The sequence below is a fragment of the Furipterus horrens genome, unplaced genomic scaffold (genome assembly GCF_987537825.1).
Source record: "Furipterus horrens unplaced genomic scaffold, mFurHor1.1.pri manual_scaffold_3, whole genome shotgun sequence".
Lineage (NCBI taxonomy): Eukaryota > Metazoa > Chordata > Mammalia > Chiroptera > Furipteridae > Furipterus > Furipterus horrens.
Window position 1 is genome coordinate 166,491,181 of NW_028327173.1, and position 206,295 is coordinate 166,697,475.

The 206,295-nt window shown below is 38.5% G+C and overlaps 2 protein-coding genes across 4 annotated transcripts; one reads left to right on the forward strand and one right to left on the reverse strand.

Annotated features, from left to right (window-relative positions):
• The first annotated feature begins 5,045 nt into the window (after nt 1-5,045).
• FBXL22 (F-box and leucine rich repeat protein 22) lies at nt 5,046-8,675 on the forward strand. Its single transcript, XM_090270737.1, has 2 exons — nt 5,046-5,454; nt 8,264-8,675. Exons 1-2 carry the CDS (start codon nt 5,120-5,122, stop codon nt 8,607-8,609), a joined length of 681 nt encoding a protein of 226 aa, XP_090126863.1. The 5' UTR covers nt 5,046-5,119; the 3' UTR covers nt 8,610-8,675.
• Nucleotides 8,676-14,607: 5,932 nt separating this feature from the next.
• Nucleotides 14,608-197,495, reverse strand: HERC1 (HECT and RLD domain containing E3 ubiquitin protein ligase family member 1). Of its 3 annotated transcripts, none has more exons than XM_090270740.1 (79): nt 197,356-197,495; nt 181,918-182,012; nt 158,121-159,076; nt 151,557-151,652; nt 148,671-148,865; nt 147,560-147,871; nt 143,636-143,732; nt 142,929-143,072; nt 141,626-141,753; nt 139,078-139,222; nt 138,801-138,972; nt 137,192-137,326; nt 136,682-136,847; nt 132,567-132,692; nt 131,192-131,413; nt 128,714-128,866; nt 128,446-128,578; nt 126,938-127,129; nt 123,898-124,119; nt 121,679-121,852; nt 114,094-114,208; nt 113,885-114,005; nt 111,928-112,099; nt 109,000-109,312; nt 108,442-108,562; nt 104,121-104,172; nt 97,098-97,366; nt 94,893-95,108; nt 94,152-94,272; nt 93,668-93,905; nt 93,324-93,517; nt 90,142-90,297; nt 88,216-88,322; nt 87,619-87,729; nt 84,628-84,801; nt 79,213-79,452; nt 78,747-78,830; nt 76,928-77,448; nt 74,170-74,945; nt 72,717-72,915; nt 68,370-68,530; nt 61,618-61,734; nt 61,170-61,401; nt 60,049-60,173; nt 58,607-58,827; nt 57,378-57,650; nt 56,557-56,605; nt 55,660-55,860; nt 54,809-54,983; nt 53,362-53,632; nt 53,025-53,238; nt 51,416-51,621; nt 49,992-50,119; nt 49,170-49,297; nt 48,216-48,416; nt 46,746-46,876; nt 45,779-45,978; nt 45,054-45,159; nt 43,483-43,629; nt 43,061-43,162; nt 40,909-41,082; nt 39,242-39,535; nt 38,071-38,136; nt 37,771-37,896; nt 36,781-36,919; nt 35,582-35,763; nt 34,723-34,878; nt 33,815-33,937; nt 32,195-32,297; nt 30,769-30,938; nt 29,274-29,412; nt 27,148-27,317; nt 25,921-26,090; nt 25,493-25,658; nt 24,654-24,730; nt 21,356-21,608; nt 20,734-20,886; nt 17,949-18,254; nt 14,608-15,249 (listed from the first exon to the last, which is right to left on the reverse strand). In XM_090270740.1, exons 3-79 carry the CDS (start codon nt 159,048-159,050, stop codon nt 15,064-15,066), a joined length of 14,583 nt encoding a protein of 4,860 aa, XP_090126866.1. In that variant the 5' UTR covers nt 159,051-159,076; nt 181,918-182,012; nt 197,356-197,495; the 3' UTR covers nt 14,608-15,063. The 3 variants fall into 3 exon arrangements, with proteins under 3 accessions (XP_090126866.1, XP_090126864.1, XP_090126865.1); XM_090270738.1 differs by having other exon boundaries at nt 51,416-51,672; nt 58,628-58,827; nt 109,000-109,339; XM_090270739.1 differs by having other exon boundaries at nt 109,000-109,339.
• Between the last annotated feature and the right edge of the window lie 8,800 nt (nt 197,496-206,295).

Here is a 206,295-nt window from a genome sequence, read left to right on the forward strand (position 1 = left end):
TCTATTTCTTAGTAGTGTGTTTTAAAATTGTTTTCAAGAAAAATAGGTAAAAGCACTATTTAGATTTAACTCAAATTGAAATTTGAAACTAGAATCCTATAATGTTAAATCCCACATTTTCTCAGAGCAGAACACAAATGCTAAACACGATTATTCTTTAAAGATCTAATTGGCTTTATTCAACAATTCATGAATTGGGCAGCATCCTATCTCACAAATAGAAGGGAGCTCCCATCCACTAAACACTTTAACATGACTGGGAGTAAACAAATCATGTCTAACCTTGTCCTATCCAGTATGGTGGTCACTAGCCACGAATTTAACTAAAATTAAATAAATTTAAAAACACAGTTCTTTAGTCACACTAGCCACCTTTCAAGCACTCAACAGCCACATGGCAGGGTACTGCATAGATCTAAGACATTTTCATCAATACATAGTTTCTTGGACAGTGCTGGTCTAAATTTTCACTCCAGAGGAAAAAAAAACAAAACCTTTGTTGTCATGTTTAGGTCTTACAACTTAGTCTAGAAGATAATTAAGAGGGGAACATGTATTTAAAATAGTTCACAAAAAATAATAGAATATATGAAGTGGTTCACAATGCTAAGTGGTATGAACCATGTGAAATTGTCATATTTGACTTTTTGATCCACAATAATGACAGCTTCACTTAATTTGATCTAATATATTTGATACATTAACACCACTCCTGTGACCTTGCTAAATATCTCCTGTGAATCTAGGCTCTTTTGCTTCAGAAGGTACACAGCTGTAACATAACATTTGCACTGAGATCAAGAGTCTCTGAACGGCAGCTGTTATGACTTCCGCAATAAAGCCTTGGCGGTGTTGATGTAGGTGGAGAAAAGCTGTCTTTTTATACCAGATGGAATTTAGCAACAGACTGAACTGCTTTGTTGGGGAAAGTGGTCCTCAGACAGGCAACATTGTTGGCTTAAGAGATGAACACATCTCTTCTTCGAATTCTCGTAGTATTTTTATTGCTTGATTTTACTTAAGCAGAAATGTTGGAATATCATGAAGGCTCTTTGGAAAAGTGATTGGATCCATTTGAATTGTGCACTTGAACACATGATGTAAATGTGCCTAATTGTATTTTAAAAATTTAACTGTGTAGCCTTATCACACCTATTTGGAAGCTGATCTTTTTGTGCTCTTCAGGGCTTTTCCCTTGTGCCATGCTTTCTCCGGCACGGATGTGGCTTCTCGCTCAGAGAGCCTGTGCTGAGGCAGGGCCTCACGCCGGGTCACGTGGCTCCTTGGACAAGGAGACTTTCTCAGAAGTCCTCCCACATGGGTGGGTGATAGAAACAGTTTGTGGCAACACAAATCTCTCTCCATGGTGGAGAAACCTTTGCTTATCCACTGTGTTCTATTCAGTGTCTAGTGATGACAAATGTAATAGAATTAAACCAGTCAAGTGTACTGGCCCTGGTTGAATGTTAAATGTGTATCTCACCTGTGGAACCTACTCAGCAGCTTGGTTTCTGGGATTGGGGACATATTTATTTCTTAAAGCCAAACCTCTCCTTCATCGGTTTAGTGTACATAGGTCTATTTAGATATACCCACCCCACTTCAGCCTCCACCATCGCCTGAACCCTCACGTCCCTTCTGCTGCTGAAGTGGCCTCTCCCTCAGGCCCTGGGAGAGCTCATCAGCAGTCTGCTCCCAGCGCCAGGGCCCATCCGGGGGGCCCGGGTGCAGCCACAGGAAACCGCCTGCAGCCCAGGAGGAGGTGGGCAGGTGGGGTGTTGCGCTGTGGTCCAGGGTCTCTGCATCGCCTCACAGGGTGCAGGACCTTCCCCCTCAGGCCTGAGTGCAGCGGCCTCCAGATCGCCTGCCCCCCCGCAATGTTGGTTGTGCTGTGATGTAATCATTTGCCATTAAAACCTAGTCTGTATGATGCCGAGAGGATTAATTCTGCAAGTGACTGATTTCATTTAAGCTGTAATCACATCCCTTTGTTTCACCAACCTGAACTGTTTTATGGAAAGTATCATTAAAAGTCTGGCCTCTTTCCTTTTGACTATTCTTTCTGAACACCTTTCAGTGGAGCCAAGTAAACAATAATATCCTCAAGCTAGGCCCTTATCAGTCAACAGGTGGTAAATTCTTGCAGAAAGCCCTCATCACCTGGGGCCCAGACGAATGACCTGACAGGAAGAGGTGCTGCAGTGCCTGCAGGCAGGGGCCCCCGAGGGAGCTCACCATGCAGAATGAAACCACCCAGTCTCGCCTTGTGCCCACTGATCTTAAAAACGAGGTTGGCTTTCTTCCCTTACAGCTAGGCTCGAAGTTCGGGAAGCGGGTTTGGGGCTCTGAGCAAAGGATATTGGTCTTCTTTTAAAGTAAAACAGGCAGGTGAGAGCTGTTAAAAAAGATTCTGCTTTACAGTAAGCTCCCATGTGCTACCTCTCTGCCCCCGTGTCCCCTACAGACAGAAAAACAAGAGTCGCCCTGTGTTTACACCCACGGTTTTCCTGTGTTAGTTATTTGCCTGTTCCTGTCGGTCCCTAAAGCTGAAGACACAGGTGGTGAACACAATACAGATCCAGGTCGCTGCACACCTGAAACCTACACAACTTCATTAACTAATGTCACCCCAGGAAGTTAAATAAAAAGGAAAAAATAAATAAAACTGAAGACAGTGGTGTCTGCAGCCCAAACTTTTTTTTTTTTTAAACCTCACCCCAGGATGTTTGATTGATTTTTAGAGAGGAAGGGAGACAGAGAGAAACATCGATTGGTTGCCTCCTGTCTGCTCCCAGACCGGAGATAAGCCCTCCACCCAGCCACCAGCCCAGCACTCCAGCCCCGCCACCAGTCAGGGCAGCCCGAGTGCTTCTGCCTCCAGGTCCCGTGTCGCAGTTCCCTCCGGCAGCTGTGCGGCTGGTCAGAGGCTGTGCAGCTGCTGCCATCGCAGCCAATGAGCCAAGCTCCACACAGACGCAAAGGGGAGGTGCTGTGGCCAACAGCACCCCAAGCCCAAGCCGGACCCCTTCCTCCCGGCATCCTGGGCGCTTCGTTGAACCCACCCAGAGAAGTGGGGGGCTAGGGGAGGGAGGCTCTCGGTGGCCACTCTGCCAGGACTCTGCTGCCCTGCAGGGCTGTGGGAGTGCAGCCTGGAATCCCGAGGAACCAGGATGACTCTTCACAGGGGCCAGCAGGTTTACACTGCTCTGCCTTTTGAGAAGCTGACTGAACCACCTATTTCCAGGGGTCGGTCTCTGAAAGCCTGGTTTAGAAAGGATCTGGGAGGGAAAATGGAGATTATAAGGCTTTCTGTTAACCCATCTGTGCTGCTGCAGCGAACCTGAGTAAAGTACAACTGGAGCCCAGAGAGGGGCTTGGGTTGTCATTTTGAACAGTTGAAACAATCAGCCTGAAACTTATCATGGCCTCACTATCGTGGGATTTTTTAAAATATTAAATTATCACAGATTCTTCGGTATATCGCAGGATTTTGCGGTACTGTATATGTATGTTAAAGTTACGTAGGTTTAAGAGTGTAGAATAAATGTAAGGTTCCTACTTCGCGGGGGGGAGGGGGGGTCTGGAACGTAATACCTGCGATAAGTGAGGGAATACTGTACTAGCTAGTAACCCTTTCCTTGAGACAAGCGTCTTCCTTTTAGCATTTTTGCTGACTTGTTCCCACCTCACCTCGGCCGTGGAGGCACAGAGGACAGCTGGCCAGAATGACTCTGTGCCGCCTGAGCTGCACTCTGCTTTTAGAGGCAAAGCTGCACCGGGCCTGACTGAGCCTCGGCTCCTGAAGAGGGTCCAGCCTCGTTGCTTCACCCGTTACCTGTGTTACCATTGCAAACACAGTATTCCCATTCCTTTCAATTCCAATTAAATGGAAGAAGGGAGAAAGGTAACCCCTGAGGCCTTCGCTGGTCTAGCAGAGGAAACACCTCACTCCTGCCTAGGAGAAGGCAGCTTTACTATCAGCACCCCCCAAACCAACCAACAGACAGCACACAAAACCAGGCCTTCATAGCAGGGGAATTACCATAAGGTCCAGGGTAAGCTTGGGATTCACGCAAGCAGTTTTAGAAAATAGATCCATGTGCTGAGAAATCTCAGTTACTTTAGGAGGGGAGAACTTAATGGATAAGACTTGCAGGCGACTTGCCAAGAGGAACTGGCAGCATTCACAAGGACGGTGTGTGCCTGGCTTAAAGAGCAGTCTTCGACTAAAGTACGTTAACTTAAAATTGTTTCAAGTTTTGTATTAAGAGCTACTTCATCCTGACATTTTGGGAAATATAGGCTAGCTATAGTAAGACACATTAGAATAAGGTAAAGCAAGTAAACTTAAAACATGACACATTCATGGAAGAAATTGGAAATATAAGCTACTTCAGATAAATGTTGGGTGGAGGTGGGAGAAGGTACGGGGCGAGGGCAAATGGTGATGGAAGAAAATAAAATATTTTATAGAATTCAGAGTAAACACAGAGGCAGTTGGGGGCCGAGGAAATCCCTCTGCCTGCTGGAGGGCAGCAGGATTTGAAGGTCGTTCAGCCTGGCCCAGAAAAACCATCCCCACTGAGTAAAAACCAGAGAGGTGCCACGCATGGGTCCTGCTTACAGATCTGAACAGAAAACTGTCACCCTTCGCTCTCCACAAACAACAGGTTTCATCCTGCTAAGAGCGGGGCAAAAGCCCCCGACTGATATTCAGTCCTAGAAAAGAAAGTCACTATGTACAGAGTCCCTGCCATGAGCAGAGCCTACAAGCCCAGACAGACAGGCCTGGCTGGCCACCTAGAATGAAAACGCCTCGGGAACGGCTCGTTGTTGAACACCATTGTCTGCTAAAAGGGAAAGAAATCCCTTTTAAGGAAAATATTTAACTTCAATAGGCTGCTTTCTGCCAGGATTTTCAATTCCTCTGAACATAAGCCGAGACGCAGACTGCTGCACGTGTCTGGATCCTGCCCCCCGCCCAGCCCAGCACCAGTTGTTCGCCCAGAATAAACCCCATTCCACAACCATATATGTCCACCGGCCTGGGCTGGGGAGGAGCAGCAGCAGGCAGGTCAGGCCCTGGGCTCCAGCCACACACTCCCAGCCTCTGTGCACCATGCATATCACCCAGCTCAACCGCGAGTGCCTGCTGCACCTCTTCTCCTTCCTGGACAAGGACAGCAGGAGGAACCTCGCCAGGACCTGCCCCCAGCTCCAGGATGTGTTTGAGGACCCTGCGCTCTGGCCCCTGTTGCACTTTCGCTCCCTCACGGAACTCAAGAAGGACAACTTCCTCCTGAGCCCGGCACTCAGGAGCCTCTCCATCTGTTGGCACTCCAGCCGCGTGCAGGTGTGCAGCATTGAAGACTGGCTCAAGAGCGCCTTCCAGAGGAGCATCTGCAGCCGGCATGAGAGCCTGGTTAATGATTTCCTCCTCCAGGTGTGTGACAGGTAGGTCGCCACCTGAGCAGCGCTGGCACTGGGAGGTTTCCGGGGGTCAGGGAAGGGCAGCTTACAAGACCAAGATGGCTCTGCCTCAGGGATCCTCAGACTAGGCCCGAGGCAGACCCGCCAGGCCCATCCACAGCACAGTCCCCAGAAGATGCGTAAAATCCTGGGGGAAACAAGCTCCAGCCTCACAGGTCTTAGAGCAAAGAGGAAGAGCTGGGCTTCGGCTGTCGCTGCCCTTTGGCCAGCCGTCCTCCCTGGCAGCCACTACATGCTGGGTGGGTCCAGCTGGGCCTGCATTTTCAAGGTCAGACCCCACAAAAAGATTTCTAGATTCAGCAATCAGCTCTCCCTTCCACTCTCCCTCTAGCAGGCAAACCCCGAGGCTTGAGAACTGCAGCTGAGGAAGGAGAACTGGGGTGCGCTGGGTTAACTGAACTCAGGGTAGGGGTGGTGATACATAGTCACTGTTTCCTCATTAGAAACTCACTCATCTTTACGGTCATCCTAGGGGAGGGTGTTTCAGCCTAATTTTTCAAATGAGCAAACCAAACATCTAAGAGAGCGTGTGATTTGCCTACAATCTAGGATCGTCAGATTTTAGCAAATGAAAATTCAAGACAGCCCGTTTAATTTGAATTTCAGCTAGAATTATTTTTGTTATAAGTATGTCCAAATACACCCTGTATTTGATATGTCAACCCTCCTGCAGACACAGAGGCTGAGCCACATGCCAGGCTCCCTCCATGGTGAGAGCCTCCTACCTAGAGCAACAACAGACTTCCTCAGCCAGGCTTTTACTGAGCCTTTTAGTCCGTCCTTTCAGGAAAGGTGCCCCCTTGGCTACTAATACTAACAAACTAGGCTCAGCCAACTTGCTGTCACCCAGGTATAGTCGCTGCTGTTTGCTGGCAGCACAACAGGAATAGAATATTGTAGTAGCACAATCTTTTTTTAAGGCAGTAGAAAGAAAACAAGAAGGGTCTGCGACAAGGCCCTGATGGTACCAGGCCATTTTTATGGGTTCAGCAAGGCCCAGAAATCAGACTGAAGGGAGGTGTTTGGGGCTTAAAGTTTGCCCTGAAATTGTTCCGGTCTTGCCGTGAGAGAACCAGATTTAACCCCCCAAACCAGCCAGGTATGGGACAGGCCTCCCAGGCCACTGTCTGGGTGCAGCAAGGGTCGCCCTGCCAGTGTCAGAAAAAGTGCAAAGGGCTTGGAGGTCAGGGTTCTGCGCTGAGTCCCCCAGTCCTGCTGTCTGACCATGTGACCCTAATCCAAGTATTTAAACTGTCAACCTTTTTCCTTCATCTGTAAAATGGGGTGAATCGCCTGTCTCACAGGCAGCGAGGGCTGAATGACACAGTATTGGCACATAGTAGGTGTAGATAAGGATCACATCTGGGTCTTTGGGCAATGGACTGGGGCTGGCTGGCCAGGGGAGGAGTTGGCTTTCTCTGGTTTATCTGATCAGGATTATTCCAAAGGTTCTTAGGGGAAGGGATCACTCAGCACCCTCGGGGCTTAAACACCTAATCCTCATAACCACCCTGAAGATAACAATTTCTCCCACTTGACAGCTGAGGAGTTGGCCCCACAAGGTCAGACCTTTGTCCTGGCTCAGACCAACAAATAAATAACAGGCAAGTCACTTGAGCTCTCCCGGCCAGTTTCTTCATTCACAAAACGGAGGGTACAGCACTAAGGAAGGCATGCGAACTGGGAAGATGTAATGGGTCACACACAGTCCATTTCAGTTCCTCACCCCTTGCCGCAGGTGCAAGGGAGCCGAGCTGGCCCAGGCAGGTGCAGACAAGGACGGAGGAGAAGCTGATGGGGAAAGGGACAGGGGATCCCGCTCCCCATCCCAAACTCCTGGTTCAGACTCCAGCTCCCTCTGGTTATAGGGAGCCAGGGCCTGTGCCTACCATAGGTCCTTGCCTGGAAGCTGTCTGGTTCTGTTTACTCCCAGAAGAGGGTTACAATGGCCTGTAAAAGGCTCTTTACACCCCTAACCGAAATCACCCCAACCCCACAGGCAGGCATTATTTCCTCCCCGCTACCTCACTGGGCAGGCGGCTCAGTGGGTGATTTGGCCAAGGTCGCACTGCCAATAGGCCAAGTCTAACTTCGCTCAAGACCCTTTCCTCCATTAGGTGCCACTAAGGCTAGGAGAGTGGGGCCTCCAAGCTTTGCGGACAAGCTACCCCCTGTTCCTGGGTCTATCTACCTCCGGTCCCCGAACTTCAGTAGTAAGGGGTGACACGGGGGATGCCATAACTGCCTCAGCCAACTGAGCTGAAACCCGGGTTTTAGAACCAGAGCTCCCCACCCCTTCTCCTTCTCAAGGGTTGGAGTGGGTCGGTCTCTAAGCCACCCCACAGGAAACCCACCCTCCCTCCCCGCCTCTCCCCCCAGGATAGCCAGAGCCTCTGCTGAAGGTAGACCACGCCCCACTGCCCTGGCACTAGCCAAGGCAACAAGTGGGGAGAGATCCAAAGAAAGTACAGTTGTCCCTGCTGGAACCAGTATCCCCTCTGTCCCAGCAGGACGGGGCTTGGCTTTCCCACTGGGGGCTCAGACCCACGCAGACTAAGTTGCGAAGAGGGGAAATGCGACACAGTTCTGGTTCAGAACCTGGCTGCCTCCTCGCGGCCAATGAGTTCCTTAAACTCGCTGGGCCCGGTTGGTTCCGCCTCTGTAAATCGCGGAGACCCCGCACGGCCTCGCGGGGCTGTTTGGAGGATGGCCCAGCTGGTGAGCTCCTGCACGGGCGTGGGCGGGGCCCACCGTGACCACGTTCTCTCCGCAGGTGCCCCAACCTGGCGTCCGTCACGCTGTCTGGCTGTGGTCACGTCACCGACGACTGCCTGGCGCGATTGCTGCGGTGCTGCCCGCGCCTGCGCACGCTGCGCCTGGAGAACTGCGCGCGCGTCACCAACGGCACGCTGGTGGCCGTGGCGGTGCACGGGCGCGCGCTGCAGACGCTGCACGTGGACTTCTGCCGCAACGTGAGCGCGGCCGGCCTGCGCCGCTTGCGTGCCGCGTGCCCGCGCCTGGCTCTACGCGCAGAACACAGTGCAACCATGATTCCCGACCAGCAGCCACGCTTCCTGCCTGCGCCGGGCCCGGCCCTCCGCAAGCTCCTTCCGCGCTAGGTCACTGGGTCGCGGAAGGGCACTGCTCATGGCCCCGGGCCGAAGGAGCAACCACAGCTCCTCCACCTCCTAGGCTGGCGCTACATCTTCTGAGCCTCAGTTTTCCCGTTTGCACAATGGGGATACGAATGTCTACCTCACACTACGACTTTATATACAGGATGAGTGCGAGATTAAATAACCTGATACTTGGGAAAACACTCGGGTGGTTCTCACTAAACACCAGCCCCTTTCCCGGTCTCCTTTCCGCAACAGTGGGAGACGCCTGCACCCTCTGATTCTGCGACCGTCGGGAGGTCTAACCCGGTGGGCGACAACGGCCACTCCAGCTGGCCGCTGCACTGGGAGTGAGGATGGCGCGAGCCCGAGGGGCCGGGTCTCCCGGCCAGCCACTGGCAGGGCACCCTGGGGACAGGGCTGAGTTGCCCCAGGGGCCCACCGCTCGCTCCTGTAACCCCCCCTCAGCGGCCCTCGGAGGCCCCGCCGGGGCGGCGCAGACTTCCGGGGAAAGTGGCCTCGGTGCTGCGCCAGTGGCCAGGAGGAGCGGGGGAACCGGGGCGCAAGCCTAAGAGAGCCACCCAAAGCGCGACGGAGGTTTCCGACCGAGCTGGGCTCCAGACGCCAGGGCCCCGCCGCCTCGGTTTCCATCCGCGGCTTTGCTGAGCGCCCACGCTGGTCCGCTCGCTTCTCCCCGGGAAGATACATTCCTGGGAGTTAACTGCACACACGATTCTAGAAATTAGCTTGTTCATTCGATTCTTAAATTGCATCCGTATTTTCTACCGTTCTCATATCATAAAGGAAAAAGAAGGCATTTCAAAAACCCAAAGTAAATAATTAAATACGAAAGCAGCAGCCCGGCCTAGGTCTTCTGATAATGAAACAATTATAAACTGATGCAAAGTTAAAGAGTTTTACCTGTTGGGTTTGTTGAACGTGGGCAAATGCCTGTCTTCCATTCAGGGCCTTAGTCACCGATGTCCCACCTTTTGGCCCCCAAAGGAATGGTCCTTGGCCATCCAGCAGCCCCCTTAGTCCCAGGTACATGGGGAAAAACTTGGGTTAAGTGGGGAAGGCAGGGAGCACGAATGAGTGGTGGGCGACGCTCACACAGACTCCGCCCACCACCCGCCAAGACCACGACCCTTTCTTTACACACCTGAGGCCAGGTGTTTCTTCTTTGTGAAAGTGGAGCTTGATTTCTACTCGCGGGTTCCTTGTTACCCAAATATTGGGGGAATAGCAAGGAAAAAGAGAAGTCTATTCTGATGGTGCTTACTTTCCAATGGATGAAGAGACATTAAGTACAGTAAGTTCTCACTTAGAACTGGGGCGAGTGTACCTACAATGAAACCGATTTTACCATAGGCTAATTGATATAAACTTAATTTCCTAGCATCTCATTAACGTTGAATAAAAATTATTTGAGGACCTGCTGTAACTGGAATATGAGAAGATAGTAAGTACCAGGGGAAAAGCAGAGTAAGGGGGAAGCAACTTCAGAGAGGTTGACCGATGTAAGCCTCATTGAGAAGGTGGCATTTGAGACCTGAAGTTGGAGAGGGAGCCAAGCAGCACTTGGGAGGAAAATAGTCCAGGAAGGAGCAGTGGCCCCGGGCTAGGAGCTCCACTCGCATATTAGGGGAGTTTGGTGTGGCTAGAACACAGGGTGAGAAAGAAAATCAAGCAGCAGAGAACAGAAAAATAAGGGCTGGGGGGAGGCCACTGGGGCCTCACAGGCTATTGTGAGGATGAAGTGAGACCTGGCCATCTCCCACCCAGCCTACCCTGAGCAGGAACCAAAGCTAGGACAATACCCAGGTGAAGGCCCGGAGGTGCTGACGTTTCTCCAGGCAGACCAGAAGCTGTGGGCAAACAAGCAGAACCCCACCCTGCCTCAATCCCTCCAGGGACTGCTGAAACCCTGTTGCTGCCCTCGGGCGCCTGGTTGGGCCAGTGCTTAGGTGGGAAACAGGTCCATAGAGCCCTCATCTGGGATAATCCCTCCTCATCCCTGTGTGGGAAGAGCCAGCCCCTGTAGTACAAGCACCACCTGTATAGTAGGAAGGGAGGGCCCACCACCAGCCTGTGAGACTAGTTCCCTCTGGGTGATTTTACAGTCCACCCACCATGCTATGGGCTCTGAGAGAGGCCTTGCAGGAACTTCCTTTTCCCCCACTGCTGCAAACAATGTTGAAAGTTCAGGCTTCCAGGGGGTTAAATATTTGTTTCGAAGAGATCCAGGTAAGCCCCAGGGCTTTGCTCTTGCCTTCTCCCAATATGCCCCAATCCCCCAATCCCTGGGGCAAGCCCAGCAGGTTGGCAGGACTGATCTGCCCTGGCAAACCGGTTTGCCTGAGTTGGTGGTTTAGTCCGGAACAACAGGAATGTGGTTTGTGGCTCTCCTCTAACCAGGCAGATCTGCCCTCTCCAGACCTCAGCTTTCTTACCTGTGATTGTGACAGCTAAAGAATCTTGCTGCCAGGGTTCCTTGAAGGAGTATGAGATTGTTTGTAGAGAAGAGGTCATCATTGTAAGCTCAGCAGGAAGAGGGTAGCCTGCATTGCCAAGGCCTTATCCTGTGGGTGCTCTTTTATAAATGAGGTTAAGTTCCCTGCCTAATAAACCCCACATACCTAGACTGCAGTGACCACAGAACTAAAGCCATGTCCCACATGGTTTCCTGGGCTCCAGTCCTGCCCTGCTCCTCCAGGAAACTTTGGGTCCCTGAGCCAAAGGCCATCTGAGGTGCTCCCATAAGGTGGACACTGATGGAGACCCATGGCTACCACTCTGCCTCCTAGTGGTCACTGCTCACCATCAGTAGGCACGAAGCAAAGCACTTGACAGAACAGTGCCCTGCTAAATCTAAGAACAACTTTCCGGGTCTTCTCTCAGATTTGCATAGAACGAGGGGCTTAATTCATCCACTGGGTATTCATCTAGCAAACATTTACTGGGTATTGGCCATGGCATGGCAGGCTCTACCCCAAAGGATTCACTCTAGTCAGGAGAAGACATGCAGCTTTGGTTTAAGAGTGCTTTCGAGTGCTTTCCCAGCACCACTGACCAGTTATGACCTTTCTGAGCTTCAGAAAGTACCCTCTCTGTTGACACTGTGATGGGATTATGTCTAAGTGTGCAGTCCCTGGAAGGATGGGGTAGGAAAAGGAGTCCTCTCATCCACCAGGGACTAGAAAAGGCAAGTGCCTGGCAGAACCACAAGGCCCAGGCACTGGAAAGCAGCAAGCCGGGTCTATACAGGGGTGATCCGGAAACATCTGACGAGAACAGAGCCTTTGAGCCAAGCCTGGAAGGCTGGTTCCAGCTCCCACAGGTTCCAGCAGTGCGGAGGGTGTTCCTATCAGCAGGCACAGCTCAGCACAGGCAGAGTCAGGAAGCCCAAAGCATGTCCAGAGAAAGGCGAGCAGGGAGATGGGGCCTGACCATTTTCCAGAGGCACCTGGAAACAGCTTACTTGTGCCTTCACAGCCTCTATCAGAACAAAGCACAGACTTTCCCCAGCTCCTGAATGTTAACTCTTTTCACTCTGTTGTGGCCAAGGCAGCCAATGGCCACGTGGAGGGAAAGCTAGGGGAAGGGTGCAGAACCTCAGCGCTGGGTCAGGACTGTGGTCCCTGCCTGGAGGCTGATGTGTTAACCACACAGTGCTGGCTGGTTTGCACAGGAACTTCAGTGCCAGAAGGGACTGGGGCTACATGCTCTTAGGTCAGGGGCCCCAGATTTGCCCCCTGGGGGGGCGGAGTCTGCAGGGGGCAGGTGTTGCTGAGGCCTATCTTTCAGGGACACACTGGCCAGTTTCTGCACAGACGGAATGTTTGGAGGGGACTGACAGAGCCCCCACAGCCCCAACACTGGAGTGCTGACAGGAAGCCAGGACTACCAGCTCTGACCTGTATCTATTTGTGACACAGTGCTTTCCCTCTCCTCACCCTGGATTCCTGGTCCGTAAAGGCAGAGATAAACTGACTGCTTAGCTCTAGGAATCCTCCAGCTCCCAGATTCCATGCCTAAGACTTGCTTTTTGCTAAAAACCGAGTTAGCCAGATGTAGGTTTTATCTGGCTGGCAGTGCTGGGTAAAGGGTACAACGCTGGGAGGCCCAGAACAAAACCATACCTTAAAGGGCCCCTGGGGAAATCTTAAATTTTAAAGGTAAGAAGTCAAAGTTTTCTTGAGACTAGTTAAGGGTTATAAATACCACAAGTATTTAACTGAATGAGTCCAGCAAACAGAAAAACTGCCCACGCCTCCTCCGGGGCTGACAATGACCGAAGGAAAATAAATACGTGCACTAGGCTCATTTCAGCTCCTCAGGTCAGGGACTCACACCTCCCCCATCTCCCAGGGCTTCCAAAATCAAGAGAATGAAGAAAAGTCACAGGTTTCCAGCAAAGGAATGAACGGCATCTGTGCAGAGTTCCCTTGCAGGGTCAGACCTCCTGAGAAGCTGCCCGTTAGGCCACACAGCTAGGGCCTGGAACGATGAGCATCAGCCTGCTGGGGTTGCTTCTGCCCCTCAGCCCAGAGCAAACTGTGGCAGCGGAGGTCAGAGCCTCTCAAGGTCGAAGCATTCCTTTGATTTATAATAGTCCTTGAGACCACAGATGTCTTCTTCAGCTCGGCACACCCACAGCCCAGCCTAGCCCAGCAAGACCCAACTGTCACCAGGAACCAGCCCAAAAGACCCTACAAGACCCATCTCTCGGCGCTGCCCAGGACCCCAGCAGCACACAGAGGGCCTCCCTTCTCTGAGAGGCCCCCTGGTCCCAAGGCCTGGCAGTGCCTTCTGACCCGAGAGTGAGGGTCCTGGAGTCCTTCCCCACTGCCACTGACTGATCGCTCAGATCAAGTATTAAATGCCTGTCTAGGCCCAGAACCTCCTGGGGTTCCCCAGAAGCTGTGGTCTCCCTCTGAGACAGTTTCAATTGAAACCTCTTTTTGATAAAATTAAGATGTCATCATTCTAAATAATATTAGATATTCTCACTGGGAAAGATCCATGCACCACATTATCGTGGCCAACAAAACCATATTTTTCTCCCAATTTCTCTTTGACAGACACACCTGCTCCCTTCCTTGTGGAGAGCTACTGCCTGCCTGACTCTCTGTCCTGCATCTCATGGAGCAGGCTGTCAGCCTGAAGTACACTGGAAGCCGCTTTTGGCTTGAACTTGTTGTAGATGAAGGAAACAAGCCGCTCCGAGGCATTGCCCTCTTCCTGTTCCCACTCCCGGCAGCCGAAGTCATCACAGCTGCTCTCAAGATGGCCATTCCCCTAGAACCACATGCTTATCCTGACATTGCTGAGCAAACGAGCACAATGCCCAGGGCCAAGGGCTGGGTTCAAGCACCAACAGTGTAACCTCTCCTCAGCCCCCCACCCGCCATTCAAGAACACGAAAGCCCGTCATTAGTTCTAATGTTAATTCACATTCACCGGGTCACTCACCCATGCATGCGGAGCGCTTCGGAGCAGTAGCTATCCCTTTGTACACCTCCCACGTGGCCACCTCCCTGCAGACAAGGCACCTTATTGTAAATGGCCCATCTCTTGTCCTCCACAGGCAGGGGCAGAACTGTATTACTTTGGTTGACTTCCTCCTTGTCTAGTAGAGCCGCACTCCACACTAGGGACTCCAGGGCTTGAGGAAAGGCTCTTGTTGGCATGTTACACCTTAAGCCAGTGACATGGAAGGAGGGAGCTGGTGCTGAGAGAATGGGCTGCATGGCTAAAGCAAGGCCTTGGGAGTGAGGGAACAGAGTGAGATCCAGGTGACAGAACCAGTGAACACAGGGGCCCCCACCCCCGCGGCTGCTAGGCCACATGCTCTCTGCTTGTCATTTCTGAGCAGAGCCCATTCTCAGTGTAAAGGGAAGTTTCTGATGGGCCCAAAGGCCGTTAGAATGAGAGGCTAGCCTGCAGGCTTGCTCTCTCTCCCAGTCAGAGGCTCCGGCATTAACAAAAGCAGCCCCCCTTCTGTTTCCTGACTGGCTTTATTTCTCTGCATGAGGAACCCTGCACAGGCAATTCAAATTAAAACAAAATAAATATATGAATATTCATGTAAAACTGTCCTTTCTAATGAACAATTATACACAATGTACAATTTCATGTTCACTGGGTGGGTTTACAAAAATGTACCATTCCCAACTAAAAATGCACCAAAATGGTTACATGCAAACTTATCAAAAATAACCAAAAATATAGGGGGGAAACCTGACTGAGAGCACTTTGTCTTTTTCTTTTTGTACAATCACAGAAAAATAAAAACATCTAATTTGTTTGTTACATTTAGAGAAACTAAATGTGGCCACTGTTTATAATGTCGGTTTATGTTCCTAAAACATCTATGTAGTTACCATAAAAGTATATCAACATTAAATAGGAGGTGAGCATCACTGAGAAAAAGGGGGTGACGGCACCCTCGGCGTCAGTAGTCGGTGTCGGAGCCCTCAGCGTTGTCCACATTTCGCGAGAGCATGTAGTTGTCCATGTCAATCGAGCGGCAGTTGTTGATGGCGTAGCGCAGGCGCTCAGCCATGACCAGCTGGCTGGAGTAGGGGGGCAGCCTCAGCTGGAAGAAGCAGGTCTGTGAGGTAGGCAGACTGTCGTAAGGCTGTGGAGAGAGACCCAGAGCTATGAGTGCAGCATCAAGGTGTCACGGGGGGAGAGGAGCTGCCCATTACCACTGCCCCAAAGTCAGGAAAGCACTTCTTCCTGCCTTCAAGCTGGGTTCCACAGACGTGGCTATGGGGCCAATCGAGGGGCAGCAGAGACTGGGCCATGGGAGAAAGACATGGGCTCTGGTGCCCAGAGCCATCAAGACTGTTGGCAAAGATGCTTCCCCTCCTTTCCTCACTCTTCCAATGCCCTCGTGTATAAGGTGAGAACAAGCCCTGACTGGCAGGAGTACTCGAGAGAACACACTTCGCACACCACCTGCCACAGAGGAAGAGTGTGATCGCACTGTTCCCTCTCGCCAACAGGGAGCTGATGCAAAGCTGCCTCAGAGATGACCCAATGGAGCTGGTGAAATGGAGGTGTAGCAGCCGGGAGACTACCATACTTCCATTCCCCTCACTGTCCCCCTAGAGTGCACTCTGCAGGCTGCACCTGCCGTGGCCACCAGCACACAGCTCAAATGAAGAAGAAGTTAATTAAATCCCCGTCCATCCATTTAAAATTATAATTATGATGACCAGCAGTGAAATAGAAAAGTGCCAAGGACAGATTGTTAGGTGAAAAAAGCAGAACACAGAATTTTAAACACATCATGCAGAGCTGTGTATGCTTGAGGCAAAGGCTGGGAGGAATAATGCAGAGGTGAAAAGTGAGAAGGCAACTCCTAGACAGGATTGTATGTTCCCTGTCTCTCCCTGCAAACACAACCACTTTCCAAACTACAGTATTTGTAATAATTATAACAATATTACATTGATTTTTATAATATGTACACACACATATTTTTAGTTTTTAAAAAAGAACCTGCCCACTCTTTCTTGCCCAACTCCCATGTAAAAGCAGCCTCCTCCTCCTTCTCTGAGGCCCTCCCCCTCCCCCAGGTGAGTGCATTTCAAAGAGGCGAGAGACAGAGGGCCCAGAAGCCTAACTGTGCCAGAGCCATCAATGACGAGCAATAAGCCTGAGTGCAGAAAACCCAGCCAGCACAGACACTGGACGGGAACGTTGGCAGGTGGCTCTGATGTGGACACGAGAAACGGGCAAGAGTCAGTCACAAAGGAGAGGCTTGCAAGAGTCAGTCACAAAGGAGAGGCTCGCAGTGGTCAGTTTTCTGAGGCTGAAACCCCCCAGGCAGGGGATTAGTGGTGGATTAACTCCAGCGATGGCAGGGGTAGCCCTGGACAGATATTAGGCAAGTTTTTTTCCAGAGCTGAATAGAAACAAACCAGTTCCTCCTCCCCACCTCTCTCTGAAGCAACAAAACAGATTTACAACTTATAGTTTCTGGCAAGTCATGCAGAAAATTTATGGAAAGGCTCTTTTCATAGTCCTTCCTGTGCGTGGCTCTCCAACAAGCCAAGCCTAGCAGTGGAGCCCAGGCGGGCAGTCTCAGGAGGCAGCGGGGGAGGGATGGCTTTGGCTACAGCAACCTCCAGGAGTACTTACTGGAAGAACACCAGAAAGGCAGATACTGAAGCCTGCTGGAACTGGCAGGAAGGGCCCTTGTGTGAAGAGGCTGTACTTTCATTACTATTTCCAGAATAAATATCATAGCCCTGTTTGGAGGACTGCCCAGCTTGGGGGCTGGGGGTGGGGATACAAGGGATAGAGGGAGCAGAGACACTTCTTACTTAATGTTAGGTTTGAAGGGTGTACCAGGTGTCCAGGATGTGGATAGAGATCTAAGTCTGCCCTCAGGAATGTTCAGGGGACACAAGGAATCATCTAGGAGGGCCTCCTGGAGGAGATGACATTGTTAGGCTTATAGGATAAGTGCTTGCTAGGCACAGACAGAAAGGTGTGTGAAGAAGAACTTACTAAAGCTAGGGAATAGCCTACACAAAGGTATAGAGGTTTAAAAACAGCATAGTCTGTCAGGGAGAAAGGCAAGTGGTCCATTACTGCCAGAACATAGTAAGTGTCAAAAGGTTCTATCACAAAAAGGGGCAAAGGCCAGCCTGGAGGTGTTTAAGAGTGCAAAGATGGTCGGCATTTGTCCTGGAGTCAATGCAGGGGCCCCTGAATGGTGTGAAAGAAGGACAGTGACATGGTCAGATGGGTGCTTTAGAAAGACTGCTCTGGCAGCAGTGTGCGTTTAAGACTAAGCCCTTTTATTCCTAAGCCATCTGTCAAAACGGCAGCTGGGGCCTCTCATCAGGCTGCAGGAGCCTGCGCCGCCTACCCCTGGGCGCACTCACATGCAGCCACAGAGCGCGCTGTTGTTGCTCCGTGCCTTCAGGTTCCCTCGGTGGCATGTGCACCAGTGAAGAGTATCTCGTGAAAACAAGCAAGACCACATTCCCGTGATAAGTCACAAAATGGAAAGGTGTAAAAAACGAGAGACAGAAGCAACATGACAGCGCCCCTGCCAAGCTTAGCTTTCATTCAGGAAGATCCCCGAAGATTTACCAAGGGTTGTTGGTTGTCGTGTAACTTCTGCACACATTTAGGTGTTTCTTCACTCAAGTTATATGATGTTTCTGAATAAGTTTATTGGCTTGATTTTTTTTTTTTTAATCTGAAAATTCCAAGCATTAAGCCTGAATTGGCAGACCTACTTGAGGGTCACAGTTTGGTTTTCCCAACAAGCAATTAGGACAAACGTTACCAAGCAAGAGAAAATGGCTTACTTACCCTATCAACCTTCATGATTTGAAATCTCTGAGAAATGTCAGCAGTGTTGGCGGGCAGTCGAGACCTTCCAGACACGAACCTCATGAAAAGCACCCGCTCCTCATTGGAGAACTCCTCCAGTGTGTGCCAGAACCACTGCACCAGCTGATGCTGCTCGTCCACCTCCCGGTACCGCACCACTTTCTTCAGGACTTCCACAGAGATCTCGGGCATCCCGCACACCATCTGCTCCAGCTGCTTTGCTGTGAGGAGGGACAGCAGTGGCACGGGCACGATCCAGGACATCCCTTCTCGGACTGCAGCCACCTGCGCCCGGGAGAGGTTGCTCACTCAACGTGTGCATGCAGACTGGGCACCCACCGTGGACCCAACTGGGCTGGGCACCCCCCGCCTGCTCAGCTGCTCCCCAGGCCGTCCGTCTGCTTATTCCTCAGAGCTCCAGCCCTGAGTGCTGTGCACTCAGCCCACCCTCCTTCCCTCGACCCTTTCTTAGGGCTTCTCCCTGCTTGTGGGGCTCAGACGCTCCTTTTGGTCCTAGTTCAAGCCCAAGTTAGGGGCCTACCTCCCCTTCCCAACACCAACCCCACTCATTCACATAGCCGTGCTCGTGGCTGCGGGCTGTGAAGGTGCTCTGGGTGACAGTTTCTATCCTCGGTAGAGTAAGAAGCTCCTGGAGGAAGTGTCTAGCTTATACTCTTTTTGTAACTTATATTTTTCTTTTAAAAACAGTCATTTTTGGTAAAAATTATTTGTGTTCATTGTTGTAAAAAATTTGAAAAGTACAAAGAAGAAAGTAAAACTGGAAAGTCCTTTGTAGGAGGGCAGTAAAAAGGACAAAGAATTTAGGAGACTTGGGTTCCAAGTCCCAGTGCTACCACTTCTACTGTAATTTTCTCATATGAAAAGTGAGGCAAATAACTGCTGCTCACATACCTATAATGAGACTTTAATTGAGTAACTACATGGAAGTCTGTGTGACCAGGGAGTTTATACTGCCCATTTTCTTAGCACAGCGCTGAGACCAGGCTGGCAGGGAAGTGCCAGGAGCGCTGCCAGGGGCTGCCCACGGTCTGTGTAGAAGAACTCCTCCAAGGCTACAAGGAGCGCGTCCCCTACACACAGACTTGTCACTCTTTGAGGTTTGCTTCATAAATACACCTTCACTCCTGGCCAATTCAAAACTATCTACCCTCAAAATCAAAACCAAACCAAACCCAGGATCAACAGGAGTATCCCTTGAGGAAGGCCTTGGGGTTATGATTTGTACAGGGTTTGCATGCCTGGGACTAAGAAAGGGGATTGGCAGTGAGGGGGGTCTCGACTGATATTAAAAGGAATACCTCAGCCAAAGTCTGAGAAACAAGATGTCTTGCCTGGTAGAATACAAACCAAAGCTGCCTGAAAAAACTGAGGCTACAGTGTGGGGCTGGCTGCTTGGGCAGGGGACAGCTGGGGCAGCTATGAGGAGAATGCTGGGATCCAGGGGCCGAGGAGGGCGTGACCGAGGAGGAGGCCTGTCACAGAGAAATGAACAGAGCCGGGCTGAGCAGGGCACGACGTGGGGGGAGTGGCGGTCAATCCGAACCTCCGAGGAAGGGCCAGCAGGAGAGCAGGCACTCAAGTTAGGGGCATGTCCCTGCATTTCTCTGGACTCAGTGTTTTCATCTGTGAAAAGGTAGTAATAACCCTTATCTCACAGGGTAACGATGGGAAAAACTGCACACGGAGGTGCCTGGACCATGTCTGGCACACACACGAGGTGCTCAATACACTTTTAGTCAGTTATTCACTCTCCAAGGATTATAAAGTCAAGAACTAGAGACAAATCCTAAGCCCTGGCTGTGTAAACAGCAGTGCTCACAGAACCCACTCTCGTTTAACTAAGGGATTTAGTTTTTGATTGGGCTTGGCCCAAAGGCAGAGTCAAAGAAGGAACCAGGAGTGAAGGGTACACATATATTACTAACACAGCCTCAGAGACTGACCAGTATATTCTGCAAATAAAGTATTCTGAGCTGGGCAGCACCCGCCCAATATTGCTAAAGTGGCTATGAAGGATTGTATAAAAAAAAAAAAAATCATTTTTGGACACAATATTCATTTTTGGACACAATATTCATTTCTACGATCACTCATCATACTCCCATCATTTACTACATGCTTGCTACATGCCAGCACAGAACAAGAATATATAGGATGTAGATAGATGGATAGAGGAAAGAAAGAGAATTCTTCACTTAATGTCTTACAAGCTAATTGAAGGAACAAGACCCAAACTCTGCAGCCTAACAGACCATAATACACAAGTATTATCTTGAGGAATTTCTAAGTAACAAAAAAAATCTCAACAAGTTATGGTGTGTGGAGGAGGTGCATTCTCAGCTGAGACTGCAGCAGGAGAGGGGAAGAGGCACTCATGTGCGATTGCCAGACCTATGTTCAGGGGTACCTTCACATGGACCCCGAATGACCAAGTTGGAGTGGGGACCCTGGGTGGACAGCTGTAGGAAATGAGGAGTGAGAATGCAGAGTGTGAAGGTCTGGGTCAGAGCCTGGCCTCAATCCGACCAGTGGCCAATTCATAGCTGACATAAGTAAGGCCCTGAGTAAGGAGATAGGAGACTCAGAGATATGGCCTGAGAAGTCTCTGAATAGGGGCTGAAATACAGAAACAAATGAATCAGCATAGTAAATTCCTATGCCGAAATTCAGCAGTAAGTATTCAGCTCTTGTCTGGAGACAAAGGCAAATATTTGCAGGTACCTCCCAAAATGTCTCGTCTCACCTGTCGGTCCATTTCATGAAGTCGATACTCAATGGCCCTCTCCACATACTCCTTCCTATTGGAAAATGTGAGTGGGATACTGTTTCCACCAGGGATAATGGGAACCATTTTGCCATCAGCACTCTGGCCAACAAAAGAATCAAGAGGAATCATCTAGGAATAGAAGAAAAAGAATTTTTACTATTTGGTAGGAATGACAACAAAAAAGCAAAAACAGTAACATTATCAAGACTTTTAAGGATAAAAACAAGGCAGTCAAGACAGCTGATCAGGCTATTTCATCAGCAGGGAATGCTGGCTCATCTGGCTGTAGTTAAACACGAGGCTGAATCTTTCTCACCCAAGACGGGTGGATGAACTCTGGCCACACAGCCCTTCATCCCTACCTGCTGCTCCGGGTCCTCCACTCTAACACACAGAGGACTGATCAAAAGGGAGGGAGCAAAGCTGGGTGCTAGAGTCAACTATCTGTGAGCAGCTATTTAAACTGCTGGGGTGCAGCTCTTAAGGGCAATGATGGGACGTGGTGTGGGTCAACCAGAGATCAAGTAGAAGACAGTTATGTGAGTTTTAAAAATAATTGTAGTCAACACCACAGAAGCATGGACTGGCCATCACTTACCTCATGGAAACTTTCCTCAGTAATCCCACTGTCTTCAATGTGAAGAATGCTGTTGAGGGTCTGCACATAGAGCAGATCCACCTCCTCCAGGTCTTCCAGGGTAAGTGGGACACAGCACAGCTGCTTCCACACGAGAGGGGCCAAGTGGAGGTCCAGAGGCTTCTTTGTGCGAATGGCAACCCCCATTAAAATTCCCAAGAACTTAAACTGCATTAAGTGCTCATCAAGGCAGGCAGAAGGGTTAAAGAGGAACCTGCATAATTAAAGAAAATATTTCAAACAAAATTATCCTCAATTCTTTTAGAAATAAGTTACCCAAGAGCTATAGTACTAGTCTAGACCTGGGTTGCCAAACGTGTGGCCATTTAAATTACATAAAATTTAAAATTTAGTTCTTCAGCCACTCTAACCACATTCTGAGGACTCAATAGCCACATGTGTCCTGTAGCTACTGTTTTGGATAGCACAGCAACCAAATTTCGAATTATTTCTAGAAGAACCATAAGAGGGCAAGTGGTAACTTCTGGCCAAGATGGAGGCATAGACAGACACGCTGCATTTCCCTCCACAACTAAGAAGGAATACAACTACCTCAAAACTAGAAACAAACAGAAGTTCCAGAAAATCTAACTGCATGGAAGTCCAGCAAACAAAGATATAAATAAGAAATACTCATCCAGACAGGTAGGTAGGAGGGGCGGAACCGGGGCAGAGAGGACGCGGTGTGGTGGCAGCGGCAGGCCGGCAGAAAGCACAGTCACATGTTTTAAAAAGTCAGGAGAGACACCTGGGGAGCATTCCCAGATCCTCCCTCACTGGACCTCGCAGCTCATAGTCCCAGCACCAGGGAAATTCAAGCCTCATTGCTTCTGACTGTGCAGACCAGTGGGGATTGGGGCGGAGGCAGAAATTTCTGGTCTCAGCAGAGTCTCCTTGTTTAAAGGGACCCCATGGTCTTAGAACATCCTAGGACCCACCCACTCTGGAAACGACGGCCAGGGCAGCAGCTAGAGGGGTGCCAGTCCTGTGCGGAAGTGGGAGAGATGCGTGGAAATGGGACGAGTGCTGGGCAGGCGGCATTGTTCCCTCGGACCCCTCCCCCACATACAGTGCCACAACATGGTAATACAGGTCGCCCTGTACTGAGGAATACCTAAGGCTCTGCCCCTTATAACGAAACAGGTGCGACAGCTCTACGTGGGATGGGGAGGAAAACAAACACAGGAGCCTGTCAGAATGCGGAGACAGAGAAGTAAGGCCCAAAAGGGGGAACGGATCAAGGTTCCAGTGGGAGGAACCTTGGTTCCAAGGTTCAAGTGACGAGGAGATAGTGAATCTAACAGATGAGATTAAAAACCTAACAGACGCAGAATTCAAAACACCGGTGATAAAGATGCTCACAGGCTTGACAGGTATGCTTGAGTACGGCAAACGCATAAGAGAAGAAGTGAAGGCTATTCTAAGTGAAATGAAGGAAAATTCACACAAAACCAACGGTAAAGGGAAGAAAACCGGGGTTCAAATCAATGATTTGTAACATAAGGAAGCAAAAAACAGTCAACCAGTGCAGGATAAGGAAGCAAGAATTGAAAAAAATGAGGAAAATTTCCCAAATCTTGTGAAGGAGATGGACATACAGGTCCGGGAAGCATGGAGGGTCCTGGATGACCTGGACCCAGAGGGGACCACACCAGGATGCATCATGATTGAGATGCCAAAGGTGAAAGATAAAGAGAGAGTCCTGGGAGCAGTAAGAGAGAGGTGGAGAGTTGCCAATAAGGGGGTGCCTATAGGACTATCAGCTGATTTCTCAGAGGACACTTTGCAGGCAGGAAGGGACTGGCAAGCAGTATTCAATGTGATGAAAGGCAATCTGCAGCCAGGATTACTCTATCCAGCAAAGCTATCATTTGGAATGGAAGGGCAGATGAAGTACTTCCCAGACAAGGTAAAGATAAAGGAGCTCATCATCACCAAGCTGTTATTACAGTAGTCCCTCACTATATCGCAGTTCACTTATTGCAGCCTCACTGTACGGCGGGAATTTTTAAAATATTATATTTAATTATTTATCGTGGATTTTTCACTGTATCACAGGATTTTGCAGTACTGTATATGTATGTTGTTAAAGTTACGTAGGTTTAAAAGTGAAGAAATGTACGGTTCCTACTCTGCCAGAGGGTCTGGAACGTAATACCCGCGATAAGTGAGGGAATACTGTATACGAAATGTCAAAGGGACTTACTTAAGAAAAAGATCAAAACTATGAATACTTAAATGACAACAAACTCACAACTATCTACAACTGAATCTAAAAAAAATAAAAACAAAATCCAACTAAGCAAACCAGAACAGGAACAGAATCATAGGTATGGGGATCATTTGGAGGGTTATTAGCTGGGAGGGGGAGGGGGAGAAATGGGGATATGGTGCAGGGACTAAGAAGCATAATTGGTTGGTACAAAATAGACAGGGGGATGTTAAGAATAATATAGGAAAGGATGAAGCCAAAGAACTTATATGCAGGACTCATGGACATGAACTATGGGGGTGTGGGATTGCTGGAGGGAAGGGGGTACTGGGCAGAGGGGAACAAAGGGGAAAAAAATTGGAACTACTGTAACAACATAATCAGTAAAATATACTTAAAAAAAAAAAAAGAGGGCAAGTGAATAGTTTATTAAGCCTTAAGCTATCCATTCCAGGATGTTCTATTTCCTAAAATCAGTTCATTTATCATGATACAAGATCCAAAATTCAAAATTTGGCAAATACAGTGATAACATATAATTGCAAATACTAAGTGGGGTGACTTGATAGCTTATAAAAGCTTTTAAACAAATTTTGATGCAGAAAATTCCTTGAGGAGAGTTCATGCTGGCCTTCAGAAATACAAAATAAGCCAGGTTTCATAATCAAGTTAGAGTTTCCTCTACCTTTCCATAGTATCAGAGTTGGTCCCATACTAACTACCAAGTCATGATGGAAGTGCCTCAGTTTTCTTTTTTTTTTTTTTTTTTAAAGCAAGCCTACCAACTTTAATAATAAAAATAATAACTAACACCATTTAGTGATAAGAAGCATTCATTCAGTGTTCTTTCTGCGCCAGGCACTGTGCTTCATCAGTTTTCTTACAATGAAGAGAAATTAACAGTAGTTCCTACTCCTGAAGGTTATAATGAGGATTCAATGGAATAATACATGTCAAGCACTTAGAACAATGCCTGGCACACAGTAAGCACGTCACAAATGTGTGTTACTGTTATTACTGGCATTCCATAAACCTTTGCTGTCTTACCTGTCCCTATTGTAACCCACTTCTGCAGTAGCATTGGGAGAGGGTATAAGAAGGTCAACAACACCAGTTTCAAGTTCCTGTAGAAGAAAGAAAATTATTTTTGAGAAACGACAATCAAATGCTTCAGGAAATGAATTGCACTAATCATACTGAAAAGAGAATATCTGAGAACTTTATAATGCTATGTGACAACCAACCATCTCTCTGATTATTTCTGCAGTTTTAATTTAAAATGAAATTAGGAACTCCTCAATGTAGAAAATACCCTGCAGTATGTAGAATGAAGATGAAAAAGTCACTCCGGGGCAGGAGTTGCGGTGTCTGTGAGTAGGGTACAGTGACACTCAAACAGACTCAATAACTGACAGCCAAGTGCTATTTTAGTCACAGGATTTATCAGAAAAATTCTAATACCAGGCAAAGCTGCCACTGTAGATCTTAAATAAGAACTGGTCCAAATGCTTCAGACTTGTTTTCCTAATTCACCCGGAGCCTGGCAGTTCTAAAAGCACCAAAATCAGAGCACATGGGTGGTCCTGGATTTTTGTCCGTTACATAAATATAAATATGTGTCATTTTTGTTTTCTCTGCCAGTATTACAGCACAACAGATGGTGAGTCATTGGTAGATGGCTAAGCACTGACATTTATTCAATAAGGCATCTTCACAAAGCATCTCACAAACCCTTCCTGTAGTTCACCTACACATCAAAACCATGATTTTCCATAATGCACCTCGCTACATTTATAAAAAACATGTCAGACAGAGTCAACACTGGAAACAGTAAAATGGCCAGCAGCTGAGTGAACAACTCCACAGGGGACACTGAATGAATATACCTGGCACATCTCTGTGATGGTGTCATCAAACACTCCTCCTGCATCATCAGCCCCTTCTCCAACCAGCTTAACCTTCCATGCTCTGGAGGGCAGACGAAGGTCTGATGCATTCAGTTTAACTACTTGCCTCGCTATTTGGACAAAGATGGGCTTACACTTCCGTCCTCTTTAAAAGAAAGGGAAAACAGAATAAAATACAACTCTCATCAACTTCCCCAAATAACCACGAAGGTCACTTGAAGGTATCTTCCAATCAGTGAATTAACAACAGCCAAATACTGCGGCAGGCCCACTATAACCACACTGGGCACTAGGTCCAAGTACTGTCACTATCCTATTTTACAAACAAAGAAGCTAAGGATTACAGAAATTATTGTTCACCTAAAAAAATGCCAACCAGTTAGAGCAACACACACACATATACTAACCTGGTTGATATCCTCTTTACTGTAATTTGAGGTCCATAGTTTTTGCCTTGAACCATGGTTTTTCCTATGGAGCGCACCATTGGGAGGGTGTATACTCTTGGGGCTAGCAAAGGCCGAAGCTGACCCTGCACAATGCCCCATGTTCCAGCATTATAGTGAGATGTACTGTTCTGTAACAGAAAGGAAGCTTATCAGAAATGGTACACTCTAAGGCTTAAAAGAAGTAACATGCTTGCTTCACTTTAAGAATATATATCTTTTGACATTCACTTTAAAAACATAAATATGGGAATGAGTAATTATTAGTCACTTTAAAAATGTTTCTAATAAAACATATGATTATTATTTTTAAAAACTTGGAAAATACAGAAAAGGACACAAAATCATCTGTAACCCTACCGTATGGCGACGGCTCCATTAACACTTAGATCTATTTCCCTCCAATTTCCGTCCATGTTGTGTAGACACATTTTCCACATTGTTGAGATCATACTGTTTACATGATTTTCCACTGCTTTTCTCACCTAACTTTGTAATATTAAACATTTCTCCCACCAATTGCAAACAGTTTGCTAACACTTTGTTTAGTGTACACAGTATTCTGTAGCCTGGCTCATTATTTATGTCTAACAATGATTTGTCAAATCTCTCATCTGCCCCAAAAGATTTCTGATGAACAGTTTTATAAACTGACATAGAATTTTGGCAGGCATGCCTATACATTAAACAAACAAACATAGCCAGTTTGCTTTCCTCATATATTCCTAGAGTATTCCACAAAGACAGACAAATCAGCCTAATTTACATTATCTCCTCCACCTACCCTCCCACAGGACCCAGAACGCGTGTTTATATGAGCAAGAAGTCTCCAAGATGTTGTAGAATCATTTATGTAACAACTTAACTCGTACTAATAGTTTTGTCTGCTCCAATTTTAAAGTCCTATAATGGACTTTATAGAAAATGCACACTTAGCCCTTCATTCTTCCTTGAGGTATGGACAAGCCAAAATACACAGACCACTTTGTGTCTAGCAGTATGACTACCAATATCCAGACGATCACTGACTCAAGAATAATACGAAAACAATTGTTTCATTTTCTGCATCTCTCAAGTGCTAAGAGTAAAGAAAGAGTGTTAGCCATGCAATAATTTTCTCAAGGCTGAGAGAAAGGCCCAGACCTGAAGAACACATCATAGTCATTGTTTCTCAAGTCAGCATGTTACCTGGTTGTTGGGGCTGAGGTTCAATAGCCTCCAGGACGAGTACATGAGGTCCGAGAAGTGGTAAAGCAGCCGGAGCCGGGCCCTTGCAGTGTGAATGCTCACCTCCCTCAGTGCCCCATACTGGGGGGGCACTGCATCCGGCAGGCCCAGCTGCAGAGGTACTGACACACCTGCCAGAAAGCAAATGGACACTTAGAAAGGAAAATGCTTTGCTTGCATTTTCAGTATTAAAAAAAATTTCAAACACACAGAAAAATTAAGTGTACAACGAACACCCATTCCTACCAATTAAATCCTATAATTAATATTTTTATATATTTGCTATATTACATATTTATCAACTTATCTATCCATTAATTCATCTTAATTTATGATGAACTTGTGTTGGCTTTTAAAACATCTTTTTTATTTATCATTACGGACACTTGTTTCTTCCTTTAGTTTCCCATTTCACTATGGGATTTACACAGTTTCTTCACAAAAAAAGAAAAACCCAAATTTTTCCTTTCATATTCAATAACTGTCATCTTCATAATAACTCAAGGTACTGGCCAAGACCAGAGAGGCAGTCCAGGAAAATGGAAATGGGTAACTTAGCAGAACCACTTCCTATTCTAACTAGAGATGGGACAGAAAGTAACCACGAAAGAATGGAAGCTATAGGTGCATAATCCATGAAAGCTTTTTACTGTACGAGTAAGAGCTCTGTAGAAGTGAAGACTACAAGGACTGTATATATGGTTACCCTCTAATAAAAATGCACAAAGGAGTAGACACAAGATACTCAAGTTATCTGAGTTTCCTGTAAATAAAGATCTGTACGGCTCAATTCTCAGAGGTACTTTACTACCATTAATAAAAGCTAACATTTATTGAGTACTTTCATGTGCCTGGCACTATGCTAAGAGCCTCACAGGAATTGGTTAATTTACTCCTATAGCTCTTTATAATAGGTGCTATTATTACTCTCATTTTATAGTCAAGGAAACTGAGTCTCAAGGACACTCAGCTCCTAAGTGGAAGAGCCAGGATTCAGTCCAGGCAAGGTGGTTCAAGAGTCTGAACCTCAACCACCACTCTGTAGCCTCTGTCCTGAAGCAGGAGGGAAATCCTTCTGGAAGTTTCAGAAGCCCTGGAGTCTCTAAAATTGTCAGTGCAAGGGCAGTCCTGCTCCTACTGGATCCTGTTAACCAGAAGCTTCCTCCTGCTCATTTGGAATCTACTTGGTAGTTTTGCCTTGTTCTCTTAGGCTATATCTAAGAGAAAAAATCTCCATGGGCAGTCTTTCCTAAGAACCTGTAGCTGAGTACAGAGGTTAGCAAAAAAGGAAGAGAATGCTGAGCTCTCAGGCACATGGTCACTTCAGGGAATTCTAGTGCCTTAGACAACAGAAGACAGAAGAAAGAAAAGGCTTGAGGATCTGGAAAAGAAACAGCTTAGATATGAAGAAATGCATGAGAATGAAAGGTAAATGCTACACTTAAGGGAACAGTTACATTTATGGGGAATGGAAGGCAGATCTAATTGGGGGAGTACAGAGTTGAATGTTAAGTATACACATATGAATTTTATTTTTCTTTATTTTTATAGATTTCATAATAAAATAAAAGCAAAACAAACAACAAAAATGTAGGAACAGCCCATCAGTCCTGCTACATGCTGGAATAAAATGGCAACAATTTTTTTGCTGTGCCAGTACACAGACAATCTCATGTTTCAAATGGTTAATAAGGGTGAAGAATTTGACAAACGGTCTCAGGGATTTTAATTATTCCTAACAGCGGGCTTCAGAAAGCTACAATTCATCTTACAATTCATATATACAATTCATCTATATATAAAAACACACTTAGTGGCTGTTCTAAAATTATAAATTTTTGCTTGCCTAAGTGATATATTTTTTCTTCTGGGGGTACAGAGAGGGCCTGCTTCATAATGGAGTTGCAAGAGAACTTGCTGTAAAAGTACTTCCAGTGCTGGTAGCACAAAGAGTGCTTTGGTTGTGTGGGGGAAGGTCTGACAGTTTCAGAACGCTGTCTGGGTGCAGTTAGAAACTGGCAAGCAGACAGAGCAGCTGCGCACTGCCGACAGAGAAACTGCAGGGGCACGGCTGTTTCATCCCTCACCTGGTGCTCTCGGCGGGACAGGCGGCGCTGTCCATGCAGCACTGTGGCAGCGACCAGCCGAGATCTGCCGAATGTTTTTCCCTTGCAAAACTGTTACCAGGGTTGGTTCTCGAACGTGGTTGGTATGGCCTAGGCCAAGCTGGGGATGAATTACAAACATACAGAGATTCAATTAGAAATAGGACGAGAGAAAGCCAAGAGATGAAATCTGCCTTAGATGGCAGCAGGTATAAATAGGTTAATATCTGTGTCAAACCACAGCATCAAAATAATGAAATTAACTCTGATATTCTCTATGAGAATGGTTTCTCAGAGCTCAGACTGCTCTCTAAAAACTAAGCTACAACAAAGTCATTCCAAACCCAGCATATGGGTCTTAATGACTGAACACATCCTTGAATTCCACTTCTGGAGAGGAAATGAATTCTTAGAAAGTTAAAAAAATAACAATGACCTACAGAGCTTTTACTTAAAACACATTGACTTCTTGATTTTTTAACATGGTTTGCCTGCATAACAAAAATAAGCAATTATAAAAACATACACAGAAGCAGCACTCTTCCCCAGATCTCTGTTCTTAGGGTCTGATTGGAATGCCCAGTGTTACAGCAGCCCAGCAACACATCATTAGGGAGGATAATACCAAGGCCCTGTTGGGGACATGCCAAGGTGACCTCAATGTCAGCTCTCCTCTCATTAAGACAATATGCAACCACAATGATGAGCAGCTTCCTCATCTGTTAAAATACAGGTGAGGAGACAACAGGGCCAAAATGGCTACTACTGGACCCTGAGCTTGAGGGGCCCTGAGTATGTACTCTAACAGCAGCAAGACCAGGGAGGATTTATGGTGGATGGGGATGTGGCTCTGCACGTGGGGCTGAAAGCCATTGTAGTAGCAGGCATCTCAGACATCACCCACCAAAGTCCCACCCTCCTCCGCATAGAAGATGGGCTACACCCATCAACCTCGAGTCTTTCTTCAACCCCTTAGAGGTTCAGTTCACTTCTCTCTATAATGGGGGTGATAAGACTTCCTGCACAAACACTAATGTACTTTGTACACCATCATATTATAAAATATAAAAGTATTATTGTTTCATTCTTTTCATTTTCCAGATCAACTAATGCTCCTAATACCTAATCTCACATATTACCATAGTAGAAATGATGATGACGATAGTAGTAAATACTTATAAAGTGCTGCTTACTATGGGCCAGGCACCTATCAATGTGTGTAAACATATACATATACTCAGTTAATCCACCTAATCTTTTTGCTGTTATTTTTTTTTAGGTCATGGTGTAATACTTACTTGGCTACAATCAAGAAAGAGAGAGACGTACAACTGAACTCAAAAAGCAATCAGTACTGTGGTAGACTGATGCGCTTGAGGCACTGTGGCAGACATTATGAGGTTCTGAGCTTATCCCTTTCCCAAATGAAGATTTCGTCAGATTTCTAGAAGAGGAGAGCAGCAAGACAAATACTTACCTGTCCTTCTGAATTGCTCCCCCAGGCATATACATCTCCAGTTGACGCCAAAGCAAGTGTGTGCTCAGCTCCAACTGCCACATCTTCGATGACCACCCCAGCCAGGACAGGGATTTGCTGTGGCCGATTGTGATTACGAGCACGCCCCTCTGGTAAGCCTATCAAGCGATCTGAAAACAAACGAAACAACAAGAGGAAATTTATGGATGGCACACCATAGTCCTTTTATGTTTTTTAATGAATTATTTCATTTTTATGGTGGAATGGCAATGACATATATAACTCATTGAGGCCAAAGCAGCTATTCTAGTAAGGTATACTGAATACTAAGTAAATACAAGTTTAGAACTATTTCTTTGTAAAATATCACAGTCTTCTTATTCATAAAAATAAAATTAAATTTAAAACTAGTAGCTTATTTCAAACCAACAGACACTCCAGTGTCCCCATATTTGAGAGGACTGGTACATAATTAACAAAAGCCCCAAAGTTCTTGCATTCTAAGAAAACACGTTGCCCCAACTAGTGTGGCTTGCCTGCAAATCAAAAGGTCACCAGTTTTGATTCCTGGTCAAGGTACCTACCAGGGTTGTGGGCCAGGTCCCTGATTAGGGGCATGCAAGAGGCAACCTATTGATGTTTCTCTTGCACATCAATGTTTTGATCCCCCTCTCTCCCCCTCCCTTCCCCTCTCTCAAAAAAATAAAATAAAATAAAATCTTAAAAAAAAAAGAAAACATGTCATTCAACCTGTCTTGTCCTCAAACTTCCAGTCAACCTCTCCCCTTAGCCTTACTGCCACACTTCTAGAACACGCAGGTCAGACCCTGTTTCTCCATGACCTCTAGGCCTGTCTGGCTTGGGTACCATCTACAACCTAACTACCACTCTCACCACTGTACGGAAAGTGTACCCTCAAAAGCATTAAGTAACTTCTAACTGCCTACTACAGCAGCCTCTTCTCAGGCTCCAGCCCAAAGAGCCCCACAAAACCTTCTGATAACATGGCCTCAGCTCCTTCTGCCCCTCAAGATTTGAACCCTGAGCCTATGAACTCCCAAGGCTGAACCCCCAGTCCCTGAAGGATAGGGAGTGAGGCAGGATCCAGAGGCACTCTGGCGGTCAAGGTGGTGCTCGTGGCAGCACAGTGAAGGCAGCGGACTGAAGGGGAAAGGACTTGCCCTTCTTTTAGCAAGAGTGAAGGCACTGGCATGAGGGGCCATCCGTGAGGAGTGTCTTTATGACCAAGTGCACAGAGAGGAGCAGAAAAGTAGCTAGTGAATGAAGGTCACAGTACCCACTCATCACCCAGAACAAAAAAGTGACTCCATTTAGAGCATTTCCTATAAAACTGGGAGGTAAATGTTTCTATAATACACACAGTATGCACAGAAAACAAGCAATGTAATGCCTGGAAATGCCTTACCTTGACCAAATGTATACACATGACCATCTTTGGTCAATGCAACAGAAAACTGAGTTCCACAAGCAACCTTTTTAATCCCAATTCCACAAAGAACATCAACTTTCTGCAAAATAAAAGTGAAAGATACACTTTAAAAAGGAAAAAAAAAGAACTCTTGAATTTGCCTACTGGCACGTATAAACTCAAGAATTATCTTCCAATAAAAATATTAACAGTTAATTACCTGTTTCCACCAAAACCCACAGTCCTAAATGTTATTTTCCCATATTGTTCTGCAAACTGGAAGAATTACGGGAAGGAAGTGTGCGGGGGCATTTGGCAAAATCCCCAGGATCCCAAGTGAAGTGGAAGCATTCCTCTGGATAACAGAAACCAGAGAAAAATCTGTGGCCTTTAAAAGACTACTGAAGGACCATGCAAGCCATGGGATGTTCCTAATCAGACTTTTTCTGCCTTCAGAAGTGACAATAACTGCTTTATATGTTCCCCGGAGAGGAACCTCCTGGTTTTGTGAATCCTTAGGTAAGTCCTAACTTTCAAGATGTCACAGACTATATATGATGGTGCATCTGGAGTTGAACATAAATTGAGTATTTGTAAATCATGCTATTTGTTAAATGTTAGGGAAATCCACATAAAAGAATTATATAAGAGGTCTTCTACAGAGCAAATAAACCATGTATAATGTGAATAAGACCTTCTAATTTGTTTATACACTCAAATTTTCTTTCTATTACTTTATGTTTTTTATTGATTATATTGTTACAACAGTTCCAATTTTCTCCCCTTTGCTCCCCTCCACCCAGCATCTCCCTCCCCCAGCAATCTCCCCCCAAGTCCATACCCCCGGTTCGTAAAAAATAACTACCCCCCCTCCCCCAAATATTAGGACCCTTTGTAATCTTGTAAAGGACAATGGGCGAAGGTCTCAAGCTCCTCTAGCTGCTTCAAGCTGGACATGGTCGTCGTCCTACCTACCCTTGGGTCCAGAAAACCCTAATAAGAGTGGGGGTGTGGAGGGGAGGGTCTTTCTATTATTTTTTAAACAGAGGTGCATAACTGTATAATTCAGTGGTAATGCTAAACTGAAATGGCAGCTGTTAAGATTGTTCATGGTTCCCTCCATAGACTACCTGGAGATACGTTTATACTGTTTCTTCTTTACATGGAATGTGGTCCCTACAGTGTTCAGCCTGTGTACACACATAGACACATCCTTGCAGAATTTTTACATCCAGTTTAGCTATTAATGGCTTATTTAAAATAAAGACCTAGAATGCAGAACGTTTAAAAGTAAGCAACAGAAGCTTCTACACATTATTATGAACTACCAAAAATGTTAAATTTAAATTACTTCCAACTATGAAAGGGTGAAACGGGAAAGCTTGTATGTACAAACCATGGGTATGGACTTGGGGGGGGATTGCTGGGGGAGGGAGATGCTGGGTGGAGGGGAGTAAAGGGGAGAAAATTGGAACTATTGTAACAATATAATCAATAAAATACATTAAAAAGAAAAAAGAAAAAAGAAAAAAAAATTACTTCCAACTAAAAAGAGGTATTGATTGACATAGACAAAAACTATGTAGTCTGAAACTCTAGGTTAAAGATAACACTGACCTGAGGTGAGGATTTTGCAGTGGAATTTCCTAAACCTAGTTTTCCATAGTCACCATCTCCAAAAGCCCACACCATGGAGCCATCTGCTGATACCGCCAAAGTGTGGTTTAAGCCACAAGCCACCTGGAGAAATAAAAGGCTGTTCAGTAAAGCAAATCATAATACCTAAAACACATACCTGTTTCTGGGCACCTTTCTTCACTTTAGTGGAAAACTTGGCTATGTTTTCAAAGATTTTTATTGATTCCAGGGCCTTCTACATATGCTTTAAAAAATGTGTTAACAAGAAATAATTCCTAATGTTCACAAACAAAAGAATAACTTTTCTCTTTAAAGTGAAACCTTTCAAATATGAATAACTCATAATCAAAGAGCACAAAAGACAGAAGAAAACCACATATGACTCAAAATACTCATTCATATCAGAGAAGTCTAAGGAATAATACAGAAAAAGATAAAAATATCTTATCTCCTTATTAAGAGAAAGCCTCAATGTATATAGGGCAGGGACAATTATTGTTTAAGAGCAGTAGCTATCAGTGATACTGCAATTCAGCCATCTACTTCCAGCCTACTGGATAGGAGTCACAAAAATCTGTACTGCTAAAGGTTTTTAATCAAGTTGTATTAGAACCTTTATGGAGGGGGCTTTAAAATATGCATATCCTGAATTAATGTGGAATCAAATATGACAAAGAAACATATGACAAACAAACTTAAATTGACTTGAAATGTGAATTTTCACACAGGGAAAAATCATGAAAAACTATCAATTAAGCCAAGCAAAATGTACATGAAGTTAAATATAATTGGTGACTCCTTTCTTCCTGAAAGGACAGTGTCTAAGAGCTCACAGAGGACATGAGAAACTATACTCAGACAGAACATATCCTTGACTTATTCCGTGCCTGTCCAATCTGATACCCCTCCAGTGCAGTCACTCTCTCTGGAAGTTTTTTATTAGAGGTGTTTCCAAGACCCAGACGACCGTAGTCACCATTCCCAAAGGTAAACAGTTTGCCATCTGAAGTCACCACTGCTGAATGCTTGAAGCCACAAGACATCTACAGACAGAACCAAGGAGAAAAAAATTTCTTAAGAGAGGATACTGAGAAAAAAAAGAAATCAGTCATTCTTGATTATTAGTAAAGTAATAAACATCACTGACAAATTGGGATCTTCAAGACCAGTATGTTCTATCTGCTCAAATGGCCCTCCTGCTCGCCTCAGCCTGGTCCACCTCCTCACTCTCAGGAAGACCAAGATAAACAGCATACCTTGGAAGAACTGTTGCTATTCTTCATGTGTGTACAGATGAGCTAGACTACATGAAATAATAAATAGGGAAATTCCCTGTAAACTGAAAGGTGCTATGCAATTTTACAGTATTATATTAGATCACTAATTGATTTTCCAGAAAATGTATATGAACTCAGCCTTTGTAACAATAATAGGTTGAAAGCAAAGCTTTCCATTTATCAATGTATTAAGAACTCTGTGGCAAGAGCTAAACCTCATAGTGTTTCTTCCAAAGACCTGCAGCAGCACCCTAACCTGGGCCAAGCAGCTGGCTCAGGAAAAAGGAGTCCATTCTAATATCAGAGCCCATTCAAACTTCTGACAAGCTCAAGAATGAATCTAAACAACCAAAAGCAGTTGATCTCTTATAATGATTGTGTAGTATATTTTTACTATTACTTCCCATTACCTAATCTGACAACTAGTATGTTTACATTTAAAGCCAAACTTATCCATCTCCTGCCTGACCTGCACCACTTCTTCTCCTTGTAAGGCCTCAATCTGCCTGGGTCGCCGCTGCCTGTCGCTGTTCCCATGGCCGAGTTTGCCGTAATCACCATCTCCCCAGCTAAAGACCTCACCACTCTCAGTCAGGGCCATTGAATGCCCATCAGAACCACATGAAGTCACCAGCTGAGTCACCACAAAGCCTGGAACAGAGCAAAAACCCAGTAAGAGTCCCTGTATGTTAAAACTCCCCTCTTTACTTGCAGCTGCTAAAGAATATTCTTAGAATCAAAATATACCAAAATAGTACTACAGAAATAAAAGCAATTTCTTAATTTTAAATCAAATTTGCAGACACAGCCTAGTAAATCTGGAGCAGTCACATAAAATAATGTGTCAAGAAAGAGGAATTACAGGAGCAGTTATAGTCATTTAAGGACTATGTTCCAGCTACTCCTATAAATGCTTTACATCAATTATCTCATTTTCTATTTGCATTTAGAACCTGAGCCAGATATTATTGCCACCACTTTTATAACTGGGGAAACAGAGTCACAAAGAATTCTAGTAACTTGTGCAAGGCCCCAGAGGCAGGATGCAGTAGAACCAGAAAGGTACCCAACCAGCCTCCCATCCTCACTACTGTTCTCATCACACTTTGATCTCAAGGAAGAGAACTCAGAACTACGCAGCAATTGGTTCTGAACTCCTTGTTACTTGTATGTTTTTGCTTTAAAAGCCCTCTTTACTCTTTTTGTAGGCTTCAGAGTCAGTAAAAGTTAATGAAAAAAACAAGCCTCTCCTGCAGTGACTTCTCCAGAGGTATTCTTTCTCCAAGTCACAGAGAACTCTGACAGAGATGCCCTTTAAAGTCTTCAGTACATAGCCATATAAACTGATTTTTAATTTAAATGAAGCACATGCATAATTGCTACTGCTATTAATTACTGCCTAGTTACAGTTTTGCAATTTTAAAGGATTTTATATTCTTCAGTGGCCTTAAAACAGTTATACCATTGAATTTTAGCATTGCTAAGTAACTTGCAAAATAATGTTTAAAATATGAAAATTAAGGTTGTACATGCCTAAACAAGAATTGCATATAAGTGAAAGCTCCATATGATTATCTAGCAAAGGTTTGGGATGAGTTCTAACATAAGCAAACATTCCTATAGTTAAGCCATAATTTCTGACCAGCTTGTAATTGAGGATAATTTTACCTTGTAAGGCTGAAATAACTGTCAGCACATGAAGGTCATCTGAATTTCCTTGTCCTAATCTGCCATAACTTCCTTCCCCACAAGCCAACACTGTGCCATTGGCCTGGATGACAAAGGTACAATTCTGACCACATATTACCTAGTATAAAAACACACAACTAAATATGTAATCCTTTATTATATTGCTTTACCATGTAAACATTAAAACTGATTCCATGTATACCTAAGAGACCTGCATCAATTTTTATCTTTTCACTATAGGGGAATGATTAACATGACTACAGGGTTTCTCCAAGCGCTTGCCTACTATAAACCTGCTTCTTTTACTAAGGGATATATGAGGCTCATTTGACTAGTGAAGGCAGTTTGAACCATGTTATCTACAAGGATTTCAGCTAACTGTGCAGAGTTCAAATAATAACATTAACAACAAAATTGATAAAAGAAGAGAGAGGAAGGGTGATGGGTAGCTTTAAAGACTGGGCTAGAGGTTAGCAAGAGGCAGAAACTGGATGGGATGTATATGAGAAAGAACACTGGGTTTTGGGACTGTATGAGGTGGAAAAGAAAAAGCAGTTATCTCAAGGAGAGTTTGGGAAATAACAGCACACAATTATTAGAAGAGGGGAGAGGTGTCAATAAAGTCTGGCTAAAGACCCAGTAAGTCTATGGCCAAAAAGAGAGAATCATTAATTAGGATTGCCTTCTATAAATATATACTGGTCAGGCCTAACGCAACAAGTTGTTAATTCACTACATACAAAAACAAGAAAAATCTAGAAAATAGCAAAACTTAAGTCTGACAAAAGTCCTAGAAAGCTCTTATTTGGAAGCTATAATATTATGACCTTTTTTAGTGATTCCTTACAACAGACTATGAAATGAACAAACTTTATCCCAATCCCACAGTAAGCTACTGACAGCTGATAGCTAGGAATCAGAATTATCAGTTCCCAAGGCTCTTTTCCATTTCTTTACCCTGTAAGTTACCTGCTGGGCCTGTGAGAATGAGGGAGCTGCTGCAGGTACCATTACATTTCTTCCAGCTTCTGCCAGCTGTCCATGCCTGCCAGCACCCCACAGGTAGACATCACATTTACCTCCCAGGTGCCAGTCCTAGAAGAACACAATTATCTCACAATCAGATTCATCCATTCATTCAAACAAGCATGTACTGGGTACCACATGTGTGCCAGCCTCTGTGGGAGACACCAGGGCACAAACACACAGGCATTTAGAAAGAGAAGATTTACTGAGAAAAACCATATAGTTATCTTCATCTTTACTGACCTCAGGTCTGGAAGTTGCCCAAGACATAATTTGTTCATCCATGCCATTAATCCATTTACTGTTATCCTGCAAGACAGGGCAAACATCAGGATCACCTTGCTTAATCAAGATTTATCTCTTCTTAACCAATAATGAAGTCTTCTTTCCAAAAATGAACTTGGTAATATTATGAGAAATGAAGAGCAGTTCTATAATCATGTCAAACTTGATTTTATGCATTGTTAGTATTTCCCTTAATTACAAACGTTTTTAGTATCAGCTACATCACTACCACAATCACCTTGGAAATTCAAAGCTAACTTCTGAGTACCCAATGGTACAAAGTCATGTGCAGGAGCCACTGACCCTGTGAACTTGCTCTATAGCTTTGGGAAGGTCACTTCATCTTTCTGGGCTTCAGTTTTCTCATCTACAAAATGACAGATTTGGGACGAATGGGCAGCTCAGAAGGATATTTCCTAATTAGAATATTCTATATTTAGATAATTTTCCTCAATTTGTGTTTAAAATTATAGCTATATTTATATGTATATTCAAATGTTTGTATATATAAACCTTAACTAAGGGGTTGTTAAATCAAGAGATGGCCTATGTTGTCTACACACCAAAGTTTCTATAGCTAGATGCTTTCAGATATAATCAGAATGATCTTTCATAATTTTTATTTTACAGTGATTAAAAACATGATTAAAATAATTTAGAATCCACATGTGGAATAAATCTCACAAGATGACCAGAAAAAGATGTTAAAATATATGCAGGATGCAGCAAAATAAGTTTACAGTTGTGAGTTCACAAAACACAAAATTTGTTCTTGTGTTATTTATTAATAATTGTACTATTTTCCATACAAACTATAAACCTACTATTTGCCCATACTATAAAAATAAATATATACTAACAAGGCACTTATGAACTGGAAAAAAAAAAAAGGAAAAACATGGGACTATGTCATTGAGAGTCATAGTTCTCATACAATCAAATCCCTGTTACCACATAGGCCTGTCAACATATCAAAAGTGACTATCTGAAAGCAAGATATTTTAAATTTATCTAAGAGTATGCCTCTAGTGATTCAAGCTAGCAAATACTGAGGGTCTGCTGCTTGCTTAACACCTGTGATACTGATATAATCTCAGATGCAAATAATAGCAGTTCATATTACACTTACCATTAGGAATACAAGTTCATCCTCTGGAACAGGCTCTAGATCAGGAACAGTAAAAGATTCTGGAAACTGTGCTCCATTGGTCAGGGCTTCAGCAGCTTTTATGGTGGTTGAGAAACATTCTAACCAGGCCCACTCATTCGGATTCCAGGAAGCAGGGTCAGGGATGCAGGTCTGGTGGTGTGGTGGCACTGGAGGGTTACACAACAGCTGGTCCAGATGAAGTCCCACAGCAAGGGAAGCCAGACACTGCATATAGGGGCTGTGAACAAGCTGGTCTCCACAAACCACATGAGGCTAAGAGAAAATGCAAGGACATTATGTTGAAGAGCCTATGCCAAATATTCTAAATTAACCTACTGTAATCTGAAAGCCTATAACTTATTTTTTAAGTTTATTGTTTCATAAGCTTTTCACTTGGGAATAATTTTAGATATTCAGAGAGTTTCAGAGACAGTACAGAGAATTCCTATGAACACTTCACCCAACTTCCTCTAATGTTAACATCTTACATAGCCATGGTGCATTTATCAAAACTAAGAAATAAACATTGGCATAATATTAACTAAACAACACAACTTTATTTGGTTTTCCCACTAATCATCAATGCTCCTTTTCTGCTCCAGAGTACAATTCAGGATATATCATTGTATTTAATATACTGTCATTAGTTTTTCAGGTAACGACTGAACCATGAAGACCTGCTCCCTCTCACAATACCTCCTTTACCAAGAAAACTCTGGTAGCCATCAAAGGGAAATTCTTTCATGGCTATTCCTAGTCATAGTACAGTTAACTCTGTGAGAGACTAAGTGATTTAGAACAGAAAACCTGGGCAAATGCATCAGTGAAATAATATTAATGTAGCTTGGCAAAAAACAAAAAACAAACAAAAAGCACAAAACACAAAGAGCTCTACCCAGGGGGCAGCACGCTATGACTAGTAAGGCCTGGAAAACAGGCTACACGGGATCAAATTCCACATTTCCTCACTCTAGTATTTAATGACCTGCTTAGTTCAACCTTAGTTCCATACAACTTTCCAAAAGGATTCGCCTGACAAGGAGAGGATGTTCACTCAGACACGCAAATGCATGCCCATCTCCCAACTTATTCTCCCAACTTTGGGATGGCAAAGCCACATAATGCCCTGGCTGGTGTGGCTCAGTGGACTGAATGCTGATCTGCCAGTTCAATTCCCAGTCAGGGCACATGCCTGGGGCCAGGTCCTCAGTTGGGGGGCTTGGAGAGGCAACCGATAGATGTTTCTCTCGCACATCAATGTTTCTCTCCCTCCCTTCCTTCCCCTCTCTCTAAAATAAACAAATAAAATCTAAAAAATTTATTTAAAAATAGATATATGGGTCAAAAAAGGGAAGATGATATTCTGAGGCACAGGTATTTTAAGAAGTTTTCGAGTGAATAAATAATCTGAAGAATGATATAAACACTACACAAATTTGAGGGTTACTTTTAAACTTTACTCCCGCTTAAATAAAGTAGAAATAGACTTAGAATTACTGAACAACTGTTTTAGACATTACTTAGCTAGCTTCATTCGATTCTGCTCAAACAGCCCCACATACTTTCCTCAAACCTCATGCTCTTAAGGGATAAATTCACAGCTGTACTTCAAATTTCAAAGCATCAGGAATCTGTAGATCGATCACCTTTTCATAGGCATACTGCTCCTGAAGCATCATGGGTAGCCGCTCCAGAAATGCTCTCATGCAGGGAGCCATGTTTAATCCCAGGACACCCTGTTGTTTCAGTGCAGTCCTACACGTTGCTAAAACATGATTGGCAGCAACCCATTCTGCCGTACAATTCACGACCAAAACATCCTGATGGAAAATAAATCATGCCACATGATTTGTTTAAATAAAAGAGAAAAGAGAAAATTCTATCACCATTCATAACTGAGAAAATTCATTCCAGTAATTGTATTAAACATGTTTGCTTTTTTTATTTTATTTTTTATTTTGGTTTTTCAATTACAGTTGTCCCCTTTTCCCCTAATTTCTCTCCCCCACCCAACCCACCCCCTCTCCCGCAATCATATCCCTCCCCGTTGTCCATGTCCATGAGTCTTTTATACGGGTTCTTTGACTAATCCCTTCCCTTACTTAGACCCCTTCTCTCCCTCTCCCCTCCCCCCTATTGACTGCTATTCTGCTCTTTGTTCTATTTAGTTCCTTTGTGTTGTTCTTTAGTTTCCTGTATTAGGTGATATCATATGGTATTTTTCTTTCTTTGCCTGGCTTATTTCACTAAGCATAATTCTCTCTAGTTCCATCCATGTTGTTCACAGACGGGGGACTGATTTCCAAAATATATAAAGAGCTGATACGACTAAACATCAAGAAAACAAACAACCCAATTAAAAAATGGGCAAGGGACCTGAACAAACACTTCTCCGAAGAGGACATACAGAAGGTCCATAGACACATGAAAAAATGCTCAACATCATTAGCCATCAGGGAGATGCAAATAAAAACCACAATGAGATACCATTTTACACCAGTCAGAATGGCCATCATCAACAAATCAACAAACAACAAGTGCTGGCGAGGATGTGGAGAAACGGGAACCCTAGTGCACTGTTGGTGGGAATGCAGACTGGTGCAGCCACTATGGAGAACAGTATGGAATTACCTCAAAAGATTAAAAATGGAACTGCCTTTTGAACCAGCGACTCCACTACTAGGATTATACCCGAAGAATCTTGAAACACCAATTCAAAAGAACTTATGCACCCCTACATTCACAGCAGCACTGTTTACAATAGCTAAGTGCTGGAAACAACCTAAGTGCCCATCTGTAGATGAGTGGATCAAAAAACTGTGGTACATTTACACAATGGAATACTATGCAGCAGAAAGAAAGAAGGAACTCCTGCCATTTGCAACATGTTTGCTTTTTGAACATTTTATGCTGTATTTTTAATCCCTATGAACTTCAAAATGCTCATTTTTTTCTAAGTAAAAACAAGTGAATAAGAAATAACCATAAAATTTGTGCATTAGCTAATTCTTCTTAAAGAGATAACAGAAATTATTTGTTATCACACAGGACTTGTAGGACAAGTATCTAGTGTACTTTAAAAGCCTGATATACTACAAGGTATGAACTAAAGAAAGTAGCACTCTACCTGCTGACGGACATATCAGAAAAAGAAGAAACACTTCTAACGGTGGCTCTATGGTTTTTTCTACACTGGCCACTTACTACCTAGGGTCTGATTCTATATTTAACTTCAGTAGGACTATTCATGCAGGTTCACGGCTGTATTTTAATATCATTTAACCACATAAAATGTAAACCACAGCAGCACAATGGCTCTATTCATTAAAGGTATAAAAACTAATACTGTCATGTCATAGAATTATTTCACTGCAGAGGGCCAGAAGTTTTCTTACTAAAATAAATTTGGAAACCAAAATATATTGTGTATACTTGAATTAAAAATCATTGGGATGGTCCTTCTTTTCAGGGAAAGCTCTTCTGAGACAGTTTGGTGCTATCTCAAAAATGGTAGAAAGTCAAAATCCACTCTATACCTTCCAATGGAAATGAAGCAGTTCAATGATTAAACATTTCACTGACATCTAGGGTGTAGCAGAAGGAATATTAGATTACATGAGTAAATCAGGAGACCTGGATTCTAGTTTTCTTTCTGCCATTAAGTGGCTGCATTTTCTTGGGCAAGTAACAATCCCTCTGAATATCAGTTTTCTCCTCTGTAAAGTGAGATGCTTGGACTGTGTTTTCTAAGGTACCTTATAGGCTTATGCCCTATGATTCAATATAACTGCAAGTTACCTTTGATCTATTTGAACAAGCAGCAACCCCGACATCTGGAATCCATACTGTGGTCTGAATGGCTCCAGAGCCTATCACAACAGTTTGCAAGACAGAGCCATCCTAAAATGAAATGTGTTTATCAATACACATTACTTAACCTTCGTTATTATTACAATTTAAATTTATACTTCACATTCACAAAAACATTCTAAAATCTACACTTCAGCTAAATTTGGCGATGTCCATCCAACTGCACACCTACTACCCAATTTTCTAGAGCCTAAATCACTTTTAATAAGAAAAATTACAGAGTGGAGGATTCTGAAAGAATTTTCTCCAGTATTCAAGATATTACACAAAATATGTCTAGGATTGGTTGGGTTAATTTTTATTATGTAAATTGATATAAAAACATTTAAAATAAAAAGAACATCTCTTACCCTTAAAGACCAAATGTTCATGAGCCCACCTAGTCCACCAGACACCAGGGCCAACCCGTCTGAACTAAAGGCAACGGTCCGGACAGGGGTGATGTGTCCCCGTAGCTGATAAACGCACTTTGCTCCGGCTGGTTTCCTATATCCATCCTGCAATTCATTTTTATTTTTAACATATATTGAAATTAAGACAATTTTATAGAGTCAAGATTTATAATTCATTCTTGGAAATGTTATATTTCAGTGTAACACTGGGAAGGAGGCAAGGATAACTTCCAGAAGGATTAGCCTGACTGAGAAAATAAATATTAACCTGTTTTCCTTTGCTAAAGGCGAGTTTCATCTTTTCTGATATACTTCTAAGCTAGTTTCCTAACTCTTCGAACTGGCAGAAAGGACTACAGTACATTTCTAAATTCTAATTACCCCTCAGAGATAGGAAAAGTCTCACTTTCTACTTCTTAATGAGTGTTTTAATATTTAAAGTTAGCTTTATATAACTTTCATTTTTAGCACCTAACATTTGTGAATTGTACATGCTGGCTCTATACAAACAGGCTCCTCCTTTTGTGCAGATGGTTCTGTCACATGGTGTCTAATTTTGTACTTGCTCTGTAGTTTTAAAGGTGTGACAGGTAAAGCCTGTCTGAATACTCTCTAGCACAAAGAGCAAACTAGATTTACCTTTTGTGATTCCACCTTCACCTCTGTGATATCTTCCTCTCATTAGTGAGATACCTACCCATCCCTCCTCACCCCTTCCTCCCTGCCCTAAAGCTTCCTCCTCCTCCTCCTTCTAGTTATGACAGATATACCTGATATACCCAAAGATGACAAAAAGCCTATTTCTTCCAGGGCTATTTGTGTCATGAACAAAAGAAAGAGAACAGAGGTGCAAACTGGTAGTTCAGAGATGCAATTTGTTTGGCTACAGAGTGTTGTAAAGAATTTTAAGTCAGGTAGCAATGTGTGATATTGGAAGATTTTACTTAAAACATTGGAATTTTGGTTTCTATAAAAAAAATTAAGACAATTTGGTAACGAGAAATAGGCTCTCATTTCTTTAGGGTACAAATCAGCTCTGTGTGAACTGTGCTCAGTATATGAAACATGTGCCCTTCTGATTTTTTTTATCCCTCTCACACCTTCCAACTCCCAGCTTCAGCAATTTATTATTTGCCTAGATGGCCCGGTAAGCATCTATCTGAATTTGTAACCTCCGTTTAAGGTAAAGGAATTATTCTTCATAGACGGAATTCTGGTATCAGGAAGAGATACTTTGGAAGGGTGTGCTCCCATAGTGTTCCTATTTCATTGTACCAAAGATTTAATTAGGACTCGCCTATCTGTGGTATTGATTATACCTGTTACCATAAATGATCACCACTCAGTATTTATTGAATATTTTACATTAACTAGTAATATGATGTCTCTGACTTACAAAAAAGTAAGCTAACTCAGAGAGTACACAAAGCAGGACAATTATTCACATTTCCCTAATGGATCTTGTCCTTTGATAACATATATTATCTATGGTTTCAATTAAGGTCTTAAAAAAACACCAGAACATTTACCTGGCAATTTGATTCCTGGTCCCACCATCCTTCTGAAGTACCCACACTGGTCTGTGTGCTATCTTGTGGAATACACCAAACACATACTAAGCCATTCTGACAGCCACTTAAAAAAAAAAAAAAAAAAGACCACATAAAACCAAAATATGTCAACATGAAGAAGTGAAAATATTTTCAAATAATAATCAGCTAAGACCTGATAGTACTACAACATTATTTTAAAATTTATTTGTAGTAGGTATGATATGATCTTTTATAAGAAATATAACTAGGGCCCTGACTGGTATGGCTCAGTTGGTTGGGTGTCGACCTACATAGTGAAAGGTTGCCGGGGTTCAATTCCTGGTCAGTGCCCATGCCTAGGTTGCAGGTTCAGTTCCCCATTGGGGTGCGTATGAGAGACAACTAATCGATGTTTCTCTCTGGCATCGATGTTTCTCTTCCTTTCTCCCTTCCCTTCCCTCTATCTAAAAAAATAAATATTTTTTTTAAAAAGAAAGAATACAACTAGGTCTGATATTCTAACATCCCATCCAAATAAGGGGATCACATACCAAGTTTCAAATTCTTTATTTCTCTAAAGTGATTTTATGATATTACACATTTTAAGACTAATAGCTGGCAATAAACTATTTAAGACTACTAAGAAGTCACATTTAATGTATGTTATCAGTTTATACTAACATAAAATTTAAGACACACACACACTCAAATTTACAACATACGTAGCCATCAGTAAATGCAGTTTGGATCCTTTTCCTGGGAGGCTGCACCAAGCAATTCCATTTACAATAGACGGATGGCAGAGTGAATGTAGACAGTGCCAGCATCCTGAAATAGGTCCCCAGAGCTTCACATTCTCTTCTTTGGCACATGTCATAAGAATATGACCTGTTGGGTCCCACTTCATACTAACAAGAGTATCCTTAAGATGATGAAGGGAAAAAAATCATATTAATGCTTCCTTCACAAATATTTTAAATTCAATATTTATGATCTATTACTCAATTATTTGAAATCAACATTATATACAAATCAGACACTGTTACATCATTCCCAATCACTAGATCAACTTACCCTTTCATATAGTCTGCATATTATTTGCTGCAGTTTCAAAGCTCAATAAATGTTAATTAAATAGAATTCTGATTTAGAAGGAATATGTTACCCCTCATTAGCATTTTAAGAGTCATCTTTATTGACATTTAAAATCTGAAATAGAATAAACTTAAAGAAATGCACCCCTCATACCAAAATAGCAATACTTATGAGAATCTGGGGCATGTTTGTATTCATATGGTTGTCACCATTGTGTTCTGACTTCTTTTTACCTTCCTTCACAACTTCCAACTCTGGCTTCATGCATTTATGTTTCTTGCCTCAGTGGCCCTGTAAATGTCTGAACTGGCAACTTTTGTTTAAGGTGGAATTTCTCTCATTAGAGGAAGGTACTTTGAGAAGGGATGTTCCAAGGATGTTCCACTCAGTGCTTTGCTTTTACCTCTTTCTTGGCTTGATGGCTTTTTTACATAGACTTTTTCATGTATATACATGGTCTGTAGATTTTGTGTAACAATACATTATTAAATCACAAGTGACTGATGTAAAAAATGTTTAAAGAATCTAGTATCAAGGAACATTGCAGTATGAAATAAAATAAAAACAAGTAACCATCTGGTAAAGATGCTTTACCTTATGTGCATCAATCAGAACAATGCCTCCTTTTTCAAGTGGTTCCTTTGTTCCCAATAATAATTTTCCATCAAAATATCCCACTGCAAATGGTCTGTCTTCACTGAACCAAGCAATGCAAGTTACAGACACTAACATGGTAAGAACAAAATAAAAAGAGACTTATTTGTCATTGTCTGACTTAAAAGACAAAAACTTTGCAACAAATATATGCTACTGCAATTATTGCAATTGTCTAGACATCTCTGAAATGAATTTAGACAAAATGTAGGCCTAGAGCGGGGATTCCATGTAACTCAACTTAAAAAAGTGATATAAGTGAGAAGCACTACCTCACTTTAAATATATATATATATTTTAGTTTTTCAATTAGTTTACATTCAATATTATTTTATATTAGTTTCAGTTGTATGGACTATCTCATTTTTAATCTTTCATTATTTTCAGGTGGATATTGAAAAAGACAAAAATGTAATTCCCTTGCTGATTTTAAGTGATGGTATCAGGTTCTTTCCCTTTAGACCAGAGTCTGCCATGAAAGCGAGAAGTGAAATAATTCAAGTCACAGAACGAAAATTACTAGTCCATTCTTTTCCTTAATATTCCCTTCTTAGTGTGTTTCCACTGAGAAGACTCTATTCTAACAACATGTTTGTTTCTTTAAGTATGTATAACATTGAATGGCTTCAAAAAAAGTAAAAAAAAAAAAAAAAAAGATTTATTTGTGGGAGTAGAATGGGGACATGGGAAGTGAGTAAGTGGGAGAAAAACTTTTTATGGCATATATTTTTTAATTAAAATTTTTTGAACCTTATGAATGTATTACTTATTTAAAAACTTGAGAAAAAAAATCCCCAAACTCTTCTCTTATGTTAACAGAGTCCCATCTAAGCTAGGGCTTTGAAATACCCCACTCCCCCAAACAACTAACAAAAACTATCCAGTAAGATGCCTATGTATCCAAATGGAACAAAGTGACAAAATAAATGAAAGTAGACTCGCTACTATCTCTTGTCAGATTAGGAACTTCACTCCTGTTTCCCATTCCCTCTACGTCACTCATTTGTTAACAATTTCTTCTATACTAATGATCATATTTTTTTCTCTTGGGCATTCCTAACTTTCAAGGAGACTTAGAGACTGCCCTAAGTGTTCAGATATTTACTCAAAAGATGAATGGCTGATATAATACTATTAGATCTCTTTTGGCAGAGACAGGAGCCTGCTGTAAGTGTTCGGATACTTAACACAAAGGATGAATGACTAATGTAACACTATTAGACCTCTTGTGGCAGAAACCCCTGGTGTGGGTTGGGAGAAATACCTTTCATCTTAGTAACTAATTAAAATGAAACATCAATTGGGCAATTTAGAAAAGAAAACCAAAAGTATTTTTAAAAGCAAGTGCCAAAAAAAGTCTATTTGAGCTGGGGTTCACTTTCTCAACTAGACCCAAATCTAGTCATTTACCATCCTTTCGATAGCAATGCTCCAATTCTCGACGGTGCATGGTAGACACATCAACAACTTCAATCAGTCCTAGAGATCCATCCATCCGTCCCACCAACAATAATTCTGGAGACTCTCCTGACCAGGCTGTAGCTGGACCCTCCTCTGGCCAAGCCAGGGAAGATACCCAATGAGGCTGAATATCCACTAATCCTTTTCCTCCTAAAGAGAGAAAAAATATTAACTGATTGTTACCTAATTCTTAAAAATAGTAACAAGAAAAAAATACTACTTAATTCTAATATAACTCAAAGCAGTCCCCACTTCAAAATTGTCTGCTAATAAATGGTCCTTCATTTATATAATACACAGATAGAAATTAATAGGCTTTTCTAGAATTATGAATGGAACAAAAATGGTAGCTTTTTAAAAAAAAGAGTAATCACTTAATCCTTAATCCTTTCCTAATAATCACTGAAAACCAAATTAACACAAGAAACTTACCTACAGTTAAGGCTATTACTTCAAATATGTGAAATAGAATAGCCATTCCTCAAATGTATAAAAACAAACAAAATACTGATAAGCCCAATATTATATTAATGATTTTTACTTTTCAGGGATGTATTATTAAAAATGGACAAGTCTTTACCTGTGAAACAGACATAATTAACAGAAATAGTTCAAGTGACTTAAAAAGAATATATAGCTGAAAATTCAGTGACCACTACTTTCCCACAAATCCTACTCTGAATGCTTAGCAGTACATAAAAAGTTTTTAGTTTACAACTGCTGGGTTAGTTAAAACTCTGTGAAAGTCAAGTCAGGAAATGAGCACTTCCTCTTTAATTTAAACTATAGAATGCATAGATTTTCACAGATGATTAATAAATTGTGACTTTCAAGGTAAAGGGAAGCTATTGCATGGACTCAAAAGGTACTCAAAAGTACTTTCAGTATTTACATGACTCTTACCATTAACTTGCCAGATATTCACCGTCTTTTCCAAAGCTCCAGCTAGGTATTTGCCACTGATACTCCAGGAAACAGGTAAGAAACTTGGATCACTGGGTGACCCCAGGCTTTCCTCAACATCCCCTTCCCTAAAATATAATATATATGTATGAAATTATAATCCCCATCATCCAAAAGTAAACTAAACCCCAAACCTTAAAAGTAAAGGTTTCATGTAGATCTCAGTACATAATAGCAGATTCTTCCATTTCAAAAGCTTAGCTAACAGTATTTGACAATCACATATTTGCTAGTGTTTGTCATAATGTGAAAAACAAAATTTTGAAGGAGTGATGTTTAGATCATGCATCATTTAATATAGTACTTAATTTGTCAATAAAGACTCTGATTCTATATGGGTTGTACAATGGTTATTATTTAGAACACAGTGATTCTTGTTTGCCTGCTCTCTAGATAAGTTTTCAGAAAAGAAATACCTACAGCTAGCTATTCTACTACAGAATAAATATCATTACTCCAATTCCTACATAAAATTTAAAGAATGGTGGGAAATTAGCCTACTGTTTTGAAGAATTGAACATTTATTTACTATAGTAGAATTTGACTTAATTCTGAGAAAGTCCAGATATTGATAGTTAATAATTTTATTTGCTGAACAACTATTCTGAATATTTAAAAACATATTGGGGATATAGTAAAACTATTCTAAAAAATCTGCAGATAATTTAGTGACAATTTGATTACATTAACACAACCATTATAAAGCATGTTGAGTATGCTCTTATTTTAAAGTGTTACACAAAAGATAACATTAACACTCACAATCTGTTGAACACGCAGGTCTGTTGCAGTGAATACTGCTTCTTGGTAACATTCCACACCCGGATGGTGCCATCATTGCCACTTGTGGCCAAGAGTCCTTTTTTATTACACCAAACACAAGTCATTACCTAGAAAAGTTGAAAATGTCCAACAATATTTAAGCATGTTTTGGTTTGAGTAATTCTGTCATTTAAAAAAGTTCTAACTGAAAAAACTCTACCATAAAATTGCCAAAAAAAAGTATCCACGTTTTAATGCAATATGCATAGTCTCATTCTTTTATAGTTAGCTTGTAAATATAAACCTATTTGAAGTATAGCTTTAAAGTACTATGCCCAAACTCACGTGAGTTATCTGAGATCTGCTCAAATTTTTACTAAAATTGTTTATTTAATTTATTGGGTTGGCCAAAATGTCTGTTTAGTTTTTTCCATAAAATAAAAGACGTTTTTCATTTTCACCAATAACTAAAGATTTGGATGTTTTGAGTATGTCGACTATCTCCTGCATAGTATAACATTGACTGTTCTTCAATTAATGTCTGGATTTGATGGCTGTCAACTTCAACTGGTCTACTGGACCGTGGTGCATTGTCCAGCAAGAAATCTCCAGCATGAAATTTCGTAAACCACTTTTGACACATCTGATCATTCACAGCACCTTCTCCATACACTGCATAAATCTTTTTTTGCGTTTCAGTTGCGTTTTTAATTTTCTTGAAATAATAATGTGCCAAAAATGTTGCATATTTTCTTCCATCTTCAATATTACAATGGCTACACAAAAATTCACCATTTTTGATAAGTTTTTTTAAAAATGCATGCTGATTATGACAGGTGTCACAATACAATCTAACAAAATTGTTTCAAATGAAGTTAAACAAAACTAAGCTCAACTAGAGCCATCTTACCAAAAAAAAAAAAACCAAATGAACTTTTTGGCCAACCCAATGAAAACATGTGTATTTAATTCAATAAAGTATAAATACTTCAACGTATTTACATGTTTTATAAAATAAAACAGACTAAGAAGTACCTTTAAAATTAGTTAATAGAGGCCAGTCTTCGCTTTCTAAACTGCCCTTGTCACACTCATGGGCCCAGTGGGTTATATTAAAAGTGAGGCCATTTCTTTTCCTCTTGCATATATAAGCCTTCATCTTTTGTGAGGCTATTCTTTTGGTTTTCTCTTCTTACCCACTATCTGATTTTCCCATTTGTATACTATTATGTCAACCCAACATACAGAAAGAGTTGGTAAGTACCAGATAAATATTGATAACTTAGTGTGGGGGTGTGGGCAGGAGAGGAAGAGTGGAGGGGGAGAGAGAGAGAGATATCTAAACTTTTGAGTTTCCTGAGGAAGGCAGAAACTATTTTATCTTTCATAAGGTGATCAGAACACTTGGGACTCAAAATACATACTCTGTTCTGATGAGCCTCCAACTTGATAAAGGAACATTTCCTGAGATCTCCTCCTATATCAGCGAGTGTTTGTGGAGTAGTTTGGTTGTCACGATCATGCGCAGCCAGAGTGCGCACAAGCTGTTGAGCAGCCCATTGCCTATGCTGTGAGGACAGCCTGGAGGACAGGCAGCAAGCTGCCAGGGCATTAGCTAGCTCCAGAGGGCCTACAGCAGAAGGATCATAGGAAGGATGGACATACAATTGAGCGATTAAACCTGCTTAAACAAAACAATGAAATGATGCCCAGGTGAGAGCTCGTGGTGGCAAACAAATAAAAATGAGTTAACCCATATCTTATAAGAATTAGCACTTTTGCAAACAATCATTTCACTAACATATGCATACAAGATATAAACCATTTATTTCATCAAATTCTATAATAAATCTGATTAATTACACATGTACATTTATATTCATCAATCAACAGTCTTTGCTCTAAGGACACATAAAATGAAAATGCAGCAGAAATAACTTTAAGGCTAGGGCAGAGGCAGCATGTTCTAAAAAATAAGAATTTGGCTTTTGATGCACAAAAGTGATCTTAACAGTAAGTCAAGGGACTGGGATGATATATGCAAAGGCCCATCTCACTTGGCCACATGGTCCTGATAAAGAGAAGGGTAGAGTGTAGTGATGAAGTAGTGCTCTCAAAGTGCTATCATCTTTAAGACAGAGAAAAACAGCACTATCTTTACCTCCATTGTATTAAGAAAACCTAACAGGATTATTACTTATGGCAGCAATTTTTAACCAGTGTGCTGCAGCAGGCACACTGAGGTGGCTTTGAGAATTTTTAAAACCTGCAATACCTGACTGTTTAGTCAGGGGCACTGACCTCTTTTTCCTTAGATTGTCAAATGAAAAATAACAACAGCCAACACTACAGCTGTCCAGTGCAAATGAATCAAAATGATAACTATTTTTTTGTCAGATCGGCAAAAAAATATATTTTTTTGGTGTGCCACAGAATTTTAGTAATTAGTTTATGTGTGCCATGAGGTGAAAAAGGCTGAAAATCACTGCTCTATGGTGACTCAAACCATAATCTAATAAAAGAATCTAATCAAACCAACTTATTTGGTATATTTCCTAATATTTTCATTTTATTTTTTGATTTAATCTATATTGTATTTTTTCCATTACCATTTAGTCCCCTTATGCTCCTCTCCCCCCAGTAGTCACTGCACTGTTTGTCTATGAGTCCTTCTTCCTTTTTGCTCAGTCCCTCCAACCCCCTAACCTCCCGAAATTTTAGTAATTAGCTTATGTGTGCCATGAGATGAAAAAACGCTGAAAATTGCTGATCTATGGTGACTCAAATCATAATCTAATAAAAGAATCTAATCAAACCAAGACTAATTTGGTACATTTTCTAATATTTATTTTCATGCATAATGAGAAAGTATCTATAGACTTATTTTATGATCTACATTAAGAAGTATACATAATGTTATGTAATTCATCACATAGAATACTGTAAAGACATTTTTAAAAACATGAATCAAAGTGATTAGAAAAATGTATAAATTGATTAGAAGACTGTGTAAATTAATTGCATGGAACTTACCTTTCTTCTCAACTTCTGACTTATCATAGTTAGGTCTCAGTTTGGCCCCTTTGTCTGCTAGTAATGCCACAAGGGCCTGAGTTACAACAAAGTTTGGGGAGGTCACAAGCTTATTCTCTTCAGCAATTCCTCGGAGAAAGCTGGGCAGAAACTTTCGCTGAATTGGATCATCTACTGTAGTTAGATTTACACCTGTTGCAGCAGAAATCAAGTTCTGAAAAGGCAATTAGAACAAACAGGTCTAATATTTACATATAATTTTGGGACAAAGAAGATTTCACCTCAAAAGAATCGGTTGAAAGTAGGAGTACAAGAAAAGCACTGAAAACTAGCTTACCTGTGTACACAACTGCACCAAGAGTTTTGCAGCACTAGGAGTATTTGATGCCAGACATCCCACTGCTGTGCTCAAATAGGCCAGGCAAGAGATGGGTTTATTGGCTTTGCTGTGCCCACCTCGTGAGCGATCTGTGGTGCTTGCCACAGCAGAAGGGCTGGTGGAAAGACCAGCTCTGCCTGCTGCAGCCAAGCACATTAACCGAACCAGCGTGCGGATATCTGTAAGTCCCAGAGATTCAAGACCAGCAGCCAGGCTACAACTGGAACCACTGCCAGGAAAGGAAAACACTTCAGATGTATAAAGAAAACAGTTTCTTCGGGAACAATTTGGAGCCCCCACTATCATCCATAGTACCAAAAACTGAAATTGAAGGCAAGCTGCACTATCATTAGTCATACATGTCCTAAGAGATGTCCAAAAATATTATGTAAACTAGAAACTGTTATTGAAACCAAAAAACATAATGACATATAGTTGAAGTATACCTGAATTACTTAAGTATAACATACAGGAATGTTCACAAATCATGAATTTTCAAACTGAACAAACCCATGCAACTGCCTCCCAGATCAAGAAACAGAACACTGCCAGACCCTCAGAAGCCTGCTTGGGCCCTTTTTAATCACTCAGCCCCCCAAAGTAGCCACTGTCCTGACTTCTAAACCACCTGTTTCTGAACTCCGTATAACTAAAATAATAAAGTATATATTCTTTTGTGTCTGGCTTCTTTTGCTTAATGCTGGTAAGACTCATTCATGTTGTTGCATTATAGCAGTGGTTATTCATTGTCATTGGTATGTAAATGAAATCTACCACAATTAAACTATCCATAGTGATGATAATCAGGTGGTTTCCAGCATCATGCTATTACGAATAGTGCTGCCGTGAATGTTCTTGCTCATGTCTTGGGGTGCACATATGTAAGCATTTCGGAGGATGTATACTTAGAAGTGAATTTATGGGTCACGGAATATGTTAATATTCCACTTTTAGTTGGTATTATCAAACAGTTTTCCAAAGTAGTTATACTAATTTAGTTTCTCACCAGCAGTATATAAGCATGGCAAGAGTCTCCCTGATGGAATCTGCAGGTTCACTTAGTTACATAGTTGGTTAATTCTGCAGAAAACCTCATTTGACCTTTTACTTTTACCCTGCACCAAACAGATCAACAGCCTTAGTTTCCCATTTCAGATAATAAAATAAAATGTTTGCAGTTTACTCCATTACTATAATGGCATTGTTTTCTACCTTAGAAGAGCTAAGTATTAACTGAATGACTGAATAAATGAATAGCAATGATGACTATGCCCAACTTCTGTCAATCCACAACACATATTCAAGTTTCTAAAAATTCTATCTCATCCTCCCAAACAATGCCTGACTCCAGTCTAATATATACTAGAAGTTGACTTAGCATTATTTGACATAAAATAACACCTACCTGACCGAGAGAAGAGACAGAGCTCTCATGACCATGGTTCTGGCCAGAAGTACTTGAGCAGCAGCAGTTACTCTCCTTAGGGCTACCACTCGGTCATGAGGGTTTGCTAAGGCAGCTGCTTGCTCACCTAACGTTATTCTCCCAGAGGAACTCTTTTCTACAGAGCCATGGCAACCTGAAAAACAAGATTTGTTAGTGTTCAAGGTGGTAAGAAAAAAATATCCAGACTAGTGAAATATTTTCTCAGTCTCTCTAGGTTCTAGGTTACAAGGAAATATAGCAAACCAATGTGTTTTGCTCATCTGAAACTTCGTTATACAGAAAATTTCTTGAGAGAAATAGATATTTCTAAGTTAACAATCTATTATAGAAGAAATATGTTGCTTAAATTTTTTTGGTTTTATTTATTTTGCTCATACTTAACACCTACTGGTATTAACAAACATAGAAAACATATAGTTTTAAAAATGAGCTTTTTACACATAAAAGGTCATCAATACTACCCCAATTCTTTATTTTATATTCCCTATTGCAAAAAGTTACCACACCCCCCTCAGCCAAGTAAAAAAATGACTGCAAAATAGTTTTTAGTCAGTTATAGGATTCCCTTATCACAAAGTTTTTGAAAATTTTATTCATATTTTATAAATTTTTAACACTCCACTATTTCAAAAAAATGAAAACTTAACATTATACCTTCAAAATGTTAAAACAACTGGCTCAAGATACTTGATGGCGCAGAACAATGTTAAATCCTTATTATTCACCTTTACCTTATTATTTTTTATCTATCTAAGAAATAAATTAATATAGACTCTATGAAATCCATGCCAATCAGCATTTCAATTTACCTATTTGCATCAGAGTCTCTTCCATACTGTTGGTGGCTGTTACCATTGCCACTGATGCTCCCAATGGATCACTGTCAGGGAACTGAACTGGTTCTGGTACAATACGTCGGTCATTTAAACCAAGTGGTCCAGCAAGTAATTCAAATTCTTCTTCACCTGTTAGCTTTTCATCTTCATCAACATCCAACATGTCCCAGTCTTCTGGAATTTAAATACATAGGTGGTGTATGGTGTGTGAATATAAGCATGACATAACTCTACTGGAAATGGTTATTGTGAGATATCTCTAAGATGCAGATGGACTAAAAGCCCAGTGCCTGTAAAATGAACTATAGCATCATCTCCTGGTGACCCAACCAAACTGCACTCTGAGGCATAGGGAGACTAGAAGGGAAAGGGAGCCCGGCAAACTCCATTTCAAACAAGAGCAAATGTTACAGCTGGTAATGGAGGTTTCAACTAATAAAAAATATCGTTTCAGGGCCAACAAAGAGTTCTTAACCCTGTCCATAATCATTATGGAATGAGTTCTTTCAAGTAAATGAATGCTCCAGATAAACTGATGCTCACTTCAATTTTTTTTTTTTAACTTTCCTCAATTAGGATAGAAACTGAAAATGTATATATACTTTCCCTACTTTGAAAACAAAATGCCACAAAGAAACTCACATTCTTTGGTAAAACTAGTGCATATTTGAACTCAGGTCCTTTTCCTTTCTTTCACTTTTAAAATGAGGGCTGTTACTATCAAACTACTTTGAGCTTTTTAGGGAAGGTTTAAGTTAACATGTACACAAAAACAAACACATGAAGGTAAATTTTAGTAATCAGATGTTATTAAGCAGAAGGTATACATAAAAATACATGTAAAATAAAAAAAGCTCTCAAAACAACTACCTTCATATACACTGTCTTGCTTGCCAATTAGATCTGGAGCTTGTCCCTTGTACCTGCACCAAACATGAAGAACATTGTGTTTTTATATAAAATAGTTAGTACCCAAAAAATGCAAATTAAGTCATTAGAACATTTTAAAAGGTCATTAATAAAGCAACACAAAATTAAAAAGGTGTTTTATGTTATAGGGTAATGTAATAAAAACCATTGATATGTAGGTGGTACATACATACTTACAAGACTATTTTACCAAATTACTGGGAAAGTTTCTGGGTCACCTATCACTTTTTAAATCGAAACCTATTCCAAAATACCTTAGAGATTTTAATAGTTGATAATAAGGTCAAAACCCTACTCATTAGAGATTAATTGCTATTCAAGAACATAAACGGATAGTATTTTTGTGGAAGCTCATTTAATCTAAAGAGTCTATTTATTCATGAAGGAAAAGATCTTAAATAAGATGTCAAAAATATGGTGAAAACCACCAATGGAAAAAAAAAAAAAACTGACCATAAACTTCCTAAAGGTTAAGGCGAGGATCCCGTCCACAACTTGCCAACAAATCAAAGGTTAAGAGGAATTCCAGTGAAGGATCTGGTAACAAACCACTGCTCCTGGACTACAGGTTCCCAGCTCTGCCAGGAACATGAATTCCTCAACCTCTCCCCTCTTTCCTGCCCCCAATTCAGCAACCACAGGACTTTAGGAAAGCTTAAAAAATAAATCCTAATATGAAAAAAGCCACAATTCTCATGTCTTTAATGAGAGAGACTATATACTCCTCATTCAGAGGATCTAGATATCCATACAATTTCAAGGTACCTTTCAGAACTGGTTGTCTTGGATTTGGTCTTCAGGGCTAAGTACTTTTCCCTGCAGCTGCCACAAAGCAGATAGTATGGATTTCCACTCCCGCATTCACCACCGAACCAGCCATCAACATAGGAGCCATTGCTGCGATAGCCCTGGCGGTTTGCACTGCGCCCGCAACCTGGGTGATTTCTCTTCATGTGCTGATTGAAGCTGACAACACTGCATTCACACAGTTCACACACCACCACTTCCTCCCTGTCTTCAGACTCACAAACATGCTGCACAAATGATTACATATCAAATTATTAGTCAATTTAACATAGAATTAAGAAGAGGTCAATAGATTATTGATATTAAATTAACCATTTTGTTTACATACATTAGAATTATTTGCAATATGTTCATTAATGCTACATAACAAATTTCTTTCAATTCAGAGTTCACATCACACTATCTGGAAGTGTGTTTTGCCATTCCTCTCTCTAATAAGTTTTAGAAGTAAATGACTACCCTACTGAAAAGAGTTAATAAAAATGACGATCTGCCCCATCTCAAATGATTTTTTTAAGAATCCCTCTAATGAAAACTACTTTTCATCTGGTCATAAAATGCATACCTACTTTCTGAATTTCTAAGAATTTATTAGAATTTATTTCTCTTATAACCTAATATGGTAGACGCTCTTTCCTGTGGGACTTAACACCTGTGAACTCTTCAGTTTCACTGCTACAACAGTGTAATGCTCAATAACGTAAACATACAAACCCACCATGTACCCTGACACTGGATGGAGGCAATTACAAGATCTAGGTGGCACTGCTTCCTAGAATGAGGCATTAACAGTGATTAAATGGAACCTGAAGGAGAAGAGCATGTGTTCAGATAGCAAAGTGAAAACAGCAGCCATGTTATATACCCAGCAAAGTCAACTGGGACCTGATACCTGTTTTGTAATCTATCTTTGATATTAGAATCAAATATTACCACAATATGGCTCTAATCATCTAGCCTGGGGAGAGAAGCAATAAAATCGCACAGAAATAGCAAAAAGACAGACTTTTTCTTATTAGTTTGTAGGTATGAAAGTAACCTTAACTGTTAGAGCCCCAAACTTTAGGATGAGATGTAAGACTTTTTAGAGTGTTACAACTCTAGGCAAGGCTATTATTAGTAAGCTGTAAAACAAGAGGGCAGGAAAGTAAGTCAGAGCAGCCCCCGCTGCAGTCACACACACCCAGGTAGGCCAATCCAGTACCTCTGGGATCCACATTCCCAGAATATCATTTTCACTGGTCAGGTCTTGTCCAAACATAGCTTCCATCGCTTCATCATCAAGATCAATTTCCAATTCCTCATCTAAATTAAAGTCATACAATGCCCCTGGGTCTTGCTGCAAAGATATTCCTTCTCTCCGACTTTGATTCCTGTGAGCCTGCACAGAGCGGTATAACCCCGCTCAGAACAAAACAAAAAAGGTATTTTATTTGCATGTATAAAATAATTCTGAATATTTTGCCAATTCTTAACTGCCATCCATGCAGGTGAGCACCTATCTTAACTTACTTATTGGATACCAGACCATAAATGTAAAATTTTACCTATCACATGTGTTCTTCTTCTATAAAATGGGGACAATAACACTCATAACTGGCAAGGCTTAAATAAGATAATCCATGGAAAATATTTCGTGACATTAAAAAACCCTTGGTGCCCTGGCTAGTGTGGCTCAGTTGATTGAGCTCCAGCCTGCAAACCAAATGGTCAATGGTTTGATCCCCAGTCAGGGCACAGGCCTGGGTTGTGGGCCAGGTCCTTAGTTGGGGGTGCATGAAAGGCAACCACACATTGATGCTTCTCTCCCAACCTTTCTCCCTCCCTCTCTCTAAAAATAAATAAATAAAATCTTTAAAAATAAATCAATTAATCAATAAAATAAAAATAAAAATTGGTTAATCTGGGCTGTTATTGTTCTTTTAGGTTTTTTTTTTTTAAATCAGTTTCTTCATTATATATTAAGTATATATCCTATATTTTCTAGAATAGTCTCAATCTGTTCCCATAAATTACTGAAGCACTATTTATGTTTCAATATTTCAAGGCTCTAACTCTGTTTTGAAAAATCACATATCTTAATTTTTAGTTTGGAAAATACATTCTCTATAATTTATACTCCACATATCCAGAACATAATCCTAGAAGTGTTTATTAATGTCATGAGGGAATTTATTCTTGCTTATATAGGGCATTACCTAGTAATGTAGCCCTAAGGTCCACTGAGTATATCAGAAAAGCTAGTGCCTACCTCTTTGGCACAATGTACTTCTCAGCTCTTTCTTATTATTAATGTTAAATTTTAAATATGCATTCTCACTTCTTAAATTTAAGTTGCTTGAGGACAGAGAGCACTTACAAAATTCCTCAGGGTATAAAAATGACCAGTATAGTCTTCAGCATCGAGAGGGAACTTGAAAATAAAGCTATGAATGTATGCTGTGGTTTCAATTATTGAAAACTATGTGAATGCACAGAAAGTAATATGCAAATAGTTACTTTGTTAATGTGGAGTACTTAGTTTCATTAGTTTACATATTCTTTAATGTTCCTTTTACACTGACTTTAAATTAAGCAAGCTATATGATACTTTCACCAAGAGAAGGATGTGAAATATATAATTACCTGCTCTTGCTAGCAATGTGCGAGCAGCTAAATCAAACTTGTGCCTTCTTGTTACTGCTGAGCGACCTCTAGATGGTGGCCCACTTCCAGAAGCTGCATTCTCTGTGTGATCCAGATTATCAGGGCTATAAGTGAAAGTTTGAAAGCAGCACAAATTTTTTTAAACCATCATGAATAGAAAGCATAGCAGCATGTTTGCTTGTGGTAATATTTTTTCCTCCAAATATTACTGAGAATAAAATATGATTACAATAAAACTTTGAAACATATCGTTGGTCCTTGGTAAAGCTTCTGAGTTTTAAATGTGTCATATTGCCATGAGCAATAATTATGATTCTGAATTATGCCAGCAATGAAATGATGCTTAATGCATGTTCAAGTGAGATCAATGGTCTTAATTAAATCCTAAATACTTAGTATTTGAAGTGATTGTGAATCCTTGCATAAGGGAAAATATTTCAAAATAAGTTATAAAAATATTCACTAAACTTGTCAGGAAGTCTGTATATTACATAAGATACAAGTTAGGGTAACCACATGACTTCATGGGCTAAAATGAAAAGTAAAAACTTCAAGTCTTAAAAAGCGCCAAAGGGGGAAGATTTTAGGAAAAAGTGTATTTTATTATAGCTCAATTTAGGCTAGGCATTATCACAGAGTGAAAAAAGGGTATATTGTATAGATATTAAGAACTAAAGAAGAAATAAAAATATAAATTTGTATTGAGACAGAAAAGACCTAAAAGTCCAATTCTACCAAATGCATTAATTAAATCAATTTCTAATATTAAAATGAATGTTCTATTTCACATCATTTATATAAAATAATTATTTTATTAACATGTTTATTTTATTTCAGAAAAAAACTCGTTTTAATTTTCAGTTTCATCTTTTAAGATTAATTTCACAAATTTTTTTCCTTCTTTCCCTGAAAATATCCATTCAAGTCACAACTTATTTCTCACCCTTCACAGAAACATAAACTTAAAACTAAAATGTCCATATTTTCGGATATCTCTACTTATCAATTTTATACATCATTAGAAGCATCTATAAAGGGAAATAAATAGGGCTCTTGGGGGCACCATCTATAACATATTGAACAGAAGATGGGAATTTCACCTTTCACTAAAGCCTTCCTCCATTTCAGCAGCATCAGCTGATGGTATGTCTCCTGGTGACTGCAAATAACAGGGATCATTTGATTTCCCACCACTGCCCAGAACTGCTGCTCCATGCCTTGAGTCTGCTGTGCTGCCTGTCTGAGGCTCCTCCTCATCCTCATGCCCAGGGTGCTCTATCATCCACATGGCAAGGACAGTGATGTTCTGGGCATCAGCTTCTCCTCGAGCACCTGAACAGAGGGAAAAACAAGTCTGATACTGACTTTGGGCAAAATAATGAGTTATTCATGCTATCGATTTAAGAATGTCTGCTATGATGCCACTGTAACTAAATCTAGTGTTCAAAATCTTACGAAGCTTTATAGCCTCTTAAAAAAATATATTGCCCTTAATAAGATCAGGCTTCTCATATCTCCATAAAACTGATATATAAAAATTTATCCTACCTGTGGCTTCCATGGCTTTGGCAATCTGACGGAGAGAGAACCCCATTTCCAGCAAAGGTACTGCAATTGCTGGAGGAGGAGGAGAAGTTGAAAGTCTACTGCTTGGGTCTGACAAGGCTGAGACAGAAGAGAAAGGAAGGCCTAAATATCACTACATACCATGAGTAAAAAGTATTCTCATTATAAGTTTCTTAATACTGTCCAAATTTAATGAAATTTTACTATAGCAAGAAATGACTAAATGTATAATCATGATTACTAAACTTGTTACAGATTAAGGTTTTTCATAAAAATAAGGCTGCTAATATAAAAAAGAACTGCTGAAAAACTTAAAACATTTTATTTTGAAAGTTTCCTACTTTAAAAAAATCTCAAACTTAACAGACATGTGTAAGAGTACAGAAAGAATTCTTTCACCCCTGAACCACTTGAGAGTAAGTAACAATCTCCCCTGAACACACCAATATATATATAACTCCTAAAAATAAGGACATTCTCCTGCGTAACCACAACACAACCATCAAAGTCAGGAAATTAAGAATTTATCATCTACTCTAGATTTCATTCTAGTTTCACCAAAAATCCAGGTAATATTCTTTTTAAAAAAATTTAATCTTTATTGTATTTTTTTTTATGTTACCTTTCAGTCCCCTTATACTCCCACCCCCCAGCAATCTGCTGTCCATGCCCATAAGCCCTTTTTCTTTTTTGCTCAATCCCTCCACCCCCTGACCTCCATCAGCACTAGCTGTCATCCTGCTCTCCATCTATGAGTCTGTCCCTATTTTCCTTCTTAGTTCAGTTTGTTCATTAGATTTTACATATTAGTGAAATCATATGGTATTTGTCTTTCTCTGACTGGCTTATTTCACTTAGCATAATGTTCTCCAGGTCCATCCATATAGTCACAAAGGGTAAAATTTCCTTCTTTTTTTCTTACAACCTAGTAGTATTCTTGTTTTATCCACTCATTTATTGATGGACAGTTGGGCTGCTTCCATATCTTGGCAACTATAAATAATGCTGCAGTGAACACAGGGGTGCTTACGTTCTTTTGAATTAAGTGTTTTGGGTTCCTATGGATATATTTCCAGAAATGGGATCACTGGGTCAAAAGGCAGATCCATTTTTAATTTTTTGAGGTATCTCCATACTGCTTTCCCACCAACAGTGCAAAAGGGTTCCCCTTTCCCCACAGCCTCGCCAGCACTTGTTGTTTGCAGGTAATGTTATTTACAGCAAAGGATCTAATCTAGGATCACCTTTGCATTTATTTAGCTTTCATGTTTCTCTTCAGTGTCCTTCAATCATTTTGATATTTTGAAGATTACAAGACAGGTATTGGTAGAATGTTTGTCAATTTGGGTTTGTCTGATGTTTCCTCATAATTAGACTCAAGTTGCGCTTTTTGACTGGAGTGCTACAGAACTGATACTGCCTTCTTCTCATTGTGATTCTATTAGATGGTACATGACTTCAATGTGTCCCATTACTGGCGATGTTAACTTTGATCACTTGAGTCAAGCTGGTGGTATCCCCAGGTTTCTCTACTATAAAAGTTTTTTTTTTTTCTTTGTAATTATTAAGTATTTGTGGTGAGGAACTATGATAATACATAAATATCCCATTCTTTAACAAAGTTTCAATCACTAGCATCCACTTATGTTCACTGGCTGAATTAATCATTATTATGATGGTTAACATAATGGGTTTTTAAGTTCATCACTCCTTTCAGATTCATCAGCTGGCATTCCACTCTAAAGCAACGGTTTTTCTTTTTCCATAAGTATAAGGTTATAGATTCTTATTGTATTCATGGGTTATTATCTTATGATTATCATTATGATTTTTTATTTTCATGCCCCAAACCTCCCAGATTTGGTGAGTGGAAGCACCTTTAATCTGGTTTCTATACCTTTGGAGTATGTGTCTATTAGTCTCTTGAGTACTTTATCACTTTCTGGCATAAACTATTCCAGGCTCATCTCATACTAAATCATGCAATTAGTCATTTCTCCCAGTAGATTGGGGCCCCTTTTTGTAGAGAACAGTATTCAGAAGATAAGGTCTTGGCACTAGGTGTGTTTATTGCTCCCGAAGCATCAATGCCCCAGAGCCTCTCAGTGAACAGTGGTAGCAGAAGCCCTCTTCATCCTGCATGGCTGACACCTGGTGGGGCTTGGTCATGTCGACATTTCCCTCTGATATCTGGTGCCAGGCCATGTGAACAGTTCCTTACCCTACCTGGACTCCAATATTCCATGCCAGTCCACTCCCACATACAAAAGGAGCCTTCCTTGCCCCAATCTTGTTCTGACACCCCACTCTGGGCTACTGTGCCACCCTGCTGGCATGAATGACTACCTAGACTGGCCTCTCTTAATGGCTTTTGAATAAAATTAGGAAGAACGGAAAGTGGACCATAACTCTAACTTTTGCTAAAAAACAAACAAACAAAAAAAACCTCACTTCTGCTACAGTGGTGATAGTACTGATATGTCTGTTGGACTTCCGCTTCTAACCTTGATGGAGTAACGGACTGGATTTACCCTCACCTTAAACAACTGCAGGCAGTGCAGGAAAGTAATCCCTGAGAGAAGGGGATCAAATGAGGCAAGGTATACAACCGTCCCAGCTTCCTGCCTGGAGTTGCCAAGTGCAGTTCAGGGAGGGTAAATCTGACCTAAGCTCAGTGCTCTCTCTAAACTGAAAGACAAGAGTGGAGAATTCAAGGCAGCTAGAATTCATAGGGTAGGATACCAGAAAGGAGAGAGCTATATGGAAAGAAGAGAGCTGCACAGAAAGAGAACTCCAGAAATGTGCAGAGGGTCCTTCTTTTCTTTCACGTCCTTAGCTGGTGCTAATGCAGCAACTATCCAAAGCTAAGGAAAGAACCACCAAGAAGTAGCAGGCAGAACAATCCTTGAAGCTAACACAGGGTTGGGAAGAGTTTGTGTTACCACATGCCAGAATGAAAAAACTTTGTAATGCATAAGGCACTAGATAGAATACTAAGAAAGGCCCTGATTAAGTGGTGGGGGGAAAAGCCCCAAACAAAAGGCTGTCCTGGTCTCACATAAAGCTTAAAAGGAAGCCTTGAAAGAGTCATATTTTTCCAAGTAACTTAACTGTGTCCCTAGAACAAAGTTAAAGGATATTTAAAGAAATAGAAAATATTCAGCAATCAATAAGGTAAAATTCACAATGTCTGGTATCCAGTAAAAAATTATCAAACATGAAAAGAAACAAGAAAATATAATTCAAAATGAGGAAAAAAATTAGTCAATAGAAACAGACCCAGAAATAAGATAGATGATGAATTAAGTAGGGATGGACATTAAAACAGGTATTACGATATATTACAGTTGATCCTCATTATTTGTGGATTCCATATCTGCAAATTCATCTACTCATTAAAAGTCATTTGCAACTCTAAAATCAACATTCACAGTGCTTTCACAGTCATTCATACGCTCAGAGTGACAAAATTTCAGTGTCCGGATGCAACTGTTCCCTGCTGAGGTCGAACAAGGTGATGCTCTGTATTCTTATTTAAGCTGTCAAACTATAAACAAATGTCCTTTACACAGTCTATTTAGTGTCACCCTTTTTGCATTTTTGTGCTTTCTGTTGGTGATTTTAGTTTAAATGGCCCCCACCATAGTGTTGCAATGCTGTCTGGCATTCCTAAATATAAGGCTGTCATGTGCCTAATAGAGGAAATATATGTATTAGATAAGCTTCATTCAGGCATGAATTATGGCACTGCTGGTCATGATTTTGATGCTAACATATAATCAACAATATATATTAAATATAACCATACATAAGACAAGATTGTATATTGATCAGTTGACAAAATGTGACCAAAAGTTCACAGAAACCTAATTCTGTATTTCAATTTGGAGCAACGATTCATTTTTCATTAATTCAGTGTTCACAGTGACTTTATAAAACATAATTATTCTAATAATGAGAACTGATTGTTATTCAATGAATTCGATAAGGTAGAGCATGTTAAAAACACATAAAAGTTTTAAAGAAAGGACCCACATTAAACTTTTAGAAACAAAAGCTCTATGTCTGAATGGAAATATATACACTGGATGGGATAAGAGCATATTAGACACCGAGGAAAAGATTAATGACTAGAAGACACAATAATAAAAACCATCCAAATGAAGCACAGACATAAAAAAAGATTAAAACAAAAAATAGAGAGCAAAGCATCAGTGATCTAGGAAACAACTTAAAGTGACTTAATACACATGTTACTAGAAACATTAAAATGGAGAAGTGGAACAGAGAAAAATCTGCAAAAAAATAATGGATAAAATATTTCTTAATAACTATAAACCCACAAATCCAAGAAACTCAACAAACTCCAAGCACAAGAAGCATGAAAAATACTATACCAGGGGAGATAATAATCAAATTGCTTACGCCCAGTGATAAACAGAAAAAATTTTAAAGCAGCCAGAGAAAGGGATATTACATCAAGATAGGATGAGAGACAACTTATCACTGAAAACAATACAAACCAGAATAGAAAAAGATCTTAAAGTGCTGAACGGAAAAAATGTCAAACTAGAATTCAACACCAGTAAAAATATTTTCCAAAATCAAGGTGAAATAAACTCTTTCAGACATACAAGAGCCAAAAGGATTCTTCACCAGCAGACCACTATAACAAATGTTAAATGAAGTATTTCAAGTAAAAAGAAATGATACTAGATGGAAATCTAGATCTACAAAAAGGAATAAAGAATTTCAGAACTGGTAAATATGTGAGTAAATAGAAAATATACATATTGGTTTTTAAGTCTCCTTAAAAGATAACTGGCTATTTATAGCAAAAATAATAACTGTATTATGTGGCTTTTAGCCCTGGCTGGTTTGGCTCAGTGGATTGAGCGTCGGCCTGCGAGCTAAGTGTCGCTGGTTCGATCTTCCAGTCAGGGCACATCAGAGAAGGAAAACTCTGACTCCAAAAAACCTCCGCTGCCTTGCGGCATACCTCTTCAGGGGAAAGGCTAAGGGAGTAAACCCCGACAGAAAAATCCGGAGCCGGAGTCCCTAAGGCGGTTTGACGTTGTAGTCAACACCGGCAACTCCTGCGGCGCACCTGAAACCAAGCTGTATTGACTCCGTCTTTCCCTTGGACCCTTCAGCTGCGAAGAGAGGGGGCGTCTGCTGCATGGGCAACAGCAGACCCTCCATATCACCCTGCCCAGGCTCTGTAGCTTCAGCTTCACTGGAGAGGACACTCCAGCGTCATCGCAAGATGTTGATTCAACACGGGAGGAGACAGATACCGTGTCACTCCCGAGTCAGACTGCACAACCATTCTCAGCGGTGCAGATAGACTCTTAAGAAGCTACACCATCGTCTCTCGAGACGGACGGCTGCCGACGACGATTATGTGGCTTTATAATAATGTGTAGAAGTTAAATGTACAACAAAAGTACAAAGGCTGAGAAACAGAAACAAAAGCACACTGCTTTTAGCTTCTTTTACTATACATGAAGTGGTATAACATTACTTGAAAGTAGACTGTGAGAATTAAAGTTATATACTATAAACCTAAAAATAATTTCTAAAAATACAATACAAAGTATAGCTAATAAGCCAACCAAGGAGATAAAATAAAATATACTCATTTGAATCAAAGAAGGTAGGAAAAGAGAAAAAAAGGAAACAAAGTACAGATGAGGTAATCAGAAAAAAGGCAGATTTAAGCCCAACCATACCAATAGAATAATCACATTAAATGTCAATAATCTAAACACCACAATTATAAGGCAGAAAATATCAGGCTGGATTAAAATAAGCAAGCCCTAACTATAGGTTCCATTTGAGAAACAAGAACAGAGATAGAATTATGGGTATGGAAAGGGTTTTGTTGGTTGCCAGATGAGAGGCGTATGTGGGAAAAAGGATGAAGAGGTAAGGGGATTGAGAAGTACAAATAGGTAGTTACAGAATAGCCACAGGGATGTAACGTACAGTATAGGAAATGGAGTAGCCAAAGAATTTATACCTATGATCCATGGACATGAACAATGGTGTGGGACTGCCCGAAGAAGTTGGAGGGCATTGCGTGGAAGAGAGTAAAGGAGGAAAAACTGGGATAACTGTAATAGCATAATCAATAAAATATAATTTAAAAATGAGTTGCAGCAAAAGCAGTGCTTAGAAGGAAATTCATAGCACTAAAAATGCCCATATTATTAGGAAAGAAGAAAGGTTGGTTGCCAGATGGGATGAAGGCTGGAGGGATGACAGAAAAAGGTGAAAGGATTTAGAAGTACAGACTGGTAGTTACAAAATATTCCTCGGGATGTAAAGCACAGGATAGGGAATATAGTCAATAATATTGTAATAATTATGTATAAGGTCAGGTGGGTAATATATATATTGGGGTATCACCTCATAAGTTAAGTAAATGTCTAACCATTATGCTGTACACCTGAAATAATATTGAATGTCAACTGTAATTAAAAAAAAATTGTTTTAATTGTAAAGAAGAAAGGTCTAATATGACTGATGTACAGCACATTATTCTCTCCCAAACAGCCATAATTCAACCTACAGATTCAAAATAGAGAAGATAGCTCAATTTGATGGGGCAGACCCCTTAATTAAAATCACTGTTTTACTTTCAATGAAGTCAAAAACACAATGCCTGCATCATAAAGTCTCGCACATTTGGAATGTCAAGAGGTTTGGGTATCAGTGCATAACACACGCACCTGTGCGGTTAGCTGGCCTTGCTGACTGGGAATCAGGAGAAGTTAAGCTTTGTCTCCTTCCTACTTCATCAGAAGGAGAGGTCGGTAATGATGATATTGGAGGAGTCTGTGCACGACGTGTGGGAAGTACAGTGGTCGTTGGGTAACTAGAGAACATTTGCCTTTAAGAAAACAAAATGGTTAGCATAAAATCCAGTTATTAAATACTAGGTTTCCAGTTGTTCTTATGGAAATAAAATAATTAACAAATAATAATACAAGAATAAACTTTGTTTCAAGTACTCACAACTATAAACCTACTTTTGACCCACCCTGTATATACATCAGTCTTATAAAAGAATATGAGACCTGGAAAACTACACAAATTGACTATAATTAATTGGGGGGAAGAAGAAAGATTCCACAATTTAAAAAAATCATTATCTCATAATATGCTTTTACTATATGAGTTATAATACCTATCATTTGTTCAGCAAAATGCCAACAATATAACAGGTGGGGGAATACAGTATAGCAAATAACAAAATAAATTTTTAAAAATCCCTGCTTTCGGGGAGCTTTCCTCTACTATAACACCAATATGATAGGAATATTTTGGTAGGTATAAAGCAGTTACAGAATAAAAAACACTTTAAAAGCTAGATAACTTAGTTACTTCAAATATAAATTATACTAGCTGGCTGTGAAATTATTCACATGGATTCAAAGCAATAGGTAAGTTAAAATAATAACAATGGAAGTAAAACTGCCCAGTCACCCAGCACAACTAAAATATAACATAAGAATAACATGCCAGCTGTGCAGAAGGGGAAGGTATAGAGAAGCAGCCCCTCTCAAGCTGAGAAGGCAGACACTGGCTAAAGAGCAAAGTCTAGGAATATCCTCACTGACTGCTCTTTTGACTTGTTCAACAGAACTAGTAACTTTCTAAGCATCAAGAAAGCATTGTTGAATTCTGGCCAAGATGGAGGCATAGACAGACACGCTGTGTCTCCCTCCACAACTAAGAAGGAACACAACTAACTCAGAACTAGAGTCAACCAGAAGTTCCAGAAAATCAAACTGCATGGAAGTCCAGCAAACAAAGATATAAAGAAGAAATACTCATCCAGACAGGAAGGAGGGGGCGGAGCCGGGGCGGAGAGGACATGGTGTGGTGTCGGCAGCAGCGATGGCAGCGGCAGGCCGGCAGAAAGCCACACATTTTAAAAAGTCGGAAGGGACACCTGGGGAGCATTCCCAGCTCCTCATCGGACCTCGCAGCTCATGGTCCCAGCACCAGGGAAAATCAAGCCTCATTGCTTCTGACTGTGCAGACCAGTGAGGGTTGAGGTGAAGGCAGAAACTGCCAGTCCCTCAGCAGGTTCCACTTGTTTAAAGGGCCCCCACAAACCTAGAACGTGCGAAGACCCATCTGCTCTGGGAAAAATGGCCAGGGCAGCAGCTAGAGGGGCGCCAGTCTGGTGCGGAAGTGGGAGAGGTGCCTAGAAAAGGGACGAGTGCTGGGCAGGCAGCATTGTTCCCTCTCGGACCCCTCCCCCACATACAGCACCACAACGTGGTGAAACAGGTCGCCCTGTACTGATGAATCCCTAAGGCTCCGCCCCTTACAACGTCACAGGAGCTCTACCGGGGACGGGGAGGCAAACAAACACAGGAGCCTGTCAGAATAAGGAGACAGAGAAGTATGGCCCAAAAGTGGGAACAGATCAAGGTTCCAGGGGGAGAAGAACTAAGTGACGAGAAGATAGTCAACCTAACAGATGAGGAGATAGACAACCTAACAGATGCAGAATTCAAAACACTGGTGATAAAGATGCTCACAGGCTTGACAGATATGCTTGAGTATGGCAAATGCATAAGGGAAGAAGTGAAGGCTATGCTAAGTGAAACGAAGGAAAATCCACACAAAACCAGTGCTGAAGGGAAGGAAACCAGGGTTCAAATCAATGATTTGGAACATAAGGAAGAAAAAAACAGTCAACCAGTGCAGAACAAGGAAGCAAGAACTGAAAAAAATGAGGAAAACTTCCCAAATCTTGTGAAGGAGATGGACATATAGGTCCGGGAAGCATGGAGGGTCCTGGGTGAGCTGGACCCAGAGGGGACCACACCAGGATGCATCATGATTGAGATGCCAAAGGTGAAAGATAAAGAGAGAGTCCTGGGGGCATCAAGAGAGAGGTGGAGAGTTGCCTACAGGGGGGTGTCTATGGAACTATCAGCTGATTTCACAGAGGACACTTTGCGGGCAGGAAGGTACTGGCAAGCAGTATTCAATGTGATGAAAGGCAACCTGCAACCAGGATTACTTTATCCAGCAAAGCTATCATTTGGAATGGAAGGGCAGATGAAGTGCTTCCCAGACAAGGTAAAGCTAAAGGAGTTCATCATCACCAAGCCATTATTATATGAAATGTCAAAGGGACTCACTTAAGAAAAACAAGATCAAAACTATGAACACTAAAATGACAACAAACTCACAACTATCAACAACTGAATCTAAAAAATAAAAACAAAATCCAATTAAGCAAACCAGAATAGGTACAGAATCATAGGTATGGGGATCATTTGGAGGGTTATTAGCTGGGAGGGGGGAGGGAGAGAAATGGGGATATGGTGCAGGGATTAAGAAGCATAATCAGTTGCTACACAATAGACAGGGGAAAGTTAAGAATAATATAGGAAAGGGTGAAGCCAAAGAACTTATATGCACGACCCATGGACATGAACTAAGGGGGGTGGGATTGCTGAAGGGAAGGGGAGTACTGGGCAGAGGGGAGTAAAGGGGAAAAAAACTGGAACTACTCTAACAACATAATCAATAAAATATACTTAAAAAAATAAAAAGAGGGAGAGAAATTAGGGGAAAAGGGGACAACTGTAATTGAAAAACCAAAATAAAAAAAATAAATAAATAAAAAATAAAAAGAAAGCACGGTTGACGTAGTCAAATAATTGTGATAAGATTATATTTGTGTAGGGGATAGTTGTTCCCGATTTTTCTCATGTAAAATGGTATTCAGATAGGCAGAGATGATTGTAGCTCTAATATAGTCCCAGCCAATAACAGGGAATTGAAGACTGAGAAGAAACAAGGAGTCACAAGGCCTGGCGAAAGCATCTGGGAGCAAGGGAGCGGTATTATACCACTGAATCCCATGCCTACACTACAGAGCTTGAAAGGCAAAAAGGACTCACCATGCTACTGATACTCTGTGGATGCCTTAAAAACAGTATCAGAATATCCTACCATTCCTCTCTTCTTCCTTTCTTGAAGAAAAGCACCTCCTGGAACTGTGTTACTTAAGTGAGAGAGCTAAGAGACAGGAGATGTGTGAAGACAGGGCAATGGTAGCTACTAGGATTAGTGTTCCTTCTGCTCAAAACCAGAGCAATAATTCTTAGTGTGTGGTCACTGCATCAGAATCACTGGAGAAACCTAATTCAAATGCAAACTATGCACCCCACAAGACCTACTGAGAGAAGTATTGGGGGATATATCCCCAGAACTTTCAAAAGCCTCCCAGGTGGCTCATGTGAATACCAAAAATTGAGACTCATTACAATAATGGCCACTATCTCTTCTACTCTCTAAGATGTCAGTCTACACACTGGGGAATAATAATGACATGTCAACTAAAGGAAGAGGGAAAAGGTAAGAAAAAAAGAGACTATCTATCCATTTTTCTTGCCTTTATTTCATGTAAGCCCTAGGTGAGAGAGCTCACAGAATAGCCCCTTCCTAGAGATCTTCTCTCAAGGGTTTCACTTTATGTATACATTTTGCAAAGTGAAGCAAAAAGAAACTTAAACATTATTTGAAATTTACAAATCTACTAAAATAGGGCTGGCTGAAGAAACATCATAGAGATGTTCTTATTATTTGAAAAGTAGACTTATTTGACCTTACAGTAAGAATAAAGGAATTATGCTTTAAAGGGGAAATAACCTGAGAAAAGGAAATTAATTTCATGGAGGTGAGCTCTTTCTTAAAGCTGTAATAGTCAAAAAATTCAAGTATTTAGTTTTTGAGGAAAAATATATTCAAAAGCCTAGCGCCCCCCCCCCCCCCCCCAAATCATTATAAGGAGATAGAGTGCTAGGCAGCCACACAGTTGATTAGACCTGGGACCATCACTAACTGGCTGAGGCTTGGGGAAAGTTGTTTAACTACTGAGAGACATTTCCAACTTCAGTAAATTGGGTTTGACCATATGACCTCTTAGGTTCCTTGTAGCTACAGAATGCCTTGATTTAGTTGGGCGCATTCTTCATACAAGAACAATTGTGTGTTCATAACCATAGGCATCTAATACGGCACACTTTAAAAGTCAACTTCCCTACCTGAGGAGACTTAATGGCATCACTCCTGGGGACTCAGATGCAGGCACTGTTTCCGTGTCAGTGACTGGAGTGGTGGCAGTTGTGGTGTCCTCTAGCGAGCTGCTCATAAAGGAAGTTGTGCTCGAGGCTGATGGGCTAGTGGTAACCGGGGTCTGTGCCTGCTGGGCTTGGTCACTTTCTTCTGCTAGTTGATCAATCTCTATAAACCAAGGTAAAGGTTAAGAAAGCAGTAAGGATTAGTTTTTTCAAATGTGACAAAGGAAAACTTTTAACCTTTAATTTGGAACGAATCTAACTATATTTCATAATTATCAATTTCTATAAAAGATTCATAGAAACAATGTTCTTACATATATACATTGTATTCACTATTGTACTCATAACTGTAGATTCTACAGACAAAAAATAGGTAACAAGCCCTTGTAATTATTCATTTCTTTTTTAAGGAAAGGTTCTCTTAAAAAGAAAAAAAAAGCCTCATTTATGCATGTGAGATTTGACCAGAGATTCTCTAAAGATATCTGATCATTAAAACTATATTTCCTTAGCACTTTTATTTTGATGCCTATCTTTAGTCTTTAAACAGGAAGCGATGAAGACATGTAAATACAAGAATATGAAAACCTAGACAGAAACTCCATGCTCTGAAAAGGGCAATGCCTCACAAAATAAACTATTCCTACAAGTTAAAGGAGAAAAATTAGTGGCTACAAAGCTAGCTAATTCTATTAAAGTTTGTTAAGTTATGCTGCACTTTCATAAATATCATGATCTTAACGCTCCTGTTATATGCACCATGCACCTCTCTCTGCCTATTTACTGTCTAAGAAAGAAAGGAGGGGACTAAAAGAAAAGGAAAGGAAGGAGGAAGAGGAAAGGAAGAAAGAATTGAAACAATGGGAGTTCCACGAAGGCAAGTGACTTTGTTTTGTTCGTTGCTTATTTCCCAGATCCCCGGGCACATAATAGGCATTCAATAAATATTTACTGAATGAATATGATTTTAATCTTAGAATTTATATTATTTCCAAAGGTGAGGGTAAAACATAAAACAATATTGTTTTCATATACAATATAGAATCTATGAAAGTAATACTTTAAAATAACCTTTAAAATGTCTCCTAGAAGTCATCAGAATGATATATATTTTGAATCAGATCAATAAATACTTGAGTACCTTGTGGCATGAGTTAAATTTCAGTTTTACAAAATGTAGTAATAATTATTAAGTTGTAATGTTTTATAGGTCTAGAATAGAATATTACAGGTAGATTATTAATATGAAAGAAACAACAACAAAAAGAACTGTTCACCCTGCAAAGAAAAAATGATGTGAAAATTGCTTTGGCCAAAACAATTTTTTATAAATCACTTACAGAATATATTACTTCTGACAATTATAACTTCAACAGCACAAAAGCAAAAAAAAAAAAAAAAAATCAGATTAACATACCTTGCTTAATTTTGCCCCCATACTGGTCTTCCAAAAGCCCACTGACCACTAATTTATAGATCATGGCTTGAGCTCGTTCCAGATCAGCTAATCCCAACGCTCTCTTTATGGGTGACCGCATGACTGCTCGCTTCACCATGTGTCGCATTAAGAACTGCAGGGCAGCACGCATCTCCACATCTTCGTGAACAACTGGAGAACTTGCACAGTCTGAGTTGTGGCCATTTTCAGCCAGAACTTTTGGTATCAGCAATAGCTCAGCATATTTACTACAGCCAAGAAGAGCACTAAGTGATTTCATAGCACCGAGGTAGAGATAGGACAGTTGGACTGCTCTGATTTCTGACTGGGGTATGTCGTGGTTTTTGGACACATGTTCATGACTTTTTCTCTTTCCTTCTATTATTTGGTGTTGGGATTCCACACCTGGCAGGGTTGGATCTAAAGAAAATGAAGCTATTTCATTTTCTGATTTGGAGCTCGTGGTGCCCTGGCTTTTGACATCGTCAGATGTTAGGCCTGTTCGCATATCTAAAGCAGACTCACTCTCCGTTTTCTGCTCAATGTCCCCCTTCTCCTCAGATTCATGTCGGTGTTTCTTTTCATGTCGCTTGGTGCTCTGTTTGCCCGCGTCTTCGTGAATGCCAGTCAAATACGTGAGGTCCAGCAACACAGAAGCTGTCAGGCCTCGGAATCGCGCCACATCAAAAGGCAGTGGTTCACAGGGTTCCAGATTATACAATGGAGTATCACTAGGCGACCAAAAAGTTGGGAAGCTTTAATAAAGATCAGAATGACACAGGAAGAAGCAAGTGAGGGATAGACAGAAGGAAGGTACAGAAAATAATGTAGACAAAATAAGATGCATCATGTACGCAGTACAGAGAATAATTTACACAAGCTAGAGAAGTCATTACAGACAGAAAAATGAGTCTATTATGAGAAAATGGGGAAGTGTGATGTTAAATTCAAAAGCAATGGGATATGCCTGTGCTTTCAAATAAAAATATTTACCATAATATGATGTAAGCCAGGAATTAGCAAAATTTCTGTAAGCCAAATAGTAAATATGGTGTGGGCAAAAGTAGTTTTACACATGAAATAGAGCTTATTCTTATATTATTATTTGTTCCTGTATTATATATTTGTCCACACTGAACCACCGTAACCTACTTTTGCCAATCCCATATTTTAGACTTTGGAGGTGACACGTCTCTACTGCAACCTTTCAACCCTGCCACCACAGTGTGAAAGCAGCCAATGAGACACCTAAACAAAAGGGTATGGCTGTGTAACTTTATTTACAAAAACAGGAGGCGTTCTGTTTTTGTTCTCTGACAATTCCTGATGTAAGCTCTTTGGAAAGTTTGTATAATAAATCTAGCTTATTATGTGGGTAATGGCCACTTAAAACCTATTCCAGAGAAGACTTTGTTTTATTTTAAAAATTGCTTTGTAATCTTCAATTAATGCATCTAATTTACAGTTTAAGCAAAAATATCATCACGTATTTCCTAATATTTGGCAAGAATTTCCTAAAGTTTAAAAATGTTATAATTATACAAAATGTAATAGAAACCTTAGGCAAGTACAAAGAGTTTGGTAGTATAATTTGTTGTATTAACCTAAATCTTGGTTCTAACTTAATATTCCTAATCTTATTGTTCCTTTGCCTCGTTTTTCTTGTTTTAATTTATTTTGCTCAAGTATATTGTGTCCATACTAATAAGGCTTCATAAATCCTTCCTGAAACAAGGCAAAGAATAAGAGAAAAGGTAGATATTTTCATATAACAGTAAAATTTTCATTGGTTTCTTAGCTTTGTGGAGTGGAGGGAGGGAAAATCCATTAACTCCTGAAATTGCGTGTAAATGTATTTATGTGTATTTTTCAGCTGAGAGGGTCTACAGCCACTGTTAAGATTCTAAAACAGTACTACTTCCAAAAAATACTTAGGAACCACTGTTTTAATATTGTCCCATGTCATATTAACACTACAAAGGAATCATTAGGCAGTATAATGAATGTATATAATATCACAAATCAATCCCTATTTTCAAATGATACAATTATATGTAAGTCCCCTTATTGATGGAGACACCTGACATATTTCTTTTTAAACATATGAAGTTTCTGTTTCACACAAATCCTATCTGATTGCAAAACACGTCTAAATGATTTTAAGTACATACATAGTTTGTGTCAAATAATGTATTTTTCATATTTATCCAAAATGTTGCACACACACTGAGGAAACAGAAATATCTGCTTTAAAAAAAAAAATTCAAGAATGCTTAAAATCGAAGATAATTTGAAATCTAATTTTACTCACTCAAATGTTCCTGTCATACACCCAAAGCTCTCCTACACAAAATGTTATTGACAGATCTGCTGGCTGGCTTTTTCTATCCCAGCGAGTAATGGAAATGATCAATAAGCAAGAAGCCAAATGAAAAAATAGAAAGAAGGATCCCAGTTAAACCTAAACTAGTGAACTTACCATTTCTTCATAAAAAAAAACAACAACAAAAAAGAACTATGAACTTTACAAACCACTAGTGCTCCAAGAACACAGATTCGGAAAATATTTCTTTATGAAATCACAGTAGTCATACACAACTGTATGAAAAAAAAAACGCATTTAAAAAAGTTAACTTGCAGCTCACCTAAAATACATAATTCCTCACTGTCCACAGGCAATGGCCCATGTCACCATTAAATACTCGTTTGCTACAAGTGTTAACTCAACAGATCATACCTGATAGTAATTTCTGCTTCATCCCATTGGACCTTGGCAGACGTGCTGCCCTCTTTGACCACTCCCAGCAGCGTGGCATGGCGCCCAGTTTGCTTGTGAACACACCGACCTCCAACTCTAAGACCAGCATCAACTCCTCCTATCACTGCCAGCACAGGCCACACCTCTATGCAAAGGGTCCTCAGCTGCGGCTCTGAGAGGTCAGCAAGGCCATGTCTATTATGTTTACCTTTCTCTTCCTCTTTGCTCTCCTTCTCCTCTCTCATTTCATTTTCCTCTCGGCTTTGAACCGAGCGGCTTTTCTTTAGCTTCTGACCTGACTCTTTAATACATATCTTAATTTTGTGCAGCCTTTCCATCATTTTTCTGTTAATGCAGTAAGTCCAACGGTCTGTTCGGTGAAGGATTCGAATAAGCTGAATAGTGGCCTCTGCCAACACTGCTGCTACTGGACTACAAATGGGGTCTCCTGGAAGTAAGTCTCGTGGAGTGCCACGCATCTGCATATCACATATTTTCACCTGTAAAAGACAGTGACAAATGTGTAACATTAATAGTTCTCCTAAATTAAAGTCACTATAAATTCTGGCACATGTAATACCACTAGCTCCAATAAGGAGTGAGCAAATAAGGTATATGTGACTGACTCAATTTAGTAAAAAAAAAAAGGCTTGAGAATCTTTTCTGTCTCATCCTCGAGGCTCCAGGATAATACTGAGTCCTAAAACCATCTTATAGTGTTTAAGGGACAAAAAGATAAAATTATAAATCTAGATAACTGGGACAGTCCTGATCTGGATACACATTTCAAATAAGATATATAAAGGTTATAAGAAGAGCAAGACTTGGGTTCAAATCATAACACTGCACAACCTTGGAAAATTATTTAATCTTGCTAAACCTCAGCCTTTTCATCTGAAAGAATAGCACTAGTTATAGTATCTAGTAGGTTATTTTTAAAATTAAATGAGACTATGCACATAAATGCTTATTAGTACAGTGGCAGACACATAGTAAATGTTCAAAAAATGTCAATAGTTAGCTTGAAATGATAACTTTTGAAAATTTTAAAAATATATTTAAAAGCATAGAATAAAAAGTAACTTTCATGATTAGGATTTACCAAGTCCAGTACTTCCATTATTGAACTATTATATGTGAGATAGAGTGAAAACTTTCTAAAAAAGAGTAACCAGAAGTTCTGAAGATCAGACCTAGATTACACAAACATCATCAAGTGAAAGAATAGGGTAGCAAAATAAATATGCCCACCAGCACAGGGAGACTACAAAGAAGTTTGTCTCTGCCTGTGTTCGAGATGAGGAGAAAAAAATAGTTTAGACTGAGACGGTATCTGTTTAATACAACCCTCCTAAAGGTTTCGGGATTGAATTACACCAACTACAAGATCAGCGAACCCCCTGAGCTGAATAAATGAAGGCAGCTTAACCATCCAATCGGAATTTCCATTATTTAACTAATGATATCTTATTATATTTAAAATTATTTCTATATTTCTCTCTCACATTCATAATTGCCAATGAACCAGATGATCCCTAAACTATTTACTATAATTCTTACCATTGCACATATGCTTGAAAGTTGATTCAATCTATTCATATTGCCAGAATATAAAATAGTGCCTTAAAAAGTAAAGGCAATTTCTAAAAGTGATCTAACCTTCTTCTAAAGAGTAAAGTACCTGAGCAGGTACTTTTAATGGTATAAATAACTTACACTTACTAGCTCTATCTGATGCTAACAAATATTAATAAAAAATGACAATATTCTTTATGCTTTAGACTTGAGGTTTCATTACCTTTTCCCCAGGGTTGCTACTATAAAACATCACACATGGGTACAACTCTGCTGCATCCACATCTTCAAAAGCCAATCTGGGTTCCTATAAGTGTGACAGAGATGATGAAAAGGAAACAAAAAAATATTTTTAAAATTGGCAATATCCAATCACATTAAGATTCAAAGCTCTTAGGAGCAAGAACAAAGCTACTATAGTGAAACCTTAATTAACTCTGCTAACCAAGGAAATTCCACATATAATAAATGATCCTAATTTCTTCATCCATTTCAATAATCTTACTGGAAATTTACAATCTTCCTGTTATTGATCTGGTGTTGATAAATACTATAAGAACAAAAAGGTATTAAGAGAAAAAGCAGATAAGAATGGATCTACAAACTGAATAACTAGCACTTGAATAACTGAGTTGAGTGGAAACAAAAAACAAAGAAAACATGCAATGCTTGTGAATGAGTTTCAGTACCTCTCCATTTTTACCAAAGGAAATGGTCCTGGCTTCCATGTCTAACACACAGGTAATGAAATCTCCTTGAGTAAAGCTTGACAATGTCAGAGTCTGTTCTCCATTGTGATAGAGGTTACCACTGTAGGCCCGATAGAGCCACATATCCGAGGTAGTGCGGTGGTTAAAGTCGTGTACTGGCCATCGAGAAACTCCAACACACGTGCCTTCATTACCTCTGTTTTCCTTCACAATGTAAAACTAAAATGAAAATGGTAATGTTCAAAACACCTATTTATATATATTAACTGCATAAGCCAATGCAGAGGAATACATTTATAAATAATATTTATTCATTTATGGGAACCTAACTTTATCTTTAGCCTAAGTGAAAATAACACACGAATGAAATAAATCACATCATTTTGTAAAGATTTTTCCACAAATTTAATTTTTACCTTGTAGAACACTTAGTACTCACTTTATTAAAAATTTTTTCTATAACAATTCATTCTATTGAATATTAATATTTCACATTAGTTTTAAGTGTACAGCATAGTGGTTAGACATTTATATAACTTATAAGGTGATCCTCCTGTAAGTCTAGTACCCACCTAATAATTACATAGTTATTAAAATATTCCCTATGCCTTAGTACTTACTTTAAATAAACAATTTTAGTTTACATCTTAATTATGAAGCTGAAGAAGTATGTCTAGCCCAGAAAATTATTATATTTTTAAGATTTTATTTATTTATTTTTTGAGAGAGGGGAAGGGAGGGAGAAAGGCAGGGTTAGAGAAACATCAATGTGCGAGAGAAACATTTAACAGTTGCCTCACATGTCCCCAAATAGGGACCTGACCCACAACCCAGGCATGTGCCCTGACTGGGAATTGAACTGATGACCTTTAGGTTTGCAGGATGATGCCCATCCCACTGAGCGACACCAGTCAGGGCAGTCCAGAAAATTACAGTAGTCCCTCTCTATATCGCAGTTCACTTATCGCAGCCTCACTGTATTGCGGGACTTTAAAAAATATATTTAATTATTTATGGCGGATTTTTTGCTATATTGTGGGATTTGTGGTACTGTATATGTATGTTGTTAAAGTTACGTAGGTTTAAGAGTGTAGAATAAATGTAAGGTTCCTACTTCGCGGGGAGGGGAGGGGGTGTCTAGAACGTAATACCCGCAATAAGTGAGGGAATACTGTATTAACGGGAAGCTTCAATTCTTTACATACAAATTTTCTAACTACTCTCTTGTGTATACTTTTGTGCAGAAAGGAGTTAACATAGCAGGCCTGAGACTGCTATCTTTAAAAGTCATGCTTATAACCCTGGGCCTTGGCAAGTATCGGGGTATTCAACTGGTAAACAGTTCCTTACATTAATACAAAACTTTCCCTAAGTGACGAGGGTGGCTGACCAGCCTAGAATGTCTGAACAAACAATGTAGTTTATGCTGAACACCTGCTTTCTTTCTGGGAGTTTGGAATTTTGGTACATGCCAGGCAGAGTGTACCTTCATAACCAGCCAACAGTAGAAATCTTGGGTGCTAAGTTTCTAATGGGCTTTCCTAACATATCACACACATGTTGCTGCCTTTTTTTTTTTTTTTTTTGCTGGGGAGAGTGTGTTCCATGTGACCACTTATGGTAGGGAGAGAACACAAGGAAGCTTGCACATGAATTCTTGCAGACTTCACCTGTATCTTTTTCCCTTATTATCCAGCTAGGTGTCCTTATTGTGTCGTTATAATAAATCTTAGTCGTAAGTACAACTACATGTCTAATCCTATAAGTTTTAACAAATCTTTGAATATAGGGGTGATCGTGGGGACACCTTACACCATGGTGGCAAGTATGGGATTCACTAGAAACTAACTCATTAAAATATAGTTGCAGTGTTACTTGGGGAAAGAGAAGTAGGGAAAGACAAAGCTCAAAGCTCTGTGCCTGATGGCTATGGAGTTATACACATGTTATAAAACAGCAGTCAGTTGTTATCTGCTGTGAGAGGTAAAAGTTACCTTATGAAATTAAAAAATAACAGACCCCAAAAACATGCACTTCAGGCTGGAAAATCATCAGCCTCTAAATGCTGGATTGCTGAATCCTCTGATGCTTTTGGTCTTGCTAGCCAAAGTGAGAAAAAAATGAGAAGCCAAGGGAAATTTTGTTGTTCTCAGAACCCAAATATTCCCAATAAATGGACTTTAGATGTATCAAAGAATAAATACTAGCTTGCATTTGCTCTTTCTTCCAGTTGTCAAGGAAAGAGTTCAAAAATCCCTGAAGGTGAGTTTTGGGTAAACCAAAAATATAGAAGTGCATGATGCTCTTTCCTCCAAAAGAGAGAAAAAGGAGTATTAAATCAATTTACAGGGCTAGAACAAAGATTTAAAAAGACTAAAGACTAACTATTTTCTTTAGCTTAGATACTACCACTGCTGTAGCAGTACCTCGTGTTTAACCAATTAACCCTGTAAAGGCTAAATTTAGGCTAGGGGTTTGAGTAAACTTGGGATCTGTGGGGGGAAAGTAAATTATAAAAAACAGCTTTGTTCTATGGCTACTGCATCTGGATGTATGATAAAAATAGATGTCAACTTTTATATGCTTCTAACTTCATAAATACTAAGAAATCATTCTGATCAGTGAAAGCTGCAAAGGAAAACGTATTAGTGGGACACAACTTCCTTGTTTTTTGCCACCAGTGGGGAGACTGAAATTTAAACTCTTCGAGTACTGGAAACAAAATAAGTCTCCATAACTGATGATTTTTTGCTATGGTTTTTACCTATTGGAGACTCTAGAAAAAGGGAGACAAAATAAAAAGAGTGGCAATCTCCAGATGGAGACATGCGGATATACTTTCAGAGTTGTAAAAAGAAGTTTTTAGTTGCCAGTGACTTCCTGTAAAATCAGATGTCGGACCCTTAGAGGCTGACTGATCATTTCCCAGCCTGAAGTGCCTATTTTTGAGTAGATAAACTTGGACTCTCAGGCTGACAATGCTTAAAAAGAGTTTGGGAAAGCCTAGAATCCTGAATTCACAGATTCTAATTGTCTTGACCTGACTCTTAAGTTTAAACCTGATACTGCCTGCTATGGGCTATTTCAGCCCATCATGAATTGTACTCAACTAAAGGCACAGCCCAATGAATAAAACTCAGACTCTGGGATTATGACAGATTTAGGACTCCTCTGTGGTGTCATAAACTGTGAAAACATCATGGCTTATGGCTGGACTGCCTGGGTGTCTTGCAAATGCCCCTGGGAAAGGCCTGTTCTTAGATTTCTGGCATAGAAACTAATAGATTTCTGCCATAGAAACTGACTGCCTTCCAAACTTGTAATTCCTACCAAGAGCTGAAATTTGAAGGAGGGCATACCACAGGGAGCATGACTCCTCCAAACACTCTTAACAAATTAGACTTTCAACCTCTTCTTGGGGATGTCCCACTGCTATCAACTTATTATGTTCAGCATTTTGATTTAGTGCATTTTGCCACAAGAGACTGATAGATTGTCTCTACGTGACTCAGTGACTCATCTTTCTTCTGATATACATGCATTAGTAGATGAAGTTCTTCCTGGAAAGACAGTGAGTGATCTTTTCTAGGCTGCACACTTGGCAAATAATTATGATAAAAGGAGGCAGAAAAATTGGTAAACCTATTTTGAAAAAAAAATTTTTTAATTGGAATTTTGACCAATTCCTAACTTTTTTGGTTAAGTTGCACAAAAATGTTTTTGTGTGAAAATTCTTTTGTCTCTCTTCTACCCAACCCACCTGAACAAAAGGTCTAGAGAAAAATAAAAAATGACTGAGAAAGTCTGAAGTTATAATTACTAAGTGGGACAGACTGATTTTAGAATAAGGGTGAACAAAACAAAAACCAGGACCTGGGGAAATGTGGAGGAATGGGGAGGGCATTCATGATCTCTGTTTTTCAGAACTGTACCCCCTCCTAAGGGGAAAAATATCCATGTTGTCTCAAAGCCTGTTTTAAGCAGTTTAAATTCAAACTGACTGTTGAGCCTTCCACTAATCTGACAGAGTACAGAAAGACAGAGGGTGGCCCCAGGTCCTATACTTTGCAAAGAACACCTCCAGGTATCATCCATACTCTTTTTTTTTTAATTATGTATTTGTCTGTTTATTTATTTTTATTTATTTTTCAAGAGAGAGGAAAAGAGAAAGAGAGGGAGAGAAACATCACTGTGTGGTTGCCTCTCACTCGCGCCCCCAACTAGGGCTGACATGCAACCTAGTTATGTGCCCTGACTGGGAATCGAACCAGCGACACTTGGTTCGCAAGCCAACGCTCAATCCACTAAACCACACCAGCCAAGGCTCATCCATACTCTTAAGGCAGATAAACTAATGTCATAGATAAGCTAAATGTTATAACTCACTGCCTTTAGGCAGTCCCTCTGAAACCAAGGACTCAACTAAATTATTCATACCGCATTGGGAAAAGGGTAAGGAAGTCACATTGGAACCCTGTTAACTGGTTCTGGCTGATTACTATACATCCTGATTAAGGGTCCCTAACAATTATAAACTTTGTTTCCATGGATTATACTTCTTCTATATGCACTCAGGACACAACCTGAGTCCTGGACTGGCCAGAGTTGTGCTGTGCTAAGTTGATGCCTAACCCAGTTTTTAAAAGTTAATACAAAAACTTAAGAACAAAGTAACATGACTTTTTAATAAAGACATTTATAGTTAATAATGTTTGTTTTAACTGGATAAGTCTAGGACCCCTAAAAGGCATAAGTGAACTTGATACTATAGGTTGGTCTCACCCTGTTACACAAAGACCTATTCTTAATAATTTTACTGTAAAGACATGGTAGCCAAGAGCCAAGGGTGTAGACTGTACAAAAAAGGAGTTAACACAGTAGAGAGGGTTATTCTTAGAAAGGTCTGTTTGTGATGTTGACCCTTGGTTGGCATCTGGGAATTAGACTGGTATACAGTTCCCTACACTGATAAAAACTTCCCCTAATTGATAAGCATGGCTTATTGTACCTGGACTGTTTGTACAACAATATAATTTATATTAAATGCCTGCTTTCCTTCTGGGAATCTAAATTTTCAGTATATACCAGGCAGAGCGTGTATGAACAACACCCCATAAGAATCTTGGGCACTGAATCTCTAATGGGCTTTCCCAGACAGAAACATCACACACATTATTTTAAAATTTATGAGGTAATTTTAGAATTACAGAAGATGTAAGAAAAAAAAAGAGTTCCCACATAGCCTTAATTCAGTTTCCGTTTATGTTAACATCTTAACCTAATGATAGAATATTTACATATGATTTCTTAAAAGTAATTCCATACTTTTTTCAAAAGAACCTGAAAACGGAAAAAAAAGACTAAATGCTAAAAACTACTTGGAATCCTACGCACCTTCCACTGATAGCAACCAGAAGTTACTCCAGTTGATGCCAATCCATATCCTTTTCCTCCACTGCCATGAGTTAAAATCTGTCCATTCTCTACAAGGCAGCACTGAGCTTTCTCTGGGTCAAAGGATACTTCTTGTATAGGGAGATTCTCATCTTCTTCCTCCAACTCTCCCTGCTTCCACCAGAAAGGAAGTCGGTCAGTATTCTGGAGTAACCCAGATCTCAGTTAATATATACTCTAAAACTCTTGATTTGAACCCACAAACATACCAGTTACTGCACAGACAATGAAAACATAATGATAAATACAGCATGGTACTGTCCATAAAGAGCTTACAATACAATTAGGGGAGAAAGAAACAAATAAATATTGTAATGAGAGGATAACAGAAGTTACACAACAGGGATAGCAGCAACATAAAACATGCATGTAAAGGGTAAGGTAAACATTCAAAAGAGAATGACTTCTGAGCTGAGTCCTGAATGATGAGAGGGCAGTTAGCAGCTGGTCAAGGAGAGAAAGGCAGCATGTACAGCATACGTCAAGGTGTGAAGGTACAATAGAATTCAGTGATTTAAAGTAATTATAAGGAATGTGGAAGGTCTGGAGAATGAGATTGGCAGAAAAGGAATCTAGAAAGAAGATCAAAACTATGAGCAATAAAATAGCAATAAATACATATCTATCAACAACTGAATCTAAAAAAGAAAATCTAAGCAAATAAGAAGAATAGAGACAGAATCATGGGTCAGAGAGCATTTCAATGGTTGCCAGATGGGAGAGTGGTGTGGGGGAATGGGTGAAGGGGTGAACAGGTGAACAGGTGAGGGGATTAAGAAGTACAAATAGGTAGCTATAGAATAGCCATGGGGATGTAAAGTACAGTATAGGAAACGGAGTAACTAAAGAACTTAAATGCATGACACATGGACATGAACAATGGGGTGGGGATTGCCTGAGGGAGTGGGGGGTGCTGGGTGGAAGAAGGGGGAAGGAGGAAAAATCAGGACAACTGTAATAGCATAATCAATAAAATATAATTTTAAAAGGTGGGGGACAAAAAGAAAAGGGGAAAGGTTTCAGGGAGTCACCTGGGCTAGCACTAAAATTTGGAAAGCAATGTATGTAGGTAGGTGTGACTGACTGCTGGAAAAGCTAAGGATAGAACTCTGAGGAACACCAGAGTTTGGGATGAAGGTAAGGAAAAAGTGGCAGCAAAGAAGAGATGCCTCCAGAAGGAATCAAGAACTGGCAGAGGATATATGAAGACCTAGGAAAAGGTGGTGTTCTGAAAACATCAGAAGGCTAGAGTTTCAAGAGGTCAAGTAAGATGTGGACAAAAAAGTGTGTACTGGATTTAGCACGTAACATTTACCTGTGTCATTTAATTTTCATGCTTTGATGGAAGATAAACAATTGGGTTGAAGAGATAATGAAAAGAAAGTGATAAATATGTATAAGATTACTATTCTGAGAGAGCCCTGGCTGGTTTGGCTCAGTGGATTGAGCGTCGGCCTGCGAGCTAAGTGTCGCTGGTTCGATCTTCCAGTCAGGGCACATCAGAGAAGGAAAACTCTGACTCCAAAAAACCTCCGCTGCCTTGCGGCATACCTCTTCAGGGGAAAGGCTAAGGGAGTAAACCCCAACAGAAAATCCGGAGCCGGAGTCCCTAAGGCGGTTTGACGTTGTAGTCAACACCGGCAACTCCTGCGGCGCACCTGAAACCAAGCTGTATTGACTCCGTCTTTCCCTTGGACCCTTCAGCTGCGAAGAGAGGGGGCGTCTGCTGCATGGGCAACAGCAGACCCTCCATATCACCCTGCCCAGGCTCTGTAGCTTCAGCTTCACTGGAGAGGACACTCCAGTGTCATCGCAAGATGTCGATTTAACACGGGAGGAGACAGATACCGTGTCACTCCCGAGTCGGACTGCACAGCCATTCTCGGTGGTGCAGATAGACTCTTAAGAAGCTACACCATCGTCTCTCGAGACGGACGGCTGCCGACGACGACTATTCTGAGAAGAGCCCAGAGGTCTGAGAGGGGGGAAACCTAAAATATTTCTCTCAGCCCAAAGTAAGTATAATGGGCAAAAGGGTTTTAGACAGGTGAGATGTACCTGGCACACCTTCCTCCAAAGAAGCCTTTCTTTTCCCTAATGTGGGACATTGAAAAATTAATACCTGTCTTTTGTCATCTAGTGGTTATGGATTGAATGATGTCTTTTAACCCTGTTGCCAAATCTGTTGCCTCCAGAATACAACAAGGATGCCAGCCTGTTAAATCAAGCATGCCGTTGTCCAGGGATAGCCGACTGACCTGGAGTCTGCACGATCCTTCCCCGTGTGGGAAGGCCACCCTCCCCGCTACACCCCCACTCTTATTAGGGATTTCTGGACCCAAGGGTAGGTATGACGACAACCATGTCCAGCTTGAAGCAGCTAGAGAAGCTCAAGACCTTCGCCCATTGTCCTTTATAAGATTATAAAGGGTCTTAAGTCTGAGAGGGAGGGATCGTTATTTTTTATTGTTAAAATAATTAATTAATTAATTAATTTTTAAAAAGAAGAAGAATATTATGAAAGAGTGAGGCAGGAGAGCTTGTATGTACGACCCATGAGCATGGACTTGGGGGGGGTTGTTGGGGGAGGAGGGGTGCTGTGCGGAAGGGAGCAAAGGGGAAAAAATTGGGACTATTGTAACAATATAATCAATAAAATATACTTAAAAAAAAAAGATTACTCTTCTGAGAAGCTTAGCCATGAAGGACAACAGAGAAGACAGGAAGGCTTCATGAATTAAAAAAGGACTTGGGAGGGTGGGAATGAGAGATGGTTATAACATGAGGGTAAGGAACCAGTGGAGAGGAAGAGATAGAATGCAGAGAGGAAACAGAGTAACTGATAGAACAAGGTCCCTCAGAGGAGAAGGAATCCAGAGACAGGATATTCACTTGTGGTGTCTAAAAATAGCTTTTGGAGGAATTGGTTACCTGTAATTTTATGTCTTGTTCTTTTTCCTTGATCTGAATAGCATGTTTGGCCTGAGCAATGGGTGTCTCCCACATACAGTCCGACAGAAGGGAAAATAAGCGTTCAACAACCTATTTATTGAAGGAAAAAGAATGATAAAACTTGTAAAGGGTAATTCTAAGTTTAAAAAAAGATAAAATCATTCAACTATAATCCTAAATCACTTGTGACATCTGATGATATCAATGTCCAACAGATACTTTGGATGGTTGTAAGTTAAAATATCTTTTTTTGTTTTTTTAAAGAAAGATAGATCATTAACGCACATTTTGCCTCACTACATAGACCTCTGAATCAGCCAAGCAACCTCACACATTTCTCTGTGGATGCCCAAAACTAGTAAGAAATTTCACTATTTCCCTCCTTCTTAAACCCCATTATTTCATTTCTCTTTCTCCTTGCTTGGAGATGAAATTATAAAGAAAGGAATCTCAGAAGTGAAAGTTTTGCTACTGAATAAATGATACATTTACAACTAAAGAGACTATAAGTTAGATTTCGGCTGAATTATGTTGTGGATGTCAAAAACATTTTCTAACAACTTTAAAAATAGAAACCTGGGCCATTTGATCATCTTCTACACCAGATTCACAAGCTGGTAGTACAGCCTCAAGGACATGAAGTGCAAGGAGCCTTGTTCTTAAGTTACCAACTAGAGGAATACCTGGAGGAGAAAAGAAATTATCTTATTATCAATGTGATATCACTCTGACTTAAAGTTCAAATGAGCTTCTTGAAAAAATATTCTGAGTCTGCTAAGCATTTATGGGTAGAATGGACTTCAATCTCTTAACACAATAATTCTGGACTCATCCCGTACCCATTAAGGTATATCAATATTAATGTTTGTTTCCGTTTTTATGTACAATATTCCCTCACTTATTGCAGATATTAAGTTCTAGAGCCCCCTGTGATAGGTGAAAATCCGCGAAGTAGGAGCCTTACATTTATTTTGGTATTTATATATATTTTAAGGCTTTATAAACCCTTCCCACACACTTAAAAACCGTTCCCAGTCCCTTATTAACCTTTCCCACTCCCTTATTAACCTTTTTCACACTTTTATAAACACTAGTTATGTTCTTAAACATATTCTACACTCTTAAACCTACGTAACTTTAACAACATACGTATATAGTACCACAAAATCCTGTGATATAGCAAAAAATCCATGATAAATAATTAAATATAATAGTTTTAAAAATCCTGCGATACAGTGAGGTCGCAATAAGTGAACTGCGATATAGAGAGGGACTTCTGTATATATAAAAGGAATAGCACTATAATAACTATGTGTGCCAGGTACTGTGCTATGAATTTCAAACACATTAACTCTGTTGGCCCTCATAAATCCTACATCATATCCTGATTTTACTGAAGAAACTGAGGCTCATAAAAGTAACTGGACCAAAGCCACACAGCTCAGCAGAGGCAGAGGTAGAATCTTGAACAGGTCTGATAATGTCTAAAGCTAAGGCTTATTCATACCCTTTCATTGCTTCTTCTCTATCCACACCCTGACTGCCGCCAAGAGCCTGTTAGGGTTGATGGGAGTAAGCAGTGTATGCTCTTTTCAAGTAAGCAAAGGTAGAGGCAGGATACTGATACTACTTTTTATATCCATTACTACAATAAAACCAATTGAAAATAAGTGGATATCTGATTTTTCTTTAAGCTCTAAGACCTTAATCTATATCATAAATTCCTTTGATTAAGTAGAAAAAAAGCTGTTGTAAGTTATACTAGTTAAGAAAAACTAGTAAGTATACTGAGAACATGTACATATAAAATAACATGATGGAAGATTACATTATTTTTTGCATATTTTAAAAACTAAGATGATAAAAAAGTTCTGGAAATGGAGATTCATAATGGTTGAACGACACTGTGAATGTCACTAAAATGTACAATTAAGTGGTTAAAACGGTAAATTTTATTTTATGTATATTTTACCACGATAAAAAAATACAGACTAGAAAAAGACTGACTAGACTTTTTGGCTAAGAACCAGGAATTAAGTTCATTATACAGAACTTTCATAAACAGCACACAATGAGAAGTTAAAATCAAAGCACGGAAATCATATCATGATAAGAGAGAATGGACAAAATTCAGAATTGCATTTTGTTTTGTCTTCCGATTTGTATTCTGATAATCCAAGAAGAGAGGTAAAAATTTGTGCCAAATTATCATATTAAACAGGATGTTCTCTGCTTATTTTTATTACTGTAATCTGAACAAAGAGAGTCAAGTTCTCAATTAAATTCTTGACATTATCCAGGGCTACCTTCTCTATTATTAATTCCTATCAATTTTTACACCTGAAATGAGTTTTCTTTTTATTAATAAGTACTTAGAAAACAAGAAAAAAAAAAAGTGTCAAAATCAAGGTCATGTATTCAATGTTGTTAAAATCTGGCATTATCTGACTCAAACACGCATGGTGTATAAAAATACTCCAAAACAAGTCAAAGGTCACATACCTGAAGAACACTTCTGAGATGCTATATTCAGAAGCACCTCTGTCCACTTTGGGGAAGCCATTTTTGATTGAATTGCTTTTGAAGATACAACTCTGCGAAGAAAAACTAGAAAATCCCCCAGATGCAGTTCGGCTGCGTGCTGTTTTCTAAGAGCAGCTAAAAAGTGAAGAGACAAGTTTACATCACAATCAAAAGCCAACGAAGAGGAAAGTCTTATATCAAATGACTTACATTTAGATTGCAGTAAGCACAAATCTAAATTTAAAATCTAGGTTGTCTGCTGCTGAATTTTTTAAATTTAAAGAACAGAACGGGAAAAGGACAGAAAATAAAGCCAAACTTAAAAATTTTACATCGCTGTACATTAGTGTATCACCAGAATAAAGCATGTACACTTGGTTTTATTTATTTTTTTATTGCTATTCTAAAAAACAATAGTTCTCCTACCCAAATCTGAATAGAATTTGAAGGAGATGCATAAAAAAATTGTGTACGTACGTGCATTTGCCTAGTAAAAGAGTTCACAAATTTAATCGCATTTTCAAAAAGTTCAGAAACCGTCCCCCATCAAAATAAGAATCACATCTCTAAAAAAGACTGTGTTTTCAGATTCTACAAAGAAGCAAATCTCTAGGCCTGAGTCTGGTTTGCCTGAGCTCAAAATCCATAAGATTTTTCACACAAATTTGCCCTACCAAATTTCCAGCTTTTCTACCAGCATCAGCACCAGCCTCTTTTATTACCTGATAGTTTCCCTCCTCCCTCTGCATTTTGAAGGCAGAGAACTATCTTCTTTCTGTAACACACCATGTTCCCTCATCATCCAACACCTGTTGTACCTCCTTATCCTGGCAAAGTCCCACCCAGAGCGTGGGGAAAGTGTGCCAATGGGGCAGCTGCCCAGAGAGTCAATCCCTTTGGGGCACTAAAACATGGAAAATCGTAACAACTGGAAGAACATTATATACAGCACTTCTTTCAGGAAGATCCTGGCATATCAAATTAAGAAAAACACGTCACTTGTGACAGAAAGGCACCCCCCACACCCCGCCCAACCACCACCACCAAGGGCATGCTTAGATGGCCAGTAATCTATCTTCAGAGATTTCTAATAAACTAGAAAGCTTATGTTTTGCTGAGATGAGTGTGCAAGTGTATGACAGAGCTAAACTGCTAGGGATAATAAGAGAGAAAAAGCTAAGAACTCCTCTACATTTCTTCTACACAGTATTTACCTCTTCTTTACTTAAATGCTATTAAGCAAATTTTTATAATATTAGTTTGAAGAATATAAAACTATTAGCCTGCCCTGGGTACCCAGATATCTTACTCCAACCTTGTTCCTACATATGCCTCCAACATCCAGTTCAAAAGCTACCTCTTCTACGAAGTTTTCCCCTTTGGTAGAGAGCCCTGGGAAAATCTCTTCTATGAGGCATCCATCCTACACACCCTCCATTACTCTCAGCAAGTATGTCTGTAACAAGATACTAAGGTAATTAAATTAATTAAAGCCTGGAGACCTTTTATATAAAGCTTGTTGATAGAACCTGATACAGTTTGTATTTTATTTTCAATAATACTTTTGAAATAAAGGTGTATCTTTCAGTTAAGAATTTTAGAGGGCAGCCTGCCTTTGAACACCTGGCCAGGGATGCTTAGAATCAGACTCACTCCCAGCCATCCCCATAAATCAAGGGGTATAATGGCCTTCTCTCCAGATCACCTGAGGGAAGTGGACATGAATTCAGTCTGCTTTTCCACCTTCTGAAATTCACTCACAGAAGAACTGTTTCATTCTTCTCTGCACATGGAAGGATCCAGTTTTCTTGGGCACCTATTGGCTGAGAAGTTAATATGTCTTCCCTGCTGTTCACATGTGCAACACTGAGCACAGAGTGGTGAGAAACTATCACCTTAGCAGCCCTGTATCCACCACTAGATTGCAGGAGGACAGGAGGTAGCATTAAATGCTTGTTTTTATTTATCATACCTTGTTGCGTGTGCCCATGCTCTTTCTATAAGCACTGTATTCTATAAATAGGAAGAAAAAACTTGCCACATTTCAGCCTCTGGAACTAAAAAGTAGTCCTCATACATCCTCCTAGATTCTGACTTAAGGGATTTAGCTATTTTTTATGAGTTTCCTGTATTACACTGTAATTATTGTTTACATGTCTGCCTCCTTCATTACCCTAGAAGGTCCTTGAAGACAGAGACAATAGTTAATCACTTTTGTAACCCCAAGGTATTCTGTCTATTCACCCACCTATCTATACACTACGTAACAGACACTGCTCTAAGTGCTTTACATATATTAACTTATTTAATCCTCATAACAAGCTGGAGATTTGTTCTATAGATGCAGGAATTAGGGCACAGAATGGTTAAGGAGCTTGCTCTCCATCTATCCATCCATCCATCCATCATCCTTCCTTTTGGCTGTCTATCTATCCATCCTGTCTGTCTGCCAACCTGTCTATCTGTCTAATCCAGAAAGGATTTAAGGGCTCAAGAGATTATCATGATAATAAGACATGGTAATTTCATAAAATATTTTAAAATAAATGACTAATTTTTAAACCTTTATCCCCTTAGTTATGTAACAGACATACATGGTGGTTCTGTTCAGGCTGCAATTGGTTAAAGTAAATTAAACTTACTGAAATACAATGTTCACTATAGTTTTTTAAAGCTGTAAGTAGATGATCATATTACAACAATGCCTAAAAGTAGAATTTTTTTAGTGACTAGGATACAGAGCAGCCTGGCAGGAAGTTCAGCTCCTCTAATTCTAACCCAGTTCTCAAGTAATAAAACCCTTGGTCTTGGGGGAACACTTAAGCCAAAAGTGTGGTTAGAGACAGGTTGTCAGGATCAGATGCTAAGAAAACATATCCTGGGGAATCAGTCATATAGAAACTCTAGGTTCTAGAGCCAGAATAGCCAAGAAGAGGCTAAACCCAGAGAACAGTATGGTCACTACATCAAGTTTAACAGACTGAGAAAAGAAGGTTCAGTCAGAAACTCATCTATATCATACATATTTGAAGAGAAAGAGGCTTTCTAAATGAATAAAAATCCTTCCGTGCCTCAACAAAATGAAGTATACATTCTAATGATATATACACAATGAAGACTCAATGCGTGTAAATAATGACAGAGAAAAAGGATTACGATACCTCTAAAATCTCTCTTCTCAGTTTCTCCACTGGAGTCAACTTTTTTTTCTTCTTCGGCACCTTCTTCTCCTTCCCCTTCTCCAAAAGATGCCATAAGTAGTACACCAGCTTGGGACAACAAATTCTTCAACTGACTACAGAGTAGATCCAACAAGGATTGAACTACCTTGGGGCTCAGTTTATCAGCATAGGTCCTAAATGAAATAACAGGGAAAAAATTTAGTAACACAGAAGAGCAAATGTTATACGTACATACATAAAGGAAATTAGGGGGAAATGGGAATTACTAAAATGTAGAATGATGAGACCCAACACAGTTCTACCAAGACATCTACAATGCTCACCCTGTAGTGATGGCTAGAATCTGGAGCAATCTTGTACTAGCCACTTTTAAAGCTGTGCTAAGCTGAGAAACACCCGTCTTTGGCAACAACTGCAGGGGCTGTCCTAACATAGTGTCTGTGCCACATAACTGCGACAATACATTTAGCAGGCCAGTGGAAATTGCCAAAGAGACATCTACTGGTTGATAGTGAACACTCAGGGCGAACACTGTAACCAAAAGGAGACGCTGCTGGGCTTCTAAAATAAAAAGAAGAAAGAAAGACAGTTGAGAATCTTTCACAAGTAAATAAAGCATTTACGAAAATGAACCATATTCTAAAATATAAATATTAATATGGAACACTGTTACATTTTCAAATATTTATTCTTTACCTGTCAGTTGATCTCTTAATGTCAAACACAAGGTATAGAAAGTTAACTATATAGCATAACCTCAGACCAAATAAACTTGCATCTTGTATATTTGCAGGAGCAGTTACTCACCAATGTGATGCTTATTTGCCTGCAGGGCTCTCTCCAGGGTAGCAGACAATTGTTGATAAATCTTATGCACAGCCACCTGGATTTCAATCTGTATATTTCTCTTAGCTGCTCTGATCCCATCCTGAATTACAACATAAAAATTTATTTTTTCTATTAGCAACAATAACACCTTTTGCCCAAATAAAAGTAATAGCATTTTTGCCTTAGTCTACCTATCTGCTAGAGCCCTGTGGTGGTTTTTAATTATTTAGTACATTTCAGTATACAAAAGTTTTAAAATAAATTTATTTTTAAATTGATAATTCCTGATTCTATATCCTTCTCCTTTACAGCAAAGCAGATTTTCCTCTATAATTATGAAAGACATAAAGACAACATAAATTTTTTTTTAAGCAATCAGAGAATCTAGACAGGATGAGTAAGTCTAAAATGTAAATCCTAGAAACTCATCCTCCCAAGCACCCAATCCCAACTCAGACCTATCTCTATCAAATTTGGTTAAGGTTTAATAAAACTAAGCCAGTAGAGAATCTGAAAGTACAATACAATGGCTCAACTAACCCCAACTATAATGCTATTACTCAGGAAACTAAACCAATGAGATATCTTTAAGAGTTATCTAAAAGTCTTTATATTTTTTAAATTTCAGTCTTAAACACCAAAAAGGTTAGCATTTTTAAACTGGTTTTGTAAAATGGTGGTTAAAATCTGAATATATTACAAGGTGTCATTGTCACCTACCTGATAGTGATGCAGTCGGCCACTCTCCCCTTTGGCTCCTGCGTGTCCAACGGTGCCTAAACCAAAACACCCTGCTAGAAACTGCAGCCTCACAGACGTGAGCAGTGTGGACGACTGGAAGCCTGGGCTCGACCTGCTTCCTGCCAGAGAGATGCTGCCTTTTTCCTCCATTCCAGATAATAAGACAAGGATCTGGTGAAGTGCCTCTAAGCGAAGCTTGAAAAAAGTAAAATAAACATAGTTCAGAGTTCTTCACTGAACTGAGACACAAAGGAACTCTGTAGATCAGATATATTATAGACCACAGAAAATTCTAACATTTCTTAGGAATCTATTTCATTAAGATGAATATTTATTTTTAAAATCAAAATATCTTCAGCAATTCTGTAAGCATACTATAGTACAAAAGAGGCTACACGGTACAATGTGAAAAGTAGTAGATTTGGATGTAGGAGACCTGGTTTCAAGGTTAGACTGTCACATCCTGTGTGGCCTTAAGAACCTCACTTAACTTTCTGAGTCTCCGTTTCTTTATATGCAAAATGAGGCTAATAGTGCTTTCAGTAATCTACTCACAAAGTTATTCTGATGCTCATGAAGAGGTATATGTGAAGGTTTCAAATCTGCAAGGTTGTAGTTATTGCTTCCTTTATTTATAAAAAATTATACAGAATGAATACCTTTTAGTTCAAGAAATAGCAGTTTATTTTTTATAATTAAATTTATTGGCGTGATATTGGTTAATAAGATTACAGTTTCCAAGTGTACAATTCTATGATACATCATCTGTATACTGCATTGTGTGTCCACCACCCAAAGTCAGATCTTCTTCCGTCATCATATATTTGACCCTCCTCACCCTTTATGACGCTCCCACCCCCCTTCTCTCTGGTAACCATCACACTGTTGACTGTGTCTATGAATTTTGTTTGTTTTTCTTGTTTGAGCACTTGTTGCTTTCAGTTTTACATCCCACATACAAGTGAGACGTATATCTGACAAGTTTCTCTGTGGTTCTCTTGAACTTCTGGCTCTATTTTCCCTAGGAGGACAATATGTACCACTACAGTCAATGAACCTACCCTCCTGTTTTAAAATTTTATTTTAAAATAATTTTACATTTACAGAACAGTTTTAAAGATGGTATGGAGAGTTCTGGTATATCTTTCCTCTAGTTTCCCCTAATGTTAATATAACTATGGTCCATTTTACCGGAACTAAGAAATTAGCATTGGTACAACACTACTGACTATAAACCAAAGACTTCATTTGGACTTCACCAATTTCCTCATAATACTCCTTTTCTGTTTCAGGATCTAATCCAGGATATCACATTGCATTTAATTGTCACATCTCCTTAACCTCCTTTAGTCTGTGACAGTTTCTGTCTTTCCTTGTTTTTCCTGATCTTGACACTTTGGAAGAGCCGTTCACGTATTTCACAGAATGTCCCTCAATTTGGGGATGTCTGATGTTTTCTTATCATTGAACCAGAGTTACAGATTGGGGGAACACTTTAAAGTCCTCTCATAACATTATCGGGGTATAGGATACCACCATCTTATTACTGGTAATATTACTCTTGATCACTTGTTCAGAGTGATGTCTGCCAGGTTTCTGCAAGGTAAAATAACTATTTTTTTCCCTTTTCATACTGTTTGTTAGCCCTGAGCACTAAGACCAGCTTTCTCTCAAGAGAAGGAGGAGTTAAGTTCCAGCTTCTGGAAAAACAAGTATCAAAGAACTTGTGGACACGTTAAAACCACAATAATTAATAAATATTTCAAGGGAAATACTTTGAGGTTATGCAGACATCCTGTGTCTCCTTAAATTTCTGCTCCCTAATTTTACCATTCATCATTATTACTATGGTGTTCTAATTTAACCCTTTTTAAATGAAGATAAATGAGTCAAAAATGGAGAAGAGATTCATATGGTCACCAGCCAGTCTCATTCTAGTTTCTAGGAGACAAGTCAAGACTTATGACTAGAGTATCTTGTTCTAACAGATAGCAATTAAAAATGCACTGTGTCCACTTCAAATAAAATATCACGCTGTTACAGTTAAGATAATGACATCAAACATTCAGGTGGCAGAAAGGGGGCAAGGAGCAGAAGAAAAGGAAAAGTTTTCCCTACAATTGTATATTCAGTGGTTTAGTTTGTTTCCATAGGCCCTCACAGGAGTAAATATCAAATACTTACTTCTGCCCTTAACTGTTGCTGTTCCATTGCAATGATGGAGGCCTGGGGACTTGTAGACATACTTTCCTCTGGCTCCTTAAAGCCTGGGGCATTCCCCACATCTCCACTCACAAAGCTTACAACGTTTTCAATCAAAGTGTGAACTCCCAAAGACTTGGTAAGATCAAAATCAGACTCAAAGGAATGAGAGGAGTTGCACAACCAGTCTCTGCTATGTTTCAGGCGAGCCCAAGAGTCGCTCAGGGATTCCAACTGACTGTGCATAGGACCTACATACAAACAGAACAAACATGCATCAATGGCAAACAAGTAGAGCATACAATCTGAAACTAGATGAGTGCTGGGTGCTGCTACCATACCAACTGGTGAGAAATGGATACTTAAACTTGAACACATGCATGCATTAAGTGGATCTGAACAAAATGCTTTGGTAAAACAACAAAACAAAAAACATAGCAATGTAACAAAATAAAAGAAAAGCCCTGTTCGATGTACCAGTGTCTCTGAAAGCGCTTTAGCAACACGCTGCCACAAGGAAAAGAAAGGCAGAAGCTGCTCTCAAAATGCTTAGCTTAAAATGCTCTGCAGTATTAAACCAGACCCTCATTTATGAACAAAAAGGAACAAGGCACTTAGGACACTGCTGGTAAGACCTACGAGTAATAGGACTATCTGATTGAACATATCATTGCAAATAAGTTAAGACTATGCAAAGTGTCTACATATCTGCAATAAAATAGCACCAAAAATGAATATAGAAGGGCAAGTAAACTTACATAAAAAGGAGACACAAACATCACCCTTTGGGTTTCATTAATATAAGAAACACTTTCACTGTGTCATATGCATATTTATTGGACATTGTGAAACTCCTATATAGAGAAAGCAGTTTCACAGACAATATGCAAGATTTACCATAAAATTATAGTTATATAAAATTACCAAGTGGTTCACAATAGTTGCTAAATACACCATTAATTTTGCCAGTGGGCATTTTCTAGGCTAAAGTATTTAGACAGCAAAAATGTTAATATGTTTGAACACAACTACTGTCTAAGTTATATGGCAATATCAGCTTTAAATAAATATATAAATGTCCAATTCTTACAAGCTTTGTCTTATTTAATTTAACTGATCTCAGGTATATGAATTAGATTTAATCCTTAGCTCATGATATACTCTCATCATTGGTCCATACATACCCTACTTTTGTATTTATATTTATTTATAATAAATGTGAACACAAGAACTAGAAAACTAACAGTAACTTGTATCTACCTCTTCCTCCTCCAACCTATCTCCCCCTATTTCCTCCTACCTAACATTTTTACTATCCCTAAGCCTGGATTTATCATTCCTTTGGTTTTATTGTTGTCAAATATTATTTTATCATTTACATATTCCTGAAACAATGAAGTTTAGTTTTAGTTGTTTTGACTTTATAAAAAAGTATCATTTTTTATATATAGGACATACTCTTTTCATTCAATATTATATTGCTAATATTCAGTCGCATTATTGCATGTAGCCATGGTTCATTTGTTTGAGTGATATGTAATATCCTAATGTGTGAATATACCAAATTTCTCTTATTAGAAATAAATCTTAACATAGCCAAAAAATTATGCATTACAAAAATTATATTTGTTACATAACTAGATGGATAAGATTTGGGAAGAGAACTACCTAAACACTAATGCCCACAAAGAAAATGAACTAACACAATATTAACTACATAACTTATTTTTGAACTATTACATGGGTTCCAGTACTGCAAAATCAAACACAGAAACTCGTAACAGGCAGCTAATATATTAGAAAGTAAATACAAAATAATTACATGCATTCTACTAAATAATTTAGAATGGCAAAGAATATATGGCTTATCTGTCCTCCATTTTTTACCAAGAATTATTAAGATTAAAAAATGCTGGGTGAGCCCTGGCTGCTGTGGCTCAATGGATTGAGCATCAGCCTGTGAACCAAGTGTCACTGGTTCAATTCCCAGTCAGGGTACATGACTAAGTTGCACATCAGGTCCCCAGCTGGGGGCGCGTGAGAGGCAACCACACAGTGATGTTTCTCTCCCTCTCTTTCTCCTTTCCCCTCTCTCTAAAAAATGAATAAATAAATAAAATTATAATAATTTAAAAAATGCTGGGTGATAAATGGTAATGCAAAAAATACAATTAAAAACTATTTTTAAAATGCTAAATATTCAGTTTCACTGAACATGGAAAATAATCAACCAGAAAAATTCCCCAAATTAAATACCTTAATATTTTTTCATGTAAAACAGAAAAGAATAAAAATCCAAAGAATAATGTATTAAATTAAAAATATTTAAAGAATAAAGAAAGGGTTAATGTAAAAAATCATTTTCCATTGACTTAAGCACTCCATATTCAGATCTAGACTTATCCTTAACTTACAAATGATAGTTTTTTTGCTCTTTGCATTGAGCTTGTTTGTTCAATATAAAATTTCAAAATAAAAAATTCTCTTTCCATCACTTACAAACTACTTTTCAAAATGAAATATATATATATATATATATATGAATGAGTTAGTGTTAGAATCACAAAGTAAAGAGATCTAAAAGATTATCTTGTCCAATTTTCTTGAAATTGAGAAAAGAGATGTCCAGAGAAACTGATCTACTAATTTATTAACACTAATTCCTTAATTTTATGGGAAGTTATCTTACATTTCCTGTTAGCAATCAACTCACAAGTCATTGACCCATAGATATTTCAATTGCCTGCCCACACTAAAGGTTCAATAATGAAGAATACACAGTGAATTGCTTTAATATACTCCAAAATATTCTTTGGAATGGATGGCCAATGCCCAAATTATTATAAATCCTCTCTACAATTTAAAGCAAAGGTCAGCAAACTTTTTCTGTAAAGAGCCAGAAATATTTTAGGTTCTGTGGGTGATGAAAGTCTATGCTGCAAGACTTAACTCTGCTGTTGTAGTGTGGAAGCAGCCACAGACAATACATAAACAAATGAGTATAGCTGTGTTCCAACAATGTTATTTACACACCACCACCTCACCACCACCAAAAAAAAGGTGGCAGGCCAAATTTGGCCCATGTCCAGTTTGCTGACCCCTAATTTAAAGGACAGAACTTATTAGGTATATGATCCAAACAAAACTTTTCATGACTAAAATATAAGAAGGAATAGAAAAGACACTTATCTGAAAGTATTACAGTAAAGCATTAGGCTGATATAAAAAATACTTCAAAACACAAAAACTTACAGAATGAAAATGAGAGATGAAAGAACTCTAAATTCTTAAAAAATTATAACATGGTTAATTTTGGTTTGTTCTATATTGTTTTATTTGAATATAGAAAATACTGTGTCTGAAAAGCATATCAAAAGCTTGTATAGAGTAATTGTGACTAAGCCCAATTCTTACTTAATATTAATTCAGAGTCACCTATTATAAAAAGAAAATATAAAGTCCAACAAGAAATTTTTGAGATTGTTTACTTGTCCTTACAACTCTGGTTCTTAAATGGAATTTTCAAAATGAACATGGCAGAGCTGCAATACATACTTTATAAACCATAAAATATGTAGGCAAGCTAAAAGGAAAAAAAATTAAACATGCCATCATGTACTTGCTTGAAGATCTTCTTTTTTCTGGGGCTCAACTGGCCAAAAAGGAGTAAATACACTACCACACAAGAATCAGAAGACAAAAGAAGAAATATGATACAGAAAACAACATTTACATTTGCTCTTCTTTATATAATCTAATTTGAAATGCAGATATAAATGGCACTTCACCCATACATGCTGCACCATGAAACACACATGTTGATAAATATAGTTTTAGGGTTTTATTGCTAAAATAAAACTGGAAATATTTAAAGAACTAGGGTGGGAAAAAAAAAAATCAAACCATATAGTATTTTAACTAATAAGATTCCTGATGTTGCTAATTAAATTATTGCGTTGGTATCCCCACCATTTTCCCCCCAACCAGTTTTTCCAGTATCAGCTTCAGCTTAAATATAAAAACTGAAGTTAAGTATCTGCAAAAAGAGTATAGCCTTTCAGAAAAGGAGAAACTCAGTTCTGCACAATCACAGCAAATCTTTTAAATATATGTCAAAGTACCAAAACACCAACAGGTTTTATCAAAAGTTTTGACAAGCTGTTATGAGAACTAAATAAGTTAATATGTTTGAAGTGATGAGAATAATGCCTGGCATTTGGTATGTAGTTCATAAGTGTTTAATGAGCACAAATTTCATATTACCACTGACGTACTAAGAAGAAATATGTTTTGCTTGTCTCTTTTTTAAAGTAATTTTTGACATTTTCAGTTTTAGAATTTAGCTTTGATGCTTCTAAAGAACTCACTTTACTTTACCCGTTTCTACCATAATTGCTTCCTTGGACCAAGAGGTTGGACAAACTGTGAAACATTAACTAGAGTGAATGGAAGCAGCAATTTCATTTCAAATTCAAAGAACATTTTCATTGTTTAATTCACAAACTCTAGAATTCATGAGATTAAAAACTTTCTTGTCACTTATTCCTAGGAATAAAACAATCAGCAAAATTTCCCCCTGGGAATATCAAAATGTAATAATTACTAGAATAAATTGGTACCACATTAAGTGATGTTATGAACAGTTACAAAATTAGTTTGCCTCCCTATTATAACTTCCTTAAAGGGTAATTAAAAAACAAACAAACAACTTTTTCCATGAGGTCTTATATTTGCTTTTCTGTTTTCAGCAAAATTAAATTAAATTCCAACAAGTTAATAGGTTTTGGTACTACCTGGAGCTTTTTGGAAAAGATGGTTTATCTATAAATAAAATTTGGATTAATGGCTTAATTTGTATCAACTAAACTACTCATTTGATCTAAAACTACTGGAAATCCACATCTACTTATAGGATAATTGTTTAAAATTTCAAACAGGTAGCAACTGAGGATAGTAATTTTAAAATGTTATCTTAATTCCTCCTATATGATTTATACTCAAATTCTGGGTTATTCTTAGTAACACTAGGTAACAAGACTGGGTTAATAATTCTAGGTTATTCTTTTTTCCCCCCTTGATTTCAAGGCAAAATTTACTGCTTTACAAACACAAATGTGATACTTGGCCGTAATAGATCAATGACATCAGAAACATCCAGAATATGTTTAGCACTGGCATAGTTGTCAGTTCGCACAAACATACGTTTTTAGGAGCAGGGTGGGATGAAAATAAACTGTCTTACATATGGTACACATCAGAAACACTAGTTTGAATAATATTTTATTATAATACTGAATTAAGCCCTTCAGTATTGTGGATGTATAAAACTTGATAACTCTTCTTGGACTCTAGGTTATTCTTCATACTTTCTACTTTATTCCGAGGGATGACTTTGCTAAACGCTGATATGGGCAATATAGACTGTATCCCTTATGCTACTAAATTTGGAGCCATCTTCTCTCTAGCACCAAATGGTATGTGGTCATTAATACAACTTAGAAATTTTAGCAACAATATTCACCTGAGTTAATCAAAATCAGGAAGGTAAGCCATTCCAAACACTTAATTCTTAAGTGAGTGGTTAAGGAAAAGGATACCGTAGCTAATTATGGTACATGAACGGCCAATTTTCAAAGAATTAGAAAGTAAAATATATACTGTACATTAGTATATTATTTTAATTTCTTTATCACAAATACATTAAATTTTTTAGAAATCCAACAACATTAATATGTTATAGTCTCAAAAGACTTTGTAATACAGTAAGCACCAGCTCTCGCCCTGGCTGGCGTGGCTCAGTGGATTAAGTACTGGACTGAGAACCAAAAGGTCGCCAGTTTTGGGCCAGGTCCCCACTTGTGGGTGTGTGAAAGGCAACCAATCAATGTTTCTCTCACACATTGATGTTTCTCTCCCTCTTTCTCCCTCCTTTCTCCTCTCTAAAAAATAAAAAAGAAATTTTAAAAAAAGAAAGAAAGAAAGCACCAGTTCTAGTCCTTATTTCCAATGTTTTAGAAAAATCATTCATGTATTCTAATTATAATTTAAAGGATAAAATATTGCCATATTTTATTCTATAGAAGTAACAACATTTCTTCTCCTAAATTATAAACACAAAAATGAAAAACTGTGTGTGTTTCTTCCCCTCATTTTGTTTTTTCTCTATGAAGGGTGCCTTACATCCTGCCAAGGAAGCTATCAAGAGATGGATTTCATTTTGAAATAAAAAAGACTTAATACCATGAGAAAAAAATGGGTTTTTTGCATAGGTTTTTAGAAAACATGTTACTAGTGGCAATTTTTAACATTTAATGTTTTTGAAACCCCAGTACAGATGGGTTTAATAAAAGTGCCAGTAAATATAGAATAATACTTGGAGAATTTTTACTTATCCTTGGATTTATATTATTTAAAACCACTCTTCTTTCCATCCATTTGCATATAACAAAGAGTTAACTATTAGTCACTAAGATAGAGCTACTCACAAATAAGGCTAACTTTTGATGACACTCAAACTATTTCTCATGAGAAATTTTTTTTACAAACCATTAATTGATCTCACATGTTTTATCTCATAAGGCAAAGAGGAAAACCAGAAACTTTCAATTGGGAAGGTGTGTGTGTGTACATGGAAGGCAAATGGGGTAGCGGTCTGTCTGTAATACCATTTGAACTACAGCATCTGTATCAGTGAGCTAAAAATACGGCAGATTTTGCACATAATCCCCCCATAATTATAAAGTACTACTTCTGGAGTTTCACAGGCTTTTAAATAAGTTAAAACACATGACAAATGAGAAACAAGAGCCAATTATTAACTCCTAGACATTCATAGATTTTACAAGGGTGTATATTTTAAAGAAAATAATCTCCCCTTCAACTCTACTGATAAAATGTTTCTAATTATTTTTGCAATTACTTTTCAATGACACTCAATTCTAAATACATTAGAAATAAAAACAGCTATTTAATTTAACCAGATATTTAATATTTATTAACACTTACCTCTCTTTCTATGAGAAGATGCCAAATCCAAATCAACATTTCGTCTTCCACTCTATTAGTATTAAAAATAAATAATAAAGTTTAGTTGTGAAAAGTATTTTTAAATTATATCTACCAGAGTATTAATAAAAAGTAATCTCTATAATTATAGCAATGCACTACTTATTCACCAGTCAAATCAGACTAATAACAAAGTCTCTAAAAACCCACTGAAAACAGCTATAAGAAAAAGCACAGGCACATAACTCTGATATTGAAACACAAAGTCAAGATGCACATTAATTAACACTGTAAATTAGCAGAAGTTTTTCTTTATTGTCACCTTTTCTTCTTTGGAATCTTTGTCTTTTATCTTTTAAACACATCTTATTTATACCCTCTAGATGCCTAATGTCCCTATAGCAAAGCCCCATATTCCAAAATTCCTCTGCCTAACGTCCCTATAGCAAAGCCCCATATTCCAAAATTCCTCTTGCTCTACCTTTTCCCTTCTTTTCAAAATTCCCGCTAGCCTTGGCTAGGTGTTTAGAGGTTGAAAATCTGAAGAATCCACACTAAACGAAAAACAACAAAGTCCTAAGCCTTGTGGTAGTATTTTTAAAGTTTTTTAAATGTTTTTAAGAGCCTATTAAATAAAGAAATCTCAAATTGTAATGGCAGACAGGCTGAAAAAACAGTGACGGCTTTAAGGAAGAACAAAAGTATATTTCTTTGTGTGTGTGGTGTTGGGGGGCAGTGTAGACAACCATCTGCTCATATGTACAATCGACCATATACAAACCATACATGACTTTAATTTATGCAGACTTGACATTATGGTTTCAATAATTTCAATTGCACTCTCACAATTAAAAAAAATTGGTGGCAAAGAAGAAAGGCTGCAAAAGTGAAAAAATAGATCCATTTAGAAAATGTCATTGTACAAAATGTTTACCTGGTCATAGAGACACAGGTACCCACATTGTAGAACTGCAGATAAATACATTTTGACACACACACACATACACACACACACACCCCAGAAATAATATATTCTCAGGCCATTTGGTGCTGGACAAAACATGAAATGATTATCACAACAGCTCCTGAAGACATACATCACCGTGTCATGCAATAAAACATTTTAATCCCACAGTACCTTGGCCATGAGAGCTCAAGGGAGAAATTTATCTCAGACCTCAGAACTAGAAATATCTGTGTTTCCCTTGAAAACTGGTTTGTTTTTATATTTTCAATACTGTGAATCATGTAACTCACTATGCTTTTTCTGTTTGGTTGCCCACCTTTAGCATAAAACATCATAGAATATGTTCTGAGGTGTGCAAATCTTACCTAGGGCTTTATTTTCCTCTTTGGCTTCTTCCTGTCCTAATTGACTCACTTAATTTATCCTTTTATAAAGTATTTATTTTTGTATACCAAATCAAATCCTTTGTGAAGTGAAGGGGGTAGAAGTTAAACTTACAGTTAATTGTTTGCTTAGGTTTCTTCTCTGTTTACTAAGACAGAGAAGTAGATAATGTACCACGTAATACTCTTTATGAAAGAACAAAGATTTAGTAGTAAACTGGTTAATATTAATTATTTTTAAAAAACCATTTCATGTACTAACAATTCAGGATAAATTAAGTACTGCTAGATGTCAAAGACAGTAACAGTACTAAACAACCTCAGACAGAAGGATGACATATCTCAGCTGAAAAACCCAAACTGCCCGCATGGCTGGCTCCTCTTCATCTGTACCAGGCAGGTTCTCTGAAGCTAAGTACTCACCCCAGGTCTTTTTTCATGTGTAACAAAATTTGCTCTCTCTAGTTCTTGACTTTTCTACCTTTTATGATGCTATCTTTCTAAATATTCCAAAAGAAAAGGTAATCAAGAGACAATCTTTTTCAAAACTGTGTTTATTAATCTTCTAAAAATTCTGTAGGAACTAAATGAACAATCTTGGCAACTGAATCTGGACTCAACCCACCTCTATCCATCTATCTTCCCATTATGTTTTGAAAACACGATTTTCAAAGTGTTTTAAATTATATTACCAAACTTGTTCTTTACAGTCCAATTAAGGCAAGTATAACGAGTAGTATTAGTCCCCACTTTAAAGATAAAGAAGCTAGGGCCTTGGCTGGGTAGGTCAGTTGGTTAGAGCATCATTCCAATATGCCAAAGTTGCAGATTCAATCCCTGGTCAGGGCATATACAAAAATCAACCAATGAATGCATAAATAAGTGGAACAATAAACTGATGTTTTTCTCTCCCCCCATTCCTCTCTCTAAAAGTCAATCAATCAATCAAGAAAAGATAAAGAAGATGGGACTCAGAAAGGTTTAAGTATCTTATCCCGTATGAAAAATCAATAGTGAGTCGTAAGCCTGTGGTGACTAAGTCATTTTCACTGTTTCTAAAAAGTATGCCATTTTAACTACATCTATCCTCATCTTTTTACTTCAGTTGAAATGAATTATCAATTAATCAATTATGCTTTACATATTGTAGAAGATATCAAGGGCATTAAAAATAACCAAGACCTTCTAAGAGATCTATTGGATAGAAATACCAATAATACATAAATAAGTCTAATATGAAGCAAATGGCTAGTGGTTTATTAGAGCTACTTACAAACTGCTATGGAAATAACAGTGAAAGTCAATGTGAGTATAGTAATCTTGGGAAAGCTTTAGGTAATAGCAGACATTTTAGTCAGTCCTTAAGAGAGAGACAGAACTTGATCAACAAAACCTAGGAGAAAGACATTTAAAGCACACAATATTTGAGCAGAGGCTCAAGAGGTATGTTGGGGTCTGGCAGAGGGACTACGATGGCAAAAATGCAGATTACTGAAGGAGAAAATTGGCTCCAAATGCAGGCAGGCACCACTTTCCAGAACCTTTGACTTCTGGGTAGGCAGCACAATCACTGAAGTTTTGAATAGGAAAGTAGCATGATAAGCAGGCGTTTTGTTGTTCATGTTGTTGTCTGTGTCTTCAAGAGCTCTAACTTTGGGATCAGTCTCTAAGGAGAGGGACTGGAAAAAGCAGGGTGATCATTTTGAAAACTACCAGTTCAGGCAAAGGTAATGAGGGCCTGAATTCAAAAGTGAAAAAGAAGGAATGGGAACAGAAATTTTGCCAAAATAGATTAGACATTAATTAATTAATTAATCTCCAAAATATTTAGTGACTGCTACTATGTACCAGGTACTTAATAGGTGCTTGGGCTACAGCAGTGAATGAAATAGCAAAAATTCCTGTTGTCAAAGAGCTTATATTCTACTGTAGGTTAACAGAAACTGATAAAAACATAATAAATAAGTAAATTACATTAGGTGCTGTGGGGAGAAAAAGCAGAGCAAGACAAGGCATCCAAGGAATGAATGAGTATGTGGAAGGGAGGGAAGGCTGCGATTTTAAACAGAGTGGTAAAGGCCCGAAAGCGAAGCTGTGTGGTATGTTTACAGAAAAGCCAAGAGGTCAGTGTGGCAGGAGAGTCACCAAGGAGAGCAGTGGAAGAGGAGATGGGAGTGGTATTGCGGCCACGCTGTGTAGTCTTGTAGGCCACTGTGAGGACTTAGGGTTCTGCTCTGAGAAAAAGTAAAGTCACTGAAGGTTTTGAGTAAAGAAGGACATGATCTATGTTATAAAATTATCATAGTGTTGGAAGAGTAGATAATGAGACTGATCAGACCGGGGGGTGGGGGGTAGGGGGCAGGGTGAATGGACAGAGAGAAATCTCAGTAGACTGCAAGACCAAGAACATGAACTGAGAGCACAAAGATACTAATAAAGAAAGAATAAAAGGAGGAAGAACAAACAAAGACATCATGAAGACAATGAAACTTGCCTGAAGACACTGTCCGACTTTCCTTAGAGGAGGAATCTTTTATGCTTAAAAGCTTCCTTTAAACATCTTTTGTTTATGTAGTACTTGTATGAACCCCGGTGTCCAGCCTGGGTAGTTAGTAGTACCACTTAATAAGACAGGCAATATGAGAGAAGGAGGTTTGGGAGAAAGGTAAGTTTATTTCTGGACAGGTGAAGATTGGGGAAACCTGACATGTTCAGGTGGAATATCCATCAAGGATTCAGATACATGAATTTGCAATTTAGGAAGAAATCAGAGCTAAAGACAGAAATCTGAGTCACTAACAGATAAGTGGAAAATATCTATGTGACATAGTTGTCTCATTTCTCTTAAAAGTTCTTTTTAAAAAGTTTTTATATGTCTAAATCCAACATATATTACTTACCCTAATTAAAGCCTTATGTATCTATACCTTGAAAACAAAAATTCTTCTTTACTGAATCCAGGTGTACCTACCAGTGCGTAACCCTCTTCATCTGATTCAGGCTGAGACAAATCAGATTCACTCCTCGATTTGATCAGTCTATAATTTGGGCTTGCGTGGACTAGCCGGCTCTCTGCAGTAAGACTTTCACTCCTGTCTCATATGCACAAAGAAAAGTTTTACGATTTGGGACTGTTAGTGAACATAAAATGTCATGGAACTAGCAGCACAAAGATAATACAAACACAATGAATAAGTATGCCTGTCAATGGGAAATCCTCTTTTCAATTACATCAAAATAATTGGCATGCCACTAAATTACAGAGACATGCAAACAACTTCATGTGTCTCAACTACAGTTGTATATATGTATGAAAAATTGTGTCTCCTCATTTAATCAGAAATTTATATTTCAGGCTGAAGCAGTATTACTCTTTACGTTACTTTTAATTCATCCTAGTCAATTTTCATTTCCTACTTCATCTCTGTGTTAATTTCAGAAGAATACTCTAACTATGAGAATAAACCATTTCAATGCATAATGCAACAAAGGGAGGAGAGTAATGTTTTCAGTTTCTAGTAAGTCCCACCTGGTCATAAGTCCACCCCCTTCAGAGGTACTTGTTGAAGGTTGCTGCAACTGTCCTTCTTCCCTCCGCTTCTGAAGCTCATCAATCACAGGACTTACTCCTAATATTAAGAGGGCGCACCGATGGATCACAGAGTTGCAGGCAGCTGTGTATACATCCTGACCCTCGGGAAGGTCTGTGCTGACCCTTCGCTCTTGCTGAGACTGAGGAGGTGGGTCATCAGCTCGAGCCCCAGACCCTGCCCCACTGTTCATTCTATCTCGATCTCGGCTACGAGCTACTTCACGAGCTGAGAGGAAACACTGAAAGATTTCTGTAACATGCAACACAAAAACAAGGTCTTAACACATGGGGAGAGAAGAGCAAAAAAAATAACAATAAAAATAGTCAAAACATTTGGACCAAAAGCTTACTGAAAGATGGAAAAATTATTTTTTAGACATTAAATGCAGTATAGTAACTAAGTTAAAAAATTATCAAAAATACACATAAAATATTATACTTTTCATGAAAATTGTAATAGGAAATACTCATGCCTTTATAGTTTAGATTGGATGATTCTATTTCTACTCTTATTTATGAGTTAGATCAGTGGTTTTCAAAGTGTGGTTTCAGACCAGCAGCATCAACATCATTTGGGCACTTGTTAGAAATGCAAATTATCAGGCCCAACCCAGACCTTCTAAATGAGAAGCCCTGGGCATGAGGCCAGCAATCTGTGTTTCAACGGCCTTCCAGATGATTCTGAGTCCACAAGAGTTTGAGAAGCACTACATTAGATAAAAATAACTATTTATGTTCATGACCTTGGTATGAAAAATGTCAGGTTACAAAACAGATAAAATTTAAGTTGTAATACTTATAATGAAAAGAACTCTTTCCCCTTCCAAATTCTATATAATACCTAACACCTCCACTTTTCTCTAACTTTAATACATTAAATAAGTACAACCACTAAAAGTCTTTGCTGAAACAGAATCTGGTTAAAATATATGGCTAAGCCCTGGCCAGGGTGATTCAGTCGGTTGAAGCATCATCCCATGCACCAAAAGTCTGTGGTTTCAATATGTAGTCAGGGCACATACGTAGGTTGCGAGTCCAATCCCTGGTAGGGGCATGTACAGGAGGCAACTGATAGATGTCTCTGTCTCTCTGTCTCTCTGCGCGCGTGTGTGTGTGTCTCTCTCTCCCCCCTCTCCACCCACCTCCCTACCTCCATCCTCCTCTGCCCCAAAAAATCAATAAACATGTCATCCTCATGTGACGATTAAATATACACATTCTCTTAAATATATATGTATATATGTATATGTGCGCGTATATATAATTTCCTCTAGTGTCAAACGGCATCACCAGGAATGTCGTACCTAATGCCAACTCTTCCCAAATCATTAATGTAAAAAGTCAGTGGGTGTACCAAGGTTCTGATGCAGTGGTAAATGCTTCACAATAGGAAGAAAATATTTTGCGCTCAAATTTGAACTGAAGAGGATATTCTTAATGGGGAACCAAGGCAAAAAATTGGTAAAATACTAGATCCATCTGTCAATATGGAAATTTAAACTAAAAATAGATCTGTGTATTTTACAGAATTATTATGGCAATATTTTCATTATGCTGTTGAAAATCCCTATTTCAATAAAAATCAAAATGACAAATGCAGAATCCAGAGCTAGAAATAAGTTAAAGTAATTAAGAGAATGATCCCTGGGATTTTGGGCAGACCTGGTTCTAGCTGTTACTAACTGTGGCACTAAGCACATAATTTTGCTCCTTAAACCCCAGTTTAACCATCTTAAGACTAGGGTAATACTCATCTCATAAAACTTTTGCAAGGATTATGAGTTAATCTATGTGAAGCACTTGACCCAGTGCCCACCATATAACAGGTGTTCAGAAACGGTAGCTATGGGTGACTATTATGCTTTCTGTTACTATAACTGAAGGTTATACTTTGCTACTGTGTTTTTACCCTTTGGTCTTTGCTTTCAGGAATTCCTAAGCTAAATTTTAAGCTCAACTGCAAAAAGATTCCTCAGCCTAGATTTTTAATAATTATTGTCCCTTCACATCACCAACCCCCTTTTCCTCCATTTAGCCCTTATCTTTTCCTCTTGTTTTAATAGTTTTTGGTCTTGTTTTGAGCCATCTCATGTTCATTTTTAGAAGATCCAGAACACAAACTGATAATAAAGTCTTCAACTGATTGATATATACAGACAATACCAATACTAAATGCATAGCTGGCCATAATGTTTTAGACTACAAAGTAAATATACACTTTAACTTGAATTAGCCACATCATAAGATAGTAACAAATGGTTAAAAAGCTTTAATATTTCTCTTTAAATATAACAATGATTACCTTTAAAAACTATCTGTAGCCTTAGAATAGAAAAGTATGAAAAGTGTTATTTACCCAGCCAATAATATTCTCATATATATTCTTGCTACCTTCTGAGAAAGGCCGAAGAATAGTCAGCGGGTAAAATTTGTAATTTTAGAAGTTCTAGATATGAAAATAATCGGGCTCTCCCAGTAGTCATGGGAAGGGGGCTCTCTTCCTCACCACACAGAGGTTGGCCAGGACAATGGATAACTTGGAACCCCTGAGAGGACATACTTTGAATAACCTTATCCAATGACTCATGGGCATCATTTCATGCATGAGATTCAGCAGAATTGGTACAGTTTCCAAAAGCCTGCTTCTAGAGCTTTTCAGCCCCAAATATTAAATTCAATAATTTTAGGAAAGAAACTTGTACAGAGCTGAAATGTTAACTAATGTAAATTCAGATCACCAGAAGAATATCAGATTCTTTTAGAAAAAATGTAGAGAAACTTCTGTCTTCCTCTTTCTTCTCCACTCAGTTCTCCTACCAAAACAAACGGCATAGTGTGTATCTGTAAAGTAAGGTGTATACTCACTGCCAGCTGTCATCACTTCATGTTCACGTTCTTCCTCCTCATCCTCTGGCTCTGGATGGCCCTCTTCCCGGTCTCGCTCAGCCTGTTCTTCCATTTCAGCTTCTTCGTCAATGGTCCGGGTAAAGGAATGCTCCTGAGGATCAACATCTGCAGAGTCTTGGTTTTCTGAGATCTTAAAGCAAAGATCAGAGCCACGGTGAACATATTTTTCAAAAATTTTGAAAATTTTCATTAAGACCTTAACATTTTTATCATGAAAAATACTGCTAATATCAATAATAACACATGAATACTACTACCAAAAAAAGACATGCTGGGTAAATTTGAAAAAATTGAAAGAATGTATGTATACAAAATATAGAGATACAGATATACTCTTTCTTCCTCAGAATTTTTCTTAAAATGTCTTGCTATAAATTGACATTTATATTGCTGTTCAGCTATAAACTACAAAGTTGCAACTTAAAATGAGTTATGATAACAAGAATAGAAGGTACTTAAAGAATATGAATTTTGATTCTATTCATTCTCCCTTCAGTTATGTATATTATTACTCTGTATAAATATTTAATAGTTCTACTTTAAAATAGTATTTTTAAAAACTTTTTGGTGAGAACATTTAAATTCTGCTCTCTTAGCAAATTTCAGTTATACAAACAGTATTGTTTTTAGTTTTTTTCCTTACTTTGTTTACCCCTGAAAAAAAACCAAAAATTAGAAATTTGGTAAGAACAATGTTAGTTTTATTTTCCATGGTGGTTATGCTATCTGGCAGTCATTCAGAGGAAAGAGTCCCTAAAGCAGGGGCTAAGAGAGTCACAAATACCCTAAAAGTACTATTCATTTCCCCTACAAATCTCAGTATAAAGCACAAGTAAAAAGTTTTAATGATATCTTCAAATACACAATAAGTTATTTTGTAATTCATGGCCAGTACATAACTTAAGAATTTCACCTAGATGAGGATACTGAGCAGTCTCACACAATACATAAATAATTATCCCCATATATTTGAATTTCAAATATGAGCCTCGACAAAATGCCCAATTATCATAGTTTCAAGGTCACTAACAAATAGATCCACAGATTTTAAATAAGGTCATGCTATAAAGTAATATAATAGAAATGTAGAAATAGAGTTTGATTTTTTAAAAATCTAAAATCTGAATAATGGAGTATAAAACATCTACTATATAAAGTTTCAAAGTAAGCATTTCTGAAGATATGCATTATACAGACTTATAACTATAGGATCATGTTATCAGAATTACCAAGCACTTTAGAAATTATATCATTTTTGGTGCATGAATTACTTCTGGAACATCCTTAGTAAGAGTTCTCAGTTTTCACCCCCAGTGGTGAACAACTCTAATACTAGAAGGATTTTTTCCTTATATTCAGCTAACAATAATTCTCAATTCAATTGTAACCCTTTGGTCCTTTGTGTGCCCTCTGGAACAAACCAGCAAGGAACACATTTATTTCCTCTCTAACACGGAAGCTCTTTTAATGTTTTTAAGGCAGCTATCCTGTTACTCCCCTTTGTTTTCACTTCTCTAGTTCTTACATTAGATGATTTTTTGGAACTTTCACCAATCCAAGGTAGTTTGTTGAATCTCATAAATTACTAAGTAGGCTAATTCAAATGTGGTCTGATCAGCATAAAATAAAGGAATATTTCATATGATCTGGACACTTCACTTTGTTATTAGCATTTACTTACACAGTCTAAGAATATATAAATTTTCTTAGCAGTCACATCATACTTGATAAATGTAGGGTTAAACACATCCCAAAACTTTTACTTGTCCAATTTTTTTCACTAGAAGAACTTCTCAACATTTAACTGTACATCTGCAATAAGCAAGGCACATTTTTTTTCTTGACATAAACCACTATGGAGCTATCCCTCATAGCTTGCAGAAAAACACAGAAATTAACTGATTTCCAACTTTACCCATCTGTCTCGTGATGATGACCTGGTCTGAATAAGTTCAAGGCTCTTGCAAGCAAGTAAACGACTTCGAACTTTGTACACACAACGGTACACTTCTGATAAGCTTTTACCAGGTTGATATCTAAATAAAGAACCAAAATAGAAAAGTTACCTAATTTCTAACATCATGAGAGCAAATATTTGTCTGAGGATAGTTTTAAGTTACTTGCCGGCTTTCTCCACATGCTTGACTAAGTAAATTTGTGTGTTTCAGAAGAGCTGCAAGAACAAATCTAGACACAGTATCCAAGAGTGACTCATTGCTTAAAGTTGCACTGTCCCAATCTGAAAATAAAAATGATGAATTGACATTTAAAACGGGTCAGAAAACAGTTCAGAGATCATTTTAATAGCTTTAAGTCATCTAACACCTGAATGTTATTTTTCTTCACAGGTATTTAACAAATACACCTACTAGATCCCACCCAGGGTAGAGGTCCTGAGGTGGGTTCACAGAGGCTAGTGTGGCTGGAGCAAAGTCTTAGACATGAGTGGCAGGAGACATTAGAAAGCTGGCTGGGACTAGATCACGCAGGGGCTTGCAGGCCATTGCAAGTCCTCTAGGTTTTACTTTGAGGGAAGTGGGAACTACCATTAGAAGTCTTTGAACAGAAATATGACATGATCTGACCTGTGCTTTAAAAGACTAATCCTGACTGCTGAGTGTAGAACTTCCTTTAGGAATGGCAACAGCAGAATTAATTATTGCAGTAATTCAAGTGAGAAATGATGGTGGCTCAGACAAAAGTAGGACCTGTGAAGGTAGTGAGAAATAACCAGATTCTTTATGTATTTTGAAGGTAGAGTTGACAGGATTTGTCAGATGTGAGAATATGAGAGAAGTCAAGGTTGACTATACACGTATTCAGAATGTGGCTGGCATTTACTGAAACAGGACAACCACAGAAAGAATACTTTTGGGGAATCGTCGGCAGCCGTCCGTCTCGAGAGACGATGGTGTAGCTTCTTCAGAGTCTATCTGCACCGCCAAGAATGGCTGTGCAGTCCGACTCGGGAGTGACATGGTATCTGTCTCCTCCCGTGTTGAATCGACATCTTGCGATGACGCTGAAGCTACAGAGCCTGGGCAGGGTAATATGGAGGGTCTGCTGTTGCCCATGCAGCAGACCCCCCCTCTCTTCGCAGCTGAAGGGTCCAAGGGAAAGACGGAGTCGATACAGCTTGGGTTCAGGTGCGCCGCAGGAGTTGCCGGTGTTGACTACAACGTCAAACCGCCTTAGGGACTCCGGCTCCGGATTTTCTGTCGGGGTTTACTCCCTTAGCCTTTCCCCTGAAGAGGTATGCCGCAAGGCAGCGGAGGTTTTTTGGAGTCAGAGTTTTCCTTCTCTGATGTACCCTGACTGGAAGATCGAACCAGCGACACTTAGCTCGCAGGCCGACGCTCAATCCACTGAGCTAAACCAGCCAGGGCAATAGGAAGCTAGAATCAGGAGTCTGGTTTTGAATATTTTTTATTAGATATCCTAGTGGAGATACTGAGTAAACTAGTCAGGTGTTTTTTTATCTGGTATTTGAAGCCATGAAAGTAGATGCAGTGGGTAAGAAATAAAACATTCAAACAGAAATGAGTACATTCAATTGAAAATCTAAATAACACCATCAGATGATGAGAACCAGTCAGGTGATTTCTTGAATTCCATATTAGCGTAGCGGTACTATACTTTAAAAAATGCAATACATTCAGTAAATTCCAAATGGTGGTGGAGCATTTTGTGTCTATTCCACTCCCAGAATGTCTGCTAGACTGTTAATTTGACAGATTTACTATACTATTTAAAAGCAAAACAAAACAAACAAAAAATGCCCTTGGCAAATATTAAGCCCCAAGTTACCTTTATTTGTTCTTAATCCCTGCTTAAAACTGCTATCCCAAGAGATAAAATGTAACATCTTGGTTTTCCAGTCATTTCTGTATGCTTAGGTAAAAAATTAAATTCAAGAAATTGGGGGAAAGGGGGACAACTGTAATTGAAAAACCAAAATAAAAAAATTAAAAAAAAAAAATTAAATTCAGATTTACCTATTTTACAGGTGAAAAACTGACAATATAAACATGCCAGATTTTAAGAAATTCTTAAAGTCCATAGAGAATCTTAAAATGACAGTCTATATCACATACAAAATTTTTCCACATTAGGTTCTTGAGAGATCATCTGTTCCCAGGGACTGGTTGCTATCCTGAGAACTGTGGTGACTTAAAATGAAACATGACGCGATTTTAACCACACTAATAATTCAATTTAAAAGCAAACTAAAGTAACACCCTTTGCTGTGTTTCAAATTTAGCAGGAATTATCCTCCTGTGCAATTTTTATTTATTTTCTTTTTTGTTGAATTTATTGGGGTGACAGTGGTTAACAAAATTATACAGGTTTCAGGTGCACAATTCTGTAACACATCATCTGTACACTGTATTGTGTGTTCACCACCTCAAGTCAAGTCTCCGTTCATCACCATTTATCCCCCCTCTTACCCTCTTCCACCTCTCCCACACCCTTCCTTCCCACCACCAGCCACCACACTGTTGTCTGTGTTCATGAGTTTTTTCTCTTTTTTTCCTTTTTGCTCTACCCACCTACCCATTCCACCCACTGCCCCTGCCAACAGCTATCAGCCTGCTCTCTAACTATGAGTCTGTTTCTATTTTCCTTGTTAGTTCATTTTGATCATTAGATTCCACATGAGTGAAATAGTATGGTATTTGTCTTTCTCTGACTAGCTTATTTCACTTAGCATAATGCTCTCCAGGTCCGTTCATGCTATCACAAAGGGTAAGATTTCCTTCTTATTTATTTGCAGCCAAGTTGTATTCCATTGTATTAATGTGCTACAGCATCTTTTATCCACTCATCTACTGATGGGCACTTGGGCTGCTTCCAAATCTTGGCTATTGTAAATAATGCTGCTTTGAACACAGGGGTGCATATATACTTTCAAATTAGTGTTTCAGGTTTCTCTGAATATACTGCCACTTTAAATGTGAGTGGCTTAAATGATCCAATCAAAAGATATAACGTAGAGTCCTGGCCAGGTAGTTCATTTGGTTAGAGTGTCACCCCAGTATGCAAAGGTTGGTGGTTCAATCCCAGGTCAGGACACGTACAAGAAGCAACCAATGAGTGCATAAATAAGTGGAACAATTCAATGTTTTCTCTCTCTTTCACAAAATCAATAAAATAAAAACATAAGACATTGAGAAGCTGAATGGATAAGAAAACAAGACCCATATAGATACAATACTATTCACAAGAAACCCACCTCAGAAAGAAAGATACACACAAACTAAAAGTAAAGGAATGAAAAACGATGTTTCATGCAAATGGAAAGGGAAAGAAAGTTGGGGTAGCAATACTTACCTGACAAAATAGACTTTAAAACAAAGGCTATAGTAAGAGACAAAGAAGGACACTATATAATGATAAAGGGAGCAATCCAACAAGGGGATATAATCCTGGTAAATATTTATGCACCCAACATTGGAGCATCTAATATGGAAAGCAAATCTTGATGGACATAAAAGGAGAGATGGACAGTAACAGAGTCACAGTAGGGGACTTTAATACCCCATTGACATCAATGCATATATCTTCCAGACAGAAAATCAACAAGGAAATGGCACTAAAATAATACACTAGGCCAAATGAATTTAAGTGATATCTTCAGAGCATTTCACCCCAAAGCACCAGAATATACATTCTTTTCAACTGCACCTGGAACATGTTAAGACACAACACAAGTCTCAATAAATTTAAGAAGATTAACATCATATCAATATCTTCTCTGACCATAATGGTATGAAACTAGAAATCAACCACAAGAAAAAAACTAAAAAACACACAAAGATATGGAGGCTAAATAGCATGCTACTAAACAATGACTGGGTTAACAACAAAATCGAGGAAGAAATCAAAAGATACCTTGAAACAAATGAAAATGAGAACAAAACAAACCAAAATCTATGGAACACAGCAAAAGCATTCCAAAGAGAGAAATTCATAGCATTACAGGCCTACCTCAAGAAACAAGAAAAATCTCAAATAAACAAGTTAACACTACACTTAAAGGAATTAGGAAAATACAATGAACCAAGCCCAAAGTGAGTAGAAGACAAGAAACGATAAAGATTATAGCATAAGTAAATTAAACTGAGTCTAAGAAAACAATACAAACCCTGGCTGGGTTGCTCAGTGAGTTAGAGTATTGTGTCATATGCCAGAAGGTCATGGGTTTGACCACTGATCATGGCACATACATAGGTTGCAGGTTTAACCCCCCAGCCAGGGCATGTGAGAGAGGCAACTGATCAATGTTCCTCTCTCACATCAATGTTTCTCTCTCTCATTTCCCCTTCCTCTCTTTCTACAGTAAAATTTTAAAAATATGTATATCCTTGGGTGAGGATTTTTTTTAAGTAAAGACTTATTTTTAAAAATGTAAGAGATTAATGAAACCAAAAGCTGGTTCTTTGAAAAGATAAACAAGATTGGCATAATTTTAAATAGACTCATCAAGAAAAAAAAGAGAACCCAAATAAAATTGGAAATAAAGAGAGAAATAACAACTGACGCCACATAAATACAAAGGATTATAAGAAAATATTACGAACAACTACAGACCAACAAATCAGACAATCTGAACGAAATGAATAAATTTCATAGAAACATATAATGTTCCAAAACTGAATCAGAACAACTCAGAAAATCTGAATAGACTGAATACAACTATGGAAACTGAGGCAGTAACCAAAATAACTCCCAACAAACAAAACTTCTGGACCATGTGGCTTCATAGGTAAATTTTACCAAACATTTAAAGAATGAAAACCTATCCTTCTCAAACTATTCCAAAAAATTCAAGAGAAGGGAAACCTTACAAGGCCAGCATTATCCTAATTCCAAAACCATATAAAGACACTATAAAGAAAGAAAATTATAGGCAATATCTCTGGTAAACATAAATGCTAAAAATCTCAACAAAATCTTAGCAAACTGGATCAAGTGATACATTAAAAAGATCATACACCATGATCAAGTGAGATTTATTCCAGGGATACAAAGGTGATATAGTATCTGCAAATCAATAAACATGACAGACCACATAAACAAAATAAAGGATAAAAACCACATGATCACATCAACAGATGTAGAAAAAGCATTTGATAAAAATTTAGCACCCATTTATGATAAAAGAACTCCATAAAATTGGAATAAAGGGAACAAACCTCAATGTAATAAAGGCCATATATGACAAACCCACAGCTAACATCATACTCAACAGGCAAAAACTGAAAGCGTTTCCCTTAAGATCAGGAACAAGACAGGCATGTCCACTTTGACCACTCTTATTCAATATGGTACTGGAAGTTCTAGCCACAGAAATCAGACAAAAAGAAGAAATTAAAGGCATCCAAAATTGGAAAGGAAGAGTAGAACTGTCACTATTTGCTGATAACATGATACTGCATATAGAGAACCCTAAAGATTTCATCAATGAATTCAGTAAAGTAGCAGGATACAAAATAAATATCCAAAAATCAGCTGCATTTTTATATACCAATAATGAATTATCAGTAAGGGAAATTAAGAAAACAATCTCATTTACAATTGCATCAAAAAATACACAGGAATAAATTTAACCAAGAATGTAAAAGACCTGTACATGGAAAATTATAAGACACTAGAAAAAGAAACTGAAGAAGACACAAATAAGTGGAAACATATACCTCCTATGCAATTTTTAAAACAATGAGTTGTTTTTAAAGACCTTCATTGAAGTTCTGGTCATTTCATACTAAGCACTACAGAATGTTTCCACTATTCAAGTATAAAGTCTAGGCTACAGTGTATAACCAATTCAGCAAATGGAGCCATTCAATGAGTTTTTATTCATCTTAAGTTTACATCTAGTTTTTAAATGTTCTCACTGCAATGAAACATGTAATAATATTGAAGAAAACCTAACTGCACATTCCAAGCAAACGTACAAACACGAGAATGTCAGAAAACACAATTTAGAAAGTAAACTTTTTTTCTTTGCATTAAAATACTTTTATATCTTTGGTGGGAGTCAACACAATAGAACAAATAAGTAAACGAATGATAAACTGGATGTGATTAAACTTTCAAAGGTATCAACTCACTGGTGTTTTAAATGTCTGAATAATATGTATCTCATTTCATTTTTATTATATAAAATAAAGTACAATAAAAGATGAAAATGTATTTACTTTTAACATTTTTATCACAGAAGAAAGGAAATCCAAAGAAACAGGGGGAAATTAAAAATAGGATAAAATATATGTAACATCGAAAAAGACAACTAGGAATATGTGATTCTGAATAGTCCAGATCACTGTTAAAAGGGAAGCTAAAAAGAAATCAGGTATGTCCTTTGAAAACTTGTACATAAAATTAATTAAATATTATAAACTAAAATACCACTACATACTTGCAATAGCACTTTATTACTGTACTTAACAGTGCACCTTATTTCAAATTGATAGCTTTTTCAGCATTCCAAAGTAAGCAACTGTTCTAGGGAGGAGAAAAATAACCAGGCCCAGAGCTTAGACATCTACTTTCACATATTTTCAATGCTGATACCAGGGTTACAAAGGAAAATGGTCCATTAAACAGACTTTTATACTAAATCCATTTACACTGCATGGAATCCTTCAGTAAAAAGATTGCCTCTGAATTTATCTTCTATATAAATCTCAACTGTCCCATAGTGGGTTTGCTTCAAGTGGGATACATGTATATATATATATATATATTTTTTTTTTTAATTTTAAATATTTCCCACAAAGATGAAAAAGAAATTTAAAAAAAATGTTATCCATAAAATATCCTCTTCTATAAAAAATAGGGTGAGCCCAATGATTTTGTTTACATGTATTACACATATATATTAGTATTATGAGCTGTCTACATATTGGGTTGGCCAAAAAGTTCATTTTGTATTTTCTGTAGATGGCTCTAGTAGCACTTAGTTGTCTTTAATTGCATTCGAAACAATTCTGATTGTATTGTGACAGTTGTCATATCAGCGTGCTTTTTTTTTTTTAATATTTTATTTATTTTTTAGAGAAAGGGGAAACCAGAGAGAAAGAGAGGGAGAGAAACATCAAGGTGTGGTTGTCTCTCGCCTGCCCCCTACTGGGGACCTGGCCTGCAACCCAGGGATGTGCCCTGACTGGGAATCGAACTTGGTGACCCTTGGGTTCACAGGCCAGTGCTCAATCCACTGAGCCACACCAGCCAGGGCTCAGCATACATTTTTAAAAATACTTACAAAACTAGTGAATTTTTTTGTAGCCATTGTAATATTGAAGACTGAAGAAAATACACAACATTTTCAGCACATTATGCTTTATTATTTCAAAAAAGGTAAAAAACACAACTGAAATGCAAAAAAAATATTTGTACAGTATATGGAGAAGGTGCTGTTACTAACTGAACGTGTCAAAAGTGTTTTGCAAAGTTTTGTGCTGGATATTTCTCAATGTATGATGCTCCATGTTTGGATAGACCAGTTGAAGTTGATAGCGACAAATCAAGACATTAATTGAGAACAATCAACGTCATACCATGCAGGAACTAGCCAACATATTCAAAATATCCAAATCAACCATTATTGGTGAAAATGAAAAATATATCTTTTATTTTTGTGGAAAAAACGATACACACTTTTTGGCCAACTCAATATTTATCCCCTTTATCCTCTTCATCTTACCTTTACTAACAGCATAATCCTGCATGTTGATCCAAAGGCTTCGTGCAGGCTCTTTTGAACAACCCAATGCCAAGTCTACATAGACAGCAATTTCAGGTCGCAATTTGTAGTCAAAAGGCTTCTGTTCTTCATTTCCTGAAAGGGCTACTTCTAAGAGGCAACTCATGCATTTATCTAAAACGAAAATTATTTGTTATTAATTTTAAACCTCATAAATTTTGGTGCCACAAATAAAATCTTACATTTATTTAATGCATATAAAATGATACATTTCAAACCAGTTTAAGTAATTGCTATAAAGTTTGTTAATGTTTCTCAACTGGAGGCAGTATCACCCCTTCCATCTTCTCCAGAAGGATGTGTGACAAAACATAACACTCCTGGGAGGTGTTCTGGCATGTTAGTAGGCAGGGGCCTACACATGCACCACCGTCTTATACACAAAGACCTCTCTTGTTCAAAATGGAATGAAATCCTCTTTGAGAAACATGTGACCAATGGAAAAGAGACTGGATAAGAATTTTTTCTTTTTTCTAGACTTAAGGAAAAATAATCAATTAAGTATGATTCAAGAGAGACCACTGATACCATGAATATTTGTTCAGGTGGTTTCCATCTTTTCAGTGGGACATTCGGTATTCAGAATTTTCCATTTAAAAAACGAAACATTATCTAAATGATAGGTTCTTGGGCCAATACCAAAAGTCAATTTAACCCATAATATAATTAAATAATCATATATTTATAATTTTACAAAGGACAAATGTTCTTTCCTAATATATTTTATAATTTAAAAACTGCAAAACAATATTAAAACTAAAATTGATTTTATTCATACTAAAGGCCAGGTAACTGAGTAAATGTAACAGAAATAAGAGGAAAGTAGAGCTATAATCGATACTTTTGTCCTAGGAGGACATCTGGGACTAACACAGAACTAAACACTGATATAGCACTGTAACCATCTTTATGATGTTAAATATCTCTTGAAAAACCATAATTATATCATAAAGTACCAGTCTAGCATTCATCAGCCATGGCCAGAATCACCTTCTGGTTCATAAATAAAATGATGAATATACACTCCTATTTGGAAAAGAATATCTTCAAAAGCTCTCCTCACTCGACTCTCCATCCCTCCACCCAAAAGCATACATACTCTTTCTCTGATTTTTGTCTTTTCTATTTTGTTTTTCCTCTTGAGACTCTCTTAGATTGGGATTTCTCTAAGACTTCCCTTCTTAAGACACTGAGTCTTTCTCTTAGCAGATAACAATGAATTTTTATCTAATATGACCATATAGGCTACCTAATCTAACTCACTATTTTATGGATTAAAATTAGAGGCCCAGAAAGATTAAAGGAACTCTCCTAGATAAAATGACTAGATCATCTGTTCAGGAACTAGAGAAATCCTCATGTTCAGTCAGAGAGCTAGCTTACCAGCAAAGTAGACAAATGGGAGATGAGGCAGAACAAAGAAATCTCCAAATAACCATAAATACGGAGGAAAAAAATGAGGAATCACACCAGCATGAATGCAGAACCAGCCAGGAGGAGGACTGCTACTCACATCTGAGAGATGTTTGAAAACTGAGCACTGGTAAGTCATGGTAGGTAAACTTATAAAGCTTTACATCCTATGAAGCAGTTTCATAACCTTACAACCCCAGAACACAAGTACTCGAGCATTTTCCCATTTTTATGAGTTGGATGACTTGCCCAAAAAGACTGCCAAATAATGAGAGTGAGCCCTGGCTAGTGTGACTCAGTTGGTTGGAGCATCATCCCATAACCAAAAGGTTAAGGGTTTGAGTCTCGGTCAGGGCACATACCTAGGCTGCAAGTTTGATTCCCAGTCAGGGCATATACAGGAGGCAACCAATCAATGTTTGTCTCTCACATCAACGTTTCTCCCCTTCCTCTCTCTAAAAGCAATAAAAAAAAGTGTCCTCGGACGAGGATAAAAAAATTTTTAAATAATGACAAGAGTGGGACCAGGACTGCATTTTCCTAGTTCAGAGGCTCTTTTCACTACATAATGCTGCAGTATTTAACTTTTTCTGAGGCCTCCAAGTTACAGTCTCAGATCCTGTACCCTGATAATACTGCTTTTGTTTCCTATCAGTTTTGTATTTAGCAAACCCAGAATAAGATAAATCTTCAATGGAGGTACAAACACAAACATGTATTTTAAATGTTGCAAAGAAGTACATTACCTAACTGAGGGGTGTCCATTTCTACACCATCACTAAAAAGTGGTGTTTTCATCCAATATGCAGTGTCCTGTTCCTCTGGAGACACAGGGGAGCCCTGAAGCATGCCACCAAGACACCGCCCAATAAGGAGAGCAATTGTTCTTTCCAGGTCCACAAGCCACACCCAGGACTGGGCTGGCTGAGGTAATGGCAGGCCAGCAGGATCAATCAGTTCTGGCCCTCCTGAAGGCAAAATCATTAGTAACTGTATCTTCGTCATGTATTCAAGATTCTCAAGCTTTCTCCTATACTACAGTAAGATATTGAAGCAAAATAATTTTACAATGAAAGAAATTATAACACTTTCTGTATATATTCCCTTTACTAGGCCAATTTAAAACATATTCAGATAAGTTATGCTATCAAAAATGTCCTTTGTTAAGTTATTAATTTTAAGATAAACATTAAGATAGTATATAACAGAATTATCCCAAGGGATTCTATTCCTACTTTTCATTATCCAGATCAAAGTTTACTTGAGGCATCCCATCCCTCCAAAGTCAACACAAGAGTTAATCTAGTAAAATAACATTTAGAATTGTTTAATGTTTTAAAGCTGAATTCAGAATTGTACTGAGACCCAGGCCCATGCATTCTTATTGTAATTTGTTTTTAAAAGTTATTCACACTAAAAAAAAATAAAACTATACAGCCCTGGCCGGGTAGAGCTCAGTTCATTAGAGCGTTGTCCTGATATGCCAAGGTTTCAGGTTCAATTCCAGGTCAGGGCACATACAACCATCAACCAGTGGATGCATAAATAAGTGGGACAATAAACCCCTCCCTCTCTTTCTGTCTCTTCCTCTCTGCCCCCATTCCTCTCTATTTCTCAAAAATCAATTAAAAAAAAAAACCAAACTATACCATAAAGATAAAAACAAGTATCAGTGAAATTGTGAGGAAATAAAAAACGAACAAATCCAAAACTGGTTATTTGAAAAGACTAATAAAAATGAATAAACCTCTAATAAAGTGATCCTGAAAGAAAATAAAAAATTAGGACTAAAAACAGAGGGTGTAACCACAGATATGAGGGTTTTTAAGATTTTATTTATTTATTTTTAGAGAGAGGGGAAGGGAGGGAGAAAGAGTGGAAGAGAAACATCAATGTGTGGTTGCCTCCTGCACACCTCCAACTGGGGACCTGGCCTGCAACCCAGGCATGTGCCAACTGGGAATCAAACTGGTGACGCTTTGGTTCGCAGGCCAGTGCTCAATCCACTGAGCCACACCAGCCAGGGCTAACAGAGATTTTTTAAAACCATAAGTGAGCCCTGGCTGGTGTGGCTCAGTGTGTTGAGCACCAGCTTGTCAACCAAAAGGTCGCCAGTTTACTTCCCAGTCAGGGCACATGACTGGGTTGCAGGCCAGGTCCCCAGTTGGGGGCATGCCAGAAGCAACTGATCTAAGTTTCTCTAGCACATTGATGTGTCTCTCCCTCCCCACCTCCCTTTCTCTCTCTCTAAAAAACAAAATAAAGTATTTTAACAAAAAATAAAATAAAATAAAAAAGTCATGAATGCATATTATGAACGATTTTACAGCAATAAATGAAAACCAACAAATAACATTTTCTGGAAAGATATCAATTTCCAAAATGGATTTGATAAAAAACAAAAAGCTGGAAAATAACAAAAATCTCTAAAGAAACACAATTAACAGCCAAAGTCTATTAAAAAAACAAAACAAAACAAAAAATAAAGCCCACCAGGGGAAGATAGTTTTATAAATAGTCTTCTAAACCTCAAGAGAAGATAATCCCTATCTCACACACATTATTTCTGAGAAAAGGGGAAAAAAGGAAAGATTCTAAACTGATGCTGTGAGGTTGGTAAAATGGTGGTTGTAAAAATAATGCAACAACAGCACGGCACAGAAAAAAACAGATTATGAAACAGATGCAAAATCCAAAATAAAATGACACCTGACTCACCTGATGCAAATAGAGTGAATCTTAGCAAGTTCTGAGATGCTTTTGCAAAGCAAGAGTAAACCTAGAATATCTCCATATTACACCTAATCAACAACCAGGTGCAGCTGTAATCTTGACACTTCACTTCATCTAAGCCCAGTTGTCACATAACTATACAATGTTAAAGTATGACAGGCCCTCAAGGTCATCTGGTCCAACCCCAATCTTCCAGAAGAAAAAATCTAAGGCTTTAAGAAGTTATAAGTGACTTGCCCAAGATCATACAGCCAAATACTAACAGAGCCAAGACTAAAATCTAGATCTTTTTAGATTATTTCAGGATCATTTGCAATATAACATGTAACCTCACTTAAACTTGAAATGTTTTTGGAAGTCCAATAATAAAATAGCCTTAGGATACACAGACTTTACTGAAAAAAACACACTGATGTTTTCTAGACATGATATTTTAAGCTATATTCACCTTCATAGAATCAACATTTTATACATTAAGAATAAATTTGTGTCATGCCTAAAATCAGAATGCTATTTCCTATAAAGTACCTAAAAAGGAAAACAGAAAAATAGGTTTCCAATTTCCATCTTTTGCATTCAGTTATCTATATATCCAACCAAAATACAAAATATTTTACTGTCAAATAGATTTAAGACTAAAAATCCTTGCATTTAAGAAATAAGTCTTTAATCAAATCAATCTATTGACTATAAAAGGTATCACTTTGCTGCTTACTGAATTATGAAAGAATGCTTTTCTATCATCCACTGTAAAATATATCCCAATTTAAACCATGTCAAAATTAGGAAAAAGATATTTTCTTAGAATCAATGAAGCATACTATTCAAACCTGCTACTCATATAAAGACCGTACTCATGACACTGTTATATATGAGCAACTTCTTAAGTCTTCTCATATAAGTGCCCACTTTAGGCTGTAATCTCTGAGAAGATACAGCTTCATCTTTTCATTATGTAACACGCCCAAGTATGAGGTATGATTTACCTGATGCATGCGAGGGGAAACCACTTTTCTCAAAAGCATTCTTTGCTCTTTTACCATCTTTACTTACCATGAAGAGGCCACTGTAACTCTTGGTCTTCCAACAGAGCTGCAGCTGGCAGGAGTCTATTAAGGCAATCAAGAGGTGGCAACAAGTCGAGGAGGTAACTCAATAAAGGCCGAGCCACCGACACGGGGAGTAACAATAAGGAATTAACAATCTGGCAGAGCATACTGCCTGCAGCTGAGACATATATCACATCTATGAAGGGTAAGAAAGTCAACATGGATCAATTGTTACAAAACTTAAAAACAAACAAATCTTAACCTAGAACTACAGTACACTAACTCAGTAACTCTCTGTGGAATATCTGCCTGGTAGCTGGTGTGGTATTAGATTTACTCACTTTCAGTGAGTGCCACCAACAGACACTTTGTGGAAAAGCATACATATCCTCAGGACAACAAATTCAAAAGATTAAAGCTCGCTCCCTTAAAATGCATTATGAATTGCTGATTCACACATCTATCTTTTTTAGATTTACTCAAGAAATATTTCCTGAGTTCATAAACAACATACCAAGCACTGTTCTAGGTGAAAGGGATACAGCCATGAACAAAGAGCTAAAAATTCCTGCCCTTGTGGTGCTTACATTTTAATGAGAGAAGAAGCCTTTTATGTTTTTTAAACCAAATTAACTTTTAAAAAATTAAGATCACCTCAAAGCATCTATCTTTTTATTATCTGTATCAGTTTTTAATCAATTTTGTTTCAATACGTATTTTGCTGTATTTTGGTCAGAGTGGACCATTCAGACATTAGCTCGGTTTGAATGGATTAAATTTTAAATGCCTATGCAACAACAAAATGGAGGAGTCTAGTAAACAATGGTTTTAATTTCCCAGTTTTTTTCTTTTTTCAGTGGTAGCACTTTGAAGATGAGTTAGTTTTAAACAGACTACTGAATTTTTTGCCTTTGGCACAACCAAAAAAGATACCAGTAGGTAACCAGAGAAAGGCCCATGTGAAAAGGGAGTCCCCAGCTAGGGGCAAGCATGAGAGTCAACATATACCTGGTGGTTAAAGACAATGGAACCAGGTAAGATCATTCAGGGAGAAATAAGGGTTGAGGGCATGTCCAAGGAACAGGAGTTTATAGAAACCAACAAAAAACAGTGATCAGAGAGATATGAGTAAAAACAGAATTACAATTACACAGAAGCCCAAGGAAAAGAAAGTATTTCAAGAAGCAAAGAGAAATACTGGAAAATGCTGAAGGTAAAGAAATAGCAGATAAAAATCTCACTTTATCTCATTTAAAATTAATCTTTTTGTGCATATATCACCTAATGCCTTAAAATTAGGCTTTGGTCATGTCAATTAGTTTTTAAGATTAATCACATCAGTCACTATTACCATCACCCCCAAACCAAGATCAATGGGGTTTTCAGTAAGAAGAAGATTCAAGATCATTCTTATTCCACTCAGACGTTTTAGGCTCTCATCAGGTTTTGGAAAGTTTAAGAACTCTTACTTTACAACTATTGATTAAATTTGAAATATAGTTCCAAACACACCTCTTAATTTTTCTCCAACGCTGCCATTCCAAGGACTTTCTTTGAGCAAATTTGCAGAACGTGAATAAATATCTGTGGCATGAGGCAACAATAGCTGAAGATGTTTATGAAGCAATGCCACACTGCTTGAGTTCTAAGGGGAAAAAATTGCTAAATTACTACTTTAAAGATTACTACTTGAAAGGTACAAAAATATCATGCCTTAACCAAATGCCTGAGTTTCAAGGTCCCTGAAAAAGACCATCATAAAAGGCAAAGAATTACATACCTCACTAATGTTATTGATATGGCAAAATGCCAGCAGCTGTTTCTGCAGTGAACACAGCAATTCATGAAGATGAGCAGGCTGACTGTTCTCTGAAGATGATGTTCCAAGTAGAAATTTATCACTATTCTTTTCTAGCTCTCCAAATGCTTGATCCTAAAATGATACATAAATGAAGATTATACTTGAAGTGTTTGAAAATGAAAGTAACACTCTATCTTAAATGATTCTGATTTCAGAAGCCATTGTCTTCTTTCTTCAATATTATCAATCCTTAAATCTTTGCTATGTTATCAGCTATTAGATAGTAAGATTTAACAACAATCTCAATTTGTTTTTTCCATTAAAAATACATATTTCACCAAAGAAATTTTGAAAATATAGCCAAAAATTGGAAAACAGTACAATATCCAGAGATAACATATTTCAACATTTTTAATTTTATTTTTTATTTATTGATTTAAGAGAGGAAGGGAGTGGGAACAAAGGAGAGAGAAAGAGAAAAACATGAATTCGTTGTTCCACTTATTTAGGCATCCATTGGTTGCTTCTTGTATGTGCCCTAACTAGAGATCAAACCCACAACCTTGGTGTATCAGGACGATGCTCTAAGCAACTGAACTACTATCCAAGGCCTCAATATTTTAATGTTATTGTTTTCCATATCTCTTATGAATAGCTTTTGTTTTCACATGTTGTGTACTTCTAAGATCACAATTCTTAAAAATTAAATTTGTTTCTGATGATAATAGCAATAAGTGGACTAAATAATTTACAATATGCAAGAGAGACTCTCGCAGAACATTTTAAGACCCTTGCTATAAGCACAATTGTAAGCTCCCAAATAAGCACTATCAGAGAGAAACTGAATGTTTGTGTCCCCTCAAAATTCATCTTGAAACCTAACCCCCCAATGTAACAGTAATTGGAAGCAGCACTTTTGGAAAGTGAATGGTCCTGAGGGCAGAGTCCTCATGAATGGGATTAGCGCCCTTATAAAAGAGACCCCAGAACGCTCCCCTGTGTGAGGACATAGGCAAGAAGAAGCTATCTATAAACCAAGGAGCAGGCACCACCATATCTGCCAGCACTTGATCTTGGACTTGCTACCTCCAAAGCTGAGAAATAAACCTGTGCTGTTTATAATCCACTCATTCCAGAGTATTCTACCACAGCAGACCAAACAGACTGAGAAAAGAACCATTATTTTTAAATCTTGGAACTTGACAAATACAGTTTAAATTACAGTATTTTTAAATGATCTTAGCCCAAAAGGAGTTAGTATTTTATTGCCATTTTCATATAATATGCACATCTACCTTAACCCTAATGAGACAGTAAAGGCACTACTTTAATTTGGCATAAATGTTCCTTACAACTTTGGAGAATATTTTCAATCAATAACAAGTGGATACCGATATACTATAACACTGTTCCCATTTCACTTTTAGCCAAATATCAGATCAAACTTACATTCTTAAATGTTAGAGAAAATAATTCTATAGGAACAACTGTCACTCCAATTTAGTCAACAACCTTTTATTTTGGCCAGAACAAAACACTAAGACTTATATGGAAAAAAGAATATACAGACCTGACCTTGAAGAGGCATAGGAGACAATATGAAATGATACACAAACAATTCAAAGTTACACAGTACACTTTTGACTAGAAATTGCTAATGGGTATACAGTTATAATTACATGATAAGATGGGGTTATTTGGGCAAGGCTTCCTAGCATGAAGAAGTCACAGACTAGTCGACAGGAAGAGCAAGCAGAAGACAGGTGTGCCATGTGCATGAGCTCAGATGCGAGTGGTGTGTAAGACAAATGATGAAGGGTCAGAAATGGTTTTAATTTAATACAATGAGGTTTTTTAATACAACAAGGTTATTCCAGCAGTCATGAGAAGAGACCACAACAGTGAAAACAGTTACAACACTGCTATTAGTATTAGGTCATGATGGCCTGAGTTAGAACCCAAAGAAATGAAAAGAAAAAAAGACATGGATCTAAGAAACACCACAGAGTAAGAATTAACGGCATCCTAATACAGGGAAAGTTATAGTGTCCACTGACTTTCTCCTGTTGACTAGCCTATTCTTAGTACCACATTTAATTGTAAGATTATACCTGGTAAGATCAATCATTATTGTATCTATCATCATTATTCTTCTCTTGCAAAATGTTGTTGACTATTTTTATGTTTATTCTTGTACATTAACATCAAAAAATTTGGTAAAATTCTAAAATAATTATCTTTGGAATTCTTAATTATAAATCATTAGGCACTCATTTCAGAATATCTGACATGTTTTCCTCCTATGGGGGAATGGAGTCTTGAGTTTTATTTATTTCATTAGTGTTTAAATGTCAAAATATCCTGACATGAGGTAGTGATACCTTCCTCCTCAAAAAAAAAAAACAAAAATAGGGCACTATTTTTTTTTTTTTACCACAAAGAAAAAGAACAACTTACTGTATAAAATCCTAAATTTCTTAAGAGAGTCTTCATCAAAATTTCAGCCAGATGGGTGTCTGGATGGCAGCCCTGAGTGCCATAAGGTTGATCGGACAGGCTTCCGTAGCCAGTACACACAGAAGAGAGGTCAGCAGCGTCAGAGGGGGAGCTATAGCCAAGTAAGGAGGCTACATGGGTATGATCTTGCAAACTTGTCAGAATGATATCCAATTGCATTCTCTAAAAAAAAAAAAAAATTTCATTGATAAATTAGGAACAAATAATTAGCTTAAAATGCACTAGAAAAGAAAAAAAAAGATCCCAGAAAAAAAAACTATACTAATAATGCTAATTCACTTCATATCCTGATTAACAATAATCTTTTAGCAAGTGTGTAATCAAAAGAGAAGTTATCCCATTAATATCATTTTGAAAAATGCAACTTACAGTTGTATTGCAGTCTTTATTACAATACCTAAAACTCTAAACTAAAATGGCATAGCCAAAGAACTTATATGCATGACCCATGGACATGAACAACGGTAGGGGGATTGCCTGAGGGAGTTGGGGGGTGCTGGGTGGAGGGGGGCAAAGGGGGAAAAATCAGGACAACTGTAATAGTATAATCAATAAAATATTAAAAAATAAAATAAAATGGCATACTCCGCATAATGATTTTAGCAGTATAAGAGCAGGAAATGCCAACAAATAAATTATATTACACATTCTTCTACAGAATTATCAATGAAAATACTTATTTAATGTTTAAAATAAATCACTGAAATGTAAACCAAAGCAAAATACTCACTGCAAGGCATCTGTGATTATTATATTCTGAGTATGTACCACTTCTTCCCTCAAATCTATAACTCTATGATTGATTGTTCTACTTGATTAAGAAAATGTACTTACTACTTACTTTAATGTGCAGGAGATATTAAAATGAAGAAAATAAGCATACTCATATCATCAAATACTTTTTCATAATAGTCATCTTCTTTTACTTTTTATGTAAGTAATTTCAAACTGAGTTCTAGGCATGGAACCAACAGTAGTGCATGCCATTGATTTTAACTCAATATACTACAAATAAATTAAAAGGTCTCTGGGTTTGACATGTAAACAACACTGAAAAAATTAGTCATGATTCTAATAATTATCTCCAAATAATTTAATAAATTATCATTTACTTCACCTTCATTAGAAATTTGGGAACTCTTCCAGCAGAGAACATTAAATACTAAGATTTACCAGAACCATCAAGTATTATTTTATAAACACTAGGCAACTGATTAGCTTTATCATCTTCTCTCTCTCTCTCTCTCTCCCCCTCTCCCCTCGACCCTTTATTTTTTATATTACTGGATTACTTAGATACCATGCGATGGCTCACCTGTCCTTTAGATAAGCTTTCCCATCTATCAGGTCCTTGGGGTAAAAGAGAATGAAGTAATTCCATACGTTCTCTCAATGGAGGTAACAGCATGGTTGCTCCCACTGACAGAGTTTCAATTACCACCTAATATCAAAAAAGAAAAGTGGATTTATTGACCTGGTTCTTATGTTTTTAATAAATAAAAAGATTAATTAAATCCATTGGCTATTAGAATCACAGAAGTCTAAAGAAGGTGGATCATGGAAGTCTAAATAAAGGGAATATGGGGGGGGGGGGGCAAAGGGAGGGGAGAATGCAAGTCCTTCTTTACATGTCTTTAAGAAGACCAGAATACATATTTTGGATTTGACACTAAATAGATAATCAGCACCCAACAATATTTAGTGTCGAATCTACAGCACTGATCCTAGAAAGTGCAAGACAGACAAAAGCCCTGCTTTCAGGAGTATATAGACTAGTGGGAAAGAGAGATTCCGAGCAAGTAATTGTGAGTGTGAAAGGATTCACATGGGAAAAGTAAATGGCAGTGTACATTTAAATGGGCACACACACAAAAAGGCAATTAACATGGCCTATGAGATCATAGACAGTCTCCCTAAGGTTTAGGCATTTAAATTAAGAATTAAAAATAAGAAGGACTTAGCCAAACAGAAGTCCAGGTAGCAGGAGCAGCATAAAGAATAGATGTATTATCTATGACCCATAACTTCTCTGGGTCATAGCTTCTTTATCAGTAAAATGAGGGTACTGGACGAGATAAAAGACACACTCAAAGATTAAGAGGTCTTTTTTATATAAATTAAAAAATATAATAGAAGAAATAAAAAATATCAGTAGGAGGGTTAAATATAAAATAAAATTCCTCACAGAAGAGAAAGTGAAAAACAGGAAAGAAAACAAGAAAATTAAAAGTCCTGGTCCAGGAACCTTAGTATCCCAATAATAAGGAATTAAAGAGAAAGAGAAAACAATGAAGAGGAAATAACAATACACTTCAAGATAATTTCTTAAAACTGAAGGTTATGGGTTTCCAAATTAAAAGCTGTTCACCCAAGTATACATCACAATGGATAAAATCAGACCCACATCAGTTCATATTATTTTCAAATGTGAGAATACAAAGAACAAGTAGAACTTGCTATAGAATCCAGGAAAGGGAAACATATTCCCATACAAAGTATCAAAAATCTGCATAGCAGTGATTTTCTGAGTACACTGAAAGCTAGAAGGCAATGACTTTACAATTCTTATGGGAAAGTGATTTTCAATTTAGAATTCTATGCCTCAGCTATTCATGAAGCTATTCAATTTCCAAACGACTTAAGTGTGAATATATTCTCAAAGAATATATTTTCTATGACCCTTCTCTCAGAAACTACTGATGGATGTTGAAACTTGGCAGACACACCCTAACCAAGCAATCAAGGTTAAAATAAAATCTCCAGTAATAAAACACATCAATATCATGAACCCCAAGGTAGAATATACAGAGGACACATCATTTCTGTGGTATTCTTGCCAAAAATGCATAACCTTTGTCCAATCATGAGAAAATAACAGATATTCAATTTAAAAAAAAAGCTGACTAGAACTCATGAAGGAAGGAAAGAACAAAGAATTGTTACACAGTGCAGGAGACTAAGGATTAAATGCAATACGGGATCCTGAACAGGATCCTGCAAAAGGACAAGGACATTAGCGGAAAACTGATATAATTTCTAATAAGGTCTTTAGTTTAATTAACAGTATTAAGTCAATGTTAACTGCTTGGTTTCGATACTTGTACTGTGGTTATGTAAGACATTACTACTAATCCCTTAGTAGTATCTATCACCTGGGTGATAGATAACATGCAAACTCATTTATGTAACTTTCCTTTAAGTTTACAATTGGTTCAAAATAAAGCACTAAAAAAGAAAGAAACAAAACACAGCAACAGTAATCACTGTAAACAGACAAATCACTAGAAGTTTCAGGAATAAGAAAAAGGGAAAAAAATAGCCCTCAACAGAAATAGCTTTATACACATCCTGAGAGGACCCATCTCCTCGGGACTCTCCTAAGACCCACCTAAGAGTAGCTACCAAGGAGACTCAAGGAATAAACAATTCTAAAGATCATTTCTGTTTACTTTTCTTACTTTATTCCAGTACTTTTCAACCTTTAAAAAAATATTTTGCTACCTCATTGCGGATAAACATTAAATCCTCCAAGTTCCCATTTATCACCAGTTTAACATTAATACTCCCCCTACCTGCATCCTAGGGACATGTCCCCTGTAGCAGAAAAATCACCATATCTTTTTTTTTTTTTTAATTGACATGTAAGTCACATGTCATAAAATTCACCTTTTGAAAGTATAAAATTCAGTAGTTTCTAGTATATTCAGTCTTTATGCAACCATCACCACTGTCTAATTTTAGGACATTTTTTTATTACTCCCCAAAAGAAACTGTACCCATTAGTAGTCACTTTCCATCTCTCCTTCCCCCAACCCCCTGGCAACCAACTAATTTATTTTTTGTCTCTGTAGATTTGCCTACTATGAACATTTCATATATATGGAATAATATAATATGTGGCCTTCTTAGCATAATGTTTACTAGGTTCAGTCATGTAGCATGTGTCAGTGCTTCATTGCTTTTTATGGCTGAATATTACACTGTGTGGACATACTACATTCTGTTCATCCACCACTGGCAGACATTCATTTATTTCCACTCTTTGGCTATTATCAATAATAGTGCTATAAACATTCATGTATACATTTTTGTGTAGATGTATGTTTTCAGTTCCTTGGGTATATATAGATCTAGATGTGGAATTGCTGCATTATACGATAAGTCTACGTTTAGCTATTTAAGGAATTACCTGTTTTCCAAAGCAGCTTCACCATTTTACATTCCCACCAGCAACATATGAGGATTCTAATTTCTCTACACTTGTCAACGTCAGTCTTTGTCACTACAGCCATCTAGTAGGTATGAAACTGTATCTCATGTGGTTTGATTTCCATTTCCCTAATGACTTATGATGTAGAGCATTTTTTCATGTGTTTATTGGCCATGTGTATATATCTTCTTTGGAGACATGTCTACTCAGATTCTATTTTCATTTTTTAATTGGGCTGTCTTGTTTATTGTTGAGTTGTAAGAATCTTTTATATATTCTAGAAGCAACAAGCTTATTAGACATAAGTTTTACAAATATTTCTCCCATTCTGTGAATTGTATTTTGATTTTCTTGATAATGTCTTTAATTTTGGTGAAGTCCAATTTACCTTTTTTTTCTTTGGTTGCTTGTGCTTTGGTAGTCATATCTAAGAAATTAGTGCTTAATCCAAGATCATAAAGATGATGGATGAGTGGGTGAACAAAATGTGGTATATACATACAACAGATTATCCAGCCTTATAAAGGAAGGAAATACTGCCATATGCTACAACACAGATGAACCTTGAAGACACTGTGACAAGTGCAACAAGCTAGTCACGAAAAGAAGCAATGTATAATTCCATTTATAAGACACAATGTCAAAATCACTGACACAAAAAGTACAGTGGTAGTTGCCAGCAGCCAGAGGGAGGGACGAATGAGGAGTTATTAAACATGGTTACAGAATTTCAATTTTATAAGACAAAAAGAGTTAGGAGATGGGTGGTGGTAACTGCTGTACAATATTATGAATGCATTTAATGGCACTGAACTGTACAACAGTTAAAAATAGCTTATATGGTAAATTTTATGCTATATGTATTTTCTCATAATAAAAAAATAAAACTAGGTCCTTGTCCTCATAAATTCATCTTCTGGTGGAAAAAGACAGGCATGTTTATAAACAGACAACTCCAATACAATGTGACACATGAGAACATATATAAGAGAAATCTAACCTGGCAGGAGAGCAGGGAATGAAAGGTTTCTCAAGAGATGGCACTTGACCTTTATTTTAAATGATGGATTAACCAAAAACATTTGTTCTCACCAAGAAAACAGGAGTAGGAGAAAAATCATAACCAAATGAAGTTTTCTAAGATACAGTTGAATTTATGAGTTACAACCTCAGAGAAAGATGTGCCCTGAGGTTCAGATCCATGAGTCCTATATTCTTACCTCTTGGATTTCATCTGGGACAGTTGAGTCCATCAGTCTGAAGAGCAAATTTCGAAGTGGACCTGCCTGTCTCCCAAGAATGCTGGTAGCTACCCCTCCCGCAAGTGCAAGAGCAAGGTGATTTGAAAGCAGCTTCAGGCACAGCTTAAGGAAATTGTGGTGTTCCCTGAAACCAAATAAACGGCTGTGAACTTTTGGAATATAAATGAGCATGTGTTTTCCAGTTTGGGTAACATTTTTTTCTCTTTAAAAACTTTGTCAAATTATGACCAACAGTAATTTTTAAAACGTGATTCATGAAATTATAAATAACTCTCCAGAAAGGTTATTATAAACAAGTACCTAAGTTTAGTTCTTTTTTCAGATTATAAAGAAGTTCCATATAATTGAGGGGAAAATTGAACAAAAAAGAATAGTAAGTCAAAACTCAAAATGAGTAATTAACAGATGTGCACACACACAAATATATATATATATATATACATACATATATATACACACACAACATACCTTGATGAAGGGAAAGGGAGTGGGGGTATCTCACTGTTTATTTTATCACAGTATCTCTCGAGAAAAGAACGCAGGTGTGAGAAGGTACTCTCTTCAAGATCTACACAGTAAGGTCGGTGCCATGCAACAACTTGTCTAGAAAAAAGCATAAGAAAAATCACGGAACAGCCTCAACATAAAATGCTTACACATGATCAAAAATGAAGACCAAACCATTATTACAGCTGAAAGATTTCAACAAGACACACAGAAGACCTCTTGAGTATGAAAGTGATAAAACCCTTCATGTTAGCAACTGAGAAAAACCAAGAATTCGCCACCCTAGAGTTCAAGAGGAAAACATATAACCACCACCTGTTTTGGAAGGTTTGGACATTCATTCACCTGAAGACAGAGGGCTGAGTCACATGATCTATTCTAGCCCCTTCTGACTCTAAGGGTCTATAAAATGTGTATTTTAAGAAAAGTAGCCTCACTCTATACAGTGATATACTGACATCTATTAAAAGAAATACTCCCGAAAACTCTTGTTTGACTTTTATTTTGAAGAGAATCTATAAATATTTTTAATTTGTTAAAATGTCATAATAAACCCCATCTAAATAAAAGGTCTAGAATGTAAACATAGTTGACCACTGAACAACGTGGGTGTTATGGGTGCTGACTGCCAGTCTCCACCACCATCAAAAATCCATGTATAACTTTTGAATCCCCAAAAACTTAACTGCAGTTGTACCTCAGTACCTGCAAGAGATTGGTTCAAGGACAGCAAGCCCTCCCCTTGTAGACAGCAAAAACTTTGGGTGCTCATGTTCCTTATATAAAATAGCAGAGAAAAAAGCATACAGTTGGGCCTCCAGTTCCATAGATTCCCAGCCACAGATTGAAAAGTCATACTGTTTCCGATCCACAGTTGGTTGAATCTGTGGATGCGGAGAGCCGACCATATATTTATTGGAAAAAATCTGTACATGTATAAGCGAACCAGTGCAGTTTAAACTGATGTAGTTCACAGGTCAACTGTATAATACATTCTGAGTTGTAAATTAGCCCATATGCATCTGAAAATATCTGAAATAACCACCAAATTCCTTAAAATTCAATCTCCTAGTATAGGCTAAAAATCACCTACCTGATCATCTAAACAGATATGATTATCACTTTAGGAAAACGCTAAATTTCTGCAAAAAGTAACTTTAGAAGTCTGGCAACTGCTTTTTTCCAAAAATGCAACCAGATGAAGGGCACAGAGGCTAATCAACTATTTAAATCAATAAAACCTAGTTCTGATTTTGATTATTTTAACTTCCTCTTGATATGTAGACATAATTTTTTAAATCTGTAGCTGGACACAGAGAAGGAATTCAAAATGTTTAGGAGACAAATTTTAAAAATATCTTACATACAGAGGATAACTTCGTGCTTTTAAAACATATCTAACCTCAACATTCAAACTGAAAGAAACCTAGATGTCAATTCTATGATAGTAAAAAAAAATACTAAAAATGTCCAGTAGGGCATTTTATAAACAAAGTACTGTTATTTCTGTTTTTACCAGTGTTTCTACTGTTATTAAAGCACGAGAATTTTTAAATGTAGGCACCCTTACCTGTCCCTAGGAAGAGCAGTCCATGCAAGACTATGTGATGTTCCAGCAGAGATCTGCTGAATAGCTATGCCATCTAAGCCACTCACTTTCTTTGGTTTAGTAATAGGACCTGTGGAATTTCCTTGGCCACACTGTCCCATTGAGTTATTGCCCCAGGCATAAACTTCATTATCTAAAAACAAAACACAAAGAACAACAACAAAAAAGCCCAATTTAAATGTAATATATGTGTGGAAGGTAATAGTTAGTACTACTTCTTAAAAAGAAATTACTTTACCATGAGAAAGAGCCAAACAATGACTGTCTCCAATAGAAATATCAACTATTCTGGTGGCAGCCAGTTCTTCAATAAGCTTGGGTCTCAAAGCAGTAGCTTCTGAAGAACCACAACCTAGACAAGCTCCACAGCCCCAAGCATAGACCTGAAAGAAACAGAAATACACTACACATAATATCCTGAGATATTAGGAATAAATATCATAAACAACAGTGTGGTTTAATACCAAGTAATAACTTTTTGTTGTTAATAATATTTACTGTTTTGATTATATTTTAAAGATTTTCATAGTGATTTATTTTGCGGTGTTTAAAAGTTCTCTGTACAGGCAAATACCTGAGCTTAAACAAACAAAAAAATTGGTCATAGCAAAAAATGGAAGAATCTTCTGAGAGATTCTACCAAAGTTACTAATTTCATTATGATATATTTGCCCAATCTTAGAAGCTTAGGAATATTGTTGCTATCTTAAAACTTCTCCTTTACATGCTTCTCACTCTGAGGGTCTCTACAAATATTTCTTGGTTGACCAAAGTGTGATCATATAAAATAAATTATATAAATCACAAAACTGAAGTTTATGATTTAGTTGAAAACTATCTTACCTCATAGCTATAACAATCTTAATTACCACTTGCAAAGGCTATGTGAAGTAGTAGTCAAGATAGTTCTCTTCAAACATCTTCATTTTTCACTAATTAATACTAAAATAACCATCCACTGATTTAAGATTCTTGAGGGAAAGATGAGGTGAAGAAAAGAGGAATATAAAAGAATAAATGACTGCCAATTTTGCAACCTAAAATCAAAATAATCAGCAAACTGAATGACTTTTTTCTCCTTCAGTAGGTTTTGGTAATACCATATAGATTCTTACCCCTATGCTAACAAGGTTGGGATTTTTTTTTTGTCTTGCAAGTACTTCAGGAAAGACTACTGAGAGTTTAAACCTCTTCAACAAATACTTGTACCAGCTGTCAAAGAATTTACTTAAGACAAATATCGAATGCCACATAATTCCAGTACAAGAAAGGCACATGTTAGGAGGGGTTAGCAACTAAAGACAAATAAGGTGAAAAAACATATAGTCAAGGTCATTGAAAGTTCTAAATCACTCATCAAGCACAACATAGTATTATCACTTGTTAAGACCCACATGGCTAAGTTTTGCTATTGCAGTATTGCTTTGGTTAAACACAAGATGAAGAAATACTTGGCTTGCATTTAGGGGGCTTGTTGTATAAAAAAATACACACTGTATTTTTTAACATAAGAATCACACTTAATATGGTGGTGAGTTAGCACTGAAAAGGCCTGAGGGACTAAAATGAACCAAGGGAAAAAGACCTTACCATTTAAAAATGTTTCTCTCTCACTTTATTTTTTCTCAGTATATAGAGCTGATTTCACATAACCTAGTGTATTCATGATACAACATTCCACAAAGCAAATAATTCACGTTTCTTTAAAATTTAATGTAATGAATTTATTACTATTATTATATTATTAGCAACTAATAGTTGAACAGTACTTCAAAATGTACAGAAACTTTCAATTCAAATAATTATCTTCTATGATCATTTGTAAGCAAAGCAGAATTATTCCCCCTCTTGAGCACACGATGCTCATGATGCTCAAGAGAGGTCTGTGGTTTGCCTGTGGCTATACAACAAATAAATGACCATCTTCTGGCTTCAATTCTTGGATCCTTAGCACAAAACCCACAGTGAAAAAGATGTAAATGAGAAGTTTTAAGGCAACAACCAACACTGTAACAAATGACTAATGTAGTGAAATACGAGATGATGAATAGTTTGAGGTAGATTTCTTCTAGTACACAAGGCATTCCCATCTCTCAAAAATAATTAAAGTATATGCTAATTTCAGTTTTGCTGCTCATCTGCCTTGTGAATTAATTAGAAAATATTTCTTATACCCCTGACTTGAACATAAGGAATTCCTATATGTGAGAGAATAAGTGGTCAACTCCCTTCTTCACGATCGTTGCTGATGGATGTAAGGGGGAAATTACTGTCAGTCTATCACCATACCACAAACAAGTCAAGATATGCATGTGTAAGTTCAAAAGATTATAAAGAGACTGCAAAGTTCTGACTATCCTAAGCCTGGCTAACCTCTTCTCAGAAACACCTAACCCTCTCATTACTATCCACATGGAAACATTCCCCTTTCCCGCTCTTCTGATCACTTTCTTGCCTTGTTAGTTCATATCACTGGTTCCAGCAAGATCTTGTCTCACTTTCCACCACTAGCCATGATTTATAGGAAAAAATTTAAGGGATGCTGAGTGCTAAAAGGTTTCATAAAACCATCTTAATACAAAGAACAGGGGGCTGATGGCAGGTTTATCTGGGTCACAGGCCAGGTCAGGAAACCTGGTTCTTTCTCAGATACTGTACTTCTTCAGTCAGGAGAAAATCTATTTTTAAATGTGTTAACTTTAAAATTTAAATACAATTAATTACTCTTTTAGTCACCTAGTCCTAGGAAATGCTCTTGCCTTTATGCTCATCTCATCCCTTCCTACCTGCCCTGTCGATGTCAAAGAAAGTGAAGACTGGCTCCCAGCACAAACTTTGCGTATAAACATTCCTTGTAAAGCTTCAATAACTTTAGGTTTATACACTCTGTTGGTATCACCATGGCCAAGTTTGCCTATAAAAACAAACACATTCAAGTTAAACAATTTACTTGTTTTAAAGAACCTCTATTCTTGCAAGTTAAACCACTTTAAGAGAGCTACAGAAAATTATTTTTCTGTCCTTCTCTTCTTTAATGGCGATATCTCTAATTTTAAATTTGCTGATATAATAAATAAGTTATATATTAGAGTACATATGAATATAATTGTTTTTAATGTTGGAAAAGATTTAATAGTTCATGAGATAGAAAACTTGGTAAATCACTAAATAAGAAAAATAAATGGCCAACACATAAATTCAACCTTACTAAGAATCAAAGAAATACAAATAAATAATACCATTTTCACTACTGAAATTATTTTTAAATTATGTTCATTTTAATACCTAGTGTTGTTAAAGAACATGGGAAAGTGAACATATTGCTGGTAGCTGCTAGGGGTGACTAAGTAAAGAGGACAAAGATTCAGTCATTCATTGTATTGTTTTTAATACTGAAAAAAATTGAAAATCCTCTAGATACTCAACAATAAACTGATTTTATAAGTTGTGCTACAATCACATGAACAAATACTTTGGGCCATTTAAAAGAAAAATGTAGAACCCTGGCTGCTGTGGCTCAGTGGATTGAGCGTTGGCCTGCGAACCAAGGTCGCTGGTTCGATTCCCAGTCAGGGCACATGCCTAGGTTGCACACCAGATCCCCAGGTGGGGGCGTGTGAAAGGCAACTGCACACTGATGTTTCTCTCTCTCTCCTTCTCCTTTTCCCTCTCTCTAAAAACAGATAAATAAAATAAAATAAAACAAAATAAAATAACCTTGTTAAAAAATAAATTAATAAAAAAAAAAAAGAAAGAAAGAAAAATGTAGAGCCATGTTGTTGACAGAGAAAGATATTCATAAAATTCTGTCAGGTAAAAACCAGATTATAAAATAATATCTGTGGTAAATATAGGCATGCTTTGGTTTTTAAAAGATATCTATGTGGAAATATACAGTATTTACAAATTTGTATAAATGCATATATATTTAGATGTTTTAACTGATTTGTAGAAACAGTTCATTTTAGTTTTTTTAATTTCTGCTATCAGTATTTGGATTTTTCTACAATAAGCATGTAAAATTACAAAATAATTTAAGAAACTCAAGAAGAAAAGGCCAAAGCTATCAATAAATAACTTTTTACATACCATTGTCTCCTCCTCCAAAAGACCATACAGTTCTCCCATCTTTAGATAAGGCAATAGTGTGTGAACTGCCACAAGAAACCTCTCCTACATTGCTAATGTCTTTTACTAATGTTGGAATGTTACGGCTGTTACTGTCACCGTGACCTTGGTAAAGCAAAAAAGAAATGTTAACTCTTTTTCTTTAGGCCATTACTTCACAGGTGAAATAAACACTACAAGCTAGTAACAGAATTGAGGTATTTTAAAGTGCGTTAAATATGAAAAACAGAATCATTTCTAGCATCTTCTCATCCAACCTCTAGGCTACTCCCAAATTGAGTCTCCTATTCCCTCCAACAAATCATTAAGACATTCTAGTTATGCTCCTCTCAGAGCACTTATCTAATGCTGTCTAATAGCATGCTCACACTGACTTCTTATCCCTACCCCCTAGATTATATACATCAGGATCACAATGGTATCTTTCCTAACCCTGAAATCCTCAGTGTCTGCTCATAGTACACACTCAGTAAATACTTGCTAGATTTAATTATGTTTTGAATTTCAGAGCCAGAATCTAGGTATTCTATATATAAACTTACTTTCCTCTGAACTTAAAACTAACAAATGACAGCCTTTAGCCTATTAATTCTAGTCTCACTGTTTCTCAGTAACCATCATCATATCTACTTTTCTGTGAGATAATTTCAATTTTTTAAAAATCTTACCTAATCTTCCAAAGTCTCCTTCACCCCATGTGTATAATTCACCATCCTCTGTGACAGCAGCACTATGTCTGTATCCAGCCGACACACAAACAACTACCTGCATTGCACACAAAGTGAATTTGATGAACACGAAGATGCTAAAACATATAATTCATATTGGACCCCAAACAGAGACGTCAGAGACACTGACATTCACAATTCATCCAGGAACTGCCATGTACAGCTGTGGAGGTTGTGCCTAGGGTAAGGGTGCCCAGCTAAAGGGTCAAGAAAATGCTGAAATATAACCTATACTCTATGTCTCAGAGCAGTGGCTATATGCTCTGTATTTGCCAAGCCATGAACCCTGGCTTCCACCCAGAGGAGAGGACAACTTTCCTTAATTCAATTCACACAAAGACAGTGTAAAAGCTAGCAACTCCCCTCAATACCACACACATCAATCTAATCACTTGCAAGAACATTATATCACTTCTCAAGTCTTTACTCAAAAAGTAAAAGTGGACTAAAAACTCATGGAACAATGAAAGAATTTAAATACTATGTTAACATAAAACCTCCAATCCTGGCTAATCAAGAAAAGCTCATCAAATAATAGGAAAAACTCTCAAAAACACATGACTATTGGGGAATTCTAGCCAAGATGGAGGCATAGACAGACACGCTGCATCTCCCTCTACAACTAAGAAGGAATACAACTACCTCAAAACTAGAGACAACCAGAAGTTCCTGAAAATCAAGCTGCATGGAAGTCCAACAAACAAAGATATAAAGAAGAAATACTCTAGTCAAGGAACTAGTATAAGTGACCCATGGACATGGACAACAGGGTGGGGATGGACTATGGGAATATGGGTGGGCAGGGTGGGGGGTGAGCAACGGGGAGAAAAGTGGGACAGCTGTAATAGAGAAGAACAACAAATAAATTTAAAAAAAAAGAAGAAGAAGAAGAAGAAATACTCATCCAGATAAGATAGGAGGGGCAGAGTCACGGCGGAGAGGACACGGTGTGGTGGCTGCGGCAGGCCGGCGGAAAGCGCAGTCACACGTTTTAAAAAGTAGGGAGGGATGCCTGGGGAGTGCTCCCAGCACCAGACCAGACCACACAGCTCATGGTTCCAGCGCCGGGGAAAATAAAGCCTCATTGCTTCTGACTGTGCAAGCAAGTGGGGGTTGGGGTGGAGGAAGAAACTGCCAGTCTCTCAGCAGAGTCAGTTTGTTTAAAGGGCCCCCATGGTCCTATAACAGCCACAGACCCACCCACTCTGGGAATGACGGCCAGGGCAACAGTTAGAGAGGCACCAGTCCCATACGAAAGTGAGAGAAGTGACTGGACAAGGGGCAAGTGCCAAGCAAGTGGCATTGTTCCCTCTCAGACCTCTCCCCCACATATAGTGCCACAATGTGGTAAAATGGATCATCCGTACTGATGAATACCTAAGGCTCCACCCCTTACAACAGTGCGAAAGCTCTACCTAAGACACAGAGGCAAACAAACACCGGAGCCTGTCAAGATGAGGAGACAGAGAAGTATGGCCCAAGAGAGAGAAGAGATCAAGGGTCCAGTGGGAGAACTAAGTGATGAGGAGATAGCCAACCTAACAGACAAAGAGTTCAAAATAATCATGATAAAAATGCGCACAGGCTTGACACATATGCTTAAGTATGGAAAACGCATAAGGGAAGACGTGAAGGCTATGCTAAATGACGAAGGAAACGAAGGACCACACCAAGATAAATCATAATTAAAATGCCAAAGGTGAAAGATAAAGAGAGAATCTTAAAGCAGCAAGAGAAAAGAAGAAAGTTACCTACAAAGGGGTTCCCATAAGACTATTTATCAGCTGATTTCTCAAAAAAAAACTTTGCAGGCAAGAAGGGACTGGCAAGAAGTATTCAATGTGATGAAAAGCAAGGACCTGCAACCAAGATTACTCTATACAGCAAAGCTATCATTTAGAATGGAAGGTAAAGTGCTTCCTAAACAAGGTAAAGTTCATCATCACCAAGCCATTATTATATGAAATATTAACTTAATTAAGAAAAAGATCAAAACTATGAACATTAAAATGACAACAAACTCACAACTACCAACAACTGAATCTAAAAAATAAAAACAAAATCCAACTAAGCAAACTAGAATAGGAACAGAATCATAGGTATGGAGATCATTTGGAGGGTTATCAGCTGGGAGCGGGAAGGGGGAGAAATGGTGAAATGGTGCAGGGATTAAGAAGCACAATTGGTTGGTACAAAATAGACAGGGGTAGGTTAAGAATAATATAGGAAAGAGTGAATGCAAAGAATTTATATGCACGACACATGGACATGAACTAAGGGGGATGGCATCGCTGGAGGGAAGGGGGAGTAGTGGGCGGAGGGGAGAGAAGGAAAAAAAATTGGGACTACTGTACCAACATAATCAATAAAATATACTTCACACACACGCGCGCGCGCGCACCTATTACCAATGCAGAAAGATCTACGCAGTATATAAACCTATCTCTTTATCCTCAAGTAGCTATACAGTTGGTGAGTAAAATAGGGGAATAAGTGTATGTACCAATATAATCTAAGAATCATTCATACCTTTTAACACTAATCAAAATCACTTACTGTTGAAAAAAGATAGACAGAAAAACTATCTACAATAATAACTCAATATCTTTTTAATCTCTGGTCTCTCAATCTCAAAAATAGAACTCACTTTAAAAATTGTAATTAAGGAAAAAGGAGGTGCTACAAAGACTAGGGAAATATAACTTCAAGTAGTGTTTATCTGAAGTTCCTCAGAGCCCCAAATTTATCATCTTAATCAGGTATCCCCTGATGTTGTCAAGTGGAATGTTTCAAAGTTCACTGCTTGGGCATCAATGTCTAAGTTAAAAGACAGTTACAATAAAGTAAAATTCGTCTGATTAGCCAACCTTGTCAAACAACCTCCAGTGAAGGAAAAGTGTCCCACTTGTAATTCAGATATAAAATGAAAATTTAAGCATTAAAAGATTTCTATGTGAGAAAACTTCCAGGAAAAATGGAGGAACCCATATAATCGCATACAATTATATGTTTAGGAAAATACCTTCACTTCTTTAAAAAGAGGTAAAACAGAAATAAGGGGATATCTAGGTTTAATTTTTAATGGTGACCATTATCTGCATGTAACCTTGGCCAAGTTACTTAATCACTTTAAATGCCTCATGTAAGTTTCTGTTAAAATGCCACTCCAAGAGAACTCTGACCTCATTATCTAATATCACACCTCACCCAAGTTAGTATCTATTACATTACCCATTTTTTCCTTACTATTATTTGAAGTTATTTCATGTTTGTTTCCTTATCCCACAGATTAAAGCTCCATGAGAGCAAGAATTGTGTCTGTTTTATTCACTGTTTTGCCTAAAACACTGCCTGGATCTTGAAAGGTGCTAAGTAAGTATTTGTTGAATGGATGACCCTCAGTTTCCTTACCTGTGAAATGAGAAAATAACTACCTTAATAAGGTTATTATAAGAATTAAAATTAAACAATGTATGTAAAAATGTTTTATAAACCATAAAAAGAACTATATAAAAAAATGAGTCAAAGGGTTAGGGTGAGGGCAACTTCAGAGAGAACGCATCAAAATCTGAAGGATATTGTCAATTACAGCACCAGTGCATTTAATTATTATTTTTAAATTCAAAAATATAGTTGCCCTGGCTGGTGTGACTCAGTGGATGGAGTGCTGGCATGCGAACCAAAAGGTTGCCGATTTGATTCCCAGCAGGGCACATGCCTAAGCCAGGTCTCCAGTTGGGGACATGAGAGGTGACCGATAATGAATCTCTTGCACACTGATGTTTCTCCCCCTCTTTCTCCCTTCCTCTCTAAAAGAAAATAAATAAAATCTTTTAAAAATAAATAAATAAATAAAGTACATACCTTTCCTTGAAGAGGGCCCTGAATAAGCTTGGGATATTTCTGTGTTGAACTATTTCCATGTCCCAGTTTCCCATAATCACCATCTCCCCAACTGAAGACTTCTCCTTCTGTCGTAAAAGCTAAAGTGTGACCATCAGATCCTTTGGAAGATGAAACCTTTTTAATGGACCTGTGAGGCTCAAATGTTAACTTTTTTAAAGTAGACTGATTATTAGAATCTCCAAGGCCCAGTCTCCCGTAGCTGCCTTTACCGCAAGCTCTGACAGAACCATCCGTAGAAATGACAAAAGTGCAGTACTGTCCAGCTTCAATCTATAAGCAAACAGAGAATTGTAAATATAAAACGCTTCTGCTGGAATCAGAGTATCATATTTAAGGCTGGTTTTACCAAAGAGGCTCAAAAGGAGTCTTTTAAAGCCAACTAGGGCATGAATCTTCATGAGATTAAAAAGTAAATAGGAAATTAAGAATACTACTAGAAATGGTCTTTTCATGTTGACTTTATTGTGGAGCTCTAATTAATATATATTTTATCTTTCCAGGTTATTTACCTGGTACTGATTCAATGACACAACAAAAAAAAATGTTTTAACCTCTTCTTATAATTGAAGGGCAAGAAATAAAATTTTCCTATACATTTCTTGGTCCATTATGGGAAGGACAATATTATATTCTAAATTCATTTAAAAAATATGTTTTAATGAAGATAATAATAAAATAGAAAGTTCTAGCTTAGATAAGAGGTAGTTACAAATGTTAAAAAAAAAGTGATCTTAATAGGAAAATGAAATGCCAATCTGGCAAAGGGAAAATTCTAGTTTTTATTTAGACTTACATATCATTTGTGTTAAATATAATGGTAAGTATGTTTCCATTCATAATTCTTCTAAAAATTCTGATCCCAATTTAATTTTTTGAAACTTGGAAATAGTGTTGGGGAAACAGGGTTAAAAACATTATTTTCTATTAAAATGAAAAATCTGACACAATATTGTAGAGAAACAATACAGAGAAGAAACCATCAAAAATCTTCACTCATTTAAAAAACACTCAACATTATTTAATGCAAACTCTGTTATCTACCAATTTCTACGGTATGAAGAGAACTCACTGTCTGAGCATCAGAGAAACTGGGAGCCAGTTTGGGCTGTAATATTTTCTCCTGTGTGCCTTCTACCAACTGATGGCTACTATTGCTCCCCCAAACATAAACCTCACAGGTTTCCGAGACAATTGGAGCATCACCAGTCTGAATGCTATCTGGGCTAGCACATGTTCTTGAATAATCAGAAGCCATTCTGCAAACCTATTAAAATAAAAAACATACAATGAATTATCAAGATACTTTTTAAGTATTTTAACATATATTCTGAAATCACTGTTGACTTTCCTACTTCTAAAACTCTCAACTGCTCAAATAACTTAAAAACACATTCAGTCTTAAATACTGATGGCTAGACTATATATTACTGTAGAATAACCACTAAAAGATACAAATAAAGATGGCCTAAATGGGGAGATGGAGATACACAAGCAAGTCTTTTTAACTAAAAATTTTATTACTGTATACAACAGCATTATAGAAAAACAAAGCTTAACAAGTCGAAAAAACACCATTTATAATCCCCTCACCGTATTACAATAAATGTTATTTTTTTACATGTCCTTCTAGAATTTTACATGTTCTTTAACACAGTTATTACAGTGGCTATATAAAAGTGATGATACAAAAGACTCATGCAAAAATTTCCACATGACTATCTAATCTATTGAACTGATCCTATTACATCTCATGTAAAAGTCACTATTTAACCACTTTCCTTTAACATGACATTTAGTCTTTCTACTTACTTGCAATATAAGCCATTTTTAAGAATATATTTGTTACTATATTGTTTATTACTTCCTTAGTAGACCTAAAGAAAACTCAGAAAAGGAACTACTATATTTATTTACCATTTGTGTTGAATATGATGGTAAATTCTGTTGCCATTCATAACGCTTTTTAAAAATCCAAGCTTCTTCCCTGAGCACTACCAACCCCACCAAAAGCATAGGACCCAAGGTGGCCATCCCAGTTACCCTAACCAAGGAGCAGACTGATAAGTGAGTACAAGTTCTCATTGCATCCATATCAAGTATTGTGCTTTTAATTTTCTTGCAAACTTAAGTATAGAAAAGAGGATGCATTATTTCAACTTCATTTCCTTATTATCAACAGAACTAAAATTTTTCCATCTATTTGTTCACCACTAACTTCTACTTATTTATTAGACTTAATGAACATTTTTATTGACTTATATGAGCTCCATTAACTCTTAAGATAGCTGTTGCCAATAGGTTGAATGCCTTTTAGTTTTTTTCCTGAATCAGATAAAACAATAAAAGAAGAATTTTCGGAAGTCAATATATTTGATTACCCGCCCATTAAATGAAAGAGATCATTTTAGTCAGTATCTTTAAACAGCATCCACAATAAAATAGTATGTGTTAGACAAAGATTTTCCAGTGAACATGAGGACAGTTTTGAGAACATATAGTACATGCAATAATAAGGGAAGGATGACAGTCTCTAACAAAAGGTCTGAAATTGTGCTGGAGACCAAAGGAATATGGTGGGTTCAAGCAGGTTAGTTTTTTATCTAAAGATCTATTACTATAATACAGCTTATAAGAAAAATCACAGTCTCCCCCCAACCAAAAAAATAAGAGGAGGAAGGCAGAAAAAAATCTACTAACAGAGCTTATAAATGTGATTCTTTTTTAAACAACTGGGAGGTGGGTAGGATAGCAGGAGCAACATAATTTTCTAAACACTCTGAATTACTACACAGAGCAACTAGAAGGCAAAACTTCAAACCCATGCTTAGCATTCAAAACAAAACTAGGCAACAAGGATAGCTCCAAAAACTCCAAAATGTAAGCAGGTGCGGACAAACCACCATCAAACACAAATCTGTATGGCTATGACATCTGTACTGGGAGAAGCAATAAAGTATCTGACAGACCTCAGAAACGGAAAAAAAACAAAAAACAAACAAACAGGTGCTCACTGGAAAGAAAAGTGAGCCAAACTAAGAAGAGTAGTTACAACTGGGAAGAGCTGTGCCCTCTATGGTAGCAGGTAAGTGCAAGGGGTACATGAAGAGAACTTTAAAAGAAACTAGAGCAATCTAGCTCTTGTGAACTCTTGAGACTGATAAGCTAAGACTTCCTTACAGGACAGAGCATCCACACCGAGGAGAATATACTGGGAGTGAAATAAAAATTGAGCAGAATATAGACAACAGAGAGGAAAGACAAAGAAGGTCAAAATGACAGTTGGGGAAGGGAACACACTAAGAAACCACCTTTTTTTTTTTAACCTTACACAAAAACAATATAGGGAGGAAGGTCAAAGATGAAACAATATGAGCTTCACTACAGATAATAATTCAATGGATTGAAACTCCAATAGGTTTAAATCTACCAGTTTATAATAATGTTTTGCAAATGAAATCAATAAGGTCAAGTATGGAGGATGAAAGGAGACCAATTCATTAAACTGAAACCTAGTAAAATAAAAATCAGTGTTTAGAAAAGTCAAATGGGGCCCCGGCTGGGTAACTCAGTTTGTTATGAGCATCATTCCAATACACCAAGATAGTAGAATAAAGTTTTACTTCCTTACCTGGGAATAGATTAGAAGACTTTTTAAAAAATGATAATTAAATCATACATTTATTTGTATGTCTTCCTATAATTTTTAAATGTTTTAAATTACAGTTACCTTCACATAATACAAAGCTCAAAATGAATAAAAAGGTATACACTGAAAACTATGTCTCCCATCCTTGATGCCAGACACTCTGGCTCCACTTTCCAGAGACAACCACTGATGTCACTTTCTTTTGTATCCTTTTCAGAGGTTGAAGAGGGTATTTTTAAGAGATAAATACATGATACAGCATTTTAACACAAAGTTATTTTCAATGTAAAAGCCACGATTATTACATACCTCTTCAAAGAGACATAAAGCTGCCTCATAGAGTGAGCATAAGCCATCAGATGTTCTGGTTGGTTCCCTCCACTGACTCCGATCAGCAGATGAACCCTATAATTAAAACATTGTGGGGAAGAAGAGAGATATATGTATTAAAATCACTTAAATACTCCACAAAACATCTGAGGAACTGTTTAGATGATTATGTACATTAAGATCAAATCTGAACATTAGGTCATGAAACCAACTTTTACATATTAATATTATAAAAGATGTGGCTGTAGAGTAAAACATTAAATTAAGTGCCAGTCCATCACTGATAACCTTATTAAATAGTAATCTGTGCCCTGGTTGGTGTGGCTAAGTGGATTGAGTGCTGGCCTATGAACCAAGGGGTCATGGGTTCAATTCCCGGTTGGGGCATGTGCCTGGATTGTAAGCCAGGTCCCCAATTGGAAGCATGCAAGAGGCAACCACACATTGATGTTTCTCTCCCTTTCTTTCTTCCTCCCTTCCCATCTCTCTGAAAATAAATATATAAAATCTTAAAAACAAAAAAACAAACAAAAACAAAAACCTATATGGGTAAATTTTTTTAAAAAACAGTAATTTGTTCTAAAGGTCACAGATCTACCCAGAAACTGTCAAGGAGGCAGAATTTTGCCAATTACACATTCTTTGTGGGGGGACAACATGTAGTAAATGAGGGTCCCAGGAAGTATTCTACTCCCCTGGGGCTGCCTTGCCCATCAAGTATAAGAACATATCCAACCTGAGTGATGACACTGACCAGAACAGAAAGTCTGGCCCTCTCTTTTTAGTTTCAGCACAAACATGTAAGTCAATTCATGCAGCTGACTACACTAGTAACAAAGCATCTTTTCCCTAGCACAGCTGAGCAATTATAAATCCTACTCTCCACAGTATGGCCCAAAGGCTATGACCAGAAATCCTTCTTTCATTGAAAAATGATAAACCAGAAAATGAACTTGATCTTCACTGCTCCTTCAAATTCCCATAATCTTAAATCCTCAGATCACTAATGTCAAGTCTTTCTCTAATTTGTCAATTTTATAATTGTGAAATGTTCATCAGTAGATTTATTTCAAAGGATACTATGTCATAAAAATATTTATATTTTTATAACACGAACAGATGTGTAACATGGCAGATATACCATAGAAAAGCATACCCTCTACTGTGGAGGAATGATTGGCCTAGATGCCCTGTAAGGTCCCATCCAACTCTGAGATGATTTTATCAATTCAAACTATTTTAATCAACAGAATTCCTAAACAATGCAAGAAATGAACATGTTGGCTGCTTACCACTGAATAACCAGGTACTAACCCGCTACTGCCAAACCAGTTTTTCTTTGTAATTGTTCAGGTGGTGCTTCTCAAATTTTAAAAAAGACATGAATTATCTAGAGATCTTAAAATACAAATTCCAATTCAATAAATATAGATGGGGACCTGAGACTGCATTTCTTAACAAGCTCCCAGGTGATGCCAATGCTGCTGTCTGGGGCTCACACTTTAAACAGTAAGGCTTTAGAGAGCCACTTACAGGTCTGGAGTGTTTCAAATTAACTAGTCCTTAAGACATGCAAGGTGTTGCTATATCAGCAAATACTTTGGGGCACAGCCTCTCCAAATTCCATACTTGGTAAAAACAAAGTTGTAATCTTTGGCTCCATTATTTAAAGGTCACTTCTAGTGATCACAAAACCAACAGCAGATGAAGAACAGCAGCCTGTTTTATCTTTCTAAGAGCTTTCACCAGGACCGTCATAATCCCTTTTTTTAGCCTTTCTACAATATAGAGGAAAATGTTAAAAACTACATAAAGTTTTCATAACAGACCTGGGTTTAAATCTAAGCTCCATCACTTCTTGTCTGTGTGACTCAAGGATAAGATCCCTTATCCTTAACCAGAAATAATGCCTGTATTATTTAGGACTATTTGGAGGATTAACTGAAATTACATATAAAACATGCTTAACACAGTTCCTAATATACAGTAAGAACTCAAACTGGTTGCAGTTATTGTATTTTGCATCATGTACACTGAGAAAAAAAGAGAAAATACAAGGAGTCTTTAATAAATTCTCACTAAATTTAAAAATAAGAAACGAATAAAATATCCTCCAAACACTGTCTGCAGTGGCTGCCACTATATTCTGTGCTTCCCAAAATGTCAATATTTAAGAGAGAGACTAGTCCCAGTCAATTAGGATTAAAGAAATCTCTAGATTTGGAGTGGTGAACACACAATATGGTATACAGATGATGTGTTGTGGAATTGTGCATCTGAAACCTTTATAATTGTGTTAACCAGTGTCACCCCAATAGATTCCATTAAAAAAAGGAAAGAAAAGAAAATTACAAAAAGATATATTTAAAACCCATTTCATACTGAATTCTTAATGCATTTTGTAAATATACTATACCTAGGCATTCTTAAAGAAATTAAATTTTGAAAAATACAGCACATTAAATGTATAACTTTATACATTAACATATCATAGAAAGTTCAATGGTCCAGAGATAAAGTAGAAATACAAATAACAAGTTAATAGTTTCATGAGTCTTCATTTAATTATCTTTCTTTTAAATACCTACTATTGAAAAAAATGTAATACCTTTTATTTTTTTCATATTTGTTCTTTTAAGATATTCAGACAAGAACATAAGGCTGGATGGAGTACATTTATGCTCTTGTCATCTGGCTTTACTCTACTTAAAATTGCTTCAATGACTCCCCAATGCCCACACCATCAAGTCTCAAAACCCCACATAGCATGGGATACAAAGTCCTGCCTAACTTGGCAGCCTTAACCCATCCCATTCCACCCCACACATCCAGGGCCAGCTCTTCCACACCTCGGTCACTTTGTGAATTCTGGTCCTCTCAGCTAAAAAATTTTCCAGTCTTCTCACTGACACACATCATGTTTGTAGGCAAACTCTTCCTACTTTTCACCTATGCTCAAGGGTCCTTCTTCCATGAGGCAATTTTGCCCCTTCCCTTCCAGCCCTCCTCCTGTGACCCACTGCCTCCTCCCTGTACAGTCCTCTACTATGACCTATTACCATGAATTTGAAACGTCCATGCATTTCTTTCCTTAAACTGTGAGCTGGCTGAGGGCATGGATGCTACAAAGCTTATTCACCTTTTTAACGCAGTGCCTCACAGTATCTGGCACACAGTGCTCAGTAAACACCTAATGGCATCAAATGTCAATGTTTTATTGTTGTTTATTTGTTTGGAATTCAAAGATGTACACTAACATTATTTCCCACTCTTTATTTAATGTAAGTTAATGAGTATCTTGTGCACTCCCACTCAAACGTGATTATTATGTGTGTGGGTACCAGAATTTAAAAATCACACAAGTAAATATAATTTACAGATTAAATTTATTTTTGCTAGTCCTATGCCAAATACTCAATTGATGGTTATGTGTCTCTCTCTCTAACTTCTAGGTTGGGGATAAGTTTTATCCCAGTTGTACAGGGGTACAGAAACTTAAGACAGAGATAATCAGGGTAGGTAGTGGTTCAGTGCACTAGGAGAGGTTCTAGATATTTTCTGAGTTCTCAAGACACTACTGTAAAGTGTAAGAAACATAGGTTCTGGAGACCAAGAGCATTAGACTCTTCTGCTTACTGTGCAAGAAAGGAATATTAAATATAAAATTCAATTAAATAACCATTTCTTTCCCCTAAAATCAATATGATTTAATAAATTCAATCTAATGTAGGCCTGTGGTGACTTTGATAGCCAAACTAAACCAAGCACACACCCAAAATTCTTCTCCAGAAGAGAACCAGAATGCTGAGGAAAGCAATCTAGTTTTCCAGGGTATGCTGTCCTAACAAGGAGCTATATTATAGGGTACAGTTAGGGAAGGTAAAGAGGAGGGCCCTTTCTGACTAGCTGTATTTGACATTTCTGTCCAGGAATGAAAGAGGCCAAGTGAAGAGAAACTAGGAATCCAGCAATAAAATAAGTTTATTATATTTTCAATCTACTTTAAGGTAGGCCTTCAAAGAAAAAAATAATAAATCGATTTAACATGCTCAGGGGCCAGAAAAAGAAACATGGGCCTTACAGACAGACTCAGCATTGGAGAAATTAGTTAACATTGTACCTGGCCCATAAGTGCTTAATCAAAGGTACACATTATACATCTAGTTCTTTTGCCAAACGGATGTGTAACTGTGGATAGCTGTCACAGTTCCTTCATCCTTAAGATAAGCATACATAATATCCACCTTACAGATTAACAAGATAATTTAATGATACAGTGCATATATAGACCACCAGGTAGGTAGTAGGCACACAACAAAAGTTGGTCTTCCTCCTCCCTAACTGCAAATATTGGGGAGCAGTTAATAAAAGAAGCCAAAAAAGGAATGAAATGGCTTAGATATAGGTCAATTGAATGAAGATTAAAACATATTACATAAGTAAAGATATGTTCTATAAATATTTCTTAAGTTTACAGAGCCAGTTTAAACTAATAGCCAAATATTAATACAAACCTATTTCCAGAATGCTAAAAGACAATGAGGCTGAACAGAGACTGAGGAAAGCAATCTAGTTTCCTGGAGCACCTTCTTTCCAGTAAGGTATAATATTGTACAATAAAGCCTTAGAGGGTAAAGTGAGGAAGAAGCCTCTGACTTAGGAATTTAGCATTTTAAGAAGGAAAATACACCATGAGCAAGCACAGATAATCATATAGATTGTGCAATCACTAATATATTTCCTTTGTAACAAGACAATGCAAAATAGACTGCAAAATGAATTAAGCCACTCCCCCAGAAATACTAAAACATGACCATGAGTAGATATATTATTTCGGGTCATTAAATGGCATTACATGTTTGAAAGCAGTGTAAATTTAGAGAATGTTACCAGAAAGTACTAAGATCAGAAAATAAAATTCGAAAAATAGATGTGCAAGTAGGTTTAAATGCTGAACAAGAAAACAGAAAGGGACCTAATTGCTTTTCATAGCTGTTCCCTCAAACCTTTCTTAATTATTGCATCTGCAGCTCTTACATTGCACTTCAGGTGAAGATCATAGGGCCCTGGCAACATTCCATATACTGAACTGTATGCTTCTCTTGTCTTAATTCTGTTTAACATTAAGAAATTCAAATTTTCACAGATCTTATGATCTAAAATCTCCAAGTACTTATTTATAGTAAAGTGTTTTGTAAAAAATGACTTCATCATTTACCATTCAATTCAAAACAGGTGAAAATGAAATGCCCTGGTTTTAAAATATATTCAATATACTTGTTTTTATGAAACATTTCTGTTGATCCAAGAGCTTTCCACTTTTTTGTGTGTGTGCGCGGGGGGGGGGGGTCTTGAAATATACATACATAATTTATAAGTGGCATTTTTAGTTATTTTAACTCAATCTGTTAATTGATATTTGATAATAAAGGATACTAAAGAGACTGATCAATGCAACCCAATTGAAATTAAATGTTTATAAATGTTTCAGTCTTCATATTCTAAATTTGTATTCTGTAGTTTTATTTTTTAATCCTCACCCAAGGATAACTTTAATAATTTTAGAGAGAGAGGAAGGAAGAGAGAGAGGGAGAAACATCAATGTGAAAGAGTAACATTGATCAGTTGCCTCCTGCACGCACCCTGACAGGGAACTGAACCTGCAACTACTTACGTACCTTGCCAGAGAATCAAACCTGCTCCAACCTTGCCACTGAGCCACAGCTAAATATATATTCTTAATTTGAATTTTTATTATTGGTTTTCATTAAGGCATTACATTTCAGTCTTAAAAATTCTTGAAATTGGTCATATTACACTATAATTTATTGTTTATTCTTTAATGAGAATACTCAAGGCTACTTTCTTAATGATAATTAAGCAATTAATTTCTTCCAGGAACAATATACTCTTTTCCACAGATCATTGCTTATTAGCTCATTACTCCCCTTCATTCAGGTCTCTGCTCAAACGTCACAACTCGGAGTCCTTCCCTGACCACATTAACAGCACACCTTTCCCCTCTCCACTCTCTGTCTGCCCTGAGCTTATAGTTTTGTATGATAGACTCCCTTTCCCTAATTTTATTTCTTAGGACTTCTCACTACCTGAAATTACATAGTTAATGTCTGATTCCCTTATTAGACTGTATCCCTAGGACCTACAGTAACACTTGGCTCAATGACTAATAAAAGTGAGAAGGATAAAAGCAGAGATTTTGTTCAAAAGACCTCCACATTCATTTTACATAAGTTTATTACAACACAAAAAAGTGAAATGAATTTCCCAAATTCACATAAAACTAAACTACAATCCTGACTCCTAATCCAATGGTCTTAACTGTACTAACTAGCCTGTCGTTGAATTACATATTCATATCAACTTGTATAAAAGTTTCTTCACTCAAAGTATATAAAATATTTAAGTAACCTCACAATCATCAGAACTCTCAAATCATTCATTATTACCACAAATTCATTAAAGGCTTGGTTGACTTTTCCCAAAATTGTTAAACATTTTTAAGTTAAGATTTATAATACATACCAAAGAACGCCTCATCTGCATTAATATCGTCATAAAGCTGTCAAAGCTGATCATTCCTTCCTGGCTTGATAGTAATTTGCTTTTCTCCAAGGAATTTACAACTGCTGAAGCCCCTAAAGCCATTTCTATCCATTCAAGAAGATACCTCAAAGAGCCTCGCTGAGCTGCTAAACCAAGCAGCAACTCAGAAGCTAATCTACGACCTAGAGTGTCTGCCCCAGAATTGGGAATAGTTACTCCTTTAAGAAATGTTGTTACTTGTGATAAGCAGTCCAAGCCCATAGGAGGAATCTTGCTTTCATTGGCTAAAGATAATGGCGGTAACGAGCTCACAACTTCAATTGCAGTATGAATAACATCGTTGCAAAGACTGAGACCAGGTCCCGACACAGGCATCATCCAACTTTGTCTTAGAAGTGCAAATAATAAACTTAGACCAGTTCGAACACCCATTTCTATAAGTGCATCAGTGCTTGACCGGGGACGTTCACTAACAGAATGGACATCTGCTGAACCAGAGTTGCTCTCCGGAGAATGCTGCTGCTGTTTCACTTTGCCTTTGTCGTGGTATTTATTAGAAAGTGCATAAAAGACACGCTGAAGTACAAGCAGTCGTTTTCGAAGTGCCCCAGCAAATGGGGAATCTGAACATACCATCTTCGCTAGTGCTAGCTGGCTACTAAGAAGAGCATCCAAATAGTGGTCCTGCTCATCACTTGAAAGAGACTCACGTTCAAAGTCTGGCAGCTGTGGTCCTTTGAGGCACAAAACTTGTTGGGGCAAAGGTACTACTTCCTTATTACTGACCAGTTTAGAATATAAAACAGCAACCCCCTCTCTTGTAGCAATAGATTCACTGTCCTCTGTAATCCAAGAACTATTGAGGTGTTCAAGCCATTTCAGTTTCACTGGTGGAACCATAGTTGCCATGTTGATTTACTCTTTGGCCATTAGTTCTGTAAAGGAAGAAAAAAAAGCAGTCAAACTTATATGAATAATTCATAAAATGTTTTTAAACTTCCATCTTATATTACAAATAAAGTCTGGACTCGTTAACAGTATTGTACCATGGTTACATAAGATAATAGTAGGGGAAAATGGGTGAAGGTCATATGGGAACTCTGCATTATCTTTGCAACTTTTGTGTAAATCTAAAATTATCTCACAATAAAATTTTTATTTTAAAAATTAGTTTCGGTCCCACTGTTGGTATAACAGTGAGTTCTACATGCTGATTACTCCCAAATTTGTATCTTCAAACCAGACCTCCTCGATGAAGTCCAAATTCATAAATACTATTGCCCACCTCACTTCTCCATGTAGCTATCTAATAGGCATCTCAAACTCAACATATTCAAAACTCAAGTCCTAATCTAACAGTACCACCCCTCCTCCCAAACCTATTCTTCTGCAGACTTCCTCATTTCAATAAATGGCAACCTGGCCCTGGCCGGGAGGCTCACTTGATTGGAGCACTATCCTTATGTGCCTAGGTTGCTGGTTTGATCCCCAGTTGGGGCACATGCAGGGGTCAACCAATGAATGCACAAATAGGTGGAACAAAAGATCTACGTTTCTCTCTCTCAAATCAATACATAATTTTTTAAATTAATTAATTAATTAGTGGCAACTCTACTCTTCTAGTTCCTTTGGCAAAAAACTTGGGAGTCATCATTGATTCCTCCTTCTCTTATACTCTAAATTCAATTGGTCAGCCTACTTTCAAAAAATATCGAGAATCTGAGGAGAGAAAAGATGGCGGCAGAGTAGGTAGTAGTGTTGTCTGCTTGCTCCCATTGCGGAAGGACTTGGAGTACAAACACGGAGAGGAGTGAGTGTGGATTTCAGATAGCGCAAACAAGAAGCGAGTGTGGGAGCGGTGTGAAAGAGGGCAGAAAGCTCAGTCCGCGCGTTCTCCAAGCGGAGTCGCTGAGCTTCCCAGCCCCGCACCTCTGCCACACCTCACCCAAAAGGGGCAGGTGCTGACCCGCTCATTAGCCGGGATTTGCTGGGAAGCTTCCCCCTGCCATAGGCACACCGACCAGCAAAGTCCCGGAGGGATTAAACGAGAAGGTTTGGCTGAAACAGCCAGAGGCGTGGGAAGACAGTGAACAGCCCAGACTGTGAGAAACTGTATGAACTGAGTCTAGGTGGGGACTCCCTCGGCTGGCAACCCTGGGCTGACAATTCTGCGCCCTGGGCACTCACACCAAGGCTCCACCAAACAAAAAAGCAGAACTGAGCAGGGGAGAGGGGCCCATATGGGAAAGCTGCGGGGGAACTGCAGACTCGGTAGGGACCCCAGGCAGGCAAGTGGCACACGCGGGCGTACAGGCAGGGACACAGGCCGGTGCTGCAGCTTGGAGGCAACACAGAGATGTTTTTGGAGGAGCAGAGACAGGACCCAAGGCTGGGCAGGGACTACTGGCATGCGCGCGCTGGCCCTCCAGCAGAACAGCATTGCTAGACAAGCCTGAGGAGGGCTGAGGGCGCCGCAGGACCGGAGGGAGGGGACTCAACTAAGTGCGGCTCACAGCAGAGCGGCGGCGGCAGGCCCACAAGTGAGAGAATAGCAACCCCAGAATCAAGCTGTATCTCCTCACAGGCGCCAGCAAGGAAAGACTGGAAACCCATGGAATTTTGACCAGGGGCGGATCCAGAAAAAGAAGACAGCGCCCAAAGGTTGCACTGGGTAAAAACTCTTTAATCTGTTTCCTACCTTCTCTCCCTCCTATTCTTCTTCTTTAATTTTTTTTTGTCTGTTTGTCTGCTTTGTTTATCCTCCCTCTCACACTAAACATATAGCATATAACTGCCATATAAGCCTAGAACTATACACTTCCACTTTCTCACTTCGTGCTGCATTCTTCCTTCCCTTTTTCAACATACAATGTAAATGCTACTTACTGTCTCACATGGCCTTGACCCTACTTGCTACTATTATTATTCTATCATTTTCCTTCTCAGAAATCATCTTTCTTTCATTTAAAACGACTCCTATCCGTTTCTCCTATACTATAATAGTCTTAACCTCTTTACATTTATATTAATACTGGCTCATTTGCTGCTGATAGTGTGATTGTGGGTGGGGGATATTTTGGACGGTGTGGGCTTCTTGCCTGGGTTGTGTGTTTATGTTTTAACAGCATCTCCACAAAAGAACTCAAGATAAGGTGGGAAGAGTGACTCTCAATCAACTAGCCAGAGGGAAGGATCTGCCAAAGAGTAACTGAAATACAACCAGACAGCTTAAACAAACGCATAAAGGGCATCCCAAGAGCATCAGGCTCAAGAGATCAAAGTGACTGCACCACTGAATCCCCCAGGTCTCCTATACAGAATCTCATACCACTAAGGCGGGAAATCAAAGCAGACAAGTCCAAGAAACAAAAACAAACAAGAAGCATCCAACATAGGGAGACACAGAAACAACCTCCCAATGAAAGGAAAAGAGGAATCCTCAGAAAGAGAGATAGATGGAACAGACATAAGCCAACTATCAGACATGGAATTCAAAAGAATGGTTATAAGGAAGCTCAATGAACTTGACAAACTCACAGAAAACTACAACGAACTCCAGGGGAATTACAAAGAACTCCATGGAAACTATAAGGAACTGTCCGGCCAAGATGGAGGCTTAGACGGACATGCTAGGTCTCCCTCTACAACTAGAGAGGAATACAACTACTTCAAAACAAAGGATAACTAGAAATTCCAGAAAATAAAACTACACGGAAGCCCAACATATGAAGTTATAAACCAGCGGTGCCATTTGGGCAGGTAAGAGTTAAAGAGGGCAGCGCTGTTTGCGGTCAGCGGCGGGGCGGCGAAAAAGCCCGGCGGCAGTCAAGCCCCTGGCAGTGCGCGACCCCAGCGCTGCGGAAAGCAGCCACCGCATCGCCTTGAACAGTGAGGCCCAGGGGGGCGGGAGGACGGATCCCGGTCTCCTAGCTGAATAACTGTGTGAATCCATCTTGGACCCCCGCCCCCAAAGAAAGCACCACAGGGCTGCGAAATAGGACAGGCGCCGGTCGCTGAATTGTGACGCGTACACAGGCACTGCCCCCTACAGCCGGCCCAAGAAAACAAAAAGCATCTGTCAAAATGAGGCAGACAACTATAGAAATCCCGGTGACACAGCTCACCAGGCAACAGATAGAGAACCTGACAGATGAACAGATAAGAAACCTGTCAGAGGCTCAGTTCTGGGCCATTGTTATCAGGTGGCTTACAGAATTCACAAAAGAGCAGGAAAAAGATAAGAAAGAAGCGAAAAACATTCATAACGAAAGGAACAAAACCACATACGAGACAGATGGTGAGGAAAAAAAATCCAGAGTTCATTTCAACAAACTGGAATATGGAGAAGGAACAAGCAGTCAACCAATGCAGAGAGAGGAAATGGGAAGCAACAATGAGAGGATCAGAAACCTCTGGGACAGCTATAAAAGGCCCAACATAAGAATCATTGGTTTGCCAGAGAGTGAGGAAGATGAACTAGAACTTGAAAAATTGAGTGAAAATATAATAAAGGAGAACTTTCCAGACCTGGGGAAGGAAATAGACTTGCAGGTCCAGGAAGCAAGGAGAATTCCCAAGAGACTGGACCCAGGGAGAACCACTCCAAGACACATTATAATCAAAATGTCAAAAATTAAAGATAAAGAGAGAATCTTAAAAGCAGCAAGAGAGAAGAAAAGAATTATGTACAAAGGGGTCCCAATTAGACTATCAGCTGACTTCTCAAGGGAGACCCTACAGGCAAGAAGGGACTGGCAAGAAATATTCAAAGTAATGAAAATCCAAAACCTACAACCACGAATACTCTATCCAGCGAAACTGTCATTCAGAATAGAAGGACAGAGAAAGTGTTTCCAGGACAAAATAAAACTGAAAGAGTTCATTAGATCCAAACCACTGTTATATGAGATGTTAAAGGGACTGGTTTAAAAAACAGAAGCTAGGGAGATGAAACAAAGGCAAACTAAACAGGCAACGAGAGTGGAAAAGGAACTGTGGGTACGGGAAGCATATTGGGGGGAGGTCAACAGGGAGGGGGAGTGGGGAGAGGGAGGGAGATGATATAGGAATTGGGGATCATGGTAGGAGGGGATGAAATAGACGGAGAGAGGTTGGGAGGAACTGTATGCACAACTAATGGACATAATCTAAAAGGGGGGGACAACTGGAGGGAGGGGGGCCACCGGGTGGAGGGGAGCAGAGGGAAGGGAAATTGGCAGAAATGTAATATTTTAATCAATAAAACACATTAAATCTGAAAAAAAAAAAAAAAAAAAAAGAAACTATAAGGAACTTACGGAGAACTACACCAGCATAAAAAAGGACATAGAAACTATCAATAAGAACCAGGAAGAGATGAAGAATACAATTTCTGAACTGAAGAACACAGTACAATCAATCAAAAACAGGCTAAAATAAATAAAAATCTTAAAAAAAAAAAAAAAGCTAAATGAGGCAGAGGATCAGATCAGTGAGTTAGAGGACAACGTAGAAAAAAATTCCCAGATAATACAACAAAATGGAAAAAAGACTGAAAAGAATGAAGAGGGTGTAAGACAACTGCTGGACAACATGAAACGAAAAAATATTCAAATCATAGAGATACAAGAAGGTGAAGAAGAGGAGCATGGGATAGAAAACCTGATTAAAAAAGTAATGAGAGAAAATTTTCCTAACTTAATGAGAGAAAAAGTCATACAAGTCCACAAAGCACAGAGAGTTCCAATGAAGAAGAAGCCAAAAAGGCCCACTCCGAGGCACATCATAATTAAAATGGCAACATTCAAAAACAAAGTGAGAATCCTAAAAGCAGCAAGAGAAAAACAGCAAATAACGTACAAGGGATTTCTCAATAGAAACACTACAAGCCAGAAGGGAATGGCAAAAATAGTTCAAACAATGAAAAACAAAGGCCTACAACTACAATACTCTACCCAGCAAGGTTCTCTTTCAAAATGGAAGGTGATATAAGGAGTTTCCCAGACAAAGGAAGACTAAAAGAATACATCACCACAAACCAGCATTGCAAGAGATACTAAAGGGAATGCTTTAAGAAAAAGAAGAAAAAGAGACAGGGAGAGGAACACAGGAACAAAGGGAAGTGAATAAGTACCTGTCAATAATAACCTTAAATGTAAATGGACTAAATGCTCCAATCAAAAGACACAGGGTAATGGAATGGATATGAAAACACGAACCATGTATATGCTGTCTACAAGAGACACACCTCAAAACAAAAGATTTACACAGACTGAAAGTGAAGGGATGGAAAAAAGTATTCCAAGCAAACGGACATGGAAAAAAAGCTGGTGTAGCAATACTTATATCAGACAAAACGGATTTCACAGCAAAGGCCATAAAAAGAGACAAAGAAGGGCATTTCATAATACTGAAGGGAACAATCCATCAAGAAGATATAACCCTGGTAAACATATATGCACCCAACACAGGAGCACCCAAATATATGAGGAAAATACTAGAAGACTACAAGAAGGATAACAGCAACACACTCATAGTAGGGGACTTTAACACCCCATTATCAACAATAGACAGATCTTCAAAGCAAAGAAACACCAAGAATATTGAGGCATTGAACTATACACTAGATCAAATGGACTTCAGTGATATATATAGAACTTTTCACCCCAAAGAAGCAAAATATACATTCTTTTCAAATGTACATGGGACATTTTCAAAGATAGGCCACATGGTAGGACACAAAACAAGCCTCAACAAATTCAAGAAAATTGAAATTATATCAAGCATCTTCTCAGACTACAATGCCTTGAAACTAGAAATCAACCTCAAGGAAAAAAATCAAAGACATTCAAACTCATGGAGAATGAATAACATGATATTAAATAATTAATGGGTTAACAATGACATCAAGGAAGAAATCAAGAAGTTTCTGAAAGCTAATGATAATGAACACACAACAGCCCAAAACCTATGGGACACAGCAAAAGCAGTCCTGAGAGGAAAGTTCATAGCAATACAGGCCTACCTGAAAAAGACAGAAGAATCTCAAATAAAAAATCCATCCCTACAGCTACAAGAACTAGAACAACAACAACAAACAAAGCCCAGGGCGGGTAGAAGGAAGGAAATCATCAAGATCAGAGTAGAATTAAATGACAGAGAGACTAAACAAACAATTCACAAGATCAACAAAAGTAGAAGCTGGTTCTTTGAAAAGATAAACAAAATCGACAAGCCTTTACCCAGGCTTATCAAGACAAAAAGAGAGAGGACCCAAATAAACAAAATCAGAAACAAAAGAGGAGAAATCACAACCAATATCACAGAAATACAAAGGATTGTAAGAAATCACTACAAGCAACTGTATGGCAAGAAACTTGACAACCTAGATGAAATGGACAAATTTATAGAAACATATAATCTTCCAAAACTGAATCAAGAAGAGGTAGAAAGCCTGAACAGACTGATAACAAAAAGTGAAATTGAAACAGTAATCAAAAAACCCCTGGCACAAAAAAGCCCTGGACCGGATGGCTTCACAGGCAAATTTTACAAAACATTTAGGGAAGAACTAACACCTACCCTTCTCAAACTATTCCAAAAAATCCAAGAAGAGGGAAAACTCCCAAACTCTTTCTATGAAGCCAGTATTACCCTAATTCCAAAACAAGGTCAAGACACAACGCAGAAAGAAAACTACAGGCCAAATCACTGATGAAAATAGATGCTAAAATTCTCAACAAAATATTGGCAAACAGAATCCAGCAACACATTAAAAAGATCATACACCACGATCAAGTGGAATTCAACCCAGGGATGCAAGGATAGTTTAATATTTGCAAATCAATATATATAATACACCATTCTAAACAAAATGAAAGACAAAAATCATATGATCATATCAATAGATGCAGAAAAAGCATTTGATAAAGTACAACACCCATTTATGATAAAAACACTCAGCAAAATGGGAACAGAGGGAGCATACCTAAACATAATTAAGGCTATATACAAGAAACCTGAAGCCAACATCATACTCAATGAACAAAAACTGAAAGCATTCTCCCAGAGGTCAGGAACAAGACAAGGATGTCCACTCTCTCCACTCCTATTCAACACAGTGTTGGAAGTTCTAGCCACAGTGATCAGACAAGAAAAAGAAATAAAAGGCATCCAAATTGGAAAAGAGTAAGTAAAACTGTCATTATTTGCAGAGGACATGATAGTGTACATACAAAACCCTATAGACTCCACTAAAAACACTACTCGACATAATAAGCAAATTTGGCAAAATAGCAGGGTACAAAGTCAATACAGTAGTCCCTCGATATATGGCGGTTCACTTATCGTGGCCTCACTGTATTGCGGGATTTTAAAAAATATTATATTTAATTATTTATCGCAGATTTTTCGATGTATTGCAGGATTTCGTGGTACTGTATACGTATGTTGTTAAAGTTACATAGGCTTAAGAGTGTAGAATAAATGTAAGGTTCCTTCTTCGCGGGGGTGGGGGTCTGAAACGTAATACTCGCAAAACTGTATACAGAAATCAAAGGCATTTCTGTACACCAACAATAAAATATCAGAGATAGAAACTAAAAAAAAAAAAAAAATCCCATTTACTATAGCAACAAGAAAAATAAAGTACCTAGGAATAAACTTAACCAAAGAGATAAAAGACCTATACTCAGAAAACTCTGAAGAAAGAAATTAAGGAAGATACAAATAAATGTTCATGGATGGGAAGAATCAATATCATTAAAATGTCCATACCACCCAAAGCAATTTACAGATTCAATGCAATCCCTATTAAAATACCAATGACATATTTCACAGACCTAGAACAAATACTTCAAAAACTTATATGGAACCAAATAAGACCCCAAATAGCCAAAGCAATCTTGAGACAGAAGAACACAGCAGGAGGAATCACAATACCAGACATCAAACTATACTACAAAGCCACTGTGATCAAAACAGTCTAGGACTGGCATAAGAATAGATATATGGATCAATGGAACAGAATAGAGAGCCCAGGAATAAACACAGGTCTATACAGTCAACTAATATTTGACAAAGGGGGAAGGAGCATAAAATGGAGAAGAGCCTCTTCAACAAATGGTGCTGGGAGAACTGGACAGGGACATGCAAAAAAATGAAACTAGATCACCAACTTACACCACACTCCAGAACAAACTCAAGATGGATCAAAGACTTAAATGTAAGCCGTGACACCATAAAAGTCCTCAAGGAAAACAGAGGCAGAAAAATTTCAGATATCCCACATAGCAATATTTTCACCAATACATCTCCTAAGGCAAGGGATATAAAGGAAAGAATAAACAAATGGGATTACATCAAACTAGAGTTTCTGCTCAGCAAAAGAAAACATCAGCAAAATGAAAAGGAAACCAACCATGTGGGAAAACATATTTGCCAATGATACCTCAGACAAGGGATTGATCTCCAAAATATATAAAGAACTTACACATCTCAACACGAAGATGAGAGACAGCCCAATTAAAAAATGGGCAAAGGACCTGAACAAACACTTCTCCAAGGAGGATACACAGAGGGTCCATAGACACATGAAAGAATGCTCAACATCACTAGCCATCAGAGAGATGCAAATAAAAACCACAATGAGATACCACTTTAAACCAGTATGAATGGCCATCATCAACAAATCAACAAACAACAAGTGCTGGCGAGGATGTGGAGAAACGGGAACCCTAGTGCACTGCTGGTGGGAATGCAGACTAGTGCAGCCACTATGGAGAACAGTATGGAATTACCTCAAAAAACTAAAAATAGAACTGCCTTTTGAACTAGCGATTCCACTGCTAGGATTATACCCGAAGAATCCTGAAACCCCAATTCAAAAGAACCTATGCACCCCTATGTTCACAGCAGCACTGTTTACAATAGCTGAGTGCTGGAAACAGCCTAAGTGCCCATCTGTAGATGAGTGGATCAAAAAACTGTGGCACATTTACACAATGGAATACTATGCAGCAGAAAGAAAGAACTCCTGCCATTTGCGATAACATGGGTGAAACTAGAGAGAATTATGCTTAGTGAAATAAGCTAGGCAATGAAAGAAAAATACCATATATCACCTGATACAGGAGACGAATGAACAACACAAACAAATGAACAAAATTAAACAAGGAACAGAATAACAGTTATTAGGGGGGAGGGGGGAGGGAGAGAAGGGGGATGAGAAGGGGAAGGGTCTAGTCAAAGAACATGTATAAATGACACACGGACATGGACAACAGTGTGGGGAATGACTGTCGGAGAAGGTGTGGGCTGGGTGGGGGGTAGAAATAGGGGGGGAAATGGGACAACTGTAATTGAAAAACAATAAAAAATTAAAAAATCGAGAATCCAAACAGTTACCACCACCATTGCTAACCCTGCTCCAAGCCATCATCTCTTGGATCATTGAAGGAGCATTCTTACTGGTCTCTGTGTCTGTATAATGAGGAACTACAATGACTTCAAAAGGGCAAGAATGTTTTTGTCTAATTTGTTTATTGCTGTTGTCTAGCAATTAGCAAGTGCTCAATAAGTATTTATTTTTTTAAAAGTACTTAAAGACTAAGTTCTCTGGGACAAAATACTCACAAAACATATATCCAACAAAGGACTGGCAACCAAGATACATAAAGAATTCCTACAATTCAATAATAAAAAGATAACCTAATTTTAAAATGGGCAAAGGATGTTTAAAAAAACTCACAGAAGATATATGGACCGTTAATAAGCATAAGAAAAGTACTCAACATCATTATTCATCAAAAAGATGCAAATTATAAACACAAAGACATGCTATTATACAACCACAAGTATGGCTAAAACAAATAAGACTGACAACACCAAATGTGAGCAAGGATACAGAGCAACCAGAACTCTCACAAATTTCTGTGGGAGTATAAAAAGAAACAATCATTTAGAAAGATGTCTGCTAGTTTCTTACAAAAGTAAACACATACCTACTCAATGACCCAAAATTCCTCTCCTCAGAATTTATCCCCCCAAAAAATACATGTCCATAAAAAGACTTAAATGAGAATAGTGGTTGTCCTAACCTGGCTGGGTGGGTCAGTTGGTTGGCGCATCATCCCGGTACATCAAAATGTTGCAGGTTGATCCCCATTTAGGGCGTATACCTAGGTTATGGGTTCGGTCTCTCTCTCTCTCTCTCTCTCTCTCTCTCTCTCTTACTTTTTCTCTTTCTCTCATCAATGGCTTTATTTCAAAGGATACTGTATTATAAAAATACGGTATTTATATTCTAGATGATCACATGGCAGATATACCTTAGAAAAAAGTATATCCTCTACTGTGGAGGAGTGATTGGCCTAGATGTCCTGCAAGATTCCATCCAACTCTAAGATTATGATTTTATCAATTCAAACATGCAACAAGACTGAGCCTTGTAAATATACAAAGTGAAAGAATCCAGACACAGACGCCACATATTGTATGATTCTGTTTATATGAAATGACCAGATTTGGCAAATACAGAGACAAAAAGAAAGTTAGTGGTTGCCAGGCGTTGATGGGAATGGAGAATAAAGAAAAACCACTTAATGGAACTAGACTGAGAAAGGTGGTTGCACAGTATTGTGACTATACTAAATACAACTGAATTATTCACTTTAGAATGGTTAATTGTATATTACGTGAATTTTTATTTAACAAATTATTTTTTAAAGACTATGGAAGAAAGTGCTTCCCCAAATCAACTTAGGATATATTACCAAAAGAAGACAGAATCAACAGTAGGCAATCAAATATACAATAAACATACACATAAATATACACCAAGTATGACTGACAAATTAAAAAAGAAAATTACAGGATGCCATTACAGGTTCATGAAATTGTGAATTCAAAGAAAAGAAGTTTAGCCCTGACTGCTGTGACTCAGTTGGGTGTCGCCTGCAAAGCAAAAGGTTGCCAGTTCAATTCCCAGTCAGGACACATGCTGGTGTTGCAGGTTCAGTCCCTGGACAGGAAGCATTTGAGATGCAAACAATAAATGTCTCTCACATCAATGTTTCTCTCTCTCTCTTCCCCTTTCTCTAAAAATAAGTAAATATTTTTTAAAAAAGAAAAAGTTCAAGAGCATTTATAGAAAGTTGGTCAGAATAGCTAGTTGTTCATATAAAATTTTAAGAAAATGAACACTGAGTTCAGAATGTGAAAAAGAATTAATGAGCCAATGATTTTGCTTTTAGTTCTATAATTTATAATGACTCAAAACTGATGATTCGGGAGACAAAAATAATATCTGTACTTAGCACAGTGTCTGGTATCTCATACTTCTTTCAATGAAGGAAGCATTTCAAAAACAAATTTAATAGTAATCTACAGTGAACTAGAGAGCTGGAATAATGTAGTTAGGATACTACTGAACTTAAATCAGGAATGAGATTCAAAAGAACTAACAACAAAAACCAAGCCCTGGATGTTTAAGAAAGTAATCTTACACCCCTTCAAAAACTATATAATTCTTAAGCTCCTTTAAATGTATTGGGGCATTGAAGAAAGAGTCTCAGCTCTTCTTCAGTAGTCAATAAAGTAATAATACCAAAACTCAACAAAGCACAAAAAATACAATTACACTGCCCCATAAAAGTAGTTCTTAAAATTAACAACTAAAATATTAGCAAAAGGTTAACTTTAAAAGTTAACATCAGAAAGTTAACTTTAAGATGTTAAACTTAAAACATTAAAACATCAAAAGTCTTAAAAGTTAACATTTTAAACATTAAAAGGTTAATACATGAAATGTGAGAATTTATTCCAGAAATATAATGATGGTGCAACATAGGCAAGAATATTAACATTACCAAAAATACATGTTATGAGATGTTAAAAAAGCGACTGATAAAATCTAACATCCATTACTAATAAATATCTCCAATAAGGCAAGAATAAAGATTTTCTTTTTTAAATGAATAAGTTACATATCACAAAACACAAGAAAAACACTACCAAGTACTGGCTCCTTACAGTCAAATGCAAGAAAAGCGTGCCCATTTTCACCACTATTACCAATTATAATTACAGAAACAAAAGAAGTATTATATATTCCAGAAATTATTTGCAGGTGGTATTACTAAATACCTAGACAACCCATCAGAAGAATCTGCCTGAATATTAGAAACAAGAGCACTGTGAAACAGTTGATTACAGAATAAATGCAAATCAAAACTCAAACATCTTGCTCTCAGAGATCAGGTCCCCAGAGCCACAATCCAACTTCAAGGTGGTTCCACACTATCACGACCCTGCTGACCAATTGCCACTGAACATAGTTGAAACAAAAAATAGGAAGATAACCCATCACAACAAGGTTTTCAAAACAAAAATAGAATCACAATTTTTGCAGAACTGGGCAAAGAAAAAAGAAAATTACTAAAGCAGAACCAATCTTCAACAAATCATCCTGGAGCTAGCATTAATTTCTGCATGGTTCAATTTGCTTATCTGTAAATTGGAGGGTAGTAAGAGAACCTCTATGGTTACCACAAGGTTAAAATGAGAATAACACATAAAGTTTTTTAGAATCATTGCTTGAAACAAAATACACATAATAAATGTAAACAGCTACTACAATCATTATTACTTGTTCATTATTGCTATCTATATATTGGTGGTAGATGTAGGTAGAGATGTATTATAAAAGTATTTTTAATTTTTATATTATACTTTATTGATTATGCTATTACAGGTGTCCTGGTTTTCCCCCTTTGCCCCCCTCCACTCAGCACTACCCACTCTCTCAGGTAAGTAATAGTCCCACCACTATCATGTCCATAGGTCATGCATTTAAGTTCTTTGGCTACTCCATTTCCTATGCTGTACTTGACATCAACCCTGGCTGGTTTGGCTCAGTGGATTGAGCGTCGGCCTGCGAACTAAGTGTCGCTGGTTCGATCTTCCAGTCAGGGCACATCAGAGAAGGAAAACTCTGACCCCAAAAAACCTCCGCTGCCTTGCGGCATACCTCTTCAGGGGAAAGGCTAAGGGAGTAAACCCCGACAGACAATCCGGAGCCGGAGTCCCTAAGGCGGTTTGACGTTGTAGTCAACACCGGCAACTCCTGCGGCGCACCTGAAGCCAAGCTGTATTGACTCCGTCTTTCCCTTGGATCCTTCAGCTGCGAAGAGAGAGGGGGTCTGCTGCATGGGCAACAGCAGACCCTCCATATCACCCTGCCCAGGCTCTGTAGCTTCAGCTTCACTGGAGAGGACACTCCAGCGTCATCACAAGAAGTCGATTCAACACGGGAGGAGACAGATACCGTGTCACTCCCGAGTTGGACTGCACAGCCATTCTCGGCGGTGCAGATAGACTCTTAAGAAGCTACACCATCGTCTCTCGAGACCGACGGCTGCCGACGACTTGACATCCCATTGGCTATTCTGTAGCTACGTATTTGTATATCTTAATCCCCTCACCTCTTCACCCACTCTCCCAAAACCCCTCCCATCTGGCAACCATCAAAACGCTCTCTGTATCCATAATTTTGTCTCTGTTCTTGTTTGCTTAGTTTGTTTTTCACATTCAATTGTTGATAGATAGGTATTTTTGCCATTTTATTGTTCCTAGTTTCGATTTCTTCTTTTCCTTAAACAAGTCCCTTTAACATTTCATATAATAATGGCTTGGTGATGATGAACTCCTTTAGCTTTACCTTGTCTGGGAAGCACCTTATCTGCCCTTCCATTCTAAATGATAGCTTTGCTGGATAGAGTAATCTTGGTTGTAGGTCCTTGCTTTTCATCACTTTGAATACTTTTTGCCACTCCATTCTTGCCTGCAAAGTTTCTTTTGAGAAATCAGCTTATTCTTATAGGGAACCCTTTGTAGGTAAGACTTTTCTTTTCTCTTGCTGCTTTTAAGATTCTCTATCTTTAACCTTTGGCACTTTAATTATGATGTGTCTTGGTGTGGTCCTCTTTGCATTCATCTTGTTTCGGACTCTCTGTGTTTTCCTGGACTTGCATGTCTATTTCCTTCACCTAATTAGGGGGATGTTAAGAAGAGTCTAGGAAAGGGAGAAGCCAAAGAACATACAAGCATGACCCATGGATATGAATTAAGGGGGGTGGGACTGCTAGAGGGAAGGGCTGTACTGAGCGGAAGGGAAAAAGGGAAAAAAAATTGGGACAAATGTAACAATAAAGTCAATGAAATATATTTTTTAAAAAAGATGTCAATACTTCCCAAGGACACTTCCAGGAAAGCAAAGGGACTACCCGTTTGCAAAGTTCTGCAATTGAAAATTAAGTGTACATTGTAATCCAGCTCTCCCCAATCCCTGCCCCAAGACTTGCCCTCTGGAGGGCTTTATTTAGGCTTACTAGGTGATTCTTACTCAAGAAATCATACAATTATCAATATCTAGCTCCACAAAATTAAACAGCTGATAAAAATAAAAAAGGTTTTGTTGTTGTTGTTATTATCCCTGTTTAGAAAAGTGAGTACACTTAGAAAAAGAAAAGACCTGCTGAGTTTGCTGGCAAATTGTTTTGCTACATCAATAATTAGAACTAGTTGGAAAAAAAACCAGGAAGCAGACATGCTTATTCAGCAGGTAAAGAACTATGCACAAAATCGAATCAAACTAATGGGCTTTTGCTTGTTCCAAGAACCACCAATTCACAATCCTGATGAAGCAGCCAAATACTGAAAAAGAAAAAAAATAAAAACTGCTGTTGTTTTGAATTTCCTATATGGTTAATACCTGTAAAGGCCAATTGTTCTTTTTTTCCACTCATGGTCCAATGCACAAATCCAAATTTAAATGCATATGTAAAAGTACCAAGTTCACCATCAAAAAGTGAGACTGGAAAATAAACCAAATAGCATTACCATTATCTTTTTAAACTGAAATAAATGAGAGAAGCTGAAGGATTTGAGCACAGGTGTAGATTTAATACTTCCTACAAGTGAATTTATCAAATTCTGAAGCTTTCTAAAATTCTCTAGGTAAACAGAGAAATAATAGCAGTTAACATTCCTTGACGATATTTATATTCTATGTGGCAAGCACTGGTGAATACTTTATATGTGATATATACTTAACCTCAGACAACTCTATGAAATAGGTATTCTTATTATTCCCAATTGCCAGGAAAAGAAACAGACAAAGAGAGACTAAATAGTTTAACCCAAGCTCATACTACCAGTAACTGGTAGAGTAAGGATTCAAACCAGAAGAGTCTGATATCCAGCCTCTTGACCACTATATCATGCTACTTCTTATCACTATCATGGTGGTTTCATATGTTCAATATCACTTTAATTTTTTAAATTAAAAACCTCAGAAGGTTTCAATGAATCAATTGTTAATTCAATTCATTCTTAGAGTCACTGCTATGATAAAATCTATTCCTCCTAGCCTCTATCTCAAGATAACATTAAATGATCCCAAACACATAACAACAACAACAAAACACTTTTCACAGTTCTCATCAGATACTTGCAGGAAGAAATGCAAAGAACTGAGAATAAGAAAATAATTTTGATAGAGAACAAAGCTGAAGAAATTCCATTATTTGACTTCAAGGCTTATTATAAAGCTACACTAATCAGGATATGTACATTGGTATCAAAAGAGATCCATAGAACAGAATTGAAACTCGAGAAACAGACGCACACATATATGGCCAATTGATTAACTAAGGTGTCAAGGCAATTTATTGGGGACAGGATAATCTTCAACAAAGGGTGCTGGAACAACTTGATATGCATGTAGAAAAAAATGAACTTTGACCCTAATTGCATACCATACACAAAAATCAACTCTAACTGGTTCATAGATCCAAATGTAAGAGTTAAACTATAAAAATCTCTAGAAGAAAACACAAGAAAAAAATCTTAGTAACCCTGGATTAGGCAAAGATTTCTTAAACAGGACTCAAAATTTTGTTTCAGTGAACTGTATCAAAATTTAAAACTTTTGTTCTTCAAAAAGCACATTCAGGGTGGAGCAGGTAAATGCAGTACTCGCATCCTCTCATGACCACATCAAAGTTACAACTACAGAACAACCATCATTGAGAACCACCTGAAGTCTAGCTGAACAGAGAAGTCCTATAACTAAGGATATAAAGAAGAAGCCACAAAGGAATGAGCAGGTCCCACATCCACATGAGATGGTTAAAAATTGAGAGGCTGTGAAGGTCTCCTATGGGCTATGAGGATAAATCTGATAACAGACTTCATTCTGCCTTTTTTGTTATAAATTGGAACTTTGCCTAAAGTAATGATGTTTTAAGACCCTCAAAATCCACTAAACCAAATCTTTCCACAAAAGTATTTTCAGTATAACACTCCTCTGCTGGCCATACCATCTTCAGGCTGATTTGTGTGGACGTTTTCAGAGCAGCCAAACCACAGCCTGTCTGCCCTGCACCGTCTCCTATGAAAGCCTAAGCTGGCTGTGTAGCTACCTCCCTTTGTCTCATAACTATGTGCACCAACGAGAATGCTAATTCACCAGGTGCGCACCTTAACAGATTCAAGAACAAAGGGAAAGACAGTATACTGCTGAACATGAGTTAACATGGAGCTGAAGGAAGCTAAGAAGGATGATTAGATGCTGAAAAGGAGAAATGTAAGCTTATTTTCCTCACAATGCTATTTTTCCACTGTAGGAAAACCACAACAACCAAGGCAATGTAAACTGGTCTGTTGAGGACACTGTCAAAGGCATAAATAGCAACAATTTGGAAAGCCAGCTTCAAACTAGTTAAGCTGTGAGGAAACTGCTTTCTAGGGAAAAACAGCCACCCACAGACAACATAATCTGGGGTGATTTGATTCCAAAACTTGTGTCCTTCTTTAGCAGAACTGATTGTAGTCCCATTCAGTTTGAATCTGCTTGGGTCCTCACTAACATTGCTTCCGGGACACAGGAACAGACTGAGGCTGCAGTAGATGGAGGTGCTATCCCAGCATTCATGACCACATGACCACGGCAAGCAGATGTGGTGGACAGCCAATCTTCTGTAGCAAGCTGAAGAGTCCGCTTCGACTGACCAGATCAAACGCCTTCGTGAGGTCGATAAAGGCGAGGTAGAGTGGTTTATGCTGCTCGTGACACTTCTCCTGCAGCTGGCGTAGGGAGAAGATCATGTCCACTGTTGATCGGCCAGCTCTGAAGCCACACTGGGACTCTGGGTAGACGCGGGAAGCAAGGGTCTGCAGGCGGGCAAGAGCGACCCGGGCGAATACTTTGCCGACGACGCTGAGGAGAGAGATGCCCCGGTAGTTGTTGCAGTCGCTGCGGTCTCCTTTGTTCTTGTACATGGTGATAATGTTGGCGTCTCTCATATCCTGGGGGATGTAACCCTCCTTCCAGCAGAGACAGAGTAGATGGTGGAGCGGCAGGACTGGTTTCCCGCTCTTTAGGATTTCTGGAGGGATTCCGTCGCTTCCTGGTGCTTTCCCGCAAGCGAGGCGGTCGATGGCTTTGCCGAGCTCTGCCGCAGTAGGTGGGGTGTCTAGCTCCTCCATGACTGGTAGGTCTGGGATGGCGTTAAGAGCTGTGTCTGTTACGGTGTTCCTCATTGCGTACAGCTCGAGGTAGTGCTCGGTCCACCGCCGCATTTGCTGTTCCTGGTCAGTGATGACCTCACCTGTCTTGGACTTAAGGGGGGCGACAGCAACCCAGTTAAGACCCAGTAATTCATCAACAGGATGGAAGATGCACTCGGCGAGGGAATGGCGGCAGATGACATTATCGAATCCAATTGGCCACGTCTCCGCGACGCCATATACAACTCCGCCATTATTGCTTACGAAAAGAAAGAGCGGAAGAACGCTGACTGGTACGAGGCTCACTGGGAAGAAATGGAACCCGTGATCGAGGCTAAGAGGAAGGCCCTACTGGCTTACAAGGCCACGCCCACTCCCAGTACACTTCAAGCTCTACAGGCTGCCAGGAACAAAGTCCAGAAGACCGCCCGCCACTGTGCCAACACCTATTGGCTAAACCTGTGCAGAAGCATCCAGGAAGCCGCCGATATAGGCAACGCACGAGGAATGTATGAGGGTATCAAGAAGGCAACAGGCCCAATCCCCTCCAAGATCACCCCCCTTAAGTCCAAGTCTAAATATATAATCTTAAAGAAACAATCAGTAAATTCAGATTGTAGGACATTATTTTAAGACAATACTCTAGATTCTTCAATAAAGTTAATGTCATTTAAAAAGTCTGGGGATTGTTATAGATTAAGAGATATAAAAACCAAAAGCAATATGTGAATGTGATTGGATTCTGGATCAGAAAAAAAAGTTACAAAAGATATGTGGGAGACAAATAGAAAAACTTAAATACAGGCACTGCATATTAGATAATAAATTCATGTTATTTTCTTTAGGTGTGGGTTAATGTATTGTGGTTATGTTGCAGAATGTAGTTAGTTTTAGGAGATGCACACTGGAAGTACTGTGGGAGTATTTTGGTGATGACAATTTATTCTCACTTAAAGCAAAATTGTGTGTGTGTGTGTGTGTGTGTTTAAAGAATAGGAAAAAAACTGCAACAAAATGTTACAATTTGAAATTAAGTAAAAAATATATAGGTAATTATTGTACTATTGTTACAAAAACAGGGGAGTCCAAAAATCCCCAGAGTTTGCGGCTGGGGGATGGGGAGAAGGAAGCAGCTTTCAGAATGCCTCCACATGCCTGAGGCTGGTGGCTAGTGTCTTTTTTATGCAAAATGGCTTTAATGCATCCAAAGCCTCAGGTGGATGGGAGGGGTCTTGAACCAGGGGACGGTATGGAAAAAGCACACAGAGCCTACGTAAGGTCCTGTGAATGGTCAGAACTATTTGCAATGCCCACTGCGTCAGATGACGCAGTCAGGGATATATAAGCAGCTGCAGACATTTTAGCGCTCCCTCTCTCGTGCTCACTCTCACTCTCTCGCCCCCTCCATGTGGCTTGGAGAAGGGGTCTCCAGGCTGCTTTAAGAGGCTCTCACCATGCAGTTTTGAGGAGAGGAGATCCATGCGGTTTGCAGGAAGAAGGCAGTTTCCAAGGAGGCTGAGAATCCAGGCGGTTCTGCATTGAGAGCTGGAGGGCACCACAGCACAGAAAGGACCTCCCCAATCAGAACTGAGTGATTGGCAGCTGCTGGTAAAGCTGAACTGTGTTTGGAAAGTAGGGAAACGGTTTCCCTAACTTTTCTAAAGCTAGCCTGGTTTTGGTAGGGGGGAGGCAAGAATATGTGTTTATGGGTGTTTTAAAGAATATAAGACTTAACAGAAATCCGCAAATAACTAAATCTATATAACTGTTAAATAAACAATTCTTTTTCTTTTCACTAAACTCTGGTATTGAGAGTTATAATTTTGGTGGCGGGCAATCAGGCCCCTAACTAAAGAGCCCCTGGATTTGTTTTCAACTGGAGCAGCCCAGGGGTTCTGTAATACTATCCTTCAACTTTTTTCTATAGATTGAGAAATTTACAAAATAAACATTTGAAAAGAAGAGGGCAGAAACAGCTGAATCAGGCACAGCTGGGCTCCAGTGATACAAAAGTGAAGAAAAAAAAAGACTATCTTTTACAATAAAAGTATACACAGGGGTTAAATAAGTATGGTTTTTCCATTATTAACCATGTCCTAGTAAACTTTTTTATTCCCAGAGTATTTGTATTAAATAAAACTCACTTTTAACTTCCTTGTAACAATTCTTTTCCTTTAAGTATTTACAGTGATACCATCTCTATAAACTCAGAGTTAGATTTTTAAGTTAATTCAAAAGGGAGCAGAGCACGCAGGAAAATACTGCACCCATAAACAGGGACAGTAAGTTGCCTACCCTTCTTTAGAAGGAAGATAAAAGCCAGACGCAAGACAAGTTTACTTAAGCTTGTGCTTTCCACAAACTACACGGAAGGTAAAGGGCAAAGACTAGATGGGTTCAACAAAAATGAGAATATCCATCTCTTAAATATTTAACCCACATTTTTATTGTTATAAAATAGTATGAATTCCTATATATCAGAAAACATCTAGACAAATCTGTATTGTAACATGATTGGTGGTAAATTATAGCAGGGAAAAACTGAATGGTAAAGCTCATTTGGAAATGACCTTCACAATCTCTGAATATGTCTATTGTCTTGAGAATTCCCTTTTAAACAAAACAGTGAAGACACACTGTGAGGACCTGACCCAGGAGGAAATGGGAAGTTTCTCTTACACTCTTATCTTGAACCTTGCCTAACTCCCTCCTGAAAATCTCTCAGGTTGACAGAAATTAGCAGAATTTGAAAATGAATCCATCCCTATGGAATCGATCAAGCTGTGCATTTACTATACACATACTTCTATGAATGTCCCTGGCTGGTTTGGCTCAGTGGATTGAGCGTCGGCCTGCGAGCTAAGTGTCGCTGGTTCAATCTTCCAGTCAGGGCACATCAGAGAAGGAAAACTCTGATTTCAAAAAACCTCCGCTGCCTTGCGGCATACCTCTTCAGGGGAAAGGCTAAGGGAGTAAACCCCGACAGACAATCCGGAGCCGGAGTCCCTAAGGCGGTTTGACGTTGTAGTCAACACCGGCAACTCCTGCGGCGCACCTGAAGCCAAGCTGTATTGACTCCGTCTTTCCCTTGGATCCTTCAGCTGCAAAGAGAGGGGGGGTCTGCTGCATGGGCAACAGCAGACCCTCCATATCACCCTGCCCAGGCTCTGTAGCTCAGCTTCACTGGAGAGGACACTCCAGCATCATTGCAAGATGTCTATTCAACACGGGAGGAGACAGATACCGTGTCACTCCCGAGTCGGACTGCACAGCCATTCTCGGCGGTGCAGATAGACTCTTAAGAAGCTACACCATCGTCTCTCGAGACAGACGGCTGCCGACGACGACGACGACTTCTATGAATATATATATTATAGTTTAATAAAAAGTTTAAAACACTTTAACAAAATACCCACATCCATATGCTGAAAATTATTAAGACAAAGATTAAAAAAATATATATAAAATCTAAATAAATGGAGAGACCTGCCATGTTTCTAGATTGCAAGACTAAATATAAAAATGTCAGTTCTCCCCCAAACTGACCTATAGATTTAATGCAATACTTATCAAAATCTCAGGCTTATTTTAAAATTTATATGGACTGGCAAAGGAACTAGCATAGCTAAAGTCACAAAGCCTTACCATCAACTTAGAACCAACAAGGAAGTATTGAGAGATGTAAATAAAATATAACTCAATCCTCAAAAAGAAAGACATTTTAAAAATAAGACCATCCCAAAATCTAATTGGGCAAAGAGAGCAATTAACAAAGCAAATTACTAGATGCAGTCAATAAAACAGAAAGCAAGGTATGCTAAAGAACTGACTTCCAGTAAAAATATCCATTCCACAACCCAAGACAACAGGCTCCTTTCCCCCGCCTCACCATTCCAACATTACTGAGCATCAGAGACAAGTTACACACACACACACACAAAGCCCAAGTACAGAGTGCTCCAAAAGAACCAAATTTTATTCTCCCTAATGTTTACTTAAAGTGTTATGATTTATCTTTTAATCTAGCAGTGTGAAAGTTTTTTTCTCATCAAACAAAACAATGAATAATCCCAAATTCCACATAAAAACAATAAAAAAAAGCTTTATACTACTCATTGCCTCTTTAAATTAACCTAATCCCAAACAAATTTTTTATCCACTCACCTAGGCTTTACTAACCAGTCAGCTATACAGTGTGGAGGGGAGGGAAGTGGAAGGAAGTGACAGGGTTAACAATACATCCCAGTTTGCTTAGCACATTACCATTTTATGCCTGTTGTCCCAGTTTGTACCTTTTTACAACAGTAGAGGCAAAAAACCAAATGCCTATGAATATCCTAGTTTACAAGTAGAGTATTTCAGGTTATAAAACAGTACGTATAGAATTTTGAAAAAATCCTATAAATAGATCTAGAAAAAAATCTGGAGAACTATACACTAGAATTTTTTTATTTTTTTAATCCTCATCAGAGGGCTTTTTTTCCCCCCCTTTCATTGCTTTTAGAGAGAGGAGAAGGGAGAGAAACACTGATTAGTTGCATTCCATACACTCCCCGACCAGGGTCCCAGGGATTGCATGCCCCTGCACCTGGACTGGCATCAAACCCACAACATTCTGGGATAGGGATGACGCTCCAACTGACTGAGCCACCCAGCCAGGGCTACACATTAGAACTTAACAGTGGTTACTTTGCACAGTGGGCTGGTTTTCACTATTTCCTTTATATTTCCCCAATTTTTTTTTTACAATAGTACACATTATTTTCAACACTTAGAAGGAAGTTCTTTCCATTTGTTAAAATGCAGCATTTTTTTCCGACCCAAATCCTCATTTCAAAAACATGCACTACTCTAATATACATTATTCATAAATAACTGAGACAATGTGATATAGTATAGAAAACTTTAGCTTTTAAGATGGAGAAAATCTAAATTCAAGAATCAGCTTTACTGTGGAAAATACGAAACCTATCTACCTACCTATCTAGGTTGTTCAGAGGATGAAATGAGAAGCCATGTATGTAAAGTGCTTTAATGCAATATATTAATGTGAGTTATATTTATTACTAAAAGTACACAAATAAACTATGTAACCTCAGATCTCATAAAAAATGAGGGAGTCTTATTAAGTGAGCTCCAGTTCACTTTTAAGTCTGAATTCTAGTATTAACAATTATCTTCTTAACTCAGTCTTATACCTGCATCTAACCTATTTGGGAGGGAGGTGTACCTTTTTTACGAGTAACAGTTCCCAGGTCTCCATGTTTTCTATCTTCAGTGGGACACAGCCAGCTCTCCAAATTCTTCTCTTATGGTCCTGACTGCCTGAAAGTTAAAGAAAATATGTCTGTTCCCTCAATAAAGCCTTCAGATCCCCTTTTTAATCTAATTTTTATTTCATGATTTCCATCTGCCATATCTTGCAGTGTAGAGTAGTGGTTACATACAGGAACTCTGGAGCCAGGCTGCCTAAGCTTAGTTCCTGGCCCTGTTATGCCACCAACTCTGCAATGTAACCTGACCAATTTACTTAATATCTCTGTGCCTCAATTTCCTTATCTTCAAAATTGAGATAACAATAGTGTGCCTACTTCAAAAGCTGTTGTGAAGATTAAATGAATTACCAACTACATAAAAAGGAGGACTGACAACAGTTCCTGTATGTAGTAAATGTTATTTATGACTAAAGTCCTTTCCTAACGCTGTTTTCCTAAAATTATAATGCTTACAGGCTAAGATAAAACAACCAACATTTGCCTCTTGCTTTGTTCTCACTGATAAATGATTTACTGCCCTGATTGGTGTGTCTCAATTGGCTGGGCTTCATCCCACAAAGTGAAAGGTCCCTGGTAAGATTCCTGCTGAAGGCACATGCCTGTGTTGCAGGTTCAGTCCCTGGTCAGGGCGTGTATGAGATCAATGTTTCTCACATCAGTGTTTCTCTCCCTCTTTTTCTCCCTCCCTTCCACTCTCTCTACAAATAAATAAATAAAACCTTTTAAAAATTATTTACCTATCACTGTAGTGAAGTCATAAACACTATCACTGGACATTTTATAAATTCTGTGCTTAAATCCTCTAATCTGACATTTCCCAAAATTTCTCCATATCGCTGTAGTGAAGTCATAAACACTAACACTGGACATTTTCTTTTTTTTATTCTGTGTTTAAATCCTCTAATCTGACATTTCCAAAATTTGTTTCCTCTAGAAAATTTGTTCCACTAGCTCTTCAAGTGGTTATGAAGGGGGAAAAGGTTCAGCGATCAAAATAAACTTGGGAAACGCTGAGTTAATGTTAATCAGGTTTCTTTTTAAACTGTAGGTCTTTCACATGTTAACATGTATCATTACATTCCAAGAGGATAAAGTGCACATTGTTTACAAAGTTTATTTGACCCCAAAGCCTTTTGTCAAGGGGCTACACTGGGAAATGCTGCTTCAGTTTTTTGACCACCTTTAATACAAAATATGCTGCTATGTAAACTCAGTATTTTTAAAACCTGATTCACATACAAGGCCTGTTCTCAAACTCATGCTGAGAAATCTGGATCAAGAAATTAATAACTGTTGCTGCACAAATCACTTTCAAAATTCCTGAATAAGAACACTGCTAAAAAGAACAAACACCAATAACCAGCTACACGTGCTGGGTCACAAGCTGCTGTCTCACAATGGACATTAACCTATTTATTGGTCAAACATCCTTTAAACAAAGCCTAGTTACTCAACATTCCCAAATTTTCTCTGAATTTTCAATAAGGACTTGTACTTTACTGTTAAAGGAATTCCATCACAGAACCTTGTTCAAACACCCCAGAACCAATTCTAACATAAATAAAATGCCCTAAATATACAATTTACACCATTGAACTATCCAAAAAAGCCACATAATACATGAAAAAGGAACAATAAAATTTCACTATTTTGCAATCCTTGAGTTAATAAATCTAAGCAATGATCATCAATGGCTATTAACATCACAAAAAGAGATAAGACCTTATGTCCTTATGTTCCCCCCCCATCGAAATCATTCCTATGAAGTACTCATACAAAAAAAAAAAAAAAAAACTAGAAAACAAATTCTCACAAATTTATCAATTTACAGGAAGATAAAACAACACGTTAAATGGCATTACAAAGAAGCAATCAGCAAAACGGAAAACTTCTCAGGGTAAACAACCTGGTTTCTTTTAACAAAAAATTGTAAGGAAGGGAACAAAAACAAAGATGGAGGGAGAGTCCAAAAGGTTAAAAGTGATTTAATCAACATGCCAAACAACAGACCTTATCTGGATCCCACCTCAAACAAACTATATGTATTTATATATAAAATAATCAGAAAAAAATATGAAACCTGATTATATGCTTGATAATATTAAAAACTTGCTATAATTTTTTCAGTATGATAATGATATTTTGCTTATTTTATAAAGAAAAAGACTATCTTTTAGAGAACGATACTGAAATGTTGAAAATTTACAAATTACATATGTCTGAGATTTTGTTCAAAAAAGTGCAGGGAGTCCTGGCTGATGTGCCTCAGTTGGTTAAAGCGTCAGTCATTCGATAAAACTAAGGTTCGTGGGTTAGGTTCCCGGTCAGGGCTCATGCCTGGGTTGCACATTTGGTCCCGGTCAAGACAAATGCAAGAGACAACTAATGGATGTTTCTCTCTCTCACTCTCACTCTCTTTCTCTCTCTCTCTCTCTCTCCCCCATTCCTCTCTCTAAAATCAATAAGCTTGTCCTGGCTGAGGATTAAAAAAAAAAAAAAGGTCAAAGATTAGAGGTAGGATGGTGTTGGATATAAATACAGAGGAAACAAGACTGCCTATAATAATTATTGAAACTCAATGAGGGATACATGGGAGCTCTTCATACTATCCAGTATTTTAAATATGTTGTAATAAAAAGAGATTAAAAAATAAAAACAAAAAAACACTGAGTAATGGGATTATCTGCCTAGGACAGCAAATAATCTACATATTCCCATAACAGATTAATGCACAGTCAGGCATAATTGAAAGTAAATTTACCATGATCAAATTATATTTATAAAGTACAACAAGAAATCATTTGACATAAATTTCACTATTTTTTAAAATATTTTTTTATTTATTTTTAGAAAGAGGGGAAGGGAGAGAGAAATAGAGGGAGAGAAACATGAATATGTGGTTGCCTTTTGCACACCCCTAGAAGGGAACCTGGCCTGCAACCCAGGCATGTGCCCTGACTGAGAATCAAACCAGCGACACTTTGGTTCACAGGCCGGTACTCAATCCACTGAGCTACACCAGCCAGGGCGAATTACTCTTATTTACAAGCCTGTTAATATCCAACCAATTTATGGTTTTCCATGAGAAAAAAGTGTTTAAGTATGATTTAGTTTTAAATTTTTCTTTATTAAATAAAGTAGCAGTCACAGAAAAAATTTGCAGACAATATCACAGAGTCATTGCCATCTTTTCTAGTCCCTGATTTTCAGCCAGTGTGCCACGAGTGTGCCACAAGAATTTTTAAAACGCGCAGTACCTATTTAGTCAGGGGCACTGACCTCTTTTCCCTTAGGCTGTCAAATTTTAAAAAATTAAAAATGACAACAGCCAACACAACAATAGACGTATGGAGTGAATAAATCAAAATTATACCTTTTTTTTTGTCAGATCAGCAAAAATATATATTTTTGGTATGCCACAGAATTTTAGTAATTAGTTAACATGTGCCATGAGATGATAAAGGTTGAAAATCGCTGTTCTAGTTCTATGGGCCTGTGGTACTCCTAGTATTTATCAGTAGCAGCCTTACTGCATAAGCACTCCAACTCCAGTTCACTGAGCTCCAGACAGAACTACTTTTATCTTGTATACAAATACCCTTTCCTGCTTCCTACTCTGAAGTAAATAGCCAGACAAACAGATGGCAGACCAAGAAGGAGAGAGTGGCGATAAGGAGGCAGTTACAAGAGAGCATCACGGAAAAAGAAAATAACACAGAACTGAAAGATACTAAGAACACATAATATTCAGCAATTCCTCAGATTTTTGCAAAACAAAGTCACATTTTGTCAATCATCAACTATTTTTATGTGAAGTGACTCTATTAATTTGCATCTCACTTTATACCCTTATGCGAGGTACCTTTAAGAATTTTTAAAAGTCCCTCTTAATACCTGAGACCAATTTAAATCAACCAAAGCAATTCAACCTATTCCAAAATAAACAAAGGAACCAGGGAACACAGTAAACTTTTATAAACATTTCACTAAGGCTATATGTTACATCACCTTTTCAGAAGCTATCAAACTTTCTCTTCTAACCTCAGAAAAGTAAAGTGCCCCACCTCTATGCTAATTTACAATACAATCAAAACAGCATCAATATTACTTAAGCCAAACTGGTAGGCTTTAATTAAAATACCAGTTTAAAAAAAGATTACAAGAGCGTTTATATTAGAATTATTATTTTAACCTAAATTATATTTCTTAAAAATGCTAGGCTTTCAGTTTAACAAATATTAAGAACACGCTAATTATAACAGGCCATCTTTGTCCATTCACCATGCCAACTATCTTTTCTTCTGCTTCTAGATTAAGCAAATTTCCTATCACATATTTAAGAAATGAAGCCCATAACACCAGAAGTCCACCACTCACACTCTGGAAGTACTGGCGAGGAATGGCAGTTTTGCCAAGGAATAGCAACATCCTTTATGAACAGAATCTTCATAAAAGAGGGTCTTGCAATGAGAGGTTATTCAAGAGACCTTTCTTCAGGTAGCTACATCTCTCCTCTGTGGAAGCTTTTCCAATAGCAGGATATCAACTCTGCCTATTTCACAGAGGTGTTATAAAATCAATTGAGAAAAACGTTTATACCAAGGTACTTTGTAAATTAAAAAGAAATATATACATGTAAGTCATTATTTCACAACTTGTCTGCACTTTAGACAGCCGGCAGACTAAATTTGCTCCTAAGTTCTACTAAGAGAAACTTCATATTTCAGGGCATAAAGATTCACTAAAATTTAATTTTCTATAGAAAAGTACAATCCTTATACTAATTACTGTTCTAACATCTATTCCCCCTCTTTGGAAGAACAGAACTAGAAACATTACTTTAGAAGTCAAAGTAATACACAGCACCTAAAATTCTAATTGTCATCATGAGTTCCTGAACACCTATATAGAATGATCATGCCCATATGACATGCTGTGATTTTAGATCAGCTAAAACCATTAAGCTGAGGCTGGCCTTTTTCATGCTCTGTCCTTGACGGTTTCTACCAACATCCCGCTTTGTTCCTGAATTCTAATCCAGACCTTACCACTTACTAATTGTGTGATCTTGGGCATGTTATGAAACCTCTCTTACGCTTCAATTTCCTTATCTGCAAAATAAATGGGTTAATCGTGGATTAAGTAATAAATAGTTCAACCAGATTTAAACATGGTCCAAATGAAAGTGCTTAGAATGGTGCCTGATGCAAAGTAAATGCTCAGTAAGTGTTACCCATTATTATTCACTTATGTGTGCATCTGTCTACTCTACCATACCACCTTCACTAAATTACAGAAATCTCTCCAACATTCTCCATAATTCCTTCCTTTCAAAACAATGAGTAATTTTGAGAAAACAAAAACTATGACAATAAAACTGTACTGACAAAATTTCAGTATATGACTAGATAGTTGGTTGTATAAGAAAGTTCAACGATAACCTTTTATAAAAATACTAACTCTCACATGCTTTTAAATTATATGAGGTCTGTCCAGAAGGTATCCAGTGCATAATGTGAAAAACAGACATTTATTGAAGAAGATACAACAAACATTGTATATCAGACAATGACACCTCAGTCCCTTTCAAAGTAGGCACCTTAGAAAACCACACACTTCTCCCAAATGTCATCAGCTGCCCATCTTTTTTTCTGAATCTCACCGTCTGTCTGAAATCTCTTCCCTTTCAAAGCTGATTTTAGTTATGGGGAAAGCCAGAAGTCACAGGGCATGAAATCTGGCCTATAGGGGGCACTGAGTCACCTGGGTGATTTGATGTTTCGCCAAAAAACTCTACAGGAGAAGGGATGCATGAACAGGCGTGTTGTCATGATGAAGCTGCCAATCACCAGTTGCCCAAAGCTGTGATCTTCTGTATCATCCAAATAGTTTCCACAGAGGAATATTCAAGCTTAACACAAAATTTGATGCAGATTCGTTGCTCTACTCAGTCATTTTGAATGTGACAGCTACACAGTACACAAGCTCACTCAGCAGCGTCTACTGCGCCCACTGGCAACTAGAGTGAACTCATCACTGTTCACACATGCGCACATTCCAGTCCACTCTCCTTGGCTGCCAGGTTACATCGATGTCGTGCAAACCATTCTCATCATATTAACAATGGCTGAACTTTTTCTGGACAGACCTCGTATTACCACATAGATCATCTTCCCAGGTTTTTTGTTTTTCTTTTTAAGCTTATAAAAAGCAGAAATTTACTGTTCACAGTTCTGGAGGCTGGAAGTTTGAGATCAGGGTGCCAGCATGGACAGGTGAGGACCCTCTTCTGGTTGCAGACTTCTCTGTGCACCCTCACACAGCAGAAGAGTCTAGGGAGCTCTGCAGAGCCTCCTTTATAATGCATTAATCTTATTCGTGAGGGTTCTACTCTCACGTCTTAACTGCTTCCCAAAAGTCCCACCTAATATACCATTATCTTTGAGGATTAGGATTTCGACATATGAATTTGGGGGATCTGCCTAGTTCTAGATTAAGTTATCCTATATTTCTAATAAAGCAAAGCTGCTTATTTGAATTGTATCATATAAACTTCCCCATGACCAAACAGTTTATGGTATAGTGACTAACAGGAAAGATCTTAAAACATAGAAAAATTTAAAAGGGCTTATATAAATGCTACTATATTAAATTGTTGGTGGTGGTGTTGATGTTGGTGTTGTTTTAAAGCTTGGAAAACAATGTAGTTCCCACAAAATGAAATCAACAGAGACTTGAAATCAAGAGTTTAGAGTAAGGAAAATATTTCTCTTGCCAGTGCAAGGGATAATATTACCATCACATCAACAACACTACCATCATAATTAGATGACAACCAGAGAGAAAGAGTATGTCAAACACTGCAACAAGCTTAAGAGCTAAACTCCCAGTTTATTTTTTACATATCACTCAGCACATCCTATACACAATTGTGTTATTGATAACATTATATATTCTAAAATTTAACATTTCATATGTAAGTACCCAATGTACAAAATTCAGTGTTATTTAACTGACTTAATAGTTTTCCTTTGGCTTAAAACCTTAAAAAGGTAGAATCATTTAATCCAGCGGTTCTCAACCTTCCTAATGCTGCGACACTTTAACACAGTTCCTCATGTTGTGGTGACTCCCAACCATAACTAAAGCATAGTGATTAATCACAAAAACAATATGTAATTATATACATGTTTTCCAATGGTCTTAGGCGATCCCTGTTAAAGGGTCATTTGACCCCCAAAGGGGTCGTGACCCACAGGTTGAGAACCGCTGACTTAAACTAAGTTAGAGACAATTTTACTCCATAGACAACATCCTAGAGCTGCACCCCTAGCTTAGTCTTTCTAGGTACTGGAATAAACAAGATATGTAAGGTTCCTGCTCTTGTGGACTTTACAGTCTAGTGAGGAAGACAAATAATAAACAAGTAGACAAATAAGTCATTCAATTTCAGGAAGCATAAATGCCACAGAAAACGAGAGGTAGAGAGACATGGAGTGGGGATAATCACTGTTTTCTATAGTGCTATCATTGACTATCTCACTAAAGAGGGAGACTCTGAGGACCCCTCTGAATGATGTAAGGGAGCAAGTAGTGCAAAGACAGGAGTAAAGAGCACTCCAAACAGAGCAAAAACAAATATTAAGCCCTGGAAATGCACCTGGCATGATGAAAGAATATAGGGAAGTTCAGTGTAGCAGAACTGGAATGAACAAAGAAAGGTATGCAGGCACTACATAGCTATATCATTTAGCACCTTGTATGCTATCCCTAGGAATTTGGCCATTTTCATTATAAAAGAAAGTCACTGTAAAATATTAAATAGAGGAGTGGCCTACCTGACAGTTAAAAAGATCATCCTAGCTATAAAGTACATAATAGACTGTAGGAGGTCAAGTGAAAAAGAATAAAAACCAGTTAAGAGAATATCATAATTATCTAAGCAGATGAGAAGGTGGTTTAGACTAGAGTAATAAGGTAGAGATGATGATATGTGATCAGATTAGAAATATATTCAAGAGATAGAGCCAAGATTTGCTGATGGACTGGTTATAGGGTAGAAAGAAAAGGAATCACAGATGACACCTAGACTTTTGGCCTGAGCAACTAGTTAAATGGTCCTACCTTTTGCTAAGAGTAGTTTCACAGAAAATGATGAGGGGAGGAATCACACCTTCTATGTTGTGCAAATTTAGTTTGAGATGTGTAACAGGCAGATGAACTTTGACACTGGACCTTAGGGAAGGGTTCTGGGCTGAATATATAAATGTGGGAGTCAATCAGCGTATAAATATTTTTAAAACCATAGAAATAGATAAATGTAGACTGGAAAAACTTTTCTGTTTAATCCTCATGCCAGCCTGATAGGGAGAAACTTATTATTATTCCCATTCTATAACTGGGAAACTGAAGCTAAGAGATTAAGACTTGTCCAACATCGCTCTGCTAATAAGTGGTAGAGTCATGGGGGAGAAGGGTGAATCTGACTTTCTCAACTGAGGTTCATTACTGAAACCAAAAATTCTGAAGTGGATACTGAAGTGAATATTTCTCAGTTCTCCCAAGGATGATTCATAACTAGTCCCATTGTAGATGCATTGGAGAGAATTCTTTACATACAATGAACATCCAAATATCCTAAAACATTGATTTAGTAGTATGCTCATAGAACCCCAGTTGAGAAAAAAAACTGTACTATATTACTATTATTCTATTATTATTCCATTACTACTTCTTCTACTACTACTACTACTAATACAAATAATTTAAAATGAGAAAGATTGGTGGACAACATTAAGTAACCATCCTGTGATGTTTCAGGGCCTTCTCTTTGTAACCAGTAAAACCAAGTATTATTTGGAGATTTGTATAGCACCAAAGGTGATTTCACTTTAATTAAGACTACACCAGACCTCTACTGGGTCCATTCACAATCAGCATTCAGCATCTGTTTTCCTGAGAACACCAGTTCATCAGAAAACCACTAAGAATGTCAGCTCCTCTGATGCAAGAATCTTAGTTTTTGTTTCGTTTTGTTTCCCAAACACCTGAACAGCGCCCTTTCTGAGAAAGAATTTAAATTTCCAGCCTTGCTGGGCACAGTTTGTTACCTTATAAGATAGGGATATTTTTCATGTTATCATAGTTTATTGGCACCACTAAAATCTGGTAGATTATCCAAATCCAGAACCTTAAACTCTCAATTTCACCTTTCTAAAATAGGTTTTTTTTTCTAAAGGAAATATTAAAGGTTCTAGATATGGCCATTACTGTTCAAAAAAAAAAAAAAAAAAACTGCCATAGCATGGTATTAATATGTAGTGTGTGAACTGTTCAAAATAACTATCATACAATGTGAACCAATAGGTACTATATCATACATACTCTAAAGGAAAAAATATTCTCCTTATAATTTCGGTTGTCCTTTGTTGAATTCCACAAGTACTCTTTCTGAGCATGGATATTATGAATCAATGTAGCACCTCCATTAAATGCAAATGGTTTCAAATAAACAATCCTTGCTAGACTAGAAATTGCATTCCAATCGAGTTCATCTGCACATAAGAACCTACATGTATCAATGCAGTATTAGGGGACAATCTATTTCATTTTCAAGCTATAAGAACCTGACAACCACAGCCATTAAGTGCCCTTTCACCACCAGTTTGGGTTACTGAAAAGGCTACAGAGAACCTAACTGGTATGGCTCAGTGGGCTGGGTGTTGTCCAGCAAACTGGAAGTTCACCAGCTTGATTCCCAGTCAGGGTACATGCCATTGAGGGCGTGCAAGAGGCAACCAATCCACGTTTCTCTCACACATCGATGTCTCTCTCCCTTTCTTTCTCCCTCTAAAAATAAATAAATAAAATCTTTTTTAAAAAAAAGACTACAGAGTACTTTTTAAAATCAGTCCTATCTGGCAAAAAAGAAAAACAACAACATATTCTGTTAGTGAGGCTGTGGGGAACACAGGTGCTCTCGTATGTTACTGGTGGGAATGCAAATTACTACACTTTTGGAGAAAAACTTGGCAATACCTAAAAAACTACATATGCACTTTACTTTTTACCCAGCAATCCCACTTGAAGGTACACTTCTAACAATACAAAACTAAACATGCACAGGTCATTTATTGCAACATTATTCATAATTGTAAAACATAGGAAACAACCTAAATGCTCATAATTAGAAGAACAAATAAATTACGATACATCCACACAGTGGAGTAGTATACAACTGTAAAAAATGAAGAATATTAAAAAAAATACATCTCTTCAAAGAGTGTACTGATTTGGAGTGATTTCCAGGATATCACTTTTAAGTGATAAAAGTGAAGTTCAAAGGAGTATAACATGCCACTGTTCATATAAAAAAGAGGGAACAGGAAAACAACATGGCAGTTCCTCAAAATATTAAACACAGAGTTACCATATGACCAGCAATTCCACTTCCAGGTATATACACAAGAAAATTGAAAACATATGTCCACAGATAACCTCATACATGAATGTTCACAGCAGTATCATTCATAATAGCCAAAAAAAAAGTGGAAAACCAAATGTCAAATAATTGATGCAAGAATGAACAAAATGTGGTATATTCATATAATGGAAATCATTAAGCCATAAAAAAGGAATAAAGCACTGATATGTGCTACAACATGAATGAACTCAAAAAATAATGCTAAGTGAAAGAAGCCATGCACAGAAGTCTGCATATTATATGATTTCACTCACATGAAATGTCCAGAATAGACAATTTCATAAAAACAGAAAGTAGATTAGTAGTTACTAGGAGCTGGGGAAGGGGAATGGGAAGTGACTGCTAATGGATACAGGGTTTCTTTTGGGGGTGTGAAAATGTTTTGAATTAGATAATGGTGATGGTTGCACAACCCAGTGAATATACTAAAAACTACTAAACTGTACATGTCAAACATGTGAGCTTTATGGTATATGAATTGTATCTCAATTAAAAATTGTATGAGAAAAAAAAGAAATATAAGAAAGCATGCACAATATATTCATTTGTATAGAAGAAATAATGGAAGAATAAACCAGAAACTGAAGAGACTGGTTCACTATAGGGCATGGAAAACAGATGGGGAGAAAAGGGTTGGGGGGTGGGAACAGGATAGCAGGAATAAGGAGTAATACTTCTTCAAGTATATCTTTTTATGAACTAATGTTTAGTAATAGTAATGTTTCATATAAGAAAATATTCAAATAATGAAAATCAACCAGGATTGGGGGTGGAGGGCAACCCAAAATGGAAAACAGAGTAAGAAAAGAACTTAATTACATTACATATGAATAACATAACCACACTAAAAGGAGTGGGGAAAAGAACAAACCTAAGTAACCTTAGAAAACAGACTTTTGCATCAGATACTATAAGGCTAACAACACATACACAAAAAGCTATATCCAAAAACTGCATTTCTCACAAGGGTATGGGTTGGTAATTGTAACTACTTGATGTGTATTCTGAGAGTGAATAGGTATGTTAGTAAACTATGGATGAGAGCCAGGTTTCTCACTTCAGAAAAATGTTACAAGTAAGAATAGGGGAAAAGTTGGAATGAACCTTGTGATGCTGAACTGGAATAGAAGATAGCAATATGAACTCACACTTTTTTCATATATAGAAATAAACATGTGTGCACACGCATGTGCTCACTTGCATGCATGGATGGGGTAGTGTAAAAACATAGTATTTCTTAGCTCTGTCTTCTGAGGGTCTCCGAGTAATGACACCCCAATGAGCACACCTAGCATCCAGATCTCGATTTAAATTCTATTCTCCAATAAAAGGAACCAGAGCTCCTTAGAGAAGTAGTTGATTCAAGGAAGAAAATAAGCATAGAACAGTCTGTGGTGCCAGAATATAAAGCAGTGCTCAAAAAAGGGTGGAGGCCAACCTGAAAAACAGTTTTGAGCAACATAATAATACTACTGAATTATAACCTGTAGAATAAAATACCCAAGAGATCATACTTATATAAATAAATAATCGAATAAATAAATAAGTAAATAAATAAATAAATAAATAAATAAGGGACATCTCTTTCTTACAGAAGAATTCCAATAATAAATGCAAAAGGAAATGAGAGAAATACAAAATCACCATTAGGCAAATGCCACAGTAATAACTGTTGCAGACAAGATCCACCAATGGATGCTAAAATCAGTGGGAGCAAGTTTGAAGAGAAACAATATATTTCAAAGTATAAAGAACAGTAACTTTACAGGGGAGAATCCAGCAGAGGCCACCTTAACAAAGCCATCAAGGTTAAAGTATCACTGGAAGTAAGACATATCAACACCATGTACCTTCTAATAAGATATACTGAGAAAGACAAATCACTTCTGTGATTTTCTTGCAAACATACATAACTCTCAAGCCCAAAAATGAGAAAAATTGTACAAAATAACTGATCAATACTCATCATTTCAAGGTCATGAAAGAAAGGAAAAAACAAAGAACTGACAGAGATTGGAGGAGACTAAGAAGATATAACTAAAATGCACTGTGGGGTCTTAGGAAGAAAAAAAAAGCATTAGGGACAAAACCGATAAAATTCAAATAAAGTCTACAGTTAATAGTATTATACCAATGCTAATTTCCTGATTTTGTTATTGGACTATGGTTATGTAAGTCATCAACATTATGAGATGGTGTGTGAAAGGCATATAGGAACTCTGTACTATCTTTGCAACATTTCTAAGTCTCCAATTATTTCAAAATAAATAGCTGAAAATAAAATTCATCTATCAATCACCTTATTCAACTTCCATATTTTCTTGCTCAGGGGTCTCATCTGAACTTTAATATTACCATTAACTTAAAGAACCCATTAAGTAACAGCAAAACAAACTAAAATCATAAAAATAAGATCTGGCATCTAAAAAGTAAATTTCCTACTTTACCTTCCCTTATAAATTTTTTAGTCAAAAATATTTGCTAGCGATTGTGACTTTACTGGCTTTGCAAACTTCTTTTTAAATGACGTGACCAAATGTTTACGTTTTCAACATCATAATAACCTGCAGTATGTGAATGTAACAATGTATTTCATTAATCTGTTAGATCAAAGTTTTATTTACATTAAAAACGATTTTCAATAGATTATAGTAAGTTTGTTACTTATTATTACATAGTTGTCAAACTATATTTTGTATCACAAGTCAATATGCTTGTATCCTAACACAATCGTCTCTCCATACCCCAAACCACAAAGTCATTGTTAAATTTTAAAATCTGAATTTTAAAAAATCAGCTGTGCAATGTACTCAGTCCTTTATTTCAAATATTAAGAAAGAGTCATTCTTGGGAAAATGCTTGGGACATTTGAACTGTATTGCTATTTATTATTTGCATCTTCTACTGACCCATCCAACCCAATAAACAAGTCTTCTAAATTTCTTTAATCAAATAGGATTTTTAGGAGACATTTATGTTAATAAGTAGATTAAGAGATACGTCTACATCTACTTTCTCCTCCATGTACCACCTGGATGTCTCTACTGAGAATGAAATACGTACTTGACCAACAAATGAGTGGGTAAGGGTCACATGCAAACAGCATGATTAGAAATTTAAGAAACAAAGTGATAAGAACCTTAGGGAAAGCAAAATTCATAAAAGTTTAGAATTCCAAGAGGCCTTAATAGCCATTTAATCCATTCCAATGACAGCCCCAGACAGATGACAATCTATCCTATTTTTAAAATCTTTCAGATTTCCAACTTCCCTAAATTCTGCCATATAATCCTAACGTGTGATTTGGGGGAAATACTACAAGACTATTCTTTGCCCTACCTAATACTTTCTCTTCTCAAACATATAATGAAACATTCTAACTCACTTCCAAGACTAAATATGTTATATGTATATATAAAATCAAGGATGTAACTCATATAAATGTGCATATATGTGCACACAGGCACCTAGACACTCAATTTTGCTTGTATAAACACACATGATAGAAACCTATATAATCAAAGGGACATAACTACAATCACAAAAGCACTAGGAAACAAACAACATCACATAATGATTTTTGTCTAAAAATCCATGAAATCAATTTTATAAAACCCTGAGGTAAACAGGTTTCTTCCCAGTATAAATAATCAAAGTTTATCTGCTTTCCACAAACACTGCTGCTTCTCAGCATCCACTGCAGGCAGAACTGTAAAAACACACTTGTTCTAGATCCAAGCACATAATGTTTTAATGTTTGATTTTTAAAACCATTTAGCTAACAATCATTTTGGAAGAAGGCCCAATAAAAGAGATAGTGATGACAGAGTACTGCCAGTGATAATGAACAAGGCAGTTTTAATCAAGCAGGCCAAAGACGTGACTCAGACAAAAACAAACCATTTTTGGAACATATATAAAAGGGAGAAGTCCCAATCAAGGATAAGCTAAGTACCATTTGAAAAAATTAAGTGTCTGTTAGGGAATACACCAAAATGTTAACCATGAAATGCTATCTCTGGACATGCAATTACAATGTTGCGTTAGTCTGCTCAGATTTGGTATTCCTACTATTCTGATTATCCTTATTTTCCCCGTATTACAGACATTTTTAAATTAAGGCAAAATTAAGTCCCTGTGCTTCCCAGCTCTCTGGGATGGAGAACGTGTCTTTTACATAACCACCCCGGGAGATGCGGTACCACCTCCCGTCTTCCTCACGCCTCCCAGGAACCTGCCACCCATCACCATGCTCTCCGGGACAGCTCTTGTCATCCATCATCCTCATCTCACTCTAAAGGACTAAACAATGCATCTCGTCTCCCCTCCTGGTAGCAGAGGCTATACATGGTTATTTTACTGAGGCGGCAGATCTGGAAAAAGGTTTACCAGATCATGAGCTTCCTCCACCCAAATGCAGACGAAAGAAGAAAGCCACCTCGTCCCAGCCTCAACCTCCACCCCTCAAAAGGTGGCCGGCGAGGGGACACCGGGGTCGCAGCTCTCCTCGGATCTGAAAAAAAAGAGCCGGACTGCTGTCCCCTGGCTCCAACCCCGGCCCGGCGAGAGAGGCTCGTTAGCGGGTAAAAGAGAGAGGGGAAAGATCAGAGGCGACCCCGGAGGGCTGTGGGGGACGCACAGCAAGCCGCCGGAGGGGCGGGTCCGTCCGCCCTCTAGGGCGAGCTGCTTGGCTTCTAACGCCGCTCTGTATGCGCCCCAGCCGCCGGAGGTCCCTAGGGCCGGGGGGCCCTCACTGTGCTGGGAGGGCTCCCTCAGGCCTTCGCATGCCGCCCACCCGGGACCCCGGCAGCCCGGCTCACCCGCGGCCCCGGAACGGCCGCGGCCGGCCTTGCCCTGCCGGCGGGGTGCCAAGCACAGGTGGCCAGAAAGACAGAAGAGGAGGCGTTACCGTTCGCGACTCGGGAGCTGACGGGGGTGGGGGTGCAGCTCCAGGGACCCGAGCCCAGCTCAGCAGCGGCTGCGGTGGCCGCGTCCTTTATTTTTTGCTGCAGCGGCGTCGACTTGTCAAAGGGAAAGACGTAAGAGGCGGCGGCGGCAGCAGCAGCGGCAACAGCGGCAGCAGCGGCGGCAAGCGAGTCTCGCGGGATTTTTGCGGAACTCTCGCGCAGTCCGGAACCCTCGCCCCGCCCCCCAGGTCCAGAGAGGGAGGCGAGAGGGGCTGGGGGAGGAGCACCGGACGAGGTTGCGGGAGGAGGGGAAAAGGGAAAAGAATTTAATTCGGGGGCTTGGGGGAGGTGGGGAGGTGGGGGTTGGGGGGACCTAGGTTGTTTGAAAATCAAGAGGCCGCGTAGCCCTCACTTTTCAGCCCTCGAGGAGTGGACCGAACTCCGCTTATGAGTCACAGTGGGGGTGCGTCACAAAAGACGGTGCGGAGGGAGGAGGCAGCTAGTGCCTCCTGTTTTTCTCCTGGCGGGCGGGAGAGACCCCACCGACCAGCCTCCCGGTTCTGGGGACGAAAAGACACTTTGAAAAGCTGACCGCCAGGCCCGGTCGGCCACACCCCTTTATCTCGACGCGCGCCGCCTGCTCTGTGTGCTCTTTATCTCCCATCATACCCGGCCCTAGACTTTTGGCCGGTTAAGTTCAATCACATGAAAGCGTTTCACTTAACCTATTAGTATCTTATTATTCGCTACGGAACTGTCAGAGTCCTGCAAATGCTGGGGGTTGCAGTCCTCGGTTTTCTTTAGTGCTGATGAACACGGAGTAAATTTCCTTTGGGTGACTTACATCCTTGATCATAAACCCGAACTTTACAATGATAGCCCGTGAGGGACCCTAGCTGGCTTGGTCATCACCGTATCCCAGCACCTAACACCGGTCCAAGTACTCATTAAATTTTTGAGTGATACTCCTGTCCCCGTCTTTCTTATGTACCTGTTCTTACTCCTAGGCTTCTGCATTTCTAGCCCCACTCTTGGTGTTCTTCGTTGAAAATATTCTGCTGAGCACCAATGATATACCACTGGCTGAAGATACGGAGTTGGTCTCCACCCTCAAGAAGTTCACAATCTAATTGGGGACATAAGAGCAATACAGAACATACAAGCTGTGTATGTGTCACTGATATAAAAATTATGGTAGAGGCAGAAGACAGACTGGTTAAATTGGATGTATGTGAGGCGGTTTAGCCCGAGAGTTATTTGACTTTGAAATAATTTGTTTCATTGTCAGACATTGATAGATGAAAATCCTGGCATCCCATTTACCAGGTGTATGACCTTGAGCACGTTGCTTGACCTCTCTTAACCTCAGTTTCTTATCTGTCAACCTATAATGTTCTTATTATCACAGGGTTCCTGTAAGGAGTAAATATATATGTAAAGCTTCTGGCACATTAATTACTCATTAAATGGTAGGCCTTATTATGTGTGTAACTTTTAAGTTCCTACATATAAAATGTGTACCTCGCTGGTAAACTAGATGTGAGGGAGTGTGTATGTGTGGAGTGATGTCGTTAGTGCTTTATGATCTGGGTATCACTTTAACTTGCTAATGATGTGGGCATCTGTGCCATTCACAAGCATCCCGTGACATTCCATTTTTCTTGGATTTGTAAAACGATAATATTTTTGCCTTTTCTTTTTCAAGAAAAGGACTGCTATTTTAAAGGCCATTTGAGAAATTCTCTCTTTTGCCCTCTCCTTAGCTTCCACCCTCAGTGCTTTGTGGAAAGAATTGAATATAATTGAGTCCGATTTCATACAAGTATCAAATACAGTTAATGTCAGCAAGTAAGCCCTGACTACTGTCCAACCTCACCTTGACCACTCCACCCCTTCCCTAAACACTCTTTAATTCTTAAATCTACGTATGCTGGAGTCTTATCATCAGCATCATTCTCCCAACTTTAACAGTTCATTTTATCCAGATTTCCCCTAGAGAGAAATGTTAGAGATGGGAAGGGGGATAGAGGGCACTGAAGGCCAAGGTCTCAGCACCGCAGGCCCTTGCCCTGACAGTCCTCTGAGCAGCACGCTCTGACCACTCCAGTCAGCTACATCTTCTTCCATACGCACATATCACCCCTATCTCAGTCAAATATTCCGCAACCCCACTCCCCAGCCAGGAGGTTCCAGACAGAGGAACTGGAGAATGAACAGAAGAATATATATTTTTCATCTTTCATCTGCATATAGGAAATATGTGGCTCCTAAAGTAAAAGTAGGGTTAAGTCAGGAGTGAAAGAATCCAAAAGAGGAGTCAAGGCAGAGCAGAGGAAAAGGTTAAAAGGATTCCAGGAATAAGTTTGTTTTGCCTTTGAGCTCATATGTTCAGTAAAGGCTGCAGAACAGGAATCCACAGTCATGATTCCCGGTGTCTCCTGAAATGGCAGCCTATTTGCCATTTGGTTACACAGCCTTTCTGAACCTGTTCTCACATCTGTAAATAGGGGCGATAATGGGTTTTCTGCCTGCCTCAGAGTATCATGGAAGTCATAAATAGGAAAGTAATTTGTAAGCCTATATAAATGTGAGACATTACCATTCATTCATTCATTTAACAGATCTTTGTTGAATGCCTATCATAAACCAGGTACTTGTGCAAGGCCATGAATATACTGAGTTGAGCAAGCTTTCATACCTACCCTCAAGGAACTTATGGTCTAATGGGAGGAGATAGGGAAGAAAATAAATTATTATAATACCATGTGAGGAGAGTGCAAGGACAAGAGCATGGCGGGAAGGGTGGAATGAGAGGAAAGACAAAGAGCTGAAAGGCTTCTTGGAGAAGAAGGACACATATAATGAGAATCCAGCTCATTTCATGAAGAGTGATTTGTAAATCAACTCCAAAATAACTTCAACAGATTGTTCTGTTGTGGGTTGTGAATTCTGCTTTGTTCTAATAAAACTCACAGCTTCTAAACCATTAGAAAAGAGTCTTTGATGTGGAGTCATTATATACCCCCATTAGCTTTGAAGAAAGATGGAATTAATGGAGGGAAAAATCAGTGGTATCTTAATTAGAAACATTTGTTCCTACAGCCTGTGTTTAAACACCAGAAAAAGAGAATGCACTCCACCTCACAGACTGGCCTCCAATAGTTCCCTTCAGCAAGTCTTTCTGATCCAGGGAATATTGCAGATCAGAGGCCAAGAGGCATTTCCAAAATGTAATAATATTATTTTATTTTTATTTATACTCCACTTCTTTTCAAAAAGATTTTGATGTAACTATTAGCACTTTATTCTTACTCATGTTTTCTACAAAGAAACTCTGAGAGAGTGTATATATATCATTCAATCATTTCTCATTGTTATTGGAGCCTACTGTGTCTAAAACATTGTTCCCTATAGGCTATACAAAGTAGGTTCATGCCCTCTAGGTTCCTGAAACCTAAAGGTGGAGACAAAAATCCATGGAAAGATAGCTAAATAACCAACAATGTGAATTCTATCCCCCTATATTTTTCATTGGTTGAATGAGCAAAATTGTAAACTTAGGTGCCCGACTTCTGGAACTTGTTTACCCTGCAGCTCTTCCAGGGAAGCAGGATTAAAAAGGACAAGATATTTATTATAACTTGATTTTCTAGATGTTTGATAGGTATTTTAGTAGGTCCTTTGGAAATACATCATCTTGAAACAGAGTGTAAACATTGCAGTTTTCTTTAGGTACAGGTAAAATTTGAAATTAACCAAACCCAAGGATCCAATAACAGTATTCTGGAACACAATGACTTGCATCATAAACAGCAGTATGATACAAGCTAAGAAAAGATGTAGAAAAATAAATATTCCTAGAACTCAATAGTGATTGTTGGACAGAGAGAACTTCATCCAGAGGTGGTAAAATTTCAGAGGGGAGCTCCGGCCGGATGACTTGGTTATAGCATCATCCTGCGCACCAAAAGGTTGATTGTTTGATTGCCGGTCAGGGCATGTACAGAAGGCAAGCAATCTCTCCCCCATGCCCCCGCAAAAAAAAAAAAAAAAAAAAAAAAAAAGTCAATGAATATATCCTCAGGGGAGAATTTTAAAAATTTGAGAGGAGAGCTAAGTATAAAACGTTACATATTCTGATAATAATGTATTCTCAAAACACCAACCTCCAAGCCAAAAAAGTTAGCCTAGAATTTTTGTTATGTGCATCTACATATGAGAACACACTCATTGTCTCTTTTCTTGCTAACAGATAATCGATCGGACAAAGGTTTAAAGGGAAGCAGGGATACTAAAAATGGGAACACAAGATTAGCAGGTAATTCTTTGGGAAATGGAGTCTCTTCTTGCTAAATACAAACTTTATAGGGTTCCTACTTGAAATCCATGCTCTAAGTGAAATATGTGTACCAGGACAACCCACCATCTAAACAGTATTAACAACTTTCCTCACTAGTTACTTAAGCCTTCAATGAAATAACCATTTTTAGATAAATTATTTTTACAACAGTTTGTTAGTGTTGTTTCATCAAAATACAACTACCTGGGGCAGACACAGATGAACGTTTTCTCACTCAGCAGCAGGGAATGGAATGATAACACTGGGGAAAGAAAATGAAGCTACAGGGAAAAAGTGTGCCTACAATCAGGAGAAGGAGAAGAAGGGAGCTAACATTTATATAGTGCTCTCCATACCAGATACAGATAGCACAGTGGGAATGAGATGAACAAGGCAAATCTTTGTTCTAGGAAAAAACAAAATTAGAGAAGGTATATATATAAATAATAATAACTCAAGTGAGAAAGTTCTTAGTTCAACAAGAGCTTACAAGAGAGAAATTCTAGCATGTTGGATCAGAAATAGTTCATGAGAAATGTGCCTTTAAGATTGAGTGGTTAGTTTTATACATGTGGGAATAGTACACATTTTAGGCACAAAGAACATTATACGCAAAGTGTGCTCAGGATCAGAGGGTAGTCCAGATTAGTTGTGGCTATGTGATACTTAAGTTATCCAGGACCCTTGGTTACCAGTAACAGAAATCCAACCTGAACTTGCTTAGGTAGAAGTGAAGGATAAGAACTAGCCCAAGAAAGCCAAAAGAAGTTTGAACAGCCAGACCAAGGGTGGGGAGGGCAATGAATTGAGGCTTCAGGAACTTCTGGAACCAGAAACTTTAGAACTCCTTTGCTTCTTTGCTTCCCTTGCTCAATTGGCTTCAGTTTTTCTCTACTGGCTTTCTTCATATGTTTGGAAATATGGCACCCTCAAGTTTTACATCTTACTATTTCCACCATTAGAAAGGGAGTAACACTCTTAATTCAAGTTTGAACAATCCTGGGTGAGGGAAAGTGCTGATCAGCAAGGCTTGGATCAGTGCCCACCCCTAGAACAATCCCAGGGGGCAAAGGGTAAGGCCAGGGGACATAGATATACACCATAGTACTTGCTAACAATAAGAGAAAGAGTGGGAGATAGGTTTTCGAAAGCAGTCCATGTTGTGAGGCTGTGCTCTGGAAGTCAGTAAGAACTGAAGTTGGCATATATTCAAGGAGCATACCACCAAGGGGGCAGGGGTAGGGGGATGTGTTGGCCCAAAATTATAATGAACGTTCACTGAACAATCAGGTTAAATTGGAGTCGAACATTTTGTCATTGTTCAAGTTGATTAATGTTCTATAATTTCAATCAAGATGTGATGAAACAGTGGATCTCTCACATTGACTTTTAGGACGGCAAAACCTGGACTCCTTCAACCTTCTAGCTGGGTGACTTTAAATGGGTATCTTAATCAACCTGAGCCTCAACTTCCTCACTGAAAAGTAATAGTAATAATGACAGCTAATACCAAGTAAATCTAGATGTTAGAACACTTTTCAAACTTTATTTCACTTATTCTTTTAAAAAATCCCTACACAGCTCTAAATCTGAGATAATCCCCACTCAGAGGGTTATTGTAAAGATTAAAGAAACCGTGTAAGATGCAGAGCCCTTTTGCTTGGTACGCAGCTGGCACGCAGTACATCATCGTTTTTAATTATCTGTTGCCCAGAAAAGGAAACTCCCCTCATTTCCTGATTGCTTCAGACGCCAGCTAATACTTTAAGAAAACAAAAACGAATGGAAGGGAAGAACTCTAATTCCTTCTCTCTGACATAGAGAGGTTAGTTAGAGTCTGACTTAATAGGGGCTAAGGTACACTAGGAAAAGAAATACTACAAAATAAAGAGAAAATAGGATTTTGAGAAATATGACTGTGAAATGTCAACTGAATGAGATGAGGCTAGGTTTTTCTTTATTTCTTTTTAAAAGGATAGAACTTCCCCAGAAAGGTCCATCTGTAAAACTGATCTTAAACTACATAAGAATTTTTTCATGTCTGACCTGAATGCTGTCAAATAACTGGATTATTCAACCAAGAACAGGAACTAACATTCACTGAGAGAAACCAATGTGCGTGGGCTCTGCATGAGGTCTTTATATACATTAATATCTTTTACTCCTCCCACACCATCCAGTAAGTATTTTATATAATACAAATAAGAAAACTGAGGCTAAGAAATTAGAAGTGAAATTAGTACAGGTCACTAGCTAGTAAGTAGCAAGGCTGGCAATCAAACACAGGTCTGTCTGACTTCAGAGCTTAGAATACAAACTAAGTCCCACTTCCTTACCAGAGGGAGATATTTAAGGCATGAATGCTACTGAAACCTGAGGAAACTGGTGAAATAATAGTCATTTCTCTACTTTTTCCCTTACCCTTTCTCCTATGTCCTCCTCCCTAACCTTAGACAATACCTGTTAGCTCCCCAGGGCTCTAGACTCTTCCCAAAGACTGTCTTCTCATCAAAATGTACTGTCTTCTCCTACTTCTCAGCATAGTGATATTGTGTCCTAAAGTGTGCTCATTCCTCTAGTTAACACATTTTTAACACATTTTCACATTCGGAATTGAACTTCCTGGGAGTATGACAACAATATGAAGAAATTACTCAAGTGCTGGAAATTTCAGACCTGGAAGAGGGGATGGATCAGACCAGAGACAGGTAGGCCTCTAAGAGATCCCCATGTTGTGCCACATAGCTCTTCATTCCACCCCTGCAACCCCTGCTGTGACTTTCCTCAGAGCTAAACTTGGGGCTGTCATGTTCAGTACCTGGAAATTAATAAATACAGAATGAATGAATAATGACTGAAACCCATGATTGCCCCTTACTTCCCCTAGGCCTCAGGCTAACCCAAAAAATGTGCCTACTGTTCCATATACAAGATTTTTATCTGCCTCTGGCAGAACGTTTCTTCCCATCCCCTCCCTCAGTGAGCTCTGTGGACCTTCAGACAAGGTCAGAACAGAATGAACCACGCCTCAGTGAATGAAAATGGACCCTACCACTATGAAATGTGAGATAAAGCTTTTAAGAGCATGGAGAAAATGAAAAAGAACAGGTTTGCCTGTGTGTGGCAGTGAATGTGAGTTATTGCAGACAGTTGAAGCAGTCACCAAAAATCCAACAAAACCAGTTTCTTGAGAAACATTCCCCAGCCTTTGAGGATATACAGATATGTAGATGGACTCTTTTAGTTACAAACCAAAGCATATAGATAAAAAGGAGACTTTATTGGTTGATATAATGAAGATTTCATGGATAAGTCAAGCTTCAGAAAAGGCTGGATACAGGTAACCAAACCATGTCTCACATCTGTATCTAGGCCTGAGTTCCTCTGGTATGGCTTCGTCTTCAAAGCAGCTCTCTGTATATATTAATGGAAGGCATCATGGCACCTATTGGCTTCAGGCTTATGTTGTCCCTAGAACTTTTTTTTTTGAACTACAAACTAAAATACAAAAAACAAACAAATGCATAGCTCTAAGGTGAACATTCTTGTCACTGGTACGAGATGAAGAAGTGGAATCTCACCACTACACATCAGTTTTCAGGTAAACATCTTTGCCACAAGATGTTTGGGCAAGTATTTCACTACTATGTGAACTAATTGGCTGTAAGGCACTTTTGCCATAAAGATAAAATAATTGGTTGACAGTTTTGTTTACTTTTGGCAGACTTAATGTATTGAGTTTGGTTTCATTTCTCCATTGACAAAGAAGTTCATTCTTGCAGTACTCTCATTTTTACATTACATAAATCTTAGCTTTTGTAATAGTCTACACAGTGAATAGATGTGGTGGTCCTAAAATAATGGATCATCACAACTAGATATAAAGCCAGATTGCATACTATACTAGCAAATGATAACATCAGTTTGTAAATCCTTCTGAGAACACAGTCATCCCTCCCACCCACCCAAACTAAAAGTTTACCAAGCTATGGCAAATATAAAAGAGTCAGTTATTAATTCACCCCAATCTTGGAGAGCATTAATTACTGATTCTTCAGTTGGAAACTGATATCCTTTTAATGAAGAGAGACATTTTAGCAGAAAGGAAAACAAGTGAGATGCCAAACATAAAGACGAATCAACATGCAATAAAAAACGTATAATACTCTGAACAAAAGACTTCAAAGGCAATATATTTTCATTTTCCACAATAAAACCTCTTTAATTTTGTTATCACTTTTTTCATGGTTCCTTCTACTCTTTTTTAAAGAAGATTTTACTTATTTATTTTAAGAGAGAGAGGAAGGGATGGAGAAAGGGAGGTTGAGAAACATCAATCAGCTGCCCTGACCCAGGACCTAACCCACAACCTAGGCATGTGCCCCAACTGGAAATCAAACCAGCAACATTTTGTGGTTGACAACACTCAACCAGCTGAGCCACGCCAGTCAGGGCTCCTTATATTATTTTTTAATGTCCCTCTTTTAATTTCCATTCTTTTTTCATTACGGTGACATTGCTTTATAGCCAATTAGGTATGCAGCAGAAATATTTCTGGCAAAAATGCCTGCAGCAAAAATATTTAGGGGGGCACTACCTAGAA

Bases quoted from the DNA above. Each gene is read 5' to 3' on its own strand.
- FBXL22 (XM_090270737.1), top strand. From the start codon at position 5,120: ATGCATATCACCCAGCTCAACCGCGAGTGCCTGCTGCACCTCTTCTCC. The intron at 5,455-8,263 runs GTAGGTCGCCAC...TTCTCTCCGCAG, and splicing joins CTCCTCCAGGTGTGTGACAG to GTGCCCCAACCTGGCGTCCG.
- HERC1 (XM_090270738.1), bottom strand. From the start codon at position 159,050: ATGGCAACTATGGTTCCACCAGTGAAACTGAAATGGCTTGAACACCTC. The intron at 55,861-56,556 runs GTAGTTGTTTTG...TTTAAATTCCAG, and splicing joins GCAAGACAGTGTATATGAAG to AAGACTGGGACATGTTGGAT. The intron at 54,984-55,659 runs GTAAATTGAAAT...CTTGTTTTTCAG, and splicing joins AGAGACTCTGATGCAAATAG to GTTGCCATGGCTCTGTAGAA.